Source organism: Melopsittacus undulatus, chromosome Z (genome assembly GCF_012275295.1).
Source record: "Melopsittacus undulatus isolate bMelUnd1 chromosome Z, bMelUnd1.mat.Z, whole genome shotgun sequence".
NCBI lineage: Eukaryota > Metazoa > Chordata > Aves > Psittaciformes > Psittaculidae > Melopsittacus > Melopsittacus undulatus.
Window position 1 is genome coordinate 91,478,827 of NC_047557.1, and position 284,737 is coordinate 91,763,563.

Genomic DNA, 284,737 nt, shown 5'->3' on the forward strand with positions numbered 1-284,737 from the left:
TACAGAGATGCTGATGGCTCAGGTTGGTGCATGCTGTGGGTGTCAGCCACCCATGGGCTCCTGCAGCTAATACACCTGCTGTGGTTGAGGTTTGGGATTGAAGTGTGGCAGAAGCTTTGACACTGCTGTTACATTCATTCTTTGGTGGCAGCTCACTGCTCCAAGCTGGAGCTCAGAAGTGTCTAAACGACATTTTATAGAAACAGCAGGAGGGTGAGCAACTGGAGAAAAGGGACTTCTGAGGCAGGCTGATGGCATTGACACTGACAACAGCTCCTTTGAGCTAGGCTGGTCTGGGGGTATGAATGTTTCACTGTAAAATCTTAAAGACAATAATTACCATTAAACCAGCCAGATTGTTGAAAATTAAATCCATGTGCTATGTATAGTGATGGTACCTCCAGAAGGAGATAACCTACAACTGAGCCTCAGGTCTGCTGAGAGTGGGACATGATGCTGCTGTATAGTCTCTGCATGTGCATGGGGTAGGGCAGAGTAATGCATTCCTCCTGGTGTTTGTTCTTGCATAGGAAGTGTGAGAAGATGCTATGATTAGTGCTAATGTGTTTTAAATGGATCCCAATGTACCTTAGGTGATCAGTGCACATATTCCAGCACAGTGGGCTATGCAGAGTAGATGGCATCACGTAGAGTGCAATTATGCAGATCTGTAGTGTTTCCATAATGTATTGCTGTTCTAGATGACATTGTATAAATCTCTGGGTTTGCTGAAAGAATGTCCATTTTTGCTGTCACTGCCAGCTTGCCAGGCTGTTTTGTCATCTGCTCGAAGCTTGTTAGGGCTCTGGAGTGCTGTGCATGGAAATCTCTTGGTGAGATGTGTGTTGTGAATTACAGCCCTGATGACTATCAGAGGGGGCATGCTGAGGTACAGCATTAATATCTATATGGGAACAGATGTCTTGGCTATTAGCCAACCTTGTATTAGATGTTGGGGGAAAAAACTGATTCTTGCCCCTAGGAACTCACAGTCTCTATAATGACTACTAAAAGTATTCAATATAATTTAAACACCATGAATGATTTAAAGGAATAGGTAGAATAAAAGTGTGGGTGGAGGGGAACGCTGTAATAACGTTTTTCACAGAATCACAGAATGGTCAGGGCTGGAGGAAACATGGGGGCTGGAGGTCCAACCTCCCTGCTCAGGCAATGTCACCTACAGCACATTGATCAGGGCTGTGTCCAGATGGCTCTTGCATATCTCTGGGGAAGGAGACTCCAATGCTCAGTCACCCTCATCGCAAAGAAGTTCTTTGTGTTCAGATTGATCTTCCTGTGTTTTAGTTTGTGCCTGTTGCCTCTCATCCTATCTCATGGCACCACCAGGAAGGGTATGACCCCAACCTCTCAACACCCTCCTTTCAGATACATATTGTTCAGATCCCCCCAAACCTTCTCTTCTCCAAGCTGAACAGGCCCAGCTCCCTCAGCCTTTACTCAGGAGAGTACTGAGTAAAGTACTGAGTAAAGTACTCCTTTACTCCTTTACATAGGAGAGATGCTGCAGACCCTTAGTCATTGTAGAAGCTCTTCAATGGACTTACTCCAGGAAATCCATGTATCCCTTGTGCTGGGGAGCCAGAACTGAGTGAAACATTTCCAGCCAGTGGCTGATTTACATATTTGCGTTAGCTGGGTTTTAAGTATCCTTTTTTATTCCAACATTTTACACAGATAAATCTTAGCTGTGAAATAATCTTTTTTTGTTTATACGGTGATAGAGAGGTTAAATAAGAATCCTTAAAACATTTTCCTGCTCTGCGGAGGCACAGGGATGTAGCAACACCATATTTAAAAATATTCATTCCCCTTCCTGGCAAGATTTCTAATTCCAGTGGAGCATGACAACATCTTCTTCTTTGATAATGTCATGCACGAGTGTTCCTGCTGTTAGTTGCAGGACAATGACTTCACACCAGACACAAATGGGCAACAAACAGCAAAGCCAAAACAAAACCCTGTTTATGTTGATAATAGCTTTCCTCTGTGCCTTGTGTGCTCCTTCTAGTGGAAGAGCTCACTCCAGCCCCGGACCAGTTTGCAGCTGATCATCTGCTCAGGATGGTTTTGAAGTCATGGTGTACTGCAGGGTTAGAATATGAATGGATTCTCCCAGTGTCATTTGCAGAGGTGAGCAATTCCTGGCTTGGCAGAAGTTTTATACTCCAGAAGTGCTGTGATGGCTCCTGTACTGAGTCCTTGTGATAAGCATCCAAGGGTTAAGCTACACATTTTTCTACATGCTGTCTTTTCTCTGTGCGTGCAGCAAGATGAAGCTTGCCTCACTATTTGCTTTTCTAAATTAAGGTATCTTCTGGCAGGGCACCACTCAGGAGCTCACGAGAACACCACTTGAAATGATATGGACTTACTGGCTGTGAAAAGCCAGAGAGTGACGGGCATAAAACAATCTCCCTGCAGATATGTAGAGGTGGTCTTTACATCTCAGTAGCAGCACAGGGGAATGTGGAGGTGTTTACAAGAATTCTGCCTAGAGTTTACCAGTTCTATGAGCAATAGACTTCAATCTTAGAGGCCAGACAAAAAATTAACTTTTTATAATGAGTATCCCTGGAGCATGTCAATGGGGAAAAAATGCCCAGAGCTCATGAAACTCAATCCTTCGTGCTGATTACTGGTGAAGGAAGTGAGAAAAATCATATCACCTTCCCTGACCTCCTCCCTTTCCACTGGGAATGAGGGGTGAGAGTAATAACAGCCTTCCTTTGATTCACCAGATTAGTCCATCTTCCCCAGGAGATGGAAAATGCTGTTTCAAAGCTTGTAGCCCTAGTAAGGAAGCTTGGTATTTTTTCCCCAGGCAGAGCAGCAGCGGGCTCTGCATGTCAACATTGATGACAATCCAACAGAAAGCATAGAGAGCAGAGGCTTGACATTGCCATGGGTGCAAGAGCTGCTCTTTGAACCCACTGTGCTGATGGGAACAGCTTTCTTGGAGAGGTTATTCATCACTGGGGAACTCCAGGATGAAGTATGGACACCACCTTCCCAAAAGGGACAGTTGTGATCTCTTACACAGGCTCCTCCCTGACTGTCCTAGCACTGAGAGTGACTTGCTGCTTCTGGGAATGATCCACGTGGGGCAGACCTTGGGAACTCATCTTCTCACTGTCAGTTCTGAATTAGTAAGACTGGGCCACTACAGGTCGTGTACCCTCTGAGGTCTTTGCCAATAAGGGGCTGCAGACAGTTTAATGGGTCTTTCTCGAGAGCCAAAAAGAAGGATTGCATGGGGATTTCTGAAAAAAAGATGAAGACTTTTGTCTTTTTCACACTTTGCAGAAATCTGATGTTCATTTAATCCACCTTGCTCAGGAGTGTTACACACTTCGCAGCCTAACCTTGGTTACACAAGGTGACAGCATCAGAATATTGCTTCATCAATTTCATCAACAGCTCAGCTACAAATAAGCCAAAAATAATACTAATACTAATAATGTTGGGAAATTCAAATAATCCACAGATGTGTTTGGGGAATACAGATAAACCTCAGAGAGTGGTACCAGCCCTGAACAGAAAACTGCAAAAATGAGGGTCAAAAAGAACTGGTGATGGTGAGGAAACTTGAGACACTATGTGTATCCTGGAACCAAAAAGTTTTGAGAGTCTGCAGCATGGAAGAGTTAACTTTCAAGTGATGGACGGTCCCAGTAGGTGACCTTGAGCTTTAGGCATCTTCTTCATCAGCTGTGGTGAAATTTGAAGAAAGGAGGAAAATTCAGGGTGGAAAATTCAGATGAATGGCTTGGAGAGGCATAGATCCAGCACTAAGAGGGTGAAGAATATCTGGAGGGCATATAAATAAGAGATCAGAAAGAATAAGTCTTGAGAGAGCACAAGGATTAGGGGAAGCACGAGGACTGTTGAAGGATACAACCCAGGGCTGCTTACAGGGCTCTAAGTACATAAAAACATACTTGGCTCCAGAAATTTCTAATTTGGAGATGGCTGGCGGCTGGGAGAGCACTCAGGGGAAATAACTGTATGTGCTTACCCTGTGTTCATACTTTTCCCCAGGCATTTTGCTTTTGCCCGCTGTTGGAGACAGGAGCTAGATGGACCTTTGGCCTGGCCCAGTGTCGCTGGTCTTCTGCTCATGTTGTGAAAGACTTGGAGCCCTTGTGGTAAGTCTTGCGCTCTTTAGCACACGCTGCAGGACAAACCGCGCTTATCACTGCTCCATTGCTGAGTCAGGCACAGAAGTGATCTTGCTGACATTCCTCGCTGCTTTGAGCACAACATGCTGAACATATTGTGAGGAGATGACTCTGTGTTTCCCAAAAACAGCTGAGCTCTTCCCCATGATGACTCTTATGTAGGTACAGCAAACTGCTGCAAATTCCCCGGCAGGGCTGCTCCAGCTCCAGGCTATATGGCAGGGAGGCAGCAGCAGCTTTCTGTCGCTGTTTTGGTTTAGCGGCCAGGCTGTTGAGTTGCTGGGGCTGCCTGAGGAGCCTCTCCTGGGGCATTCCTGTCACCTCTGGCCTACTGTGGCCCAACAGCTTCCATGCTTGGAGCTATTGCTCACAATGTGCTTGGGAAGCTGCTTTTGTTCCCTGAGGGGATGTAGGGGTTGTTGGCTCTGTCTCAGCAGTGGGTGACAGGAGAGCAGCCTTAGCCTCCTTTCTGGACCTTTTGGCTCCCTCACCACTCCCTCACTTCTTCAGCTTGAGATTCCCAACTCTCTTGGGGTTGTAATTATCTCCCATGAGTAGTGCTGTCCTTTTTTGTCTGTTAGAGCTGTCATTACCAGGAGGGGTATCTGTTTTTCCAAGAATACTGTGGCATTTTAAAAAACTAGTATCTCCCAAGGAGGTGAAGATATTGTTATGATCTCCTGATAGGTGCACTCACCTTCTTTTTCCCTTCTCTGCTTTTCTTTATTTATTCATTCACATGGTAAGAATGACAATATTTTACTTTACTAACAGGTAGGAAGAAAGGGAATCTGCTTTCAGAATAAATGGGAAGACAAAGAGGATCAGAGCAATGTTTATACACATACACAGTCAATTCTTGCTTAGTGTATGTATACATATGCACATGAACTATGTGTGTCAACAGTACATTTTTTCTAAGGTGAATGTTTTCCTCCACAAAGCCCAAATCCCACTTAGGGGAGAAACAGCCTTGCCAATAACTGGATTCAATTTATAAGAAACTAGGTGGAAATAATGATGAGGAAATGAGAAAAATAAGCTTTTGATGAAATAATTAATGACTAGTTGTGACACAATCTCACAGCAACAATCCAAGGCTCAGGGAGATCAGAGGAGACCATCTACTGCCAGACAATGCTTGCCATGCAAAGCCAAGTAGCCTCCTGTTTGTAATTTAAAATCATAACCATACACATGAACTGCAGTTAGGGGCGGCTTGTTTGTTTTAAGTTCTCTCCTAACAAAGTTACAGCACCCTCTTCACGTTGCATCTGAAAGGGGAATGGACCAGCGGGTTCCAAGCAGTTATGTGGCGTGTAAGACAGGTCCAGCTTTACAGCAGCTAAAGCCAGGAAATGAATGTTTCAACATGTGTGAATTATTCTACTGCCACCAAACTGAACAGAGCTCTGCTTCTCACAGATCTGGTCCAAAAGACTGAGTGCAGTGACTCTTAGCTGGGAATAGCTGGCGAATCTGAAGAGTCTGCAAAAGGTGCAAAGGAAAAGCAAAGCTTTTGACAGCAGGCTTCTGTTTGCTATCACCAGGTCCTCGCCCCTATTGGCCATGTTTTTATGAACAAAAAGTGGACAATGTTGAAAGACTCAAATTGAGCCTTCTGCTAAAATGTTCTGCCCTTGGAGCTGACATTCCTGATGCCCACCAAGGAGAGGTGCAGATGGGTTTGTGACAGTGGGTTGGCTCAGCTCAGGAGTCCCATTTGAAGGCAAACTCACCGTCATACCCACTCCCTCAGTTCTGTTTGCACTGCATCCTGGTCTCAGCTGTGCAAACCGGATCACTCTGCCTGAAAGCAAATGGGCAGAGGCGCTCCAGGACTGCATCAGATGGGCTCTGACTGCCAGTGGGATTGTTCAGTCCATACAGCCAGGCTACAGCTAGTCTGAAACCCTTGAAATCACTGCTAGACAGGCACAAGGATGGCCCCACCGTGCTTTTGCAAGGCATTAACTGTAAATGCCAACAGAGCCACTGTGCTGCAATCTGCTCCTGAGTCAAAAACAGGCTGATTGCAGAGGTGCAGAGCCACTGTCTCTCCGCTCAGCTCTGAGGTTAGCTCTGTCTACTGGCCTGCTCTGCGCATCCACCATCCCAAGCAGATTAGTGAGGGAAGGCATGATGGGACACAGTCCACTCCTAATCGCTTCCAGAAGTCCTGTTTCTAGCTTGGTCAAGGCACTGCTGAGTCATTTTCATGCAGAATGAGTTATGGTTGTGTTTAAAACCTCTTTATTACCCTTCAGTAATCCAGAGCTCAATCTTACACTTTTAATGTTCCTCTTCTAAAGGGCAGATTTATATGTAAAACACTTTACACTTTGGTTTCCTCCTAAATAATAACTAACGTTGCTCTTCTGAGTGCTTTATGACATTAGCTAACTAGTCCTGACAACACCCTGGGTTTCCATATGCACAGCAGAAAGCTTGGATGAGATCCTTAAGTCTGGTGTTTTTAATTCCCCTGATTTTATTGTGAGTCTAGGGTGGGCTTTTTCTTCAAGCCTCTGCTCCTGGAGGCACACAGTCACATGACTCACTCACTTTTCTTTTTATTTTAACAGCAAATTTCTAATTCTTCCATTTGCAGGGGAAAGCCTGACAATGTCATCCAAATGCACTGCAAGGCTCAGAAAACAGATGCCAAACAACAGAAGCCAAACTGTGCAGCCATTTTTAAATCTTAGAAGTTTTAAGGCAATCTAAACATTCTCAGGGTCTTCACCCATGTTTTCTGAGTGTGGAGGGGCCTGGCAGTAAATAAAGCTTCACATTACAAAGACGCTAAAGTAAATAAAGTCTTCAGGGATGCTAATCTTCTCCATCTCCCCTCTCGTTCTTGCTTGTTTCTGATTCTCGTCCTGCATGTGCTTTGCTTTCCACATTGTGAGTAGTCACGTTCCTCACAGTGGTAAAAGAAAGCACACAAACAAATCTTTGTTGGAAGACAGCAAATTTTAAATCAAATCAAATTTTTACAAATAAGATCAAGGTTTTAAACTCTTCCATCTGTTACTGTGTGCCTGTAGAGTGCAATGTGCAGCAGGCCAAGGCATACAATTTGTGACTGTCAAGGCTGTTGTAACACCAACCATTGCTGCTGCTGATGCTACTACTACTAATAAAATAGAATCGTTAGTTGTGAAGTAGAATTTGTAATTGTGATCAACTGTTTAGAAACATGCAAGAAAGCATGCAGTAGGCTTTTCTTGCATTATGGCACTGCACACCAGCTATTTCCACATTGTAAAAGGAGCTGGACAACTAAAAGTGATCAACATATTGATTTTGTGTCAAAGATTCTGTGTTTCCTCTACCTCCTTATTGGTTTTGTACTGACTCATTTAATTTCTCCCATTACTTCTTGCTGACACGGTCACAGATCAGAGACTGTAGGTGGCTAGCCAACCATGGGACAGCAGTTTAGGTTTGTCTCAATAGTTTTTTAGTGTTGCATAATACTTGCTGCTCTAAATAATACTTGCTGCTCTAAAAGTGCTATTCCTATTTCATTTATACATTCTGCCTGGGAATCTATTACTATTTTAATTACTCTATGTATGTATTTATTCTTTAGCTATTATAAAATCTCTGTTAGACTTTAAAGTCCAGAGTTTCCCTGAAGAAAATATTTCCCAGCCTGCTAGATCTTAGTGATACAAGATCCTCCTGATATTTATTATAAAGCATACTTTTCTTTATTTTCTCCTATGGCTTCCAGACAAATATTTCTTTGGCTCCCTGAACAAATCCCTTGTCCCTCTGAATTGCCTCCCTCTCACTTCCTCCTAGCTGAACTGCATCTTCCCCTCCTTTAAGCATTTTAATCATGCTTGCTGCTTTTTAAACCATTCTCCCTGTTTGCTCACATGTTTACATGTGAGTAGAAAAAAAACCCAGCATTCCAGGTAGAATCAAAAGAAACAGTGGTTTCCATATTGCCGTGCACAGTTAATGTATTACCGCACCTTCACATGTCAGGCTGCCAGCAGAAGCCGCAGAGGAGCTCTCCGTGCCAGCCACATGGAGCTCTGCCATAATCGGGCTGTTGTAAGAGCTGATGGGAGGGCCAATTGCTTGTTTCAAGTGTTGACCACAAACTCATTTAGACAGGTTTTGTCTAGGAATCCAGGGATTCCTGTATTGCAATCTTCCTGGGACCAATTCTCTGCCCACTTCCCTTAGAATAAATCTGCATGAACAGGGGTGTTTTAACTTTGCAAATCTTAATTTTTGTTTCATTTTGGAGTGTTCAAAGACAGACAACCTTGGTTTGCTCTTTGACAAAAGCATATGTAAACCCTGTTTTACAAGACCAACACAGAGTGCTTCTGACAGTCTTCAGAAATACTAACAGAGAGCAAAAATGTAAGAGAGCAACCACAGCAAAAGGGGACTTTTCCAAACACAGGAGCAGAGGCATCCTAGAAAGAAAAGAGCCTTAATATGTGAGTAAAAAAAATACAAATGACTGTAAAGTATCTGTACTGAAATTTTATACTGAGAAAAATGATCAACCCTCCAGCTGATGCATTTGCTGCTATCTAACAAGTGAATTACTATCAAGCACAATGAGAAGTACCAAGGGACCCTTCCCAGCAGGGAGGCGATTCCCTGCTAGACTCTCCTCTCCGCTTCCAACAGTAACAGCCCCCATTTCAAGAGGGAAGGAGCTGCTGTTGAGCTGAGCTGTGGTGTTGGTGTGGCTATGTGGCAGTGGTGTGACTGAGTGCCTTGGCAGTGCCTTTGCAGTTAGCGTCTGAGCTGGATGCAGTTTAACTTGTTTCTTGGACAGCAAGAGGCAAGGAGGGAGTAAACTTATAAGGGATTGTTTCACATTAAATTAGGTAACTATAATCAGATGGGCATTTTTTTTCCATGCATTCTAGCACAGAAGGAAAGATGGGATATTAAATCAAAAGGCTGTGGTTACATCATATGGGCTGAAAAATTTATGAACTGATAGGTACATGGTGGTATGCCTCAGATGACTAATTGCTCATTTTTATATTTGTATGTTCAGTAAGGCGTATGCAGACTGAAAGGCTCGTGGATGGAAATATTCTTCTCCAGGCCCAGATGAGGATTCAGTCTTTCAAGAAAGGAATACAAAGGGGAAGGCTCAATTGGGGTTTGGGCTGGTTGTTTTGCTGCCCCTGTTTTAGCAGCTTCCTAAACTTAGGCCTCAGGTGCCTGTATAAAATGGGGGACAATGGTATGTCTGTAGCTTTTACAGTGTTACTATAAGAGAACTACATTAAAGGCTATGAGATGCATGGGCAGTCTAGTAGTGGTTAGCATATACAAGGTAAACAGCCAACTCAATGGGATGATTCCAGAAAATATCTTGCTGAATGGGAAATGGGTACATGCAGTACTGATTCAACTGTCTGAGCTCCTATGTGTCATTCCTTGATGGATTTACCATGCAATTGTGGTTTGTTTTCCCTTCTCCAGTTTTTCAGAAAGTGATTCCTGTTCTGATGATTGAACACACACCTTACAATATAGCAACTCAAGACAGTGGGTTGAAAGATTTATGTTGCTGATCCTGCAACAAATGCATCAAGTGCCAAATATGCTTCCAATAACTTCCTGTGTTATGCTGACATAGTTGGTCAAGGGCATCTTAATAAAAGACAAGGACCGCTCAGAGTCATACCTAGGCATGAGTTTGATCCACTGTGTTTCATGTACTTGTATTTACTTCAGAGGCAGTTTATTTCACTTGCAGCTTTACTCCCCCAGCAACTGTTGAAGCGGCTTAAATAAGCAGCACGCCAGTATTTGGACATTGACCTGCTTTTTACTTGTTTGTTTAGTGAAACTGCTGCATAACTGACCCAGCAGAGTCAGGAGTTATAAACAAACTTTGACTGCAGAGTGTGTGTTTAGTTCAGCTTTCACCTTGACACAAATCCTTTGCTTTCTGGAGAAGAGGAGACATTCTCCATAGTACATTAGCACAGTGCATACCAACCCCCCTCCAGTAAAACACCATTAGAAAAAGCCAGCAAAAAAACCCACCCAAACCCATGGTATGCAGGGCTGGGGTTTTTTTTAATAGTGTGTGATTAACTTACAATCTATTTTTATGTTAATTCTTCTCAGCATTAGGCTTCTTCATACCCCTGTGATGTATAAAGCTGATGTAAACAGACTGGCCTATGATCTCATTTATGTCACTGTAAATCCAAAGTACCTCACTTGAAAACAGCACTTACAGCAGGTCTCCATCAGCATCCCTAATAATTAATTTGTCCTTTACACCTGAAAGTGGAAGTCATCTTGTTTGTAAGGTGTTTTTGAGGTGGAATTATTTGCTAAGGCTGTAAATATTTAAATCCACCTAAATATTCTAGAATATAAATTCAGTTCTATTAATATTTTCATCTGAACACACAGCACCTACCTTGAAAATGTAATATAAATCTTCTAATCTCCAGTTTAAACTATTAAAAACAATCCGGCTAAAGCTGGACAAGGAAATAGTTATGCTACCAGTTCTGTGGCAAGTAAGTGACAATTATAACTGAAAGACTAATATCAATACCAGAAAATGGCCCACATCAACTGTACAAAGTTAGCAGTGTCCTTCAGAAATAAGTCTTCTGGGAACTTGTGGAAGCTTCTTGTGACTTGGAGGAGCTTTCAGAAGTGAGGTGTCTGCTTGGACAAACAGACATTTAAAATCTTTAAAACTATACGTTTGCACCAATAAATTCATTCGAAGGCATTTTTCCTAAAGGGCTTCCCTGCAGGGGAGCTATTACACATGTTCTAGCCTGAAACTGAAGCTGGCCAGGGAATGGAAATTGTGTTTCACAGACGATTTTGAGATTTTGAAATTTGTTTTCCTTCCAATTCAGAACAAAACCTCAAAATGTTGAAATTCTCCACAAAGGAAAATTCCACAAAAAAATAAACAGTTTTGGCTTATTTAGATCATTACAACTATTAAAAATGCGTATGCTATATAAAATAAAAAATCTGAATGTTTTGTTCAAAAAAATTGCTGGCATTTTTTCCCTCAAAAAAACCCAAACCTTAGTAACTTGGTAAAAATAATAGTTTCACAAAGCTTTTTGATTGTGACAGAATGACATTTTTGAAGGAAAGCTACTCCATTAAAAAATTTTCCATCTGAAGTTTATTAGAGTTTCTACTGCTGTGTTATCCAGACGTTTCGCTGTCATGCAAAAACTCTACAAATAGTCTAGCACCAGAGCCATGGTTTATAATGCTGAAGCTCATGGGCTTCCTATTGCACGTTTGTGCTGTGGCAAAACCTAGAGGTCTGCACGGATGTCTCTTTTTCTTTAGTAAGGTGTGACCAGGAAGAAAAGAGCATTATTTCTGATGAAAGCTCTCAAGGTGTGAGAGAACTGGTGTGAAGTTGCTCTTGCTGCCACCAAGTCCCCCTACACAAGAAATCGTCTCCCTGGCAGGGGAGCAAGCAAATAAACCAGCCATCAGCATAAACACTGGCTACTTCTTTTGAAAGGAAATGACCCACACAAGGAAATGTGCTCCTTCTCTGTCACTAGTATGGCAAAGCCCATGGTGAGCACACTCCAGGACACTTTAAAAATAACAATGTCAACAGCCTGTATCCCAGAGCTCAAAAGGGACAGTGGTGATGTGCTTTCAATGCCTCTGCTGAATTCTGGAAGACTTGTACTGTTTCAAGGTTATCTGAGCAAAAGGGAGTCTTACTTTTCATCCATGTCGAAGTGTGAACTATTTGACACCATGAACAGATGGAGGATGTATCTATAACTGAAGACAACACGAAGAGGAGCTTTAGATAAAAAGATAAACATTGGCCATACTGCATCAGTATGACAAATGCATCAGTACAGCAGCAAGAGAGAGAGAAACAATGAGGATTGCACTGTATTCAGTGCAAAGGAAAATACCTATCTCTACTGGCTGCCCTCCCACCCTTAGGGGCCTGGAAAAAATTGGTGGAGCTAAAGGACTTTATGGGTGCTGCTGCCTCTTTGTGTCTGATAAGCGAAACATATTTGGTGTGTGTCACTGGCAATGACAGTGGCATCTGATGAGGTTATTGGATGACAAACCTTGTCACACAGGTCTAGTGAGATTTTTACCCTGTGTGCTGTGCCCAATGAGGAGGAGCAGTGAGGAGGAGCAGCAGCCTTTGAGTCCCTATTGTATGTACACGAAGCCAGCATGTTGTCTGCAAGTGGGACGTTTGGGCTTGGAGTGTAACTCTGGAATACACTTTTCTCCTTGGGATGTTTCTGAACTGCATTCAGCGTGCTCCCCACTAGAAAGTGCCATGAAGGAGCCACCCTTTCTTGTTGAAAACTTGGTAGAATGTCTGAACAATATTATGGTCACCAAACTATGTCCAAACTTAAGTGGTTTCATGTGGGATTGATTGCTTGAATATAAAGAACTGAATGCTCTGAAGACCTCCCAGAGGTTGTGGAAAAGATCAAAAAAGGTCAGATAGAAGGCCAAGAGTAGCTTTAGTGAGAGCAATTGTAATTGCAGGATTTCAGTGGAAGGGCTCCTGCCAACTCTGAGCTGTGGTTGTGATCTTTCAATGGGTCCATGGAGATAGGCCTTGACACGGCATGCGTTTGACAGCCACATCTATCCACTCATGGAAACACTACAGTCCAGGCAGCTGCATAGCTTCATCTTCAGACAGAGCCAATAATCTAGTGTAAAAAGCTCAATATGTTTCAGTCATCTGGGAAGGAAAAACCTCTCTTGAGAAATTTATAGATGAAATGTCTTCAACAATTGTCAGAAACTCCACAAAAGCGTCAGGAAAGAGGCACCAGTCTTACTGGTAACACTGCTACTTTCCCATTCCCCCAAAGACTGCAAGTAACCACTGCAGAGCTGTTATCATCGTGTTTGTCCCCCACACAATAGCCAGGAATTCGCTCTATTACAAAGGAAAACCATTGCAGTTCAAAGCAAGCCCCCAGAATGCAGAGCCTGCACAGGACCTCTCCTACCTTCAGAGCCTGCTAGAACCTAACTGCGTGGTGCATCTCTACAGCGCTGCTCAGCAGGTGTAGGTCCATTTGGGGAACAGCCTCTGTGGAATCCTGGTAAAATATTTGTATTAATGTGAGGCAGGTTTCTAGCAAAAAAAAGATGACATTAACTTATTGTTCCATCAGCTAACTGTGTCCGCTATTCATTGCTGGTTTGCTGCCATCTCAAAGCATGTAGAGCAGCTCTGCTCAGTGCTCAAGCAATGAATGCTGAGTCTCGAACTGCAAGCAATGCTGCTGAGTCTCGAACAAGGATGGCTTCAGTGTTTCAGCACAGAACTTCAGCATACATCATGAAAGAAGAGCAAAACCTTAGCCCCTGCTGGGGGCCCAGCCAAGGCAAGCTTCCCTCTCTGCAGAGCTGCACAGTACCTGGCCAAGGGCTTAGGCAAGATCCAGAAAGCTTTTACAAGGCTGTGTCTGTGCAATGAGAGATGCAAGATAGAGCTTAGACAACAGAAGATGTTGCCATTAGGCACACAGAAGGCAAAGGATCAACTCCCACACTTTGGGCTTGGCCTCCATTTAAACGTTTGCGGCCATTGCTACAATGGTCAGGAAAGAGAAAACCAGCACACCTCTAAGCAGTGCAGTTATGCTGGCAAGGGGCCCTGTGTAAATAGCCAAGCCTCCTTTGTGTTGTGCGCCCCATTAGCAGACTGGGGACAGTAGCACAGGAATCCCCTACAGCATGGCTTGCTTGCCTGTCCTTTCCAGTTTGGCACCTTCAAGCTTGCCAGGCTGTCCCTAGCCAGAGCAAGGCAAGGAAGAGGGGCCACGCTGACAGCTGGAGTGGCACTGGACATCCTTGTGAGAGAGTTTCCCAGCATCTCCACTGCCTTGTCAGCAGCAACCTGTGAGGCTGCAAAGAGGAAAGGACAAGGTGCAAAAGCAGAATCTTGCCAGACATCAGTTTTGATCAGCACCATGTTCCCAAAGGTTTTTGGGGTCTTCCCATCTGTACAAAGGGTTCTGTTCCTGGGTCTGGATAGTTTAGGGCTGGTCTTCCCTGATGGGCTCTGGATGAATTATAATCTTCTATTACATGTATGAGGAACTCTCAAGATATGCCTAAACACAAGCTCTGTAATTATGGTGCGTGTGTTAGCAAATTAGACCAAACTGAGCCAAAGGGCCTTACCAAGGTATTAGATGACGCTGTGTTGCATGGTTGCTTTCTGCAGCTGCCTGGTTGGAGAAGACACTGCCACTAAGTGAACAGCTTGGGAGCATGCAGAGGAGGCAGCTGGCTGGCTGCTGTGCCTGCATCCCTGCCCAGAGCCCCTCAAGGTCCACAGGCTGGCGGGGCTAAGGTTGTTTAAACATGCACACCCCTGACTGAATTAATGAAAAAGATTTTAAAGCCTTTTGTTTCCTCAAATAACAGTGTGTAGACACCTGTAAAAGGGCTGTACCTACTTGGCACTCACTATCCTGCCGCGGCTCATTAAGGGCCTGCCTGGATCCTGGCAGAGGCCAGGGCTGGTGCCGAGCACTCCAGAAATTCCTCTTTAGCTCCAATTCTGTTTGTTCTATATCTGTGCAGAGCAATCCATCTAAAAGCCACCTTCTGAAGGGCCTCATATTAAAAAACACCAAACACTCCATGGTGCTAAGTGGTGACTCAAACCAGTGTTATTTTTCCCCCATGAGACTCTTAGGGAAGCTGGGGCAGTGTGGCTGGAGAGTCCCTGTGACCTGTGCTTGTGACTTTGAATGGCTTTGAGCTTCTCAGCACAGGGCAGAGATGCCAGTGCCTCCAAAGTGCTGAGAGAAAAAGTCCATTGTCAACAGAAGCCTTGAATTTGTCAGGATTTTTTCTAATTATCATTTCATTCGTTATTACTAATTTAGAAAATTAGTGCCATGATGAGCTTGATTAGGACTAGAATGGAAGGAAAGGTGAAAGATATTGGGGGGTCTGCTCCAGTTCAAGTGGGGCTGTGGAGCTGCTTTCCTACAGGGAAAGAAGATGCAGTTCAGTGGCACCATTGGGGCTATCCAGAACGGGTGGGCAGGCTGCTTCTCCTGCTGCCTCTGCAGCAATCTCTGCAAATCCCCAAAGGCAGTGTAGTGCAGGCTGTCAGCTCTTTGCTGCAAGCAGGGAGGTCATGGTGGATCAGTGTTTGTGTAGAGCATGCTGGAGAGGGCTAGGAGAGCCTGAGCCATGATCATGAAGCTGTTGGCCATGGTAAGACAAACCCTTTCAGAGCCTGTCGTGACAGTTTTAGTGACCCAGCTTTTAGGGACCCAGTCATTCCCAGCTTCTATCTGCTGCCATCAAATCCCTGCACCCAGCATTGTCTGTGGCCTGGACACAATGACCAGGATCCCCCCTAACTCCCAGGGTAGAAATTTAAGTACAATAAGCAAGTTTGCATTACCTTCTTCCCACTGTGGTGATGCCTGATTTGGAAAGAGGGTGAAATCTCTGCATAGGAGCTTGGACTCATCCCCTTCTTAATTTTGCCATGGAAACACTGTCCCTGCAGCTGTGGTGCTCTGGGCACCAAGAAAAGGATCTGAGCACAGAGCTGGCACCCTGGTCCTGCTGCCTGCAGGGTGACCATGGCCCATCCAGGAGATACAGCTCCTCCAGTGCCACTGAACCAAGTGAACTCCCCTTGAGCAACACTTTCCTGTTTCCATCACAAGGTATTACTGCAACTCCGAGCTGTTCGGTCAATGCTGTGTGTATCTCATGGACCATTGCAAACTCCAGATAAACTAAGAAATTGCTAGCTGAAGTAGTGGTCCAGAGGAAGCAGCAATTATGTATCTATTGTCTGATTGCTGCTTCTTTGCAGCAGGGATGACCCCTTGACATTAGGCCTATGGAGTCTGTCTGTTAATAGTAGTTTTAAATGGTCAAGAGGTTACAGCACTAAGGAATGTCAGTAAAAAAAAGTCTCTGTGGAGTTTAAACAACCAGTATTTTAGGCAGGGCTTGGTGGGTTACTGTCCCTGCACAAACAACTACAATGTGAGAGTCTGGGCTGGGAAATACTTAAACTGTTTGGAAAAACTTGTTTTGTGCAGCTTGAGAGTGTCCCTGGAGGCTGTGGCCCAATGCCATGACTCCTGGTAAAGGCTGGGCTGCAGTAACAATGAAGCTTTTATGGGGAAGCTGGAGTACAATCAGAAACTTTTCAGTCCCCAGGGATTATGGGGAGGGGAGTTCCTGGGTTCAAGATGTCTGGCACATTATGCACATTTCCACCAGGATTTGGGGGTGTTCTATGGCATGCAAGGTATGCAAATTGCTAAATGTGTTTTCAATTCTGCTGTGTTGTACTGTCTTTGTTGGGTGATCATTTTCTCTACGATGTAGCCAGAAGACAAGATGGGTTCATAACATGAGAGGAAAAGGGTATTTGTCTCACAAGCAGCACTGGCCTATGAAGTTCTTGTACATTTGATTCTCCAGCATGCTCCTGAGTGGCTGCAGAATATTCACTGATTAAACTTCCTCTAGTAAGAAGTGTCCTGAACTGAAAGGTATCTTTGACGGACCACTCCCTATCAAAGTGACCAGAAATATGCGGGTTGAAACTATCTCGTTCCTTGTTGCTATTAACCTTAATCAGTTGCATGCTGTCTATGGCAGATGTCAGCAAGAGGTCTAGCAAGTTACCAGTGTATTCACTCATTCAGCATTATAGCATCAATTCAGATCTTCTTCAAAGGCAACACACTGCTAATAATTAATATGAGAACTTTGTTGCAGGAGAGAAGGCATTTCCTTTAGACATACACTTCCATTAGTAATGGTGTTAAGTGCTAGAAAAACAAGGCAGGATGGGCCCTACAAACTGATGGAGAAGATGAAGGGCCACTCCTGAGGTCTGCACATGCATTGCCACCATACATCTGTTCTGCCATTAGGTCTGGGAGCATTAAATCTCACCCAGTGCACATTGATATCAGCAAAAAGATTTCTGCAAATTTCAGTAGGTTGTGGAAGGGACCATCCAGAGGCCGAGGAGCAGCAGTCCAGTTGTCTCCTTGCCAGACTGCAGCACAGGGTGATGACCATACCTTGCTCCCGACATGCAGGCCACACATGGCAGGGCAGTGTAGGGCTGGCCAAACCCTTGCTCACCAGGCAAGGGAAGCAGGCTTCAGAGCCCAGGAGTGGAGAGGCTGGAAGTAAATCTTTCCTCTTTAGATTACAGTAGTTATTGAGCTGAGACTGCCCAACTATTGTAGGATTTGACGGTTTTTATTCCTGCTGCTGTTCCTTTCTCTGGACTCTCAAGGAAGCAAACCACTGACAAGGGGTCTGTGTTGCTGATGGGATTCCACTGCCAGAACCCCATGTCCTCTGTTCTGTGCATCTTCCCAGCTCATTTGCTGAGGTTTAATGTCAGGCCTGCCTCCAGTTTGGAAGCACTGAATGGCTCTTAACGATAGCAGCACAAACAAAACCCTATAAAGGTAGGATTTGTGGTTTACAAGGGGTTAATTACCACAACAAGCATGTTTATGAACTCCTCTAATAAATCCTTAAAATGGAACAAGTACTAGCTTGACCAGATTCATCCTGTGCGTATATATTTCTTGTAGCCATCGTTGCAAATCTCTGTGTGCAGGATAGAAAGACACAAAATATCTCCCATCACTTAGGCAATAACTCATGAGTTGTGTGCTTTTCTGCCTGCAATGGCATCAGCATTTACTTCAGATCAAATACAAAATAGACATTATCATTACTTTTGTCATCTTGGCTTTTTTTTTTTTTTTTAAGGAAATGTGGGGACCATAAATGTGTATTAACTACAGCAGTGTAATCTATTGCTCTGACACCTACTTGCCAGAGGAGGAATATGAATATGATGCCTACGTTTGTTTCTGCTAAATTAATAAGACCTGATCATTACATCTATGAGGTTCAAAACCTGCAGTGACAGATCTTGGTGCATGTCCAGGCCCTGCAGTGTGGAGCTGTGCTTCTGTGAGGGTCCTGCAAAGTCCATCATTTCCTTAAATACTACTGATGATGGCTAGCTGAAGACTGACACTATCAAACAAAAAGAATAGCTTGGATTCATCAATCTGATTTACAGAAGAGGAAACTGATGTAGAGAGGTGTTTTGTGGCTTTGGGAGATGCTGTTTTAGGGGATGAATCACCTGAATGACTTTATGGGGACCAATATTATTGAACACTGGCCCAATTCAGTTGCATTCTGATATATACAGGTTGCAAAACAGTTTTCTTCAGCTGTTGATTCTGCCTAGCTTTAGCCTTTTTTAACTAGCTTTTGTTTTCTAGGTTACCAGTGGCCACACGTGTGGAGGGTTGCTTGCATTGCCCCTGATTTGCTGAAGAAGTATTTGCAATGGCTCAGTGCTGTGGCAGACAGGACCCACTGCCATTCCTTAGCAATTTTTGTCCAACAGAACATTTTGTTACAATGCAGAAGATTTTGTCACCTTCATTTGAAGGAAGTTATTTGTGTTAGTGCTTAAAGGTAATGTGAGACAAGGCAAGCTCTTTACTTCAGAACACATGTTGTGCCATTGATGTACACAGTACAGTAAATATAACAGACAAAGAGTCCACTGTGGTATTTACACTCACCACAAATGCGTTTTCAAAATAGGATTATTTGCAATCCAATAAAATAATTTTTAATTTTATTGCTTTTAGGCAGAAACCCTGTGTGTTCAGTGAAATGCGCTCCTCAGCTTTTCTTACCATTTATCAACCCAACACATTCCTCACCATTTTTTTTAATGCCTTCCATTAATAGTTAAGAAAAACCTAGGGAAAACAAACACTCTATTCCTGATTGTTTATTCACCAGTCTCTTAGGAACCATAATTACGTCTCCCAGGAATTGTGTGTTTTATCATACTGTATATCTTAAAGAGCCACTTTAGGTAAAATAACAAGGAGTGCCTTATGAAGGAAAATTGGATTCATTTTAAGACTTTTTTAACCCTCCAAAGAATGGCTCTTTGTTTACTTCTTTAGTGCATGTGGCAACTTGCCCAAGTAAATACTATGCTGCATAAATACCAGAGATTGGTATTTATGATATTACATAAACATACTCTAGATAATGACTCATTGTTGCAGTGAAGAACACAAGCAATATACATTGCAGTCAGTGCATTATTTCTCATCACAGTATGAAGTGGCAATGAAGCGTTGTATTACAGAATGATACTGAGATTGGAGAAGGAAAGTCCTGCAGCATTGTTTAGCACATCTGAGTTTACTAAACAAAACAAAAAATATCCAAAACAGGAATGTGATGAGGGTAAGAAACACAGAAGGTTAGCCACCAGTACACATGGCTGAGGAATCAGTGGCTGGGTATATTCTGGGGTTGACTGGCAAAAGGTTTATCATTCTTTAAAGTAAAAACTCCTCCAGTACATTCCTTCTGCTGTTACAGCAAGGAGATGAGCCGTCAGGGTTCATACTCCTGGCCTGCATGATACTCAGGTCCACTTATGGCAACAGGATGTTGATACCAGTTTTTTACCCATGGAGCCACGCTTTTTTTATTTCTCAGAGTCTTAATTTATCCAGTTACAGTTTCCTCGAACATTTACCTGCACTTCAGCAAGATCTAGTGTGTGCAAAGATTTCTGTGAACAAAAATGTCACCTTGCCATTCTCTGCATTACTGCCAAATGATGCTGCATAGGGTTCAGATCTGAGAAATCAGAATCCCAAAGGGAAGATGTGCATGCCAGACCTCCTCTTTTAAAACAGAGGGGTATTAACAAACTTCATTTTTCAAATCAATGGTTGTAGTCTGTCTTATCCAAACAGCAAAAATAAAATACACTAAAATTCTCAAAGGGACACTGAATCATGACTTCAAAAAGGATTATGAAAATTGTCACCCATAATAACACACTAGCAGCTCCAGCCCTTCTAGAGCAAGAGAGAAATCCCAAAGGCAGAGCACGTCCACAAAGTGGGTGGCTGATGTTCCTAAAGTCCAAAAGTTCGGGAGTGCTCTTTGCTGGGAGCACCGTACTTCATGAGTGCAGGTTTGCATGTTATGACAGAGGGGTGACTTCTTGTGTTTGCTGTGATTTACCATCATCACGAAGCATTTCCTGCCTAGGTGTGAAGAAAGGGATGAATTGAGGAGTACCCATTCTTTGCTTGAGCCCTCTCACCTGAGAAGATAGCACTGAATGTTTCCAGCAGCCTTGCAGACTTAATGGGTTTATGGAAACCTCTGCACTATGGCATGGTTAGTTGCTATTTATTGTGGTTATTAAATTGTACCTTATTCCTCTAAATTTTGCTAGTTCCTGGTTTTACTTCTTCAGTCAAAACCCACCGTGTGTAAGCAGAGCTGTGTTTTGATGCTGTCCTGGGTGCCATGTGCTATTCCATCTTGTGTGCAAGGTCTTACTGGATGAATGGAACAATTATTGATGTTTTCTTCCTTGCAACTGACAGTTTTTGTGCAGAGCAGGAAGGACCACAGATGATAGGAGGATAGAAGGCTGCAGGTCTGCAACTAGCAATGTTTAGAGGATGTATCCAGGGGCAAGACTCAAATGCAAGGCAATAGTGTGCTAAGGCTCTGCTAACAAGCCTGGGAATGACTGTGATGCCTGCTGTGCCATTCTGAAGGACAGAAGATTTATGCCTTGGCCACTTGCAAACAGCTGCCTCAAGTGCTGCAGGTCCAGGCAGAAAGCTACACTATCAAGGTTTGTCCATATTTCCCATTTTCCCAGGAAAAACAGTGGGGGAGTAATGTGCACCAGCAAAGCTGAGAGAACAAGAAATAAGGTCAAACTTAAAACTTAAATCAAAGTACTACTTTGTATTTTTTTATTATTTAATCAGTGACAGTGTCCAAAGCTTCTGGTTCTATGATGTTTGGTGTTCTTCAAACACATGCTGGGAATATCACTCCTTTATATGGATTTTGAAGCCATGCCACACTACCAGTTGTCTCAAAGCACATACTGAAACCTGTCCCAGGCAGCTTTAACCTGATTTCTTCCATCACAGTATTTAAGGCCTGCTATTCTCTTTTCATAGAACCATAGAACAGATAGGGTTAGAAAAAACCTTAAGATCATCTAGTTCCAACCCCCCTGCCATGGGCAGGGACACCTCACACTAAACCATGTCACCCAAGGCTCTGTCCAGCCTGGCCTTGAACACTGCCAGGGATGGAGCATTCACAACTTCCCTGAGCAACCCATTCCAGTGCTTCACCACCCTAACAGTAAAGAACTTCCTCCTTATACTTAATCTAAACTTCCCCTGTTTTAGTTTTAACCTGTTACCCCTTGTCCTATCACTACAGTCCCTAATGAATAGTCCCTCCCCAGCATCCCTGTAGGCCCCCTTCAGATACTGGAAGGCTGCTATGAGGTCTCCACGCAGCCTTCTCTTCTCCAGGCTGAACACCCCAACTTTCTCAGCCTGTCTTCATATGGGAGGTGCTCCAGCATCCTGATCATCCTTGTGGCCTCCTCTGGGCTTGTTCTAACAGTTCCATGTCCTTTTTATGCTGAGGACACCAGAACTGCACATAATGCTCCAAGTGAGGTCTCACGAGAGCAGAGTAGAGGGGCAGCATCACCTCCTTCAACCTCCTGGTCACGCTCCTTTTGATGCAGCCCAGGATACAGTTGGCTTTCTGGGCTATGAGCACACACTGAAGCTGGCTCATGTTCATTTTCTCATCAACCAACTTTCCCAAGTCCTTCTCTGCAGGGCTGCAATGAATCTCTTCTCTGCCCAACCTGTAGCTGTGCCTGGGATTGCTCTGACCCAGGTGCAGGACCTTGCACTTGTCATGGTTAAACTTAAGGCTGGCATCAGCCCACCTCACAAATGTGTCAAAGTCCCTCTGGATGGCATTCCTTCCCTCTAGCGTATCAACTGAACCACACAGCTTGGTGTCAACAGCAAACTTGCTGAGGGCGCACTCAATCCCACTGTCCATGTTGCCGGGGAGCCTGGGAGATGAGATGGCAGACTAAGGTCAGCACCAAAGCTTGACAGCAAGCACGTCTCATCCAAGCCCCACAGAAGTCAGTGGGAAGACTTGGGTGGACAGCTGTGGTTTGACTCAAGCCCAGAGACACTAGAAAATAACAAAAGGGACAGAAGAAAATAGCTTGGTCAGCTCTGGGGGTTATTCCTCCTGCCTTTTAAAAGGAATAAATATATGGTTTTTGTTTTGGATTTCTCTGAGAATTTGGTTGTGCTCCCAGTTGGCTGTGTCATAGCAAAGTGCCTGTGCAGTGGGGGCAGAGAAATTCTGAGCTTACAGGTTTAAATATCCTTTTTTCATTGCAAGGAACTGTGAGTCACCAATCTCTCTGACATGCTGGTCTACTCTGTATGAAAGCATTCATACACTGCATAAGCATGAGGATCACCCTGACAAAGAGTGACAGCACTGCTTAGGGAGTTAAGTTGGTTATTTATTCAATTCAATGTATGCAAATCAGTGCATTTTCCTGTGATCCAAAGTGGCTGCCAAAACTCTGATTAGTTTGTAGCTTTTATTCTGTCCTGTCTCATTCTTTTGTTTGACTGATAATTGCTTTGAAAATGGCAACCCTCTGTAGCACCTCCCAAAGAAGAAAAAGGAGAAAAGGCTGCATTTTGTTATTTCCACGTGAGCAAACTGCACACCTGTTCATTTTGTATCTGTACTCATTGTACCTGCAGAAAGGCACAAGAAAAATACTGCTCTAGGCAACAGGTACATATGTGGGCCTTGTCCACAGGCAGCACTTACAGATCAGGTTAGGGGTTACACTTTCAGAAGTCCACCTGTCTAAACAAGGCAATTATATTTTGGTTCCTTCCCCTAACTATTGCTGCACAAGTGAGTAGCCACGTGATTGCAGATGGTAGAGAAAGATGAGGCAAACTCAACATATAAAATTTGTTGAAATGGCTTAGAAAAGGATCTTACAACTCAAAGATGGTATCATAGCCATTCACTGGTGCCGCTTCCTTCTGCCACTCCCCACATACGCAAACAAAGCAAATTCTATTTCTTTATTTCACCCACTGTTGTTTGTACAATGATTGGCATTTTTCAGGTATCTTTTCTGTTATTGTTTTTCAAAGACCTTTTTGTTGATCAGGGAGCAAAAAGACAAATAAACCTGCAAACCAGACAATGTCAAGTGCTAATTAAAGTTGTCTGACAGGCAGGAAGTTGACATCCCGTTACCAAAGCAAGAAACTCATCTCTTTTCTTGGCCAGTTCAGTGTCTGAGTTTTTGGGGTCCTGAAAAACATAACCACTGGGCAAAAGGTATGTCTCCCCTGCATCTCAGCTATACTGAGGGGTAAGAATTGTTCAGAGCAAGGTTTTTCTATTCCATGGGTAATGTTTATTTGTAAAACATTTTAAGATTCTCAAATCAAAGGGATTAATGGAACATATCCACAAATATATTACATTAAGACACACAGCTATAGAGGTACCTGTCCCTGCCCATGGCAGGGGGGTTGGAACTAGATGATCTTGAGGTCCTTTCCAATCCTAACTATTCTATGATTCTATGTATGTGGATATGAAAAAAATGTAAAATTATTTAATTGGACTCTACAGTTCTGCAGTGTGTTAAACCCTATTAAAATTTAATATTACATTTTAATCCTACAGTGCAGTAAAACACTGGTGAGGCATATTTTGCCAGCACTGTAGTGTCACCAGAGGAGCTGAGAATTAGCCCTGAAGTGATGGCTGCAAAGAAGTGCTTGTAAGTCAGGTGGCACTGAGATTGGACAGTATGCACATACAGAAACGGGCCCAAACAGGATCCTTACCCAAACATATGGGAACTAAATCCTTCTTACTTTCTGCCTCAAGAGTCAGAGGACAGGAGTATCACCATTCCTGCCACCCATTGCCTGAGAGCAAGGAGGGGCAGGGATGGCATGGGTTGCCATTCAGGTTTTGTATTGGCATCACCCACTTGTCACCTCCCCTATTCCAGCTGGGACAGGAGGCATTGAACCACAAGCACTTTCATGCCCAATGTATCCCTGCTCTAGTTGGACCCTCCATCCATAAGTCCAGAGCTCCCCATCCACCTCATCCCACGCAGCTCAGTGGGAGCATTTGGTCTTGGCTTTGCACCTCTGTGGTCTCTTCACTCCTTTTCTTTCACCCAGATGTCTTCTTGGATGTAGGGATTGAGGTGTGTTAAATTTACTGTAGGTGAAACAAAAGTGCACAGGAGAAGCTACCTGAGAAAAGGCAGACGAATGAGTATGTTGTCTGTTGTATGTGTATATATATATATATAGCTTTTCCTGGCATTCCTTCTAACTGCTTGATTGTTGTAGGATTGTACTGTTGAATTTCTAAACAGAAATATGTTGAACAAATGCTTTTTCACCCAATGCTGCACAGCCTGTCCTTTCTGATGCAGATGCCTATGAAATGATTTATATATGTTTTAGCATAAGACCAGATAAAGGTGTAGGAGTGTATACTTTCCCACTTCACAGAAGCTTCTGTCACTTTGCACTGGTCAGGATTTGCCTCATCTCTACGATGCAGCACATCTGCCCAACTTCAACCCATAGTAAGAAATCTACTGGAGAGTATCTGAAGAAAAGCTTAGCACCAATGCAAAAGGTACTCATTAGCTCTATAAGAGATGTAGTGTCAGAGATGTCTGAGACCTGTCACAGCTGGACAATAAACTACAACAATGGCAGAGATTGCCCATCGTTGATACAATTCATATTACTGAAAATACCAGAGCCTACAGCCTCTGGAGAGCTGTACACAGTAGCTAGATGCAATGCCACAAGTATCAGTGGGTTTAAGGATCACATATAATTAATTAATTAATTACCACATGTAGTTAGGTGTGTTATCCACAGAATATTGTCTTTTAAATCAATAGTATAACAGAGTTTATCTTAGAAAAAAACAAAATAAATCTCAATGTTCTTGTCAGATACCTCCAAGTGAATCACTCGTGATTCCTGCTCACTGAGAAGTCAACTGTTTTTTTTCCCATCTGCAAATGCTCTAAACTCAACCTGAGATCTGAAGAAAACAGACAGTGTACTTTCTTCCATTTGCATCAGTGTGCTAATAAAGATTCTGCAATCAGATTTTATCTGACAAGATGATTAATTCCATTGCATTCAGGTCCATCTCCCATCTTTGCATTTGGCTCTCCATGTAGTAAAGGGGGTTTGTTTTTTTTTGCAAAACAAAAAACTTGGCTTTTGTCAAGCACGCAGCTTTGACTTGAAGATGGGTCTGTTGATTGAGTTCCATTTTTACCACTTCACTCCTGTAACCCAAACTACCTTTTTTTTAAAGAAAACTGGGATCAAGCTCATCAATCACGTGAGTCAGAAATATGTCAGAGACCAGAAGTGTGATAGCTGTTCTCCTGCAACCACAGCCATCCAGCAAGTATTATTTATGTACCATTGACAACGGGACATGCTCAGACTTGAAGGACTAGTGCTGACCTTCCCTTGCTAATCATTTATATACTCCTTGTTTTGAGTGCTCCACCTTAAGGTTTCTCATGACTCACTTTCTCTCTGGAGTGAACAAATAAATCCTGAAGGACTCTGTACACTTCCAAGTGTGTAACCTGCCCCTAGAACTCACCTTGTTCTCAGAAACAGAAGTTCTCCAAGTAGTAGTGCTATTTATCATGGTGTGACCATAGTACTTAGATTGCTGAGAGGATGGTGGTGTTCAGGTTGCTCTGGGCCTCTCCTGTTGAATGTCAACCCAATGGTCTCACAGGTACTATGAGGAAGGTATAAAGCTCTCTGCTCTCCAGAGACAGAGAAGTTGAACATTTATAGTTCACCCTACAGACAGGAAACCTCAAATGTTCAGATAGATACCTTGACTGTAGTCAAAAGCTTACTGAAGCAAAGTGAAACCTGATTGTATCTCATGTGAATGAGTATATAATATACAATATATATAACACATATAATATATACAGTATAATTTAATTATGTTCCTGTATATTTTCAGCTCTACCTTAGACATAAATTATACATTGCATGTGCATATATACCAATATATAGGCATAGGCATGTATACATACATATATATAGCCATGTATATATACATGTATGTGTGTATACACACATATATAAACACACATGCACTTTTTAGACCATTTTTACTAATTGTACGTACCTCTGAAGGTGACTCACTGGATGGGCACTTGCAGACTTTTTATCTGAAAGTGACAGTAAATTGAGCAGACCTATTTCTGGATTGTTCCGACCAAAAGACTTCAGGCTGGATGCTCAAACACTGGGGCTGCTGCTGCTGCTGCTAGCTCTGATCCTCTCTATACTGATTGGTTGATCTGCTAAGTGGGGGCTGCTAGTACTGACATCCCCACTTTGCTTACAATGCTTTTATGAGACATAAGCTGTAAATAGTTGCAAATGCTTTAAACATAGAGATTGTGCAAAGGTTAATATTATGGGTAGTACAAATACTACAGAATATATCAATTTCTGTAAAGCACCAGTATGGTCATTAATGAGACACACCACAGTCCACAAACAAGATGATAAGCCTGAGAAACTTAATAGAAGGAATGATGAAAGAAGACACAGGTACAAGGAAATAGGTGCAAGGGTGCAAGGAAGTACCATCTTGCCTTTGCCCTTTCCTTGTGTAGCTCTTCCCCAAGAGGCATTGCAGGGAAGCAGGGTGGGTGGGAAGGACCTCCCCACTGAAGGTTTGTGGGGAGCTCTGGAGACAGCTAGTCTGCCTGGGGCAGGGTTGGTTTGGCTGTGGGGTCAGAGGTGGAGGGAAGGGAAGGACATCTTTTGGCTTAGTTCAGCAGAGGCTGGGGGGCTGGAGCTTAATTTTAGGGGCTTAGGGTAGGCCAGAAAGAGTGGAGGGACACATCAAAATGTCATTGGAAAGAAGGAGTGAGGCTTGATCTAGCACGCTAAGAGCATTGCTGCCTAATGGTCCCGGGTCGAGACACATCTAATGGGATGGAGCTTCACCACAGTAGTCACAGGGGAGCAATATTAGAAGTAGGGCACTATGGGTTGGTCCAGCATGAGGGAGTAACTTAAACTGCAGGGCTATGATGCAGAGAAGGATGTGGTTCTTTTAATTCCTTTCCCTTGTCCCATTGTTTCCTTCCCAAGCACACACAGAATCTTCCTCTGCCCCTCCCTCCGAGCTCAGCTTTTCTCCTCTCTGGCTTTTTGTCCTTTCCCCATTGTAGAGCCAGGCTCACCAGTATAGACCCAAGCCTAGTGCAGTGAGGACTTGACCACACTGAGTTAAATTTGCCTTCTTTTGGCTACTTCTCCCTATCTGGGACCCATATGTTGAGCAAAACAATTGTAAATGGCGTTAGTTATTACTTTGGCATGGGGCGGCAGGAGGCAGGGCCAGGAACGAGTTCTTCAGAAAAGGTTGTATCTCACAGCTGTGCCCATTAGCTATGCTGGGGAACTCATTTTGTGAATTTACAGAACCCAGTCCCAGCACAAAGCTCTACCTGGGAGCCCAGGTTATGATTCTTCTCCCAGTGGGACAGGAAGATGCTAGGAAGGTCTGGGAGTTGCAGGCACGTAGGCAGAACTGGCATGCACAGGACATAAGGGACATGACCTGTCCGACCACTAGCTTTTAGAGCTAATGAGAATAAAGAGTCCCTGGCTTCAGAGGATGCTTTATGTGTGTGTAAGGAACCCCGGCAAGGTCAGGGCTAGATTGCTTCACATCACCAAAATACAGATTCATACATTCATCCTAGAGCAAGGCTTGTGCAACAAGAAGAAATGGAGTAACCTAAAAGCTGGGAGCCAGAGCACGCTGCAATGTCACTGGAGAACATATCCCAGCAGCCCCACAGGAAGGTGATTCTGAATCTGCTGTCAGATTAGTGAAGGATTTCTCTTTTTACCACGGACATGACCTTGAAGCTTTCCTTTGCACGCTAAAGATGCCACCTTTGACACCAAGTGCTGCAGTGCAGTAGAACTACATCTTTTAATGGAAGTTCCCAGGCGACATGCCAGTACTCTGCAGACAGCTGAATTTATGGTCTTTCAGGTACAAACAGGCATGATTTGTGATCCAGAGGATGAGGTTCTTTCCATTAAGTCTCCCTGTCCCCTTCTAAGCCTTCCAAAACACAACTGAATGTAATCTTCTCAGGCTGGTAAACAATATTCCTATTCTAAATTACTGGAATAACTTTACCAAAAATAAGCAAAATGTTCACAAATTCAGGCTATTAATCGCTCTGTGAAATAATAGACTTGTTTCTTTGGTATAACTCAAGAAGCCCAGCAACTGTAAGGCTTATTCAAATCTCTGCTGCTGAATCCGTGCTTTTTTGATACTGACTCAACTTAAAACTTTGTAAACATTGAAAAGTTTGTAAACTGGGAAAAATCCCTTTCTCTAGATTTTAAATACATTTTTCCATGCTGATTGTGCACTAAAACCAGTTCATCTTCACACTGGAAAAGGACCTGATTCTAAGATCTTGTGCTGTGCAGGAAGAATACGTCTCCCTGGACAGGTGCAGACAGCCCTGAACTTGCTTTGCTCACGCTCTGCACTCTTTGGATGGGTGCCCTGTTACACAGCACAGCTCCTGAGCCTTCCCATGCTCACTCGGTAAGACCAGGCAACTGGAACACAAGGTTTCTCAGAAACCTCCCTTGGTATGGGAGCGAAGAGCACGACTGCTCTGTAGCTCTGTGGTACAGGTGACAATACGCCTGTGCTCACACATGCAAAGCCAGCTGCTACCTGGGTTACAATATTAAAAACCAAAAGAATTAAAGGTACATCACGTCCAGCAACAGCCCTGAGGTGTGTTGGGGCAGGTGTGCCAAATGCAGTGATTTATAATGAAGCAGCGATTTATAGCCCTGTTCTTTTGACTGTTTTCTGTTAGCTGGCTCAGAGAGAAGTATTTGTGGCATTCTCGTTGGGTCCAGAGTTTATGACACTGTTTCCCAGGGACTGTAAACAGGAGAGGGCTTTTCATATGAGTTTGGAGACCCTATTTAGGGTTTTCTCCTATAGTAATATATAAAACCTTGGTGTACCAGGGAGGAAGATGCAGAAACTGCTGTATGCACAATAATACTTACAAAGCCTTGTGGTTAGCTGTTTCTCTACCTGCCTGTTAATGCACTAGAGTTTTGTTCACTTCCTCCACTCAAGGATCTTAAAAAACCTTGTAGACCAAGTAATGTTTTGATTAGATCTACCGATAGACAAACAAACTGATAGACAAATAAGCAAACATGCTTTGGGGCACGAAGGTCTATTTCCATTCTAAAGTAAGCTCTAATAGAAGAAGCAATTTTCAGTGGTAAATGGTTCCATTCAGTGGTTCTCCCAGGCTGCAGCCAGGCAGGCTGGAGCACAGAGAGGTGGGTTGGCTTTCCCAAGGCTAGATGCCAGTCTGGGAGATTAAGAAAGTCCTGATCCAGGGCTCCCTGTTTTTACTAAGCCCATGAAACCGCATTTTCTCCTGTTGTGGCCAGTAGTGCCTCAGCAATGTTTTCGGTTGCTCTCATATAAAGCCCTTTTCCCCTGGGATGTTAATGTTGGCATACAGGTGTTTTCTATCAACCTTGTCCAGAAAATTTAGGTTGTTCTGAGAAGGGAATTAAGGAAGGAAGATTTACTACAGTTTAAAAAAGTCAGCACTTCAACACACATCCCCAGAGGACTGCTTTGTGGTATAGAGTATTGTTGCCTATCATTGCATTGGCAGTTCTTCCTTAGACAAAACCTTTCCATGATTCTTCCTGGGATATTAACATGTATTTAATCATCAGTTCAAACACGGAGCAAGATAAAACTTGCTTCAAAAATGGGTTATGTGGAAGGGACCTTAAATTATTTATCTTGCATATTTAGTGGGGTTTTGTGGAGCATTGATAATTACACATGCTGTTGGGTTTGCTTCCTTCCCAGTAATAGGAATAGAACTTGGAAATGTTTCACACTGGTCTTGGGAGAACAAAAACAGGATGTCTTGCTCCTTGTACCAGATTCATTTCCAGGCAACCTCTTCATCTGGCTGTTTGTCCTGCTGGCTCCCTGGCTAAAGATCATTAGAGACAGTCCTAAAGGTGAGTTAATGGAAGCAAACAGTACTTTTCCCAAGTTGCTTAACTGGAGTACTGCTTGTGCCCTTGAAACACAAACCAAAATATCTCCAGAGTCTGCCATCCTTCTCCAAGGTCTCCAAAGCCACACCTATGGTGGCCAGGGCTTTTGCTTGGTTGTACCAAGCTCATGAAAAGCCACCATCATTATCATGCTGCACAGAGGCACTAGAAGTTGGCCTTGAACATGAGTGACTGTCTCCATGAGCCCAGTAAGAAACGCAGGTGCATGCCTTGGTGACAGGCACACAGGGTCTGCAGCCCCTTCCTAGCAGGGCATGGGCTGCCCTCTGAATCCATAGGACTCTTGCAATTCCAGCCAAGATGAGGCTTTGGAGTGGCAGACGTATTTTAGAGGTATGGGTTTCAAGTGATTGGTTATCCCAAACATATTGCCAGCTATGGACAGTCACACATGGCACTGCCACTGTCAAAAGCTCTAACAGGCAGTTGAGCAGGGCTTCTCTGCCCAAGCTGGCACTGAAGCTGTGGAGCTGGGTGAGCCCAACTTGTCATTTCAGGGGACATTTTCATTTCTAAGCGGCTTGCTGTGGCAGCTGTTGTTACTTGCCAAACAAGCTTTTTCTTATGGATTTCTTTCCTTTCGTTGTAGTTTGGTTAAAGTAATTGCTGAGGTGAGCACCCAGGCGACTGCTGTGCAACAAAACCATGCACAGTGCTGCAAGGAGGCTGCCCTGTCTGTGCTGCTACCCAACGCAGCGAGGGCTGGCTCACTCGCAGCCCGGCCTGTCCCCATCTGCAGCCCCCCAGCTGCGGGGCCGTCTGGGGTGCTTTGTGCCAACTCCGGCTCCCTGCAGCAGCTGCCAAACCCCTCGCAGCCTAGGGCTGTCCCGGTACAGAGGAGAGAGCCCTCGGGCAGGTGGTCTCGCAGCTCCGTGAGCATCCCAGCCTAGGCAGGCATCCCCCGGCCACACTCCTGGGCTGCTGGCAGAGGTGACTCAGGGCAGGGAGCCCTACGAGGGCCCTGGCACATGCCTGCACTGAACCACTGCCTACAGCCTTCTGCCTCTGCCCAGCTCGCCCTTCCTGCCGCCTTTCCCCCCGGGTCCTAACTCCCGACTTTGTTGCTCTATAAACATAATAACAATAATTATTCTCTCATTGGACACATAGCCATCTTCTTTGTTTGCAGGCTTAGATAACTATCATCCAAATCACGGATTCTGATTCATGAGTCAGGATGATGGCAGCCCTCCAAAAACTTACTTGCCCATGGAGAGTGTGTTTGTGTGAGAGACAGTTTCACTGTATGAAGAGTAAGAAACTGGAAGCCAAGTGAATTAAATACAAAGCAGATAATTATGTGTAATTCATTTACTGACTAATGATTGCACCTGGTACGGAGGTTTATGAATTCATTTGACTCTGCATAGCCTTTTGAAAACAATCTCCCTGCTGCAAGATAAAACTAGGCTGACATTTCTTAACAGACCAGTGTTTACATTAGTGTTATTGTAAGATTCCGCCTTTTTGGCTCATTTCTTATTTTATCTCATGACCTTTCACTTTTCCTGGGTTCATTTTGTGTCTCTGACTACGACAGTTGCTCAGAGCTGGTTGAGGTTGGGTGTCACTGCAACATGAAGCCATTGCTCTGCCCCTCAAAACCACACAGGACAATTAGACATGCTATTTATCTCCTGTCTGCTGCAGCCAAACCTTGCCACAGAAACTGTGCCTTTGGCAGAGGAGCAGCAGGTCAGGGCCCCCCTTCTCCTGGGATCACCAACAAATTGGCACTGTTTCCATAGTGTCACCCCATTGTCACCACAGCCTGATGCCATCAGCTTCTTCCAGTGAACACCAGCAGACAGTACCAACCCTCACTTGATGCCTGGGTTGATTTCAAGTTGAAGTCCCAAAGACAACGCCTTTCAATGAGGTGAAGAAGCTTCTGCTAACCTAGTGAAGCCTAGCAGTGAAGTCTCAATGTCTCAGTCTCAGCCTCAAGACGGCAGCCTGGGGGACACTGCTCACACCTGGTGATCCAGGTGAGTTCCAGAGCAGAGGCCTGAGCCAGGACAAGACAAGCAAGATGCCCGAGGCCTCGCCCAGTGCTGGCAGCTGCAGAGGTGCTACCCAAGGTGATGTTCTTACCAAGTGGTGGAAGCACAAGAGCTCTTTCAGTTGTGCTCACTAGGCAGTCGCTGGGTGTAAGCTGCAGCCCCTCTGCCAGCCTATTAACATGCTAAAGAGAGCCCCAACTCACCCTCCCCACCCACCCAAAATTACACTCAGTATAGTATAGCTCTGGTCCGCTGTGATAGTGGTTCATCACATTAGCAGACACTTGGCTATGTTTCCTGCTGAGGCTCTCTGGACCATGATACAACTGGGACACATTTTTTTATTGATCGGTTTAAGCACACAGTGCATCAGTTTCTGTGAGGTGCCCTTTAAGACTGACTTTTGGAAAGGCACAGAACAGGAATCAAATATCAGGGTAAAGAGAAGTTATTTGGCAGTTTGCATAAAGACTATTTAATAAATCATGAGATGATCCCAGTGAAGGAACAAGCTGATCACATTTTGGTACATTTTCTAGTGTTAGTTGCCATACTGAGTGTTTACCAAAGCATAACATGGTGCAGCTGAGCTCACGGCTGCCAACAAACAAGCTATAGGGTCTGATGTAACTCTCATTACTACAGGAGCACACACTTGGAGGTTGTGTCTCCTTGGGGCTCTTACCAACCCCAGTGTGTGGTGCTGGGAGGGAGCGACCTGAACTTCCCACAATCCCTGTGCATGGTGCTGGCCCTGTGGTGATTCTGCTTTCCCCCAGCAGGGCAGTCAGGTCAGGAAAACATCACAACAAAAGAAAGTAATCCTAAATTCTGCCATTTCTGATCGGTGCCATTTGTAATGAGAAAAGCCCAAACCAGCTCATCTTGTTCATGATGCTCCCATTGACTAAAGTGCAGTCAGCAGGCACTTTAATTCTGAACCTGTGCAATCCTTTTCTGATGAAGATCTGGCAAGCCAGAACAGATTGCAGTCCATGAGATACTTGCAGCCTGATAGTATTTTACCTGTAGGTGGATCCTCATTTTAGATAGTGGGAAGCAGCGCCAATGAGCCTGATTCACTGCTGTGCTGCTCCAGCTTTTCAGCGGAAAAACACCACTGAATCATCAGCAGTTGAAATAACAAATGGTGAACTGGGAGAATTGTGTCTGTTTGGGGTGTCCGCAAGGAAATAATCTGCTCCTTCTGGCAGAACCATTGGCCTGTATGGATTCTTTTCGGTTCCAAATGTATGAAGGCTATGACAGTGTGTCCAGCTAAAATTTTACATGTCAAAACCCCCATTAGGATCTAACACAACAGCTAGAATGGGACTCCCTCAATATGTCAATGTGTTGACTTTTTATTTCAGAAAAGAGGATTTTTGAGAAAAACTTCTTAAACAGATTCTGAAAGAATGCAATTTTTGGTGCAGTTCATTTGTATGCACTGGATGGGCACCGTGTAGAACTTAGAAACAGGCTAAGTTAAAAACCTAGTCCTGGTTTCAATTCAAATTATGAAAATACTCACTGAGCAATTGAACTGAGTAATTGTGATCTTTCTGCAAGTAGTACTCTGGAAAAGCCAACTAAAGGCAGTAAGCAAGGTTGCAATTAGTAGTTCTAATTATAAAGTGTATACATGAAACAATGGAGCATCATAAATAAAGGCCAAATACAAATGATGCAATAGGAACAGTAGAACATCATATGAAGATGGACAAATGATCCTGCAGGAGAAATAATTCTAAATTATCCACATTGTTCCAGTAACAGAAACAAAAAACCGGTAAAATAATAGCAGTGTTTTGTTTTATTGTCTGTAAGTTTTACAGGACCCCTGCTTCAGTGCCACCTGATGCTCATGCTGTTGTCAACCAGCATCTCCCCAGTGTCAGTGTCACATTTAGGTAATTGGATGGTCTAAACCCAAACTGGTGTGGGAGCCTGTGAATCCAGCAGTGGGCTCAGATCATCTCTGTTACCCATCTTTATCAGGGGACCATTTCATGACTCACTTCCACATCCATCACTGAAAGTAGTCAAATGTCATGGCTGGGTTTGGGTTTTTGAGCTCAGCCTGTATGCTTTCTAGGTAAGCCAGATTTGTGTCAAATGCAGGCTACAGAGCTTGAACAAAGGACTAATTTAAGTACGAAGCAGGGGACAGTGCTCAATAGTCTATGGTGTATTTAGTTATGTGCACACCCCAAGATCCACCAAACTAAGACAATGCTTTCTGTACCACTTACATGGGATTTGAAACTCCGACCTTACAGAGCAGCATCACTGCAGTTCTGCTCTGACTGATACATGTGCAGGATTGCATGCTGTGCTCCTTACAGAGCTGTTCAAAATAAAGTCCTGAATGCAACTAACGAAGGTGAAGAGACATAGTCCCTCAGGGAAATGTTTTTATTTATTCTCCTTGGGTGCATATATGGCAATCACCCATGCAGCGTGTTCCAGGATGTTGAAAACCATTTCATTATGTTCTATAAATAAAGGACTGATGTGGTTCAATTGTATCAATTATGCAACTCTTCTAAGTGGTGTAGTCAAGGGTAAGTGCAGGCAAAGGGCATTCCCTTTGTACCCACTGCTACTCTGGGCACTTCTAGTATTTACCTGCTTCTTCTATACCACAGACAGATGAATCTGCCCACTTTTATTTACTGCTGTACCACTGACTCCTCTTTGGTCAAGAGCTTTTCCTATGCCCAGATGACACAACGAAATAGAAAATGGAAGTCAAGACACTGCTATATGTTAGTCTGTTGTGCAAGATATAAGTGTGGCTGTACAGTAATTTCGAGCAAAGCATCGGTTTTAAACAATGCTTAAACTGACACCATTATTATGCAATATAGTTAATTATGGCTAGAAGGGCATTTGAGGTTAGTTGGCGCTACCTTTGTCCATTTTATAATTATACCAAGAAAAGGATGACTAAGTTGTGCCTAAGCTAATTGTATCCATTTGGTTTTATCCCTCCTCTTCACCATTGTAAGTCATTTGCATTCTGAACTCTTAAGGTTTTTTTGAGGGGTTTGGCTGCATTTGTGCTGAATACAATGGAGCTCAGAGCTGACTGGGCAGCCTCAGGTAATATTGCAATAATAGCATTAACAATAGTAATAACAATTACAGCTGGTCAAAGTGATAAGTACAAAAAAGAAGTAACTTTTTTACTGCTGCAGTTACCTGCAAGAGATTTATCCTGGTTTGCTCCTGCTCACTGTGTTCTAGGATGTGTTCATGCAGCTGGAAGATAAAACTTCCGAGTGTGACACGCCATCCTCTAGATGTGCTGGGAACACCTCCAGAGAGGTGCTGAGGACCAGCCACAGACTTATGCTGCAGCAGCTCCTGCCAAAGTTCTGGTGGGTCTCAGTATTTGTGGGATGCACAATCCAGCTCAACTACCTGGCCCAATGGAGCTGGGCACCCCAAACAGCACCAGCAGTGGCACCTGACAGGGCCAAGATAAAAAATGAACCAACCAAACAGACAAAAAGCACCATTAAAACCCCCACCAAAATCCCAAAGACAATGGTTTTACCCTGGAAAGGAATGTGGTAATGTCATCTTGTTTGGCTATGACAAAAGGCTTCGGTTGATGGCTAGAAAGTGGATTGAACTTATGTAAAACAGAACTGCCTGCAAGGGCTGAGTGCTGTAATTAACAGGCAGTTTTAAAAATTATTGGCTAATGCCATTTAATATAAATACTGCCAACTACTGTTGTAAAAACTTGGTTTGTTCCTTTGATGGTAATAAAAATGACTCAACACAGCTTCACTGGGAAGAGATACCTGTGTCTCTACCTATTCTACTCCATATCACTACCTACATCTTTAGAGTGGTTTAATATAACAATACAGGTCTTGAAATTAAAATGTATTTCCCAAAACTAACCAGAGAGCCAACTGCCTCCTGATCAGTCATGATACTGGTGATTCAACCCAGCCTGTTTATCGTCAAATGGCATTGCTGACCCGATCCTGCTCCCACAGCAGCTTTTGCCACTGCTGATAGCTAAGGAGTAGGAAGTTTAAAGGTTTCTGCAACAGGCAAATACGTTTATGTGAGTCTGAACATTTCCCTTGCAGACATACAGTGTCATTCAGGAATTAATCCACATTTTTGGTAACAAACTCTCTGAACCATATGGGAGCACACAGTTAGCTTACAGCTAATGTGCTCCATGCTTTGGTCACAATGCTGCAATAGTGACCAAAAGGTTATTTCTCAAACCTTGCTCCCCAGAAGGTACTGGCTGAAAAGTTTCTGTTTGATTGCTAAAGAGTAGAAAGCAATAAATGACTATTGGCAAATCTTGGCGGAGGCATGATGTGGATGTTGTACACCTCATCCTAACACCCACCTTCAGGGAAAGGAGAAACCAGACCTGCAGACATACTGATCACCACCTGGTTTGAGCATTCCCACTCACTTGTTTGGAAATGAACTCCAGAACCTTACTGCTTTCTATTTACTGCACCCAGACCACATAGTGATTCCGAAGAGTCATTAATTGCACCCCTATTACAGCATCTTATGATGCTTTTAATGTACAGATTAAAATGAAAAGGCAGTCCATGTAGGGATTGACCTTCCTGGTTCAAGAAGGGGAGGTGGATCCTCTCTCTGTTCAGCTGGAAGTAGCACAAAGGTGAGGCACTGCTTGTGTCTGGGACGGCTCAACAGCCACCCCAGTCACCTCAGCTCCAGGGCCTGAGGTGACCTCAAGCACTCAGAGAGTGCCAGGCATTTCAGAGAACTGGTAGGCAACACCTTCCAGACATGCCTGAAGTAAAATAAACAGGGATGCTGACAGCACCAAAGGGACCTGGGAGCCCCATCCCAGCGGCTTTCTGCAGTGCTGACCATGACAAGCTCTTGGAGACCCTGTGAAACCCAGCATACTGTCTGACACAGTTTACGGCCTCTCCTAAGCTGAAATGCTGGTAAGCATGTACATAACCTGCCCCACAAAGACAATTATTTCCCTTCTCAGACCCATGTATCCTTGTACCTGGAGAATTCTTGTCCACTGGCTAGAAACTGTGAAGGTGTGAATGCACCTTCTCTTTTGAAATGTTACTGCATCCTCCCACACCTCCGCTGCCTTTGCTAACTTCAGTCAACCACCCCCTGGACCTACAACACCCACTCTGATCCCAACTCACTGATGAACATACATGAAACCAGACCTTGCTAAATAGACCAGAGTGCCTGTGCCATTGCTGTTTTCATGAGGTCATTTGGATACTACATCCAACCCACAGATGAGAGCTCACTGGTTGGGTAAGGACTCTAGTGTTTAGCACTCCCCCCATGGAACAGATTGTCCATCCCAGCACTCAGTATCTGAGATGCTCCAGAACCTCAGGACCAAGCCAAGTGGAGACTACAGCTGGTTCTGATGAGGTATTTGCGAACAGAGCCCCCAACCCCCTACAGCGTAAACAGGGAGCTGGCCCCAGAAGGGCTCTCATGAGCCTGTCTGCAGACTGTTATGGCTGGAGCTAGAGCCTGTCACCATGATCCTCCTGCATGCCCTCCCCAGAAAAGCCCTGCACGCTATGGGCTAGGGTCTTATACCCTTGGCCTTGCTTCTGTTAAACATCTTCCACTTCATACCAACCTCCTGGAAACAAAAAGCTCAGTCTGGGACACTGGTGCAAGAGAGGTTTCAGAAGGTGAAGGAGGAAAAGTTCCTAGCACTGGTATTGGCTCAGCACTGATGCCATAAATAAAAGGAATTGTGTTGGATATTTTATTTTGCCTGTGTGGTAAACAGTACAGTTAGTCTGACAAACTCGTTTGTCAATTTTATTAGCTTTCTGATATAAAAATAAATAACCTTAAACAAAGAAGGGGTGGAGACCTGCCAAGCCAGCCTGGTTCAATAACCACTGCACTGACAAGGCAATAATTTAATCCTACAGCTGAGGGAATAAAACGATAAGCTTTTCAGGAGGGCAAAGACCCTCCAGAAAGAGCTGTGCTTTACACAGGAGGATTTAGAATCTAAGAATTAAAAGCAGACTCTTCCAAAATGAAATGAAAAACCAAAAATGCCATAAAATTTTTGCTACCAGAACTGCTTTTTAGTCTGACATGATGGCTGCATGCAAATAACTGCTGAGAAATAGGAGTGTGGCAGGGTAATAGCAAGTAAGAGCATTTCAGTAGTCATTAAAAAAAAACCCTTTTACTAGGCTGAATATAAATCAGACATCAAGAAAGCATGCTTTTACTTTGCAATTAGCCTAGTCAGTGAGTTCTAAGCTTACTAGTGAGATGCCACCATGGGAACTTCCAGTAGGGAGCAACTGATAATTACCACTGTGATGAGATGAATCAACTACTTTCCGTCATGAAGCCAAGGAGAGACCCTCAGACCATCTGTCAGAGATGGGTGGGTGAGTAAGAGTGTTACTTTCTTGCTAGACTCCAAACAGGGCACCACACCTTGTGATAGTATCTCTGTAATAAGCAAACAACTTTAAATGATCTTGTGTCACTGCAGAAGAGTGACCCAGCAAGTCAGGTTTCATCAGTGCACAAGGGACTGCAGCGTGCAGGTACTCACCCTTCCAGTGGAACCCTGGAAACCTCAGCCTGCCATGGAGACGAATCTAAACCCTGAGTGTCTTCATTACATATGCATGTGGCTCCACAGCAGCGGGGTCACTACATGAATGTCCTATTTGCTTTTCTTAGACATCTTTGAATGTGCTAGTGAGAACATTACAAATGTAAGTCCATTATAGAAATAAATTCATGTTAGTATGGGTACAATAGAAGATGATAGGATTATGTATGGCTCTTCTAATTAGCAAGACATGTCTGACGCTGCATACCCAAATGTTCCTACAGAGTCATTATCTCCCACTGCTGCACCTGCCTCTCTACACAGTCACAATTACATGGTCAGGTCCAGTCACAAGGATGTGTCCCCATGGCCAAGCCCCTCTGCCGTGAAGGCTGTGGTGACTCCCACAAGGCCCTGGGCAAGGCTGGCCCATGGGTCCACTGACCACCATTTACAGGAATGCTGTTTTTCACAGAAATGGAGTGGTTCAGGGATGGCACTGGTGCCTCCCCAGCAGGGAGCAAGTGCCGCAGCAGGAGGGAGCCCCAAGCCACATGGGGGCATGCCAGCTCGGCAAGGCAGCATTTGTCCTGCTCTGGCTCCACAGAGAGACTTGGTGGCTTTCCAGCCATTTTGTTTCTTACTTTCCATGGCAGTACTTAGCATTGTACTGCAGACCCTACAGAACCAAAGTTACACCTCGTGAAACTCAACCATCTCCTATGAATTCAACCTCCCCCAGGCCATTGTGTGAATGTGTATTTTGGCAAGCGCCTGGCCCTTCCTGTTGGCTGAACTACTTGTGCTCTCTAGAAATGACCATACCTGTCCCTAGCAGGTGGCCATTACCCCTTCTTCTTGGTGGCAAGGCTGGGAAGACAGCGATTCCCAATAGAGGAGAAATAGGTGTCTCCTGGCTAAGTCGCTTCTGAGTTGACCAGCTCAGCTGCTCTGTACCAAAATTCCCTCAACCAACACTGCAGGCTCATGCTGAAGGTCTCACAAAGTCAACAAGCTTCTTCTGAAAGGCCTTCACCAAAGCATTAGCAAAGATGAAGATATCTTATGTAAGATACATTTTCCTGGACACATCACACAGCAAGTCTACCCAGAAGCCATGTCCAGATACAAGAAGGTTCCTCACAGCAGCCAGCATGGATCTACAAAAGACAAATTGTACCTGGTCATCATGCCTGCCATCTTCACTGGAATAACAGGCTGGCTGGATAAGGTAGGGGTAGTAGAAGTGGATGTCACTTACTTTTGTTTTAGCATGGCCTTTGACATTCTGTGCCATATGGACCAAACTGTGATGGTATTGCCTGACTGGACGGGCTACAACCTGGCAGAAGAAAGCTCACAGCTGGGCCATGAAGCTCAAAGGATAATAATGGTCGACAATTAGACATTTAATAGGCATGTCAATTAACAAATGGCACTCCTGAAGGGACAACACTAGGGTCAGTCTTCACCATCAACCTGGATGACAAAGCAGAATGGTTCTTCAGCAAGTTTGTGCATGAGACTGAATTAAGCCTGCAGGTCATTATGCTGGATGACAAGGCATCCATTCAGGTGATCCTCAGCAGCAGGGAAGACAAGCCTGAAAGCAGTCTTCTGAATTCAGCAAGAACAAATGTGAAGTCTGCACCTGACATGCAATATACCTGTGTGACAGCACAGGCTGGGAACCAAGTGGTTAGAAAGCAGCTTTGCTAAAAGGAGGACCTGGGGTCCTGGTGGGCAAAAACCTGACGACGAGTCAACAGTGTGCTTTTGAGGTAATGACAGCTGATCACAGTGGGGCTGTGTGGGCAAGAACAGACCAGGCGCTCCGCAGAGGTGCACAGCACAAGAGCAATGACCACAAGTTGTGTTAAGAGAAATGCCACTGGTCTTCACAGAAGAAATATTTCAAGAGCAGGTAAACTGGAGCAGGAGCCCAGAGAGGTCTGTGAAATCCCCAGCCTTGGAGACTGCAAAAAGTTAATAGACAAAGCCCTGAGCAACCTAAGCTAACACTGATGTGTCCTGGGTTCAGCAGTAGCAATCATTTTTTCTCCTTCCTGGTAGCTGGTGCAGTGCTGTGTTTTGACTTTTGGCCTGGGAACGGTGCTGATAGCACCAATGTTTTTAGTTACTGCTCAAATGTTTGGTCTGGCCAAGGACTTTCTGACCCTCATGCTCTGCCAGGGAGGAGGGGAAATTGTAAGGAAGCAGAGACAGGACACCTGACCCAGGCTAGCCAAAGAGGTATTCCATACCACAGCACATCATGCCCAGGATGTAATGGAGAGTTACCCAGAAGGGCTAGTGCTCTGGGAGGTTGGAGGAGGTATCGGTCTGTGCTCGGGTGGGTGGAGTGGGTTGAGTTATCAGTTATGGGTGGTGAGATGTCGTATTCTCTTCACTTGTTATTTGCTTTATCATTATTATTATTATTGGTAGTAGCAGTAGTGATTTGTGTTATACCTTAGTTATTAAACTGTTCTTATCTCAACCCACGGAAGCTACATTCTTTTGATGCTCTTCTCCAACTCTCTGGGAGTTGGGGGAGGAAGGGGGCAGGGGGGTATGAGTGAATGAGCTGCATGGCTGGGTTGAAATCACAACATGATGTTAGCCCTGCTTTGAGGAGGCTGAACTGTAGCCCTTCAGGTGTCCCTTCCAAATGATACTGTTTTGTGGGTTGTTGTGTTGTTGGAGTGTTTTTCATAGCTATTGATGAGAGAGACCTCACTGGAGTTAATGATTCCTTGGAAAGAGTGGAAGCTGTTATTTCTGTAGCATCACCTGCCAATTATTTATTTATAGTATGAATAAATTCTGAGTATGCATCACAAGTCTAGACCATCAAGAGACTTCACAGTTTTTATGTTTAAGGACCGAAGAGCTGAACTTATCCAGATCTTCAAATTAAGCAGAAAAAAGGTCCTGCTCTTAACATACAGAAGTCAAACTGGTAAAAACTTCCTCATTCAGGGTTGGCATGAGAAAGACTATTTCCCAGCTTTGTACAGTTCTCACATTTCGGTGGTGGCAACTTCACATTTTGAGAGGAGACTTTCTGATGAGACCACCATTTTGGTCTGAAACGTAAAAACAACACCTGAGATAGGCCTCAAACCCCAACCCCTGCTTCAGTATTTGCCTTCTATCATAATATCTGGTTCATACAGAAAGCCATGGCCTATCTCTATTCCCAGATCGACCCTGGCATAGGGGTATGAAGCAGCTTGTGTGTACTCAGGTATGCAGGAGACAGCCTCCTGGATCTGACACAGTGCTGGGGGGCACTCTACAGACCAGGACTGATGAAGAGTGTTTATGTGCACAGGGCAACTCTGCAGCACAAATGGGTTCCTACAATACACGTACCCAAGTCCTGTCCAACACATTGTGCTGTGCAATATTTATGTGCAGCCATTTGTCCAGCAGCCCAGGCTGCCAAAAGTTCAGAGAAATAGCTAACTGCCATGAAAGAAAAAGAAGCTGAATTTGAATGCTGAGTCCCAGCAGGACCACACTGCAGGTGTGGGGCACAGGTCCATGAGACCATGCCTCCAAAGAGCACTGGCTGCAATGGCAGCTGTGTGAGCACAGCAGGAGAAGCAAAGGACACATCACTCCCTGAGACAGGCTGAGCTATTATTACCTGCTCACCGGAGACCTGAGTCTCTGGAGAGTCACAGGTCATGGCCCCAAATGCACCCCTACCACCCCCAAAGCCCCAGACAACCCAGCCCTTCTGCAAGCTTCTTGTTGTCAGAACAAAAGAGAACAGTCAGAAAAGGCACCAGATTTGTCCCCTGTCTCTACATCAGTTAGGTCCTGTGGTATCAACATAAAACCTGGGCCAAGAAGATGAAAATAAATAAATAAAAGTAAAAACCCAAACGTATTTGAAAGTGTGTTCAGAAACAAACAAGGAAAACCTCTAATCCAAATAAATCATAGTTGGATCTTGGGTGAGACCGTGTTTATGAAGGTTTAGCCAAAAAGCTTCCTTGGAGATAATTCTCCAGTCTTAACATAACACTACCAGCCTGGACAAGTGCAACTAGAAAACACCTCATTAAAATTGTGTTGTGGTATTTATTTATGGATAGTAATTTATATCACACCCACCACACACACCAATCTGGCAGCTATAAAGGGTAAATTGGACTCTATTCCCACAGCACACCCTGCCCCGGCCCTACTCCCCAAAGCCCCCTGCTTCCCTACCAACAAAACTGCTTCCCTACCAACAAAACTGCTTCCCGCTTAGGATGGCATGTGCTCAGTATGGCAGCTGCATCACTTCAATAAGCCTCTCTTTGCCCAAATTTATCCAGCCCTGCAGCACTCTCCAAACACGCAAGTGGGTATCAAAGATGCAACAGCCCTATCAAGAGCCAGACCCACATCTGTAGTGTTCTGCAGTTAAATGTTCTTAGGTACAACCATCAGCCACTGCAGAGCTCATCCCTGGAGTGGACAGGCAGTTGGAGTCTGCATTTGCAGTAAGACCCAAAAGTCCAAGCAGGTTTGGAATCCACCAAGGGTAACAGCAAAGAAGCTCATGTGTGGGTCACAGACACCAGTGCAACAGCCAGAGTGATAAAACACCTTATAAGAAAGCATTGGATGCGCCTTCAGTGGAGGAGAAAAGATTAAAAAAAAAAAAGAGAAAATAAAAAGAAAAACAGACTGGAAAAAGAAATAAAAAATAAGAGAAGAGGTTAGATGAGGTAGCTGGCACTGCCGGGGGCAATCTGAAATCAGTTTACACTAGAGCAGGTTGCTCTCGATTTTGCTACAGCAGTTGTCACGCTTGGTAAGAATAACAAGCTATTCATGCAGCAGCCACCACTGTGCAGATCAGCACATGCAGCCTGTGGAAACAAACCCAAGGAAATGCAGTTCCTGGGATGGGACTTCTTTTTTAAAAAACACATTAAATGGTTATGTAAATAAGTTTCCACTTCAGGAATCTGTGAGAACAATCATTTCCCTCTAAGAGGCCTCTGTTAGTGGAGCACCTGATGTTTTACCCGAACTCTGCACTTTAGATTGAAATGCTGGCATCCCACTGCAGTTCCTAGGTCCTTCCCACTATCTGGCCCCTTCAATCTCCAACTTTTCTTAATACTTTCAAGCTCATCACCTATTTAGAGTTCCAGCTTCATGCATGCCCAGAACTGCCCCAGCCCTGGCAGGGCCAAGAAGCTCAGCCCAATTCACACCTAAGTCTGATCAGGATCAAGAAATTGGGCGTTGCTTTGCCTAAATCCCCTGAGGGTTTTGATCAGGGATTATATGTTACCTGGTGACTGTTTCATGTAACATGCATAAACAGCCCTGGGAGCAGAGTCCAGAATCTCAAAATCCCATGTGAATTCTCAAACTAAGAGGTAGGACAGCCATGTTCCCCCACATGCACTTGCTTTCCAGCCCAATGACTCAACAGCACATTGCTGGAGAGCAGCAGATCTTCAGCAGAGAGCAGGCTAGGAGTGTCCAGCTCCCTGCCTTGGGATTTGGGTGCTCTGCTACAGATGGCAGATGGAAACAAACAGCCTGAGAACAGTGACCTTGCTTGTCACTTCTTGGCTGCTGGTAAGCTATGTTTCAGATTAGACATCTCTGTTGTGACAGAAAGGCTGTCTGTACTCACCTTCCAGAGAAGCTGCTGGGCTGGGTCACTGCAGCAGTAGCATTTAAGACCAAAAATTTCCCTATTAGTCTCTCTGGCCACCATGCTCAATGTTTTTATCCTTGTGTGGAAGTGTCAGGTTTGCCTCAGGCACACTGCAGGGATTGCTGGCTTTAAAGTCAGAAGCAGGGCACTAGAAATCAAGAAAAACAGTGTTTAATACTGAGACATCAAAGCACTCTTGGGTATAACGTCAAAAGTTTGTAATTGCATTTGCAAATGCCACACCACCTAGTCGCTCAGGCTGGGCACTCAGGTCTTGGTGCGTAACATGAGGAGTCTCATGAATTAGCATGTGCTAAGGGAAAATGTGTACTGCTGCTATAGCTACAGAGAACCAGTCTTTCCCTACCCAGCAGCATACCAGCTCCCTCCCTGATAATGCTCTCTTCCTAGCACACATTGGTGCATTTTTCTCACCCCTGACCATCTGGTCTTTCTTTCTTCTTTATTTCTTCTCAAAAAGAAGGAAATTTGTACTTACGTCATTAAATAGCAAAATATTTTCTTGTATGTGTTTGCATTATTCATAGACATAAGAAAAATCTTTCAATGAGCAGAAGAATTATTTTATCATAAAAAGGATGCAAATGATGACATCTGTCTGAGAAAACATCCAACTGGACAAACTTCCATTTGGACCAAACTTGTGACAGCTCAGTTTGGCTGTTTTGCATTTTTACTACACAAATTATATTTGCAGTGGTACAAATTGATAATTCTGCCCTGGACCAAATGCACAAAATGCTTTCAAAAATACCATACTTTGCTCATAAATGCAAAACATAAATGTTCTCTATGTTTCACTTGCAGCAGCAATATTTCTATTCTGTCGCACATGTGTAGTCATTGGTCAAATTCTAAGGGCCGAAGGGGACAACAGACAAGGAACACTCCTAGCACTTGGCCTCTAAAATAGCAAAGCCTTTGCCTGATGATTTTAGGCTACTCCTGAAGCACAGCTAGACACCCTGTATTTCTAAATGTCTGCAAATATGGCAGTTTATGAGCAAGACCTCTCTTTACAAGGACCATCGGCTATACAAACTATACAGAAAGCAGGCAGCAGGTAAACAAGAGGGGCTCAACTCTGCCAGAGGCCAAGGTGCAGCCAAATACAGTGCTTGGGAAAACAGAAGAACTTTCTCTGAGGCTGACGAGCACCAGGTGCATGCAGCTCCAAGGTACAAACTGAGGAAGCAAGTTACCATGCTATTTCCCATCAGTGAAGCTTGCTTGGTCCAGCAACAGCAGTGCAGAGCTGTGATTCACAGCACTGTTTGCAAGGTGTTAGTATCCCACCCCGTGCAAGTCAATAATGGCTTCAAGGGAAAATTAACAGATGGTCATGGGGGAAAGCTCCAGAGGGGATTTTCCCCCATCTCCTCTGTGATAATAGGCTACTTATGATTTCTGAAACCACCTGCATATTTTCCCAGGCATCCTGGCTCCCACTTAGAACAGAGTATACGTCTCTACAGTGGTGTCTGCAGCACTGGCTTGCTTTTCAGTAATTGTCTCTCATCTGTGTGCAAAAGACTGTACAGTTCACTACCATGGCGCAACTGAGAGTTGACATGGTGGTGATGACTACTGCTCAGGCTTGGATTCAGAGAACACTTAACATATTTCTACCTTACCCCACTGCTTCAGGAGAGCCACCTGACATCCTGGTACCCCAGTTTTCACACTGCTGTAAGGGGAAGATGTAAATCCTCACTGGTCTTTAGAGGAAGAGTGCAATGCATCAGTGCTGATAAAGACTCTTGCAACTCACTAGGTAGCTCGAACAACAGACATTACCCAGAACAAAGCACAAGAGGAAACAGCATAACATCCAGGGACAGGAGCAGAAAGCTCCACCACCCTGGGTGTATACTACTATATACCCCGCAGAAAGGCAGGGATGGGCAGGAAATGTGTATCTCATGAGTAACGAACACGTGCATTTTCATGTGGCATCACCATTCTGCAAAGGCTGCCAGCTAGTAACGCTTGCTGCTCTCCCCATCACGACGTGTGAGGTATGGCATGGCCACATGCTCCTTCAGAGCAGCATAGAGGCATGTGATCTAGAGCTTTATGCTACCACTTTCTTAACTTTGTTTAAGCTACAAAATACTTGCCCAGATCCCCACCTCAGACAGACTTGATAAAAGTGAGCATCAATTCCACTGTACTCCCTGCTGCCCACACCAGGTATTCCAGAATGAACATCCTGCACACACTAGAGCAGTTCAACGATCAGTGTGAACCCTTGTGCTTGCCAACCACCCAGCTGCAGCCCATCATGCAGGTACAGACCCACAGGTGTGCCTGCTCCTCCAGGACACTGTGTGTTCTTCACTCCCCTCCTCTTCTTGCGTCAGTAACAGAACAGTAAGGCAAACACGAGGGCCCTGGGGCATCCAAAATACCCCTCTCCTGGCAGCTAGGAGCCACTGGTGTTGCCTTTCTGATGTGTGTGAGCACAGACCCTACAACAGCTCCCACAAGTATTCTTCCTTCTCTACAGTTTCCATACATCAGCATCTGCTGCTCAGCCTCACTGTCTTCTGCTTGATGCTAGAGGAGCAGCTCTGTAGAAAGTAATTCCTCCCCTACCCTGATTGTGTGGCCCTGCTTGGATGGAGGCAGGACCTGGTGTCCTTTAGGACTACAGAGCTCAAGAATACTCTTTGCTAAGGTTATAGCACTTAAAAGATACTCTGAGCTCACAATAAATGTGACCTGCTCTACTAGGAAAATCTTTCCTCACCAACCTCTTTCCCTCCCCCTGGGTTAACAGGCAGCTGGGACTACCAGAGCAGGGGTTGTTCATTTCTTAAAGGAACACTGCCTTTCAAAACTGTATTTCAGGAAGCTAGGAACTGTAGTTTGCAGTCTGTATGGGTTTTATTTCCAAAAGGTGACCTCATGCATAATGTGTGTGTGCCCCTGCTACCTTCCTTCAAGCAATAAGTATACATAAGGCGAAACCAGCGTTGCAGATGCATGCCAATGGTGCTGTGCTGTCTGTGCTTTGGCCATGCCTGTTCCAGCACTGTGTACATCACCTTTCCTATTCTGAGGACTAGACGTGTGCCTCAGGCCAGTACATTTGAAGGACAATACCACCAAGGGTTACGAATGAGAAGCTGTGGCTAGCTGGCAGCTGGCACAAGTATTGCTTTTTTGATAAGCACTTTAAGTGGCTCATTAACGGCAAAACCTTTTCTAGCGAATCCTACCCACAGCGAGTAGGTGAACCTCAATGAACAGACTCCAGCCCTTTTCCAGAACACTGCTTGGCAGCTGAAGACAAGTGCTGCTAGAAAATTACTTAGTTTGTTTTCAAAAACAAAGATAGGGCAGGGGTCACAATGCACATCTGCTCAGTCACTTGGAAGAAGGATATTCTCCAGTACCCATGTTTGAATTTTAACCGTTGACTGTGAGCCAGATTTGGAGATGACGTAGGTGGTTTTGTGAGTTACATCAGTAACTTGGTGGGGTGACTGTAAGTGGGCCAGATACACCATAGCTGCTTAATTGGCCCAATTCCACAGGGAAGATGCACAGGTCTGAGCTTAAAGGAGAATTTCACAGGAGATAAATAATGTCCTATCTGATATTTCAACCTTGGTTACCTACAGTGTCCCAGGACAAACACTGGCAGAAATATGAAATGGGTTGGGTTTTTCTGTTGCTCTTCCCCTGATACAAATCCTCTCTACAGGTTTGGAAATGTTTAAAATAATCTATGAGAATGTGGGTTACTTTTGAATTGGCATTTTGGTCCAGAACTGGACTGGAAATAATGGTGATGAAAGGAAAAATTAAGCCAGGCTGATCTGCTACAGGAAAGCAGTGTTGTGCTTTAGATTACTTATTAACAAACAGCAAATGGGCCTCTGCCTTGACCTTTTTTCATTTGAGCAAATATACTCTTCCTGCCCCTTGTAAACAGCAGTTACTGGTAACTGAGTCACGTAACCCCTCACATCACTGGAGTTTTTTTTCATTTGTGGCAAGGATTTTAGTCAAATTGGATTTTGCCAGGCTCACTAAGGTTATTAGCAGTATTATTAGTCTTAATAATACCAATGGTTATAATTCTACTTTGGATCACCATAAACCTGAAAACATCTAAGTACTTCACAAATATTAATTAACAAAACTCAATAGGAGGTCTGAGAAACCATCAGAAATTGTCAGCCTCACTTCAGAGTTGAAGAGCTGAAAACAGAGCCACAGCAAGCAGAAGTGACTGTTTGCCTGATGAGTTTAAATTAATGGCTGTTCCTCTGGTGTCATGAAATGCCAGGTGCCCAGTGCCTCTGGCAACAGTGCCAGGTTAAAAGCAGCAGCCCACAGCACATATCTGGAGCAGGTCAGTAGCAGGTTTAGAAACTGGAGCCAAAAGGATAGGTTATTCCACTGAAAGATGGGCTTTTGGTAGCTATGCTGTTTAGAATGGGACTACTGGATGTGCCCCATATGTCCTGTGCCTTGGGATCCAGAATCAATGGCTCCTTGGGCACTCTGGAAAACCCGACTGTTGCTAATCTTCAATGAAGATGAAGAACAAGAACATGCCTCGAGCCTGCATATGTCCCAACAAACTATGGATACCCACTCCTTTGTCAGTCATTATATTAAACCTTTATGAGTGAAGGAGGCAAACTCTGGAGGAGGCAAACACAAGGAACCCTCTGTAATAGCTGATGACTACTTCTCCTACCTATTTATTTCCCTGATTTCTCTTTATTGGTATTAAAGCTCCAGCAATGATCAAAACATGACAATGGCACCAAGGAGTTTGCAGTATTCATCTTGTTTGTAAGTTGATTTATCCTGCAGGTATCACCCAAATCCATCAGGCACTCGGTAAACAAGGTAAAAGTTTCATCTAGGTTCTCAGCCAGTGATGTCTAAGAGTCTTTGCAGCAACGGATAATTACTTGCATTAATTGCAGACTCCTCTAAGATCCATTACGCCACAGCATAAAAATGATTGGACATATAAATTGCAGGACTGACTTTTTTTTTTCTTTGATTTGTTCAAAATACTTACCATTTGTAGGCACAGGAAGCACACAGAGAAAGTCAATCTGGATGTGTGGTTTGCAGTCAAGACGATGCAGTGCCAAAACCAACAGCCTCACAATTGAGAGATCCAGGTGCAGTTTCTCATTCTGTCACAGGCAGCTCATATGATCTTGAGCATGTCATGAAACCTGTCTGTCTGTCCCCATCTGTAAAATAAGGATAATATTAGTTAGCTCATGTTAAAGCCTGAAAGATGTCAAAACAGGAAGAAAAAGGGAATCTGTCAACACTGACTTTTCATCCATCAGTGTCTTCTAAGAGTTATAGAAAGCACTGTGACTAGACGGAATCCATTTCCCTGTCTATGATATACTCATTGATTGGTCTTTGCTTGGTGGGCAACTCTTCACTGTGACTGTGCTCTGTGCCTAATGATGACATTCTCTTAGAATGTTTTCTCTTCTCTGGAAAGGTGGATGACAACCAGATGCTCTAAATTCATAGCTGGATTCACCCAATATTCCACTTAACTCCCTCAAGTTCTTTACAGAGCTTGATTAGACATTCTCCTGTTTTGCAATGAATTTGAAGCACGTTTGTTGACAATAAATCCCAATGTCTCACATGCTCCTTTACATCTCCTGTGATACACACTATAATTGCTCTTTACAAAAAGGACAAAAGCCCTATTACTGAACTTTTGTGAGGTGTTGCTTTTGTGGGCATGGTAGAGTTCATTTTCCTCTGCTTCCCTTTGTCTCAGCAGCACAAGCAGCAGCTACTCCTCTGCAGAAACACATTAGTGTCATACAAGTTTTCAGTCATGTGATGCCTACTAACTTTAATGGAAGTCCCATAGCTGCCATCCCACACAGTGCTTTGAAGATTTGGGCTCTGTGTTTTATCCCAGATAGACAGTCTATAAAAGTCTCACAAACAATTCGGGCACAGTCTCTGACTCGGCCAGCTTTCACCACTGAAATGTTATCCTACAGCAGAACCAGCCCCAGGCTTACATTTGGGCAGGAATGGAAGTGATGCCACGTCTCTTTGGGAACCCTCTTAGCCAGCAGACCCTAGAATATATACAACACAAGCGAAACGAGGCAGGGGTCCTCTGCACTATCCTCTGGTGTTGCACTCTCCAGGCGTAACATTTGGCCAACATCAAAGAGGGGCAGGAAGAATAAGAAACCCCCACATCAGCTCAGCAGGAGTTTTGGGGGTTTCTGTGGGGTAGCTCACATTCTGTCCAGGCACACAGCCTTGGCCTGCATTTGTTCAGAGCATCATGGAATTATACAGTGCTTTCTGAAGAGCTTTAGTGACTGTCATAGGAAAAACTAAAAACCAAACAAACATCGAGGGCAGGGTGAAGGGAAGGCTGCAGGAGTCTGCTGAGAGCCTGAGAGGACAGCTGTGCACAGGAGAACTTCCCGTTCACAGCTGGGGACAGCTGTGTAACCTCTGCTTGGCACGGGCACAGCCACCTTGGGTCTGTGCAGATACCCTTTCTCCTACCTCTGTCTCACTCAGCTGTAAGCTCTGTGCTCTGCAGATACAGCAGCCTCTGCTGCTGGTCCTACTTCATTCACACAGCAGGGAGAGACAGACAATCCTACAAACAGGGAATAGGACCACAGTGTGTGACTACAGTGAGGAATTCAGTATCCTGATGGCTTGCTGAGGTCTCAGACTCATAGGCACATGGATCCCAAGCAGGTATCAAACAGCAGGATCATGTTACCACAGCTTGCTGCATCCCTTTTCCTCAGCACCATGCACTCATCAGCTGCCAAGAGCAGCTGCCTGGTGGGGCAGGCCCGCTCCATACAACCCAAATGTATAGGACCTGTTCTGCACCTGCAGTGGTGCAATGGTGCAACAGTTTGTGTCCTTGCCTAACCCTGCTTTCCTTACCTTTATCTCAGACACCAGGCTTGTCAGTAGCTGTTTCCTTTATTGAAGAGCACACCCAGGTGTGCTGTCAGGTGAACAGTGACACAAAGAACTATGTCTCACCATCACCCCATTCCCTGGCTCTTGCACAGCTGCAGCAGAGAGTACAAGATGACCATTTTTGGGACTAACTCAGTGCCCAGTACCTCAGCCCTCTCCTTCTTTGTGCCTTCTCTGTGGAGGTCCCCCCCAGCAGTTTGGAGGCAATAGAAAGAATTTGGAAAGCTCTGTGGCTCTTTGCTGTTTTCATGTCTGTTTACACATATTACTCTCTGAATGGACAGAGGTCTGTGGAACTGCTGATTCATGAACATCTTTGCCATCTGTGGCCTCTTCAAATGAGAGTTCACCCTGACCCAAGGATGATTTAGTTTTCTTGGCTGTTCATCTCAAACTGATTCTGTCTCCAGTCTCTCAGACTTCGAGGGATTTGGGAAAAAAAAAAGTATTATTGAATCTCTTGTGAAGCTGTTAAGTCTGAGCAGTGAGGCATTCAAGTATGAGAGAGAAGGGGTAGATGTCAAGAGTTAGTGTTGGGGGAAGACTTCATACATAGCTATCTTCTTCAAACCTGCAAGTATCAGAATATTTGCAAAGTCAGTTTGGAGACCACTGAAGAACAAGCAAGAGCCTCTGACCCCTGAGCTGGGTCTGAGCATGCACTGGAACCAGAGTTTCCAAATACTGCACACATCCATCCCAGACAGCCTAGAGCCACCTCCTGTCCCATCTCCAGAAAAGCTTAATTTCCTCCTTCCTCACCCAGCCATCATCAGCACCTGTTTTTTGTAGATGTTATCAACTTTAGCTCTACTGTCTTTCCTTCTTTCTTTTCTCACCATGCTCTAACAATCTGTTGCTGCCGATCTACTTTCCCATGAATGGTCATAGCCTCACCAAGCAGGGCAAAGCTGTGGTCAGTAAGATCTCCTGCCAGGGCATGTTATATGACACTATAGTGGCCAAGCAGCTGCCCTCACTCTCCCCCCGCAGCTACATCTTCCTACTTGTGAAACCATCCCCTCAGAACCAGAAGAACTCGCTTAAGGGTAAGATGCCTGAATAGGGATAGCTGGAATTAGCCCTAAAACTTACGAGAGCTGACACCAGAATCTGAAGAGGTGCTGCTGTGCTGTACCTCCCACTAACGTCATCAACACGGAAGGTGCTTTGCATGCCTCAATATTAGCCCCAGTGTTATCACAGGACAAATCATAACCATCATAATAAAATTTTGCAATAACCTCAGTTTAATTAACAGTAAGAAGAAAAAAGTCTCACCAGGGCAGATGGTGAGCTCTTAGTTTCTCACATGACAAATGTCAAATTACCGTCTCCACAGAACATCAGAGAGCACATTCAAAAAACCCTGGAAATGTTTATTAAAGCAACAGTAAAGATCCTGGCTGATCCACCAGGATCCATCCACATAAAGGAGATAAATGGAGAGCTGGGTTTTAAGGAGTTACCACCAATAAAGGACTTAAGAGAATAATACTGCACTCTAACTGAACTCAGGCACTGAAATCCAGAGTCACAGAGACCACTGTCCTTCAGCCACCTGCACCCTGTGGTCTGTCCTTGGTTTTACATCAGTTTTCTGCTCCTGTGCCTGCCCAGAACAACATTTCCAAGGAGGTACACTTCATGCTGTCCTCCACAGGTATCCAGAGACAAGGTGCCTTTTGTCTGAATACCCTAAGGCATGGGGTCTTGCAGCTCTGAGAACATCAAATGCAGAGTGAGGCTCCTCACACCATGAAGCTCTGATCACTTCACTCTAAAACAGAAGCTGCCCACCAACAGCAGGACAGGGAGAGCAAATTAGTGGAGGGTATAGTTTCCCTCTGAAGAGCTTCACCCGGAATAGCTGATGGTCGGCAGTTGGACAGTCTCGTGGGAAGTGAGAGAGGAGCACTCTCAGATTGAGGAACGCATTGAACCCAGGTCTCCCACTTCCTCAGTGAATGCTCTAAAATAAAAGACAGTGACTTAGAAGACAGACACCAGAAGGAAGGAACCAGAAGGAAGGAGCACTAGTCTCCTACTTCCAAGGTATTGCTGGCACTGCCCTTGGGGAGAAGCATGCCATCAGAGCCCTTAAAGGACTCAAGCATGAAGTCCTGAGCACAGTTTCTATGCTCTAATGGGATGACATGGATGTGAGAGGAAGATGATTTCAGAAACAACTGTATTTTCATTCTGTCCTTTAGATATCAAGCATGTTCTCTGTTTGGCAGAGAGATGTCTCAAATGTCAGGGTTAGGTCTGAATGTAGCCCTCTTGAATAGGGAAAACGAGGGGGAAGGAAGGGCAGTGCCACTGTACAGGACTGCTGCTCTAGTCCCTGGGAACACACACACATCTGGGCTACAATCCCCTCAGCCTGTCCTAGAAGCCTAGGTTACTGTCTCCTTCCTGTCCACATGCTAGGAAAAGTCTTGGCACAACAGCACGGCTTTTGCTTCTAGGTCTGACTCTTGAGGCTATAGACAGAGGCACCTCCTGTTGGGACAGCTGTGCCCTCTGTGGAGCCTCACACACCCCAAACCACAGTCAGTCAGCTAGGGGACTGAGGTGCCTGGGGGTCTTTCACTTCATCTGCACTCTTTGGATGAAAGGATATGGTTCACTGAAGTCTTACAGATCTTTCATAGATGTGCAAATGGATGTGTTCTATGGGGATTTGTTTCAGCTCTCCTGTGTTTTTATCTTCTGATGGGACAGGACACTTTGCTTCTCCCCCTTTTGTAGAAAATAGGAGAAAAGATGACTTGACACTTCATGGTCTTAGTGTTATCTTGCAGTAATAGTAACAACAACAAAGCAAGAAAAGTGCACAAGTTTCAAGCGTTGGCTGGTAATTCCACACACAGTCTTGTTAGGCCTGTCATAAAAAAGGCAACATGACACAATTTTTGCAAGCTGTTTCTCTTGGCAGATGGCCTTTCCATTTCAGTGTAACTCAAAAGGCTGAAGTGACTGACACCACTCTTAACTTTAGTTAAACCCTACCATAGCTGCTGCAGCCACTTCAGAGTTCTGCTTTCATGTTGGTGCTAGCACAGGGAGTTTCAGAAGAATTTTGGATTGGCTTGGATACAAGTCTAGCAGTGTGCTACAAATAGAAATAGCAGAAGAAGGTAGTAGAGTAAAAATATTTAGTGTTAGATCATGGGTAGAGAAGTAGCACAGACAGGAAGTCAATGAAAGGGATAGGCATGCTGCTGCCCTCTGTCACTTGCTACGATTCTGAATGCACCCCATTTCCAAACCCCTGACAAAACTCCCACTTGCATAACCTTGCCTCCTTCCCTCACACCAACATTTGTGGCCATTTGGATAAAAAGGCAACCACACCAAGAAGGAAAACAGCTTCTTTTAAATCTGTCCTTCAAAGCTGCCCCATGCATTGTGTAATAGTTCACATGGTCACCACATCATAAGGTTTCATCTCACAACAGGTACAGTGTGACTGAACCCTGCACTTGAACCTTTCTGACCTTTGGGGACATATGTTTGTAGGCTGGGCTCAAGCCATTCATATGGTGGCCCATACCTGAAAATCTGGCTGCCTGCAGCCAGGCTTTGGTGATACATCTAATGGCCCAGCTTGTTTTCCAAGATGCAGACCATGTCCAGTTCCTAGTCCAGTAGGATTTGTCAGTCATATTAAGGAATATGAATATGAATTTAGGAGCCTAACTTTTGGCACTTGGGGTTGGAAAACTTTAGCCAGTAAGACTGCACAATCCTATTACCATGACAGCTAGGGAATGTGAGAACTCAGCAGTTTGGAATAAGGCGCCACATTAAAAATAGATTAAACTGAAAACAGCCCTTATGGCCTACGGCACCTAGGACAAGTGTCTGCCAGCTGAAATGCCTCGTAGGTAACTGTTTGCTAGTGAATCAGGTGCTGGCTGAAGGTGCCCACAGTTGCCTCCAGACACAGACAGATTTTTTTTCCAGAGACACTGTATTATTTTTTTTTTAGCACTGCATGAAACTCGGCAGCTCCAGCCCTAGGGGGATCCATGCAAACCTCCTCCTTGCTCTGGTTCCCATAGCACTCATATCCACTAGTTTCACTTTGAAATTCAGCCTCACAGATCTCCAGACTCAGCCTAGAGTGATCAACTGTGCCAAGCTTGAGCTCTAGCTATGGAGCAGGACTGATACCCTTTCTTTTAACACAACTGTGTAAAACAATGGAGGAACCAAGTTGCCCTACTGTGACACAGGAAAATATGATCTGCATCCAGTGCAAGGTGTTGGGAGGACTTACTTCCTGGTCCATTTGCAGCCTGAGGGCAAAACAAAGAGTGAGCTTGTTTCCCTAGCTGGCATCTTCCTGTAGCCAGGGACAAAAGTCACTTGTCCATTTGGTTCTCTCAGATCTGTCCAGCAATGACCACAGAGATTTGCTGACCTGCTGGTGGGCACTTCTGACAGTTGATGGGGTTGCATTACAGCGGCTCTGCATTTTCTTCTCTGACAGATCCCAGAGGACAGCAATGCTTTTATGCTTAACATATGCTGTCATTTTGTATTATATCTTTTCTTTGGAAGCAACTTCATAAATGACCAAAACAAAACATAACCCCAAACCCCAAAATCCAAACTCTAAAGAAAGCTGAGGGGTGCTGCAGACATCACAAATGAATTACTGCTCCTTCAGCTGCTGACATGGAGTCAAAAGAAGCCATAGCCCCCCCTGCTTTGTAAGAGTGATCTGCCATAGAGTGGTGGTTACTGGTCACTAACATTACTTCCCTGGATTTCTGCTCTTTTTCTTCTCCAGTCCCATGATGTGGTGAGGCCCTTGATAGAGGCTTTTGCTGCTGTATCAGCATCTGTGGCATTAGAAAAATTTGTGACAATAGAGCAAAACTTTGGATTCCACAACTGGGTTGCTTAAAGACATAAATGACCAAGAACAACCCCAGTGCATAACTGTCCTCTTCCTCCTCAATCAGTCCTGCCATGCCTGATTCATGGAGCAGTCACAGAGTGACAGCAAGTGTTAGTCTTGCATAAGGAACTGACAAATTACTTGCTCAATGCAGACTGGATGCATTCACATGTAATGGCTCAGTGTGTTGGAATAATATTACAAGCACATTCTGTCCAATTTCATCTTCAGCTGAGTATAGTAACTTGTTGAATATTGCAATACACTTGTCAGATTCAAAAACCTTTTTATTTTATTAGGTTTAATTCCCTGAAAAACTCTATTTTCCCTGCAGGATTGTTTGGGAATGCCTTACACTAACAGAATCAAGAAAAAGATATAGCATATACCAGACTAATTCTGCCCTGCAATAAAAACAATGCCAAGACTTTGGGGGATTTCAGAGTAATTCTACTTCTGTTAATACAGGTTGCCTGAAGCCATCATTGACTAGACTCTGGTGGAATAACTAAAACCAGGTAAATTATAGATAGAGATATACCTCTCCCAAGCCCTGGGTTTTTCAAAGACATCTGTTCCCCACATACAGTCGATATATTTTGAGATGCAGAAGGCACCTTTTTCATACATGACTCTTAACATTTACACTGGGTTTATGATCCTGCAGTACCTCTGTGGCACAAGGCCACGGGTGTAAACGTGGGTGGAAAAGCTGTCAGCATAGCGGAAAAAATATTCTGCTGAAACTCAAAACTTGCAGAAACAGCTGAGTCACTCTTTCACAGTTAAGGTAGTCTGGGCTTGTTACCCTCTTCTGTGCCTCTGGATGGTGCCTGGCACACACCCCCATCCTCTGACTGCCAGTGACTCCAGCACACCTCTAAGTAAGAACTGCCTGGGAAGTATCCGACTGACTTTCCTCACACACAGATGCATTCTGTCATCCATGCACAGGAACTGAATGGATGCTGACTGTCCTGGACACTCAAAGCCCCTGGGTACATACAGCAATGCAGGTAGATTTGCAGTGACCAGTTCATGCACATCAGCTCTACTCTGGTGTGCAAGACAACACTCATCAGTACTGCCAACTTGGAATCAGAATCATAGGATATTTAGAGTTGGAAAAGACCTTAAGATCAGCTAGTTCCAACCCAGGGACACATCATACTAGACCATGTCACCCAAGGTTCTCTCCCACCAGGCCTTGAACACTCCCAGGGATGGAAAATTTACCACATCTTTGGACAACCTGTTCTAATTTGATCACAGCTCTCAAGGCAAACCTCCTGAGGATTAATGTTGTTTTTAGACTTTCATTATGTTAATGCTTTTTAATAAAACATCTCAGCTCAAGTGCACTAAGCTAAAGGAGACAAAAAGACTGAAAAAACATCTTGTCATTTATTAGTTTATTTTTTTCTTTTTGTGTGTGTGTCCCTTTTTTTTTCTTTTCAAGTCTCCTGATTCTCCAGTCAGCATTACTGTTTTGGCTGGGAAGAGGGAGCTGCCTAGGAGCCATTTATTAGCACATAAAATTACTGAAATTGCAAAGGTCCAGAAGTCATAACTACCAACAGATTATAGACTCTACTGGTGCAGTAACATATGAAATCTGTAAAGCTCATTTTAAAAGGAACAGCCTATATATTTTGATCCCCAGAAAATATAATCTGGCTTGAAAGTCTTTTGATTCTGTGACCTGCATTTTAACCAGAATGCAAGATTTTCCTGAAAACTTGTATTTGTGTATCCAAATCAAAAAAGTCTACACATAAACAACCACTTAATTTGCATGTACAACAATGTGCCAGATTTTCAGCATGTAAGAATAATTTTCGTAAGAACTGCAGCAACAATATATATTAATTAGCTGCACCATACATACACAAGAAAGCAAATGCTGTCACTGGGATTCGCTCGCTTGTGAGGCAAGTTTGCCACTGTAAAATGGCAAAGCAAAGGTAACTTTTGCATTTTAAACCCCTTAACAGCAAGCACATTCTGACAAACCTTCCATAAAAGCTTATTTCCCAGTTTCGTATTACACGTTAATGTGACAGTGGCTTGCTTGCACCCTTGTATTTCCTCCTCCAGTGGGAAGATATATTCCATAACATACATCATAAAGCATGCCCAAGATGTACACATCCCCCAAGCTCGACTTGTTCCCTTACCCTTCTCTCCCATCACACTAGAATTATGGGTGGGACACTTGTGATAGAAGAAATGCAGGGAAGAATCCCCCTATGTATCAGAATTTTTCTGAGTCTTTTCTTGTTCTCATATTTCACAAACCCCAGCAGTCCTCCAGCAAGAGCAGTTTGCTTTTCATGGGAAATTACTCTGACTGGGGCAAAATACACTTTTCTAAACAAACAGTTTGTGTTATATAGCATGAAAGCTAAAAAAAAAAACTAAAGTAGCCTCAGCTACTTTCACTTTACCCAGTTACTTTACTTAGGCCTACATTCTGCCTACCATCCCCAAGTGCACAAACATACATAAGCTTTGGCTGGATACCATCTCAAGTGCTTGGCCCTCTAAGAGCAAAAGTCAGACAATTTGCTCTCTCTTGGGCACTCTTTTCCTGGATTGCTCTCCTTGAACATTTGCTCTCAATCCAGTTAAATCTGATGCAAATTTTGCTACTGACAGAATCAAACTCTGAATATCCTCACTTCTATATCCTAACTGCAGCCTCTTTTATTCTCCCTTCTCCAACTTTCCCTCAGTATCACAGTTTCTTCCAAATACATTCCTTTTAGTCTCCAACAGCCTTGTTTATGCTTCTACTCGCTGGTGGCTGCCCATACCTGGCCTGCAATGACCTGTACTGCAGCATCATGCGGACAAAGGGAAACCCACTTTCTTCGCATGTTTCACATGCACCACAGCACTGGAAATGGCATTGCCAGACTCATGGTAGAGTCTTGCTGTGCTCGTTTACTCAGCCCTGTTTCCTCAGCCAGCAGAGTGCCTGAACAGTGAACAAGCAGAGCTCAGACACCAACTGAGCTTCTATCACCATAAACTGCATGATTTGCACGGGGAAGAGCAGCCACATCAATACATGAACTTTCTCTCTACTAGCAGCATACCCAAGAAAGAACACAACTAGGTGTCCTTCCAGTCAACCAGTCTCTCCGAGTCAACCAGTAATGCTTAGTGAAACCAATGAAAAGACTCTTATAACCTGTACTGGGCATGGAGCAGCCATCTTGACAGAAGTACGTGCACCTTCAAAAAACATTGCTCAGTTATAAGCACAAAATACAGGTACCAAACTATGTACTATTTAGCTGAGCCCTAAAATGTTTTCATTGCTTCGAATCTCCTCTACTGAAAGGGGAAGCACAAATTTCACTTGATCAAATGAATACAGTAGAACTCTCTCTGCCAGATGCTCATAAGCTCTTACAGGGATAATCCAGGTCACTGTAACACTGAGGAATATATCCAGCTACTGAACAACAAACACCAGTCAAGTTGAGAAACATCTGTCACTGTTTAAAATTCTAAGGAAATCTTCCATATACAGATTAGCAAATTAAAATTACAGTTATATTACTGATAGTTAAAAAATCAGATTTCCTACACTACTTGGTAACCAAATTACTAAGTAAATTACATGAACTAAATGAAAAATGTGAATTACATTCTTCACGTATTACCTAATGACATATATAGTGTTATGGGTCTTATGAAATTTCCACTTGGAATTTGCCTTAGCAAAGGCCGCCTTTTAAATTGGTTTTATCAACTCAGAATTCTTGATGTGATATTTGCAAATGTTATTGCTCACAATGCAAACATAAAGCAGCATACCTAGAGCTTTATTTATTTACATTACCAACATGTTCACTTGATGCTTTCGTGTGGTAATCATATACTGACTTTTTCAAATAAATGTTGCCAATAGAGTTATTATATACATTCCTCACTTAGCAAGCCAAATAATAAAGTGCTATTCTTAAAACTGCAGTCTAGGGAATTGAATCCTAGTTTTATTGCAGTCAATAGCAACCCCCCCTAGCCTCCAGAAACAACTGGAATAAGCTAATTCTGCAACCAATAATAAGATAGGTCAAGAAATTTTTGGTATGAAAACTCTGGCAATCCCATTCTTTTGGTATTTAACATGAGTTCCAGTAAACACAGGAGGGTTGCTGACTGGAATGAAGCAAGCACCACTGGCACATAGCCTTCCAAATTTTATATTATTTTATGAGAAGTCTAAATGCTAATTTGCACAATTATGAATCAACAACAGACACTCATTTCAGCCTGACTCTGTCATCAGGGTTTTAAGTGAACTGGCATGTCAATAAAAATGTGAAAATAACTTAAAAAGTTGGTTAATATACATTCCCAATCCACCAAACTGAACTTGGTTCCACCAAAGCAAATTAAATCCCAATGTATAAATGACAACACAATGAAAGTAAAGTGTATATGTTACAGAGATGACTATAAGCTTGTATATAATAGCTAGAATATGTGATACTTACTGACCAACAGCAGGTCTGGCGCTCAGCCCTGATCTCACAGTTGCTGGTTTGGGTGTACTTAACGGTATTTGTTCACAGCATTTCTTCTCACCAAGGGACTTCAATACAAATCACATGGTGGATCCAATACATATCAGCAGCCCTAGATTTATTTGGTTCTTGAGGGAAGTCTACAGCCAGATGCATTAGAAGCTGTGGAGAGAATATCCAGAGACAACTGAGGTACAAAAGTTCCCTAGTATTCAAAAAAGTTCTGAAACATTTTGAAGCATTACTCAGCCATGACATTGCTGACTCCAATGGGATCTTGCCATACAAAGTGGTGCAAATGCCTGCAGTGGGATTAAATCCTAAATGTGGCTCTTTATTTTAAATGTAAAGATTTAGAAATCACAAAACCCTGCTCAGAAAAGGTGCTGTGCTAACCCCTCTCTACAGTCACATGCTACTGCCTCTCAGTGAAGCTGCATTAAGAAAAGCACCCATTGCTGCCTGTTACCAACATCCTCACATTTCAAAGAAGTTCTCAATTTAACAAAGGAAGGAGTAATGCCTAAAACTAGGGGAGGTCTTGATTCTGTCAACTAGGAACTGTTGCTGAAATACAAGCTGCCCTGAGCTGCACAGTAAATACAGTCAGTGCAGGCCAGAGCCAGCTTCCGCTGCATGGGCCCAATCCTGTTCCCACTAAAGTCAGTGGCAGAACTCCAAGCTGTTTAATGGGAACTGCAACAAGCTTTCTATCTACTTAATATAAATGAAGATACGCATCTCCTCTTTGACATATTTTGGGCTCAAAGCCATTGGCTGACACTTGTTTGGTTCTCTGCATGTATGTGACTCATGGGATAATATAATGCCTGATTCCCATTCTGCCAGACCTGTCTTTCTCCGTGGTTAACTATTAATTTCAGAGGCAAGATGCAATACTGCAGTAAAATAGGATGGTGTTAAACTAACAAAATTGCACTTTAATATTCAGAGTAAATGAATTGGATCCCCTTTTGTGAGGATTCCCTTCCAATTAAAGAGCTATACCCACAGAGTCCTTAAGACATCAGCCCATCGCTCCTCCATAGAGATGGAGTTTGTGGAAGTCTCTAGCAAAGTACTTGGCAGGTAAGGTAATGTAAACATGCTGGCTTTACCCTGACAGGACAGCTTGAGGAGAAGCATGATAATGGAAATGACATAAAATAGTATGTGTTCCAAACAGTTGATTGTTTTGGACTACCTACACAGAGCTGGCTAACTCTGGATACACAGGTGTTCAATGAAGTATAAGCATACCCTGATTTTCCAGCAATTCTGTATTCAGGATAAGGGCAAACTTTCTCTATTTGAGTGCATAGCCTAAGTTTGAGATACTAAGTAGTACCATTAAAACAAACAAACAAAATCAAACAAAACAAAACCAAAAAAACTAATAATATGGGCTGAAAGGAATTATCTAAGCAGTCTAATTCTTCTGAAGTTTCTTGTGATATGCTTATTATTACTAAGTGCTGTCTTGGCTTTAAAATGCAGTTATCTCAGAAGTAATACAACATTTTCAGATCAGTTTCATATCACCCTTTCAATCAGGTATCACATTTTCAATCAGTTTCATATCACACTGAAACACAGATATTTCCATGCAAGGTGTGTGTCTGCATGAGATTTCACTTGCAGAAACACAGATTTCACTACAGGCAAACAAAGAGATACTCAGAATCAGAGATGTCAATATATAAAACATTATATTTTACTTAATCTGTTATACCAAGAGGGGGCAGTGGGCCTGCCTTTACCCAGTTAGACATCTGCCATTCTTTTTACCATTGACTTGGGTTTGATCCAATTCAACCAGAAAATCCCAACCAATAAGCACAAAGCACTGTGGAGCACCTGCTTTCTTCTAAAAATACCTTCCACTGCTCCCTTTCAGTGTGGAAATTCTTATGAAGCATTTCAAGACTTGTGCTGATCCTCCAGACCCCTGCAGCAGGCGAATGAGGCACAAAAGCTCCTTAGAGGCAAACAGCCTGTAGCAGTGGAAAAATAAAACCAAATCACAGAGAAATCTTGACATTCCTCCACCACCCTCAACCTGCTGCAGGACTGTGCTACGGTTGTGAGCAATCTCTCAACTCTGTACACAGTGCTGGCAGACAACTACTCCCTTCCTCCCCAACATGTGATTACTCGCTTGGCCTCTCAGTCACTGCCCACCTGCATGTCTCACCCCTCTGTGTCCCCGGCCTCATGTCTGGGGCTGGTGAGGGGTGGAGAAGGAAGGACTGCAGAGGCACACTTGTGCAGCAGGGAGGGCAGTGGCTGGCAGCATCACAGCACTGCTGCCTGTAAAAGGAACAGGCTCAGTGGGAAACTCAAAAAGGGACCCCGCAGTCGTGCAGACAAATGCTGCTGAGTGTACACACACCCACAGCACCCCGCCCAGCACTGGCTCTGCTCAAGCCTTTGCCTAAGCCAGAACAGCCTTGGTGCAGGCTGTGTGCGGGTGGAGAGATGAGTGGCAATGCCCCACGCAAGGCCAGCCCCTGCCCACAGTGCTGCAGCACTTACCTGCTGTATCCATGGTATGCTGCATTCGTGGCATGCTGCAGCAGTGCAGACTGCCTGCCATCCACTTCTGCAGCAGCATGGACTGGCAGCTTTCACATGAACATGCTGGACAAGATGATTGATTCCCAGAGGTTCCTTCCAGCTCCATCTGTCCTGCAGTATTTGGAGTAGACAGTGCGTAAAAATCCTTTCCATTTAATGCATGTCTGAAGCAGGCATAGCATGGGGTAACACATGAGACTGGAGTGCTGCAGTACTGCTCACACTGACCCTGGTGTTAAAGCAAACATCCCTGAACACACTGCAGTGAGAAGTGGGCAATGGGACTTGTTGAAGGCCCAGCCATGTGCTGGGTGAGGATTCAGGTTGAGAGGAGAAGACAGTGCAAAACTGCAGCTGTAGAAGGGTGGGAGGGGGGTGCCAAATCAAAACACAGGCTGCAAAGAGCACAAAGAGGCTGAAGAGCACTGTGCTGTCAGAGCTGATCTGTCTAGGCCCTGGCTGTGGGCCTTGTTGAAGGTTCAGCCTACAGTTAGGGTTAGGATTAGGGAATGCTGCTCATTGTGGCACTGTGTTTAAGGCAAGTGTTTCTAAACACTCTTCTGCTATCAATAATTTACCCTTTGTAGTATTCCGGGGCATGCTGTGTTTATAAAACGATTGAAACACCTTTGTGGCAGATAGGTGATCCTAATTTTGAATCACAGAATGGTCGATTCTTCTGCCACCAAAGACCTGTTTAACCCACAGTTCATTTAAATTAATGGAAAAATCTGGTTTGTCCAAGGCCATAAATGATTTGCTGAAACCACACACACACGGTGAGTCATAGTTCAGAACATAACTCAAAACGACCAGGACTGTATTCCCATGCTCTAACCACTAGATTACAGTCCCTCCCACATATACCCTGCAATAATCTTTGCTCAAATGATAACAGCATTTCCTCACTTTACACGTTGGACAGCATTACCCAGTAAGGCACATCATACCCGAAGGGAGTAGAGCTCTGCAGGGCCGGGGGAGGAAGGAAGCACAAGTAAAAGTCATTATTTTTGCCCAATACCACTGGAACTTAACTATTCCTATGGAAAACTGCCAGAAATTTACACCTAAATGAAAAATAAAGATTTTCATCCTGCCCATCACCTACCTTTTGACACCCGGACCAGCGAGTGCTCTCAGACCATCATGGTGGGCTGTGGAGGGCCAGCCTTACATCTCCTGCACCCGGCAGACAGGCAGGAACCCTGCGTGCAGAGGAGGCAGAGCCCCTCGGCACCCCCAGAGCCTCCCCAACGATGTAGCAGCTGTGCGGCTGCCAGCGCGGCGCACGCCATGCTGCACTCGAGGCTCGTCAGGAGTCCCTGTGAGGACACGGCCCCATGGCCGAGCATCACCGGGCGGGTGCCGGTGCGGCCTGGCCTGCCCCATCGGGGTGCTCCACAAGCCACGGAAGCTCTCCCGGGAGCGAGGAGAACACAGCCGCGGCTGGAGCTGAGGGGTCCGGGCGGCTTCTCTTCACACACCTGTGGCGCAGCCGCGGCCCAGCGCCCACCCGCTGCACAGGCAGCTCCCAGGCCCGCAGCCCTCAGCAGGGAGGCCGAGAGGTGGCCGCGGTATCCCCCTCACCTCAGGGACCCTCGCCCGCCGCCGGACCCGCGCAGGACGGGGCCAGAAGCCGCAGAGCCCGCGGGCCCCGTACAGCTCCGGGCGGTATCTCAGGGCCCGACCCAGCCGCGGCGAAACTCCCCAAGGGAGGGGAGGGCCCGGGCCGCGTCTGGCAGGGAATGGCCGGGCAGAGACAGTGCTGCCGGGCGAGTGGAGCGGGGTCTCCCAGCGCCGTGTCCCTCTGCACTGCGTGACCCCCGCGGCCAGGACCTGGGCCCCGGGAGTGTGTCCCCGGAGCCGCAGGCTGGAGGAGCCCCTGCCCAGTGGAGGTGGCTCTGGTACAGTCGTGCATCTGACACCGGCAAGCACCGGGGAAGCTGCTATTCCCTTACGGGCAACCGTGTGTTTGTTGCTCTGGAGGGGGAAGAAAGGGAGGTGCGCTTCAGAAAGGTCACTGGTGCTGGGCAGGCAGAAGGGGGTCTGGAGGAAGAGGAGGGCATCACACTTCTGCTGCAGACGAAGAACTGGAAACACACCAAGAGGCAGGTGGTTATGGTAGAATATATGCTGTTTATTTATGAACGTAACCAGGACTTCTGACACACTTTATATGCAGCTTCCCCCCCAGAAAAAAAATTAAAAAACCAAAACACCAATGTGTGTGCATATACATACATGTATACATACCCATACACACACCACACACACCCCCCCCAGTACTGCGCTTCTGCTGTCACACTTAGGAACAGCTTCACATCCCCATCGTGGTCTCTTCTCCCATCAACCGGACAAACCATTCAACCACACAAACCATTCAACTGGACAAACTCCTGTGCAGAGATGACAGGAAGAATCACTCTGCATTGCTGCCAGAGTTCCCGCGAAGGGGGCCTGTTGGTTTGTTTGTCTTTCTCTCACACTGGGAGAAACTCCAGAGTCCAAAGGTGCTGCAGCACCAGCGACAAGCCTCCTGGCCCTATTGTAGCCTCACGGCCTGCATCCCCCTAGGCACCCTGCCTTGGGGCCAGGAGGCAGCCACCAGCCCAGGAAGGCGACACACACTCACACTCACCCTCCCACACAAATAATAAAATAATATTGCAGCACAAGGGCATAGTCTCTGTCACCAGATAAGAAAGTCGTGTGATGGCAAATATCTAAGTAAAGCAATAAAAATAAAGTGTAGCTAGTATACACAGAAAGGCTTTCACATTACATGAGGCACAGCTTGGACAGACAGAGACTCAGAAAAGAGCTAAATGTCATGGAATAAAGCAAAATACACTTAAAAGTTCATAGTAAATACCCGCATCGATAGGTATTTATTCATTTGTGCTTCGCCACGTCGTGACATACAGTACAAGACACTCCTGCTCTTCCTTTCGATGGCGGGAGCCCAGCACATTCCCTGCAGGCTGCTGCTGCATCAGTCCCAGGCCATCCATTGGTCCTGCTGCGGTGGTGGCCCCTGTCCCGCTCCCACACAAGGCAGGGGACAGGACTCAGTTGAGGCAGCCCAGCCAGGCTGGGCCAGTCCTGACAGCGCTCCTGCAGCTGCCCCACACCTCAGTGCTCCAAATGGGCATCCAGCGCTGAAGGTCTCTCAGCCCTCTTCTCGCTGGCCTCCCACAGCCACCCCTGCCTGCTGCACTGCAGGCTAGCTCAGGGCACCCCACAAGCATCCCCAGGTGCCCTGTTTCTCAAGCCTGCATGTCCCTCATCCTTTTCCCTTGCACGCCGCCAGGCCGGGGGGAACAGAAAGCCCCAAAGCTCCTGCAGCTAGCTTTTAAGGCACATCTGGATTCCTATGCGTGCTTTATAACTACTATTATGATTTACCCTGTGTAGACACGTGGGCTTTTTAATTCCTTCCTTCCCCTCCTCATTCTCCTTAGAAAACCCACCATGTTTTCAGCTTATTCATGTGTCATCCTTAAGGCACAAACCTTTTAATACTACAGCTGCCTGGCTTCTCGTATTAGTTGTTAATTGTTAAAAAACCCCAAACACCAAACAAAACAAACCCAAAACAAAACAAAATCAGCCCTCCCCTCCTCGCCCTCCCCCCCCCCCCAATAATCTGAGATCGCTGCGCTCTGCTATGTATAGTATCTATAGGTAAGTGAGGGCAGCGAAGGTCCCGGCGCTAGGCGCAGCTGCCCATGGCCTTCACCAGCGAGCTCTCGGGCAGCTGCCTGAAGATGCCCCGCAGAGTCTCCAGCTCCCGGGTGAGCTGCTCCACCCGCTTGCGCAGCCGCTCGTTGTCGGTGGTGAGCTCCAGCACCTTCTGCTGCGTCTCCACGTTGCGCTGCTTGGCCTTGTCGCGGCTTTTGCGCACCGCGATGTTGTTGCGCTCCCTGCGCACCCGGTACTCGTTGCTGTTCTTGTCCACTGTCTTTTTCGATTTGCTCCGGTGGTCCGCGGGCATCATCTTGAGGGCGCCGGCGGCGGGTAGGCCGCCGGGGGGGTGCGGGTGGTGCGGATGGTGCGGGCTCGGCACGGGCGTGGGGGGCGGCGTAGGGTGCCCGGGCTGGAGGTGCATGGTGGTCTGAGCGCAGTGAGCTATCTGGTACTGCAGGTGAGACGGGTGCTGCTGCGGAGCGTGGTGGGGGTACAGAGCCGACAGGGCAGCCGACTTGACCTCCTCCTCCTCGCGGGGCTCCTGCTTAATCACCAGCGGCCGTAAGCCGGGCGCGGTGATGCGCTCATACAGGGGGTCGAGCTTGCCGTCCATGTAGCCGGCCACGCAGCCGAAGAGCGGCTGCTGGTGGTGCTGCTGCTGGTGCCCCGGCGCCGAGGCGGCGGCGCCGGCCCCATGCATGCTGTGGAAGTCGAAATCCCCGGCCAGGATGGCCTTGGCTTTCTCCTGCTGCTTGCTGTGCTGGAAGAGGTCGGCCAGGAACTCGTCGTTGAAGGCGGCGGGGTCGATGTAGGCGCTGATGTCGATGGAGTTCTCGTTCTCGCAAATGTCGCCGAGCTCCGCGCCGCCCGCAGCAGGTGCCGCCGCCGAGGGAGCCTCTCTGTAGCTGTAGGCGCTGCCGGGCAGAGGAGTCTGGAGCTGGTGGTGCTGGCCGCTGCTCATCGGGGGCCGGGAATCGACCTCGTAGAAGTTGGCTTGCTCCATGAAGCACCTACAATCTGCTGGGCATGGTGAAGGGCTCCTGCAATCCAGGTTTCGGACGGGGCGACGGCGGCGGCAACGGCGGCAGTTCTACCAATTCCGCAGCACCCCAGCGGCGAAAGCCACCACGGTGCACGGTGCGTTCGTGGGGCGAACGGCACCGCTCTTGCCCAGCCCGGCACTGCTCAATACTGCGCGCCTGGAGCCCGTTTCCCGCTCCAGCCCGCCAGAGCTCTGCTTGCCTGCCTGCCCGCCTGCCCTGTTGCTAGTGGGTTGTCGCGGTCCTGCGTGCTGTATATATACACGCCAGCAGCAGGACCAGGGATCGCCCTCTAGTGTCCTGCTGGGAACCTCCTGCTGGGAACCTTTGACCACCGCGCTGCCGGCTCTTAGCGCCGCGGCCGGGCAGAGCCGCCCTCTAAGGAGAGCGGAGAGAGCCGCCAGCAACCCCGCTCCTCCCCCCCCCTCTCCCGCCGCCACGAGCTTGGCGGTCGCTGCGCGCTGGGCTCCGCCCGCTGAGGAGGCTCCGCTCTAAGAGGCCCCGGGAACCTTGTCGGGGACTTTGCGCCCTCCTGGCCCGGTCCCGCTCGGCGGGTGCGTTACCGGGTACGTTACCGCCGCCCGCCCCGCGGAGGACGTCTCGAAGTTCAGCATCACCCCGCGGTATTGTAGATATGTGGCCAGGCGGGAGTTCTGTCCCCGCCGTGCTCCCCTGCGGGACCCCAGGCACCGTTCACCGGCGGCCGGCACCGGCTTCACCGGCGGGACCCGCGGCACTCGCCCGGTGACGACCCCCGGCTGCGCTAGGACTCGTCCGGGGGTGCGCCCAGCGGGCCGGGGCGGAGGCCTCGGGGGGTAAGCGGGGGCTCCCGCAGCGCCGCTCCGCCCGGGGGGATCGTCCTCTCTGCCATCCCCGGCCACCTGCGGGCCAGCAGCCCCGGTGACTCCGGCAGCCCCCGTCTCTGGCCGCACGCAGGAGGGGTCGGGTGAAGGCGCGGAGATCCCGCTCCTCCCGCCGCACGAACCCCGCAGGTAACCGTAACTACAGATGTCCCCAAAGGCACGGGCAGCAGTGTCCCGTGGTGCGCTGCGTCCACCGACCGCCGCCCGCGTTTACCCGAGATAAAGCTTGCACGGCCGCTCCTGCTTCCCCGGCGCGGCAGCAGCCTCCAGCGAGGCTCCGTTCGCCTTCCAAGGCTCCTTTTCCTGGCGACTTCGGAGGAGGGGATCGGTTCACTCCTCTCCCTAGGCAGCCCCGGTGTAAAGCCGCGGCCTTGCTCGGAGCCCCCATGTCAGCTTCAGCTCGGAGGGGTGAGGATGCGCCTGATGTACCCCCCGCTGCAGTCCGTCGCAGTGTGCAGAGCTGATATAGCTGTCCCCAGTAGCACATCCTCTCCGCGCGCATTCAGCTCTGATACTCCAGAAGGTCCCCTTGAAAAGGACGTAGAAAAAGGAAAGTCGAGGCCGCTGGAACAGGTGCAGGTGTTAAATTGCTACAGGAAGATTTGCAGAGAAAGCGACTCAAATATAGTGATGGCTGGAGAAAAAGATAATGAAAAATGCTGCAATTCTCATTTATAGATGTTGTAGTAAAACAGAAACTTGGAACAGTAAATTCTTTGCTCAGAAAGGGTTTGACAGATTCCTTGCAATTAAAAATAATTGACAAACTCTAAAACAGGAAACAAAATTACAACATAACAAGAGCCCACGTTTTGTATCACACAATGCACACAGGAGCCTGTTTCATGAGCAAAAGCGAGACCAGGGGTTCAGTTAGTTTTTTGCACTCTTAGTGTTCTCTCAGGAGAGTGGATTTTGTGGTTACAGCAGGAAAACATTAATTGACAGGGTACAGAATATACTTTTCACCTTTTGATACCAACAGAAAAATAAAAATCAATCCTAAATTCTTTCTATACACAGTATCGACAAAACGTATGTATTGGCTTCACTGCAGCAACAGTGCTGCACAAGGCGCTTCAGCCATCCCACGAGCTGCAGCGCTGTCTGGGCAACCCAAACACTAGGGAGAAGAACTCTGAACAAAGTCATGATATGGAGGAAAAAGCCTCAAGTCTGTGATGGGAGCGAGTTTGGGGTGCTTCAGAATGGAGAGTAAAGGGTCACTGACTACACCTGACTGTCCAAATTCTGCTTGTTCTACTCAAGTGAACCCAGAAAAGGGACAAACCCAGAGCTGGACGTTTTTCCTGCTGGGAGGAATTTCACCTGGAGTAGCAGCTGGTAAGCAGTTTACACTGGGAGCTTTCAAAAGGCCTTATCCACCTCTCAAGTCAGCAGAAATAGGAACAGGCTGCGGACCTTTAAAATAAAAGGTCAGTGCTCCATGAAACAGCAGAAGCATATAACTAAGTTTGTCATTTAATAACAATACCTACGCCTCTGTAGTCTTAAAACGCTCTCCCATTTTACAATCATTCTGAAATTAAGGCCTAACCACATATTAAAAGAAATTCAAAGTAAATCAGAAAGTTTAGGATCAGATTCCATTCCTAATTACTGTAATTAAAGAACAAGTCCCCACAATTTAAGGACTGGTTTGCTTGCTATCTTTTTCTTTTTACATAGACCCCTTTAATCTAAGTTAAGAACTTTTAAATAATCTCTTTTTACACAAAAACACAGATTTCTGTTCAAATTGTATAAAATGAGGCTCCCAGGCTTAGACAAATAAGACAATTCTTCATCTTTCTATTGTCCCTCCTTCTTTAAAGGCAAGTAAAACATTTAGAACCTGATTATAACCCAAACAAGCACAAATGCATATTTCACATTCAGTAGCTGGCTCCAAATATTTCAACTGTTATGTCGAGAGAAAACTTCTGTTCTCATTGCTTCAGTTCCTTGTGTCAGGAAGTTAATACAACTAAAAGAGGAAGGATGTGTGTTGCATACTATGGATCCCTGAAGCAGCAATGTCAACTCTTGAGGGTGCTATTCTTCCATCTCAAAGCAGATCTTGCTGCCTGGATGCTAGGGGAGGACAAAAGAAGTGCTCCACAATTCAAAACAGCACCAGAAGTCATTTATACAAAGTCAGCAGCCATGGTTTCTGCTAGTAGGGAAGGAAACTGAGCAGAAAAATGTAATAATGGAGGAATATGAATATCCGTCTGCTTTATGTATGTGAATTTTGTGACTGCTGAGAGTTTTTAGTTGCACCAAAGACTCTTCATTTCAGCTGAACTTGGCTCCTGTGCTGTTCTCAGGCCTCTGACTCCCCTGGGCTGCAAAACAGGTTACCTGGCTACAGGATCCAGGTTGGTTTTATAGGCTGTGTGGGCAGTACAGCACTCTGCTTTCTGATTCAACAGCTCGGAAGTATGTGCAGAACATGGCATGTGGCAGCCCCGTTAAGAATCAGAGTGCTATTACACATTTATTTTACTACCTTGTTAAATGAGAATATTTCATTGCTACTGACAAAACTCCAGAATGCCCTGTCTGCACGCAAAACTTCTCGAGGCGAATGCCAGCATGGCCCAACCCCTCCTCTCTCCCACCTGTGGAACGGGTGGGGAGAAAAGGAGGCAGGGCAGGGATGGGCACTGTGGAGCTGGAAGGATAGTGCTGCTGTCCTGGGAGTGATAAGGGGATATTATCCTCAACTGGGTGTAGTGCTGTGCTGCGAGTGCACCTGAGGAGTAGGCAGGGATGGAGCAGCTGTAGTTTCCTATGTACATAAAGAGCTGGCAATCTACCATCTTCCTTGTTGTGGTGTAATGAAACACAAACTTCTCCCCTCTCCTCTGTTTTCTGCCCCAGGGAGGGGAAACGTGATACTGCACCTAAAAGCTGCCACACATTACAGTATTCAAAGGAAAAAGCTTTACATGCAAAGCCTTGGAGGCCAGCAGATCAGTATGCAGCATGGTGTGGCAAGCCAGCCAGGACCTTCCCTTCAGGTGGGAAAGGCAGCTCTCAACAGATTACCATTTTTGATGTGCAGTTTGGTCCAACAACAGATGATTTAATAACTTATCATTACAGCTTTTTCCTTTGGAGAACCACTGTTACATCTCCAGTGTGAAATAACTCAGATCCATGGTGTCTTCCTCTTCCCTCTAAACATCATTCTTGTCTTCAGGGTCTCTATAACCATGTCCTCAAACCTGTCTATCCTTGTGTTCTATTGGCTCCTCTCCTGAGAGCTCAGTCCTTTGCCATTGGCAAACTAGCTGACTGGGACAATCTTTTCACTTCCATATGCCTGCTTACTGCTTACCTCCATTCAAATGGTGCTCATAACCCAATCTATTTCCAGCTTGTCACCTGTAATTATGTGTAATCAGTCTATGAAGTTGTAGGTGGTTTATCTGTTCACAATTTTTGCATGGTTAATGAGCCATTACGTACATAGTTCCTGTATTATAGTTAGCACCACATTTCACTGATCATGTTCATGGTGCCCAGAATTTTCTAAATGCTTTTCAGATACAGGATTAAGTTCTGTTCTAAAGAACATACAGTTGAAATACCACAAAACCCCCAAAAGAATGTGATAGTATTGCACCTATATCACCTCCCACTGTACTGTTTTCTTCTCCAGTATTAGGCTATCATCTTAGCCTCAGGACTTCCCCAAATAATGTTTACAGTCCTCCTACTGGTATTCAGCAGTTATCCTTTTGCTCACTATTTAGCCTATCCATAAATCATTCATTCACTCTCTAGTATTTTACTTCAGAGTGAACAATAATCTCCCTTCATTTACACCTAAATTTGCTTTCCAATCTTCTGTCTACCTTACAAACTTCATGGTTTCTCTCACCATGAATAGTTCATGATCTTTAATTCATTCATGGTTACATCTCCCTGGGAGGTGGAACAATGTTGTTACTCTCTATTTCACAGCAAGAGGGCTAACAGATGGAATGACTTGTCAAGGCCACATAAGAAATAGGCAGCAAAGCTGAGAATTTAATCTCTCCTATGTCTTCAGCCAATACCAAAACCAATGAGCATGCAAAAGTTTGACTACTGCATCCGTACAAATGAAACACTTAATTTTTCATACACGTCCTTGTTACTTTTTTATTAAATGGAAAAGTTAAATTAATTTTTATCTTGAAATATATTTATTTTTTTTAAATGAACAAAATTGTCTTTTTTTTTTTATTTTTGTCATTGCATCTTTGAGGGAATATATATGAAATGCAACTTCTTTTTTAATAGGCCCTAGCCCTAGTCTATTGAATTGAAGACTTGTATTGATCTGAGTAGGAGACACTTAGCTGGCATACAAATTATGCTGCAGAATAGCAATAGGGTAGCTATCATACTCCAAACTCAGTTCCCAACTGTGGTTTTAGGGTCAGTGTTCTCAAAATGCTCTCCAAAGACTTTAACTCTTAGAATGTGGCTGGTTCTTTCCACGGCATCATCCAAAATGTAATAAAAAAAAAGAAAGAGATTAAATCTCCTTGTAAATCCAGAAAACTGGAACAAAGCTGGCACCTGTGTTTGCACACAGGTGACACCAACTGCAGGCCTTTAATTTAGATGCTGTCAAAGTGCCTACATGAGCTATGCAGGGAACTTAGGCTCAATCCCAATGTCCTAAACTGCACTTAAGCCTAGATACTAACTAAAGGAGCAGCTATGACTGAATGCATGTACTGGTAACTGTTCCAGAGCACACCTATGTGAACACTGCAGTGGAACACTGAATCACACAAGAGTACCCTTGTTTGTCTATTATACAGGTGTTCTGATTTTGCTTTAATCCTTTGAAAATAATCACGTAGTCATCCTGAAAGATTGTTCACACCTGTTCTTTCAATACAAAAGGTAGTTTATTGGGATAAGCATAACTTTGGCAGTGTTTAAGAAGACCACATATAGTCAAACCCAGATCATCCATTTTCAGTAGTTAGGTTTATAAAGATGGGCTCAGACATTCTGAGATGGCTACTTAAGGAATGGGGAGTCTTGTCACTGACTCAGAAGTTACTCTTTGCTGACCTCACAAGAATTTCAAAAAGAAGATGGTACTCTAGGGCTCAGGCTTCATCACTCTAAGCAGTTCTTTTTTGTGCTGTGGACATTATTCTGGGAGCATCTGCAAAAATAAAAGATTTATATTACGGAAATACCAAATACGTTAGGCACTTCCCTGAGGTACAGAAAAAGACCCTTTGCTACACAAAGAATTTACTATCAGAACAAGATATGAAAAGTGAGAGTGATGGAAATGGAAAGGAAGAGGAAGACCAGCTTATAAAACAGTCGTGCCATTTCTTAATTATGTATTTTAGTACATGACACATCCTGTCACAAAATTTAGTTCATGGCATGGACTGAGTTCTATGTTCTCATACTCTCTAACTTATTGTTACAAGGATCAAAATTAACTAAAGAGTAAAAATGTGGTAAAAAGATTAGATCCTATAGCATGGATATGAAAGCCTCGTGTTGTCATTCTGCAGATGAACACATTGCTGAATCCATGGCAGACTTCACTGGGATGAAAACTGCAAGAGGCCTCTCAGAGAACTCAAGGATCTGGTGGGCTTTTTACACTTCTCTTACATTGAAGCTATGGTGTGATTCACAAGACAGCCAATGGAACAGCCTCACTACCCAGTGGTTCTTACTTTTTGATTCCCAGCCTGCAAATATTCAATGCTCAAAGCATCTATAGAATTAAGGACTAAGTCCTGGAAATATGAAGATAATACACCTTTGGTGCAACCCTTCTTTATTGATGTCATAAATCATTTGACTTCAGTAGCAGAAAGGTTTGGGGCCACACTTGACTCATATTGTAAAATGTTGGGTTTTATAAGTATTGACTCTACACTAATAGAAAGCACTTTTACTGCTCAGTGTGGATGCTGTCTTGTATCTGAAAATCTGACCTCCCTCTTGAGCTAAACTCAGCTTTCTCTAATTATTTCCCTGCCAGACCAGGGATTAGTGGTGTGAGTAATCTAAGCAGGAGTTGGCCTACTAAACGAAAAATGTCAAAGGCAGCAAGAGGAAAGGGAGTCACAAGGAAGCTCTGCAAAGTTCTTAGAGTCACTCAGTGACATCACCAATGAATCCAAACCATGATCAAAGCAACCACCAGCACTGGGGAACAGCAGACACACAGGGGAAGGAAGCAAATCAGAGGCAATCTCAGCTTGAACTGATCGCAGTTTCATTATCAATTTCAAGCTAACAGTGATACTTCCAGCACCAGAATTTCTCTGACTCCCCTAAGAATAACCACTGCACAAAGAGACTTAAGAGGCAGTTTACACTTGCAACTTGGCATACAGCGCTCAAGTTACCTTCTGCGGCATATTGACCCTGGCACAGATTGGTTTCACCTCAAGACTGACCATGCAGCAGGCTGATGGGGCAGCACCAGCTTTCCTGCAGCCACTGGCAGGTGATGTGAGATACAGCCCTCCATTCCCTGGAGAGATTCCAAAGGCCGCTTGAAAACATGCGGAGAAAAGGACCTTGCACACAGGAATTCTGCCTTCTAAGCCTTCATAGAAAGAGAAGTTGCACACAGACATTCAGCGTGCTAATTGTGTTCATAAAAATAAGGAGACACTACTTAAATGTAAAATAAAACATAAAAATAAAGAGACATAAAAATGGGACATTACAGCACTGCAGGAGTCCCACGAGACTTTCATACTTATTTAAACTGGAATATTATGCTCTAGGTAAAATAAGTGCAGTAAGAGTTGATCACAAACTAGGTGAGTTTAACAATCAACAGGTTTTTCCTGAAAAGATCAGAATCCCACAAAAAAATTTAGAAACTAAGGCTGTGAGGTTACAAGGACAGTTCAAAGTTTTAGAGGAAAACAGCATTGGCTACCTACAAACCTTTCCTTCTGCTTAGTTTTTAAAGGCAGTTGACAGCTAAGCTACAGAGTGCTTTAAATAAAAAAAGATAGGATTCATATGAATAAAACCAGAAGACTTCTTTTAATGGAAGCCATCATCTTCTTCATTCATTTTATGGAAGCATAAAAATAATATTTAATTTGCAGTAGTATTTCAGAAAGTAAAAAGCCAGTGAGTACTGTCTGTTTGCAAGATGTTTTGGTACCCAAATCCTCATAAAGCAATGCTGAAAAGGCACTGCCCTTCAGCTAAGAGGTGGCAACAACATCACGTGACTTACATAGCCATACAGTTAATACTGGAGTTAAGTATAAGCAAAGCTAATCATTCAGCAAGAGCTCAGGACTCAGAGGTTTCCAATTCCAAACAAAAAGTCCTAGCAAGCTACTTGAATTTCTAACTAAAAAATGAACCAGTTATGAATTGGGCTTCCACACTGCAAAAATGTCCATTTTCTTTTTCCTTCTACTGTTGTAATTAAAGATAGGAAATGGGAATAAGTTTTTGGAGTCTTAATTATTCACTTTGAAGCACTCTTTCAGGCCTAAACAATTAAACTAGATGCTAAATGCATGCAAATTATATGTAATATCTTAATATGAGCATAAATCCCACATTCTTTAACAAACCCCAACATTCTATTAATAGGGAATAGAACAGTACAAACTGCTCATGTTTATGATATAAATGTGGTAAGTTTATCATAAAATGAAATTTAACATGACAAAGTAAAATTTAGTTTTTGAAAAAAAACCCCAACCCTCCTGTATTCTTTAAAAGCTGGCAAAAATTCCAGATTTTCGATTATATGAGTTGCACCATTCTAAAAAGAATTCATGTGACATGTTTTATTGTGGGCTGCTACAATTCTGGGGTTCATTTTACTAAAATATATTATTTTAAAAGGAAGATAATGATCCTGCATGCCACAGAACCCATAGCATGGGGAGGATGAATCCGTGATGGTTGTCTGTAGTCTGGCACTCAGCTGCCACAGGAGAAAGACAGAAAAGCGTTACCCAGCACAGAACCCTGCTGCTTCCTATCAGAGAAGCAATTGCTGACAGTAACAGCAGCCAACACAGTTGGTATTCAGGTCTGGTTAGGCAGTACAGCTGATAGTAGGTCAGTATCTTCCATTTAAAAAGGGGCTATTCCATGAATGTTCAGGGGCCTTTAGAAAGGCTTAGTAGATGTAGTATTTCTACAACTAAATGCAGAGCTTATGGATCCTTTACACTTGAGTCATCAAGAAATAATTTGCATCAATGGTAGGCGTTTAGACCACTTGGAAATTACTTTTCTCCCTTATTAACAAACTGAACTAAACATCACTTACCCAACTCAGGATATCACTGATAAAGCTTGAGGCTCGCATTTCCTTCTCTGTTACGGAAGTGCAATACACTGTGTGTGTCCAAACTATAGCTGTCCCATGTATATAGCTGTGCAAGCTCTGCAGCCAGTTCCACTGGATGTGCAACAGTTGGTGCCTGTATGTTATGGAAGACAATCAAACCCTAATTATCTGTATCCCTATTACGATAAAAAGCTAAATGTTCAAAATGTGGGAAATGCTGCAGGTAGAGCTCAGATCTGACACATCAACTGCAAATTCTGCTTTCAGGAAGCCAGACTGCCCCAGTGCCAATGCCCATTTGTTTGAGTGGACTCCGATTTATTCAGTCAAATCTCCCTTGCAGCACTGAAATACTTTTGAGTCCTTGGATCTACATATTTTGGCCAGGGCTAAAAAAAGTCCATCTGGTGGTAGAGTATCAGATCATGTGACATGTATCAACTTTTAAGCCTACTGAAAACCCAGAAGTCTATTTAAAGACACTCAGAAAGAAAGTTAAAGCACACGCACTCTTTAGTTTTCCCATTGCTCAGCTACCAGTGCTGCTATAGCATCAAGTATCTGAGAGCTGCCTGTGAACTCTCACCAAACCACAGGTAGGGTGCGTTCACAGGATGAAAGCCAAAGACACGCAGACTGCTTCAGAATAATGCTGCAGAATGAATAAATGCCCCTACATTAAGACAGTGTTCACACGAATGAAATATTTTGTTATAAACTCCTTTGTGTTTAAGGCATTGGCATTTGTGCCCAGGGTTTTCCAGCACATGCATTACACCCCTGTTTTGTCCCACCTGCTCAGTCCCTTAATGTCAAAGGGCTTTACACAAGAAGAAAAAGAGAACCTGAGGTGAAAGTACACACAAACAATGTACCTCGAAGAAATTCATTTCCTGGTAAGCAAAGTCCTTTTCTCCAACTGCCAAACCACATTTCCACCAGGACTGTGGGTGACTTCAAAGCAATGCCGGCACTCCCTGGAGGAGGGCCTCAACAACCTGGACAAATGACTGTGACTTTCACCACATCCACTGTGTGCTTTGAAGGTTCCTACGATTGTGTACACCTTGGTAAATTCTTCTTTGGAATGTGTAAGTTCAGCAAACACTGGGTATGCAGAGAACGAGTCTTCTGGGAAGCCACCACGTCTCGGTCTCTGCCAAGTGGTGGCTGCACTCTGTTGGTTGCCAGTGCACATGCAGCACTGGGAGTCTATAAGAGCACGTTTGATGTCTTTTGAAGTGTTCGGTGTCCCCATTGCCTTTTCCTTTGCATGTTACTCTTCTTTTGTCCCATATTTTGGCAGACAGGCTGTTCGCCTCTATGTCACCAGCATCCACCTTATTGTAACATTGCTGGATTCTCTCGTCAGGCCACATTCATGATAATTTCAGTTGGTGTTTTAATTGTGCAAGAACTTCTGACCAAGTCATGCCTGATGCAGGAAACCCCCTCACAATGGTTAAGCAACTCAGAATGAGAAGTTTTCTCTGTATAGACATCTGCTGAGTTGGTTTTTAAGGCCAGTGAGGTGTAGAAACATGACTTCAAAGAACATGCTAGCAGTGGAGGAAGCATAGGACTTCTGACTGTCAGAGGAAAACTGACCTAGTTGCTGCTGAGAGAAAAGAAAATCAGATGAGCTCTTCTCCAGTGACACTTGTCCCAGAGACATGCTATGAAAGTGGCTTTTTCTACAAATTTGGCTGTAGTGTTTATATTCAGCAGAAACCTAACACTAGGTTTGTCTGTTAAGTTCACTATGACAGAAATATTCAGGTGCCTGCAAGTGTAGTAGCCTACTTCTTCTGTGAGTGTGTACGATATTGGAAGGTATGCAGAGCCAAAGAGCAGACAGCTGTGCCCCACTGTGTCTTTGGAATGTTCTTCCATTTCAGGAGGCAAAAAAAGTAACAACATTTAACTTGCTAAATGCCAAGGATCAGCTTTTTGGAAGGAGGATGGCTCTGTTGAGGTAAGTCCTTCTTTAGTTTTGGGGATAAGAGAGAGATTCTACTTGCCTTATAAAAGTATCACTGTCACTGATTACCAAGCACAAAATTCCCCCAGATGCCAGCAGCAGGAGGTCAATGACAGACACACTGTAATTGCAAATACACTTCCTCAAATTGTCCTCCCATTTATTTAGTGCCATCCAGGCATAAATAACTCGTTTTCATTCTGTGAATAGAAATGAGGCAGAGGAAATAATCAGGTGGACTATGCCCTGCCAGGTGACAAGCTGTTTCTTTTTTCTTTTCAAGTAGCTGTTCACTGAGCTTTTTATGGTATTTCACAGGCCATTTGGTTGCAAGGAATAATCAAGCCATGGATAAGGAAGAAATTTGTGTTCTCATTCTCCCAGCACTATGAAACAGAAGAAGAAACAGGGCTATGCCTCTCTAATTTCACTGCTTTTCTGGAAGGGTATTTATTTTAGGCTTCTGTTCTGAAGAAGCAGTTTAAAGTCTTGATAAAATTCATGCCTGAAACTATTTACTCTTCTTGATATCATATGAGTAAGGTACAGTTCTTCACTGGAGTATACCCCGTGACAAATAATGCCCTAGTAATTATGGGTGGGGATTTTCATGCGGTGACTGATGATGCCTTGGAAACCAGCCATGGCACTGTGCATTCAGAAGCTAAGCTATCTAAATCCTTGCAGACCTCATTTACGCTTTTGGGAATATAGGACAGGTGTGGCAGTTACTAAACCTGGATACTTGAGAATTCACCTCTTATTCCCAGGTGTGGGCCATTAATTCTCGCTCAGACTTGTTCAGTTCTAACAAGTCTCTTTTGAACCAGATTTTATATGTGCACATACACACACATGATCCATAACACTTTCCTTTCAATCCATTTATCTACTTTGTTTTTACTCATCTGTAGCTGTGCAGCCTCACCTTACCTAACATTTCACATACATGTAGCAGCAAACCCCAGTATTGATCAGTGGCAGCCTACAAAACCCTGTCACATTCTGTAGATACCAGAAGACCTGCAGTTTGCATTGTGCAGTACAATTACTGAAGAAGTCCAGGTAAACCTCAAGCCAAGTCCCATTGAAATTCACAGCAATGGCTATACCAGTTTTCACTGGATCACTAGACATCAGAGCAAAGCCAGAGAACACTCAAACACAGCATAGGTTGATAAAAAACCTGTAAAATCCTGTTAAAAACCTGCAAAGGAACGTGGCACTCCTTCGTTTTGTTAGATGCTCTTCCAGAAATCTGAACACTTTGAGGCAAAGTGACACACCTACAGCCTCCTCCCAGACCAGGCATTCTTCAGGGACATGCTTGATACTTTCAAACTCAAATACTTACAAAAAAGCTTCTAATTCCATATTCTGATATTTCTATTGAAGGTCACATATAGTAACCCCAGCTGCTCTGCTCACTTTGAAAGGACTTGTGGCTACTGAATACTAATGTATATCCAGCCATCACTATTTACTTAAAATACTTTGGTCATCTTCTAAGCAGGCCTCTGGGATACATGAAGTGAGGGGATGATACATATTAAATCTTCGAAAAGTACACATTGTTGTGACAGTAATTTTGTGTGCAGAAACTTGTCACAAGACAACCAAGGATTACTCAGGGTAATGAGATGGCCTTCTGCCTTCAGATCCTTCAGAGGCTACTGCTGCAGTGGCACACTGTTCAGAGTAAAGTACCATCTCTGAAATAAAACAGCAGCATTGGAGAACATGAGCTGGTTTGGTAGGAAGCACAAACACCTGACAGCATGAAGGATAAGCATAAGCTGGGTAAGGGTTTCAGAAAGAAAGAGAATTTATCATTTTGTAGCTATGAAAGAGAAGTCTCTGATACGTCAATGTTGAGGGACCCAGCCTACTAACCAGAATCACACACAAAAATTGAGACTTGCAAAAATGGGCACATCTTTTCTTATGCAGCTGGCTAGTTCCAAAAGTGCTACCTAAAAGTTCGTGATTAAAAACTTCAGCTTCCTGACAATGGCATGAAATTAAAGTATGGAAATGAAGGGATTAAATCTCAGGAAAAAACTAATGCAGATTCTATTTATACGAAAACATGACGTACCAATCCCCCACTTAAAACTGCAGAGGAAATAGGAACAGCTGTAGCTGGAGAGGAGTGTGTCATGGAACACCTAGAAAGATACACCTTGTGTTTCTAGCAAAAGTAATCACTGATACATTAGTTTTCTCAGACACTGTAAGGTTCCTGTGTTAACCCAATTCATTTTGCTACCACGCAATAACCCAGCGAAGATGTGTGGGTGGGAACTGCTGTCTTTTATTGTGTCCTCCCCCATTCCCTTTATTCTGCTCATGTAATTGAGTTAATCTCTTTCCAGAAACCAGTATGAGTAACTAGATATCTAGATAACTCTAACTGATAGCTAAAAGTAAGGTAAGTAGCTGTAGAAGATACAGAACTAGAAACTGGAAATACTTAGTTGTGAGACTTAACAACTGCATAGAGAGAAAGAACAAAGACATTGGATTTTTCCTGTAAATGAACTCCAGGCAGTGCTACAATAAAATGGATGTTTGCTATTAGAACAGAATGGCTTCTTTCTTTGGATTTTCTAGAACAAAAGCACTGTAACTTTCCAGGGCTATAGTGAGTCAGTGCTAGAATTAAAAGACGATCCTGAAATAGTAGTCACCACTAAGCAATGTTTCCTCTCCTTTCTCTTCACCTATTTAAAAAGGCTACCTCTGACAAATCACCTATTAATAAACAAGTTTCTATCATTTATATTATTAAATTGGATTGATGAAAACCTCAGAAATTTTGTGCTTAACAAGTGTAAGCTTTTCCAAACATGTAGAGAGAGGTATTCACAGTGCTGTTTTTTTCTGATTTTTATTTTTTTTTTAATATAGCCAGATTCCTGATAAATCAGCAATCCTGCTTTCTGAAGCTCTTATAATCGCAGCTCTGGAAAATTTAGATTTCTAACAATAGGATTTTGGTCTTGCTTCTGAATGCAAAAAGTAATTCTTTCAATACCAAAATGAAAGGGCTACTTAAAAAAGGGAGGTTTGCAGTAATAAGATTAGGGAAAACCTCTGTTACAGACTTTGTACTTCTGGGATATTCCTGAATGAATGTCACCTCTTTGGTAATCATAAGGAATGCAATCACATCCAGTGAGTTTTTTCTATCCAGTTTCGAACAAATCTAGGTCGAAAGAAGAGTGGTAACAGTTACCAAGAAAAACATTTGTTTTGTTATAATTCAGTGAATTTGCCTTCAGATACATTATATATTACAGCCTGGAATGGTGTGTTTTTACCTAAGGGACCTGTTTATTTCCACTTGTAAAATATATATACAAATGCAATAACTTTCTTCTCTGCCAAATCACTGGAAAGGAAATGACCAACTTCTCATCTAGAAGAATTCAAAGGCATGGATGGAGACCAGAGGGAAAAACTACACAGTAGCATCATATGTGAAAAGTAAACTTCTAAAAGGAATGTGCAAGTCTGAAGTAAAAAAATCCAGTGAAGGGTTATCCATGAGGGAAATAGAGGAAAATAGCTGAATACTTAGAGAAAAAGTATTTTTTTAAAGTGTAGGTTGTAGTCCAGGGTGTTTGTACGGCTTTCATTCTAGGACAAATAAATAATTGCCTATGAAGACAGAGCTAAGATGCATGAAGAATTAAACCAGATGCAACAGAAGGGATTCAAACAGCAACAAAATAATTCTCACACTAAGTGGAAGGCTGCAGAGAACTTAGATGTTTTTGTAAGTGTTAAGGGAACCTACTGAGCATGCAACAAACAGGGGCATTTACCCTACAGGCTCGTCTCCCCTTTACACCTTCTGCCTCCAATTCCCACGGCTTTATGTCTTCAACAGCATTTGTGCCTCTGACAATGATTCGTTGCAGATTACTTGAAGATGCTGAATACCCATGCAAGCTTTTTCAAGGGCTAAAATCTTTAAAGAATCATGAGACTGGATCATGAGCATAAAAATATGATACAGTATTATCTACAGTCGTACAGATGGACTGCTGCTCTAACAATACATCCAGAATCACAGCAAAAAGGACTCTATCTCAGCCTGCAACACCTGGGTCCACAGCTCCTGCACAGCTCAGTAACTTGCAAACAAGCAGGTAAAGGGTGTGTTTCAATGCCACCTCTTGAGCAGTTCCCATATATTTATGTGACTACTTCTTAGATCGCTTCCACCATGTCCTGTTTTTACTGTAATGCTGTGGGAAAAAAAATCCTGCAAACACTGAAGCACACCATGTGATAGTTTTCCTGTAACAGGATACAATGCCAACCAAGCGCTGGAGCGCCTTACCTGCGTGGCATTATGTGTGAGCATTAACATTTAGAATAATCAGACTCTGAGAATAAGTTGGTCTACATTTTATTTTCTTCAGCTTTCTTGTATGAGGATTAATGCATGAATGGTCATAAAGTGCTCTAAAATCCTAGGAAAGCACTCTAAGAGCACACACTTACTTAGCTATTGTGAGCAAAGGATAATGGTTAATGCTTACCTGGAATTTTGCTCTAGCTATAGATGGATGAGTCATTGTCACAGAAAATGTAACAGTTTCAACTGAGAAACAGAAAAACATTAGAGAGTCTAAAGCAAATACTTGATGACTGACAAGGAAAAGTATCTTCGTGGTAATGAGCTAAGTAAAACTCTCTGCCCAGGCTAATCCTCAGAATACTTCTCCAAATGTGGTTTGTTTTCCACAAGGCTTTACAGAAACAATCCCTATCCCCTCTGCCCCAATATCATCCAGACGTAGAGATGGCAAATACAAGTAACTGTATCTGCATCACTGAGCTCTGCAACTGTATTTACAAATCGGAGTTTTCCCACTTCTTTTGCAGACATTAAGTATTTCCCAGGTAGGTCTATGCCGTAAGCTGGTGTAAGGTACAGATAGCAACTTTGTCTCTCTGCTTTTAAACAAAACCTGCTTTTTCCCCCTCCACACTACTGTTTTTCACTGACTGCACACCTGAACTTGTTCAAAACTGACCTTATAAACTGGCGATATTCAGAGCTGCAGATGCACACACCTGTGTACTGAAGTGTCTGTTTCCCATTTGAAGAGCTATAAGCACATCCTGCACATACAGAGCTTGAGATATTAATATATGTACACACTGTAATTTTTTAGGCAGAGTTGAAGTGTTGTAAACCAAAGTGTCTGAAAACATTAAAGGCCAAACCCCAGTTCTTCTCTATAAAAAGTGAAGTATTTTACAATAAAACATATACCAGTGAATCAGTGCATAATTTAATGACATTTAGCTCCGTGATCTAGATGTTCCCCAGTCTGCCAGGGTTTAGCCTTTTTTTATTGTCTGCAAAGGAAAATTGACTGATAAGTTTATAAAATCTAGGAATTTGCCATAATTTCTGCAGTGAACAGTTACAAGTCTCATTTGGAGTCTTCAGAATTCCTTCTACCGTATCTCCCATCCTCCTGCAGAGGCAAACCACACAGCAGCTACACTGAGATGGAAATAACACAGCCAGATGTTAATTAACAGCACAGCCCCAATTAACAGGTGCCAATCAGTACAGAAACACAACTCTGTTCTGGACAATCCCGTGCCAGGTGCCGCCACGCAACACCCAGCTGGGGCCCGGCCTGGGGCACCCGCACGGAGGATGAGTCCCCAGTGCTGCCCTCGAGGGTAAGGGATCGGGAAACACGGGCTCTAGGCGGAGGGCAGCGGGGAGCCGTGGGGCCGTCGGAAGGTACCACCAGCCTCCTCCAGCGCTCTCCCCACGTCGGAGAGGGGAAGATGGCGCCCGCAGCGCCACGGACACGCGTGGCCGTGCAAAGGTTTTCCCCTTCACCGGCTGCGGCGGGTAAGCGGCTCCCGACGGGGCGGGCGGGGGGAAGCCCTCTCGTGAGGGGTGCCTGTGGCCTGATTGGCCTCGCCGGCTGCCAATCGGTGTTGCTATTGCATCATCCCGGCGGCCGGCGCGGTGGCGATTGGAGAGGGGGCGGGCGGAGTTGGAGGTGTCGCAATCGCCGCTCGCCCGCACGCCACACGTTAAGGAAAGAGGCTCGGGCCCGGCCTGGCCCCTCCCGCCGCCATAGGTAAGCGCGGCCGTGCGGGGGGCGGCGGGCCGTGAGCTGGGGTGGGGGGGCCTGGGGGCCGCGGCCGGCCGGGCTGGCCCTCGGCCGCCTCCCTCCCTCCTCCCGCAGCGTCGCAGAGGGCGCCGCGCAGGGGCGCGCATGATGCAATCGGCGGGCGGCCCCGGCTCCCCTCCCCTTCGCTTCCCTTTCCTCCCCCGGTGAAGTCACGGCTTGGCAGCGCCGGGCACCCCTGCGCCCCGCGCGGCGGGGGAGGAGGAGCAGGAGCAGCGCGGCCGGGGACGGGCGGCCCCCGGGGAGGGAGGCGGCGGCGGCGGCGCCGCCACGGGCCCGCGGGAGAGGGGAGGAGCGGGCCCGATGCCCGCGGTGGGTCCGGCCCGGGAGAGCGGGGCCGGGCGGACGCGCCCCCAGGTGTGTTTGACAGCCGTCGTCGGGGCTGTTACCGAGTGTGCCCGGCCTGGGGAGAGCTCGGCGAGTGGCCGCCGGTGCCGGCGGAACGCCGCGTTGTAACAACTGTGACGCTGTAAGGGCTCTCTGTGGAGTTCTGAATGTCTTGACAAATCTTTGTGGTTCCCAACAGACTTTCACAGGTCGAGGCACAACTTTCAAAGCAGATCTAGCACAACGCCTGGTGTCGGTTTTAGCTCTGACATCTGGTGGGAAATAGCAGTCATTAAACAACGTAGTACTGCCCTCAGCAATAGTGGTTGTAATGTCTCTTCAGAAAGTATACAAATCTGTAATTTTAAAAACTTTCGGATTTAAGACATTAGTTCATCTTTAGGAATAGCTGCCTTCATTACAACTCAGGATCACATCAGTACCTCCTTGCCTCCTGGTACCTGCAATTGTGTGTGGTTCTGCCATCGGTGCTGCCAACCTGCAATTAAAATACATAGTTCAGATGTTCTGAGCACATTTTTTTTAAGGATGTTGGGAGTGTCTTTTTCTTCTAAGCTGTATGGAAAAAAAAAACTCAGAGAAAAATAGGGGAAGGCAGCTTTGTCAGTTATGACAGCAGATGGTAGATTTGAACTACCCAGTCTCAAAGTTGTGTAGCCTTCAGTATGCGAGAGTTACCATCAGCTCTTACTAACTTGCCTGTGAGAGTGGGCAGAAAACCACACAGGAGTGGGTCCATCCAGTGTTGAGCCAGTACGGCTGGAGCTTTGTGCTGTTCTTTGTACAGGGTTATCTGGATTTAAAGTTAGATCCTGCTGGAGTATTCCTGCTGAAGTGGAAGACAAAGGAGGCCATTTAATGCTGAGCAGATTGGGACTGATTTTGCACTAGACAAGGCATCTAAGTGACTGTGCAATAAATAAATCTGACTAAAGATCAGAATCAACACAGTCACATCTCGGAAAAGAAGCAGAGGGAAGTGCTTTGTGTTGGGTTGTTTTTTCCTTTTTCTGTAAAGTAAAAAAAACCCCAACCTGATTTAATTAACAAACTAAAACACATCTTTTGTTTTTATCCAAAACAAACAGAAGTTTTATTTTTATTTTTTTGTGAAAGCAAAATAAAGGCCTTGATTTGCTTGGTAGATTCTGTGGTCCCTGAGGAGTGCTGTCAGACAGTAAGAAACACTTACCTGCCTGAGAAGACACCTCTGAGTTACCAGCTATTATGCAGGCTGCAGTGGGTGGCCAGTTGGTGTCTTGGGTGGCCAGTTGGTGGCCCAGGGAGAAAACAAGGCAGTTCTAACTAGCCACTGGAAACACTACCATGTGCTGGGTGGAACCAGCCTGGGGCTGTTGCTGAGCTTTAGCTGATGAGCAGCTTTATGGGAACAAGATGCTGGGAAACTCAGTGGCTTTCCAAGCAGCTGCCTTCTGCTGTGCTGGGGCTGCCATCCATTTACAGGAAACCAACCTGTGTGTGGGAGAGGAGCAGAGCAGCTGTGTTTGTGTGGCAGTGTCTGAGAAATGAACCCTTGAGACCCATCTGCCTCCCCACCCTCATGACACCTGTGTCCTTTACCCGACTCTTTGTGAGAGCCCCCTCCATATGTCTTATACCTGCTGTCTTTAAATCTCCTTGCAGTATGCCTTGAAGGATGCCACATAGCACCTGCTGCTATCCAGGATATCCTTCCTTGTCATTCTGTTGAAGAACTGACAGTTGGTAATAGGGATCCAGCCTCCAAATACCAGGGGGAAAAACAGTTCCAGGCCTCAGCTGTTACCACTCCTGGGTTATCTGTGATACAGTGCAGTTAGTGCTGCTTGCTTTGCGTAAATGTTAGTTGGAACAGGACGGGTATCCATGTATCATCTCTCCCAGGTAAGAGTTCTGATTATCAAGCTAGATAAGAGTATGTCTCACTTATTAAATGGTTACTTGATACAATGTGGATCAGTTCCGGTGGGAAAGAATCGAGGGACATCTGTTCTAGCAGGGCTGGAATGCTTGCTTGAGAGATGTGACACTGGCTCATCTTCTCTTCTTGTACCTGTGTATTGCCCAACTGAAATACTCCATTAAAATCTGATTTAATGGAACAAATAATTTCCCCTTTGAATTACAGAGGAATATGACAGAGATCTGAAGGGAACGTTAAAGCAGTATTAAAGGTTTCAGTACTGTAGAGAGAAATAGCACATGGAACCTAGTGATGTGAAGAAACTTGTCACACATGGGGTGGGGTGCCTTTGGGGGCAGGATCCTCCCCTTCCCCTATAGTATCTCATGAAGCACATGAAACAAATAATGAAAATGGTATGGGTTCCTTAGCTGGGCTGTTCAGATGAAGTTAGCAAGCATAACAATCTGTTGAAATTGAGAGGACAGGAGGGCATACTGTCACTTTGAGAATGGATGCTAAAAATCAGTGGAAAAATTCAGCTGTCATAGGCAGTCTAACAGAGCTATCTGTATACTCTTTGAGGACTACAGAAATCCTGTATTTAAAGCTGAGATAAAGCCAGTATATGCTTCCAGAAGAACATACAATTGCATTTTGACTATCAATGTCTGTGTAATCACACATGCACAGCTACTACAACTGGCCCTGCCAGTCTGCTATTTGTGCAGTGACATCTTGTTAGCTGTATGTTCAATTTAACTGCTGAACCAAATTGTTAATTCGATCAGAAACTAAGACTTAATGTAGTTTTCAAAAGTTGCTTTAAGAGTTGAAATCCGGAAAATACTAAATACAAAGGTCAGACAGGTATGTATATATATATTTAGCTATGCAGATATCAGAAAGAGTTGATGATTGCTTTCTATTCTGAAATCCAAAAATGAAAAGATTTCCTGATAGAAGGGGTGTGGATGTACTCATACATCATTTGTTCTAAGTGAGAAGATGTGTCAGTGAGAGAATGTTAGTTTTGAATAACATTCAAGCCAAACTTGTTAGGCTTTTCTGTGAATTTTACAGCAGCTGCCTCTTGTTCTGGCTCCCTTAGTACAAAAGAAAACTTGCAGTTTATCTAGACAGAATTTTAACCTTTCTAATGATATCCTAGGAGAAGGTAAACCAGCAGCTTGGACTGCTGAGAGAAACAAACAAGACCAGTAAACAGATTATGAACTTGAACCTGTGAGTTTAGAAAGACCAGCAACACACAGCAGCTTGTTTACAAACACCTCACCATTTCCATCAGGTAGACACAGGAGTGCAGTCATCTGTTTCTTGTGCTGTTACTGATGCAAGCCATAATCCCCGGATTGGATGCTGCTGTTACATTGCTCACCACTAACTTCAACTGCTTGCTATCCCAGCAGGTCTTCTTGAGGATGGGCAAGGAGGATGTTGAACACTAGTCATGTGATACTGCATGTATGTGACAGAGCAGCAAGCTGCACCGTTGCAGTGGAATCTGATCTTGGAGTAGGATTGTTTTATACCAGTTAGATACTCTTCTTTAATGTCATAAGAAATCAGCACTTGTTTGACTCATTACTGGAGCCATAGGTAGATGTTTCAGGAACTTAGAAGAACCCTGTTGCCCTTCCCCTTTTCTCTCCCAGACTTCTCTCCTAGGCATTTAGGAGGTCATCCTGTGAGATGGGAAGTGAAGGGGAGCAGCTGTTGGCCTTGCCAGGGCCATGTCCTGGCAGCAGCTGTGCTGGAGTCCTCCTTGTGCCACCAGTAGGGTCAGGAGCAGGCTGACTGCGGCAGCGGGAGAATGTGAGACAGGTGAGAGGGTGTCCCACTTGTCAGGCCTGTTGGAAAGAAGAGTGAGCAGTAACTGGTGCAGGAGCTACAGCAGGGAAATGAATTTTGTGGACAAGTCAGCTGTGGCTGCTGTCTTCCTATGGGCAGCAACAGTCTTCTGGCTTTGCAGTGTAATGATTTTTGTATTGCCATCACCCTACATTCCAGTGCCACCTGCTCGTTACAGTACTGTTAACCTTGCTTGTGGTAAAGGGGATCCTTTAATGTCACTCAGTCACAGCCTTCACAGCACACTGTTTTTGCACAGTGTTTTTTTCTACTTGGTAAGATCTTAAAACAGACATCAATGTGGACATCATCTTCAGGAGCAAGTGCTGTTAAGATGCTCCATGGAAGGTGGACAGTCTGAGCACCCTCACTCCAGAGAAAAGAGACCAGGGAGGAATCTGTCTGTGCATACACCCAGAGGGATGGTCTGAAGAGGACAAGGATCAAGTAGTCCTGTTGGTCAAGAGTCAGGCTGTTAATAGGTTTAAACTGCAGAAGGAAAACTCCAGTCTGAAAATTAAGAAAATTATATAACTGGAGGAAAAGTTAGACAGTGGAACCTGTTGCCAAGACAGAGGTTGTGAAACTGGAGATACTCAAGGCTAGGCTAGACACCCATCCATCAGGGATGGCTTTGGAATAGCTGAGTAAAGCCAGTGAACAATACAGACAGCTTGACTAGATGACCCAGTAACAGTCCCTTCCAATCCAAATACATTCGAGAGGTTTCTGAAATGCAGTTGGCAGCTTGTCCACTTCCAGCACAGTTGCGATGTGTTATTGCCAGATGTACCATCAGTCCCTTACGCGAAAAGCTAGTGATGTATACAATTGCAGCTGAAGCCAGCACCTTTAATAGCTTTTTTTTTGTTGTTGTTCCTACTAGGTTCACCTTGCCCGTAATCCATGTGAAGACCTGCTGGAAACACCTTCTAGAAACATAGTAATTTTCAGTCTCCTAATAATTCTGCTGTGTCCAAGAAGAACCTGTCCAAATGAGCAAGACATCCCAACAGAACACCACTACAGATGCGAACGGAGTAAGCGTGATTCACACCCAAGCACACACCAGTGGTTTGCAGCAGGTTCCCCAGCTGGTGCCTGTTAGTCCTGGTGGTGGAGGCAAAGCTGTGCCTCCAAGCAAACAGGGAAAGAAAAATTCCTTTGTGGATAGGAACAGTGATGAGTATCGTAAGCGCAGAGAGCGAAACAACATGGCAGTGAAAAAGAGCCGGTTAAAAAGCAAGCAGAAAGCACAAGACACGCTGCAAAGGGTCAACCAGCTCAAAGAAGAAAATGAACGTTTAGAGGCAAAAATTAAGCTCCTGACCAAGGAGCTGAGCGTACTGAAAGACTTGTTCCTCGAGCACGCACACAGCCTCGCAGACAATGTGCAACCTGTTGGCACTGAAACCACCACAACAAATCCAGAAAACGATGGACAGTAGACACTGTTGCAACATTATGAAATGAACTCTCGAGGTGCCCATGCAGTAACCAAGCAAAAACTCCATTCTTTTAACTACAATTTTATGGTGATATTCTTCTTTTTAGGTTTAACACTGAAGATTTGAGACAATTAAACCAGAAACTGCTTTGAGTATTCATTTTGAAGTAATTTTCTTCTCTAAAAGATGTATCTGATAAATGCAGATCTAAATTTATAGGCAACAAGGAGCTTAGTATTAGGGAAATAGCATTTTCACAGAAATGTTCACTTACCTTCTTATAGTTTGCATAATGGGAGGAATCCAGCAGGATGGTTCATTGTAGTATGAGGAACTCATAATTGGATAAAATGTCTTTTAAATACCTTTAAGTAAGTATATTTAGGAACTTTGTTTTCCCCATATTACATAACTGCAAAGGCCATGGAGGGTGTTTGGTTTCCTATGTGGTGGACAACTTCAAATCTGTAAAGCAAGTCCCGTAAAGCACCACTTGGTCTTTCCTGTCCTCTTGCAGTTAATGGGAAGGGCGTGTAGTAATAGTGAGCTGGGATGCTGATGTTTTCTAAAAAATAGCAATATATTATGATGATATATACAGGCAGTTGGCTTTCAAATGCCAAGTGGGTCTGAAGCATCATGTATAAGAAAGAGGTAAAGCAGCAGAATAACAAAGCCTAATTCTTAGCCTGCGTTCACATTGCTCATACACTGACTGGGGTCTTATGAGAACAAGATTCTAGTTTTCACAAAATGTCAAAATGCTACCAGAAAACTCTGCTCTGCAAAACTGCATTCTTGCTGGGGTGCAGGTGTTGGGAAGAACAAAATGTGTGGCTTGGCCTAGAAATGAAAGGGGTAAGATAGCATCTGTTCAGCCAGAATGTAAGGTTCACTGCTTGTTGACATCTCCACTTCCATAGCGGCTCAGATTTACAGCCAAAATCCTGTAATTGCAGTGGTTTTAAAACTAAACAGCCCTACTCTGAAGAACCGATTCAGTGGAATTCCTATAGCCATCGTACAGTTGTGTGAAGGAGTATCTTCAGTCTTGTTTTATTTTCATAAAAGTTTTTCTATAGCAACTTTTTTAATGCTAGTGCTAAGTCTTTGCCATGATCCATAATGCAGTGGTATGTTCTATATTGAGGATTTGATGAATACAAGTAAAGCTGGAACTTTGACGTAACCTTAATTTATTTTCACTTTAAAGTATTTCATTGATGGTATGGTTGTGTTACATTTAACCTGTGTGTCTGGCTAGTGGATTATTACACAGTCTTAATTTCCCTCCTACACTACCTTTTTCTAGAGATTATTTTGTAGGATGCTTGTTTGCCTTTTATCTGTACTTAGGAAGAGAGCTTGGATATCATCTCCATAAAGATGCTGTTAGAAAACAGAACTTTGACAGTTTTATTTTGAATTTAAACTTTTAATACATGTGGAATACTTTTATGGATTGTTTGGTAGTCTTTTTACAGATATATGTTTGTTTGTTTGGTTGGTTTTTTTTTGCTGTTTCTAGCTGCAGCTTAAGTAGGTAGGGTTGAAATACCAGAAGCTAATAAAACCCTTTTGCTTCAAGTGCTGGCCTCATTTTTCCTGTTCCTTTTTGTATTTTCCTCAAATGCAGAGATGCCTCCCTCAAGAAGCTATCATTAAGAAATCAGTGCAATAGTCTCCATTTCTGTCTTCCACACAGGTTTTACTGAATGGAAAGAATCAAAACCTTACTACACTTTTGGCTAAATTCCTGATTGAAAAACAATGACAACAACACACCAAAAAAAAAAAAACCAAAAGAAATTTAAGACTGAAAATGTACTGCAGTTAAAAGGGGGAGGAACAGATCACCAAAAACTACAAGGAAAAAGATGATGTGAAAGCACCTTATTTGTTAACTGTCTGCCTACTCTGATGCAAAGGGCAGGAGCTTGTCAGCTGTCAGCTCTGAACTGGGATTACATGGCTTTGTTGACTGGCTGGTGTTGGATCTTCCCCTAATAACCACAACAGGGACTCCAAATGATTTCTTAAATATCTCTGAGTAGGAGTAATAATCTTTGTGATGCTCCACCTGTTACTCCTGACAGCTCTGATTCCACTTCCTTCTTGTCTAAAATAAAACCACTGAGTTAGTTATGAAAAGTCATTTGTTTGCACAGTGGCATTTCTGGCTTGGCAGTTTCCACGCTTGCTTTGATTGCCTAGGGAAGTGTGTAGGTTGTGTGCCGCATATCACTTTAATATGTGAAGTAAAGAGCCCAAGATTATAACAAATTATTATATTAAATCTATCCTCAGTGAGAGTTTGGTTGCAAGGAAAATGTCAGTCTATTATTCTAAGCTCCCTCCTGCCAAAAAAGGGGAGATTTAGATTAGCTATTAGGAAGAAATTCTTTGCTATGAAGGTGGTAAAACACCGGCACAGATTGCTCAGAGAAGCATCCCTGGCAGTGTTCAAGGCTGGGCTGGACAGGGCTTGGAGTAACCTGGTCTAGTGGAAGGTGTCCCTGACTGTGGCAGGGGGTTGGAGCTGGATGAGCTGTAAGGTCCTTTCCAACCCAAACCAGTCTATGAGACCAGTCTGTCTCAGACCTCTGAGAGGCAAAGGCAGAGGTGAGGCTTCCCAGCTCTGGGTGGAGCAGCCCAGGCTGTGTGACAGCAAAATGCCACTGCAAAACACAGAACACCCACAGCAGGTGACTTGGATGACTCTCCTTCCTAAAACCAAAAAAATTTAATCTACACAAGAAAATTTCAGCGTAGGCCTACAAAAGTTCAGGTTTTCCTTTTTGACACATTTTTCTTAACAGCTATAATCTGTGACAGAATACAGTGCTTTTCATTAGAAGAAGGAGCACCATACGTTTTACCAGGCAACATTCTCATTTTTTTGCTACTCTAGACTCCACAAGCACTAGGAGGCTCTACCACTTTAATTATACCCTGCAGATAAATCCCAAGTGCATCCAACCCCAGGGAGCTGACACAGTTTAAACAGATGGGTTCAGGAGCACTCAGTCCTTTCTAAACACAGCAACTTGCTCAACATAACACACTGTTATTCTGGTGCCACTTTGAGTCTGTTTGCACCAAGGGGAAAAGCATTTGGGAAAACATAGCTAACCAACAGCCTAAAATATCCTGATGTAGTCAAAAAGAAAGTTTGCCATAACCTGTATTCTCTCCGCACCCCCCGCCCCCCATTCCCCAATACATTTAAAGTGTATTAAATACCATTTTGCCATTATTAAAAAGTTTAATTCACTGCATCACACACACAATTTAGAAAAAAAGTTGTAATTCACTTTTTTCTTACGTGGATAAAAATTACAATAATTACAGAACAGACTTCTGGAAGGAAGGATTAAATTCATATTCACCAAGTTCATGGGCCTGATAATGAAGGAAAATGGGAGACAGTGCACCACCCCAGCCTGAAACGCACCCATGTCTCGGGCAAGCAAACAACAGAGCAGCTGGTTGCGTGAGCAAGTGCTCTCCCCCAGAACTCACTTGTGGCAGGGTTTGTTCGCTGGTACATGTCGAAGCAGAACCAGTTCTGCCTCCTGCAGCATGCCAGATTGCTCGACCTGTTCTGCAGCAGTAGAGGCCAATATTTGCCAAGATTAATCACAGGCAGGGAAAGGCCTATTAACTAGACTGGGGTTACAGCTTAGTTGAAACAATTCCAAAACTCCTTTTTTTTTCTTTTAAATCTCTGAGGTGTTACTTGGAAATTGAACCCAAGCAACATCAGGTTTCAGAGTGCCCAAAGCAGTGAGTGATCCCATGGGTGTGTTCAGAGCAGGAAAACATTTGGACGCAGAGGGAAGAGAGCTGAGGCCATGAGCACTGTCTTGCACTGGAAAAACCTCCCCAGTTTTAGGAGCAGACAACTCTGAAGCAGTGCTAGTGTAGTTTTTATGTTTGTGAATCTGCAAAGCTATCAAAGCAAAGCCTGATGTCCTCTGCACAAGTACTACATTTCAGAGGCATGACACTTGATCATAGAAGGAGGCATTAGTGCAGTTGCAAATACAAGCTACAAATCCCACACCCTCCCCTTGCCCCTTCCCCTTCACAATCAAGACCTCCTACACTTACCTCTTACAAACCAGTGCCCAGCAACCTTTAAAAATTGTAAATGGGCTCACTTGTTAATAAAGTGACAAGATGTGGCAACAGAACTGCAACGCCGAGGTAATCAAGTCAGCCTTCACAATGGGAAAACTCTCATCTGGCAAGTGGCATGATCCAGAAAGCCCCCGACATCCTGCTGTGATTTCAGTCTCCACCTGCATGGCAGAGGGACGTTCTGAAGAAGCTTTGCACTCAAACTGGGCAACAGAGCCTGAAGACCGAACAGTAGTTTGATGTGTTCATAAAGTGACCAAGATTATTTTTATGTAGTTACAGCAACTAGTGCTATGTTATGATGCAAGAAATACATTCTCCTGCAGGCTGATGAACACCTCCAGTAAAGAAAGGTCTCTTTGGGTAATTTAAACCTCGCAAGAATGGAAAATCAAGTTATGATCTTTATTACTATGGTTGTGGTGTATCCAAATAAAGCTGACATGATTTCATTGTGAGCGGGCTAACACTGGATAGTTAAAAATACTCAATCATTCTGCACAGCATATGCTGCTGAATGGCCCTGAGCCCTGCAGCAAAGATTCTCCCTTCTTGTTATTTCTAAGGCTTGTCAATACCACAGCAATCAACATTTTTAAGGAACAAATAGATGGACAAATCTAATAAGCAGTGGGCTGTGTGTTAAGGATCAGTACGCCCACTATCCAGAGCAGACAGATCTAGCTAACGACGGGTCAAATTTTCCAGAGCATAAACTGCTAGAAAGGTCAGATAAAGAAGCAGGAACTGGAGCAGAAGAGCATAATGATCACAAAGTTGAGCATAGATGATGCCAAGGGTAATTTTAATAAAAATTTGATTCTGTGTACTCCATTGACACTGAAACAAGATCTGTAAGAAAAATGTGTCATGTTCACCGAGAACAGCTATTTTTAATTCTATGATTTTCACAGTACCTGTGATAAAGTTCAAAAAGAGACCTAGATTGTTACAACTGCTGACAGCATTCAGATAATTAGAGTCCTGACCACCAAAATTCAGATTTAATTGCAAGATATGTCTGAGCTGAGATCTGACAGAAATATAAGTCCCGCTGTTAATGCAGTAGGGTTATTCAGGTGGTACTTGGCAATGTAAATTTGAGTTACTTGGATATCAAGTGCTGAAGCCTTCTACCTTCATTTTTAATGAATGGATCATTCCAGCTAATAGCCTGCCTGCCTCTCTTGCTATTAAGAATTTGGTGTGTTTTACTGTATATCCTGCAGCATTACATCAGAGTGATGAGTGATTAGACAGCAAGTATCATCCTGAAGTTTACTGCTTTTGGCTGGAGAGGCACTCAAAGGACTTGGCACTGCTTTGGCCTTCTGCCATGAAAGCCTCTATTTCTTCCACAGTACGTGGGACACAGGTTAGCAGCTCCATTCCACTGGCTGTCACTGCGATGTCATCCTCGATCCGGACCTGTTACAGAGAACATGCAGTTACCAAGGTGTTCCAGCTGGGGATGAGAAGCAGATCAGGCACCAGTGAGAGCACAAGGCAAGTTTCAGGCTCTGGATGCAACAGCAGGCAGAGCAATACTGGAATTGTCCATCACCACCAGCACCCCTGGCACAGAGCATCCAGACCCCTTGGGCCATTGGCTCCTGCCATCCTCCTGGGATCACACAGGCAGCCACACCAGAGATGACAGTCCTGCAGGTGACTCAGGTGGAGCCTCTGCTATGTTGGGTGCACCAGGAACAGGCTGAGTGAGATGCTGCACCAGTGAGCTTATGGTGCTTAATTACGTGGGGCCAGTAATTCCAACCCCCTAACATTGGGAGCAGCAAAAAGAACATTCTCCCCTAAATTTGCTTCCAACCTTGCTAGTGCATGGCTTGCAAGGGACAGGCTCAACAGCAGCACCCCTTGATGCCAAAGTGCCGGTTCTCAAAGCAGTCCTGCTGCTGAGCTGCAGTTACGTGCTCTTTGCACTTTAACATCACATTCTCTTTTCTCTAAACACAATAAACTTTCAAAGGAGGAACTGAAACATGAAATATCTTGCAGCTGATATTCGAAACATTGAATTCTGAGCTGACATAGAAGTTCTAAGCATGTCAGACATTCCTTTTAAAATACAATCACTGCATCTGAAATCATGTAAGGAAAAAGCAGATCCTCTCAGCTTTCCAGCTCTTGTTCTGTTAAAATGAAAAGTATGCTCCATTTCTGTTTGACTCTAATCTCTTCTTACCAGTAAATATGCCTACACAGTCATTTCCCATTATCTTATCAGAAAAATGTTAGTAAGTCACTAAGCTGCAATAAAAGCAATTTTAGTAAGGTGTAAATCCAAGAGAACACAAACTCTGGGTACTCCCACCTTACAGTTGCTTTAATTGTTTCTGACCTCTTGACACATTCAACTAAAAATAAAGCTGGTTAACATTTGTACTTCTGATTGCAAAATAATCCATTTGTTCAAACAAAATGAGTCATCCAGTCCTTATTAATCTGTTAATGATGTCTTTGCCAGATTGTTTCTTTTACTTGGTATCAAGTTAAGGGTATTATAAAGCAGAATTAAATAAACAAACTCCACTGAGTTTGCACATTTGATTTGGATGGCTGTAAATTTGAAAGCTGCAAGGCTCTTTCTACTTGGTGTGCCTGAAAGGCTGGTGCCTTGCTGCAGAAGAGGAAATCAGCAACACATTGGACGATTCTATACACTTGAACAGATTTTTACCAGGGTGGGTTTTTTGAGTCATTGCTTCATATTTGGCCAGCTGAGCAAAAAATAACCTAAGCATTCAGCAAGAGGTCACACTGCATCTAAAAGCGAACCATGCTCTCTGCCTCACAACATCTCCCAGCATCTGGCCTGCCAGGTCTTGAGCCTAGGCACAGTCTGCCAAAAAACAGATGGTAGCAGGTGAGCCCTGCAAAAGTGCCGGAATCCAGGGGACATATCTGGTAACATGGTAAAAGCCAAAGCATCATGTTGGGAAGCATACCAGTGTAAATGGAGCTGGGCACAGCGTTGATGTGGAAAGTAATAATGTTAGTGCAAATGTTAAGTCTGAAAGCAGAGGGGAGGCCAGCCAAACCTAGAGCTGACTGCCTAAGGAGAAAGCCTCTTCCAAAGAACTGGCTTCACAAACCTTCACTTGCTTGAGCTATACGTCTTCAGTGTATTTGCTACAGAATAATATTACCCACAGGTCATCTGCTTACCTAGTAAGATTAGCAAAAGAAGAAAAAAAAATAGTGTTTTCCAGTTCAGTGTTTCATGCCTTCACTGATACCTCAGCACTCTTTGACAAGACTTGAAAGCACAGCAGATGAAAGCCAGACTAAAGGGGAGGAGGAAAAACAAGTGGGATGAGGTTACTGTCACTGCTGCATGCTATTCAAACCACAAGAGAAAATCAGTAGGGAAAAGAAGGTGAAAAACGGAGCTAGAATGATGAAAGAAGCCAGAGGAATGAAGATACAGTGAAGCAAGACAGGATTGACAAATAAAGGATAAAAAGACATGGAGCTGGCTGAAGAGCCCAGGAAAGGAGATCCTGGTGGGGATGAGAAGCCAGACACCCTAATGAGGAGAGCGCAGGGGTGCTTGAGCCACCTAAGCCAGGGAACTGAGAATTATCAAATGGGAGATGATACCATCATGAACCCATCAGTCTGGAGTGCCACACACAGCAACCCACTGTTTGGGAGAAATACTTTTACCAGGTTTTATAACCACAGAGTCACCGAATTATAGCATGGTTTGGGTTGAAAAGGACCTTAAAATCATCTAGTTCCAACCCCCCAGCCATGGGCAGGGACGCTTCACCCTAGACTATGTTGCTCAAGGCTCTGTCCAACCTGGCCTTGCACACTGCCAGGGATAGAGCATTTATCACTTCCTTAGGCACCCTGTTCCAGTGCCTCACCACACTCATAGTAAAGAACTTCTTCCTTCTATATAATCTAAACTTCCCCTGCTTAAGTTTATACCCATTCCCCCTTGTCCTATTGCTATGGTCCATAATGAAGAGTCCCTCTCTGGCACCTTTGTAGATCCCTTTCAGGTCTCCTAAGAGGTCTTCATGCAGTCTTCTCCAAATCAATGTACAGACGTGGATTGCTGTGAAAAGTGGGAGAGCCAGTGCTGTTGCATCAGCCTGCTCACCATCAGCAACTCCAAATGGTCACTGGGACGTAGCTGGGACATAGCCTCACTGCTCCCCTGAGGCCTCACTCATCATCATTCCTAGGAAAGCTCCAGCTCCTTCTCCATGATCTAACCATTTCTCTGCCTGGATGAATCTCACTTGAAATGGGTGGTTGCTAATATGGGGAAGACAGACTTATCACTCTCAGTGTTATTTTCCCTAAAAATCAAAAAAAGTGCAAGAGGAACACGGGTTCTCAAGGGGAAGGAAATTTTTGCATTTGCTCTTTTCCTTTACACCCTCCATATTTAACCCGGAGCTTAAACTCAGCATGAGCAAGAAGCAGCTTCAGAGGACCTGCAAAACGTTTCCTACAGGAGAGCCTGGCATTTGGTTGTCTTCTGCCCAAATGGACAAAAGATGCTGGATCTGCCTGGCAAGGCTTACTGGCTTAGGACTGCTTTTCCCAGTGGGGGACAGTGGTTATGAAACTTGCTCTCAGAGCTGTCCCTGTTTGCAGGCTCTTTATTCAATAGTGCTGCTTGTTTCAGGGCTACAGAGCAGTTTGGAATTGGACACAGCTTAAACGAACAGAAAACCAAGGTGGGAAGGTTGCTGAACCAGCAGCATTTAGGGTGCTCTGAAATGCCCCAAGGGAGCCTTTGCATTTTTGGTGTGAAATGGCATGCTTCAAAAAGCACTCCCACAAAGGTGAAGTGGCCAAGACTGACAGGACTGTTTCTAAAATGCCTTTTCTTATCAAGGGTAATGGCATGATCTGTCTAGATAGACCTGACTACACAACTACCTAACACCAGGCACAAACCATCACATGGCTCAACACGGTGGACCCAATTCTGTCCTAAAGCACGGCTGTATGGGCATAGCCAAGCACAGCACAGGAGTTAAAACGCCAGGGCTTCTGCCAGCTATATATATACAGCCTCGCACTTTGTCCTGACTTACTAATACAGTCATGCTCCCCAGAGCCTCCTGTGTTATCTTCCAAGAGAAGGGGGTTGTAGCACTCATTCATTTCTTCTGGAGGATGATTTATATATAAAAGGCTTTTGAGAATCAAGAAACAGTTTTGGCCAATTAGACAGTCCAGATTTGCAGATGACAGATCCCAGATGTGATCAAAAAAAGACCACTGGTGGCATGTCTCCTTTTTTATGAATCTATTGAGCATTTGTTTGATTATGGCTGTCTCCTTTTTTATGAATCTATTGAGCATTTGTTTGATTATGGCTGTGGAAAGCAGAAATACTATTGCTGCAAGATCTCAGACCAGGAGAATCACCTGGGAAAGGATGACAGGACACGGGCCACACATGCTACTCCACAAAGTAAATTAGTACACATGCTTCTTTCATCTGAAGGATCCAAATGTCTGTTTTTAAAGCTGGTACCCTAAAGAGGCAGATGCATGGAACCAAGAGGGCTTATTTCGACTCAGCCACTAACTCACCAATAATTTTTAATAGAGCAAACTTAGCATAAACAGAGCTTGACTTCTGTATTTCAGGGCAAGTTACCAAACAGAGCTGCCTGTAAGTCACACACAGGGATAGGCAGGTACCTTGCAGGTTGGAGAAAGTACTGCTACCATGTTACGCAAAGCGGCAACACCAAGATGTTTTCAATAGAGGCTAATAGGCTCTGTGCTACACGGTGACTCTTTCTGATCCCATGCTGCCTGCCAGTCTTCCTTTTCTTACTCCAACCAAGTCCACATGTCATGCACATTTTATTTTAAAGGTCCACATATAAACATTTTATAAAAGAGGATCAAGATTACTAGGGTGAGGCCATGTGTTTTATTAGATCAACTGATACGTCTGGAAAAAGAAGCTTCAGGCACACAATCCCTTCATCCAGGCTCAAAAAGAAGCAATAAACTACAAACTAAATACAAGTTATAAACAACTGCTCTTACTTTAACCTTATTATGCTAACTAGAAATCTTAAAAGAAAAGGCTTAAAGAAGCTTTATAAGCAACTAATCGCTGGTTTTGAGTTGCCTGCAATTATCACTACTCTTACAAGGACTTTAAAGAAAGATACATATTTTATGATGACAACTGCTTTTCTATGAAAATTTCTCCAAAAAATGCTGTGTAGCATTATTACTGCAGCATAATATGAAATATTGAAAAAGATGAGCATAATGTTTATTGTGTAGTAAACTATTTAATTCCACAAAACACATTCACAATAAACCCAGAAGCAGAGCTCAGACTTCTGAAAAATGAAAACCAGGACAGACACAACTGCAAGCCTCTGTGAACCAAAGGTAGAAACAATTAAATACCCTGCTTTTTATTTGGTTTAACATTTGTTCCTGAGTAAGTGAAGTACTGTTTTGAAAAATATTATAATATTAGCAGATCTTCAAGGTCCTGTGCTTTGCAAATCTATTTAACTTTTAAATTAGAAAAATCTGCAAATAAAAGAAAGTAATGTATTTTAACAGTTGTCTTTCAGCATTTTCTCTAACTTACATAGAGTTTTCACGTATAAAGTTTAGTTCCAGTTCTAACAAATCCTAGGAAAAAAAAAACCTGAACAGAGACTGAATATTTAAGGCCAAAAAGAGATTGAATGGTTTTACCGGGTCTTTGAGAAAACATCCCACGAATCAGTAAGCAGCTTATGAAGAATGGAAATGTCAAACCCTAAAGGGCAATATTTGGAGTTGGTCTTTCCCCTTCCCTGAGGAATTGCCTGCTTTTCCTGAGTACTATGTGCAACTGTCTACACATACCTCTATTTGCACATCTATGTTTATTTATGAGAGCAGCGCGGGCAGAGTCCAGGCAGAGCAGAGATGCCCTGGGACAGGCGCTGCGCCAGCATCCAATGGCAGCCCTTGCCCCACAGAATTTCTGACCTCAGTAAACTGGACCTTAGTTTTGCAGATAGAGATCTGAAGTACATGTGACTGTGGCTTCCCAAAATTGGCCAAGGAAGCTTGTGCAGGATGAACTCAGTGGCTGTCAAGCAAAGAGCTTAGGGATTCAGACAGGGAGGCCTGTGCTCTCAGAAGCATACCCCCTAGCAAAATATTTTCCCTCCCTCCTAAGAGATCTGTATTTGGCTCTTGTTTGCTAAAAGCCCAAATCACAAGGTCCCTCAGCAGCAGTTACAGGTGTCTGTGTCAGATGGATAATGGAAAGACAGGCTACTGATGGACATGTCCTGAGCATGCAAAGGAGCTGTGCCAGCACCGCCAGCACACACCTCACATGCCAGTAGCGATATGGGACAGGTGAAGGAAAACCTTGTCTTGTCTCTCATGTTTTCTTGCTCTTGCAGTTTTTACAATCTCTTTAGGGTTAACACCAGGCAGCATGACTTAAAATAAATGGCCACCGTCTTGCCCTTTTTGGCACAACAAAAGACTTTCTCAATGTAGAGACTTGTCATAGTCAAGAAAATTATCCAAAGCTCCAAAAAGATGTGAATTTGAGGTGAATTCATTAAAATCCACAAATCCCCTGTGTGGACAGTCTTGCTAAGAATTATAGTGGTATTACTCTGGTTAATGTAAGTTAATTTTTTAAGTGAATTAAACTAAACCAAATTAAGAACATTTTAATTAGTGCTGAGCTCTGCTGAGGGAAATGGGCTACTTCCTTTTGCAGAACGCATTTTTCTTTTAGACTTCAAGGAAGACTGGACTGGCTGTAGTGAGCACTTTAACTACAACTGCCACCAACAGTAACCCCTGTAGTATTCATACCTGTTAGTGAAAATACTGAGCTTCACACAATCTTTTTTGATCATATAGAAAGTTTCCTGACATGCGTTTGAGAAAATACTTATTCCGCATAAACTAGAATGAACCAGCATATAGATAACTGAGCATGATACACAGCATAAATTGCATCTTCTATTTATGCAGAATAAAGTCAGAATTGTAAAGATGGAAAAAATAATTTTGATTGCATTATAATTCAGCTTCTGTGTAGAATCCAGAAATATTCAGATGTACTTCAGCCTCAGATTTTATTTCCATTCTTTTGCTGCACAAAAAAAAGTGACAACATCTGGCTCAGGGTATGTGTTTATTATTACTTTTTTTCTCTCTAAATAAAATGTATTGTTCACAGGGGGATCAGAGATTTAGAATTTTGCTCAATCGTTTTTGGGCAGCTCCCCCTTTTAGCAAAGTTTGTTGGCTAGCTCTCCTTAGAAGTCATCCTTACAGGAAGCTAAGCAAAGAAAGACAGGGAAGAAAGTTAGATTTGCTTGAAACCTCTGGAACAAAAGTGCCTGATCCAGCAAGTTATTATCAAGGTAGAGATCCTATGCTGTCATTCCTGTTCCACACAAACACATGTGCATGTCTGAAGCTCCAGAGCTGGAGTGGGCAATCACCGCAAGTCATGGAAAAATGTGGGCTTTGCTGAGCATTTCCAGAGAAAGCTCACCAGGAACCAATTCAACTGCTCAAAAACTCCCACAGAGTGTTTACAAGGAAAGCAAAGATAACCTGTTCTTGTTGCGGTGTCAAGCTACACAAGTGCATCACAGTGCTCCTTTAAAGTATGATTCAAGTGTGCGGTGCCATATATTATGTGCTCACAGTCAGGAAATGCAGAATTAGCTGCCCTTCATGCACCAGTCTTTCTGCTGGCAAGTCTTGACAAAGAAACAACACAGAGACAGATAACGTCCCAGACCTCGGCAGTGAATTACATACCAGGGAGGGTAAAGTCCCATGTCTCTTGATAAGGTTGTGCACACATCGGATAGGGAGCTTCCACAGATGGCTGCCCAGGAGCCCGCCTGGCTTACACCACTGGTGATGGCACACAAAACTTTTCTGTCGGACTTGGTGATTCAAAGCCAGCTCAGACCAAAAGCATTACAGTAATTACCCTCTCATAGCTGGTGTACAGTTATAAATTAGTCAATGGCAGCAGCAGACAATTACTAATGAATGATTTTTCATACCAGAGAATCACTTCCATTGCCAGTGATTGTTAGCTTTGTTGAGACTTGGCAGAAAAGCCATGAGGAGGATGGGGCACTGCAGCTGTCTGCTCTATCTTCTCTGTGCATGAATATGGAAGCCTGGAGAACAATGCGGTATCCTTCAAATGCTTACCCCACTAAAATGAAAACCCACTGGAAGCCACTGCAACTGCTGAACTCTCTGCGAGGGCAGTGGCTTTGAACGGAACATGTGCCCTGGAGAGCATGGAGAAACAAGGCCCCTCTACTTGCACAGCAACTGCCAGTGTGGGAATGATCACCCACATCACAGCTACCTCCCAGGGCAGGCAATCTTCAAGCTGCTATCTGAGCCTGCAACACTACACACCTGGAGCATGGGTGCTCAGTGAAGACCACCAGCCATTCCTTTGGAAAACAGGATAGGCTTTACATGCATAAGGTTCTGGCATTAACCCAGAAAGAGCAATTATTCCTGGTTTTCTGTATTGCCTCTTTGATTTAAACAGCATCAGGGTCTTCTGCCCTCAGAGGAAGCACTGGACTGCACTGCTGTTAAGGAAGCTAACTCTGGACCTCAGATCTCAGTCTCATGTTTCATAACATCTACATATTTCACACATTTGACAAAACATCCACCTGGCAAATCAGTGCATAGTGCTGACAGAGGGTATTTTGATCAATGGAAAAATACGGGTCTATTCCCTATTTTTTATGAACTGGATATCACAAGTACAAAAACGCATTTAAAAATAACACCTCCCTCGCATAGTTTGTCTGCAGGGTCAAATGGCCCAAGGTGCTTCTTCAGGAGCAGCCCTATGTAAAATACATTACAACTTCCAAAAGATTTCTTTTCAAGTACATAGTAAGGGTGAACAAACAGAAAACCAATTTCTGAAAAACATCTGGTTAACAATTACTCACCCCACCAAATCCTCTAAAACGCTGCAGGACATCATTGTTGATGAAACAGGACTGTGCAGGATCACGGAGGGCTTGGTCCAAGAGGTGGTCTATAAAGTAGATGCCCGGCTCGATGGTCAGCACCATGCCCTGCTCCAGGTTGCGGGCGGTGCGCAGGCTCCTGAGCCCTGGCAGGTCAATGCGCTCCACTCCCTGCGGAACAAACAGTGGTTCCAACAGACAGAAGGGCAATCTGTAGCTGACCTTTTATCAAGGCCCTTCTATGCTGACTGTTCCATCAGTCTCTCAAAATACAAAAAATAATAGGGAAGTAGAGGGCTGAAGCTGTGCTATGTAATTACCTCTCATCAGTCCCTCACTCAGCATTCACATAGACCAATGACCATCTTTCAGTTCAACACCTAAACTCCTTTCTGCACCACAGAAATCCTGGTTTTGGGTATGGTTGGTACTGTTACTCTCTACCTTGGGAGAAGTACTTCACCATGGAAAAAAATAATTACTTGCACTATTTCTTTCTAAACCCTCCCTGCAACATACAATAGTCTAAGCAACATACAAATCTTAAAATTCAACCCCCTCCATGTCGTGGCTGAGATAGCTGAACTATGCAGCAAAGAACAGTTTCTCCAAGGATATGCAAATACTTATTCTCACTGAATGTTATTAAAATTACACATTTATGATCTTGATTCAGGAGCAATAAGTCTGCACATGACCTCATAAAAGTAGCCCATTTAAAACTAAACTTTTGTCATATTCAGACTTTCAGGCAACATGGTGCTGACTGATATTATTAAAAACTAAGTCAAAACAAGTCCTGACTAGCAAAACATGCCCTTCTTCCCAAAAGCTGGTAAAGTAAAATGATATATGAGGACGTGCTTAGTCAAGGAATTAGGAACACTGCAAAGACTAGTTCAAGATACTAATTTTCTTCCCCCAATGTGCCAAGTATTGCAACATTGGAATAAATATATCTCAATCCCATTAGCGTTTTGAAAATTCTTTGCAACTGTAGCAAAATTTCATCCATAAAATATCATGATGACCAGTAAACAACTCACAGGCTCACTAGCTTGCAAACATGCACATACACTTTGCTCATGACAACTTTTCCACTTCAACCAGTAAGTCAGAGGTTAACAAGTCTGCAAGACCAAGGCGTTATTCATCTGGTCTCCATGTAGCTTTCTCAAATCTTACTTCTGGCCAAAGTCATGGTAATTTTCCTTGCCGGCTGAAGCTTTCAGCATCACTTGCAGCATGTCTGGTATCATGAGAATGAAACATCCCCTTGTCCAGGAAAAGGCGCACTGCCCAGCACTACCCTGTGTGCTGAGGCAGCATGTCCTGACACTGCTGTGCACCTAGGTTCCTGCCACAGCAATGCAGGGGGCAGGGGGAGGCAGAAACATACCCCGCAGCTAGCCGCATTTTCATCTCACTGGATCATTCCCTCTTCAAAGCAGATACAGGCCCACAGTACTGTTTGCTCTTGAGCTCCACTTTCAGGTCAGATAAAGCCTATTTCACAGAAATCCTGCTTGCAACAGACACTCAACAGTGTTAGTTTTATTCTCACTGGTCACCCTAGCAATACTGAGATTGCTTTTCTTTCTTCCTTTGCAGAGCTTATTCTGTTCCAATGCACAGCATCTTAGAGTAGCCAAGATTTTTGGAGCTTACCAGCCAGGACATCAGCAGGTAGTTTTGCCCATTTTTCAGAGATGCAGAGCATTTGCAGTTCTCAGTACCCTCACAACCCTGCAAGGGTATCCTGACCATTTTTGCTGTGTATTCCATACATTTTATTTCATAGGTTTAATTTCACAGAGCATTATATGAACACTAAAATAAAGCACAATTTTGTTTTACTAAGGTTAGGAAATAAGAATGCTCTGATATTATGCAAAACACTTTGCATTTATATTCTTATCAAAACCCAAAGAGAATCAATATATTTCTAAACTTGAAACAATAACTGCACTGAAATTGAGCCATTTTTCTTTCTGCTGATGCCCCATGGGGTTTGGCATCTCACACATTCATTGTAATGCGTAAAGGAAATAAGGGCATCCAATCTTGTGGCTTAATCTCTCCATGAGCTGTAAACAATTAGATTAGTGTCTGGACCTTTTGGTGTCATGCCAACTATCTATCGGCTGCTTTACAACAAACAACCCATATTTGGCTTTTAAGTACACTTCAATTCTACTTCTAAATGCCTTTTCTGAGGCACTCAATCCAAGACAGATGCTAGAAAGATGAATACACAGTGAGGAAAACAATGGCAAACATCCTCTGAAGGCAGCCGTGGCATGGCATCTGCATTTTTTTGCTTTTTCTTGAATAAAATGATGTTTAACATCAGGTGTGACTACTGAGCCCCAGTGTCCACTTTATTTAGCTCTGTACAGCCGCTAAAGCAATAATAGGCATTTTGTCTGGATAGCTTAGAGTCTGATGGTACTTTTAGTACTTCCTCCAAAGAAGTCAACAGAAGTTCACAGCTCTGGACTAAGACCTGGGGATTCATGTTTGGAAACCTCCTACAACAGTGCAGGCTCCCTGGGACATCAGCACTCAGGGAGGGCCCCTGAGTCACCTGAATTCTACTCCTCACTCAAAGTAAAACTCCTAACTTCTCTAGAAGAAATTTACAAACTGTTTGATATTCCCCCCTATTTTATCTCAACTCTAGGTTCTGTTGGCTCCTAGTTTGATCTCCAGGTATTTGGATTTCGCAGGCATTGAAGTCACTGTGTAAATGGAAGCAGCGACATCTCTTCCAGAAAAGCATCTCTAACAGGCCTTTGGTAAAAGGGTAATACTGCTCAGCTTTTCAAAGCCAGTAAGCAGGACACCCATGGGTGGGCTTGCAGTGAGGAAGACCTACAGTCCCTCTTAACAGACGCTAGCAAGATGTTCTCTAAGATGTGTGAAATGGATGGAGTGACAGGCTCTGGGCATTGCATGTACATGGCCATGCATACCCTGAGTGGAGGACAGCTGCAGTCCAACTTACTGCAAGGCTGCAAGACAAAATGAGCTGGGACAGAGAATGAGCAGAAGAGGAAAGTGAGAAGGTGACCAAGCTAGGGAGATGAAAAAGTGCCTTCTTTTGAGAGCAGCACTGGATTAAAATGAACACCAGACAATGGCTTCAGTACCCCAAGTAACATGTGATCTCTGGGCACTCATGACTGTCTCAGTAGCTACCATGGCCATCAGGTCCATGAGCTGACAGGTCTCAGCTCTTAGTCCACTTTGATTGTTTAGGAAAACTAGGACAAACTTCAGGATTTTATTAATGACTGAAGCACCACAACACCCAAACAGAAGATGACAGGTCTGAAACAAAGACACTGCCGTTTTCCATCAAGTCAAACCCGGCAAAAGCCTGATGAGGAAACCTTGCACTTTCATCCATCAGTATGAATCTTCTGCCATTAATGAATTTTCTTCTTTGTAAGCAGGAAACTGTCCCACATATTGCACCTAAACAATGAAAACCTTGTTTTCAACAAAACCCATGACAGTGCTCTGTAGTCAGATGAAATCAAGAGCAAAAAGGTGAATGCTGGTGCAACATCTGTGTGGATATCTGTTTCTATTACTGTTATATCCTCAAGGCTGGGCCACAGAGCAGGACCCTGTTGCACACGGTGCTGTTCAATTCTAAAGCATAAGCCGGTTATTTGCCTCAAAAAAGTGTAGAGAATAATCTAGAAAATATTAACTCCTAAGCATCTAAAAAGAGGTTCCCAGTGATATTCTCAAAAACCTACTTTCCGAAGAACTATTTTCCTGTATATTGTTTCCAACAATAGACTCTATTTGAAATTGTCTTCTAAGACTGATTTTATTTGGAGGTTCTGCTCACATTTTAAAATGGAGACACTCCCCCGACAGTAAGCACAGATGCATGACACTGTCATTTGTGACTGTACTCCTGCCAAGAACATCAGATTGCAATTAATGGTTCATGTAAGGTAACAAAAAACAGCATGTCTAGGCAATAAGGACTGTCAAGGGAACAAGAGAATTATTATGTAAACTGATTTCATTACTATGTAAGCAAAATAAAAGTTCAAATTAAGTCTGCAGTAATACAAAATATAGATCTATTTTTGGAATAAGCAGGGAATTAGGAGGTATGCAAATCTGACTAATCCCCAGAAAAGTTGCTGTGGAAGACCAGAAGTTGCAATATCCCCAGAATACCTCAGTGTAAGGATGTATTACTGTCTGCTGCTAAGCAGCTCAATGGTTAATGGGGTATGTGTTGCTTTTTTCATGAAAGAACTACAATGTGTATCATGCTGGATCTTGTCCTACAGATGCTGGCTACCAGGCAAAGTCAGAAGCATAACAGCTCCAGGCCCACTCAGGTGAGCCTGATCTTGGGTCTGCCTTTGGATCAGGACAGAAGAGCACAGGTGATGTCTCTGCATTAGCTGGTTATCACCCACAGGGTCATGATACTAGCTACAGATGCACAAGCATAGAGGTGCAAGGACACCCTCTTCTTGAAACCAGGGCTGCAGCGATTAGTTAGCATTACCCAGAAGCTTCCTGCAGCCAGCAATGGCAGCAAAACATAGCCACAGCAGAGAACACCAAAGCTACTCTTAACTGCAATATTGAACCACAGGAAAAGACTCATATAGATACAAACTAGTTCCTGGTACTTTTCCAGCTAAATCATCACAGAACTTTTCTGAGCCCAACAGACTGTCCCAGTTAGACCACATCCAATACAGCAGAGTCCTAACCATTTTACCAAGCTAAGTGCAATCAAGTATTTAAATTAGTCAGAATACTAACATATTTAGATTATATGAACTGAACACCAAAGTGAAGTCTCAGCTCTTTCACTCTTCCCTATTCTCCCACTGTGTATACTCAATTTCTAATTAGCTCATTTATTGTAAAAAGGATGGAGCCCCATGCAGCTAATAAAGTAAGTCTTGAATTCTATTTCATTTGTCTCCTGGTCCCTTCTCCATAAGCCCTTGCTTCTCTTTCTGACTGTTACTAATGAAGATTATTCAATCTATTCCACTTTTTCCCAACTGCCTGAACTGCCTATAGTCACCTGAAGGAACTGATGTCAGTTCTGCCTTTAAAATCAGCAGCAGGTTACAGGAGAACATGCCCCAAGCATCACATACCACTTGTGTCATTTGCAAGTCAAAGCTTCCACTTCTGCAAGAGAATCTAATTACTAGCTGGAGGTTTCGGGACACAGCTCAAAGTTAATACTGGGGGAATGGAGGGCACATGATATTTAACTGGCTATTTAAAAAAATTTTGTCTTTTCCTTGGTATTAGCTGTGGTATCAGGTTTAAGCTACCTTGTAAGTTTCCTGTTATTACAGGGAAAGAGGAAAACCCACCTGCCCCTTACTCCAGGCACTGCTGCCTGCTGAATCAGATAGAACTGAATTTCAGTGCATCACTACAGTGTGGTTCTGAGCATAACTTCTCATGTAATATTTGCTTCCTGATCCTCAGATGTCACCAAGCTCCACTGCTATCATAATGGAAATAACAGAACATATGGATTCTGCATTTCTTCCTTAACACCTAAGCATGAGAGAAAAAAAAAGAGATAGCAAATAGTAAAACTGACCCAGTTGACAACTACAACATAAACCTGGAACACGATGAGACTAGATTTCAATAGAGAATTCATAAGAAATTAGATAAAGAGTTACGAACGCTACCAGCAACACTATTTTAAAATTAGACCAATGCCAAAGCACCACTTAAAATTTGCTGGACAGGTTTTCTAGTGACATGCAGAAAGTGTACATAGCTAATGGCCTTAAAAGAAAATTTTCTTTTTTGATCTTTAGATACTAGTAGTAGTGGAAATTGGGTTGCAAAACCCCTAAAGTATACCTATGACACCTTTTTATACTTTATACTCAATTACATTTTACATGTAATTGAAAGCAGAACTATACTCTCTTGGTTTTTCTGTCCTCCTGTACCTAGAATGATCTGTTAAAAAATGCAAGAGCTCTGTTACTCTCGCAAAATTTCAGAAAGATCTGGACAATAAATATTCAGATAAAAACTCTTAGCACAGTCTTTTGCAACGAGCTTCAACAAGTAAAAGAATCATAAGCAAGTGTCTCCCTCATTAAAAATTAGACAGAACTAACGAAACCCAAACTAAGCAACAAAAAAAATCCTAAGTCCACAACATCTTCTTTCTCAGAGTAGGAGGGCAACCTTGTGGTATGATAGGACATGGTCTCCACCATGGCCCTGCACTGACACAGCACCTGAGCCTTCCCCCCTCTTCTGCCTCTGCTCGAGTCCTAAGCTTCCATAAACACCCAAAAATCTAGCATCTATCCTTACAGGGAAAAGCTGCAGGGAACTGACTGCAACTTTGCTGAGCACACTTAAGATTCCAAAGCAGAGTAAGAATATCTATTAGCCTAACTCTGGGAGGAGTTTAAATCCCACAGAAGAATCTTATGCTGCAGGAAACTCTCCTGGGTGATGTTTGACTCAACAGATAACAACAAGTAATATGGATTTCAGTGCTCCTCTGCATGGAAATGCTGTAGAATTTAAGGCCTTCAACAACTTTTTTCTTGCCTGCACTCTACCTGCTCAGTGGCCCACACAATAGGGCTCTGCTATGTAAGAACTCAAAGAATCAAAAAGAAAGTGATTCAAGGGGACCCCACGAAGCAGAAGCAACAGCTTTTTTCTCTTAATCTTTTCCCAAGGTATACAGTGGCCTACAAGAACAAACCCTAGAGCTAAAACTAGTGAAAGACCCATTTACTCTTTGCTCATAGAAACACCTACCATACAGGTTGTTTCATGTTTGCAGGCTCTGGGTACACTGAGCTAGAGCAAGGCTTTGCAAGGTTATGACCACGTGAAGCAATTTGCATCACTGGGGCTCTATGTAAGAGCTTTAGGCTTCTTGGTAAATTCATCTCATCCTCTGCTTCTTGAAGTAAAAAACATTAATGCATCATTTGCAATGCTAACCACAAAAAAAATGAAATCTTCTGCTTCAGCATAAAATAGGATACATAAGGAAAATAACTTTTGCCAGAACAAGAATGTTCCTGTATTCTCTAGGAAGTTTGGTGACCTAAATCCCCAGACAGTCATCTGGGGTCTGGGAGCAAGCTTTCTGTTAAAGCCAGACACAGCTTGTATACCTCTCTGAGCAGCAGAGATATTCCCCAAGCGTGCACAGTAATGGAGGGGCACAGATAACTACAGGATCAAAACTAACCTCTAACCTTAATTTACTGATTCAGAATAGTGATGAAAGAATCAGCTTTTCACAAGAATAGAAAAATAAATTTAAACTTTAAACTAAGATAAATTGTACAATTCCAAAAGACAAAACAAAATGAAACTCTTAATTCATAAGATGTTAAAAACACAGTACTTATTAACCTAACTTAAATTAATTGCCTTATTATTATAGAAAGTCATCAAATGTACTTAGTGTTCTTTAGAGCCTTACAGTCAATTAATATAACATGAAATTGAATCAACTCAAGCATCTAGAGACACAGAACCTAGATTTAAATGAAAACGTCAGCCCCATCTACCTCAGGGTTTGAAAATTCAGGATCACCTGCCACGCTTTGCTTATTGCAACAGGCACAAACCCTCATTTATATCCTATATCGAATTTACCCAGAAACAAATGAAAGAGTGTGGGAAAACCATCTTCATGATTAAATTTTAGAGCTGAAGCTAAGCCCAGTGGAGTTTTCACCCTTTGAAGCTAGCTCTGTCTGACTAAGGGCCAGATTTTCTGAAGTGATTAGTACCACTGGGGCTGCATTTTCAGAACTGCTTGAGTTGTAGTTAGACCCTCAAAAGAAGCAGACTGGTTTTCAAAGACGTGTTTGACACTCAGTTTCCCCACAAGAAATACCATGGTGCACTGCAGGGAACCCAATTCCCCAAGGAGCTCTTCACTGCTGAAAAATTAAGACGTTTACTTATATGCTTCAATGGGAAGCACTGGTGGTTGCACTCTTTGAAACATCTTGTCCTAAAATGAGGTTGCTAAGATGGATTTATTGCTGGCCAAACCCAGTTATTCTTTATCATGGTAAAAAAAAATAAAAAAGGAAGGGAAATGTTATATTTTCTAACAGTTTTCTATCCCAGAGTTTCCTTTGCAGAAAATCTGCAAGCTTTTTACAGTGTTTGTCAAAGAGGAAGAAAGTGCTTGTTCAATGTTGCATGTGAAAGCAGCTTACTGGAAAAGATGAAAACTTATTCTTGCCAAATTTGAAAAAAGAAATCTTTGGCTGCTAATGAATAACTAAGCTAAGCTAACAATGTCTGGAAATAGTTTTTTTGGAACACAGAAAACTTTGTGATGGATAAAAATTAGGAAATTAAATCTTATTGTATTATTCCAAATGTAACTGTTTACACTTGAGGGAAAATAATGGAATAATATCCACTTGGAAAGTTTTTATTTATAAAAAATCCTTTGTAATACTCCCAGAAATTCCCTCAGCCAAAAGCAATTAAGTTGCTTCTTAACCAGCTAGAAAAATAGAGCATGATACTACAGGCATGGACTCAGTGTACAATAAACACAAAAATGACTTTATGAAATTCCTTGTGAAAATCTTGTTAGCGTCTAAACATTTAATATGCCCCAAAACCCCTCCACAGCATACTAGTTGTCTTCAAAATGCCTTTTTTCATAAAACAAGGCACAGATAAAAAGCCTTCTCCCATTTAAGAGATATGTGTCACACCCACATGAGAGGTACTCAGCTGCTCATGTTTATATTTACCTGGGAAAAACCACATCCCCTAAAGCCTTACACTGTCATCATGGCCTCACAGCCCTACAGCTCCCTCCTGTCACTGGCAGGGACTGTGTCCCCCATTGCAGCTTCAAGCCTAGAGAAGCCTAATGAAGTTCACCCCACCAACAGGCTTTTGATGTGGGTTTTCCACCATCAGGTGCTCTGGCACTCAGGTACCTCACCTTAGTCAAACGACCCAGTATAAAGAGCCTCATGCTTTTTGTCAAACAGAAGTCATGGGTCTAATGGAGGTGGAATGCTGCAGAGAGAGTTTAAAGAGATTGCTCTTCTGCAGAACACTACTTTTCTGCAGATACATTATTTTTCAAGCTAACCTGATTCTATATATCCATCTATGTGTACATTTATATGCAAATACAGGACTTTATCTATTTGTGAGCTCACACACAGGCTTCCCCCATATTCAGGAAATTTGTTATTTAGGATTGGGTTTTGAAAGTAAATCAGCTATGCAAACGTTCTTAATGTAAGAATGAAGTTGCATGTCTACACAAACAAATAATTCTAATACTTGCAGGTGTAAAATTCTCTATATACATAGAGCTCTGGTAGTTTTACACATATTAAGCATGAAACTGAAGAGCAGAACTCATTTGACAATACAATCCCTACATCCCTACAGGAATATATATCCCTATACTTATAAGCTGCTCTTTCAAAACTGTGGATAGCTTGGTCCCTCAGAAAAATCACCCTTAAATTATATAATATACCAGAAAATTAACAGCTATAAATTTGCTCGTATGTTAATAAAAAAAAAATAGTGTTAAAACCAAATTCTGTAGCCCTTATGCCCCACTACTGAAATCTGCTCAGAGATGGAAGGGTCCATTCCTCTATACTCCCCCAAAAGTACTTCCAAAATCTCCCTTGAAATTAAAGAACCTGTTCTAACCTTCAAAGCACACAATATCTAAGTAAACCCCAAGCACTGTAGTTTTCACTCTTCATAATTCTTCTAAAATTTAGTTCTCTTTACCCTATCAAGTCTTGAATGTGTGCTCCAGTTTAAACAGAATCATAGAACAGTTAGGGTTGGAAAGGACCTTAAGATCATCAAGTTCCACTCCTCCCACCATTGGCAGGGACACCTTGCACTAAAACATGTCACCCAAGGCTCTGTCCAGCCTGGCCTTGAACACTGCCAGGGATGGAGCATTCACCACTTCCCTGGGCAACCCATTCCAGTGCTTCACCACCCTAACAGTAAAGAACTTCCTCCTTATACTTAATCTAAACTTCCCCTGTTTTAGTTTCAACCCATTACCCCTTGTCCTACCACTACAGTCCCTAATGAAGAGTTCCTCCCCAGCATCCCTGTAGGCCCCCTTCAGATACTGGAAGGCTGCTATGAGGTCTCCACGCAGCCTTCTCTTCTCCAGGCTGAACAGCCCCAACTTTCTCAGCCTGTCTTCATATGGGAGGTGCTCCAGCATCCTGATCATCCTCGTGGCCTCCTCTGGACTTGTTCTAACAGTTCCATGTCCTTTTTATGTTGAAGACACCAGAACTGCACATAATGCTCCAAGTGAGGTCTCATGAGAGCAGAGTGGAGGGGCAGGATCACCTCCTTCAACCTGCTGGTCACGCTCCTCTTGATGCAGCCTAGGATACAGCTGATTTCTGGGCTGTGAGCACACACTGCTGGCTCGTATTAAGCTCCTCATCAACCAACACCAAGTCCTTCTCTGCAGGGCTACTCTGAATCCCTTCTCTGTGCAGCCCTAACTGTGCCTGGGATTGCTCTGACCCAGGTGTAGGACCTTGCACTAGGCGTGGTTAAACTTCATGAGGTTGGCATCAGCCCACCTCACAAGCGTCTCAAGGTCCCTCTGGATGGCATTCCTTCCCTCCAGCATATCAACAGAACCACACAGCTTGGTGTCATCAGCAAACTTGCTGAGGGTGCACTCAATCCCACTGTCCATGTCACTGACAAAGATATTAAACAATACTGGTCCCAACATTCATCCCTGAGGGACACCACTCATTACTGGTCTCCAGCTGGACATTGAGCCAGTGACCACAATTCTTTGTGTGTGGCCATTCAGCCAGTTCTTTATCCACTGAGTGGTCCATCCATCAAATTGATGTCTCTCCAATGTAGAGACAAGGATGTCATGCAGGATCGTGTCAAACGCTTTGCAGAAGTCCAGGTAGATGACATCAACTGCTCTACCCCTGTCCATCAGTTATGTAGCCCCATCACAGAAAGCCACCAAATTGGTCAAGGAGGATTTCCCCTTAGTGAAGCCATGCTGGCTGTCACCAAGCACCTTGTTGTTTTTCATGTGCCCTAGCATGCCTTCCAGGAGAATCTGCTCCCAGATTTTGCCAGGCACAGAGGTGAGACTGCCTGGTCTGTAATTCCCCAGGTCATCCATTTTCCCCTTCTTGAAAATGGGGGTTATATTTATCTTTTTCCAGTCATCAGGAACTTCACCTGACTGCCACGAGTTTTCAAATATGATGGACAATGGCTTAGTAACTTCATTCGCCAGCTTCAGATTCAGACAGGTTATTCACAACAATCTAAGTGAAGGTATGCAACACATTAGTGTCCTGGATTTTTAAGTCTATGAACTCTGCAAGTAATCACATCCCTTGTGCTTTGCTGAATGCCTCCATTTGTGCACAGAGAGAATGCACTTGGGAGAGATAGAGGGCCAAACATTCACCTTTTCTGTATTAGCTAGTGAAGAAACTTTAAAATCAAAATAAGGCTGCTTTTGATTTTTTGTTTAATTTGTACTGCATGTAAGTTTATTAGCTGATGCTAATACATTGTCATCACAGTACTGGTCACAGTAAGTACACTGTGAACATGAGTACCCTCAAATACTATGTACTGTTTGTTCCCTGCCTGCAAAATGAATCTGTCTGCAGCAGCAGTTATGTAGCCTGTTCATCCAATATGAACAAGCTCCAAAACATGCTTAAACTGCACCTAAAAAGTTCCTAGCTTCTTTTTAGGTTCTTGTAAAAGAACATCTTACATAAGAGAGAAGACAAGCAATAAATTTTCCTACTGTATTATAAAAAACCTTAAACAGCTACCCTCAAGTAACTAAAACATAACACACAGAAAATCCTTCTGATATCTTTCAAAAGCTGCTCTAAGCTTCCTTTCTTTATTCAAACCTTAAGTTCAATTCCCCTCAGAGATTTTTTTCAGCATCATTGCAAACATCTTCCTATTCACAGGTTACAGAATTTTACCCATTCTGCTCTCAGACCACAGCCATGAGGCATAGTGTTAATTCAAGCAAAAAGGTAATCATTCTATGTTTTCTGCAGAAATTCAGAATGCAAGAGCTTACATACTTTCACATTTGCAAAGACTGGAAGACTTGCTGGTTTCTTTTTCTATTCTCATTCCAGGACAACACATCTACAGTGGTGCCCATGTTGACACTGGAAATCAGATTTTCAAGGAATATGACCCAGCTTGTCTCCATATGACACAGCCAGTGAAATTTACTAGCCCAGGTGCAGCAGTGAGCTCTCACAGCTGCCTCACATCTGGAATGGAGCACGTGAGTCTCCCCACTATAGTTCTTAGATGGACTTAAATGCTCTCTGTGACACTATAGGTTATGCTGAAGTGATACAGTGGAAACTCATGGAGGAACAACATATAGGAATTGAACAGATTAAGAATGCCAGAAGGACAGCATCAGTTGACTTCTTCACATAAGAACTTTATGTTTTAATGAACTAACAGATTCTTTTAAAGAAAACTGCATGAAATACCACATACAGAAAAAGACACACTTAAATGCATATCTACTCTACTTCTGAGAGGATGCAACAGGTTAATCATACATAAACTAACAAAAACACTGGTAGAATTGAGAGTGGTTAATCTGTAAGGCAGTTGAGAATGGACTAACACTAACCTCTGGGTAGCCTCCAACATCATGCACATCGATTCCAAGCAGATGTCCAAGTCCGTGTGGCATAAATATTGCACCCAGATGAACCTTCACCATGTCATCTACATTGCCTTTCAGAATGCCAATTTTAGTCAACTCCTCCAGATGGACTCTGTCAGCCAGACGGTGCATATCAGGCCAGGCGACCCCTTAGAGAGCAGAAACAAGCAGCTGAGTTAACTATTGCTGGAAGTTTTTAAAGATGACTATCCAAAAGTGAATGTAACACATGTACCCTTTGCTTATATAAAAACAAAGGTGAAAAGAGCAACTATATTAGCACAAAAATACTTTAAACAAGACAAAATTATCTTACCATGCATGCGAAGCACAGAAATCTACAAATGAGAGAAGCAGCAGAACCTTATCAGCCAGATTCACATGAAAAAATATTAAGACACTGTATTTAATCATGCCTATCCAGATCCAAATGTATCAGTGAGCTTTCCAGAAGAATGTAAACTGGAAAATGTAGTTATTTAAAATGCAGGGCATAAAATATTACTATCCTATTATTTTCAATAATGATAATACCTATTTAGAACATCTGAGATGGACAGTACTTTTCAAAGTACATAAAAGATTTAAAACCTACATCTTTCTGGCAAAGACACTTTCCAGAAATTGATGATTCCCTTGTGTTAATGGGCTGCGTAAAACACAGGTCTGCTAATATACGTACTAGAACAGTATTACAAAATACTGTTGGTTGACTAGAGACAAGAGTGCCAGGATATACTAGATTTCTACTATTTTGGTATAGGATACAATTTTGTTTGACAAACTGCTTGGGGAGGAGGGAGGAAGAAAGCAGCTCTTTTGTTAGTAACACAGTACTGCCTTAATTGGTTCACTATGGCTTTGAGTCATCATCAACAGAGCGATTGCAGAGTCAAGACAACTAGGGCTAAGGTACAGCAGAAGAATATTTTCCTTCTTCAATTTTGGCATGATTAAACAAATAAAAAATGAGCAATTTTTAAGGCCAAAACCCCATCAAGTTCCATTTGCTTTAATCCTGTTAAAGATGCAGCTCTAGGGTCTTGTGAACATGAATGTCATTTCATAATTACATTAGCACTTTCTGCTGAAAGTACTGAGGCTTCAAAGACTGAAAGAAAATCATCCTGTGGGAGTGCTTAAATAAAATTCAGTTGTCTTATATGGCTCTGATACAGAGATCAGAACCAAAGTGAAGAGCAAGGGACTGCTCCCTCTTGTACACCATCCACACAGAAACTGATGCACCTTGACCGTCCCATTAATGCTGTCTGGGAATCAGCTCAGCATGCAAGTTAGTTAATAGGCAGCCTCCTTTTCCTCATCAGATTACTCAGAGATCAAATTCTTCAGCCTGTTGCATGCATGCACGCATGCCTTCCTGGCCCAAGCAAGAGCACAAGACAGAGGTGTGGATATGCTGGATAATATACTGGACAAAAAATATGCTGGACAAACTCTTGGTTGCAGTTTCCTCAGAAAAGCCAACAGTGCCCATGTCAGTGATGCTCACCCACAAAATCCAGCCTTCCTGTTCAAAACGTGCTATTCTTGCGTTTTCCCTCCTTTAAAAACGAATTTAGTCTTCCTTCAGTAAGATATAATACAACTATAACAAGTTGTTCTTTGACAACTGTGTTCAACATAATTATATTTTAAAGGAATTTATCTTTTTATCTTTTTGAACATTGATTGCATTGCAATTTTGACTTCTCTAGATTCATCTATGCTTTAAAGCTATTTCACAATAGCCTCCAATCTATCACATGGAAACCTAAAATCATTACAATCTATCACATCAATATTGCAGATATCAAACTGGGAGTATTACTGAATCACAGTTGCTTTCCTGTTTACTTTGTGGTTGTGGGAATACAGAATTTCTGTGTGTAACTCGAGTTCAGCTTCTGTACTTTGCAGTCAACATTAACTACTCTAAAAGCCTTCAATATTCTTTCTGAGGACACTAGATGTTCTTTTGAAATCTCTCCCATTATTTTCTGAGTATTACCACAAGTCTTCTATTTTCATTGCCATGACTGAAAAGCCATATGTCATTTCTGACCCTGCTCAACTATTTGAAGCCTCATCCTCTCTTGATATAAATGCAGGTCAGAACTCTGCTGCTAGAAGACAAAACCACAACCATATCCTGGATGCTTTCAATCAGCTTAAGATGAGGTGCCTGTAGTCTGCAGCACAGCTCCCTTCTACAGCTCTGCTGGTACTATTTGTCTCAGTCCAAATCCAGTGACTCCACTTACAGAAACAGGGGGACCTTTATCAAACCAAGAGGTACAACTAACAAGAGATACAAGGATTGAACTGATCAGATATAAAACCACTCAAAAACACATAACCATTTGTCTGCAGAAGTTTAACAGAGTAAATGAATGACACTACTGCCCTATCTGAAAAGATTGCTGAGGCTGTAAAACTGTAAGTATTTCTGGGCACTGAGCAAATCGATTGGAGACACTTCTTCCATTACCTCTACTTTTTATTTTTCTCTCATTGAGAAAAAGCATGACTATTTCTCTGTTCCTCCTCCTGCCTCGAGTTCTGCGTTCTCCATCTGGTTTGGTTTTTGTTCATCTATTTCATCAGACACTGAGGACAACACAAGCTTCCACTGTGAAACAAATAATGAGGCTGGATGGAGAACCTGAAGCTTTGGACTCTCTCTTAGAATAAAGGCAGTGCTTCAGACAGAGCCTAGCAAAATGATCTGGACCACCCTCTTATCATCTAGCCAGTGCCATCAGTTTTCCTAGAGATGGGAAGTACTTCAGCTTCATGCATGCTGCAGAAGCTGCAGACAGCACTGGGACAGGCCTACATGGAGGGAAACTAAACTACTGCTGGAGTAGTAAATAGTACAAATCTTAGTTTACAAGTAAATATGTGTTCAATTTATCTTAATTAAAAAATGCTTATAGATGGATTGCATTTTCTAGTCTATGGCCTGGCTTCACATTTTACGCTACTACAAATACCATGTGGTGGTATTTTCAACTATTAGCCACTCCCCTCCAAACCACCTAACCTACAAGCATTACACAATACAGTAGTACCTACACAGACTATTACTAGTGTGCTAAGACAAAATAGCAGGATATTTTTAAGCTGACTAGAGAGAGTGAACTAAGTGAAGTGATCTTACTAGTCTTCACTTAAACAATGGCAATATCCTTGCCTTGTTTGATATCAGCTGATTCCCATCATGCTAGAAATAAACTTTAATAATAAAGTACAAACAGCTTCTCCCCCCCCCCCCCTTTTTTTCTAAACAGGGAATTTGACAAAGAAAAAAGACATAAATGTGAATCTTCAAACATTTCCTAGTACCCTTATAATCTTAACAACATTAATGTGAAGAGAAAGAACTACTTTACTGGGTAATTAATAGGGCAATTACTTAAAAGTACAGAATACAATCTACTGAAGAAAGGAAGCATCATAATTCAAGAAAGATCTCCTAGTCCATGTTATACCTAAAGTATATTGATATATACAGTAAACAGAAATACACAACTCTTCAAATTTATTTTAAACCTAAAATTTTATTAGTTTTATCTAGGTATTGGAATCTTTATAATACAACGGCCTGTGCAAACCCAGCTCTCTGGGACTGGCTGGCATGGCAACTGCCATTTAAGTTAACCAGTAAGTAACTTGAAGAGCAAAAGGCCTCACATTCTGCTAATCTAATTTTCCTATGCACATACTTAATTCCAGTAATTGCAGAAAGCACCGAAGGGAGGACAAATTAAGTATCATAGGTAACTTGTCTAGGAAAGCCATGACCAGAATATTTTGGTACTCTCACATGACATGCAACTTAACAGTTTGGATGCGCCAGAAGAATCTGCAGTCGGGGTATGTGAATCCCTGTGTTAAAACACAAGAGATACCTATATTCTGTTTGGATGTCTGTGTGCACATTTCTGTGTGGACAGCTTTAGCATGTTAAAACAAAGAAAAAAAGTAATAAAGAAGCCTCTGTGCAGGCAGACAGGGAACAATCTGCCCAAGAGGAGCAGATGTGAAGAAAAGAACACTAATTAAACAGTGCTGAATGAACAACATTTTGCATAAAGAATACTTAATTCACGGATGTTACTTGATGTTCAGGCACTTCAGTTTTTTGGATTAACTGTGGTCCAGTGGAGAGCTCTGTCCCTCACCACAAGCTGAGGCAGCAGAAGTCAAACACCATATTAGCATTCTTGTTGCGAGAAAAAGCAGTTAAAAACCAACTAAAAAACCACAACAAAACAACTTCCACAAGTGGCTCTAACATAAGTTTTGTGAGTTACTGCAATGGCTGACTGTTTTGCAACACCAGCCTGCACTAATCTCCCATCACCAATCACTCACTAGGATGTTTTACTCTTGTATTATTCAGAACTACTATTTTTAAGCTTTGATGAAGTTTACCATAGTTGCAAACATGCATTCTGTGTAAAAAGGTTAGTTCCATTATTATCTTTAAGCCAATTTATAAACCAATTATCGTCCACTGACAGATGAGGTTTAGAAAGCTAAATTGGAGGGTCCTTGGACTTTGACAGCTTGTACCAAAATGAGTCTACACTCAGGAAAATCTGCTGATGATGTGTCTGCTCCATTCTTAATTCTTTGCCAAATGAGATACTGGGTAATAAGGTCACTGAACCAGTGACTGGCTCCCCAGGAAAAGTCAGTTACTAAGGCTCATTAGGCTGCAATTTGTTACCTGCCATGAAGCACGTGCTTGGGTGAGAGGCTGGGACAAAAAGCACCTTTTAGAGCAACCAAAGCATTGGAAATCCCTTGAGATACAGAGTGGATAAACTATACAGCAATGACCAGAGAGTGGATATGTCCAATAATGAAATGTGAGATCACGAATTAAACAACTTATAAGTATCGAAGCTATTAGTTTAGTGTAGCAGAGGTTTACAGATGCATGAGGTACTGTATTTAAAAATGGCAAACTTAATACACTAAGTTTACTAAAAGGTTTTTTTAAATATACTCCCATCAACCTAAACATTATCTGATATTCTTAGATACTGTGAAAGAAAAAAAGATAAAGTGAATATACTTTTACTTCTTGAAAATACTCCCTAATTATCTGTTTGCTAAACCACCAAATTTCAGATCAAACACCGTGGTTTAGGGACTCAGAAACATTATATGCAGATCTTTGCAATAATCTGTGACCTTCTGGTTCCCACTTTTGATAGGGAAGATTTTTGTTCCAAAAAGAGAAAAAGAAATGCTTCTAGTGAAACCAGAAATCAAAAGCACCCCTACCTTTTAATGAATATACCATAATTTTTAAATGGTAGAATTAAGAAGATGAGTTATTATAACATATCACACTATAAACTGTTCCTCAGTTGCTGTTAACTCACTAGTGTTTTCATTCCAGTGATTATTTTCTGATGTTTTATTAGAAGCTATTTGAGAACATAAAGTAGAAACAGAATACAAAAGTAATTTAGAATTACTGTGTGTATTTAGACACTTTGGTAGGAAAGTGCTCTAAAAAGGCCTAACAGGATTTTTTTTGGCCGCTACTTAGGGTACTTTGTGGTTGGAATGTGACAATGATTAAACCACAAATGATTTAGCAGGGGTTTTTTTGTTGCTGTAGGGTGGGATTTTTCTGCCAATACAGATGTCACAATCTTACTAAAAAAATTGAGTATGGCAAGGTTGTAGTAACTTCTCCCCAAACTGTGCTAAGGTTAAGTTACATTTAATTTCTGAGTGTCCACAGACAAGGGCAAAAGGACCATTTGTCCCCTGGCAGTGCCACTGAAAAGCAGACATAACATGCAATCCTTGTCCAGCCAGCTACCCACTGGAACAGATTAAAATCTGCCAAAACACAGAGACCATATCAGACACAAAACAATGGGTCCTTAAAAATTCCAATCAAACACTGTTTAAAAAATAAACAAAACACCATTTAAATACTAAAATCATAGTTTTTTCCCCTCTTCACTCAGGTGCTAGAGAAGAACTTGCAGTATTTCTGATTATCATGCTTTCTTTTAGGTCCACTAGATGAAACAGTTGTAGTTCAGTTTTCAAGCTTCATTTCTTGCAGCACAAGGTAAGACAAGTGTACAACAGTGAGAGGCATCAGAAAGTGAGAAACCAAAATGCTGTACAAAACACCTACAATGTCTGGGCAACAGTGTTGCTGTTCAAAGCTTCATATAATGTGTAGGTAACTACCTGTAAGCCTCACAGAGTCAGCATCAGATGGCTATACGGATGCTTAATCTAGGGATGCAATTTTAGGCTCTATTTTACAGCGGTGGCATAGCTGCAGCTGGCTGTCATATGATGAGGACAGACTGTAGTTACAGGAACTATACTGAATTTGCTGCTGTGTCACACCTGCAGATACCTTCAGTACTGACTACAGGGATTACTAGACATTCGCCTGTTCTATGCCATGAGTGCCAGTACCACAGCTCCAAACCAGGATGGACTACTTCAAAAACCATCCTTCAATTCCCAAAGAAACCTGCCTGACAGGGGTAAGAGTTCCCAAAGGGAAACAGAGATCACTCCCCATCATCTCTGAAATTCAGACCTCTTTTTCAAAAGACTCAACAGCATTGTGTTATTCAGTTGCACACTGTAATACTTCTTTTGCATCAGTATGATGGAAGTTTTAAGTGGTAAACCCACCCTTCCCATTACAAACCTGGTACACGGTCATCTATAACACATCAGAGGCAACATCTGATAATACTCTGTCATGCTGAACTCTTAAGAGAAGCAATTTGAAGAGATGCAGACAGAGAGCAAGAGGAGGATTTTTTCCGTGTCTGGAAAGATGCAGCACTGGGATTAAGCAGTGCTGGTAGACACCATGTATCTTACTGCAAGTTCCTTCCAAACAGGTGTACATTGAAAAGGAAGAGGAAAATGACGGGGGGAAGGAGGGAAGTGTGTGGAAGGAGTGATGGTGGCATGGAAACTTACCAATCTTTGAAGCTTAGAAAAGACTGTCTAGATAAGATGAAGGGCAAAGAGTGTAATCTATGTCCAGCAGGTTTGCACTCTTGACAGCTACAGCTGATGCAGTATCAAGATTGAAGGACTCATGAGCTTTGTACTTCAACTCAAATTACAATGTATAATGAGTGCATTTCCTGAATACTGAACTGGGAGAAAATTAGTGCACACCAGAACATATAAAAGCAACTTATTTCCCTCAAAGTCATTACTAAAATCAGAATTGTACAATGTTAAAATACTGCAACCTCTTAACAGGAAAAAAAATTTAAAAAACCAAACAGCCTTAAATCAAAACCCATTCACTACAGAATGGCTAAAACCTGCAATCTATTTAGGCTCTAAGTCTGTGAAGACTTCTAAATGTATTTACTTTGTACAAGCAGCATCTTTGAAGAACCACTGAAAGGAACAGAAAAATCTATGCAAGGCACTCAGCCTTGCTGAAAAGCTGCAGGTTTGCCTTGAACTGCAGCAGTTCCTACAGACAGGGCTGCTCAGAGACACCCACACAGAAGGGACTTCAAGGCAGAAAGGCCCAACTGTTTTAAAGTGCCTGGTTTTGTACACTTGGAAATAACCCAGTGCTATTTTAGTCTTCGTAACGTTGCAGTGGTCACTGTATGCATGGGTCAGCTCCTGCACATTAGTCACCAGCAGGGAAGAGCAGCTCCCAGAAGGTTTGCAGTCAGACTCACAGGCTGAAATCCTGCATTTCAACAGATTGCTGCTCGCACAGAGGGACTACAGGATCTGCTGAATCTGACAGAAAAAAAATGTTTGGTTTTTTTTTCACCTCTTACCATAGGTTACTGCTATTCTGGGCAAAGATAAGTTATGTGCCCATCAATGTAATCCTCCAGTAATCACTGACACTTGTTATTAAATAAAATCTTGCAAGAATCAAGACTGCAACTTAACTGTCACTGTTATCTGCACATTCTAAGCACTGTCTGTGCAAACTGTCTGTCCATCCTTTAGTTCCTTCAGCTTTCTCTTCCTAACTGGTGGCTTATACTTTAACCATTTATACTGACACAAACAGAATTAACTTACCAAGGAAAGCCATACTACCATTTCTGCGTCAGTCTCAGTTAGTATCCAGTATCCAAAGGGAAACTTATTTACAAACATCAATGCTGGCAAGAAAAATATAGCCAACTCCACTCCATAGAGAGAGAGCAGACTATCAATAGCTTTTTAAAACATACATTGACAAGATTTATTTTCCAATCTATCTTTAACATAATAACACATTCTCAACTGCAAGGGTGGGGAAAATAATACTGCAGTGTCATTCAGCAGGATTCGTGAATATCAAGTACTGGTTACAGCATGCCATGAAAGCATTTGGTCTTCAGACAAACTGGTATAAAATCTTTAACTCCTGTCATTAATGCTTTATTTCTAAGAAGAATTGTTTTGCTTTAGATATTACAGTTGATTAATAATGATCAGTAGCATTCTGCCTAAAATATGACAACCTGAATGGATGAAATATGAAAATAATTCATACAGGCATTTTGAAATTATACAAACTATAAAATAGATTGTGCTCCCACACCCCTTCCTGTTGTGCTATTGTCAAAAGGTCCAGTTTATAGTCAAATTTCTTTGTAAAAAGCCATCAAAATTAGCTACTGTTTTTATACAGCACAACGGCAAGCTTGACCCCATGGTATTCTACTAAGTACAACTCTGGACTACATAAAACTTTGACAACTTGCATGCAAAAAACACCCATTGCATGTGAATGAGAACCCTGTACTTAACTTGTAAGGAATAAATATTAATAAGTTACAATTATGTTCCTTAGGTACAATAAATTTTAATCCTAGATGAATACACTGACAATTAGCCTATAGCTGTATTCAAAATAGAAGCAAACAAGAATCTAAATTTTAAAGAAGTTACAGAGCTGTCATAGACAAAAAATAGTAATCTGTGAAGCTGCAAATTTCAAATTTGCATATGTTCCCAAGCACAACTCTGTTCAACTTAGTAACAGAAGTAACTGTTGGCAATATCATCTGCTATGTTAAATACCCTAGCTGTTAGCTTCCAATTAAACAGTTCTTTGATTATTTGGGTTATTCTATCCCTGGTCTTAGTACTCTCCTACCTGAGCTAAATTTTCCACTGTTCTTTTATTGTTAGAGACAAGCTATTAGAACATGGAGCAGGGAATCAGACTGCCACTCTTAATTCAAATTACAGCATTTTATATTGCGTAAAATAGGTTATTTATGAAACTGGTACACTGAACCTACCTCCACCTAACAGTCTCACTCAAATAATCATGCCTCAATATTTAGATACCAAAATGTTTTCAGGAGTATACACCATCCAAAGCTTACATTCTGCTGTACAATACAGACCATTCAACTGCTGAAGTCCCAGGGCTTGTATCTACCTCCACGAGCTTTACTACTTGAATCCTTTAGCAGTAGATGAAAATGGAGGAGACAAAACACTGCAAAATAAAGTGTCTGTTTTGGTTTGTCCTTCTAATTGACAACATTCCTTGAAAGGATGTACACAGCGAAACTAGTTAAGGTGGGCTCTTCCATTGCAGAGTGGTCAGGAAGCTACACCAATGAAAGAAAACTGCAGAAATCAGAAGAAAGGACAAAAAGCAGGCACAGGCTTTCACACGGCAGCTCAATGCTTGTGCAGTTACAGCTGACTGGAAGAAAGAGCTCAAGCCCAGGTGGGATTAATTTTGCTTAGCTTCCTACATCTACAAACACACAAGGCTGTCTTTGGTCCTCTGCCACCATGGGGAAACAAGAAAGACAAGTGGCCAACTCTAGGTGTGACTACAAGCAGCAATTTAAATACTAACATGCTGAGGCTGGTTTAAGGTTGCATATGGCAGATGACACACCATCGAGTTGTCACGTTTCATTCTCGTGAACTCTGATGGCACTCTTCTCCAGGTCCTTAAAGGAAAGCCTCAAAGTTAGACCTACAGAAGGTTCTAATACCTTTCTCTGAATCATTCTGCACCTCACAGTTTGGCCCTGAATCTGCTGAATGTGAGAAAGAAATGATGGGAGTGGAAGTACTAAGGCTAACTTGAGAGAATCAACTTCAGACACCTATTCTCAACTGCAAATCACAAGACTCACCCTAGTAAAACAGCTGGAGCAGAGACAGAGGAGGGACCATCAGCTACAGAGAACATTTCTTAATCCAAGCCTGACAGCTACTGGCCCTTGCTCACTGGCTGTTTGCTCCAAACCTCTCACCTTGGACTCTTTACCTCAAAAGACCGTAGTCTTTGGGAACTACTTACTTCTTTGCATTCATTCAGCACCTGCATCAAAATGGTACCCATTCCTGGCAGACTTTAAGAATTAGGTGATTTCTATGTGATTAATAAAAGGATGTTTCATTTGCTTGATATTTGCATTTACTTCTTTGACTGAAATGCTTTGACTGTACTAGATTTTCAAATGTTTCGAAGTGTACTTGACTGTACTTTCTTGCTTAAAGGTCATATGGCAATCTTGGCATCAATGAAATTTGCAATGGCTGATCTTTGTTCGTGGAAGAAAGGATTTAAGAGCTTAAAAACACCATGTCTTTATTTGAAACTTGAGTTATGGGAAAGCTATTACAGGTAGGAATCTTCCAGCCCAAATATGGAAAAACCTTCCATCTTCCATTATCAGAGATAGTCCTGGGATGGAGATTTCCTTCAAGATGTTCCTAAACAGCATGTATCCAGAAAGCAAATCCTGGAAGCCAGAGGCAACACAATACTCACTCTCTTGGAGAGTAAAATGCAGGACTTCAGGATATGCATATACCCCTGAGCATGAGCTCCAATCTGACAAATTTCAGGTACAAATCCTATAGGCAGACACTATCATGCCGGTGTACTGAGGAGGAAAGCTTTCACACTGCACATAAACTGACTTGGTGAACAACAACTTCTGTGCATATTTGGAACCATTTTTTATTTTTCATTTTTATTGAAACAAACAAACATCAATCAGCAAATATTCCCAGCTGCATAGCTAATGTCTGAATGCAATTTCAGTTCAATGGGGACTTTGGATATACAAGCTTTTTAAATCATATAAATGTAGAGATAGGGAATTGAGTGGCTGCCAACCTAGCCTTACTCAACTGTTCCCTAGGAGCAGTTTGCTAGACAAAGAAATCTTTTTTTTAAAAAAACTCTGGAATTTAGGACAATAGACCTCACTGATCGAGGTGTTTTAATTCTTTCTCTCCCCCCAGATGCTAACGTGTACAACTTAAGGGATTGAGAAAAGTATTTTGTATTCCTTTTTTTAAACATACACAAGTTTTGCAGTAGTAATGGGAATGCTAAATACAACAAGTTCTCTTCCTTCCCTTCTGCTGCAACTTCCCATTACTCTGCAGAGAAGACAGGAAGGAATGTTCAGAAGTTCCAGTGTGCAATTCCAAAGGGATGAAAATGGAAAGTATGTGATTGCTCCAATATTTAGCTCATTAATCTTAAAGACTGTTTATGATCTAGTGCATTAATCCAAAATAGCTTTAATTGCAAAGTTTGAAGATAAGCATAGTTCCTTTTAATGTCTTCTCAAAATAACAGCAGATTTAACATATTTGAGAAATTTCAATGTTTCTATAAATAGAAACTGTATATAGAAACTTTCTGTGTGTAGAAACCATACTGTCCTTATCAACTAGGAACTGAATTTATGGAACTCTAATTATTAATATTCTCTAACTGCTCAAGATAATAATCCAAAGAGTAAATATCAGAAATCATCTGAGAGGATGGACATGGTATAAACACACAGTCATTTGCTTAAGACTAGAAAAGAAGCAACTCCACAGTAACTTTCAAAACACTATTCAACTTGTATGTATTGATGCTTTACTCAACAGTAAAGCATCCATGTGAACAAAGAGATACTCAAACCCAGGTTAAGTATCATTGTGCTTTATACACAGGAAGTGAAGCACATTACTGTCTGTTGGCTTGCAAAGTACCACCTGTCCTGTTAAGAGCTAGAGGTGCACACTCACGCATTGACTGTCATCAACATCTCTTCTTAAATCACTGATACTTTCATTTGCATGTTTCAGAACATATTATGTGTCATGGAGTGATGTGGGTTAGGAGGGACACCAGGAGGGTATCAGGTCCAAACCCTGTCTCAGAGTAGGCTTGCCTTCACAGCTAGATCATCCTTCTTCAACAAGTTGTTTTCCAGAAGTTTCAGAGAGAGACTGTCCACAAAATCAATTATTTTACAAATTTCTTCAAGCAGATTTGTATTGATGACAAACAGAAAACAACTCTAGTCTCCCATTTGTAATTTATAACAAACAATGGTTAATAAAGCTACTACATTGACATTGGATTAAACTTACATGACCGGTATAAAGAATGGAGTGAGACAGGATTTGTGAACAATGCACATGTGCCTTTTCAAGTTCTTCAGATCTTTTCACTATCAACAGACATGCCAAACTTGCTCACAGAAGTGTCTAATCTACCCCTGCAGTTCAGGCTTTCAACTGCTGTCATGACAGCTGTGCATAGGAGGTACTACAGGCATTAGAGTGGAGCCCTCAGACCTGCCATTAACCATTACACTATGAAGCCTTATACCTATTCATGTTGTGCTACACAGTGTTTTTTTCCACCACAGTTTGCTTTTTTAAGCATGGGCAATTACATGGGTGGGGGAGAACTACACTAAAAGCAGTATTTTTATGGTTACAGCATCAAGGACTCCAGAGTTAGGCAATATCAACTGACACTGTCTGTGCAAACTTTGCTTGGACCCTTGGTGCTGACGTGTTATCGTCCAGTCATTTAGTTACATGACCTTCCACTCCTTTGGATGGGGTGACAGTAGTAGCACACCCTTTCTGATGATGCTGCCGTTTTTAGTCCTTTGCTTTTTAACACTTTTTTGAGATTTTCTCTGAGACTTAAGAGAAGCAGACCCTGTGCTATGTTTTGTAATGCAGGCAGCTAGCTAAAAGACAGAAACCCCAGTGCAAGCAAAACTGCAACACCCATGCACACATTACTACAGAAAGGAGGAGAACCTCTGAAGTACCTTAGCCCAGTGAAAAAGCTTCCATCAGACCAAGTAAAGCTTCCTAACAAACACAAGATGCAAATTCACAGGAAGCCCCAAGTGTATTTAGTTCTAGGGCTACTTATTTCCAGAAGACTAACTCCAAGGCAAGCACAGCTCCTGCTAGGCCACTGAAGATATCTGTTCCTTATGTAACTTGTCTTCCAAGAGGAAGAAAAACAAGAGACTTCACAAAAAAGCAAGCATGGCAAATGCACCTGAATGCTGTGGCTAAAATTAGCAACCATTCTTGCCTCAAACTCTGACTCCCATCAGAATGCCAGGCAACTTGCTTCAAACAATTTTTAATTTTTATATATTTTACATTTGTTTATTAATAATTTTCTTTCTTTTTACTGATGTCTAGCTTGACAATCTGGAACCTGATTTGCAGAAAAGCTGGGCACTCACAGCTGCAACAGAGGTCAAAAAAGGTGGGGTCTGAGCAAGAGCAATGCTCAACTCCCTTAAAAAAACAAAACCAACCTCCAGACTGATGAATTTCAGTCTTGGAATCCAAAATGCATCAATAGCTTTTATACTAGCTTCTCCAGCCCATCTGCCACTGCTTGCAGAAGGGGAACTTCTGCACACTTCCACATTGCTAAGAGGAAGTGCAAGCCAACTTACTGCTGCCAGGTACCTGCATACTGTTATGATGAGCACTAAGAAAAACTGGTGAGGATGTTAATAATTCTGGATTCTGAGCAGGTTTTAAATAGTAGGCAATAAACAGCACTGGGCCACACATAGAATAAAAGGTTAAACTAAACTACTGAACAGCTGCTCATTAGCTCAGCTCTTTCTGCCATATGCATCACATGAAGATAGCAGAGAAAGAAACAATGGATGCATCTACAAGAAGATTTTAATTCCAGTCATTCTTGGAGGTGAAACCTCTTTGCTGTCCCCACTTATTGCGTTTTGGTTTACACAATGCAGTTTCGAAGTGCATGAGCTGAATTCTTCAGATAAAAGTAAACTAGGAGATATGCTCCAGGATTGCACCTAATTTTCTTCCACCGATTTAGTAAATTTAATGAGATCATAAGACAATGCATAAGTGAGACAAATTAGGACACTGACTTCTGAAATACCCTAAGTCTGTTATACTTGGCTTTGCAATTTCACTCTTTTTTCAGTTCTTTTTATGTAGAATATCTATGTAAAGACAAATTGTTTCTCGTATCACTATTCTGAGTAAGGAGATGATGCCTCAGCCACCAAAGTGAATGGAAGTGTCACTATTCTGCACATTTGCACAAATGCAGCATTCCTCTCTGACATCTTGGATCACAAGCCTGACACTGTAGGAAAGAGACAATTGTCCCACTGCCACACAGGCATGCCTTTTTGACTCTTTCACTTCAGTGACAAGCTTCAGTGATGAGATCCATTTTCAGCAGTTTCAAAACTGCTGCTTATGAAAGACTAAGTATGTCTTTCTCCTCTTTAATTTTAAACAGATTTGGTTTGTGGCAGCAGTTGTGACAACTGCACTGAATTTGGGCTACAATCAAATAGATAGTGTTTCTTAGCTTTCAGAATACATTATCTGGCTTGCAGAAAGCATTCTGTTCTTTCAGTTGGAAGGTAGGGAGACCCATGTATGTGATTTGGGCTGTCTGCAAGTTTGGACCATGCACAGGATGTAGTCAAATACTTTGCTACAATAAAATACAATGTTTTGGAGTATTTTTTAAATTATGACAACTGTTTGCATACAGAAGTATAAGCAAAATGTATTAGGCAGAGGTCTATTATCTCTCTGAAAGTAACTTGACGTGGGAGTCAATGAGGTTCATATGAGAGCCAAATTGAAAAAAGAAATGCAAATCTCTGAAGTATACGAAATAATAAATAATGTTTAAGGTTGCTAGCAAATGTGTCTTTCCATAAGCACAATTAGGTAATCCAGTATTTGGCTATTAAGTCTCCTAAAATAGTGGCTCCCTATCTCATCATAAGAAAGACTCTGTGAATTTATTAACCTCCTGAAGACAACAACTATATATCCCCTGCGACTCTGTGCCACAAGGCCTAATTAAAGCCCCAGTTCTGCAGCGGGGGAGAAATTCCATTTCCTACAGTTGCTGACACTGCTGCACACTCCTGTGCAGCTTGTACCATGAACAGATACTGTCATGTAAGCCAGTCACTTGACTGCCTTTGATCTTAAGAACCCAGGGAAATGGAGACAAACAAAAAATAGCAAAATGAGCAAGGGTTCTGTAATTCAGAAAATCTGACAAAAACATGATGGGGCTGGGGTTTACATTTAGTGCCTATAAACCCACTAGGTTTTCTGCCTCCTTCTTCAGAGACCTAAAATATTAACTTTCTGTCTGTCAGGGAAAGAGACACTTGAGAGCTGAATTCACATCATCCCTTCCTGCTCTCCTGTGTGACTGTCCCCGACTCCCCCAGGAGGAGATCCTTTTGCTTTAGTCAATGAGTTAACAAATTGGGTTTTTCAATGAGAAGAAGGCAGCTGCTGCCTCTCCCACAGAAACAGCTTTCTCTGGACAGCAGTAACAATGCATTCAGCTTGCATCCACCCCTTTAAGGGGCTCTGGGGTTTCTCAGTGGCTTGAGAAGTATGTGACACAAACCATGCTATAAAGGTCAGTGTTTCTACTTCTTCTTTCCTACAGAGGAGTATTAGCCTTCTAGGACACACAATGCCCCTTTCAACCAGTACATGACATGGAAATTTCTCCGTCTGTCTCAGTGTTCAATTAAAATACCTAGCCAAAATATTTTAAAGGAATTCAGTGGAAGGTATAAAGCAGACATCTTTCTTTAAAAGCATTTATGAAAGCATTTACCAGAAAAGTCTTACCTCCTATGTCCCCTTTAGCAAGAAAAGGTGTGTGATTGGAAACTCAATAACTATTTAATATCTAATTTTTAAAATTATTAAAAGTTGTATATAAAAGAGGAACTCTGCAATTCAACTTATTATTTCAGTTTGAATTGTCTTTAGAAAATGTTAAATTAATTTGAGACAGTCAATGTTTTTCTGACAACTACCTATTTTAAGTGTTACATGCCAATTTCCGTACTAGTCTTTGGCCTTTGGTGTCTTTTTGAGAGATCATCAGAGGAAAATGTAGTAATATTGTCAGATTTCTTGCATCAGTGGCAGACAGACTGCTGTGGAAGAACTAGTGTACCAGCCATATGCACCTAAAGAGCAGCCTTTTCCATGTGATGAAAAATTTTGCACATTAAAGGTGTCTACCCAGATCTGTAATGCAACAGAGTGTGAAAGGTCTAGGTTGCATTTCAGTACACAGAAATACCAAGTGAACCAAACCAATGAACCAACCCACAGAACATATGTTTAACCTGTTTTCTGGAGCCAGAAAAATTCATGATTACTAGTCTTACGAACAGCATAAATACATTTGCACCATTTTTCTAAACAGGCAAAACAACTAAAGCACAGTGGGAAAGAAAGTTCAGTCCCATCTTCTGCCAGACATTCAGAATGAATTCTCTGTGAATCTCAAATTCCCAAGGCTAGTAAAGGATCCTTACAACTGCTTTTCAGAAACACTTAGCTCAGTATGTTCTTATTTTCTGACACTGTAAATAGAGTGTTAAGTAAACTGAGGAATTCTCTGCACCATCTTCAGTACAGCATCGTATTAGCTCTCAAGTTCTGAAGACAGTCTGCAACGTATTAGCATGAAATACTGCCAAAAAAGTTACATAGAATTAAAGGTGGCATTGAAACGTAAAGCAAACTATGAAGAAGAAAGGAACAAGATTCTTCAGGGGAAGAAACAGCAGATGATGGAGAACGCACACTGTAATTAAAATGGCAGGATACCTAGTCTCATTTTGCAGATAAGCCTCAATTGTTATTGCTCCCTTTGAAACTGTTCAAACAAACAGTGATTCTGCCAGCTTCTGTAACAGGAAAATTACGCATGTTCTGACTGGCAATCCAGAAAACCTGTGCTAATATGGCAAATTTAAAGGATAAGTGTGCTTTGTGCATTAAGTGCATTTTTTCTCAAAGCTATTCTATTAGTAATACTGAGAAATGCTCAAGTACTTTCATCAGTGAAATACTCAAAATCACAGCAAGCAGTTAGCTCAAAAAGTATTTGTTGGCTGCCCTGAAAGTAGAATCAGAGAAAAGTAGGATTTTCATCAAGCCAGGCAGTTGTTTCAACTATGAAAATGTAACTTGATGAATTAGGTTGCCTGCAATCTAACAGCCTACAGTGAAGTACCCAATAGTCAGTGCTTTCCAGAGCCTTTTAAGGCCTCAAAGGACACACATTCCATCCTCTTTTTCACAGAAGATTTCTGTTGAGCTTACAGTGTAAAATACAGAAAATGCCTGAAACAAACTAAAGCATGACACACATGTTCACTCAAGACTCTGACTTCAGTCTTTGGCAAAGGCTTTCTGCAAACACACACCTGTGTAACTGTCACCACTAGTTTAAAGGAATTAAAAGAACCAAAAAGCAGAATATTAAGATATCGTCTTAATCTTATTAATAATCGTTTATGTGGGATTTTTTTTAAAGTGTTTTATGGAAAATGTTGGGTGTTCAATTTCTATTCTCCATTACGAGCTGTTTAAACATGTGAATTAATTTTGTCATCTGTTCCTTTCTAGCACTTTCTAAAATCCACATATAATTGTCTCAACAGCCTGAATGCTTCTGTCAAACTTGTCAATTCCTGCTGACATGTACTGATCTTTTACCTGGCTTGACTGCTTTCATTACAGCCCGTGATGACTTCAGCACTGCCTCATAGATAGCCCTCTGGTCAGGAGTGAACTTTCCATTTGCAGGGAAGGTGCAGGTGATGTCAGAGCCATAGCAGTAATACTCTCCTCCCATATCAAACAGGCTGAAAAGGAAACAGAGGGGAGGGGAAAGAAATGAAAATTTAATGCCAGAGAAGAGTAGAACAGAAGATATTTCTCTTGCTGTGCACTTAAAAGCCACCTGCATTTTGGGAGCTGGCCACCACTTGAATGCTGTTCCTACGTAAAATAACAGTCCCTTGGAATCTGCCAGCAGACGAGTATCTGCATTACATATGGCTTAAGTGGACACCCTTATGAGATGTGCTGGTCCTGGATGAAAACACTGAGAGAATGCATGAAGGAAGATAAGAAGCACATGAAGAATCCATGCTCTTCAGTTCCAGTTTCTAGGGCCTCTTCTCAGAAGAAAACCCACATTCTTTTTTTCTTTCCTGAGAAATGTTAGCACCATATAGAGGGTCTAACCTCAAAACTTAACAGAAAAATGTTAATTAAATTATGGTCTTTTGTATCTATGTGTCAAAATGCATCTGATGGTTTAAATTAAAACATCCCCAGTAAAGGCTGACTGCCACTCCTCACAGTATAATCTTCCCTTTAAGACAAACTTGCCTAACAGGGATTAAAGAAACAAGGATTATGGGACAATCCAACCAGAAAAGAACATTTAGTACAGCTTCCTGCATCAGAAGGAAAAAAAAATAATTTAACTGCTTTCTTTTATGGGGACAAAAAAAACCTGGTTTACCCCTTGAGAAGTGTATTTATTCTATACATGAATCAACGATTCACCACTGATTGCTCAGCTGCCCAAGATCAATCTACAAGAATAGCAAATGGGTCTCTACACCCTTGTGACAACCCAGTTAGGCATCTGCAGTACTATGCTTCTTGAGACTACCTGATAAGGCACTGCACTGGTTTCAGCAGGATCAAAAATCAGAAAATAACCAAGTAACCATTTGGATCAAACAACAGTCCCCCTAGTTCATCATATATTTGATTATATGTAAGCATGTATTGTAAGACTGCGATCTCGACACACAGTATTTGTGCTACCTCCTGATTTCTTAGGTAACAAATAAGAGTTGAAATCTGCTAGTTTAAGTCTTCCAGTGACCTCGAACAACTGTATGAGATTCTTGTCATAACAAGAAATATAATTCTCCTTTACTGTGTTTGAAAAGCTTGAAGTCTTCTTTGTCTTGCTTCTGCTTCACAGCAGGCTTAGTCAGACAACACAAGCAGAAAGAAGGACACTCCACCAGGGCACCCTCTCTGTCACTGAGTCCTAATTACAGCAGTAATTAGGAAAACTGTGCAGCGTAGCTCTGTCACCAATCAGCACACATGACTAAGTAAAGATAAGCATAAGCTACCATAAAAAGTACTACAGCACTTGGCTGTAAATGTTCACCACTTCCAAAATAACTGCCACTGCAAGCAATGGACAATAAGTAAACAAAGGCAATCATGATAAAGCCAAGTAATATTCCAGCAGGGTCGGGGCTTTTCTTACTGCGCAGCATACCAGACATATATTGATGAAATTTACTCTGAGAAATTTTAAAATGCACCCTACAATTTCCTCCAAGAATAAATCTTCATACCAAGTGCAAGCCCTGCTGAAGTCACCACCAGCCTCCCCAAACTGGGCAAGGTTCACCTACAGAGAGACTTGCAGGACTGGAACTTCAGGAACAAACCCTATAGTTTACAGATGCGGAACTGCACAAGGCTTAAAGCTACAGGAGCAAACTCCTCAGGAGAATGCCACAGAGAGAACTGCAAAGCTATGTATGAACACACAGAGCTAGATCGAACACTATATACATTCACAAAAATATGAAATTTGTTATGTTAACCAGAAAAGTTGCTAATTGAAAAAAGGTACACAATAGACAACGTCAGGCCCAGAGAGTAAGAAGCCTCCCCAGGCTTCAACACCAACACAGCAACTGTAAGCCAGCCTAGCCAAACCTCAAAATCAGAAATCCCATCAATACTGCTTAAATTTTGATTTTATGGTTAGATTTGCTGCTAAAAATAACTAATGACACACAAAGAAAATCTAAGGATACAGAAAACTAGTTGCAACAACTAAGAATCACATAAGAAGCTACTACGTTCTCTAATGTGCCAAGAAGATACAGATTTCAGACTAATTATAAATCAACCTATCCCAGACTGAATCCTTTAAAAATCACAAATCAAAATTCATGTTGCTTTGTGGGATTTGTGGCACCTTTGTGGCCTACCTCTGTTGCATTTACAAGTCTTAAGTGTCAGCTCAGCATGGTGACAGTAAAGCTGTGACCAAGAACTTCCAAACTCCCTGTCCGTATCTTCTGGAAGTTGCTACACTTTCTGTATTTTACCTGAAGAATAGTTATTCTGAATTTACTACAGGCAAAGCTATGTCTTTAACCTTATAATTACCAGCATTTTCTCAAACTCATTCATCACTTGGTGGTTGTTAAATAGTTTTTTGAGTTACTGGAACACTGAGTAATGGAAAAAGAATATCACAAAGCTGATGGTACACCAAAACAAGTCTCACAAACTAGGAAGCATCATTTGTTCAGGTTTCTTGGCTTCCAGACAAGAGAAGACATGAGGGAAGATGATCAAATTCCACCTTGGAGCACAATGCATCATCCAGCCTGTGTGCTTCAGTGTATAAGCATCCAAACCAAACTGTACATTTGGGAGATATTTTGGCTTGTATTGGGAATTCTCTTCCATTTAACTTCATTTGGGAACATATCCATTAATTATAATGTTGCCCAAGACATGGACATAGCCCAAATACTGTGGTTATCCTGAGGAAATAATGGGAGGCTGAGAAGATCCTAGTTTCATATCTTTGCTTGCCAGGCAAAATAAGTGTTGAAGCACATTTAAGTCAAATAAAATTCATGTGAGCTACTATCTTCTCCAGCTGACAAACTGGAAAAAGTTTCTAAAAGCAGGTTCTTTAAATCCTGATTCCTTAAAAAAAATACTTTTATTTTACTCTGAAATTATACAGTAACTGCTAGTGAACTGCTAGTAAAAGAGATATTATAAATGTATTTTAGTATGTTCTCAATTGCGTGGACTAAATTACTTCCCTGATAATGAAGTCTTACAAAGGGGTCTTGCACAGAAACAACTACTTAATGTTATTTGTATTGTTATCAAATATAGCAGCAATCTAAACAAATTAAATACACAAATGAAAATAGGCCTTTACAGGCATCTTGATCTATGGCTTACCTTTTTCGAACTGTCTGATGTAGACAGTATATGCAATAATATAACAAAGTATCTCCAATCTCCATTGTATTTAGCTTTTAAAGTGCTATACATCTAGCAGACTGTATATGTTGGCTATTACAAAACTTAACTGTGAACTCAGTTTTCTGTTGAATGAAGAAAAATTTCATTCCAGAACGTCCCTTTTCCCACTCCTTTTTCAGCAAGAGTGTAACTGTTAATCATTGATTTCAATGAATGCAGGGATGATATGTCTGAGGTTTTCAGTTTTCAGAGGCATCTTGAAGGGGAAGGAGGCTGGAGAAGGAGTATTGCTGGTAAGTGAGAGCTGTGTGGTAGTATATTAAAGTTCTCACTGATATACGGTGAAGCTGATGAAGGCTTTTATTGCATAGCTCAATCTCTTCTAAAGCTTTATTGCTTTGCACTACTTTGTTGGGAGCAAAAGCAGCAAACACCTACCTGGCTCCTTTTCAGGGTGAAAAGTACATGATGTATAAAGCAGTTTTAACAGTTAGAAGACCTAAGAACTCTCTAAAAAGTCCATATTACTTTTCAATTTGTTTTCTAGAATAAGTAAGAAGCTATACCACAAGTAAAAGATGCATAGCAAAAAGATTCCAAAATCCTTCTTGGAAGCATGGGCATAGCTCTCCTAAGGAAGGTCTCAGTTCTGCGCATATGTATAATCTTTCCTCCTGAACATATTGCAAAATACTGTAAACATTATTAACTAAAACTGAACAATGCGAGGTATGAGAAAAATCAGATAACCTGTCAGTTGCTCTGCTGAGAGGATGACTCACTTATGTATCATTAATATATTAGCCAACAGCATAAAAAGTTGCATTCTGCATCTGTTTTAGAAGTCACCTTCAAAAATTACTAAAAGCATTTAATTCCTTTCATGTGGAGAAAGTCTGACACCACAACTTAAAATAATTTTGTACATAAACTGGCATCAAGTTGAAAAGAAGTAGAAACACATGTCACATGCCACAGCCTTGCAGAAAGCATCAGCTGATGTGCCCTATTACAGGAGCTTCTAGGCCTTTCTACATCCGACCAAATAGGGCTTCTGCTCCCTGTGCAGGAACTAAGGAGGGAAATCTGGAGAAAATACTTCAAGTCCTGTGGATTTTCTTAGAATCAGAATCACAGACTGGTTAAGGTTAGAAGGGACCTTTAAAGCTCATCCAGTTTCAACCTCCCTGCCATGGGCAGGGGCATTAGACCAGGTTGCTCCAAACCCTGTCCAACCTGGCCTTGAACACTGGCAGTGATGGGGCAGCCATAGCTTCTTCTGGCAACCTGTGCCAGTGCCTCACCAACCTCACAGGGAAGTACTTAATATCTAATCTAAACCTCCTCTCTACCAGCTTAGATCCATTCCCCTTGTCCTATAATTTTAAAGTGAATTCAGGCTTCTAAGTTGGTGCTGTAACTGATTATGCTACATGACATGATGTGCAAAAGCTCTTTTCCCCTCCTGAGCCTCTGAAAGAATACAGATGAGTAAGATGTCACTGTGTTACTTTCACAGAACATTGGTACCACAAAATACGAATTTATAGTCACATTTTTGGCTTTCAAGCCAAAATAGTATGCATTTTGATATTGATTTGAGCTTTCTTAACCTTTGACTGTGAAGCATCACAACACACTTGGTGTAACACTGCAGATTTGAAAACTGTGGACTATAAAAAGCCATGTTCTTTTCTTCATAAATTCACTGTATACCATTTTTTAAAAATAAAGCATCATCTTCCTCTAAGCATGTTTTACTTTTATAGGCTTGCTGACACTTTTATTGTCAAATAATTTGAAACTGCCAGGCAATGAAGCAAATTATGGCCAGTATCACAATGGGAAGCAATACTTTATTCGGGATATCTGAGAGATGTGTATGAATGCTTATGATCCAACCACGAACCCAACACAAAGACAAGCTCTTGCAGGCATTTCTCAGGAAGCCTACAGCTGCTCCCACAAGCTAACACGTAAAGCTGTCACCTTCCTGCTCTATGTATCTGCTCAGACTGTACACTCAGAACTGGATCACCTCACAATAAAACCCAATTATTCTTCTACAGTTGTTGATGCCACAAAGCGACAACTGAGATCAAAGCCAGCTGTATTCCTGGTGCAGCACACTGTGGTACAGGGTTGTATTGAGTGTCACCCACCTGTCACCCATGTCCTCCCCAGCTCCTGTTCTCAGGACAAAATCTTTCCTTCCCCAGAGTGGGTCTGCAAGACTAGCATTTAGAAAACTGACATCACTGTATCTTATCGTGCCCACCTTGTACCTCAGGTTAAAGGTGAACAGGTATGAACACTGATGCACTTAGAAATGTTTATTGAGGTTTTAGGGTTTTGAGGCATTATTAACCAAGCAGCCACATAGATGAACTGGTGTCAGTCCAGTTCTAGGACAGCAGGAATAAAGGTATACACAACCTCTTACAGCAATCAAGTCATTTCCAGCTTGAGATTTATTCTGTGTGATCTTGCGTGGCATGCTCTAATGTGAGGTGTCCCTGCCCATGGCAGGGGGGTTGGAACTAGATGATCTTAAGGTCTTTTCCAACCCTAACTATTCTATGATTCTATCACACCATTTTCTGCTCTGAGTTCACAGAAAGTGCTCTGAGCTTTATACTTCATGCAGCAATTAAATCTTTAAATATTCATGCTCTAACAAAATGTGACCATTTGTTTTATTAAATACATCTAAGGCAATTTCAAGGTTAAGGGAACTAGGTATCAGCATTTCTATGAGATACATAGTTGGAAATATGCCAAATGATTTGGAAATACAGTGGTTTAATAGCAGACCACAAGAATGAATTACAGTAAAGGATATCCTAAGTAAGAAAATGGAGAATGAAGTGACACACACTTTTTCATCCACTTGCATCCTGACTAGCCAAGAGCTATCAATTAGAAAAGCAACACTAAGCAAGATAATATTGCAAACCCCAACAGAGAAGTGGAATATTTTAGCATAAAGTCCTGCTATCCTCAGGAAGGTTTCTTTAAGAGGTATCCTGCTGTAACCAGCTTCCATCTGATATGGTACAGACAGAGCTTGTGCTGGCTCTGTCTTGAAGACAGTTTTGGCTTGCTGATTTAAGGTCAGCTTTTTGTTGTCAGCACCCCTGTCGTCAAAGAGTAAACTCTAGAAAACAGCAGAGAATATTTTTTGTATAGGAAACAGAGTGCAGGGTATTCACAAGAAAACAGTAAGTTTTTGTTTAAGCCTTCTGTCCAAAAGAAGATCCTGTAGCTCCCACAGGTAATGAAATCACAGACACACAAGATGGCTGTATGACTATTCTTCATCCAGCTGCAATTCACAAAAATGTGTGGCCCCATCTTTTTTGTGCTTGTCCTCATCTGTGTCTTTTCATTGTGTCTAAACTTCTCCATGCTTTTCCATCCTTGCTCCTCTGTACCCCTGTCTCACTTAAGGCTTTCCCAGACTATTATAGATAATGGGAGGCTTGTCTCAACCTTCTCTCACAGAAAATAATAAGCAAGCTTTGTTCAGATAGGAAAATGGTGGGAAAAAAAAAGATCAAATATCTGTCTTTATATAATTCTGATGGAGAGAGGATTGCATACCAGTATCTCTACAATGCCAGCTACAGGGATTTAAGTGGCTGTAAGAAGAATATACAAAAGTTTGAGCTGGTTGTACTAAAAAAAAAAAAAAAAAAAAAAGAGAGAAAGAAAATGAACAAAAAAACCCCTAAACTCCTGTTCTCCAGGTGCTGGTGCCCTGCACTGCTCAGGGGTTTTCTCACTGCAACACAGAGGCACTGCCTCTCAGTAGCAGGGCAGCAGCAGGATGCAGAGGTGAGCAGCAGCAGGAGGCATGCCCAAGCATCCCCACAGAGATGTCCCTCTGCTCGGCTGCTCCATCCGCACTGCCCAGAAAAAATGCTTTCCTCAACCAACAACAGTGTGTGGGAGCGTCCTCTCTCACAATGATTTGAGCCAAGCAGAAGACCTTCAGATGCACTAATCTCAGAGGATATGAAATCTCAATCTCACTGAATTCACCAAATGAGCTGCACGTAAGAGCTGGTTCAGTAAACACCTACGTATTCTAATAAGATTTTATGTGCTATTTTCACACATAGGTTAAGGAGTCCCTTGCTTACAGTATTTTCCTCCTGAAGAAATCTAAGACAACAGCCTGAAGCTTCTGCGCTAAGTAAACCATTTCCCATGATCAAGCATAACCCCGGTTCCTCCCTCATGCAGTTTGTATTAATGCCTTACTAAAAATGTTAGGTTTGCCCAAGCAAAGAGCCAAAAAATACCTTTGATTGGCTTGTTCACAGACAAATTTACCCCCAAGTGCCATCTCCCAGTGTTTCTGCTAAGCAGAAGGACGTCTCTAACACAGAAGTGCTGCATACAAATAAAGAATTGGGAACACCAAGACAGTATAGCTGGGTTAGGAGAAGGAGGCAGCAGCATGGATGCTTCACAAGATGCAGCAGGTAAAGTGTCAGCGCTGGCTATACAACACCTTTGCTAGTCCCATAGAGGCAATATGCCAGAGATCAGGAGTAGTCTCAGGTAAAATTCTGACAGAAGGGTTACCTGTTTGACTTGTCTTTTTGCTGAACGTGTGATTTTTTTCTGGGTTTTATTATCCTAATTATTATCCATTTTTAATAGACATTTTTAATAAGTAACAGTAGTCTCTTTAGCAGAGACAATTCTTTGCTGAAAAATCAATCTAAGAGAGATGGTGGCAAACCCCAAGTTTTGGCGAGTTTCCATTCATTAGGAACATCCCCATTGGAAAGGAGATGTCTGGGGCATTCACAGCTCCAGCTGACTTGCTCAAACAAGGAGCCAGGATGTCAGAGCTGCAGAGAATAGAAGGGAGTGTTCTAAGAAAAACCTGTATTGGCGGCTAAGGACTTTCCAATCAAACTGAGGGCACCAAACCCCATTAGCTTCTCACCAGCATGGGTGATAGCAACACAGGGTAACAGCAACACAGCTACATTTTTAAGTTACTAAAATTTTGCAGTTAACCGAAATACTCAATTTCTAGATATCTACTGAGAAGTGAATTGTAGGAGTTTGCTACTTCTAATGTGGGCTGCCATCCCTAGGTGCTAACATTTGGACTTTCAGAACCTTAGCTTTCAGCAGCTGCTTTTGGATACTCTGCCCCGTGTTTCCCAGCCTGGACAAAACCAGATATCACAGGAGTAGGTTAAGTGTCAGACCTTACTTATTGATTTTTACTGTAAATACTGTCAGGTTTTATTATGTGTGTATGTGCACACACACACACACACACATATCTATGTAAAATAACCCACAATTTTTTCCATGATAAAATCTGGGCTAGTGTCCAACGGTACAGGTTCATTCAGGTTTTTTAAATATCCTATAGTTCCTGGGGTTGTTCAAGCAACATCCAAATTATCAATTCTCAAATGGAATCCACCAGACAGGGTTTCAGAGTACTCTACAGAAGATGACAACTGAATGCAAAAAGCCAGACAAGACAGCTGCTAGCTTTTCCATGGACAGGTCCAAATGTTCAAGCCAAGTGCACAGTAATAAAGGCAGCGACCAGTATTTCAGAAAAGAAGGCTGCCCATCCCCTTGTCAAGCATGCTATTTTGCCAGTAAGAACATCTTTTTTTTTCTGTTCAGAAGAAACACCTACTCCTCATGGCAGCACCTCAGGTTGAAATTATAGTGCTGCAGTGTACAACTGAAATCAAATATTCTTGCCTTAAAGACAGGATCAGGCTCAGCCTAGATGTGGAGCAGTATTACACTAGAAGGACTCCTCCTGAGGCCCCCACTTTGCAAGACTGTGCCTCCACCATTAACAAGTGGTTTTCTGAAGAGACCCAAGAGAAGACCCAACAGGAACTGGGAATTACATCTTGTTCAGGGGGGATACACAAAGAGTGTGTTGTAAACTCACCATACCTTCCCTATGCACCATACAGTGGTTTAAAAGCCAAGCAGACTCCCTCTGAAATTTTATTTTGACCTATACAGTTGAGTTCCTCACACCAAGAGCAAGGAGGAAGATTTTGCTGATGAAATCCAAAATAAAGAACATACATCAAGAGTATTTCTATCATATTTTATGTATATCTGTGTTAATAAAGACTACCATAAAAAGTGGATTACACTGAATGGCATAAATTAGACATTAATTAGACATTAATGTTGGTATTAAACCAACAGCCATTAAAAAAGTACTAGGTTTTTACCCTGCTTGTTTTCTTTAGAGATGAACCACCCTAGTCAAATGGGTCCAACAGCAGCTAAACAACTTCACATTCTTATTTTTTTAGACTACACTGGGAATGCTAGGCTGAAACTAAGGCAGATAAAACTCATTTAGAGGTGACAATTAAAAAGACATATCACATATGCTATAGAAAGCATAAAATTAGGAGGCAGATCATAACACAGCACTTAAAGGAAAGCTAAAATTTGTTACAGCAAACACACTATTAATACTTAGCAACCTCTGCATTGGTTAAAAGTCTTATACATTTCTGACGGTAGGCAACCTCATAGCCTGAATTAACAAGTACCAACAGAAAATATTCAATTAGAGAAAAATTATTGCTAATTCTAGCAAATATACTTTTCTATTTTTAATCAAATTCAATTTTTCTAGATTAGCATAAAATTAATATAGTCTATTAACTACAACAAAAGGAAAAATATCTACACTTGATGAAAACAGTAAATATTAATCAAACCAGAGGAATCAAGCCAAAGGAATTATTTCAGAAATGGATAGCTGGTTGATTTTGCAATCATCAAGTAAGTAGTAGCAATGTACTTAGTATTATTATTAGAAACAAAACCATAACCAACAAGTTGTTTCAAAACTGCAGACTGAAAGGTTAAAGTTAACCATAATTTTTACATATTATTACTGCACTGAACTTCAAAATGCATAAAAAAATGCATGAGGCCAAATGAAAATACTAGTCTCAGCCACATAAATAGTTGAGTATTTACATCTGACACATTAATATCCTGGGATCTTAAAAGCAGTGCTTTCAAAAAGTAATAAATACAGTATTTTTTTCTGTAGGATAAATTGTTTTAATAGCAGACAATGAAGTACTTGGGGTGGAAAAGGGAGGATTTCTATTATCTGATGAAAAAAGATTGGTCAGTTCCTGCTTTTTAATGCAACATTGCCCCCACCTGGACAAATGAATTTTGATTTAGAGGTTGGCATTCATATCATATCAAAACTTGATAAAACACAGTGTAAATGCCAACAAAGTTTGGAAGAGTCACAGCAACCTTTTATTACCTTCTGCAGTATACTTTTTTCAAGTTCACCTAAGTCTTTTAGTTTTATTGAAAGTCTCTCAATATTTTCCTGAAACAAATGACAGCCACTCAATAGTCATAAAAAGTCCTTTTACATTATATACTTATTCATTCCTGAAAAAAGACAATAGTGCGTTTTCTACAAAGAATACTGCAAAACCAGATAAATATGCTGATGTAGTTTCAATGCAATCTATATACTGCATTTGCATATTGTGTGTACATATAAAAGGTAAATGCACATTGCACATTGCTTATACAGAAAACAACAAACCTTTGGATTGCAGAAAACCATACATTACACTTTTAGATCAAAGAAGTAAACTTAGTGAGGTAACTTCTCTTCCGCCTAATAGAAGAATTAACCTTCATGAATAACCATAAAATCTGATCAGTTCTTGCAATAATCAACTTAGTTTTGTAATATTCTTCACCTTCTTCAACAACAACTCCAGGAGCCTGAAAACTCTTCTCTCTTCTGAGTAATTAAAACTTCTCTCTCTTCTGAGTAATTAAAAAATAAAATGCCCCAAACACTTAGCATTTTCCCTGTTTCATCCAGAACAACTTCTCACAACAACCTGTACCTGCAGTCAAAAAACCTCCCTATGATCAGCAAAGCTTCTGAAACAACAAGCACTTAGAAATTAAACAGGTTCTTTTGACAGCACCAGAAGTTATAATAATAAATAAAAAAAATATTAAAAGGTACATACAAGTGCCAAATGGAAAGAAACAAACCCAAGTTTAGCACAACTTGAGTGGAATGCACATTATGCACATTAAGGCAGTGCTCCTGGAAAGCTGCTAGGCCTTTGTTCTGGGAAGTACAATCAAAACATGAGATAATGATAACCTCCTTCCAGAGAGCAGAAGAGGTTTTTTTAGTGCCCCCTGGTGTCAATCCTATTCTGATACCTTAAAATTGCAGTAGGGTATTAAGGGAAGAAATAAAACCAGAGTTTTTATTCCTCAGATATAAGTAATTCTGATGAAGTCTTTTTGCAACACTGAACTGCTTTCCATATCCCCAACCCTGTTGTTTGACTAAGCAAATAACAATACCTGTTAACATAGTCAAGACATATTTAAAAAATTTAACATAGATGGATTACGCTAACACATTTTATGACAGATGTGTTTGACTGTGACACTAACAAAATCTTCCCTAGTGCTTATGTTCTGATACCTGAATGTAATAAAACTATCCACAGGTAAAACTTGTTTTATTGTCATCACCAGAAGGTCATAGGAACAGCAGTGAGCTTTCTCAGCAGGAAACATCCCGCTTCACTAAGGATACTGAACTCTTCCCAATGCTTTCATCAAAATCAGTAAGCTTATATCTGAGAATGTTAAAAGAAACAGTCATAAAAAATAAAAGACAGCACCTGATGATCTAATGTACTTCCATTTGAACTTCTAAAGTAAGTTTTAGTTTATAAATAACAGTCCCACTGTGAATACAGGGGTCATGGTCTCTCTCTCTGAGGTCTGTTGCACTTCACAAGCAGTTGATGCTGTACTTCCCTTATTTATGCTTTCACCCAACCCTCTTAATAAATTACAGTCTGGACATCATTCCAGGGAGGATTAGTACCCCTTGCTAATTGCTTGCACAGCACTGGGCTCTGGACCAGCAAGCAGAAGTACCAAAGCGCGCATTTTTGCAGGGATGTGCAGACCAGACACAGCTCAGCCTTGGGGCCCCACTGGCAAGTATGATCCTACAAGGGACCTGTCCATGCGTGTGGAAAGGTGACCAGGACAGCCATGCAGCAGCAGACCTTTCCTAACATTGTGACACAAGAGAACATCTCAAATTGTCAAAAATACTGAGTGCTTCAGCAGAACAGGCAATTACTTTCAGTATTTTGCAAAGCCAGAATGAACCAACTAACCCTCCAAAATGTCATCAAGTGCTTGAAGGTCAGTGAACTTGCCAACAGAAGTTGCTTACTAAGTGCTGAATTTTCACTGAGACACATTTGCCAGGTACCACAAAAAGCCCAAGACCTGTAACTCACAACATCTGCAGAAAACCATCTCAGGTAATAGGCATATCTATTTCTGTGACATCCAGGGTCAAGCTTATTTTCTCACATTTCTATTATTTAAGCGCAAGCCACATCACAAAGAATCAATCTTTATTTTAAGATCGCAGAAGTATTTTCTAGTTGTCAGACATTGCAGAAGCCCTGCTGGTCAACTGCAATAAAGCAATCAGCTCCAGATGTGCCTTCAGCATGTGGCAATGCCAAGAATTCACAAAGGCAGGCTGCACGAATCACTAGGCTCCAAATTGAACGCAATAAACTACCATTTTCCCAAAGACCTTCCCGAAATCAAAACGTAAAGTATACACTTCAGGTTCAGCACCTCTGATGGCTCCCACAACAACCCACCAAAGCACAAAGGTGAGAAGGGACTGGCTTCCTCTGCTGCACCATATGTATCTTGATGGCCAGTATTCTCCTTCCCTTTCACAACCATGGTGTGGCTCCACACTGCAGCAGTGGGAAGGCAGGGGCAGAAGACAGAAGGAAGGACTCAAGGCCATCTGCTTCCTTCATTGCTAACAAAATAGATGCTTTCATTTCTCAGAAGGCAGATGCTGATTTGTTGAGACCAATGCTTTTTGAAGAAACACACTGGCTCTGACTGAACTTTTCACAGATGCTATTTCCCAGGGTCAAGTCATAACTTTCAGCCAAAGTCAGAGATCAGTTTGAGGAGAGCTGAAACAAGAGGTTTCTGTTTCCCACAAGGGCACTCTAAACACTGAACCAATCTCCCTGCCTAGTACAGACAAAGGCAAAATAACTGCAAAAGGAGAGATGAGTTCCAGGTGCTCATTTGCTCTTCATTTATGCATAGTGGGGAGTAGGATCTTTGCTTCTTGAATTTATCTGCTTTGGGTTTTGTTGTTTTTTTTCTTCTTGAGTAGCAACTTTGAATTTCATTCTACTCCCCACCAAACTTTGAAAGACCTTTGGTTATCCAAACTGGACTGGGGAGTGGGTTGGGGTGGGAGGACGGCTCAGAAAAAGCCTGGAAATTTTGATGTGGTTATTTTTTCATGAAGAGACTTTTGTGCACATGGCAGGAGACTGCAAACTACAACAAGCACATTTGCTTATGACTCCACTTTTCATATTACAAAATGCAGTTACAGCCTCACTACAGAAACAGCAGATGTCTTGGCCTACAGTGAGCAATGCAATACCTTGAGAAACCTCAGTCTAGGGCTCAGTTTCAATCCAAGCTGTTACAGGTTTAAGATGACAGAAAAAATCAGCATTCGTACATTAGCCTGGCCATACATCATCATTGCAGGCTGTGATTTGCAACATTCTGAGTAGAAGATTTTATTTAAAGTTAATACCGAGTGAAAGGGTTGAGTGCCTAGAATTGTGATTCATAAGGGTGGTCAGCCTACCCATTTATCTGCATGACCTTTTTGACCACGGAGATAAAAGACATTTGCTAAGGGAAAGAATATGGTTTAGACCATATTGATCATACAATTTAAATGTTCACCACATAGATGCTACAGTACATGAATTATCTATATAAAAAACTGACTTACTGCAATTTTACCTTTAATATCAGTATCAGTTAAGTGCATGTATCTCCTGAATACCCACACTTGCCTAAAAATACTAATTTCTTTCTATGTCAATAATAATGCTTTATATGAGTTAGTTAGTTTAGTTTTAATATTTATTAACTGTAAATTACAGTTTAGGTTAGCCAGACAGTCTATATTAACAAGAAGAGTACGAAATTTTCTTTATATTCCTTGTCTTGCACCAAGATCCTTTGCTATACCTGCACAAAATGTGAATTACAATGCATTAGAGACGTAATTCCATAGCAGTTTCTTACAGAAGCCATAAACCCTTTTCATGTCGATTAATTTTCAAAAACGAACATCATAAAACCAGGCTGTTCTAAACCTGCCACAGTTTTTGAAGTAGTGGTCGGAATAACAGTCTTACAAAAAAAATAAAAATGTAATAGCACAAGTATCTTTGCCTATCATCTCTTCTCAATACCACCAAATCCTTGTAACTTGTATTTTGAAATTGCAAACAATGCATGCACTTCAGTGTTGCACAGAAGCAAAGCACTAGTCTTCCAAAAAGATTTTTTTCTAATATTCAGGTGCTTTGTTGACTTATTTACTGACACTTACTGCACTACACTGCTTTGTACATAAAAAACCTCAAGAAGCTCATTTCTGCAAAGCTTGTGATTGTTATTCATAGCCACCAAATAATACTAAAAAACAAGACATGAAATTCTACCGAATAATTTAATAAATACCAAGTACCCAGTCTTCCGATTCCATTCCTACAGGTATGGGAATTGTTAAATTAGATTTATAACAAAATACTGTCAGAAGCAGAAATAACCCTTAAAACACTTCTACCTTTTTTTTTTTTCACCAAAGTAAAGGCATTTTTTCCCTATGTTCAGGGCTTCCTAAGATTATCCAACAGAGGGCTCTCAGTAGCTATTAAAAAGCTCAATTGAGAGCCAAATGCACAAACTCTAGCATATACACACAAATCAGCATACTGTCATTTTAATAACCTGTTCTGTATGCACGTACATGTGGCACCTACACCCAATTTAGAAATTTGTAAAAGCATACATTAAAACCACCCAGGTAGTGCTTTGTCTGAATTTGCATGCTGCTGAATTCAAAGTTTGCATGCTAGTTCAAGGTTTTTTAATGGTGGAAAATTAGTGCATTTTTAAAGTTTTCTTTACACAAATGAAATTACATTTTGTATACTTTCTCTACTCTTGCTTGAGGAAAATACTAAGAAAATTGTGTGGAATAAAGCTTGCCTGCTACATGAGTATCAGTCAGTGGAAACGGAAAGGGTGTGCTTATGCACATGAAGCATTTATTTGCAAAAGCCCATTTACACCTGACAAATTTCATTTCATCAAGACAAAGATGTAATTGGACCATTTCAGCAGCAGGGTTAAACGTTGTTCTCTTTGTTGAAATGGTTACAAAGTGGGGTTGCAACACAGTTGTTCTGAAATGCTTAAGTGATCAATGTACTTGGTAGATTATGCCTTTCTGACATTCAGATATCTGAGGCTAATAAAGCTCAAACATTTTTTAAAAATTTTGCCAATACAGCAGGAAATCCGAGTTTGCAAGGAGTCTTGGCATATACTGTCAGAGTTTAAGAAGGATTTCAGCCATCCACTAAACTGTCCTCAGAGATTGTAAGTAAAAGGGTCCTATATATACCCTTCACCCTGATGTCTCCAAGCAATACTACCACCCTCACCATCTAAAGGCCTTAATTTTACATACAGTACATGATAATGTACTGTGGCATGTCTTCTCTCAGTAACATATTATGAGATTTCCTGTGGGAACACACATTTTTTGAAAATTTAATCGAATGCTACAGCCAATATAGCACCATGTTGGTGTGCAATGCCTAATCAACAAATCCCCACAGCATATTATCCACTCAAACACAGTGTGATAATAAGGCAAAGCTATTGTCCTGCAATAAATTAATGTTAGTATTTGATGGGTTTAGTGAACTATTCACCACAGATGAAGATAACTACCATCTAAAAAGCTTTCACAACATCTTTACAGTGTTAAAAAGAAATTACCTACCTGTAGTACTGGAGATTCATTCTGCATCACCTGCAGATATACCCAGAACACTAGCCAACAAGGCATATTTTTTCACTTTGTAATTCAATTTGTTTTCCATAATAGCTTTGAAGCTTATCTATAATAGTACTAATTTGCTTTCCTCCATACATTTACATTCAACTGCAAATACATACCTGCATCCTTTAAGCATGTCCTGTGAAAGTACTCTAATACATATCTTGCATCAAATGTCAGTAACTAACTCCTCCAAAGCTAGTTCTGCATTTTCATAAATGCACGTTTTTTGACCAAAGTCTTTGAAGATGAAGTACAAAATGCATATTCTGCTACACCACACATCACACAATTAGGTTGTCTTCCCATCAACAGCAATGTATTTGGTGCTTTCACTAACCCTGCTTTTACCTGCAGTGACACTGCAAAGCATGGGGACAGGTAAGTAGAGAAAAAAATATGGTATTTGCAACTGCGTTATGGCAATGCTATACTCTAAGCAAAACCTTTTTTGGCATAATACAGGACAAGAAGCACCCTGCCCTAACTTGACTGAGCTGACTTCAATCTCCACACACATTCAAGAGTCTACTTGCAGGTTGGGGTGTCTGCGTGCACATAAGCATTTGGAAGATGTAATTCATACTGCAATTTGATGTAATTCTTGAAAAATAGCCAACACTCTCTCGACCCTCTATCCCACCATGACAGCTGAGGTTCAAGACGATACTCAGATGCTAACTTTTGCAACTCTCCTTATACTTAGAATACAGCAATTTCTCAAACTAAATTCTAAGTGCCTTTCACACAGAAGTGTTTGGAAACAATCTCTCTATTTCAACAGGAGACACAGGTATACAGGACCTTTGGAAAAAAACAGACAAGTCTAGCATGCAAAACGTTAAAGATTCAGACTTTCAGCATTACACAGCCATCATTCTACTAATTAACTCCAAGAGTACATACAATGCGTGTATGGGAACAGCAGTAGTGTGACAAAAATATCAAATGAACTGCAACTTTTTACTTACCACAAGTCTCCATCTTCAATAGTCTTACTATTTGGGGCTCCAGCATGGCCGTAGTGCAAAACAGACGAGTTCTCCCCACTAGAAGCAAAAAGAAAATTCAGGACATTTAATGGAAGAAGAAACATTAAAAAACACAGCATGAGAATAAACATTGTAAATATGTGACATTGTAAACATCACTGTATTCATGTATTAAGCATGAAATTTTGCAGCGTGTGAGAACTGCCAGAGGTCCTGCCCTGGCACAGGCTGTAATAACATATCCTGCAGCTTGCTCAGCAGAAATGAGTATGGAGAGGGCATTTTGCCACTCTGGCTGCAAGATCTGACCTTTCTGCAGAAGGAACTTGGCACAGTTCATAGAAATATTTCCCACATCCATGAGAGCGTTAAGGAAGCAATTATGCACTAGTAATTATTCAACTTACACCCATTTATTACCTTCTGGATTTTTTTTAGATTACTAAGCGATATGTTTCCCTAATTTGAGGTTAAATATACTGAGGCATAAAAAATTAACTTCCACTGGAGTAAACCCGACATGTCTGAAAGGCTCTAGGAGTCACTGGGATTGGAAAAATTCAACTGTCCAAATAAACAGTTCCAGTTCACCTCTGCCACTCCTACATGTGATCTCTGCTGGAGTGGATACACTGCACAGGGAGCACTCACAACATATAGTGCTGGCAGCAGTAACAGGCACTCTATTCTTAACTCTTATTAGAAACATATTACAAAGAAAAGCTGAAACCTTTCAGACTAAACTGCTGATTCACAGAAAAACATCTACAGCACAGGATAGATCCTTGTTCTGTGCTTCTGAAGCTCCGTGGTCTATTCAGTGACTTGTATTTGGCCTTGACATCCTCTCCTATCTACTGATATTCACCCAGGCCCATCAAACATTAAAAGACTGATAAAGACCTCAAGCTCTACCTATTTATCTTTTCTATTATCCTCAGAAAGATGCTTTTTTCTCTTCAAAAAGCTAGAAGGATTATACCATATCCAAAAATGCAAGTGTTGATATAGGGCTACTGTGGCATCTCTCTGACCTCCCAGCTGACTCACTAGTCTCTAGTCTACCTTTCATTGAAACTCGATTGGTCATCCTTCTCAAATTTGATTCTTTCAAGTTGTAATAGTGGAACAGCTTCATATCTTATGTGAAAGGAATCTGAGGCTCAATTTCAATGAATCTTTTGCTGTATCTGCAGTAAATGTGCCATCTGACATATCAGACATAATATTCTCATATTAGACTTCTGATATGTGCAATTACGAAAACAGTAAACATGCACTGTATCCAAAAGGAGATTACAGTCAAGATACATTAAGTACTTGTGATCAATTAGATATTTAACAGATCACTGGTCATTCAGACAGAACTCCATAAGCAACGATGATGGGGCAGAAAGCAGAGGCTGCTTTAAGTTTCTGATGGCTGTATCATGTTAGTATTTTGAAATCAGTAAGTTTTTATTGTTAAGTATTTTTTTAGCATACAAGAATCACTATGTTACAAGGAAATGAAGGACAATGTTTCATGGGGATAATTCTATGATACACAATGTATTTCTTAAAATTATACTCCAAAGGGAAAAAATGTATTGTTAAATCAAGAATTCAAAACCCCCAACAGAATTAAGGCTGCAACAAATTTGTTTTGTGATGCTGGTCCAATGGCTTATGCAGTTTTGCAACTGGCTACTAGCTGGCTGCTTTTGACTTCATGGATTCCCAACTTGCTAACCTAGACTCTTGTGCAGGTAACTAAAAACAGCACCATAAAGCTTGCACACAAGAAGAAGACATGATGTGAGCTTCCTTCTGAGATGTCGTGTCTTCTGCACAGTGCTGGCATAGCTCCTTCTGGCCACAATCTCAGTTCTCCACAATTAGGATACTTTCAAACTTAGTTTGCTCTGCCTGAAGAAAGAGACGTGTAATAGGGTGATGGACTGCAATCAAAAGAAAATGACCTCCTGGGCCAAGCAATATGTACAGCAGGCACCATGCTTACAACCTCAGCTGTCTCCTTTCATGTGAAGGGCACCTATCTGAGCTGGGCTATCAGCATTACAAGAGGAGGCAGCATCATTTCCTGTCTGAAGAACTGTTTTCCCGGTGGAGGGCTACAATTTTGGGTGGACTGGCACTTCAAAGCAACTATAAGGAGTTTGGTGCTATGCATGACAACATTTGCGAACCCACACGCTTGGTATTTAAGGTAAAATATAAAAATTATATTAAAAAAAAAAAGCCAATACTGGTTATGCACACACATGCTCACACAGCAGTGTGTCAGGATTTTAGCTGCTGATACTACTCCTTCTCTTCCTTCAAAAATGGGGATAAAGCAGGAGAAACAAATAGCACATGCATATATTTATGATCAAATTTTAAAAAATTTCATGGAGCTTAAGGGCATGACTCCTGCAGGTAGCTTGTTTACTTATCCTCATATGCTGGCACCCTCAGTGCCATATACCATACTAGCTGCATAAAGGAGTCATATATTCAAATATGAGCACCTCAAAAATGCTTTTAACAACAGACATTACAAATACAAAGATGGGGTATTTCTTTTGCACATTTTAACGTAAAGGTTTTAGTTTACAAAATATTTCTGTAAGGTTCAGCACCAACTGTTAGAGAAGATGCATGAAAAATCTGTTTTTCAGCACCGTTAGTGAAGCGTTAACAGCACACAATCTTTCTTGGCATTTGAGACTCCTTATCTGTCATGCACATCTTGGCTCTGTCGAGGAAACAGGATCGTACCACAGAGAGCACAGTTGGTGCTGAAGACCAGACAGACACACCATATGCATTTCATCTTTTCTGACTGTTTGAAGTGACTGGGGTGAAGGGGTCTGGGATTCACTTGGGACTGGCTCTGGGCAGGTCTCCTGGGCTGAACACCCATTAGCAACTGAAGCACAGCAGACCTGCTCCTGAAAACTCTCTCAGCTGTTTTTCACCCAAAAAAAATTCAGTGTGTGAACTCCACAACTGGTCCCTGGCTCTAAGTAAAGCCCTGCAGCTGGGCATGAGTGGGAGACCTTGCCTCAGAAATGCACCAAATTGAAACACTGATGTGGACACACCTCCAGCCTATTCCTGCCAAGACGTACAAGTCCAAACTTCCTCACAGGAAGCGTCTTTACCACCATCCTGAGATGCAGGCAGGAAAGATGCTTTAGGAGCAATGTTACAGAAGTGATGTGTACCCACAAGGCAAATGTTACATCTAGCCAGAAACTGCTCCTAACGATTCAGTTAAACTTTCATGGTGGCTTCAAAACAATTTATACAAAACCCCAGCCACAGGCAAAGCAAATGAGCCTTGCTGTAGAAGCTATTTCCTTTCTTCCCAAGGAGCAACAGTTGAAATGTCTGGCATCAGCACACCACAGTCAGGGTTTGAAATTACGCACTGTGGGGAGGCGTGGATCACTGGCAGCTCCGCTGCCTTCCTGGAGGTCAGCACCTCTGAAAACCACCACACGTTGAGTGTCCAACATCTGCCTTCAGGCAGCCAACCTGAAAAATTCTTCAAGAGACTTCTGTGTTTTTATTCCTTTAATAATTTGCCTCTAACTGGTGCCAAAGATGTGTTTGTTACAGAAAGAACTGCACAAAGTGGTGAAAAATCTGTAAATTAACACCACTGAGAGTGCAAAGAGTAGGAAGAGATTCATACACTAGGAAAGGAAAAAAAATCCCCAAAATACATTTTAGATCAGAACATATCCTGAAAACAGAGTATTATGAAAAAGACAAGCAGGAAGAATGCAGGTAATATTTTAAAAACAGGAGTAAGCTAAGCATCAATTATTACAAAAAGTGCAGCTACTAACTCTACATTAAGAACGTCTAAAGAAAAAAAATAGACTATTAAATAAAACAGTAAGCTATTTCCATCTTGATTTAAATAATAAAATCAATCCAGAGGGAAGCACTAACAGCCTTCTCTCCAATTTTCCATCTGAGATATGAAATCTTTGAAAGTTGTACTGAAAAGAAAGAAAAACAGATTAAATAAGTATCCTAACCTTATCTGAAAAGCTTTACATATAGCAGTCCTGAGACAGAGGAAAGCATTTTACTGCACTACACTATTCTTAATCACTGGAACCATCTGCTGAGAGCTGTCATCTGCCTCGAGACATCTGTCAAGATGATCTGAACCTAAGTCTAAGATTCCCCAGTATCAAATTGCAGCTGACCACAGCTTCTGCACTGATTGCAGAGATACTGATACTTCCATCTCCACCTGAATCCAGCTGGAAATTCTGTGCCTGCTTATCAGTGGGTACCATCCATTGTAGGGTCACTAGGATGCACTGGGCATGTAACTCAGCCTTTGTCTCCCCCTCTATAAAAATGGTTACTTGCTACACCAAGACACTGTAATGAATACTTTGTTAGCATTCGAAAAACCACTCAGAAGCCAACACTTTGTTAATTAGTGCTAAATATAACCAAGCACATTTATAAAATACTATCATTCTCATTTAATTGAATTTATGTGGCGTCTGCGCTTCAAACCCCTGACAAGTTGACAAGTGTTTGAAAGTATCACTAACTACAGGACTAACCTCGCTATGTAATGACTTGCAATACCAATATATGTGTCCTATTATTCTCAACTGATTGGAGAGGGAATACACACAAGTGAATCTATAAAAGCATATTTGGTCACACAAAATATTCATTTACCATCTAGTGAAGAGTACTCAACTCTGGGCAGGAACAGATGTAAAGGATGCACTCAACATGTGCAGAGTGATTTATTTCTATACCGAAATATAGTATTGACTACTCTTGATTTCCAGCTTAGTGAGCATCTTTTCTAAAATCTAAATAACAAACATGATTTTTATTTAGAAGCATGATTCCTTTCTACAGAGATGATTATCAGGCATCTAACAAGAAAAGATCCTGTCAAAATATCACAATCTTAAGTGTCAGGAAAACAACAAAACTCAGCAAGAATAGAAGAAAACTTAACTATACAAAAATCCTAATTGCAATAGCAATCTTTAAGCGTAATATTTACTGTGCATGACATTTTCATGATAAAAAAATGCCTATTATTTTTGCTGTTGTTCACTAAATTAATCAAATAGATCTACTTACATTCATTTTATTAGGACCTAGCTTAAAACTGTTACTATTATTCACTCTTGCTTCATTGCTCATAGTCAGACTATAGCAATTTACAGATAAAGGCCTTTGTATTCTATCTTTTTATAATTTTTTTTTTTAATCAAGTTTGTCCCCACTTTTAATTGTAGTAGTAGCATACAATGCCAGCTCCCACTTGCAACAGTGACTCACAATATTGTTAGGGTCTTGCATTTCAAGGGGAGCCCTTCTCCACGTATTAAATCCTCCAGCAGTTCTGAGGCAGCTCGAACGCCACCCCCACACCCTGCTAAGCCTCTCCAGCATGATGGGGCCAGACACCCATGAAGCTCCTGTGTTCACCCACTTCTGCACTACTGTTGGGGCTTTCCTCCTCCTGGGTTCTAGAGCCATGTAACCAAGTCCTGGATTTTTCAGTCCTGTGGAGAATTTAGTCTGTCCCCACAGGGTCACAAGGATCTACAGTAACTTTATAAGCATATAGTAGATGTTTCTATAGGTTTATCAAAACCATGGATGGCTAGAATCCAAAGCAGACCCTGCAGCATGCGTTCTAATTTACTACAAGTGAATATGAAATCTGTATGGCTGTGAAAAACCATATACAGAGACAATCTGATTTTACCATCACAGCCTGTGACAATACCACAGAGATGGAGTCTCATTTCAATGGGATGTTAATTCTCAAGTTATACGATGGTACTTAAAACGGGAAACTTTTCAGACAATTCAGATGCCCTATTTGCCATAAAACTGCTCATGCTCCTACTGCAATTTTGCATACAAATTGGAAAATCGCATTTACAAATAAGCAATTGAATAAACAGCAGAAAGAAGTGAAGATGCTAATTGTCCCTATTACCTCCAAAGCAATATAACACTACTGTCATTAATGTAAGATTCATTTTTTTGTAAGACTATGTGATTTCAGCGTAGGACAAATGTTTGTGAGTAGCAGCAGATTTACAAGTGGAACTTATATACTGATATACATGCCTCAGCTGTCACACATCTCTAATTAGATTAATGCCACTTACTAAATAAAATTAATATCTGAACAAAGCACACAGCTATTCTTCATATATGAAATGCTATTCTCTTAAGTTCTGTAAATTAAAAATGTGTATTTCTAAAACTGCAGGGAAAACTTTTATAATACCTTAACAAATACAGTAACTCCAACACTAGCAGCTCGGCAAGAAAATTAGAGAGCAAAGAATTTCCAAATTCCGAAAGATTAGTTTAACCACATGCTCACCTATAACACAAAGAATTTTGAGAAAGATATTAAATACTTAAGGTATATTCCAAAGGGAGTATTTTTGAGCAACAGAAAACAGCTCTAAAGCCCTTCTCCATAACACTATTTAATAAAAAAGGCAATTGCAGCACAGACATGAGCATAAACAAGATCTTGGCAATAGTAGCAGTCATTGCAGAATCTCTTGAGTATAGCAGAATCTGTAATCAAGTTATTTCTTTAAGACACCTTTCTTTGGCTTTTCCAGATGAAACTGTTCAAAACTCACTGTGGTGGCACTTGCAAACACATCATGGGCCTCAAAGGAACAATATTACAAATATCCAGTGGAAAACTGACCACAAAGACTACAACAATTCAGTGTAAACCATCCACTTACCTGCCACAGATGCACGTGTAGGAAGTGTGGCGCATGCCACCTCGAGAATAGCAGTAGTGCTGGAACAGGCTGCAAAGAAAGAAAGGTGGTAATTAATAATATATTCAAAACCCCCATAGGACAGGGATCAAAACTAAGTCTTTCTTGAGTACACCTGTGTAGATGCAAATCCCTGGCTCCCCAATGAGGCTCTCTGCTATTTCTGCTCATCTGAAGACTCAGATTCGCCCACATCCACAGCTCCACAGTCCTGCAGAGCATCATGCAATTTTCACAAAACCCATTAAGCAACTCTGCAGCAGAGAAGAGCAGGTCAAGTGCAGCTCGGTAACTTCAAATGGCAAATTGCTTTCCTTAACAACACAACATAGAAAGGCAAAGTATTGTTGGCAAAAGGTAGTTCATCTGGCCACAGACAGAAAGGAAGGGTAACAGGTAAATGCTAAAGCTGGCCAAACTCTCTGAAATGAAGTTGAGAAAACCACTGCAGCATTTTCATATATAAAATCACATTCATGATCCTTATTTTCAACCTTCCTGCCTTCAGCCTACAGTGTGCAAATTCAGCAGAAGTGAAGTCCAATCAACCCTTAATAGGAAGGAGAGCATCAGACAGGGAAAAGCTCTTCTTCAAAATTAATTCAGCAGAAGCTTTCTCATTTTTACCACCTCACTGATACCTGCTGCTGAAAGCTGAAATAAATACCCCTGAAGCCTGAACTACATCTGACTATGCTATACACCCTCTTCTCTAGACAAGCCAGCAGAGGTCTCCCATTAAGTCAAACCAGTCACTCTCTGCTAGCACCATGGTCCACCCTGGAATGGATGGTCTCATGTTTTCTTGTCTGTAGAACAACAGACACAGAAAAAACATAAAACTCTTCAATTTCAGATTGTGGTACCTTAATACCTCTGTGATCTACCCTGCCAAAACATGGTTTTGTGGTTTAAGCCCAGCTGGTAATTCACAACCATACAGCTGCTCGCTTGCTCCTGGAGGGATGGGGAAGAGAACTGAAAGACTGTTGAGATAAGAGCAGTCCAGTAACTAAGGTGTAACACAAACCACTGCTGCTACCACCAATAATAATAATAGTAAGGGAAATAACAAGTGGAGAGAATACAACTGCTCACCACCCACCAACCAATACCCAGCCCAACCCCAGCAGTGATCTAGCCCTTCCAGGTAACTGCTCCCAGTTTCTGTACTGGGCATGACATGCTGTGGTATGGATAACGCTTTTGGTCAGTTTCGGTCAGGTGTCCTGTCTCTGCTTCCTCCCAGCTTCCCCTCCTCCCTGGCAAAGCATGAGACTGAGAAAGTCCTTGATCAGAGTAAACATTACATAGCAACAACTAAAACCATCAGTGTTACCAGGTGTTACCAACACTGTTCCCAGGCTGAAAGTCAAAACCACAGCACTGCACCAGCTACTAAGAAGGAGAAATATGACTGCTACTGCTGAACCCAGGACACATGGGGAAAAAAAATGAATGCACACTGAATCCCAACAGCAAGAAAACAATGTGATAACATTAGACTGAGCCACATGCTCTCCAACAGTACTCCTCTTGCACTGCCATCCTGCTGGAGGAGCTGTTTGGCTTTAAAAGCATTAGAACATTTTTATCTTCACTGTCAAAGTCCCCTTCATATGAGGGCAGATGTGCCCAAAGAACAATTAATACAGGATTAGGTGCTTTAAGAGCTGAGCACATATCACGGATCCTTTTATTCTTTTTGAAATATGCTCTAATTACTATCCAATTCCCTCTAATACTGAATGAATTTCAAAAACTCATTACTTGTAATACTGAAATCATTTCGTTAAGACAGTGATAATGGTGCTATTCAGAAGAATAGAGATGTTGTGATTTTGTCCGTCTACAGCAGCGATCCACAGAACACAACTGAAATACTTTGAAGGATATTAAAGACATTACATGCTTGTAAATCCAAACCAGATTTTAAAACGATACAAAATGGAAGTATTTAAAGAGAGACAAAACAAAACATACAAATTGATCACAAAAGGAAAAGAGAAAATATAAATTTAGAGGCTTACTTGGGAGACCCAGTTTTCAAGATCTCTTTTCTGCTCAAAATTATGTGGTTTTATGAGGTAAGTCAGTGTTGCCCCAAAACCAAGTAATGACAAAAATCAGGTTAAATAGCAGAAGAGCCAAAGAGTTTGCTCCTTTGATCCTGTGACCTATGAAACCTTTGACCCCCTTGATGTTTGACCTGTAACCAAAATGTGACCTTTGATCTAATACCTTTGACCTAATGTAATTTGACTTCAGTACCTCCTGACCTTTGACCTCTGTCCAATGGCACTGGTGTACCTGCAACTCAGGTGTTAACTTTTAAACACATACAACTCTGTTGGAGCTGACACGGGTTCTGCATTACTTTTGAAACTAACTTTTTTTTTTAACACAGGTAATCCTGGGTTTGGTACTTTTTCTTTTTGCAAAAAATCATCAGCTTCTTTAACTGATTGAAAACATGGAGATCGTGGGTAATTTTAAAAACCTCAGTGTTTTTTTCCATTAACTTAAAAAAAGTATCAGCCACCAACAATTCAAGTTATCTTCACCACTCTACTGAGTCTTGACTATCTCAAGTACAGATGAAAGAGAGAAGAAAACTCTGCTTTCTTCACCATTAGAAGCACCAGAAAGAGTATATGCTTGCTATTTTTGGAATGTTGTGGACTATTGCGTACATCCAAACAAAACTCCAGAATGCTTACAAAAACTCAATTTCAAAACAACCTGAAAAGCCATTAAAGGAAAACCTGCTATGGATAAACTTTCTGACAAATTATAACAACCACTCTGACAAAGTCTGCATGTTTTATGATCACCTTTGGTCTTCTATTGTTATTTCATGCACACTACAATTACGTTCAGATCTGCGCTACAAATGTAATTGAATTAAATGAAGTAGTCTAATGTCAACAGTTTTCCTGACTTAAGTGGATTTAAGGAATGAAGGCACTTAAAACCAGGAGGGACAGAAACTATCTGAAATGATTTCCATCACACTTTTTGCTTATTTTCAGATCTTCTTCAGGACTAGACTGCAACATAATCATACACACTTACCAGAGTGTGATTTTTATTTCCCAAAAGAGGTAAACAAGGAACCTCTAATTTGAATTCCTGTCATCAGTTCTTCTTGAGTTGCAACAAATATTTATGTGAAAACCACATTTTGTATTTCTCAGCTATTCACTTCCAAAACTGAGACACTTTTACATCAAAAAGGTTCAATTTCTATGTAAAAATCCAATTCAGTATTGATTTGCACCTTACAAAACAGGTAAAAACTGTAGTTACAAAAAATACAGCAAGTACAGAGAAAAGAACGATAGAGAAGGAACAAAAAGTGGCAAGAATATCTGACAGAAATTTAAAACTTAAGCCAAGTTCCTCTAACACTGATATTCCTCAGTGGCAACTTCTACCTCTAACCAAGTCCCACATCCATAATAACTAAAGCAAAGCGCTGTAGAACAAGGTGTGCACATTGCTTTGGGAAAGAGGAACAATTACTCATTCCAAGATTTCCAATAGAGGAGGACCAAAACCATCGAATAACCTTGTTTGTTATTCCAGATATTAGAGCCATGTCTGGATACTGGTAGTTCAGGAGCTAGATTTTTAGACTGTGTATCAGAGATCTGCTGTCAGGAGTGCATCTTGCCTGTATGTAAGAGTCAGGGAGACTCATGGGTCAATATCTCATTAAGGTGATTATATTTAAATAATGATAACTTAAAATACATTTCTATTAAAAAAAATAACACTGGATAATTAACTGTTTTGAGGATGTTTCAGATCCACAATAATATCTTCAGTGTACCTTTGGGAAATTTGCCTCCTAATAAAAAGAAACCTTTACACACTTCAAAAATAGTATTCTTTGAACACAGCCCTTGAGACTTGCCTTGAAATGCAAGCAGGTGGTTTTGAACTATAAACTGGAAGCTACAGCAGCTTAAGGTTGTTCTGTATAGAACTTGCAGAATTTTCTGTAGGTTTGATGTTTTGGGGGCTTTTTTGCTGAGTTGTTTGCTTTTTTTGTTTTGTTTCCAATGAGTACAGTTGGAAGATGTAGGGGAATATCTATTAGTTATCTGTGCACTGAGTTACTTTCAAATCACAACTAGAATGTGCCCTTACATTTTTGTACAGTCTAAGTATCAAGCATAGCCATGAGACAGGCTAAAACCCAAAGCTTTTATAAAGAATTCACAAAAGGCCAAATTATCCAAACCTGATCCGTCTATACCAGGATGGAAAGCCACTGTTTTGATCATTTAGTTACACAAATATCTTCACATGAGAAAGCTATAAAGCCCAAATAACTCAAAATTTTTAAGCCACGGTAAATATAATTTGTACATTGTATCTAAAGTGTTTATACTTAGCATCAAACTATGCTGGAAGAACCCTGCACATAGGAAAGAAGAGGTATCAGTAACAGCCTATCAGTGGAAACATGAGCAGTGTTTCACTTAATTCCACACTAGACACTGTGAGGTTTTTAAATACAGAGCATTTTTCTTTGTTAACCAATTTACTTTGGTAATGTAATCTATTTTCCATGGACAACTTGATGCTTTAAGGCTTAGTTTATCTAATCCTATTTTCATTTAGTTCACAACCAACACTGCAGGATTGCAAAACATGTCTGAGGTTGTTTTAACACAAAAAAAAAGTCAGTACTTCATTGCAAAAGATTAAAGAAGGGCAGTGGAGAAGAGCAGGAGAAATAATCCAGTTTACTATTAATGAACAAACGGTGGATTACAAACTTGCATCACAAGAAAATTAGAACTATGAACAAATGAGCAAAGGATTCTTCTACACCTTGGAGACAATGTAATTAGAGATTTATGAAAGCGATGTTATTATTATTTAAGTGGTTTACATGTCCAGAAATTGTTTAGAACAGAATTTATTGCTCCAAGAACAAGAGGAAACAAAACCACTTCTGCACAATGAGTTCTTAAACCCGTTTACACTACTTGTAATGAAAATATTGCAATTCAAACCATCAGCTGGGTTACTTTGCACAATCATGGAGTAGATCTGTTGAAGCTTACTATCAACCAGAGACACCGAACGCAGCTATACTTTGAAGCATCTCTATTTAAAATTCTCCTAATTTGTATCAAGCACAAGCAGAAAAAAGTGTTATTTTTCTAAAAAATGTTGATCCTTCTGAATTCCAACATTGAAATTCTCTTCTCTTGTGTGTGTATGTTTTTTTCTTAGTAATTAAATTATTTTATATGCAGCAAACTCTAGATAATAAAAGGTCCATAGAAGATTAAAAATGTTATTTTGAATATAGCAGGGATAGAAGAATTGTAACTTTAGGAAGCAATCATGACACATGAAACTGGCAATACATTAATGTAGTTACATGTAGAACACCTATTATGAAATAAAGAAAAGCTGTAGAAGCAGCATAGAAGTGAGTGGTCTCACTTTTGTAACCAGAAATTCTGGTTGGTGTTTCTAAATGTGCTAGTTCTCTGTACTAAAACTGATGTATCCAGAGCTCTCCGCGGGAACAGATGGCAAGATTACCCCAGAATAGAATAGAATTATAGAATAGTTATTGTTGGAAAGGAGTTTAAGATCATCTAGTTCCAGCCCCCCTGCCATGGGCAGGGACACCTCACACTAAACCGTATCACCCAAGGCTTCATCCAACCTGGTCTTGAACACTGCCAGGGATGGAGCATTCACAACCTCCCTGGGCAACCCATTCCAGTACCTCACCACCCTAACAGTAAAGAATTTCTTCCTTATATCCGATCTAAACCTCTCCTGCTTAGGTTTGAACCTGTTACCCCTTGTCCTATCACATTTTAAGAATATAAAATGACACAGATCAGAAGGAATGCCATTTCTTCAAGAAACAGTACACCAAAGCAAACCATTTCACCAACTACTAATGCTACCTGGAAACAAGTCACCCATTAAACAGAAAGTCCATAAATAATACAAAACTCAGCAGTGTCACGTATTTCATACAAGATTTGCAATGATTGAAGGTAACTGATAATCTTAGCTCAAGAAGGGAGTTTAGGTGAGGGGTAATTAGCATTTTAATTGCATAACTGGGAATATAGATTATCTGTCTTACATAAAGAATAACTGAAGAGATTATATGACATTAGCTGATACTTCATCTTTTTTGCTGAACTACATGGATTGGTCAATTTAGAGAACCTGGAGTTGCTTTTTTCTCTTACATACACACACACACACATATTTTCTTTTTGTTGATTAATTTGTCCTTTTATTGCCACAGTTAACCACTCCATGTGAAACAAGCTTTCCACCATCATTTTTAAAACCCCAAATTTTTGAACAATTCTTTGGTTTTGGTACTCTACAGCACTGCAGCAGTTTAAGAATGCCTGTGGAATTACCTCCTTTTCTCCCTCCCAGACAGATTGATGTTAAGTTTTTCCAACAGCTCTGCTTGAGTTTAAATCCATTTTTTTCCCCCAGTATGTGGAAAGGGCAAGAGTTTTGGCAGATGCAGTTTAAGGAACTGTATATACCCACTCTCACTTGATGTGCCCTTCATCTAATTAACTCTAGGCTGATGCGATATCTCTCTACCTCACTTTGAGAATTCATTTCACAGAAGTTCAGCTAACCCATTTCCTTACCAACATTCAAGTGCAAACAACGATTCTGTAAGTCTACAATCTCTTACATTGCTGCTGATGATTTTCCAGAAGCTTGGCAAGACAACTGAACAGGTACCCCAGATAGAGGATAGCTGCCAGTGCTCTCTAAATATACCTTTCCAATAAGCCAATCTTTAACACTCCAGAAGCCTTCTAAAAAAGCCCTCAAGTATGGATGTCAAATCATTATTTTCCTGATACTCTTTTAACTCTGTTCACCTATCATTTGTCAGAATTGACTCATTTGTGCAAAAAACAGTCAATTTATGGATTCAAACATTGTGACTATGGAAATTTTGAAATCCTTTATTGTTTCATAGCAATTAAGCTCATTAAGATATTCATAGGACAAACCTGCAAGTTAAGGTCTACCTCTCTTCATTTGTTTTCATATGCAGAAGCTCAACCTGCTCTGTCAGCAGAGGAATATGTCTCTTCCAGGTCTGCTGAGTTTGCCAAGGGGCTGTTACAAAAAAACCAAGAGCTACCAGAAGGACTGTACCATAGCTCCAGGAAGTCAAAGAACCATCATCAAGTCACTGACAGAAAAAGCATAAACAGTACAAGAGATTGCCATCATTGAGACTGCAGCTATGATTAGATCATTAATCACTGCAATTAGATCACTGCAATGGTCTATGATCATACCACTGCAAGCAATGAAATTGAATTGATTTGCATAACTATCCCTGCAGCTGAAAGAGGTAGCAGACCCTGAACGCAGTTCTGGAGTCTGTAGCAACAGCAAGTACAGCAGTCAGACTCCAGTAGGGTGGTTCAGTACTGAACACAGCTGTAAAGCGTGCAGTTTAAGGTGGAAACTTGTCCTCCTCCTTCACTGTGCTACATGTTCCTGGCTTGCCTGTCAGTCTGTAACCCCCATCTGTATTTAGGCAGTTAACACAGCAGCACGATCTTCTTGTGCACTGCTCCCATACAGCCAAGTGGTAGCTGTAAAACCTTGAATCCAGGATTTATTTTCATCTATTTTCTACAGCAGAAGGATTTTTAAATGACTTTTCAATCTTCATCAAACATGTGAATGCAAAAACATTCCCACTGCTGCACTAGAAAGCAACGACCATTAAGAGGAGTCTCCATTTTATTTCCTCACTAATTCTAGAGTCTATTTGAGTCACGTCCATTACTAACTAGGCAGAACTAAGTTCTGAGCTGGTCAAAATTTCATACTTAATCTAATATTACAGAGAGAGCTGGCATGAATTTTTCTTAGATTCATTGCTCCATTTCCAACTCTATTGATTCTAGATCTCAACTGGCATATTTTAAATTAATTTTTTTGTAGTTTAAACCTATTTATCAACAGCTAATTAATGAGGTCTAAATCCTTTGATGACAGAATGATTAAACTGCATTTTAACTAATCCATCTTTAATTAAAATGCTGCCAGCAAACCATTTCTAGATGTGTAAAAAGGACACATTTATAGATGCTCACTCTTTAACTATTATGTAAAGCCAATAATTAGAAGAACTCATGATTTCAATTATATTTTAATTACTGTTACATATAAAACATGCTTTAATAGATGTAATGCAATACATTTTCTTTCTTTACAACCCACTAATCATTCCTATTGGGGTGACAACCAAATAAAAGGAATTTTAATATATGCACTAGTACAGGAATCTTGTTTTAGCTTTGAGCCAATTCTCTCTCGATTTCTTCTTTGCAGCAGAGAGGTGCTTAATTATCTCCAAACCTAAAACATAAATGAATCCCTATAAATCCCTGTTAAAACTCTAAAGGGAGATTAGCAGTAACTGACCATAATAAAGAGAAATGCTTTATCCTTATTATTATACTTGCATGTCTTCAAGTTTCTCCACCTGAAAATACAAGGCTAATAAAAAAACTGATTTAAGTTTTTTTACCTGAGTTAAGAAAAAAATACAAGGTGACAGTTGTACCGGTTTTCCTACTTCCCTCATTTACAATCTTAGGAAACAACATGAGCTAAGAGATGCTTTAGCTATTACAGTAGCCATCAATTTTCATTATGAAAATGATGGAAGTTTAATTGTTCTTTACTATGGCTAAGTCAGTTTTTAATGCAAGTATGCAACAAATTATTTCTTTCTGAATCACAAAAAATACAGATAGCTGGTTGTGAACACTCCATATCCTGCAGAAATTCAACCTTTAGAATTGCATGTTACTACTTTTCTGAGACAACCTAAAATGTGATAAAGTAGTTATAAAACATGTTTCTAAACTCTGCATATTTCAAGCAGTTATACAGCACGATAAGCTCAGTCTTAGGGTTTTGCTGCTTTCAGTGATCTGAATTTGATACGAAAAAACTAATAAGCTTATAGGAGAAACCTGATTAATTTACCCACTACATTGTACTTTACAAATATTCAAAAAGGTGTATTATGTTATTTCCACTGACTCATTCACATCAAATTGATTGCTGAGGTGAGCAGCTCGAGAGAGGACGCCTTCAGCACCGGAGCGGGGGGGGGGAGATCAGTGCCCAGGAGCCTCAACTCAGAGCAGCGAGAGCCCCCGCGGGAGCCTCAACTCCTCGACAGCAGTTCCCGGGAGCCGGCAGCTCAGCTGACGGGAGCAGGGACTCACAGGGGCGGAGCCAGGAGGAGCGGGACCAGCCCTGACTGAGTGAAACCTGCCCCAGGGAGCGCGGCCGAGGCAGTTGGCGCCGGATGGTGAGCGCTTACCGTATGCCCAAGGCCCGGGCTGGGAGCAATGCCCTGGCTGCCCCGGCGGTGCCCAGCGTAGGCACCCAGACAGAGCTGATGAGAGGGGAGGCTGCAGAGCAGAGCTCGGAGTGTGGAGAGTGCCTGCACTGGTCTGGTGAGGGAAAGGTGCAGAATGGGCAGGGCTGCACTCGCTGCTCCCTGGTGCAGGTCCTCCTGCAGCAAGGACTGAGCTGCGGGACGCTGCCAAGAGGCTGCAAGATGTCAGGGAAGCGGAGAGGAAGCAGGACTGCTTGCTCCTGGCCCAAACTGTGCAAGGGCCTCAAGCTTCCTGTCCAGCTCATGGAGGAAAGAAAGAGGCCGGTAACCCATAGAGCTGGGAATTAGTAACAAAAAACAAACACACAAAAAAAAGAAAAAAAAACACAAACAACAAAAGGAGGAAGAGAACAATTAAAAACAAGGGGCTGCCTCCTAAATCTGTTGTACCCACCCAGAACCGCTTTGCTGTCCTGCAGGGGACTGATGAGGAAGAGCACTTGCACCAGAAACAACTGGCTGGTGCACTGCTAAAGATCTGCCAGGAGAAAGCAGCAGGTCGTAGTAGTAAGGGACTCTACTTTGAAAGGAACAGAAGCGCTCATCTGTCGGCTTGACCCAGTCTCCAGGGAGGTGTGTTGCCTACCAGAGGGCATGGATCAGGGATGTTGCAGACAGGCTGCCTGCTCTAGTAACTCCCACTATTACCCACTTCTCATGGTCCATGTGGATGTTAGTGATATAGATAGCAGTATCCTGGGGAACATAAAGAAGGACTACAGGGCCCTGGGAGAGGTGGTCAGGGGCTCTGGAGCTCAGATAGTCTTTTCGTCAATTCTCCAGGATAAAGGGGAAGACCTTCCAAAGGCTGGGAGGACTGGACACGTTAATAAATCGTTACAAGGGTGGTGTCACAGTCAAGGGTTTGGGTGTCTTGAACATGGGACCCAAGTTTGTAGGCCAGGCCTACTGAGGGCTGGTGGAGCTGCTCTGATAAAGAAGGGTAAGAGTGGTTTTAGTAGGAGGCTTGCCAGACTTGTCAAGGATGCTTTAAACTAGTTGTGTTGGGGGAGGGGAGCATCATTCCATCCCAACACACCCAGTCAGTTGCCAGCACCTATAATAAATGCTCGGAACAATGTAGTGACATTCCAGACGCTCCAGCCAATGAGCCGGCTTCATTTGGAGCTCAGCTCAGATGCCTCTATACAAACACCCATAGCGTGGGGAATAAACAAGAGGAATTAGAGATGTGGGCACATCTACAGGGCTATGATATAATAGGCATCACAGAAACATGGTGGGATGGCTCCTTTGACTGGAGTGTTGGAATGGAAGGTTACAGGCTTTTTAGAAAAGACAGGCCAGGTAGGAGGGGAGGGGGAGTTGCCCTTTGTGTTAGGGATAGGCTGAAGAGTATGGAACTCTGTCTGGGGACAGATGATCAGTTAACAGAAAGTTTGTGGGTCAGGGTTAAGGGGAAATCGGTGATGGGACACATTACTGTGGGGATATGTTACAGACCGCCTGATCAAGAGGACTCTGTGGATGAAGAACTCTACAGACAAATAGGAAAAGCCTCATGCTCGCAGGCCCTTGTTCTCATGGGGGATTTCAACCACAAGGATATCTGTTGGAGGGACGGTACAGCCCTGCACAAGCAATCCAGGAGGTTTCTCAATTGTGTGGAAGACAACTTCCTTCTGCAAGCAATAGAGGAGCTGACAAGGAGAGGTGCCCTGCTTGACCTCGTGCTCACCAAGAGGGAACGGCTGGTTGGAAATGTGACGCTCCAGGGTAGCCTCGGATGTAGCGATCATGAGATGGTCGAATTTGAGGTGCTCAGGACAGTGGGAAGAGCATGCAGCAAGCTCATTGCCCTGGACTTCAAGGGAGCAGACTTTGGCCTCTTCAGGAACCTGCTTAGTAAGGTTCCACGAGAGGGCAGGGGGGCCCAAAACTCTTGACTGATATTCAAGGATCACCTGCTACAAGCTCAGGAGTGTTGCAACCCAACTAGAGGGGAGTGCAGCAGGAGGGCCTGGTGATGCATACGGAGCTGCTGAGAAAATTTCGAAGGAAAAAGGCTTATAAAAGGTGGAAGCAAGGACAGGCAGCCTGGGATGAATACAGGGATGTTGTCAAGGAAGCTAGGGACCAGGTTAGGAAAGCTAGGGCCCAGTTAGAATTAAACTTGGCTAGGGATGTTAACGATAACAGGAAGGGATTCTATAGGTATGTAGCAGCTAAAAAAACAGAGTACAGACAACGTAGGCCCCCTCCAGAAGCTATCAGGAGAACTAGCTACACAGGATTTGGAGAAGGCTGACATTCTGAATGACTTCTTTGCCTCGGTCTTCATTGGCAAAGGCTCTGACCACACCACCCAAGTCTTGGAAGGCAGACACAGGGACTGTGAGAATTAAGACCTTGGGCCCACTGTAGGAGGGGATCTGGCTCGAGACCATCTTAAAAACCTGAATGTGCACAAGTCCATGGGTCCTGATGAAATCCATCCACAGATCCTGAAGGAGCTGGCAAATAAAGTTGCTAAGCCACGGGCCATCATAATTGAAAAATCATGGCAGTCAGGTGAAGTTCCTGATGACTGGAAAAAGGGGAATATAACCCCCATTTTCAAGGGGAAAATGGATGACCCGGGGAATTACAGACCAGGCAGTCTCACCTCTGTGCCTGGCAAAATCTTGGAGCAGATTCTCCTGGAAGGCATGCTAGGGCACATGAAAAACAACAAGGTGCTTGGTGACAGCCAGCATGGCTTCACTAAGGGGAAATCCTGCCTGACCAATTTGGTGGCCTTCTATGATGGGGCTGCGGAATGGGTAGAGGAGTTGATGTCATTTACCTGGACTTCCGCAAAGCGTTTGACATGGTCCTGCATGACATCCTTGTCTCTAAATTAGAGATACATCAATTTGATAGGTGGACCACTCAGTGGATAAAGAACTGGCTGGATGGGCACATGCAAAGAGTTGTGGTCAATGGCTCAGTGTCCAGCTGGAGACCAGTAATGAGTGGTGTCCCTCAAGGATCGGTGTTGGGACTGGTCTTGTTCAACATCTTTGTTGGGGACATGGACAGTGGGACTGAGTGCGCCCTCAGCAAGTCTGTTGACGGCACCAAGCTGTGTGCTTCGGTTGATACACTGGAGGGAAGGAATGCCATCCAGAGGGACCTTGACACGCTTGTGAGGTGGGCTGATGGCAACATTATGAAGTTTAACCATGCCAAGTGCAAGGTCCTGCACCTGGGTTGGAGCAATACCAGGCACAGCCACAGGTTGGGTAAAAAGGAAATTCAGAGCAGCCCTGCAGAGAAGGACTTAGGGGGTGTTAGTCAATGAGAAAATGAACATGAGCCAGCTTCAGTGTGCGCTTGCAGCCCAGAAGGCAACCGTATCCTGGGCTGCATCAAAAGGAGCATGACCAGGAGGTCAAACGTAGTGATCCTGCCCCTCCACTCTGCTCTCGTGAGAACTCACTTGTAACACTGTGCAGTTCTGGTGTCCTCAACATAAAAAGGACATGGAACTGTTGGAACAAGCCCAGAGGAGGGGCACGAGGATGATCAGGATGCTGGAGCACCTCCCATATGAAGACAGGCTGAGAAAGTTGGGGCTCTTCAGCCTGGAGAAGAGAAGGCTGCGTGGAGACCTCATAGCAGCCTTCCAGTATCTGAAGGGGGCCTATAAGGATGCTGGTGAGGGACTATTCATTAGGGACTATAGTGACAGGACAAGGGGTAATGGGTTAAAACTTAAACAGCAGAGGTTTAGACTGGATATAAGGAAGAAATTCTTTACTGTTAGAGTGGTGAGGCACTGGAATGGGTTGCCCAGGGAGGTTGTGAATGCTCCATCCCTGGCAGTGTTCAAGACCAGGTTGGATGAAGCCTTGCATGGCCTGCTGCTTTAGTGTGAGGTGTCCCTGCCCATGGCAGGCAGGGTGGAACTAGATGATCTTAAGGTCCTTTCTAACCCTAACTATTCTATGATTCTAAATACAATTTTCATAAGCTTCTATCTCTTATTTGGATACACTAATGAAATTGCTGATATTTTGGCTTATTTCAAGTTTTCTCTAAAAATATTTAGCATTTAACACACACTAATAGTTAAGATACTCTAACATCACAGGTGCCTATGATGAAGTCACTGTTCGCACAGATACTGAAATAGAGGTGTTCAAGGCCAGGTTGGACAGAGCCTTGGGTGATATGGTTTAGTGTGAGGTGTCCCTGCCCATGGCAGCGGGGTTGGAACTAGATGATCTTAAGGTCCTTTCCAAGCCTAACTATGATTCTGTGAAATAATCCACACACGACTTAAGTTGCTGCATAGTTCGATTTACATAAATCCCCTCCTCTGATTTCCCTTTCTGTCTGCTCCTGCATATAACAAGTTCTTGAGGGCAGTAAATTAATTTTCTCACTGTATAAAGTGCACATTACCCATTTATATTTTGATTAAATAACAATAGCTTATTATAAGAAATAGAGGAACTGTATCTCCTCGAGAGAGCATATATAGAAAGGTCATTTTGAATATTTAAGTATTCATACTTAACAGACATCAAGAACAAATGCTGATGCTGCAATGTGCTTTATGAAAGCTTATTGAGAACACTCCTTTTTAAAAGATCACCTGGAATAGTAATAATAATAATAGTAAAACCCCAATCTCTTAAATTCATCACACATAGCACCCAATTGCTGTTCCACCATGTCAAGAGTCTCATAGTGCCAACATAAGCAACAAGCAGACAAATGAGACTATGTCCTCACATCACCTGGCCTTCCTACCAGGTTACTGTTTTTCACTGTCTTGGTGCCTGTAAGTATGAGGACAAGGACAAACACATTTAAGGACTGCATGCACAGTAATATTAAGTGAGAAAAAAAATTTGAGAAGACAAAACATGTTAAGTGTTAGAAGTGCTGTGGAAGAACAGCAATAAGATGAATATAAGAAATAACATTATGATAGAAGCTAAACAGATATATATTGACAGCTTGTCTTACTTTCAGTTTAATTTACTTATTTATTTAAATGCTAACTACAGTAACCGCCTTTGTTTCACAGTGACACTTTGGCCAGTAAGTGCTGTGATTTCTTTCTCTGTTTACAAAGATTTTCCACTAAAGAAAGATGCAGCACAGAAATGCCAGCTGCCTACCTGGTTTCATGTTGAGAGAATATAGTGCCACCGGAGCAATATGGAAATGGAGAGTCGGCTAACATTTTCTCAGGGGGAATACTTTTTTTGGAGGAGTTCACGCTTACTTCCCAGGAGGCAGAGCCATGCAACCATGCCCTCCCACATGCTTTCTGGAATAATGCAGTGCATTACTGCTTCCACAGCAAAGAAATGCCACTAAGTACAGAAAGCCTGGTTAAGTATTTCAGAATTGTTTAGTTAACTTCAGAACACTATCTGAACTTTTCTCAAAATTGCATTTTCCCTGCCACAGAAGCCCACAGTGTGATGGTATGTTTGGCTGCGTCTGCTTCCAGATAGTGTATTGTCAAAAGGAAGTTTTCCTGACTTGTGCAGATAAATGACAGAGAAGAGATGTCCTTCTCTAATCTTTCTGACCATGTTTCAAGGGTCCTGGTCATATAAAATGAGTGAACGGCTGCCAAGAGGACTACACCATTTACCACAAATTACTTCTTTATGGAAGAATCAATTTTATAGTCTCCTGAATTTCAAACACTTGCCTCTTCAATCCAGTGGAATTACTCTTTTGAGAGCCAACCCTGAGACAGATGAGCCCAAGGATCTACTCTTGGGGCTATGAACTATCTGTTATAAAAATCTAGAGAGGGCTTATATGTCTTTGAAAAAGACTCTGAGCAAAGAAAACATGTATCAACACTTTATATGGCTAAAAGTGTCCACAGATTAATCTGTTGAGTCTCCAACAATATTCTGTCCCAACAGACCAGAAAGCTAAATTCAAGTCAATCCAATACAACAGAACCAGAAAGCATTTTCAAGAGAGAGAAGCTACATGCCACTGCACGCTGCCCTGGAAACTCCAACATCAGTGGATTTCTGCTCATGCAGGGTGAATTTTGCAAACTGAACTCACCAAAGCAAAGCTTTATAAACATACTAACTAACTTCAACTCCTAAGAAGTCAATATGCAACTTTCAAAACAAATACCATTGAAAGACATGGGGAACAAAATGAAATGTGTTCAGCAGAGATGATTACAAGAGCTCTGGAGCACTTGCAGTCTCAAGAAGAAATCTGTAATGCTGATCATAGTTCCCTTAGTCCACATGGCAGAGTAACTACCATCATTCACGTGAAAGTGAAGAGAAAGTACACCCTCAACAGAACTTTCAACAATCCAAGCTATCATGCAAGGCCTAACAAATCCACATTCCTGCTCATAAATGACACATAGAAAATTGCCCAGCTCAGTGCACATCAGTTTCTCCAGACCTACTGCTCTTGTTAGAAAGAATTAAAACCATACGAATTAGAAAGATGACATCAAACAAGTATAAATGAGCCTAAAATTTCACTGCATGCCCAAAACTCGGAGGATGTTTTGGTTACTCCACTTCTGGCATTGCTGAGTCCCCAATAGCAGCAAATAATACAAGAATTCCAGTAGTGGACCAACAGTGTATTATCTTTGTATCTGTCAAAAAAATTAAAAAGTTTTGTCATGATGCTGCATATATATATACACAGTGCTTGAAACTGCTCATGTCAATATTTAAAACTACGTAACAAAGCCACATCTGTCAGGAGGCACAGTCACGCTCTTACACAAAAGTCACATCATCTGTTCTCTCTATATGGAAGATTTGTTACCCACCGAACACAGCTCTTTCTCTTTACAGGAAGATGAAAGCAACCAGGAAAACATACAGATGCAGGACTTGCAGGACAATAGCTCCCAGACTAACTCCATAAGGTGTTCTGCACTTCCTCCAGACGTAGATGAACAAACAATCACATCCCCAAAGACAGTGGGAAAAGATGTACATAGTCCCACTGTCTTAAAGCATGCCCCAGAGTCTAATGCCACATCCAAACAGCAGTGGATCAGTTCATAGAAATTCTCAACACTTATCTCTTGCCTTGAAAATCTGGGAATGTGAGCAGCTCTATCAGACAGTCCAGGATACATGCTGAGAGAATCTAGTGGGAATGAGAGAATCTACATGCATGCAAGCCATAAGCACTAGTTCTGCTGGGAATATAAAAAGCGTTTTAAATCTTGATTTAGCTGGCAATTATCTTTTCAGTAGCCTATTAGACCTTTCATCTCCCTCTCGAGGTGACTACACATAGAACAGGTTAAAACCTCTTTTGCTGGATTCAGTAAACTTACAAGATATAAACAGAAATATGGGCTTTATTTGCCATTCCTCACTGACAAAGCAAGTATCAGATGAGATCAGTGCTGAAACCCCATAAACAGCCGATAGGAGCAGCCACTCCCACCATAGATTTGTCAGGTCTCTGCAAACAGAAGGCAAAAAGATTAGGCACATGCCCCAAGCACCAGACAGAAGACCAAGACCAGGACATGCTCTTGAAGACCATGGCACAAGAGCAGTTGAGGGCCGCTGACTTCTACGAATTTAGGGTAAAGTTTAGGAAACATCAACCACTGGTTTGCTCAGACACGTGTTTTTACACTTAACTTGCCTGAGTCCTTACTTAGAAAAGTCTCTACTAAAATATGCTGGTTTTCCATTTAAGAAGTGCTGATTTTGCAAACAGGTAAAATTCACCATTTCCCTTGTTTATGGTTTATATTTTACCTATATTTTTCAGTTTCTGTTCAAGTTTGTCAGGCTTCACCACACAGCTACTAAACATGTGGGGGCTTTTTGTTTAAGCATCCAAGTAGCCCCACATACCTGTACATGTTTTGAAAGATTGCCTGTATTTCCCAAAATTACTATTCTTGGGTAATAGAATATGTAGACACTCATTTCTCAAGGAGAAAGTATTCCCTGCCATCACTCTCAAAATGGAGCTGACATTAGAAGACATTAATTGTCACTTTCTACTCAGACATCAGACACAGAATTATAATAGATATTTTAAAAACATTACTTTGGGCTATATTAATTCCTCCTGAGGTATTTAAACCTTTGTTCTGATGCATATATAAATATCTCATTAGCTATTTTTGAGTTTCCCTACACAGAAGGTATGTTCAGTTGTTTGCAAATTCTCATGTCTAAATTATTTCCAGACCACAAACCCAGTATTCTCCAGCTTTCATCTCAATTCTTTTGTCTTACAATTATGACCTCTCTTGTGGCTGTATCAAAAAAATCTTACATTATCAAGTTCAGCTGATCAAACAATCCAGATCTTACTGCTCAACCTTCCCATCATCTTGCTGACCTACCAACTCCCAAAGGTTTACAACTATATGATCTGTTGGGATCTAAAAATTACTTAAGAGAAACCAAACACCATCAGGTTTAATATCAACTCTTCTGTAACCCACTTGTGAAAAAAGAACAAGCACTAGAAGACGACTCATTCCTGACACCTACTTCTGTTGGTTAGCCAAGTTTTAATCCATTTAATGTGTATCTTACTAATATTGCATATAACTAATCAGAATGGTGTGTGATAGTAAGTCACATACAATACTGAAAGCTAAGTATATTACAGCCACGGAGATAACTTTATTAGCTAACTGTAATCTAAAGTAAGAAATTAAATCCAGGTTTCTTTAATATTATGCCCTTCACAATACCACCTTAACTCTTACTAATTAAATACTTGTCCTCCACTACTGGAACCTCATATCAACACTGTCACAGTTTACAGATAAGCTTTCCTCAGCAGGATGTCAACTTGACATGCCCCATAACCCCAGTCTTCATTTACTAGTAGTTCTCCTTCCTCCTGCACCAAGTCTAAACCAGAGACAGATGATTTGCTGAAATTTAAGCCACATTTTAGATCTTCTATATTCCATACACATATCGATATTAAAATAGTTAGGGAACAGTAACAGCAAACAAGGATCATCCACTTTCTTGTGAAACAAAGATCATTTTCTCATGAAACGTTGCACAGTTTCTCACTTTTAATGCTAACCACTGAAAAACAAATAGAAGTGTTAAATGAGAACTGTCTACATCATGAATTAACTTAATGACGTTAATAATTAAATGATTTTTATATTCAAGAACATAAATGTAATACAGTAAAGCAATTGATAGCTTTAAGGCTAATTTTAATTCTTCATTTTTCAAGTATATTTTAAACTCTATTTTTTAGATGACTGCTTACTTAAATACAAACATCAGTTGGCTTACAATTCCACCAAATTACTTTTCCCCTTCATTTCTGAGTTCAGTTACTTTTATTTGTCCCCAAGTATTCAGCAGCAACCAGTTACATCAATAAAAAAATGTCAATTTTGATCTGCCTCATGAGATGCAACAGCTCCAGATAGATTTTCAGTCAGAAGACAGGGTGACTAGAACAGCTATTATTAACACCCATTAGACAGAGTGGCAGGACCAGAAGACAGCTCCCTAGATTAAGGCCGGATTAAGTGGATACTGTACGCAGACAAACCTCCAAGCACTGTAAATAACTTTAAAACTCGACATTGCGGTTGAACTCTCTCTGCTGTCTGAATTGGTTAAGTCACATCACATGAGATGGTTTACAGCAAAGTGACAAGCACTTTGCTAAACAGCAAAATGTATATGGCTTATAATAAATTAAAATTACTTAATACAGGTACTTGAGCAGAGGTCTACAAAAATGAATGACGTAAAGGATATTGGTTGACATAGAACTAATCAGAAAATCACTATAGAAAAAGAGAAAATACAGCTGCTTTGCTAGAGATATCACTGGTGTTTAAATAACATTTTCTGCTTCTCCCCTCTGCTATCAAATCATTCTTTGGTTTTATGCTATCTGTACTTAAAATGGACTAATCAAATAGAAATAATTTTAAAAAAACAACAGTCAGATTCCCCAGTTTTATGACAGGTAAAACATCATGGGTAAATACCCAGTTTTCATGAGCCAAAAGCAGGATATCAGTATTATTCACATTAAGAAAGGAATCTAAGCAAACCTTTGCAGCTAAAGCAGTTCCTGATTTTTGTTTAACAATGTGTGCAGTGATCTTGATAGCATTTAATTTTTCCTTTCATACTTGTTTCGTTTTGACACGTTTGCCACCTTCCATGTCAAAAAAAACCCACAACCAAACAAACCGTCGTAATTACCTCTACAAACAGCAAGAGAAACCACTTCATGCAGCATTCTCTTAGCACCAGAATCCTGCTCAGGACAAGAGGCAGGACTGGCTCTTTCTCAGGACCTGCCTTTGCCTCTGAGCTGCCACATATTCATTCCACCAAGTCACTGACCTGCTTGGTGAACCTACTGGTTGCTGCTCACTGATTTCAACGTGCTGCTAGGGAAGAGGATAACAAGGTGAACGTACAAACTTCTGCCATTACTTTTCAACAGGAGCATTTTTTTATGCCCCATCTGGACTATTAGTAAGGCTTTTCAATCAAGGCTATCTGAGAAGATAGAAGGTCAGAAAGCACCTGAATATCTTGGAAACTTAAGCCCACCTCCCCAAAGCCCACTTCCCCAAAGTACTAAAGCATTGATTCATACTTATCTGAAAAGATACAGTTGTCTTTAAAAATCCAGACTTTAAAAGCTTAAATTCTACTGAAAAGGCACTATGGAAGTGGGACTACAGCACTTTTCAAAACTGAAACCAAGGTCTTTCCTTATGTTAGCAGCAGCTCCATTGATAATCTAAGCTGAAAGGAATCCAATGCACTTTCACTCTCTAGCCTTACTTTCAATTCCCTATTAGCTTGGATAACGAAAACAGATGAGTCCATTTCACTTGCACATTCTTGTATACCAGGTGAGCTTGCGAGCACTCAGCACAGCCCAAGCCTCCTTTTGGGAGAGCATAGATTCTCCAGGCTTCTTTAGTCAAGTGAATGTAATTATTACTATAAGTCCTCATTAAAAAAATGGAAAATAAGAGTCTTAAGGATAACATTTAACAACTGTGGTGACTGTGGGAACACAGATTTTTTTAGTTCTCTTTTTTAATTTATGGTAGTTGCAACTGAAAACAGCCATCTTTGTTAAAGCGCACACATTATGGAAATAAACTGCAGTTCTCCAAACTATTTCCTTTACTTTCTTACAAAATAATAATGCTATACAAGCTCTTAAATTGCTATAAGTCATCTTTTCCAAGTGTACTACCATTCAAATTTTCATCCTCTTGGTCACAAAATGTGCAAAGTTCACCCACAGCTAAAAAAAAAAGTGTATTTTTTTAATTTATACTGCTGTTTTTATAACATATTTTATCACGTTTCTCTTGAGTGAGTTTTCTGCATACTCTTGTAAAACTGCTTTACAAATGCTCCAAGCTCCTGGGGGAGAATAAAGAAAGTTTCACCTATTTATTCCAGTTGCTTTCAGTAATCGCAACAATTACCACACTAAGGTGGATCTGCAATTTAGAGGTTACCCAGGCTCATGCTCCTACTCCATCATTCACCAGCAGTTTCATTTTGTTCTCCTTACATTCACTAATGGTGTTAAGAATCCTTAAACACAAGTCTACTGCTCCTTTAATTAGCAATTTCATGAGTTGTTTCTGTTAGTTTTATTTCACCTCTTAATGACTAACAACAACAAAACACTTGTAATAAAAGCAAATCTGATTAGCTTAACAGAAAACTGGAATTCAACTTTCATATACCAAATGAGTGTAACTGCAGGAGCTGTACCCTGTCTTTGAAAGAGAAGTGGGCTTTACAGATGGCTTTTGGGGCATATTTGTGATCACAGAGGAGCAAGAGATGCAGCTGAAGTTGGCTGTTTGCTGTTGTAGGTATCATACAAGGAATCGGAGCTTCTGCTCTGTCTCCACAGAGAAGAGGAATAACAAAAGGAAACACGTAAGATGGACTAAGAGGCTTGTATAGAATCTCCTGGCAGAGGTTAGTACAGAAACACGTTTTTAACTTCTGGTCCAAACCTTAGCGGCTGGATACACTGATTCTTGTCCCAGCTGGTTGAGTTGGCAGTGTCTCAGCTGACAATCTTCTCGACTTCTGTTATTAAATGATCATTTATTATCATTCTAGTTTTCTGTTCTGTTCTCACAGGAAAACTGTTGTGCAAGGCAAGTTCCTCAACCCCCATTACTGAATTACCTGTATTAACAGTATTTAAATGCAAATATTTTCACACCACAGCATGTATAGACTATGCATTGTCACACTGGCATGCTTAGACGTGCTTTGTTACACACCTACCCTTACAACAGTAAACTTTAGCCTCAGAGAAATCATACATTTAGGTGAATATGTATTTTGTTTACTAAGGATGCTCAAGTGCAATAATTTTTTTTTCAGCTTCTCTACTTTACAGATCATTCTTTTGCCAAACTCTTCTCCCCATTATTTTTCATAGGCAATTTATTTATCGAACTCCTGTCACCCTTATTTTCTGAACTACCCTCTCTTTGCTCCACTACTGCCTGTTACACTCTGTCTACATTTCTGTGAAATACATCCCAAAGAGTGGGACTGATACTGTTAGACACCTCTCCTTGTTCTAGTATATTGCATGTGCCTGAAGAGAGGCTGAAGAAGACTGAAAAAATACAAATGAAGAGGGAAGGAAGAAGAAGGAAATAAAAAAGGACAAGGAAAGAAAAGTAAAAACTAAATTTAAAAATAATAAATACCAGTTATCAGGCTGGTTATTCTGAACTAGCATGTTTCCATAGATATTTCAGAAATGGCTGCCAGAGGAGTATTCTTAAGCAATTTCAAAGAAATAACATATGAAAACAGAGATGTTAAAAATGAAGCTGGAAATTTGAACTGATGCTGTTATGTCCCAGCAAGAGAAGCCATAGTTTCAAGCCATGATTCTTCATTGATACATGTGTACGGGAGACTCATCAAGGTTCTGCCCTCTGCTTCAAACTATGGGTCAACTAGAAAAACAGTTGTGGTTGGTACAGAATTTCCTGGTTACCTCTTCTCATTCAGAAAAGAAGCAGCAAGTAGCATGCATGTGAAAAGTCACATTTTGAATTTTGAGCAACGTACATTAGTGTGCAATAGGATTTAATGTCTTTTTAGAGGAATATCTTGCAAGACATTTTGAAGTATTTTGTTCAATGAAATGCCATTCCTATCAACAATCCTATTCTTCAGATAACCGTATCAAACCATTCTTCCACAGCAAGAGACAGCATGTGAGTTACAAGACCGACTGTTTTTTCTGATTTCTTTTGCATTAAAAAATACCTTTCTTTTTTCACACATGCCACTCCCTAGTTCTTAATAGCTTTTTATTATTATCATTATTATTCCTTAAAAATGTTCTTCAGCATAGATTGAAAGCCTTTGTTGTTCTTTTTCTCCTTCTTAGTAGCCGGTGCAATGCTGTGTTTTCAACTTTAGTCTGAGAACAAAACTGATAACACATTGATGTTTTCAGTTGTTGCTAAGTCATGTTTACTCCAACCAAGGACTTTCTGAGTATCATGCTCTGCCAGAGAGGAGGGGCCCAAGAAGCCGGGAGGAGGCACAGACAGGACACCTGACCCAAACTAGCCAAAGGGATATTCTATACCACAGCACGTCATGCCCAGTATATAAACTGGGGGAATTACCTGGAAAAGCCAGATGGCAGCTCGGGTTGAGCTGGGTATCACTAGGTGGGTGGTGAGCAATTGTATTGTGTGTCCTTCGTATTTATTGTGTTGGGGTTTTTTGTTTGTGGGGTTTTGTTTGGTTGTTTTTGGTTTGGTTTGGATTTTGTTGGTTTTTTTTTTTCCTTTTTAATTTTGTATTCTCTCCCCTTGTTATTTTTCTTATCATTATTATTATTGGTGGTAGCAGTAGTGGTTTTGTGTTTCCAACCCTAACTATCCTATGATTCTATACCTTAGTTACTGGACTGTTCTCATCTCAGCCCGTCGGATTTATATTCTTTTGATTCGCCTCCTCATCCCTCTGGTAGTGGGAAGGAGGGAAGAAAAAGGGGGAGTGAGCAAGTGGCTGCGAGGTTCTGAGTTACTGGCTGGGCTTAAACCACATCAACACTCCAAACAGCACTACCATACAAGGTTTATAAGTATATCTCAGAGAGGAATATTTCTAGGGAGTTTAACAGATACTTCATTACAACAGTACAAATCAGCAAGACTAGTGGCTTTAAAAAAGTATTTTTGGTAGCAGTATGCTGTGTGAACATTACTTTTATCAAAGCCATGTTACAACTCACTCTAAAAATAAATTGCAACCTCATAAAATTGTCAAAATTGTATCCCTTAGGAACAACAAAAGTTTGATTCACATGCACTTTCTGCATTGTAAAATATTTCATATTTTGTTTCTCCTATGTAAAGTGTAATAGGCTACATAATATGATTTGTACTTTGGGGATCCAAAGTATAACAGTACATCTATTAACTATGTAAAAGACAGCACACCAAATATTTCACAGTTTACACTCCAAGTTTCAAATATTCCTGATACTGAAATAACAAATGGGTGCAGGCAAGAAAGCATGGGGGGGGGGGGAAGAGAGGGAAAGAAAACCAAAACCACAACAGCAAAACAATTGTCTGCTGACTATTGGCAGCCTAAATCATTACAGAGTAAAGCAGGAGCCAGACTGGGGAAACATTAAGAGCTGAGAGACCAGAAAATATTAGCTTCCTATTGAGGTAGCAGCTTTCTAGTATTGGGGTGGGGAAACGTTTTCATTCATTCCTATCCCACCATTTACACTGAAATTAATATTCCTACATGAACTGAGAAAAAACTATTTTATTATGCCTAAAGCATATTTGATTAATTGAAAATATGAAGATGAAATAATGCTATATCTAGTATTGCACCTTCTAGATCAATCTTATGAATGAAAACCTTACCTTAGTTTGCAAATCACTGGTTTTGTAAATGAAGATCACTTATGCAAGTTAGCAGTCACTTTTCAAAAAAAATCCCTCAAATCCATGTTAAAAGAAGTCACATCAGAAGAGTCTGTCACATGCATTAGGAAACCCTGACCTTACGTGCACGTTAACAGAAGGACAATGACATTGACAGCACTCTGTGCACGCAACACAGAGTTAAACTTATACTTCTGAACAATTCATTTTTCAGATTATGAAGACAGTTTTCTGGATTTTAATAGTAGATAAATTGTTCTGAGTAGTGGGAACAACTGCTATAATAAAAACATTTAAACTTTAAGATCAGAAAGATCAGCTCTTCATTATATCCAAGATATACTAATGTACCAGAAAAAGCCTGTGCATGTGAACAGTAAACCCCTAGGTCCCCAGACAGTAGTACTGTCCCCCTGGCTATAAAAATGTCAAGCTACATCCACAGTTGCTGTACACCCAAACTCTGAAACAGATTAGATTTTAAAATTGAGCAATGCACTGAGGCACCTATTAGTCTTTCAACTCAAGTATCAACTTCAAACAAATTAACAATTGAGCAGTCTCAACCAAATAGTGCCTTGACAATTAAAACTGCATTTCTAAATTCAAATTCCAGAGCAATACTCCTGAGTAAATTTTCTGAACTGTAGTGATTTACTTGAGTAAAAAAATACTGCTGCATTCAGTTCTCAAAGATTCTGCAAGATATCACATCCACTTTACCATCCAATTCTTTAATGAAAGACACATAGTGAAGATGAAAGAAAAAGAGATCAGAGCAGGAATTTGATATACAAGGGCGGGAAGTTACATCACACATGCACCTCTTGTCAAATTCTTCCAACTACACCTCTCCACACATAACCTATAGCTAAGATGAAACTGAATATTCTCCAAGAGGCAGCATGATGTGAACCATATCTCAGCTGGAAGCTACAAAGGAATTGGCCAATAGTTGAGATTTTTACACACTATCATCCATTTTCAGCACACACTTCTGGAATTAGAGAAGACAAGTAAGCAGACAGTAACAACTAATGGTATGGCCCTTCCTGTTGCCTTAGAGGCTTTTTTTTTCTCTTCAAAGCTTTATGGATTGATTGTACAGCCATGCCGTAAATCAAAAGAAAGACACTACTCATTACCTAATTAGCATTTCCTGGGCTCTTACTGTGAAGCCGTTTCTCTGCTGTTTGATCTCAAGGCCACCGGCAATGTCTACAAGCAAACTACCTATCACGGCAGCTGGTACACATGTTTTCCCAGATCCTTTTTCAGCATCTGAATGAATTTCCACCTGCTTCCAGTTCTAAAAAAAATTACGCAGATAAATTATTCATAGATTCAAAATACAGGTTGGAAAAGAGAAAAGCATATGTAAAACCAGCAAGGAGTGACTCAGAGTTGAAGAAAATGGAGCTCATGGTCTATAGGTGTAGACCAGCATTTCCAGGTGTAATTGCCTATGCAATGAAATATGAAGTAAGCAATGCTTGCTCTTTCCCACTCAAAAAAAGAAAAACTAAAACGACTGTTGCCACTCTAACAGCTATCTTCCAGCTGGGAAATCTACATAAAAAGATACATGCTTCTTGGTCATCCCTATCAGCTTCTGAATTTCTCCTGCTTTATGAAAGATGGCATGGAAAGTTTTATTTTATGGGGGTTTTAATCTATGAAATACCAGAAAAGATCAAGCCACCTCTTTCCAGTGTTGCTGGAGGTCACTGCTCAAACAATCCACTACCTTTTTTCCAGTCCTTCAGCAGGCAACAGCACTCAATCCTTCACTCATGCTTTTCTAGATAAAAACAAATACTTTAAGCCAAGTTTTCATCTCTCTCAGCTTTGAGAGGCCCTGTGACTCTTGTTCTAGTACCAACAGTGCATATAACTACAACTGGAATGTCTCCCAACAGCAACCTAGCTTCACACTCCATTCAGATGTTGAGGATCAATGTGAGGCCCCACCATCAGCCTGTCAAGATGAAGATGGTGCAGGGTGCTTCAGAGCACAGGAGCAGGACCCCGTATATGAATTTGGTTTCACTTGTCCCTACACGCTCCCCAGCCAGCCCCACCAACCATGGCCAAGAAACTTGGTGTGATATTGTAACAGGCAACCCTTGTCTCACATTCAAAAGTAAAATATCTGAACAGTCTATCTACACATACTTACACCCATTGATTTTTTCCAAGCTGCCTTGAAAGATGAAAGCAGCAGTTAAGGGGTTAAGGGAATAATCCTGCTCTTTCTCTCTGCATTACCTCACCAAACAGCAGGGGAAAGTGAAGCAAGATAAAATGCATAGACTGGACCTTGAAGAAATTAATACACCTGGCAAACAGCAAATTTACGTAAAAATTACACAGAGGGATCATGCCCTTGGATATAGATACAGACAGGGTGCCTGTAGAGATGAAAGTGGGATAATGTGCAAGGGGTTACAGAGCTCCACATAAGATCTGGCCATCTCACCTGTGTTCTGTAACATGGTACATAATCTCAGGGCAGTGCATTTTCCCATAATATTTTGCAATAACTTTTAATGTTTATCACCATGTTCTGGAAGAAAGTTCTGAACTGCTGAAAAGCCTCACAAAATCTTTTATAATTAGTTCTTCATACAATCATGCTAACTGAAGCATAAGTGAATCAAAACTTAACATAACTTTTCTCAAAAAAAATACAAATTTTACTGGAATTCTACACAACAGCTAAAATATATTACTTGTGTCTACCCATACAAATGAACCTGCATCATTCAGCATGAGCCCAACAGAAAAATCTTGCTCATTTTTACCTGCAAGGTCCTCTTTTGCTTTCTCCCCTGCCATGGGCAGGGACACCTCAGACTAAACCGTATCACCCAAGGCTTCCTTCAACCTGGCCTTGAACACTGCCAGAATACAAATCACTAGATTTAAAAAAAAATATGTATATATAAATTAAGTAGAAATGAAGGTGACTCTTCCTGTCCTGGGGTTGGTAGATTTGGGATCAATTTGATTGCTAAGACTTAAACACACATCAGAATTAAGGAAGTGAAAATGAACACGTTGCACCTCTTCAAAAGGCAGCTGATTCCCCTGAAGGCAAGCATCAGCTCCTGCTACCCACTACTTTCCACAGACCCATGGCTGGAAGATGAACATAGTGCTCTTGTTCACCAAAACACTTCACTCATGCACACACTGAATATCAGATGCTAACCCGTGTTCCTAAGCAACCCACACTTACTTGACATTCTCCCCCCTCTGCCACCAGCAGACAAGCAGTTTTAATCATCAATTCACACTGCACTCAATGTGCAGGAATCCAGTCATGAGCAGCTTGGGCACGCCACTGCATTAAGTAGCATCAGGCAGTTTCAGCCCCTGTTTTGTCTTCACCAATGCATACAGACTATAAAAGACAGCACTGTTTCCTTTGAGTTACTTATGCAGACAAGATTTTATAAAAAACCTGGCTTAAACATAAATGCTTGCAAATAAAAGCTAAAAATTTATATTCTTGCCAGCAGGTATGGAAACATTCTTTTAGAGGTACTGAGGGTTAAACTTTTTTCTGATATTTATAATTTTCCATACTGGAAAAAAAAAAAATCTCTGCGAAGAATAATTGCTCCCACAGGGACCAATCCATGGGTCACATTTTTTAGCACTTGATGACAACAGAGCCTTGAATGAGATTTTCTATAAAGCCTAGACTTCAGCTTGCAGCATAATCACAATGTTTGCCCTAGCTCTAGAAGCTGAACTAAAGCAGTACTTCTACAGTGTAATTATTCTACATATGTTCCAAAAACCCATGGGGAAATTTTATTATTCAGAAGAATAAATAGGGTAAAAATAAATGGTTTTTAATTTTAGCCAATTTTTACACTCTTTATGAATTTTCATTTTTCTTGTGCAAGTTAAAGTCTATGGGAGAGAGGATTTGCCTTGAAGAAATAATTAAACTTTCATCTTCAGTTATGCTTCTTAACAAATACACAGCCACCCACATAGCACATAAAAAACAAGCACTATTCAGTGACACAGAATGCCAACATAATCACCAATGCTTCATAATCTTTCAGTTTTAAATTGGGTATTTGAAGTTTGAACTTCTGTTCAACACCACAGAGCAAGCAGAACTGCAGTAAAGGCGTAGGTTAGATGGAGGCTGGGGTCCCAGTATGGAGCTTAATTTGCCCTCAGTAATTTTCTGAATACCTGAACTATTCTTGGAGCACAATGTAGTAATTTGTCATACAGGATACATAAACCTACTACCTTAAGGGTAAAGTTTGTAATACTCAATTTATGATGACAATGTCTGAACCAGATTCAGAGAGCTGCAGAAGACAGAATTTTTTGGGAAGGGAAGCTGAGGAAGCAGGACTCCATCTGGCTCAGGAAGATGTAGGCACATTTTTTGACCAAGTCTACCTATCACACCTTCTCTAATTCCTGGGAAGTCTTCATCACTCCTTTCTTAATGCAGGGCCCAAACAAATGACCACAACAGGTGCTCTGCAAGCAGGTCACAAAATCTGCAAGTCCCCAAACTCATTCGCAAACAAGCTGCACCCTGTTCAGAGGGTCCTGCTGACACAGCACATACTAAATATGCAACTCCTGCTTCTTTTTCCCAGAGCTGAGGCTGTTGTCAGGCACCTGACCTGGCTGAAGAGCAGGGCAGAAAGACCAAACATCAACAGTGCAAATTAGAGGCTAATGCAGACTGATGGGCTGAAACACAAGAATGGATGCATTTTCAATGCTTATTCTAAACTACACTAGGGACCTAAAGAGCAGCAGTTTAGCAGGCTTCCTAAAGATGCCAAATCTAGCTCCAAGGGCCTATCACAGGTGGTAAAATCACTACACTTACCCCAAGTGCTAGAATCAATACGAAAATGAAGCACAATGCAATACAGAGAACTACCAGGAAGAACTTACAACATCCATTCAGGAACTCCTTCAAATAACAGGGATCTCCTTGTCCCACCAGCCCCAAATAACTAACAAGCCCACCTGACCCAAACTAGTTTTAGACCTCCTAGGAAGATCTTACGGACACAAGCCTCTCTGATTTGCAACTGCAATAGAAACAGCATCAGCTTAGGATCCTCCTCAGTTAAATGGCTTCTTGTTATATGATAACAACTTCCTTCACACAAAGACAGGATTTCTGGTAAAAACCAGATGACTCCTCCCTCAGCACAAACATCTCTGAAATCTCCTCAAATCTTGCAGGACCAGGAAGACAACTCCTGAATGGTGTTGCCATTTCCAACCCAAATAACACAGTAGTCACAAACGTGCTGTTGTTTTTCTTCAAATACACAATAAAGAAGAAAAGTAACTTCGGAGAGTTGACCCAAACCTGATGTATTACACCCAGTGTCAAACCTTCCATTACAGAGCAAATCTAGAGATTTGACAGGCATGATGCTATTAATAAATCATATCTAACATCTAAACTTCACCCAATCCTAATATTTACAATGTTTAGCTACACTTTGCACCCAAACAACTTCACCCAATTTTTACAAATCATCTGCTCACCAGAGACATCAGAATGCCTGCCCACCTCTGTCATTCAGTGCTGGGCAAGGGGACATAGTAGGTCCATTTGGGAATAAGAAGGAGCAAAACTCCAGTTCAATACACCTGAAAGATATGACAGTTTACAAGAGGATTGTACTAAGTGGTAAGTGATGGCAACTGACAGGTGATGGCAACTGTAGCTTATACTACCAGATTAACTTGTGGAGCCTTTAAATAGCATGGATCTTATTGGTTCTTTAAAATATGCAGGTTTCAGGAAGTGAATCAGAAGACACAGAGTCAGTTGTCAGCAAGGGTCTTTGTATCACTCACTTCCTAAGACTGCCTCAAGGCTCAACTTTATTTTAGCAGAAACATCACCTCTACTGTCTTAATATGATTCAGGTTCCTCACAGTTCTAAGTTTCACTTCATTTTCCATCACTTCTGCCTGGTAATTCAGCCCTATTCTTCCCTGCTATACAAGTTACTTACATAGGCCACCTTCAGCACTGCTCAGACAGTAGAAATCCAGTAGGTAGGCATGAAGTCTTCAGTGCTAAGCAAACATCAGTACTCTTGCATCTCTCACTACGGACAACCACCTGCTGCTTTGTCCCTCCCTACCTTCATTGACTTTCCATACATTATTTTTTTTAAATTGTTTGTAATTTCAGACCTTAATAAACATTAAGTGACTTAAGCCTACCATCTCTGAACAACACTTAAAACCCCAAAACCACACCTAGGTCAAAAAAATTACAACACTTGAGAGCAACACAACATTCTGCAAATAAGACCAAGGTCATGTGCATAGGCAATAAAACTAGAAGAGACTATCACATACCACCCTGTAACTGTAATCCTGACCTTGTGTTTTACAATACTGCTAACAACAGGTGCACTAAAAAAACCCTAAAACCTGCCAAAATACCACTTTTCTGCAGAATTCTTCCCCTAAAGAGGTGATGCAACAACAGAAAGCCAAATAAAAACCAAACAAACTAAAACAGAACCATCATGCTAGAAATGCTACGTAATAAGCTGGGAGGCAGCACTTGCACACTGCAGCGATAGGGATGCCCTAAGAACCAATTTTGAAAAAAAAATTATGCAGGGGGCATGCTGAGAGCAAGGAACAGAATCTGCTCATTTTCTTCTCATACGTGTAAAATAGTTCTGATTTGCAGAAGGACACTTTGCAACACCGTATTATTAATGCACAGTCTTAGTATCCTACCTATTCCCTTCAAGTTGGGTTTCCAGTCTCCAAGCATGACCACATAGAAACTGTGGTTATCTAAAGATGAGGGCCAAAGAACACAAAATTGTGATCTCTCTGTTTCAACAGTAATGAGCAAGAATTATTGAACTAAAGCTCACAATGCAGATACAGCCTTGCATATGGTAAAATCTTTACATTTGACTTGTCTGAACAAGCATGAACAAAATCCACAGCAAATAATAATCAGTTCCACCTGCTGTGTTTTACAATGAGTTCCATTTCACATATCTTCCATCTTGGCTTGTCATTAGTAATACTAATTAGTTCAGTATCTCAATGCCACACTGGATTCAGTAAAACCTGACATCATTGCTAATTTGGGAAGGCTTGTTCTTTCCTTGGTATAAATAGTAATAGCCACTCTATGAAACACCCACAGAAATTGACATTGCTTGTAATTTTCCATCAGATTCAAAATTCAAATAAAAATTGTGACTACCTTTTGATTTCCAAAATGATAATAAAATGGTAATTATGAATTATCATAGCACTAACTAGATTAATAACCCTGTAAGGACATACAATGACACAGTAGCTGAAATTAGGTTACATCTTGCTACACAAGCAAGCCAAGTTTTGTACGTATGCATGTTGCATACATCCTTCCACAGCTTGCTCTCTGAAGGGAACCATTTTCTAATACCAACATGGTAATTGTTCTTCGGTATCTGTGGGTTTTATTTTAAAGCTCTCACACAGTCTGATTCCACAATTTTTTAGAGGAAGATAAAACCCAATTATGTGGAACTTCAATCACAAGTCACAGAAGAGACCTGTGCAATTAAACAGCACTCTTCTACACAAAGAGCTAATTAAAGTGACATTATGAAGGCGAACCAAGCTGTCCTCTATGGAAAGAGAGAACGTATGAGCTTGCCTCAGGACTTCCTGCAAGGAGGGAACGTTGCTAAAGTTAAGGTTATTGTGAAAATACTGTTTCAGATCTGCTCTCTCCTGACAGTTAATGGAGTCCACCAGCAATCACCATGACTGCTGAGACAGCAGTTCAGGGTCCTGGAGGTTCTGGTCCCCCAATGCTCCCCTCCCCAGGAGACTTCTGTACTCCACGATTCTCCTCTCAGCTGTGGAGAGCAGCTGGAAATGGGTGACTGGAAACGGGTATGTGTTTGCCAGGGCTGGGGCTGCCTGAACTTCATTTACCACAGAGAGGTTCTTCCTCTAAAGCAGATTAGGTGCTGAGATAGGAGCCTCCATGTGCAGGAGCCAAGCCTCACCCCCACTTCTGCTGAGTTGAGTGCATGTACGTATGCATTTGTGCCTCTGTGTACCACAGAAGAGGAACAATGCTCAGGGGTTTTCTAAATCAACTCTTAAATTCAGATTTATTTTAAGACTATTTACAACCTTAATTCAGCTGGATGAGGAAATCAGCAGCGACAGGCTAATTTAAAACATCAAAGGACAAGCTGTACCTGAGGGAAGGTAGACAGGAGCAGAAGGCTGCAGGAACCATCCCTCTGAATCCAGCTGCTCTTCCCAGCAAAAATATTGTGTCTGACTTCCCTCTGGGCACTGGACACCTGAGATAAAGTGGCTCGCTCAGCCTAAGCAATTAACAGCTACCTGATGTGTGCTGTCAGAGTTGCACTGAGCTGCCCACCTGCCCTGGGCTGCTGCAGGTCATTTCATGCTACTGTTTTTTAGAAGGTTCTGTGTGACTGCCACAGAACCAATAAATTGAGGCCAAACAAAATTTATTGTTCAAACTCAATTAAAGCCGAACCAACGTTAACTACAGACTCACGATGACACATGAAATTATCACTACACTGCTGATTCTTAAACTTTATAGCCAATGATCTCAAATGTGCAATCCCTCACCTAAAAAGGGAGTGCTGTCAACCTTGAGGAGTTTCCCTGGTCAGTGTCCTGACCTGAGGGCACAGTCACCAACACAGATCGCTGCTCTGAGGAAGAATGGCTCAAAATGGCTGCCCACAGGGCTCCATTATACTGCGTTCAGGACTGAGCTATGTCCAAATACGGTTCCATTGGCTCAGGACCTCACATCCTCACCCCCACACTGTCCAAGCGCCACCAGGAGGATGGGACAAGAGCTGCACATGCAGGAACTCACCCAGGCTGTCAGGGCGTACCTGCTGCAGGGACCTCAAGCTGCTGTTTCCCACCGTGTGCTCCTCGGGCTCAGGTATGGAATCACTGCCTCGGCTACTCAGTGTTAGAGCAAGTCCACAGGTGGGGCACGAAGATGATCAGGAGCAGCTCTGCTCTGGATCCAGGCTGAGAGAGCTGTGTTTGTTCAGCCTGGAGAAGGCTCCAGGAAAAACTTAGAGCAGCTTCCAGTGCCTAAAGGGGCCTGTGAGAAAGCTGGAGCAGGACTTTTGACAAGGGTCTGTAGTGACAGGACAAGGGGGAATGGCATTAAACTGAAAGAGGGGAGATTTACATAGATATTAGAAATAAGTTCTTCCCTGTGAGGGTGCTGAGGTGGTGGCACATGGTGCCAAAAGAAGCTGTGGCTGCCCCTGGCAGTGTTCAAGGCCAGGCTGGATAGGGCTTGGAGCAATCTGGTCTAGTGAAAGGTGTCCCTGCCCATGGCAGGGATTTGGAATTGGATGAGCTTTAAGGTCCCTTCTAACCCAAACCAGTCTGGGATACTGTGATTCTGCACTGGCCTCAGTACAATGCCTGTTGAACAGAAGCTCCTGGGCTGCTGTGCAGTGCAGACATTTTGCTAAAAACCAGAAATTGCTGCTGATCTATTTCTTCCTTTGACCCTTCTACTAAAACTAGATAGAAAGGCAAATAAATAATACTGGGTACAGGACTGTCTTAGTACCAAAATACTGCCCAAACAGCAGTCAGAGACATACACCAGTCTTAACACACAGGCATGAAGAAACAAATGAAGAACGAGTGGATTTTTGTTTTAAACACACAGGGAAAGGCCTCCTTCCTCCTCTCTTTCAGATGTTTTTCATGTATTGTAAAGTTTTAAATCCAGCCTACTGATAGCTGTAACATACAGTTAAAAACCCATCACCTCTACTTGTTAGGAAGCTTTGGGAAACAGAGCAGTCAAGCCATTTTCAAGCTACACAATGCTACAAACCATCTGAAAAATAAAATTAACAGGAAAATCACATTTCAGTAACTGAGCATCCTGACATGACTCATGGAGTGCTCATCTCTTGTTTAATGAAAATAAATCCTATACAGAAATACCAGTGAGGGTCATGGCACAATTCAATACCGTTGCCATGTCAAAAAGCAACTGTGAAGAATTCACCCGTGTATTTTTGTCAGCTGCAATGGGCATTCTTGTTTACTATTCACACACACACAGTTATGTAAAGAACTTTAAAAGGCTACACTTAAGCTGAAATGATAAATGCAAAAACTGACTCACAAAAAAAAAAAGCAGAGGTTATTTGCTGCAAAATTCAGTGTCTTTCTCAACAACATTTGAAGAGCAAAATCTACCAGGAGATAGTAAGTGGCAAATACTGATCAGCTAAAATAATCAGCATTACACTAAAGAGAAATAAAAAAAAATAAAAAATAAAAGAATCTGGCTATTTTCTCTTTCTTTGTGAAATAACGTGTGTTTTATTTTCAGTTTGTTCCAGTGGAGCTGAGTAGAGACAGATAAACGAAAGATGAGAGCCATAATCCATGAGAGCACTCTCAGACTTCCACAGATAGTGAAATTTAACATTGACAGATATGACAGGAACTAATCTCAGAGTCTAAGCTCTGCTTTAGAATCAGAGACAGCACTAAAAAGAATAGGGATAAAGAAGTTGTATCAGCCTCAGCTGGTGAGAGAGGCAAGGTGTAAAAATAGTCTGCAAGCATTGTAAACCAAGAAGGAAAAACCTCTGCAGCTGCTTTCTTCCCCTTTCATTCTTCACTTTCTTGCTGTTACAGCAGGGTGGAGTTTAAGTTTAGTATTAACTACTACAAAATCCCCACAATTATTTTATGGTTGTAAAGACCTAAAATATCCACTACACTATACAGAGATGGGGCACAAGTTCTTGACCTGGCTGGCATATGCTCTGAATAAACTCCAACTCCCCCTTCTACAACCACATCTGGAGAACAAGATATCATGAACACATATTGCCCTCCACCACTTGCACTAACCTTAGCAGTGAAACATTTAAAGTCACAAGAAGGAAATGCAGGCAGACCTCAGAGAGAGGAAAGCAGACATGCAAGCCAATAATAAAATCAACAGTACTTGAGCAGAGCCCATATCTCAGAGCTCCGCTGTGCAGATATGGCCTGATCCTTCTTACTTTACTGCTTTACTGATGGAAGCAACATGCAAAGTTCTGTTACCCACCTCTGACACCTTTACACCAGCTAATTGCTCCTTTGTTTTAAAAAAAGCCACTCTACAGGATCCAAGTGTCTGGATCCTAGATACTGGAATCAGTTAAGTGCATGGTAACACTATGGTGCTCTTGTGTTAGTAGTCACAGAGGGTTCAGATAGTCAAATAATTGAGGGAGATCTTGGACAAGAGGAGTGTTTAGGCCTAGCTTAGTGCTGCTCAGCTTCATCAAGGCAATGATGACTATGTTATCATATAATGAATTCAGGACTGTGCACACTGTCACTGAGCCTTCAGTGTTATAAAGAACAGGGTAAAACCTCGCAAAAACGGGCAATGCATATAATAGCTACGTGTCCAACACTCTTAATGTAGGAAGTTGCTCTTCTGTTGCCACAGCATACACTTTCATGTCATTCCCCAAGTAAATCAACAATTCCAAATAGCCACCCCAATCTTAAAATTGTTTTCTTCAATAAAACATGAAGAGAATGCACAGAAGATTCAAAACTTCATTTTATAAATACTAAGAAGCAATCTATAACCTGGTAACACTGATCTAGAGATAGTATCTCCAGCACTTTAGAGCATCCTGAAACAGATGACTGTAGGGCCTAATTAGTACTTTCAGTGTATATATATATATATGTAGCTATATATATACACACAAAATATTTTTGTTTATATATATACACACTTAAAACAAGTTAGCTGAAATCAGATCTTTTTTCACATACTTGTGCTGAAGAGATTTCCTTTATAATTTTGTTGCATTCCAACAATATATTCACTACAGAGCAGTTTCATAATTAAAAGCCTTTAATTAAAGAAGATTAATTAAACATGAGATAAGCACAAATACCAAACAAACTGCTTCAGAGAAAATCCAGAATTTGACCTACCAAAATAACTTCATATGCAATTACGCATGCTGTGTGAATTACTGTTTGTAGATAATTGCCTTGGCTATCTCCTTAAAGTCAACCAACCACGTATTAAAGTTAAATAACACCAAACCAAAAAAAAAACCTCAGGGCTGATTGGACTTCCAGTTAAATGAATTCAGTTTTTATATATCTTAGCGTTAACACATTACTGGTTCAAAATAATTTACCAGTGGACCTTAATCTTAAAGAACACTTCTAGAACATTTCTGAAGCTAGCTTTCAACCCTCAAAATAAAAGATACTATCTTATCTAGATATATCTCCATAATTTACTTAATTTATTTCAAATTACTTCTCAGAGAATAATCTCAATCCTAGAAATATAAGTAGCTTTATGCATTGCTGACTCTTAGATACATTTCCTGGAGTACTTTTAACATATTCTTGCTGTATGTTACCGAAGTAAAATGACTAATTTTTTTGTAGGAATGCTGCTTAACCAAATGAACAAAGAAAAGGCAATGCTTAGGTCCTACATATAGTAATGGAAATTTTTAATTGCTTTGGAGATCTCTGGCATTACTCTTCTTAGCGGACAGGGTCAGACTAGCTTTGTACTCAACTACAAGTGCTATACTCCACAATGTCAAAGAATGAAGTGAAGCAATATGAAAGGGAGGTTTATTGGCCACATTTCAAGAGGTATCTGTACTCATTTAAAAAGTTCACAATTTCACATCTGTAAGTGGGAACTGTAAATGCATCTGGGGAAAGGACCACACAATTCAGAAAGCTTCCACAAAGGGAGCGGAAGCCCTAGAAACATGAGAAAATTAAAAACTTCATTAACTTTTAATTGATCTTTTACATACAAGTGTGAATACTTCAGATAAATCTATACAGACTAAGAATTCCGGTTCTCTGCACCCTTAGATTCCAGCTGTACAAAAGCTGTCATACAGTTGACCAAAAAAACCCACCACAAAACAAACAAAACACCTCAACCAAGCCTCCTAATTCTGCAAACAACAAAACCCAACAAACCAAACTCTTACTATTTCAAAGAAAATTGATAATTTTTTGATGCTACCTATTTTCAGGTCTTTGAAAGTTCCCTTCTTAGAAGAGGTTGATCTGCATACAGAGTAGAGATTTCCTAGATTGTTTTCTAACTTCATTTATAACCATTTCAACTACGCATTTCTTGCAGAAAGGTGTGAAAATGACAGGTTTACATTTTTAGGACCTATTTCCCCTAACCAACAAGGAAACTGAAAGCAGGGCAGGGATGGATTCCACTAGCAACAGAAACTAAAGCTCTAATTATAGTCTCCAAGGCAGACGCTACAGAAGTAGTCTGCCAAGACCTCTTTCATTAATGAAATAACCTCAAATTCTTTCAGGAAGTGTAATCTATTAGGACATATGGAAGAACAGAAGGCAATTTTAAATAGGTCTAATACACAGTTGCCTAATTTTTTTTTTTTAATTGAAAGACACAAATCTTTTCAAAAGGTTGCTGTGTATGGATGAAGCTAGCCAGAGAAGAATGAAAGTCCTGAAGAGAAAATAGTTATACAAAGACTTCCAAAAGAGCATATATATACACACATATATATATGTATTTGCTGCATGACATTAAACCAAACTGCCAGGACCGTGACATTTAAAAGCACCTGAGAACAAACTCTGCTATATGGAAAATTTTGATTACTATCACCTTCTAGAACCAAAATTTCACTATCAGCACATATAGCATGGGCAATGTATAAAATAAATACAAACACAAGGTTCACTAATAAAGGTAACAGGGGAATGCATACCACATTTTCCCCCTGTTACCTGGCAGTATACGAAGCTGCAATTTGAAGCATATTCAAATTATGGGCATGATCCTATAGAGTCTATAGAAATTTAAACTGCTTAAATGCAACACTGTTTTTTCATATTGCATATATTGTAAGGGCATTATTTCTTTTTTTGAGCTACCTTGAAATACTGATGACAAATACTGAGATCACTTTATTTTCCCCTCACTAGGTGCTGAACCATCCTGTTTACTAACATTTGAAAAATTACTATCAAGAAACAACAGTAACTGAGAAATGGCTGCTGTTTTCTATTTCTTCATTAGGCAAATACTTTGAAACTTGAAAATACAGTATGCAAGCTAAAAATAAATGGATTTGGTGATCAAAACTGTGCTTTATATGATAAGTTGCTGCTGATCTAGTGTAAATATTGATTTAAAAGAGGAGGCAATGTTTTCCTTGTATCTAGACACATCACTACTGTATCAGTTAAGAGCAGCCAATCCTTCTTATATATGCCCATACAGCATGTTTTCTTCAAAACAAGAGATACAAGCTTCATTCTTACTGACTTCTTAACAGCTCTAGTAATATCCACTGCACTTGTGAGATGAGCTCCTTGTACAGGCTAAGTACAGGTAATGCTGACTTGTAATTGCAGGCAAAATGTAATTGAACACAGATTTTATAAGGTTCTTAAACACTCATATATGCAGTCCTCTAAGCAATGGGGCATTGTTTATTCATAAGGGCAATGTTTATCCACAAACACTATTTTATTGGATGACTTCAAACAATAACATTTATTTTGTTAAGCTTCTGTAAATTGCTAAAACTCAAAAAAAGAATTTTGCTCCAATAAGCCACAACCAGAAAATAATCAACCATCATCAAATACAAGTTTGAAACTGATAAAGTATCACCTCAAAATAATAAAATGATTGGAACTGTCATCAAATAGTAATGAGCTCTCAGTCTCAACTGAATCAGTGCTACTACTTTGCCTCAGCTACTGCTTCTACCCCTACTACAGATAGATTTTATTATTATTACAATTACTGAAAGAACTCTTACCTCTCCATCTCGTATTCTTTCATACCTGCTTTTACTGCCTTCATTACCTGTAAGATACATATTAACATGGGACATTCATAGCAGGAGGGAATATCATATTTATAAATTTCTGACTTATGACTGAGTTATCTCCAGAGGAACCTATATTACAAAAATATAATCTGTACTTAATTTAAATTTACATCAGTAGACACATTTTAAAACTACATTAGAAATCAAACTGATTTTAATTTTTATAAATGCCTGCAGTCTCCAGCAAAAAAAGCAAGTTCAATTACCAAACTACTATATCCTAATGAAGTGCAGCTCCTTGAAATACCAATGCTTAATTCTTAAAAGCCCTGGTGAACTTTCCAGCAAAGTTCTTTTATTTTACTTTTATGGAACGCCAGTAAAATGAAACTGTGAACTGGAATAAACTCCAATAGGAGATACTCTTTCAAACCTTGCAATCTGAATCAACAGAAAACTAGTAGAGTTAACACTATTTCACAACCCATAAGTCTGATTTTTGTTCTTGGATTTGCTGAATATGTGCACCAGTTTTATTCCTTTGCCTGTTTCTGTATTAAAAAAAAGTTCTAGGCAGCAGCTCTATGAAGAAATTCTCTCAGACATGACAGGATTATTCCAGGATGATGAAGGACCAACCAGAAAGAATGCAAATAACTATTCTTAGACTTCACAATTTTAACTTTATATTCCCTTGAAAATATTTTTATACTTCAGAGTTCAGAAATGTGAGGAGCAGGTGCAAAGACAACAGTTGAGTCAGTAACCTCATCAGTTACTTTTTCTTAAGTTCCCCCTGGTCAGTCAGAACTCATGGCATCTCTGCATCACAATATGTAGTACAGGATTAACACCCAAGTTAATTTTGTCATCAATACCAGCAGAGCAGTATGACTCCACTGGCACAGTGCTAGGTCCAACCTGGGTAGGCTTGCTGAGAGCATGGATTTGCCTTTGATACTGCTGTGTCAACTCAATAGCATCATGAAGTACTACACTGTTGGACATACCTACTTCAGAGGAACAACCTATGGAACACTATCAAACACTGAGAATCATTACAGAACAAACTGTAAGGATCTGGAGAGAGTAACCTATGTAGTTAAACTTTTCAGAGCTGCACATGCTGACATGGGCCAGAAGAATAATCTTCTTGATCTCTTGGCTGGACAGAGCTTCAGGCAACATGATCTAGTGTGAGCCATCTCTGTCCATGGCAGAAGGTTAGAACTAGGCATTTTTAAGGTCCTTTCCAAACCTAACCATTTTATGACTTTATGATTCTTCTTTCTCCCATCACTATACTGATATTTGTCCATACAGGAGATATACACTGCAAGCAGGTCACCTTCTGCTGAGGCTCCAGCTTTTATCCAAAACCACACTTCATTTCTCACATATCAGAAATGTACTAGTGAGTTCAAGGACAATGTAAGGTATATTACTGGGCTGTAATAGGAGGGATATTATCCTCTTATTTCTATCCAGCTTTTCCATTATTTTATTACTAAGTAATTCAGGGTTGCTGGGAACATTTCTGAGTACCACTGCTACACGAAGAACAAAAATTATTATCAGTAAAAGATCCATTACCTCTTTATGAGCTTCACTGGAGATTTTATTGGTGTAGCGCAGAACTTCCAACTCCATGTCTGTCTTAATCACACGACTTAAAGAAAAGTAGAACAGATATCAGGTTAGGTTGCAACTTCACAGCTTAAGGATTATGAAATAAAAACCCCTGAAAATAAAATGCATCACCTATGGCAAAATTACATCAAGTATACCTCAAGAGCTTTTACAGTATTCATGGCAGCAAAGGTTTGTTGACATTGATTCAGCATTAGCAAAACAATATTACAAAGGGAAGTCACAAGCATTTCAAATATCAGCGGGCATTATTTTAATACTAATAAACAAGTGGTCCAACCAACATTTTCCAACTCATTCTACAATACATTAAGAACAAAAGCAATGTATTTCTGCTTTTGCCATGGCCCAAATACCACTGCAAAAGGAACATTTCTACAAGCATACTTGATTTATTTTTTAAACAAAACTTGAAACTAGTTTACATAATGAAATTCCCAGAGCTCCAGAATTTCGATTTAGCACAATCTCAACTCCCACCTAGTTGCAATACCTCAAAAAGGGGAGAAGAGAGAGGGGGGGAGAAGGGTGGTGGTAATGAAAAAATGCTATTTCTGTTTGGTATTAAAAAAAAAACAAACAAAACAAGAAATTCAGAAACTGCAGCAGAAGTAATTACAGACATGATGTCCATTCTTTTTCATATGCTTCTGGAGGAAAAAAAAAAACAACTCAACCCCCTAAAAATCCCATCCTGTTCTTCATGCCTTATGAGATACTGAATTTGTGTCTATTTATGAGCCTTGATACTCTGTTCTGAACTCATCTCAAAAAAATTAACATTCTCTTATCTATTTGTATCACTTTCTACCATGTATTTCAAATAAAAGCAGCTATTTAGTGTGGCATGAACAGGGAAGCACAGATAGTTCAATACCATCTATTAAAAATCACCTACTCTCTCCATTGCTACACATACTGATTTCCTAATATTTCTCATGCTCATCTCAAAGGCAGCCGTGAAGTACATACTTAGCTGTTTACAAAGAACAAAACTACACCTATCGAATTGCATGAAAATATTTAAATTGTATTTTCCAGCTCCACTCCAGAGCTTGCAGTAGTTACAAAGTACCATAACTGTTATACTTTGAAACTGCCACCAAGACACCCCTTTGTCATTGTAACACACTCCTACCCACACTGCTGCAGGAAACTATTTACTGTATTTCTGCTCCTGTACTTTGTCTTAATGAATCCAGAAACAGGCTTCTCAGACATCAGTGCCTCTGATGAGTGATAAGAGCTTTTCCCATAGACAGGGATCACATCACTATGTGGCACAGCCCCTCCCCCACAAACACAACTTCTCTGGCAAGAGTTAAGGTACCTTTGTAAAAATGCCAGTATCAATCAAAATGCTCTTACAAACAGAAATACAGTAGAGGGGAATGGATTGACATTCTTAGTCAATTGAAATATGACACAAAACAATCATTATGCATATTGAGAAGTACAAGGTTTTAAAATGAACACTGAGATGAAAAAATTGCACTGGGATGATATAATCTGCTCACCAGGGGTGAGCAAACAGACTTCTGCTTCTGCCTTTCAGCCAAGACATAAAGAATAGCACCTCAAATCTATTCATGTTAGAATGAGGTAGCAAAGGCTTATATATATTTATTTAATCCTGTTCTTTGGAAGATTGCATGTACAGGCAGGATAATTTAATACTTGTTTGATGTGCCTTTATATTACTTTCAATATACAGCACATATCCCTGATCTGCAAGCGCCTCAAAAATAGATTGTTTCAAAATTCAGTTGTCTGATCTCTTAACTGGGATCTGCTAGTAATACACAACAGCAAGTGCAAACAGTATTAGAATTTATTTTACTGGGCTAGGTCATAAGGCTTCACGGTCAAGGTATTTTAGATCATACCTTTTTGGTATCTTTTTGCATTTACAAATTCATGCTCAGGCTCAGACTTTCCATACAATGCATCACCTTCATTTGTACAAGGTCAAGCACTGAAACATTTTACAGAAAATGTTTACTCATTCTGAGACCAATAAAACCCACTACCATTAACATGGAAGAGAGGAAGGATGTACAATCAGGCAGGGAACCTGATCAGCTTCACACTCCACTGGATACCAAAAGGAAAATATCACTAGGCTCCTATGTTGCCTGCCCTGGTGCTGCTGATGGAATTACCAACATCAGACTTGAGTAGCAGAAGCGCATGTGTTTCACCACTATCTCACTGCATAAAAAGCAACATTCCTCGAAGTCAGGTTCAAAGCACTGCTAGTCAAAGCACTCTGGTTAGCACTGCAGAGCAATCTTGAGGGTGATGAGTGGCCCACATTTCTCATGTTGTTTCTCCCCCACTTACAAGATAAGGCTAAGAAGAAAGTCCCACCTTTGTTCATCAGTGAACTTCAATGTTCTATTAAAAATGGCTCTCGGAGCAGTTACTCTGAATGCATTCACTAATATTTTGATGGGAACACACCATCTACAGAAACTGCAAAAATGTATAGATTCAGCATGTAATGCAGTTCTTGGATTAACAGGCAAGCCACTCAGTAAAATCAAGTTAAATTAGAAGCACAAGCCTCCTACTGTCAGGACTGACCTGTAACTTTTAACTTCCCTCCCCCTGCATTTTACTAGTGTAAAATTATTCCTTCTTCCTCATACTATTCTTTGGCATACCTTTGTGCTTTTATTTGCACTTGTCCATATGAGCAGGTGGTCTTTTCATGCATGTCAGTCATTCAACAAAAGAGAGAAATTTCAATACAAAGCACGATTTCAGTTCTGGAATTAAGTTCGGGCATTTTAAGTGGCTGGATACCAAATTTCATGCACAACCTATTTTCTACTGATCAAGTGGTCAAAAGCATACAGAATTCAAGACAATTATGAGATTGAAACTTGTGTAACTCAACTCTATTTCTCTAAACCAGTGCTTTATTTAAAGATACACAACTGTTTGCTTCCCTATGTGCATCCAGTCTTGATCATACTGCCAGAAGTATCTGTTCCCAGTTATCAGCTCAGTGTTTATCAGATATCTTCTTTTGTTGCTTTTAGTACATGTGTGCAACCCTAATGGCTGCTTTTTGTGCCATGCATGGAAAACATCTGGCTACATCCATTTTTCCTTATCCTTCTGGAAACATTATGTTTACAGACCACCAAGTAAATACAGATGCTACCCACAGAGACAGACTCCACAGTTCTGCCTTGCCTTCACCCTTTTTAACCCCTGCTGTTACCTTTCCATATTTTATTTATAGACATTTCTCTACCATAGTTGATATATTTATGCTCTTCAGCAAGTTTTAACTTGCTAACTGAATTAGCATTGAAGCCAGTAAACACAGTAACGCAAGCATGCAAAGGAGAAGCACTGCAGTACAATTCTGAAAGCCAGCTGCATGAACACCGAACACGGAAGTTCATCTTAAAACAGTTCAAAAAGATATTAGGGTTTACAATGTAGATAATAAAATCCTCTAAAACCTCAAAGAGCATATACCCCCAACCTTAAAACATTAAGATACAGATTATTTTCCCAGAAGAAACAATACAGTTTTCAATCAAAGTAATGCAAAATACAGAATACATGAAATCTTCCACACAGAACTATGAAATACCATATTTTTGGGGTTATAGCAAAATAAAGTATATGCAGGCAGAAAATGAGCTGTATATTATCTTCTAGCACTACCACAAACATGGTAAACAGACATTGGTATCCTAAAGTAACAAAAGGCAATTTTTTCGAAGTGCTAGTGTAAAAATAATTCCTTCTGACTTCTAGGGAGATAATCCAGGTGAGTTTTGACTTTGTCCTCTGTTAGATGATATTTTCTTTTCAAAATGCTGAAATCAATACTTAGAGTACACATTCAGTATCAGACCTGAAATGGGGACCCTGAAATTTACAATTTAAGTGTTTAAGTGTGTTTGTAGACACATTCACCCAATTGAAAAAAAAAAAAAAGTGAAAACACCCTATGCAAACTGCTGCAGTCTTGTCTGAGGTCAGATCCTTTTGGTTTATATTTAAGTTTCATAGCAAGTGAGAAAATGTTGAGAACTTGAAAAAGGATGAGTAAGCAAGGGAGGCAACAGATCCTTAATCACAAACACTTTGCCCCTTGTCAGTACTGAACCATTTTATCTGTATTTTATGAGAAGACTGTACAACACTAGAATTGCCTTCTGTAGCTCACAGTTCTCCCTGGCTGGTTCAGAAAGCTCAGACATTTCGCTTCTTGCTGGCAGCTTTGACAGTATGGTATAGATTGGAGTTTTACTGACAAGTATCGTGGTAAACCAGAGGAGCTCAGAGCTTGTTGAATTTGAAATTATATGCATCCATGCAAGCACATGATTTAAATGAAGCAATTTTCTACTCTAGAATATAACAAAAAAAATTAATCTTCCTAAAAGTAAAATATTCTTTATTCTAAAAATATTATTGCTTTCTAAAGAAAGTATCTTGGTCAATAACTTTATATTCCAAGGAAATTTTCTGCTTTAGGAAGTTTTACTATGCATAGCCTGTCATTCACATAGTGATTTCGCCAGACACTTAAATCCTAACAACCGTCCACAACGTACCTCTGACTTAAAATTAAATCCACCAAACTCAATAAAACCTTTTAAAACACTTTTGAAGGTACATATGAACTTCAGCTCCACTTAGAATTCCCTTTCCTTGAAAGCAAGGTGGAGAGAAGGCACACACTGAGCATCTCTCCCCTGTGAGATCACAGGGAAAACAAAATCAGAATTCCAGGCTGGCACTTGCAATTCACATAAAAGATTCTCTCCGCACCAAGATGAACAGCTCCAAGTGCTGCCTTTCTACTGCCTCAATGCTCCATCTACCTCAGGATAGATGCATGGACCTCATGTTTCTCCAACTCTGAGCTTCCTGAAGAAGATTTAACACCCCCATTAGCGCAAAACACAGAGCAGAAAAGCTTATGAGGTGACACCCTGGTAAGGCAGATGGAACTAGAATGAAAGCTGACTTGGGAATCAGTTTGTGGCCCTAATCCAAAGCCTTCTGCTGGTAAAACTGTCACCTCTCTCCCTGTAGTGCTGCTGTACCTACAGATTAAAGTTTGGAAGTTAGACCAGACCCTCTTCAGGTCACTTTTCTTGCCCCTGCTAACAAGAGTACGAAAAGGCAAACAAACAAGAGGAGCAGGAAAATGACACTGTCAGATTAAAGATGAAGATGTAGCTCTCTTCTCCACTTCTCAAACAGCTTGTCAGGTCACTAGGAGAATCCTCCTCTGACTGCTGGGCACATGATAATGAAGAGAACTGAAAGTTCCTTATGTCTTAAAAAACAAAAAACCCACACCATACCCTACACCAAACCAATGAACTAGAGCTCAAGAGCAGCTACCTCTGCAAGAAAATAAGACTTTATGAAGAGCTTCTAACCTGACTTATCCTTTGTTAGTTTTGTATGGTACTGTAGCATGGCATCAGGGGTCTCGGAGCATGTGTGAAAGTTTCTAGATCTTCCCTATCAATATCTGTAATAACAGGAACTTGACTAATTAAACCCTAATGATATTAGAAAAAAACCAACCAAGCAAAACCAACAAAACCAAATCCAGTTTTGCCATGCTCCTACTTTACCTAATTGTGTTTAACCTGTGCATCTGAAAAGCACATCCCTACACATCAATTTCCAGTCTTGTATTCTGTCTACATTACTCAGCACTTTGCATGTCAAAGGCTCTCGACTCTTAAATTCAGAAATCACTTCTGTGTGATAAATTCAGAAATCAATTCTGTAGGATAACTTCTTTGTTTTGGAAAAGGAAGGTCAAAATTCTAGAAGGACAGAAGAGGCGTGATTTAAAAATTGGCACACTGAAATTTTTGTGTTACAAAGCAGCACTGACTTTCCCCCTTCCACTCATCAGCCGGATTTGCAAGCAATGAGTCCCACTACTACACATCTCCAGGCCCACCAACGGCTCCCTAATGCAATGATGTCTAAGCAATGATTCCCCTCTTCCCACCTTCCTTTTACAACATTTTTGTGCCATGCCAAGCAAGGACAAATGGCTGTAATAACAGAAGTGTGACCTACTAAAAATTCTACATATTCCGAAATCACATTGATGTTCAAAACAACATCTCCACATTTTTCCAGCTGGCAATTAGACATAAAGGAAGACAGCAGATTGTTCTCAGCATATGTGCTACTAATAAACATTAAAAGAATAATATGTAGTAACATATATTGCAATAAGCTACAACAGTGGTAGTCAGAGTATATACTCTCCTGTTTGTATTTTAAGATTTTGAGTTTATCTGTCTTAACTAAGGATTTGATTCCTCATTTCTAGATTAATACACTGAAAAAGCTTAGATAAAAACCTAATTCAATAACAAAAATCTACTGTGTTGTTTCTGCAGTTAATTTCCTAAATGGAAAACTAGAAAGCCCTAGTTACGGAGCAATCCTGAGGACAAAGTCAGCAACGCTGACCAGAACAGGAAAACTAGTGAAATGCAGTAGTTTTGTAAGCTACTACTACGCTTTGCCACATTCTCTAATTGTGTCTATTCTAGATAGGCTACAGCAGCAGTCCCCTAGAATTATAAAGTATAGCTACATTAATAATAATTCAACAGAATTAATGCTTTTATAATAAAACCTAGGGAAGTAATAACACCTTATTAAATATTACCTGTTCAGACAGTTTCAATCTACCTTTGATTTTTTTGGTTCTAGAATATAAATTATGAATTATCCTCATTCTTTTCTTATTCATACAAATTCACATTTACACAAATGTGACTTAACTCCTAACACATCCTATAAAAATCTATATCCAGACACAAAGCTTAAGGAATGACACAGAAATTCTTCACTTTTCAGTGTTTTTACCTGTTTTTACTTCTGTACATTATTGCCACCCTAAAGGGTGAAATCAACATAATTAAAACCTAGTAAAGTAGGATGCTTCAGCTGAGGAATTACTCTCTGAAGCAACAGAATCATAGAACAGTTAGGGTTGGAAAGGACCTTAAGATCATCAAGTTCCAACCCCCCTGCCATGGGGACAGGGACACCTCGCACTAAATCATGTCACCCAAGGCTCTGTCCAACCTGGCCTTGAACACTGCCAGGGATGGAGCATTCACCACTTCTTTGGGCAACCCATTCCAGTGCCTCACCACCCTTACAGTAAAGAACTTCTTTTTTATGTCTAACTTGAACTTCCCCTGTTTCAGTTTGAAAGAGTTATCCCTTGCCCTAATATAAGCATGTTCAACGATACTCAAAGAGACAGATTTTATGCTACTCACCATTCTGCAATTTCAGGATGAAGGATTTTGTTGTTCACATTAAATCTATATAAAAAAAAAGCAACACGCAAATATTTAAAAAAAAAGACACACAACAGCAAAGATTACATTTTTTTCTTAACTGTGCCTTCTCTGGGGACATAAAAACTTGTGAAAGCAAATAATGTATTGTAATTAATTACAGATCAGTTCAGATCCCAGTAAGCAAAGACAAAACATTTGTCTTCACTGTGCAAGTGTTTTATTTTGAAATATATGAGACTAAACCACATATGTAATTTTAAGAATGTGGAGAAACCAGAAGAACAGTATGTTCAGGACACATTCCTTAAACTTCTTTTGACAAAGATAAAATGTTATCACTTCACTGCTATGAGTGTGGGTTGAACCAGATCAACCTAGAGAAGACCCTTCCAAAGTGTTCTGTAATTTTAACTTGCTCCTTAAAAACCCTTCAGTGAAATTAAACACAGTGAACTGCTAATTTCATCCTTCGTTTTATGCTTTTCCATTTTTCTGTGCACAGAATGTGGCATGTGATAAACAAGCTTGCTTAGAGGACTGTGAAAACAATCTCTCCTTGTCTTTTTTGACCTAGGGAGGAGGCAAAGCAAAAGTTTTCATTTCATCTTGGCCTCAAACACTTAAGTATTTTTCTGTTTATTTTCTGCCTTAGCAATTCATATATTTTTGGAACTAGTTTGAGGCTCTCTAAACAATAACATTACAGTGGCCAACAGAGTAAGAAGCTGAGTAATTAAGTGGAGCACAAATAGATTTTCAAACATTGTTCAAGGGGTTTTTTTTGCTTACAATTTAAATGCCCGAGGAGTGTTCTGCACCAAAGATATTTTTGTCTGACTGCTGGTACCTCAGTTATGGCATTTAAGAGAATTAAAATACTCCAAGGCTCCTAAAAGATCTTTAGAAGAATGTTGTAAGGCAGTAATTCATTTTCCCAAATTTTTGAAGGAAAAATTAATCTATTCCAGGTTATGAACCGTTTTTTACACCTCAGAAGGGACCAACAAAAGCACAAATCCAATTAAAAAAAATATTTAGAAGTCACTCCTAATTGTACTAGGGTCTTCCTGCATACTCAGATAGCAGGAAAAAAGACCACAAAAATCTATGTTTCTCTTTTTCAAAAACACATGCTCACAAACTCATAAAATCCTAACAAGGTAAAGGTTAATAGCTTTGTGTCACTACTCCAGGGTAGAAAACAACAACTTATCTCAACATTCAATAACGACAAGCTGTATGGTACTCAGTATTATGAGTATTAATTAGAAACCACTGGAAAAGCAACACAATACAAAAAGCCACAAGTCACAGAACAATGCATCATTATAGAATGATTGGAAACAAGAAAGTCTCATAAAACCAGAGAAAAAAGGCGTTTTTTCAATTTAATCACCACCATCCCAACAACTATTACCTACGTACAATAATGCAGAAATAATTCTGGGACGGAAGAGCCCGTTAAACACAAAGTTATAAAGAAGAAAATATAACAATGATAGACACTACTCAATCTATACAATTTCTAAAAAAAACAAAAGCCCGAGCTCCTTGTTTGGCCGGAAAGCATATCAACTGACACCACCACAGAAAAACAAGAGACAGAAGAATTAAGCTGGAGCTGCAACGACGCAAGGACATTCAATAATTGTCATCAGTATGTCAGACAGAAAACAGATCAATGAAGGCAAGTGTAAGGAGACACTGCAGCACTGCAGAAAGCTCCAACAGCAGCTCTATGCAAATATGACAAGTATAAACTATGGTTATTAGGAAGTAACAAAAGAAAATAAAGAGCAGGGAAGGGCAAGTAAAGAAGGCAGCTGATGAGGCTCTGAAAATTCACATCTCTCAAGAGCCTGACACACTCATTTTAACCACAAGCACAAACGGATGAAAACAAAACCAAATCAAATGATCAAACACAAACCTCACAACAGAAGACTGTCTCTCATCTGAGCATTAAATAAATACAAACAAAAAGGGAAAACCTATACACCAGTGCAGATTTGTAATAGGTCGAATAATGCTATTATACAAAGGAAATTTCAGTCAAGATATGTACCATCTCTGCTGCAGGCCCTGGATTTTTCCTCTCCTGGCCTTAAATGCTCATCTTGAGCTGTCTTTGTGCTGCCAGAAATGCAAGTTTTAGTTGATGGCTGGAACCCTCTACTATGTGGCAGCTCCTTAAAATTACAGTTGCTGTCAATTATGGAAGTTAATTAAACACACAGAAAGGGGGCAGGATTGGAATGAGAGGGTGTAGGGTAGGGGTAAAGAGGCAGGAGGTCATCAGTCACACAGTAGTTTTATCTCTCACCTGAATGACAGACTTTCTGATATAATGGCAAGTGGAAAACAAGATTTTAGATCTCTAGGGCACAGCATCAATTCAGACTTAGAAGAGAACCTGATCTATTGTATGTAGCTTTTTCAGATAAGCCAACGATTAAGGATTGAGCTGCCTCAGCTTTGCTTAGCTCGAGATAGCTGTGGGTCCTGTCCAAGTGCCCACGGGCCAACCTGTTTATTACTGCCAGACTTCTAAAACTAATGATTCAAATTATGCTTCATTTCAGTTACCAACAAGGCAGCTAAACAAAATGCATCCCTAAAGTTACTGGTTAAATATCAAGCTCAAGGGGAAGAGCTTGTCATCACCAGCACAAGTACACAATGGTGTTTAATTCACACAATTTGTGCACAAAGTCCTGTATAAAATCACCCTACCATGTTCTTCTAGCAGAATTTTGATCCTGCTAGACAATAATCAACTTACTTTTAAAGAACATGTACTGCCCTAGGGTTAAGGGAATCATGTAGCACAAACCAATTCTACATTTTTCCGTAATGTGCAAATAGACAACACTTAGATGATGAGACATGTGGTCTTAGGGAAGAAAATAAATTGACATTTTGCTACAGCTGCAACCTGTAACATATTAATGCTCCCATTTAATTAGCACAGAACTAAGAAATGCTACACTGAAAAGCATGCCCAAATTAATTTCATACTCAGTTGTCCTTTTAGCTGCAAGACAATTTAATTAATTAAAAATAAAAGTTACAAATCTACACCTCCTGTATAATAAAAGTGTACAAAGAGACCCTATTTTGTCAGTTTAATGAATATACCTTGTGTGTATATGGTGAGAAAATTCTAAACATACTCATACACAACATTAGAATTTTCTACTCTTCCCAACACGAGAGTCTTTCTTCTAACAATGGATCTCACTACACAACAGGGAAGAGGCCTTTTAGATGGTTTTCACTGTCATGCTCAAGAAATACATTCTGAGGGAAAGGAATTCACTGAAAAACTGCAAACATTTAGGTACAATTGCTTACACTATCCACTATTTCCATCAATTGATTCTGAGGACGAAAAACAAACAAAACCAGAACAAAATCAAGCAAGACAGCAAGCAAAGATTTATTCAACAGTGGTTTAACGTATATGACACATTTTCATGTCCTACATAACTGGCACACAACTGGATTTACAAAATTCCTGCCCATTTTCCAGTCTGACAAATGGGTCCATGAATTAGAAAAACCAAAAACCCACCACCCACAGAACTAGCCGTTATTAGCAAACAAAAGTACTTGTCTAGAAAAAATGCATTGGCACTACTTTAGAAATCTGCCTTCTACACTTTAAGCCACCTGAAGCAAATGACAGCAAGTCACTTCTGTGGAATTTGTAACAGCTGCAAACAAAGCTGACCCGAGGGGAGCTACCAGGAACAGCATTAGCAATGTTCCAGCTCTCCTATCAGAAGTCCCTGTCCCAGGCTTCTCCCTTCATGGGACAACGGGACTACCCACTGCTGAGCAGGACAACTTCCCAAGCACCACCATTGTCCATTTTTACAGACTGTAGCAACATGCAAGCTTTTTTATCAGCAAGATACTTTGCTGACAGAGGGTAGATTTAGATTCAACATTAGAGATAAGTTCTTCCCAGTGAGGGTGCTGAGGAGCTGGCACCAGCTGCCCAGAGAAGCTGTGGCTGCCCCAGCCCTGGCAGTGTTCAAGGCCAGGTTGGACCAGGCTAGGAGCAACCTGCTCTAGTGGAAGGTGTCCCTCCCTATAGCAGGGGGTTGAAACTGGATGAGCTTTAGGGTCCCTTCCAACCCAAACCAGTTTGGGATTCTATATGAAAGAACTATACCTAAACTGATGAAAACTATGATGAATTTCACCATTATGGGCTCTATAATCAGCATGAAATCAAGTTTCATAGCTGCTACCAGTGCAAAAATAACTCAGGGTTGATCTTCAGGGTGATCAAAGAAATAACCCATTACCACAATAGTTATTTTGTCTCAAATGGCTACTTATAACAGTGGGAAAATTAATCAAATAGTTTAGGTAATTATGCTCCAGAAGTTGAAAAGGTTCAAAAAGTAAAGCAAGGAAGCAATATCATTAGAGGAAGAAAAAGGCAACTTGTTACAGGAGCAGATGAACAGCCTGCAAAGGGAGCAAGATCCAGCTTTTTCCAGAAATGATCCATTATTTCTCCTATTATCCATCACAAACAAAAAAAACCCAAACAGAAAAACAGAGGACAGAGAGAGCTGACAACTCACAGGCAGACAGATGGGAGGGAGTGCAGTCTGAAGGAGTCAATTGCTTGATACAAACTCCATGGGTTTAGTCCTCTCAGAAGAAACAAGTAAGTCCAAAATACAAAGAAACAGGCCAGTTTGGATGGGGCTTTGAACAACCTGGCCCAGTGGAAGGCAGGGGTGTGGAACTGGCATTAAGGCCCCTTCCAACTCAAACCATTATGTGATTCTATGAAATATAAAGGAAATATTTGACATAGGTGCAGAAGCAGAAAAGCAGGAATGCTGAAATTGGTTGGAGTCTGCATCGAAAACATAAAAAATGAACAGGTTTATACATGCAGTTACAAAACTCTGAGGAGAGCAGAGTTTAAAAGGGAGCTCTTCCCTTCCTTCATGCCCTCAATGAACAGTGTTCACTCTCCACACGCGGCCACTGGCGTGCAGGCTAAGCACGCTCTCACCAGAGACATGACAGCCCCGGAGAAGACAGAAGCAGGAGTCAGGGAGATCAAGGGAAGGCTGGAGTGACAAGTGGTTTGAAGACACAGTATCTGTCAGAAGATGGGATTGGATCTTCAGCACATTCAACAACAAAATCAGTGCTTGCTCTTCCACACCACAAGTGCAGGAAGGGAACGCACCAACCAGATCTGTCAAAGGCAGCAAGATGAACAACTTGGTGCCAATGGGCGGAGAGGGATAAGCATTAACACAGGTCTCAAAAGAGACTAACTAAACTACTAAACAGATGGAAATTGCCTGTGAAGAAGGGAGAAAACCTTCTCCTGGAGCACAGTGACAGCATGTTTACCACAAACTGTGAACCCACAATAAAATATCACTAATCCCTTTAAGAGTTGCAGGAGACATGCTATTAAAATCTCAGATCAAGTGCTAAATGGAGTGGCTTCCTAACTTAATGTTGACTTGTAATAGAATGTGTTCCTAATTAAACTCTAGTATTTGGTGAAATTCAGATGGAAAAAGGGCTTTTTGGTACTTCAAACAGATCTTTATACATCATACCCATAAAGAATTAGTGTTGGAGATAATAACTGTTTATATTTCATGTGGAGATGTTTCAGATAAAACCGGAGGTATCGCTCCACACAGATTTTGGAGTTCACCTGCACCTGAAGAGTGTAAGATAAATGAGTATGTACTTGGTCAAAGCAACAGAACATCATACTGCTGTAACAGCTGAAAGGAGACCAAATGTTAATTCAAAACTGCTTGCTTTATTCTGGAATAGCTTATATTTAACTTACTGAGCAGCAAAAGATGCCTAGAAGTCTGAAACCCTGGTCCCCAATATCCCTGACAGACTCATTGAGTTTCCATTTAGGTTGTAGAGAACAGTAGGGGAGAACAAAGTAATTACAGAATCAGATTCCAGATTTCAGTTCACGTGACAGGGAGAAAAGATGATCCCAGCAGAAAGTATGCTCCTGGACTATACAAACCAGTGCCCAGACTTGCAGCAAATACTGTGCATTACAATCTTCACTGCAGAATTAATATGGTCTCAACAGAGGCAAACTGAGAAAAATGCAGCAGGGTGACTGGGAGTCAAGTATTAAAAAAAGGACCACCTCCTCAATGTCTCAGAATAAGTGGGGGTTTTTAACAGGCTTTTTAATGGGGGGAGTGTTTCTTTTTTGCCATACACTTGAGCAAAAAATGAAAAATTATCTCCTCTCGGGATACTGGGTAGTTGTATTTCATTCAAAATTAAGGCCATCATCTTCACATACCAGAGCAGGCTGTGATGCACTGTTATTTACTGCCTTTTCAAAACACTGCAAGCAGGAAAAGCATTTTTACTCCACTAGCAGCCAAACTTCATATAAAGACAACATCGAGGGACACTATAGGATCACATCTAGGCAGAAGAGTGATCTTTAATTTTCCACCTGTAATGTGACATCTTTTCAGAAGACTGTGCTTACCAGAATCACTAATATCTACCTTAATAATGAACAAGGAAGTCAGTAAGAGAAAAAAGCTCCTCTTAAAGACAAATTTTCCTGAAATGTGAATCCCAAATATTCCAGTCCCAGTTGTGGAAATAGAGGCAAAGGGATGGGTCTTTTCTGGATTTAGATACTTAAAAACAAATGAAGAGAAACACTGGATGAAGTCAGATATAAAAAAGATTTAAGAAAAAAAACACAACACAAAACCAAGCCAAAATCCACTGTTCAAGTCACTAGAAACCTGTCAAACATTTTATTCCTGAAGAAGTATTAATATATTTCATCTGCCATTCAACATCCTGTCACTAGGCAAAACATCATTTAACAGGAAGTATAAAATGAATTAACATAACCATGCAACAACTAATGGATAAAAAAGCCTTGTCACTTACTGGCTGATTCCTTCAAAAGAAGCTTCTTTGGTGACATTTCCGCTATCAGTATTAACACCACGCTGGGAGGGAAAAGATGAAAAGGACCATGATTCTGAGCTAAACACAAGCATTTAAAACATACATCATGGGGAGAACCTGAGTGCAGTGAGTCTTTAGGAAAACTTATATGTAAGTTTACTTGAATTACTATAATTGAACCCCAGACTTTCATAGGATACCAACACAGAACTTGGGTTAGGATGTGCTGCTCAGGAGTAGGGCAGGCTTTGATTTCTAATTCCCTTGAGAGGAGTTAGGAGACCTAAATAGTAACAAAGGGCAAGAGAGTAACAAATGGACAATTTCTTTTCTAAAGTAATTTCATTTAAAAATGAATTATTACTCCCTGCCTTGCCAATGTTTATTATTTAAATTTGCATGCCATTCCCCTACAGCTTTCCATTCAAGCAAGTAGCATAAGCAAAAGTACTTTGGCTGCTACACAGCAGACGAACACCGTGCCTGGGAAACCCTGTGGAGCAGCATTACAGCTCCGTATCTGGAAAGAGACCACAGGAGAAGAGGACCAAGCGTCCATTCAGGCAGAAAAAAAGAGAAGCCCTCTTCCCTTCTCTGCACACTTCTTCAGTGGGAAGAATATGGAAGAATCACAGTTCCTTCCTCTCAGCCAAAAATCAGGTTAAAATTCTTCGCAAAACAGGATCCTCATGAAGTGACAGCTACTAAAGAATGTGATGTGCAGGAATGCACATGAAGAAGTACAAGATGATCAAACATTCCCTTTCCCACTCATTTCTCTTAAAGAACATGAAAGAAAATGATAAGGTCATCTTTTATATGTGTATGTATATGTATACAAATGTAAGTGGAAGAAAGACTGAAAACTTTTTAGGGCCTCTGCTCTTAATGGATAAAGAAATCAGATCTCATGCTACGTGAGTGCTTTCAGGAGGGATTTTTTTGTCTGGTCATTGGTAAATCCAGGAGCTGCCAATGCATTTGCTGGGAAAGCTCAGTCAGCAAATTATTTCATACAGTTTACAAAACATCTGTCAAGGAAAGCAGCTGGGAGAGAGGTGATGGGGAAGAAACTTGCAGGCTTTAAACACACTCATTCATCCTCCTACCATAGAAATAAGAAGCGTCACTCAAAATACTTAGCAGGCATTTGGTATCACCCCCTCCTTCCAGCAGTTGTTCTTATCAACTTTATGCAGGAAAAGTATACCCTGAATCCTTAGGGGAATCCCACAGAAAGGCCCTAACATGCCCATGACATGACCAGAGCAATGTAAAACATGAAAGGAGTTTGCAGTCATTGTACGCAGGCTGGAGGATAACATGGGTGATGATAGATAGGCTTGTCATGTTTTACCAGAAAACAAATAAAGCTTTTGGCAGCAAGAATATAGACTCGAACGCCAGGGGTTACAAATCTTGAGATCATGGAGGAGCCAGAAGTCTAGATGACTATACACAGGTGGCCTCAAATTTGGCAAAGATGGAGAGGAAAACATTTTGAATAACAGTTCAAAGAAATGCTGAATAAACTGATCTCATTGAAAAACATGAATAGTTATTATTCAGAATATGACTTACCAAAGTAAGAAGCACAGAAGGGTTCTTCGACGCCAGAACACTGGATATCTAAAAAGACATTTTATATTGCTATTATTTTTTTTTTCTTCCTCAGAATCACACTGATAACACTTTCATGAGCATGTGCTGTATACAAAGTAAACAAGCTGCAAAGACGAAAATGCTCCTCTGGTATCTTTCAGATACTGAAGTATTACTGAGACATGCAACAAGTCAGTAGATCACAAAACGTTTAGACAGAAATGCAGTGCCTAAATTGATGGTGTCCTTTGGAGACATAAATACCAACTAGAACTTAAAATTAAGTCTACTGTCATCATTTGGAAGACAGAGGAAATATGAGCCAAAAAGCTGTAATGTCACACAGAAATAGTATGAAACAAGATACTATATCCTCAACATAGTACTACATATAAAACACACATGCGTTAATATTATTATGCTACAATGTGCTAAATACTTAGTAATGAGTATTTGCTATTACTCTCACTGGTCATCTTTTGCTAACACTTCTATCAGGCTCCTTCAGTGTCTTTCAAACATTTACAAACTAAGAACAAGACCACTGGGCTTGTAGAGAAGTAGGCTCTCAGAGCAGCTGCAGAAAGGTGGGCACTGAATTACACATTTCTTGAGACAATTAACAGATGACCATTCCATGGTGCACAGTATGTGAATTTTAAAACAGCTTAACAGCATACTAATAATATTAACGAAAGAAAACATATGGCAGTGAGGTTCAAAAATACCAATTCCACTTTTTTCCTCCACATGAAGTATAAGGATTACACACTTACACAAGTTGGTCATTTGTTGACATAAAACTATCCCGTAAATAAGGCCCTCAGTGTTGTAATGGTGGAAACCCAACACCTTGGCAAACCGAGCAAAACAGCTTCTGAATTCAATACATGCAGTTCAGCTGGAAAGCAGCCTTTATGCTGGGACAGTTTACTGGTCCCCACAGAAGTTTTTCAGCAGCAAGCAAGTACATAACAGAACTGCAGTATAGGTATTAGTTGACAGAAAGTGACCCAAAACAACTAAGGTGACCCAAAATAAAAGTGATTTTTAAAAATAAACCATGTATTTTCCACTTGCAATTTTCAGCGTTTGACAGATAAGCATTGGAGCGCTTGCGTTCTACATGACATGCATGTCAAAAAGCAATGTCTCCACAGCTTCCTTCACCCCAGGCTACTAAAATACAGGATCAAACTTCACTTCATAGCTGGACTCATTATGAAAATGAAATGAAACATCCTCACAGATGACGAGAGTAGAATTTTTGGTCTAGTGTGTCAGAGTTAGTGCTCTGCAGGGACAGGAGTATCAGTCTTCCTTTTCAAGCTGCTCTCTATGAAAATCACCCACAGAGCCTGGCAAGAAAACTGTCCTCACCCTGCTGTGCTTTCCTACCAAAGAAAAGACAACTGGACAGGTGGATAAGTATACAAACATCTGCTCAGAAATGAAACAAGAAATCTACCTAAGCAAGTCACATTTGCATTCAAAAATATGAATATATTTGTTTATTCAAATATTATAATTGATTCAACATAAAATAAGAGAAAGGCAGACAGCCTTTCTTCACAGCTCTTTGGAGTCATAAAATAAATGTCAGCTCCCAAGTCAGGGCTAGGTCATGCAATGTCGCTGATAGCAATCTTGTCAAATCTCCAAGGCGTTGCAAAAAATGTATTTAGCAACATGTTTCTGTTGGGTAAATTTGCAGACTGACCAGTCTCACAATGCAAAAAAACATGTCTATGAGGCCATTTTTTGATTAAGACTTTAGTGTTCAGCTAAAAAAGGCAGTTGTTAAAGAAAAGGAAAAATAATACATGACAAGTGCCTTACTAGTATGAAGGACTATTTCCAGTAACTCAGAGGGGGGAAAGTCCCACCAAATCAGGAGATACCTAGTAAGCAGAGTACTAAAATTAAGCAATCATTGCCACATATTGATTTTCTATTCACAGAAAAATACTCAGACACACAGAGAACTCACCTCATTCACATAGTGCACTTCATCCACAGCATATTTTTTCTTGAAGAATTCAGGGGGATGAATCCTTTGGAAAACAACAAAAAGAAATGTTTGGTATTAGCTTTACTGTTTCTTGTAGTTTAACTGTTACATTTAATAAGGCCACAGACAAAGAAATAATATCCTCTACTATCACAACAGAATCAGATATGAGGAATGTTTTAATAATCTCATCCTTGACCCCATTTCTCAAAATAGATTACACAGGAAGTTGCCACGGCTACAAAAATCAGTGTGCTTTAATCCAGTCCATGGATACTTAGATTTCATGGTCCCATCTGTAACTAAATGGGTTTTTTTTTCCCCCATTCACTCTACACAAGCCAGTTTTGTTACAGATTTTTGCTATTTATATACAACTTTCCAACTCACCAGTTACTGGAAGGATGTGGGATAGTAAAAGAGTGGTGTTATATTCAAAGAATGAATGAAACACTAATTTTGTACCTTATTTTCTCTGATTACAATCCTTACCGACCCTCCTCAACTGAAAAATACACATTCAAGGTAATTGTGAAATTGTAATCTCAAGAGCAAAAATTAAAAAAAAAAAAACCACTCAGCTTACATCATTCCACAGAGTAACGAAAATAGAAGAAAAATGTGGTTGGAAGAGCTGGAGTTTGGAGGATCCCCTGCATTTTCCTACCTGAGTCACAGCAGGAGAGCAAAAGATGTGTGTGCAGGACCAAACCTTCAGCCTTTTAAACTGCAAGAACCTGAGACCAACTGGAGAAAATAAACTAAGCTGGAGAGCAAAGAAAATTTCTAACCCTTGCAGTGAGGAAGAGCAGAACTGGTGAGACAATGAGCTCAGCATCTTTAGTAGGAGGCTCCATAACAAAGACCCGTGCTGTTGCTGCCTGCAGTATCGGGTGGCCAGAGATCTGATTTACATTATTTTTTTCAATCTTGTGCATCCGTTTTTTATTCTACATTCCTTCATACTCCAAGCAGCACTGGGCTGAGGCATGAACAATGACATGAAAGCACTTACGATGTTCTCAAACAGTAAATCACAAATTTTATTTTATTTTTAGAATTTATTTATCTGTGAAAATACTACTCAAAAGTAACACAAGAATAACTCATAGTATGTTCCCTTTTGCAACACTCCTTTTGTGGACTCTTCCCATCAGTGTTGGAGATTTCAAAGCAATTATCATTTATCTTCTCTCCCTGGCTGATTTTACTTATAATTTAAAAAAAAAAATCACTATATCCTCTTATCTTTCTATACCTTGTATTTTATAGTTCTCTTATGTCCAGCTTTTGCATAATCTGTTTCTCCTACAGGCATCATTTCCGCTCCTTCATTCCTCATACAGGGAAGCACTTTAAAATTTCAGAAATATTATGAACAGATTTAGCACTTTCCATTTTTGTTCTCTTTTTACTGTTTCACTAATTCATCTGGTATCAGAAAAATCCCCACTGTAAAACCAGCTAATTTATGGGCAAGAGTAATTTATGGTAACATACGTTCTTTAGAGCGACACCTCCAAAACACCATTTACAATGAACTGCATTGTTTGAATTGAGGACCTGGTTCTTGTAAATATTTCTTAGAAGTATACACAAAAAATGTGCTGGATTTTATTCACTTCATTTAATGCAGCTGAAGTAGGAGTAGTTCTCATTTTGCAAAAGGCCAATAAGAAAACTTTTGGTTTTTCACAAGCTATTTTTCAACTTTTTGTTTTGTTTTGGTTAGTTGCTTCCTACCATTGTGTGGTCTACAGCACATGGATGATGATTTAATTCTTTGGTTAGGGTTTAATATTAATCCATTATTAATTCCACTCTGGGTGTAATCCCTCCAACATCTCTTATGTATAGAATCACTCTTTTGAGAACAAAAGTAGCTCATCATCCTTTCAAGGCTGCGGAATTTTTTTCTCTACTTTGAGAGAAAGAAAATAGCAGTTTCCCACAATCCTTCATCCTCCCTCTGTTAAACTAGGTCATCTTCCAGGTACTTTTGACTCTGCCAGACCCAGTGACAAGCCATCACATTTCCCAGATGTACACCTCCTTGCTGATCTTATTCTTCCTACCTTGCTCAGAAGTCAGCAAGACTTTTAGCATGAACTAGAGCACAGGCCCTCTCAGCTCCTCTCTGAAGCACTGAGAGCTCTGCCTTGCTTCTTCAGGCACTTTGCACCTCTGACTAGACAGTAAAATCGGTTCACATACACTTCCAACAAACTACCATCCCCTACCCATCCCACAGGAGTCACAATACTGCAGCGCTGATGATATCCCTCCCACTGGGAAGATTTCTGCAAAGATCTACTCTATTGAAGAAGAATACAGGTAAACAGAAAAAGTGCACATAGAAACCTCCATTAGATTGGAAAAATTCTGTGCTGCACAGACCGAAAAGTAATGTCGAGGCAAAACAGAAGCTCAGGGAGAAAGAGGAGAAAAGATGATTCTCGTTGACACTTTTCCATATTCTCTCCAGTCTCTTAATTATTTTTTCTCAGTTTAGCAGGGATCTATGAAAGGTTATTATGTGCCAACACCATAGGTACCATAAAAGAGTCCCAGTGCAGAGCTCCTTAGCAGATGTGGGGCTCAGTATTAATTTTTACGTAATTTAAATGTAAAACAGGCTGAGGTCTAGCACTGACCATCACTGACACACGAATGGTACCTTTCACACTCACTGGCATCATGAAAATTATATTCAGTTATACTAATTTCAAGTACATCTGATACTTCACAGAGATAAGGAGTGCTTTTCCTTACAAATAACTCTCAGGCAGGTAGGATAAGTTAATTGGTTACAATTTTTTGTAATTTTGGCTTTGTCTTTTGTAATGCTGCTATGGGCTGCCAGTTTCAAAATTCTGATTAATCACTGCAGAGACTACACACAAAAAAACCCAGTGCAAGTCATAAATTAATTAGAAGGATTACCCAAGTAGAAGATATGATCCCAGATATTACTGCATCATGTCTCTCCTTACCTATCAAGAAAAAACCAAAACCCCTTTTGTAAACAGATGTGAACAGAAACAATGACATCATTTTTGCAGGTTTTGGGGTGGATGTGCAAAAACTTTAGATTCCCTGGCAACATATATTAGCAAAAACCTAAAGAGAATAATGCACTACCGTCCTAAACAGCTCAATATCCTTCCCCTATAATTTTATATTCCAGTCAAGCAAATACCAGGGTTTGTAAGAAATGTCAACAGTATCATGCCCAAGTATATATGCTCAAGAGGCTGGGCAAAAATCTGACACCTCATAGTTTATGGTCATTAAAGAGAAGACAGGAGAGTTCAGAACTTCTATTTATTTACAATACAGTCCTCATTTTTTCCACCAAAGGATCCCTTAACCAAGAGAACGTCTCTAGTTCACCACTTAGAACACATCACAATTTCCAGTCCACTGAAAAAGCTTGAGTTATTTGGGGTTAAACATTAAAGCTGTTAACATTCTGCTGATGCTTCCTACATAACTCTTTCCTCTTCCATTTTCCTTAAGTGATCTAGTTCACCTACTTCGTTTCTTACTCTCAAGGTCTTCATAGCAACTGGGAAATACTGAAGACAGTGTAAAGATGTGAAGCTACATTTTAAAGAGAGATGTGAAGCTACATTTTAAAGCAAAGATCTGAATTCAGATGTGCTGTCTCATTTTAACAGCTAAGGTTTTATTAAAGCACCAAATATTGAAGATCCAGCTTTCAATCACTGCTAGTGACAACTTTATTATAAACAAAATTCTACTGAGGTAGCAAAGGGAAAAAGAGGAGGAGGAGCTGCAGCAGTACTTTTACTACAAAAGTACAGTATGAAACATTAAGGCAGACAGTAAAATAAGACACCAAGTTAGCTGTACCTTATTTCTCTTACATATCGATCAAACAGGAAAACCACCAGCAAAAGAATAAGGGAGTGTAGTATTAAAAACTGGTAACCAGGAATCCCAGTCAGTTGATCAGCTTACCGAAATCTTCCAAATTTATTCTGAAATTTTCCATTTGGTTTAACTAAATTTAAAATGGTACATGATAGCATTTTTAAAAAACAAGATGCTTCACCAAATCATAATGTTGTGGTCTAAGCCCAGGCTGTAAATTAGGACCACGCAGTCTACTCCCTCCCACTTTTTTTACCCCCGCTCCGGAGGGATGGGAAGGAGAACTGAAAGAATGTAACTCCCACTGGTTGAGATAAGAACAGTCCAGTAACTCAGGTATAACATAAACCACTACTGCTACCACCAATAATAATAATGATAAGGGAAATAACAAGGGAAGAGAATACAACACCTCACTGACTGATACCTAGCCCTACCCAGCAGTGAACTAGCCCTTCTGGGTAACTCTCAGTTACATCCTGGGCAGAACATGCTGTAGTATGGAATACCTCTTCAGCTATTTTGGGTCAGGTGTCCCATCAGACCCCCTTCCTGGCCTCCTTTCCTCCCTGGCAAAGCATGAGGCTCAGAAAGTCCTTGGTCAGACTAAACATTTGAGCAGTAACTATAATATTGGTGTTATCAGCGCTGTTCTCAGGCTGAAAGTCAAAAACACAGCACTGCACCAGCTACTAAGAAGAAGAAAAAATAACTGGTACTGCTGAACCCAGGACACATAACCTCATCACATCAGCAATAATTTTGACAGACCACAGTATTACGACTGGCTTCACTTAAGGGTCAATCCTTCTAACATGAATGTAATATTGACTCCTCTGTTTATCCATCAGTAAGATGAACAGCTCTGATAGCCTACTTGTAAGTACACAAAAAAACCACTATTTTTAAGCTTTTATATGGTTGGACAACCTCAGTTTCTTTCCAATATTTTATTAACCATGCTGTGTTTCCACTTGAAACCCAATAAAAACTTGGTTTCATTGTCTAAAATCATTTTAAACCTGTTGTTCATTACATTGCACAAAAATTCATAACAGCAAACCTTACGAGATTTGTACAAATTTGACACTACTGTAAGAATTCCATTAAGCAACATTTCTTTGTATTCTGAAGGACTCTGGAGCAATAGCCTCATAATACCAACACGATAAAAGAGTGTTCTAGTTTTCAGAACTGCATTCAGAAGAGGGGTACAAATGAGATGGATCTAAATCACAAGTGCCAAAGAAAAACTGTGAACAGAATTTATAAGAGTTGATAGCTATTCCTGAAAGAAACACCAACTGCTAATATGTTTGCAACCTAATTGCTGATATACACACACAGGTATATGTTTTCATTTGCATCTAAACATTCTTCCAGGCAATCTTTAATATATGTAACAACTTATTCCTGCTGGTTGCTTTGTACTTGCATTTCTTAATGCTTCTAGGACAGATATTCAGTTTTTAGCTTTTAGAGTAGATCAGCTTTAAAATGAAATTCAGTTTTCCTTAAATAGTCCAATTTAGCTTTCCTTCAGGATTTCAACTGGAGTTTGTCATTCAAGATTACATGTTTTACTGCATAGCCTAGAATGCAAAACTATTCCTGTTGGAAGAAAATACTCTTAATGGTAAGTTCATTATAAAAATTCTAGAAATACTAGTTAGGACTAATTTCAAAACATATAAAAGAAAGAAACAGGTGTGAGTAACATAAGCTCTGATGTGAGGTAACCATTCTCCAGCAAAAGGAAATGCTAAGTTAGTAACACAGCACAGGCATTAAAACAGGTACTCTGATCACAAATGCTATCAGTGAATAGACATCAGGGACAAATAATGAGAATCACCTGCAATTCCTAAGCACTGAATCTGACTTTCGGCAAAAACAACAGCATTAATGTATTTTTTTAAGTATTAGTAGGAACCTCTAAATGAACGTCAACAACCATTTTGATGATCTCTTATTCATATGTCATGGAGGAAGACAGCAAGTACTGACAGAAAGCAAGACATGCCACACTAAAAACTATATCCTGCAAATAAAATACAGACGCACAAGTCTTGTGCACTAACTATCTTCCAGATCCACAGCTCCTGACAGTTACCAGAAAGTGATGTTCATAGAAGCAGTAACTAAAGCCAAGAATTAACAAAGTTGAAACAAACAGGCAAATATCAAAGACACAAACCATGACAAAATCTAAAGCAAAAAGGTTTCTGCACAATAATGTTCAGGGTACAGTGCTCTCTTAAAAGGTCCTAAGAGTATTATCGCGTAAAGTGCGTGAAAAACTATCCAAGATCATAGCACAAAATCAGAAGAGGTAAATTCTTCATGCAGCAAGACAGAACACTGAAACATAGCGAACTACACATTAAAGCTTCCTGCTTTACATGGATGTAGCAGTATTGCTTCCTCCATTCCACCCTTTCACATTCAGAGGAACAGACATAAAACACCGCTTTATGGAAAATTCACTTTGTTTTGAGCAAGTAGTCTCTACTAAGCAAAGTAAATGCCTACATTAGCCTGAACATAGTGCCTGAACTTGGCACCGCAGTAAGCCCATATTTCCTGCCAGCAAATCCCTGACTGAGTTACATCAGAGAATCATAGCATCATAAAATAGTTAGGATTGGAAAGGACCTCAAGATCATCTAGTTCCAACCCTCCTGCCATGGGCAGGGACACCTCACACTAAACCATATCACCCAAGGCTTCATCCAACCTGGTCTTGAACACTGCCAGGGATGGAGCATTCACTACCTCCCTGGGCAACCCATCCCAGTACCTCACCACCTTCACAGTAAAGAATTTCTTCCTTATATCCAGTCTAAACCTCTGCTGTTTAAGTTTCAACCCGTTACCCCTTGTCCTATCACTACAGTCACTAATGAAGAATCCATCCCCAGCACCCCTGTAGGCTCCCGTCAGATACTGGAAGGCTGCTATGAGGTCTCCATGCAGCCTTCTCTTCTCCAGGCTGAACAGACCCAACTTTCTCAGCCTGTCTTCATATGGGAGGTGCTCCAGTTCCCTGATCATCTTCGTGGCCCTCCTCTGGACTTGTTCTAACAGTTCCATGTCCTTTTTATGTTGAGGACACCAGAACTGCACACAATACTCCAAGTGAGGTCTCACGAGAGCAGAGTAGAGGGGCAGGAATCACCTCCTTTGACCTGCTGGTCATGCTCCTTTTGATGCAGTCAGTTGGCTTTCTGGGCTGTAAGTGCACACTGAAGCCAGCTCATGTTCATTTTCTCATTGACTAACACCCCCCAAGTCCTTCTCTGCAGGGCTGCTCTGAATTTCCTTTTTGCCCAACCTGTAGCTGTGCCTGGGATTGCTCCCACCCAGGTGTAGGACCTTGCACTTGGCATGGTTAAACTTCATGAGGTTGGCACCAGCACACCTCAGAAGTGTGTCAAGGTCCCTCTGGATGGCATTCCTTCCCTCCAGCATATCAACAGAACCACACAGCTTGGTGTCATCAGCAGACTTGCTGAGGGCACACTCAATTCCATTGTCCATGTCAGCAACAAAGATATTAAACAAGACTGGTCCCAGCACCGATCCCTGAGGGACACCACTCGCTACTGGTCTCCAGCTGGACACTGAACCATTGACCACAACCCTTTGAGTGCGACCATCCAGCCAGTTCTTTATCCACCAAGTGGTCCACCTATCAAATTGATGACACTCCAATTTAGAGACAAGGATGTCATGTGGGACAGTGTCGAACGCTTTGCACAAGTCCAGGTAGATGACGTCAACTGCTCCACCCCTGTCCATCACTTTTGTAGCCCCATCATAGAAGGCCGCCAAATTGGTCAGGCAGGATTTTCCCCTAGTAAAGCCCTGCTGGCTGTCACCAAGCACCTTGTTGTTTTTCATGTGCCCTAGCATGCCTTGCAAGAGAATCTGCTCTCACATTTCACATTTATCCTCACTTGTATGAGGGGAAACACACATACAAGGATTAAACTGAACAAGCATAGTCTTCAGCAACTGAAGTTCTACACAGTCAACAAGTAATTTCTCAGGACTTGCTTAAAGCAGAGTAAAAGTTTCAGTGAGACTGTATACAAAGAATAAGAACGTTGGCAAAAATTAAAGCAGAAGAATAGAAATATGTCAGCAAAGCACACAGAGCTGAAGGAAGAAAAGGGGATACTAAAGCTGTGCTTTAATGCTGTCAGAGATTCACCAATAAACTCTCTTCTCATTACAATATCATCAAGTTAACAGATGGCAAAGCATTAAGCAAACAAGAAGGTGTCGAGAACTGGTAGGAAGAACAACACAGGAGGCTTTACAAGATACCCGCAGATGTTCCTGACTTTGTCCAAAAAAATGCAATCCCTTATATACCCAAAAGGAATTTCACTATCTCAAATAAGAAGATTAAAAAGCACCAAGTTAGACTTAAAATAAAACAATTCTAATGGTCTCACAGGCAGCCTCCAGCAATGTTTTTTAAACACCACTCTTTCCACATTTGCATAGATTCCTGGTTTATCCTTTGAAGGACAGAAATACCTGCATAGACAGAAATTCAGACTCCATGCTCCTTTTCTCAGTTCAGAGCAAGATGGAATTAGAGAAAATAACAGAATTTAAAAGAAAATTAACTGAAGATTAAGACTCAAGCTAATATGACTTGAAAAGGTAACCAGGGCTGTAACTGAAGCTGCATTTAGCAGAGGGTTGAACAGTAGAGTCCACGTGCATTATGCTGGACACAGGATGCTAGGTATATCATACCAGACTTCCCAGTGCCTCTACACGCAGGCTATACAGAAGCAGAATAACTATGAACAACATACAGACTACTGGACTTATGAAATCAGAAATAATGTATTGAGAAGACTCTCACAGTTCTTCCTAATAAAAGACAAGCTCTGAACTACCATTTCAACTACTTCAAACATACAGTCTCACTGCTCCTGCTCAGCTATTCCCACCACAGGCATTCCCAAAAGATGAAAAGATCTTTAGGCTTTCTATAGATTCTACCACAAGAGGCAGTGCCTCAATTAGACATTGAAGAGATACTACCAAGAGCTACCCAAAATCACAGAACACTTGCTATTGGTAACCTTTGCTTTATTTCGCTTTGCAAATAAACTTATCCTTGGAGAGAAGCGCTCTATAAAACTACAGAAAAAAACTGTAACAAAGGAAACACTTATACACTGAAATCCCTGAAAGATTTCTTGTAGTGTAAGACTACTGACAAATGCTCATTAGACAGCTTTCCTCCCCAAAAAAGGGCACAAGATGAATTACAATGATTAAAAGGGTAAGTATAATTTCTAGGTCACTATATAACACTCAAACAGTGGTCTCAATTCGCGCTTCCTAACTGAAAAAGTTACATATTGAATCTGTCAATAGCAGATGTTCTGGTTTTACTTTGAAAAAATGCCTGTACTGGGGGAAAACAAGCAATACTTTATGTCCCACACATAAAAGTACTACAGCAAGCTCTGGAATGTGTGCAGCACCTTCCATATTAATTGGTAATAGCATCAAAGAGAGCTATACTGTTGTTTACAGAAGCATTAAGACAGCCTGTCAAGCTTTAGAAAGAGGATGGTAATAGTCCTATCTTACAACTTGTAAAGAAAACTAAACAATAAAGAAATTAATTGCCACAACAACACACTGGGCAGAAAGAAAAGGCATAACCTACCCATGCAAACAGTGCTGGATCCACCATGGCACTTTGCTCTGTAACACAAGAAGTATCTGGCATGCTCCAGGACTTGGGTTGAGGCCACATTCTGACACCGAGAGTTCTAGCAGGTACACATGCAAAGGGGTGCACAGCAAGTAAAATGCAATCTGCCCAGTTTTCCCTCACATTTAGCTTTCAAGAAGCATTAATATTGATTGCACTTTTCCCTATCCTATTTTAACCAAACAACTGGCGTTGTTTTTCCCTCTCTGTATGTTTCTCAACAGAAAAAACACCCATAGAGTCCTTCCTGAGCATACAGACACAGCACAGGCCACTGGGAATAAAAAACCTAAAGTAAACGGTTAACATCAAGAGCTGAAAACATGGAATTCTGGAAGTGCAAGGAGAGAGGCACCACTGTAGGTATTTCACTTGGGAGTTTTCTCACTGAAGTACCTTCTCAAATCCAGGGTGACAAGAAGCTGAGAGCTCTGCACTCAAATCAGACAGCTGCACAGCAGAAGGCAGTGTACAGGTGCAGAACCTTGTTGGAGTACTGCTGGAAAATCCCTGTGGGCATTTCTTTTGCTGCAGCTTACCTTCCTACCAGCAGCAGTTGAGTCCTTGGAGGAAAAGCATGTGGCACACCTGATCAAAAGAAAACTTGGATTCTCTGGTAAATCAAAATGTTATTTGGAGTTTATAGCACTGAACTTGATGTTCCTGCTAGCACATTAAACAAAGTATAAAATAAGAAACGCCTGGTGGGGGTTATCACCATTCCCTGACATACCACAGGAATCAGACATGCACAGGCAAGACTTAAACTTTCTCATGCTGTGGTTTGAAGCCGCATCAAGATGTTAAAAAACCTCTAATGCAGCACTGTCAAGCAGATTTACTTAGTGCTGGTTCCATTTCTCAGTACACCCAAATCAAAAACGAGAGGAAACAGAAGCACTTTCACACTTAGCAAATCATCAACTTGTGCATCCAGTTAAAGGTGTATGCTGTCAGACTGCAAATCAATGGACTGATATAAATTACTATTATTGTTTAAAACATTCCTCAACCAGAAATACAAGGAAACCTAAGCAGGTGGAAAGCAAAGATTTACAAAAATAATTACTGAAGTAAAACTCGTAGAAACAATACACATTCATCCTGGAGCAGTAAAGCTCATGCACAGTTAGAATACTGAGACAATGACTAAACTAAGACAAATGACTAATCATTTGAGAAGTCGGGAGCATTCAAGCAGCACTGTTTAGAGAAAACCAACAATGTGTAAAGTGGAAAGAGCAATCCAAACACTAATTATTCTGTAAAAGTAATTTTTATCCATAGAGAAATTAGGTAATAAATGAATGGGAGACAGAAATAGAAATCACTGTACTACAGAGAACTGGAATCATGGAAAATAAGTAGTATAGACAACTAGACAAGTAAGACTAGTCAATCAAAAGCAACCAGCTTTATTGTACAGCTTCAGAAGGACAGGATGAAGGGTGAAGTAACCGACGTACTAGCTGAATAATAGTAAAACATTTGATAAAAATCTCTTTCAAGACTGTTACTCTTCAAAATCAACTGAAATTTGCCTGGACAGGAACACTACAATGTGACCTGAAACCCAGTTACTAGTCATAATAAAAAAGTGAAAAGCCTGAAGCAGAAACTAAAAATAAATAAAGAGATAAAAAGATGAGCTTTTCAAGGGCTGGGAAACCCTCCAACCACCACACCGAAAACTGCTGTATCCATTTAGACTGATGTTCTCAGAAGTTAGTGATAAACAGCAACAGACTGAAGTCTTGATTAGTGGGGTACTGCAAAGACTGAAATTAGTTCTGATGCTATTCACAACCAGAAACAGGACATGAATATGTTTGTAAGATCCACAGATGGCATTTGCAGATAGTAACAAACTTTGCAGATAAATTGCAATTACCAGTTGGTACATGTTGTGGTTTAACTCCAGACAGCAACTAAGCACCACACTGCCACTCACTCACACCCCTCTACCCTCAACCCCAGTGGGATGGGGAGCAGAATCAGAACAAAGGCAAAACCCATGGGCTGAGATAAGAGCAGATTAATAATTGAAATCAAGTAAAAATAATAAAGATTATAATAATAATAATAGGAAATAAAAAGAGAGGGATAAAACTCAAGAGAGACAAGTGATGCGCAATACAACTGCTCACCACTTATGCAGCTGATCTCAGATCAGAGATCAGTGGCTTCTGGGCAACTCCCCCCACTTTCTATACAAGGCACGACATGCTGTGGTATGGAATATCCCTTGGCTAGATCAAGTCAGGTGTCCTGGTCATGCCTCTCATCACTGGCAAAGCATGGGACACAGAAAAGCCCTTGATTTAGCTTAAACACTACTGAGCAACAACTAAAACATCAGTGTGCTATCAACACCATTCTCAGACTAAAGCCAAAACACAGTACTGCACAAACTACTAGAAATGATAGACATGGAAAAAGAAAACACTAAATGTGTTTCATTTTAGAGAAAAAATGACAAGAAAAAATACAAGCGGACGGCATGACACATCAGTACAGACGGCAGAACTGAAGACTATCAGAATACACAGCTCCAGAGTATGCTGTGGAGAAGAGGAACTGTATGCACCACATCAATAAAACTCATCTAGAAATATCACATACTTCTGCAACTTTTCTGAAGGCAATAAAACTTCTCAGCTTTGTTGAAGTCAGTCAAGTTTAATCACCAAAAACCAAAGGCTAATTTTGGTTGTAACCTACTTAGAAAATCATGACAATGCTTAAGAAGCTCCCTCATCAGGTCACAGAGAAAACATTAACATTTGCAAAGGATTTCATTGCGCTTTATTACAGCTCCAAACTGCCACACCAAGGTTCAACTTTGCAAATACAGATAGCTTCCAATCAAATAAATGGAAAAAAAAGCATTACTTACAGCGGATGCAATGCAAGATTAATGTTGTTATACTTACTAATCAGCCATCAGGGCTTCAAAGAAAACACAGGAAATTGCACATAAATATTGCTCTGTCCCATTTAATATGTATTTCTAAAGTTAAAGCATGAAAGCGTTAAATATTTTTGTTTTCCATCAAAACCACTCTTTATGTGACAAGGCAATTAAGTTATTTTGGCATCCGTTCCACACAAAGCAGCTGCTGTACAGTATGTTTTACTTTATAAAATATCTTTAATCAGCACACTGACTAGTTCTGCCATTTATAATTAAGGAGGTAAATGGCAGGTGCAGCATTAATTAGTGAAATTGAAGTCTCTGTGCAAGACATGTACTCATACCAACTTAATGCTTCCGAGGAATAGAAATGATTGCTAACAGCTTTGCACCACAAAATTCACTAGGTAAGACCATGCCAAAAAAAGAGAGGCACTCACAACAGTTACGTTTCTGAAGCTTTATAATCTTGTATTACCAGATTCATTTCTCAAACTCTTCCTGCAAAAGTAGGAATAGAAAAATACTGCAGAAGGCAGTGTAAGCCATCCTGTGAGAGTCGTTGTTTCTGCCTTATAATCAACAGAAGGAGCAGGGAGCAGAGGTACAGATCAAGAGACAAAGTAAGTTGAAAAGATTTTCCCAGCCACCAACTAAGAAATGGGCTAGACCAACATCTTCAGAAATGCCCACACTCACAATTTAAAAACAGAGCGACTGTTGTTGCAATTCCCTCCCAACACTTAGGCAGGACCACCAGTCCTACAATTACCCTCCTAACAATTCTGTGATTGCCATCATAAAAGGTTGTGGGGTTTTCTGAGAATGCCTCCAGTCTTTGACTAAAATTAAATCTCACCTTCCTTTTAAAATTGCAGAGGGTATTTTGGCTTTAAGGATTTCTGAAAGGTAGCCTTACAGCTATTTACAAATCTTTAGAGGACCCACATTCAGCAAGAAGTCATACAAGATAAATAACACTTCTGAAGATGTGATAGTCATCTTCAACACCAATAGTACGTGGTGCTGGGTCCCTGTAGGCTCTTTGCAGACCACAGCCAAGGGTGGCGAGTTCATCTGGTTCAGCAGAACCTCAGTTCATAACAAGCGCTATTAGTGAGACTAAAATAATTACAGTGTACATGGTGTGTGTTATTTGTAAACTAATAGTCTACTCATCTCCAAGCAAGCACTCTCAGACACTTCATTGCTTTTGGCCAAACTAAAACTATGATTTGAATGAAGCCAAGAAGCCCCACTTTTACATTACTTCAAGGCAAAATAATTAACTCTTCTGACTGCCACATTCCTAAGCTACTTTTTGAAAACAACTCAAATAAGTGTCCTTCAAAAGTGGAAACACATCAAACAATACATTTAGTAATACAGTAGCAGTAACATAGTAGCAAAAAGCCTTCTGCATTCATTTAAAGAAAATCTATGCATTTCTGCCTATAGTCACATAGCAGATTCCCACATCTGTCTTGAATAGCAAGCAATATAAACATTAGGCAAAGCAACTGCACCCTGTGCTATGAACTAGAAGACCAGCTGTAGACCTCTGCAAAATACCAACCTCGCAAATACTGTACTAGGAATTGTATTGATTTGTGCTTCATTGATGCTAAATGAATGCTTCTTCAGCAGGCAGGTAGTGCCTTCCACACGCACAGAAACAAGCACTTCCAATGCAAAATACAGTAGATGAACAACAGCTGATGGAAGTATCTTATTTGTGTTTTTCCTTCAGTTTTAATTTTGACTTAAAACTGAGTCTTCTGGGAAGGAACACAATCCCTAGCTGTGCACAGTACCCCCTGCCAACCATCCTATGAAGCAGAACTGCTACTGACTCACAAATGAGTTGTTCATTCGTCCTCCTTCTGACAAGCAGAAAAAGTACATGACCACGGCTGACAGAAGAGAAAACAAAGATTCAAACACAGAAACTCAGGAAGGGGAAGGAGGAGAATTTAGAAAACAAGGATGCTGTGATAAAGACAACTTGCTATACTCTATAAGAAGACACAACAATAAACTCTTTGCCAGAGTTGGAAGTCTTTAAATGGACCACTAATGAGTGCTGCACAAACAAATCAAAAAGGCTACCATTTATAAACACAACATTTTGTTTAAAAATGCAAAATAAGACAGCGGAATTTCAGTAATATTTTTAAGCTTTTTCAGATTAGGCACAATCAATGTAGGTATGAAAGAACTAGTTTAAACTAACAGAAGAGAACTTAGGGGGAGGGAAAAGCTTTGCCTATAAATGGGAACAAGCACCACTAGGGAACAGACTTTAGAGAGAACATGTGGGGGTTAAACACAACCTACCCTCCCAGGCAGGTGCAGCTCTCAGCTGAAGTATTTCAGACAGCAGTATTCACATTTTTATGCTATCACAAACAATTTCAGTTCCCAGGCAGGTCTAAGACAGTGATAGTCATATAAACTCTCTGAGAAGACAGCAGCCATGCCCTACCATATGGTCTGGCACAGTTCAGCATATGGGATTGGTTGTGATTGTTTTCTTTTTCCCAAAATTAGCATTAAAATATAAGTGATAGCTTCAATTAGAAGCGAGGCAACCTGAGCTCAAAATATTAAATTAGAAGTAATCCAATGTTCTGAGACAATGTAGACAATAAAAAAGATTACACTTTGTTACAGGGCATAAATACAATTAAGACAGAGAAAAGAAATGAACACATAAATAAACCAATTCTTCCACTTTTATGGTACTGAACAATATTTACTACCAATGTGGATAGAGAGATGGTTATGGCATACTCACAAAAAAGTATTAAAATCACATTCACTACTTCATCAGTTCACATCTAAAAAAGTATTGAAGAGGCTAAACTACCTTCTGCCATTCAAAAACCTTCATTAGCCAAAGTAACTGCAAACTGGTAAAGCAACTTGAAAAAGCCTGCCTTTCTATTTAACTTGTTTGGTCTTAACACAAGACTTGTACTTCCTTTCATGAATAGCATGAGATCCATGGATCTCAATTCTAAAGGTATTCTCCACCAAATGACGGTGAACCATTTGACACCATACGATCAATACAAAATGATTACCTTTTGTACCACTGTATTATGTACTATAATTCACTATATATCACTATAATTCACACTAAAGGATTTGGTGGAATCTGATTAAAATGAGATAGAATTCCAGCTCTACCGTTACATTACATGAAGTATTCAGATATATTGGAACACAGTTAAAAGGTATGTCTTACTTTCCCATCCAAACGGCATAGCTTTCAGGGAGTTGTGGAATAAAAAGCATGGATCTTCCAGTATCAACATCTACTGCTCCAAAGCAGCCTGCTTCAGTTACTCCAAAAGTCCAGTGAAAGTAAGATTCCTAAGTTAACACAAAATATATTCTTAGAAGAAAACCCTCGCTTCTACCAGCTCTAAAAATACACTACAGTACATACTAATTCGTACTTCCATGTATCTGAGAGATCTCTCTTGCTTTTGAAGAGGGGAAAGTGGTTTAGGTCTAAAGCTTTTCACAGTGAAATAACAATCACAATATTACAATACTACAAATCCTTTGGTTGGCAACTAGAAAGAATCTGAGATTAATAAGCTACTGTAAGAAATTAAAAGGCCAACTCAGTGCAATAAACATACAGCACACCATAAAATACATCCTTTCAATGTAGAATTAGGGAATGTAGGATCAGGAAGAAACACCACAAGCAACAAGGCAAAAGCAGAGTGCACAGTCATTGGGTTGTGATGTCAAGTGCTGAAGCAAAGACCCCACCTCCCCAGAGAACAGGAGCCTGGACTAGACACAAGAGCTATTTTAAGAGCAAGCAAGCAAACAACAAAACACAATACAGAGATTAATTTTGGTAAGGACAGACATATGCTATGATACCCTGATCTCCTCATGATCATCCTCATGATCTCCTCTAAAAACAGACCAGTTTTAACATTAAGATATATGCTATCTAGATTAAAATTTGTTGGGTTTGTTTCTTCATAACATACAACAGCTCACTGAAATTCACAAAACAAAGTAGTGTAGCAGCCATGCAAAGTACGTGGTATGCATAATTAGAGTTCTGCTACACCAGCTTCCCTGAAGACTATGAATGCATTTGGCATGACATTAACAAGTTATTGAGTCCTGTGTGTGACAGAACACATGGGTACTTAAGGAAGAGTCTAATTTGAGAAGACACAAGTTGTAAATTCTAAGATACATCCAGTTTTGTGGAATATACTATTTATAAAAACTTGAAATATGCTTTTCTATGAATTAATTCAGTTTAGCTCCACTGTAACATGTTTCACTACAGAAAGAAGATTATTTTTGGCTCACAGACAAGACTAAAAAACCTAAGAAATACGCCATTGCTGTCTTTAACACGACACTAAACACTGATAGGCAGTAGGGCCTTGAACAGGTTTGAGCCTACATATCAAAGCACTGAAAGACAGAGTAACTAAGTTGAACAGGCAATGTAATAAAAAAGACAATTTCTTTAAGTGAAACAAGGCAAAGTGCATGAGAGACAAAAAGAAAATAATTAAAAATTGTTTAAAAATTCATGCAGTTGAAGAAAGATTCTTAATTTTATTTGAAGTTCTAATTCAGCTCTTACCTGGCGAAACACAATACCAGTATCAGTACAGTATCTCTGGGTTTCTTCTCCACCCTGTAGCAGAACAACTGAATTCTTCTCAACATCCTTATTCAGTCTCAGGCGATCACACAGTCGTCTTCTATTCAAGGCAAAGAGTGCGACAGGCACTTTCAATGTCTCGTTCCCCAGCCAAAAAGATGGTCTAGAAAAGATTTAACAGATAAATAATGGAAGACAAAGCCAGTGGTTGGCACAATTCAGACTCAGTGTCTGTTACTTCAGACTAGAAGAGAAAGGAAGTTCAGTTCAACTCTAAAAATAAGATGCTAATCACTCAAGGGGAAGAGATGCTGCATAGGAGCATCACTCAAGCAACAATCAAACATTGCTCATACCAGTACCAAAGGAAAATGAGAGCAACAGAAGACAGGGCTGGCTGCAGCTGTGGCCCACAGCCTGTCACTCGTTACATTCCTGTAGGTAAAGCAATGCAAAAAGCAGATGCAGAAAGCAATAGCCTGGGTCGGCTGAGTGAAGGCAGAACAGGAGAGAAGAAAATAAGTACTAAGTTACTGAAAACAGAAGGGAATGATTACATTAAGCTGGGCAAACTTGAGGAAGTCCTTCTGGGAAATGTTCAGTAGCTGAAACGGGGACTGGAGGCAAAAGATGATGGATAGCAGATGCAGGACAATAGCATTTCCCATACTCGCACGGTGTCTGCAAACTTCTTGTCTATATACATATGTTCATTCTCGCAGGCATACAAGCAGCTCCAGCAAGTGTCTGAATTCACACAAACATGGCGCAAGGAGCATGTCCTGGGTACCAGTGACCTCCTATGTCACCACCTGCTCCTAAGGCAGCCTGAAAAGTATTCAGTAGAGCTGCAACTGTTTAAAAGTAGAGAGCTCTCTTTTAAATTAAACTGATTATTAAGTAATTTAAGGTGTTTATGGTACTACAAGAGTATAGTTGATTCATTCACATTTCTTACAGGTCCATACCTGCACTTTTTGCAGCTTCACCTGTAGAAGCATAATAGCATGTTGTGGGACTTTTTCTTTTTTTTTTTTTCTTTAATCAGATGGGGGGAGAACATGCCCTTTTTTTAATGTTTAACATAGCAAAGCCATGCTATACTATTGATGAATACTGTTTTATCAATAAAATCCTGTGATTTAAGTTCAGTTTGTCCCTCCACCTCAGCTTCTCTCAGCTTATTGAACACTAACCGGGTGGACGGTTATTTTCTATCCAGTATGCCTCTAGAGATGACAGAAAGGTGCACTATTATGTTAAGATGAAAAGAAATCAACTACCAAGAGACTTAACCTTAGAGAAGCAAAGTTTCACATCTTAATTATTATATAGTTTACATAGGCAATCTGAAAAGTAACCTTTGATTTACAGCTGCATTAAAGTAACCTCTTGAAAGACTTTATCAGCATCAGAAATTAAAACCCTATCATTTCTTGCTGCAGAGACAGCACAAAAAGCTAATAAAATATTTTATTTTACTTGTTTATATCTACTTGATATAACAGCGTAAGTAATTTTAGAAGCTGGAAGATTGCTCTTGCTAATCCAATTTTCAAACTATCTGCCTAGGAGTTCAGCTGATGGTGCACAAAACCCCAGTGTGTTTATTTTTATTACTTCCCACACACACCTGATAACCCAGCGCCATGGCAGATGATCATTACAAGGGCTGCAGACTACCTATTGCAGCACATAAGCATAGTGTGGAAGGACAGTAAAAGCTTTCATTTTGGAGTACCTGTGCCTATTAGGAAGAATGAAGCAAGTTCTTACTATCCTAAAAAAAGCTGCTGGATGTTTTAAATCAGACAGAAAACCTTAAAATAAGTATGAGCAAGGCTTTTTGGGTGCAAAGCTTTGGATGGCTGAGCAACCCAGCAAGAGGTTGAAAACACAAGCAAGATCCCCCCCATGAGGTAACTCCATGCAGGGGCCTAGAAATCACATGCTCACCTTATTACAAGTATTAAAGTGAAGACAGAACATCTTCAGATACCCTTATGCCATAGGTTGCTCTCAGATCTTTATATCTGCTGATAAAAAACCCAAACCCAAAAAAGGCAGAGGTTGTAGCACAACCTGTCTTATGTTTTGCTTTAAAGGAAGGAAAAAAAATGTAATTTTAATTGTAATTGTACCTGCTTGTAACAAAGTAACAAAAGAAAACAAAACTTGTAACAAGTTGGGGTTTTTTTTGTTGTTACTCTGGGTCTCCCTCCTTTTCCAGGCCTATTCCTACAGCCTGGAGCTCATAGGAAGCTGCTACAAAGGCACATTCTTATCCCCATTATGTTTACTATTAATGTTTTCATTGCACTTAAAACCTTTGACAACCAAAATGAGACTCAAGGAGAAATAACAATGTCAGGCAGCAATTTCTACCAATAGTCCCACTGCACCACTTTCAGACTGCCTTTTACTGGGATCTCAACACAGGAGTTGAAATGCATTCCAGTGCAAAATGACAGTTCTGCACATTTTATCTAAGTCCATGGCAAAACTGTGCTCTTCCTTCAATATAAAAGATTCTACTTTCCCTGCCTAAATTTGCTGTCACAGTCTCATCAACAGCAGAATTTTGGCCTGTGTAGCTGGTTTAGACTTGTAGGTTTTTCACAGGTATGGCCTCGGTCTCTATTTTAAGGCTACTGTAACAATCACAGGAGCTGAGCATGCTGGAGCCCACAGCGAGGGCTGCAGGACACAGGAGTGCTGAGTGTTGTTGCAAATGTCACTCAGTTCTCCAGGTTCTTCACTGAGCACTCATATATTAATTCATGCCTTGTACAGTACAAGCTTGCCAGGCAACAGACCTACTTTCACAACTGTGATTCTGCAGAGAAAACCAGCTAGGTTTCAGAAAGGATTCAACTCAGAGCTGTTTGCTTCCCCCACAGCCTTTGTTCGCTCTTTCCTCCTGCAAGCCGCTGAGATACCAAACTAACAGCACTCTCACAGATGGACTAGCAGCACAGCAAGACACCCACAGTGCTGCACTGCCTGCAGAGATTGGGTCACTCCACACACATGATCCCAGCACAAGCTTTCCACAACTTATGCTCTTTTCAGAGACTACCACTGACAGGAATTTTAAGTCTTACAAAAAAAAAAAATAAATAAATAGAAGAGTACAGCTTTCTATTGCAAATAATGATTTAGGAAGAAAAACTCTCACTACTCAAGATCACAAGAAATGTCTTCACACACAGGACTGTCTCTGTAACTGTCACTCTGTCACAACCATTGCTCTGTTACTACAAAATACATGGCAGGTCAGTAGGTTATGACTGGCCTGGTCTTTTTTCCACATTCCTTCCAGCTCTGTTCCAAACCCCTGTGGCTATGCAATACTGTCTATGCCATGATTATTATTTAGCACTTTTTCAGTTTCAAATATAAGAAGTCATTGCTATGCCACTTCTAGTAAATTGAGCGGGTACATGTATGTAAGTGCCTCACATGTTTATCACCCCTGCAAATACACATGCAATTACAGTGTAATCAGCATACAACTGTTATTTGCCACCTAGGAATACCACCACAGAGTTCCTTCTAGTGAGGGAATGATGAACTTTCATTGCTGGTCCGTGATCTCTAATCACTCAGTTTATACCACACAAGACGCACAAATACCAGAATTTGATTAGTACAGTACATTGGCTGGTCCTTCAAGGTCTGTTTCTTCTGTTAGTGAAAGGTCTCTGTTGTCTCCAGCCACAAACTCAAATCAAAACTCTCATGTGGAATTTGATAATGAAGCGTATTTAATGCAAGCACTGCTTTGTGGTGGACGTCTCTTTGAAGCTATGCAAGCTTCAGCAAATAAGCATTAGTAAGTGTCAGAAATGGCTACTCACAAGAGGACAGGATAACTTAAGTTCAGCTTCCTCATTTTCTCTAGTCTGGTATGAGAATTCAGCCACTGCTCAGTCTTGTAAAGGCCTCCTACATTAGCTGAGAGTTTCCCTGTTGTCTGTCATGCACAGTCTTTATGATCACTTAGGGCCAAGCCCACACAAGAGAACTTTCATTATGCTGGAAGTGAATTGTAGCAAGGAACATTAAACCAGATCTGCTTCTTTAAAAGCTATTTTTCTGTTGCCTGGATCTGTTAATTTTCAAAGCTTATTTCAGAAGTTTTATATTTTCAGAGAGTGTACACTTCATATGATCCATCTAACATTTTGGATTTGCTTTGATAAGACACCAGAACATACCAATAACCAAAAATCCTATTTTATTTCTGGGGGTTTTCCACCATTTTTCAGTTAACCTTTTGTAGTAAGAGGGGTTTTTTTCTGAAGAAATTTCATGGACTATCACTGCTGTTCCACTGAGGTCATGCAGACAAGAACCATATTTCAATGAGGATAAGAAACCACTGAAACTAGTTTTCAAGAAGATATAATTTGTTTTGTTGACTGGGCCTTATTTATCTGTTTTGAACAATTGAGTTGTCAACATCAGCCTGAAGATTATCCAATATTTAATGCTACTTCCACATCAAATACGCGAAGTGCAGAGGGCCTATGCTAACATTAGCACAAGCAAATAAATTACACAAGGGAAACAAGTACTGCATTTTTAAAACATAAACTGGATGTCTTCTTCATGGCAAATACAGTGATCCTTGTAAATAAGTTAACTTAAAGTCCCAGCCCCATCTGATATCCCACCTCCCTACCTAAGCCCAACATTGCTCTCAGCAGGGCCAGAGGATGCAGGAGCATCACTGCACAGAGGCTCAGCACTGAGAAACCCAGGCCAGAAGAGGGGACCTCACAGGGAAGCAACCTCCCTCCACAGACTAAACAGTCGGAACCAAGTCCCAGCATGACCTGTTGGGTCCAACTGTGAAATGTCCCCCCTCATTCTGATTAATTTTTAACAGCACCTTCTTATACCACTGAAAAAAACAGCTGAGTTTAGCTATAAATGAGGTAAAGACCCCGCGTTAAGTAATCCACACCCACTTTTCTGCATGACTTCCCCAACCTAACCCAACTTAGAGCATACCCTGCAGTTCGGGGTAGGCCTTGCCAAACCGCCCCGGCGGGCAGGGAGCCCGTGGGACCCTGAACCGTTCCCTCGCCGCCCCGCTGAAAAGCTGGGTCCGCTTCAGAAGCCCCTGCTCCAGCGCAGACACCCGGCCTACTCCGCAGGCTGCACCGGAACCCCCGACCCACCCGGCCCCCTCAGAAAGACCCGCCGGCCTCGCACAGCCAGGCCGCTGCGCAGCGCCCGCGGCGGGAAGCCGGTGTCCGGAGCGCAGAGCCCGTGAGGAGCAGGGGGCGCCGGCGGCACCGGCCCAGGAGCGATGCTTACCCCACCGCCGCCATGTTGCCTCGCCGGACTTCGCCTGTCACGTGATGGCGGGGCCGCCTCAGCGGGAACCGGGGGTGGGGCGAGGGCAATGGCGGGCGAGGTGTTCAGGTTGCCTCAGGGTCGCTGATACGGGCTGGGTTGGGTTCTGAATGTTTATCTGCTGAGGGATGGTGTTCATCGGCAAGCTCTGCAGCTGCCTGCGCCGCCGTAGAGGTGTGTTTGTCACCGTCACCTCAGGTGTTGGCTTCTGACACAGTCCTGAAGGCCAAAATCTGTGTAACGTAAGTACAGTCTTAAACAGGGATTGCTGCATTCTACAACGGAGCTCCCTGAAATAGTTGCTTAAAACATCCATTTATCATGCCATGCTGCAGTAATCCCTGTAAGAGATGCTTTCCTCTTGCATTTTGAAATGGAGAAGGTGTTTTAACAGCAGCCTCCATTCACGGTGCGCTGCAGCCAGCACCAGCCCTCGCACTCTCCCACTATTGAATTCTGCTCTTATTCACACAGATCTGTTCAGAACTTGAGTTGTTCTTGCCTAAAAATTATAAGCTACCTGAATAAACCAGCAGTTCCTAGGCCAGGACTAATGTGGCCAGTAACCACCATGCAGCAGCAACAGGAAATAGCCAGAAGTATGGAATACTAGATAAAGAATCAGAAGGTGGTTTGGGTTAGAAGGACCTTAAAGCTCATCCAGTTCCAGCCCCCTGCCACACCTAGGGACAGATTCCACTAGACCAGGTTGTTCCACTCCCTATCCAACCTGGCCTTGAGCACTGTCTGCAAAGGGGCAGCCACAGCTTCTCTGGGCAGCCTGTGCCAGCCCCTTAGCGCCTTCACAGGGAAGATTTTTTTTCTCAAATATCTAATGTAAATTACACTGTAAATTAAAATTACAAGAAAGAAACAAACAAAAAACAAAACAAGCAAACAAAAATAATATAAAGCCATTTCCCCTTGTCCTGTCACTACATATACTTGGGAAAAGTCCCTCTTAAGATTACTTGCAGGTCCTCATACAAGGGAATAAGAGATGGGAGCTCTGAGCTGTGACCTGAAACGCACTGTTTTGTTTCTCAGTGCTTCAATAAAACAGTGATAACTACTGCTGAGCTGGCAGCTAATTGCAGGTACCTAACTGCTCCCTTCTTGGAACAAAAGCACCAGTCCTTGCTCTGCTGCTGGTGCTTGCTCTGCTGCTGGTGAGCAATGCCACTTATTTATTGTTCTGGCACTGTTCTCAATAGGAAGTACTGTGATACCACAGAATATTTGCTAATGCACCTGGAGGGTCTACTTCTAGTACAAGTGCTTGGGGAAAAAAAGAGGATTGCAGAGCCCCTGCAGAGGTGGCAGAAGGAGGATCATAAAATAGATGGAGCTTCAAGTTTGTCATACCAAACTAATGCACTGGTGTCAAGAAACGAGCATGATTAAAATCATTTATTGATTGGTCAACTCATCCACTAGAAGTTGGGAGAAAACTGCAGCTACTCATGCACAGCTGGCTCTGAAGCGGTGTGTGAAGACTGCAATCACAGGAAAAGTCTGGCTTCAGGAAGTCTACAGAGGAGTGTGTAAATTAGGTAAACTAGAATAGACAAGTAGTCATCCTCTAGCTTTTTATGTTTTTATGCCCAAGAGTCACAAACCTTTACTACAAAATATATAATGAAAGAATCAGAAGCTTCTTTCATGGACTGCCCATTTGACAAGGAAAAATCATAGAATCGTGGAATAGTTAAGGTTGGAAAGGACCTTAAGATCATTAAGTTCCAACCCCTCTGCCATGGGCAGAGACACCACACACTAAACATGGTCACCCAAAACTGCATCCAACCTGACCTTGATACAATACTTTATTTTGGAAAAAAACCCCATTTTAGACATTATCACCAATAAGCTGTTGAGTTTCAAGGGGATTTCTTTAGTTTATGCAGAATGAAAAAGTTTTTTTAATGTAAACTGGGGCAAAGTGCCACTTTCAATACCCTAGTGGTGCTCTGTTCTGCTTAGACTTCTGCAGAATTAGTAGGAGGAGGCAGGGAAGTTAATTTTGCCTTCTGTCAGGAGTAGAGAAAAGACTAGATCCTTGAAGGCACTCTTCCAAATATTGCATTAGTGGCTTCAGGCATTCATTTTTCCCAGCTCTTTTTTGCCTACCCATACACTTGCTCTTCTTAGAGAAAAGGTCTCCTGCATTGTAGCATCTGCTCTTTAAAATGGTAGTTCTGGGTTTCTTTGTCCTATTTTGTTTCATTTCCTTATTTCTTCCCCTTGGTGATTTTACTCACCTTTTAAAACCAGTTGCTGAGATTTAGAAGAGTTACCTGCATTGTATTAAGTCTCAGCACAAAATAAGACTCTGTTCCTTAGGAAAAAAAAAAAACAGAAAACCAGAGCAAACATGTTTGGGTTTGTTTGGTTGTTTTTGTTTGGTTTTTTTTTTTCATTAAACACTTTCTTCTGTCTTAAGATCCGAAAGAATGAAACTTCTGCACTGTGCACAAATTAAACTCATTTGCAAGGTGGCTATACTGGCAGACAGTTGAAATGCAAGCCACAGGAAGGACACTGGCAGCCAGACTGGGAACAAGACCAGCTTTATTGCACACATAGATAATTCTGATTCTCTCTGCACTGCATTTGGCTCTGCAACTGAGATAATGCAGGGGTAGACCTTAATATCTGGGAGACTAGTTTAAAGCGTTTCCCTCTAAACCAAGCTTTGTCTGATCACTTATCTCCCAGTAAGACCCCATGCTCAAGAGCGTTCTTTTTCACGTTGAAGGCTTTGTTTTGCACTTTTGCATCTTCAGAATCCCCACTTTAGCAGTCCGGGAGTACAAGAGAAGCAATACTGCAATGTGTGACTGGAGAATATGGTACCACAATAAGAAATCCTGAGCTGCTAGCATTATACCATGAAGTGGGGAACAGGGTCTAATGCTGAGCGACTAAGGTGATCATTGGTCCTACTTGGTAAATCCTGAGCTGGATATATTATTTCACCACAAGTTTCAGCTGATTTCCTAAGTATCTAGAAAGCTTCTATATTATACATGCCATCACAAAACCAGAAATAACAGGAAATGCTGATTTATCAGCACAGAAATGTTTCTAAATTCAGCTTGATCTGGTTTTCTGCTGATTAATCCCTCAGATTTTTGGAAGATGGAAAATTGCTGGCTTGAGATGCTCTGTGACTCTCTTCACTTGGATGGAATAGCATTGGCTAGGCAAAGAACAACAGAGTTCGTAGGTATATGAGTGAAAGTATTTTATACATTGCAGAATCTCCTGTTAGTTCAAAATAATTATACAGTTTCCTTTGTTAAAATCATAGAATCATAGAATGGTTAGGGTTGGAAAGGACCTTAAGATCATCTAGTTCCAACCCCCCTGCCATGGACAGGGACACCTCACACTAAACCATATCACCCAAGGCTTCATACAGCGTGGCCTTGAACACCACCAGGGATGGATGTGTTAATATTGGGGGGTTTTTCCTCATCAAATTACTATACAGGGATCCCTAGCATTTCATCACTAAAAGATACATATGCTGCCTTTGTTTGATTAATAGCTATGAGTCTTTAAATTGGAATTAAGATTACAATGTCCCTTCACAGTACTGGATTGAGCAAAAGCATCTGCCTTTGGCATTTTCATCATGAAACAATTCTAAGTAAATTTTCCCTCAAGCACTGAATGTATACTGCTGTATTGATCTTTGGGATCTTGAAATAAAAGTGTGATTTTCCCAAAGCCTCTGTGAACTAAGTTATTATAAAAGACAAGAAAGGTAAAGCATTACATTGCCTCATTACTCTCCCCGCTGACATTCACTTCAGAGTAAGAAAACCTCATATATTCACAATGTCCAAATCAAGGATGAGACGGTCTAAGGTAGCTACTCACTGATCTTAACAAAACTGTATAATTTCATTTTTTGAGGGTTTTGGGGGACTTTTTGTTGTTTTGTTGTTTTTTTGGGGGGGGTGTTTTAGGTTTGGGGTTTTTTTTTTCCAGTTCCTTAGTATAGACTGACATTGTTTCATTTGAAGCAATCTGCCCATCTGCATTTATAAGTAGCTGCCACAGGAACTGCTATCTCATGAAAATATATTAAAACAGCACTATAAAACTGCTTGTAAGACTCCATTCTAGTGGGGGTTTTGGCTTGTTTTTTGAAGATTAGTGGTCAATGTTATGATCTCAGTAACATTTCTCTAATATCTCTGGCAGCTTGAAAGAATCAATTTTTTGTATATTGCAACATATTGTTTTGTTTCAATAACAGGCAACTTCTCAATGACTTTCAGTTTGTTTGCTCATGTATTGTTTTTTTGCTAACCCACGGCCATGGAGGCACAGTTTACACCTGTCTGCACGTCTTTTGCATAGTGCCCAGCACCATGACTCCTTTTTGTTTCTTTAAGAGTTCTGTGCCCTTGTACTGTGTAATACCTGCACATATGAACATACAACCAGTTGTACAATGGGAAAGCTTCACTTGTCATGCAAGTTCCCAATGCTACCACAAATTTACCTGAACCCTTGCAGTACATTGTACAGTTATAATACAGAATGTGTTTACAAATCTTAATTTTTCGTTCATTACCGTCTATGTAATATATTCTCCACCCCATGCATAACAAATCCCCAAACAAGCTTATAATATGTTAATGTAAATATTTTCTCAAAAGATTGATGCCTTCAGGTTTTGAACATTCTGATTTGTATCTTCACACTGATTTAAAGTCAGATTTCATACTTATTTTTTTCCTAAGAAAATCCTCTTTTATTATTTACTGTTTATATGGAAAGTATTTTCAACTCTGAGATCTTGCGTTAAAATTTTAAGCCACTGGTTTATCAAGATCTGCATTCCCTTGGTAATGAAGAAGTTGCTTTCTCTTACACAGACAGATTATCTGAAATGAGTTCTTACAGGCTTTGAATGGGCAATTTCCTTTTTTCTGCTTGAAACAGCCATACCCTGCTTGCAAGGAAAGAAAGCTTCTTCCTATGATGCCTGCTAATGATAGAAACCACCACTTCTTCAGCTTTTCCTTTCTTATACTGTTCCATTCTGTGGCTACAGTTGGTCTAAGAGGGTCGAGTGACAGCGAGGTTGCCATGGAGCCATGTCTGCCACTGCGTTGAACTTGATGGTGTGACTGTTCCTGGCCAAAAGTCATCAGAAGGGGCTCCCAGGGTCAGCCCTCAGTACCAACCACAGAAGACGAGATACACAACTTCCTGTCCTTGCACAGCACTCATCTAATCTCCACTGCATCCGAATGGAAATTTTAACACAGCTGGCTCCTGGCTACAATTTAAAGCCAAAGTAATAAGCAACTGCCATCAGATTATCTAATCACAATCTATGTCTTGTGACTGCAGCACTGTTTCAGTTAGTCAGACCAGTTAAGCTACCCAGTGTCCAAAGCCCACTCCTGTGAACAAGCTCTAACCTGGGAGCTTAGGAAGTAACAGAGGGTTTTGTGCAGCAACCTGCAAGAGGACAGAGACGATAAATACCAAGAGCCTGTGAATCAGGGAATTTAGTTGTCTTTTGAACTGTAAAGAAATGGCTGGTTTACACAAATGCTCTCTCACCAGAAGACAAAAAACAGCCTTTCTCACAATCGGTGGAAACTGTGCCAACAGTACAAAGTGCACTATGGATATAATATGCCTCTTTGCCTTTTAATGAATCAACTGACTAACATTTATTTTAAAAATGGGTCATATTTATAGGCATTTTTCAAAGACTACCAGTTTGATAACAGAGTGGGACTCTGTTTATTGCAGAGACACTCAGCCCTTGTTTCCAGAGCATGTACCTGTCCATCCTTTGCCCAGCTGCCTCACACTGGCAGCCTCCCTGCAGTAGTTACACTGGGCACAGGTATCTACAAAGTGACTTTGAGACATGCATAAAAATTTGGCTCAATGAGATTCAACTTGAGCAACGCAAATAATATCCACAATCACCATCCTCTGCTGCCTATGCAAATACTAACATCTGGTTTTAACTTCACAGTCACAAATGTAGATGTGGTTTATAAGAAGTAGTTATTTTATGTCTCAAAAGCTCTGTTTTGCTAATCTACTCTTTGATTCTTTAAAAGTTGAAACTGTTGTGAGGACAGCTTCACTTGGTTTCTATCAGCATTAGCAGTGTTAATGCAATTTGTGCAAAGGAGGTTCAGAAAGGAAGCTCAAAATAACCTGTGGTTTAGAAGCTCACATAATGTGTGTGGTTTAATTGTGTGTGCATGTGTGGTATTTCCAAGCACCCTGTGTTTCAGGTGGCATCTGTTTGAATCCTAGAAAATAAAAAGGCTCATACAATTTCACTAACACAGTGCTACAGCTGTGCCATTTTTTCTGCCTTAAGCCCTGACAGTCATCTTTGTTTGCTTGCATGCAGGGGCTCTGTTTGAACTGCTGCCTGGTGTCCTTGCTTTGTATGCAGGCAGGAGAGGTGACTTTTTTGGTTTGTTTTCATTTTCAGAAGATGTGGTAACTTTATTGCTGCTACTGCTGCTGACAGCAACAACTCTTCTAATCCAGAGTGGTTTCATATGATGGCCAGAGATGAAGAATTCAGCTTCAGAAAATAACATGGGTTCTTACTGAGTTCCAGAACTGCGAAGATACTGAGCAGAAGCCAAGAAGGTGCAGACATCACCCTGGGATGCTGTCAACTTGTAGCAGCCAGCCTGCTCTCCTCCAGCCCCAGCTTCCTTCTCAATGAAACTACTTAGGGGTTTATACTGAATATGAGGAGGCATAAAGCAGGTATAAACCAGAACAATTCCAGGATTAAGCATGACACAGTAGTATTCTTTTATGACCTGACTGTATGCTGATTTACTTCCTACTAAGTACATGTTTTAACTTTGCATCACCCCTTCTGTGAAAGCACCCTTTTCACTGTATGGAGTAGTAGGCAGACAATCAATAACATTTGCTGCTTTCCCAAGACTGCCAGAAGGAAATTTTCACTTGTTTTCAGAGATACAAATAAAGGAGAAACCTCTTCAGCCTCAGCCTTCTTTCCAAAATCACGTTTTAGGGCATTTTGGTACCATCCACCAGCTCATCAGCAGCTCAGGGCTGTGCATAGCTCCCTCACTGAGTGAGGTTTTCCCAGTTTTACTTTTCTGCAGTAAGTATGGAAAAGCAAATCTCTGAGTCACACCACAAAGCAGGCCCGATGACAGGCTGACTAATGGTGCTTTGACAACATCCAATAGATTTTACAGAGATTAAGGTCTCATCAGAAATTTGTCAGCAGTAGTTTAGGAAATACTTACTGAAGATTTGCAGAGTTAACAACTCTGTGGGTGTTTGCTGTTTGGCTACCTACAAAAACAAACAGCTGGCGCAGCTGGAATAAAATCAGCAAAGTTGTTCCTAATTTAGACTCTTTGGGCATGTCTGTGTTCCAGGCACAGCAACACTGTGCTGGAACATACTGGAACCCCAGTTATTTTTCAAGTGCTTAGCTTGATACTGGAGGAAGCCATCTACAGCAGCACAGAGCTCATCATGGATTCATTTACCCATCTTTCTGACTCCAATACTAGGGCCAATAAGATTAGCTAAGCCCTTTTAAAATCAGAAAAAAGATGTAAAGGACTTTTAGCAACAGTCTGATTCAAAGAGAAAACTCAGTTGCTCACACTAGGAGCAGTGACAGGCTTCACAGATGAAGTTTAAATTAGCTGTAGTGGACAACAGGGAGGCAAGAAGCCAGTAAATGCAGCGGCCTCTGTGGGAAAGGATCTGGCCTTCACTAAGAATACTTTTATGTCATTGCAAATGGAAAATATCACATGGAAAAGGAGACTCCTATTAATAAAGAGTCACTGGAGTATTGTGCAGTAGAAAAGGAGGGGGGATTGTGTCTGGACTTATCTGTGAAGAGCTTTATGTACTGCAACAGCTCTGACTTACTGCTTCTGGAAGACTTTACTGACTTCTGTGTCAAAGTTCAAGGACCCTTCCCACATCCCCAGTGCTAGCCAGCAGAACTATCTCTTTGTTTGTAATAATTCCTTGTCAACAGTGACTTGTTTTGTGCATGTCACTCTTGCTCCTCAGGGACAGGTCAGACAAGCAGGACGGGCCATTGCCCGAGGCAGTTAAATGCTCACTGCGTCATAACTTTTGGCTAAGAGGAAGGACATAATCCCACTTACCTAATAACCTATTGACCTATCCTTAATCTTAGATTTGTTCTTTTCACTAGCTTGAGAGTCAGTAAGATTAAAAAGTGCAATAAACAAAAATATAAAGTGTAAAATGAAAACATGCAGTAAACTTCAGACTTCCACCAAGAGCTGTACTACTTGCTGAAATTGCAGTCTGTGAGAACAGGACTTGCTGAGAAAAGCAGTTACTTGGAAAAGACTGCTGTCATGTTCAGAATATTTAGGGCCATGGGTAAGGCACAAATCAGGTCTAGGAACTCAGAAAACCAAAATGAAGACTAAAGAGCTGTACATTAAGAAGATTCCTAAAGCTATGCCAGCTGAGCCCAGAAGGAACTACAGTAGAAAATGTATCCAACTATTAACTGAAGAGGAGCACAGTCCCTACAGTACACTGAAGAAAGAGCAAGGAGTGTCATTGCTATGGCACAGTATAAGCCTGCCAGACTCTAATGAGACAGGCTGACTAACAGGGGAATGATATGGGAGATATTCAGCAGGAACAGGCCTCAACCTTGGAACCGAGCCCACATTCTGTAGTGGAGAGTAATAATGAGAAAGGCAAGATCACAGGAGACAGCTCTAACAAAGAGGCAAAGAGATAGGTAAAGAGATGCAAGCACTTTACCGAGTACATGGTGTCTCAGTCCTTTGCTTTGAGCTGGACTTCATATTCTCACGAGTCTCTCTCCTATTGTCTCTGTAAGCCAGAGCCTGGTGGGCAGGGACATCCTGTAGCTGGGCTGGTGTGGCACACTGTATACAGTACACTTGCTTGATACATTCACAGCCATTATGCATGGGTAATTCTTATTACCCAGGGGCATTTCTCTTTTACATATCCCTAGCTGCAATTTTACTGAAATCATTTTCTTTTTTATTGGTCTCTTACATTGTTAGAGTGCCTGTGATTTCCCCAAGGTTAGATGATGAATGACAGCACATCATACAAAGAAAAAATACAGGCATTTGCCAACTATAAAAACAGATTTCTTTCATTTGATATGTTTCCTTTTCTTGTGCAACAATGATAAGCAACCTTGATGAGATGAACAGTACAAATAGAAGTTTAATAAGCTCTCTTCTGAATCCAGGATCACACAAAACCTGGTTCAGTAAAGGTACTAGAATTCTGCTAACATGATGGATCTTCAGGAAATGGATTAACCATTTTAAAGACAATTTCAAACATAATCAGCTGTGTTCAATCCTGCAATTAGTTGTGTCTAGGCAGCCAGCTGGGTCCTTGAGAGGTTCCAGTGACTTCAGCAAAACCAGTGGGAATGCAAGAGACATAACCTTTAATCTCGATACTATCAAATGCAGGTTCAACTCCTCAGCAGCTTAGGGATCTCTTTTTCCCCATGCCTCTCTCTCAAACCAGGCAGCACAGAGGCCCTACCAGTCACCCACAAGCAGGCAGTGTGCCTCTTTCCCTCCCACCCTTTCCTCCCACCCTTCCCTCTCCATATGAGTGTTTGGTAGCAGCAGTAGCTCCTGGCCAACCCCATGCAGGAGGCAGCTTTTGTACAGACAGTATTTTCTGTTCAAACCATCATTCCCAGCTGCTCCCAGGGAACAGAACATGAATATCATTGCTTTTCTGGCTGAAGTGATGTGATCTTAGCCAAGCTTGCATCTGACCAACAGATCTTTCTTTAAAAAGCCAGTAAAGAAGCAGCAAGCAATGTGTGGGTGTCCACAGGCAGGTACCTGGTGTGACAGTGTTGCCATACCTGCAGATGAAAGGAGCTCAGGGACGTTCCAAAGAAAGATAGAATTTATCCAAATGTGTGAACAGATGTTTCCTCTAAAATACATGTGGACTGTATGGGCAGCAGTGATTTGGACTCAAAAAAAAAAAAGAAATTTAAATTCAGATTGAAAAAATAATGTAAAAGATAGACGATCAACACTTTTAATATGTTAAATACTTCCAAAAAATCCAAGTATCAGAATATCAAGGTGAACATTGTTAGGTTCACCAGCCTGAAGATGACCATTTTGGTGGCAGAATGAAAAGCTGTAGGAATCCAAGTACCCAAACACTACAGAAATACTTCAAATCGAATACTGTACATCTGCCTACCCACACAACTCTGGAAGGAGTGCAGGTAGCCAATTTTATCTTCATAGAACACAGAATGGTTTGGGTTGGAAGGGACCTTAAAGCTCATCCAGTTCCAACGCCCCCTGCCGTGGGCAGGGACACCTTCCACAAGACCAGATTGCTCCAAATCCAGTCCAGTCTGGCCTTGAACACTGCCAGGGATGGGCATGGGATGGGGATCTTGCTTTCTTCACTCCTGGCTTGTTGCCCAAGCAAGCATACTGAGGGTGATGAGCTGCCACCGCAGTTACTTCTATCTCCCTTTTTCAATATGTTATCCAAAACTCAGTGAAGTTCACTGGAAGACTCCAACTGATCCAAGGCTTTTGGTTGACCCTTGTAACCTAATTTCTTCTATTAACGGGATGTAAAGAAAGTGAGTCTGTTGTTAAAACCAAAACCAACCAAACAAGAAAACCTTCAGCAGAATAGATTTTCAAAGTATCAAATGTGACTAACTAATGTTTTAAAAAGAAGGTGTAAGCAGAAAGCATAAATAACATGTAACCCAGGAAGAACTTAGCAAGAAGTTACACACCTGAACTTTTGAACTCAGTCTTTGCCCTGTGCTGTCATAGAAATGACATGACTGATGGACTTGAAAGCTGCATTTCAAATTTTGCAGATGTGATTAAATTAGAGAAAACATCCAAACCATTTCTAATACAATGGAGGTGTTAGATTGATTACACTCTTGGATTAACAGATGGTAATTGCAGATACGCAAAGAATTTTAAGTCTTCAAGCAAAAAACCTGCAGAAGAAATAGCTATTATTTGGAAAGGCACTGGAGCAATCTACCTCATAAAACAGATAAAACGTACAGTGTAATATTGTTAAGGTTTTCAGCCAATGTGCATATGAAATGAAAAATAGAGAATCAGATTGCTTAAGGAATAATGGAGAGATAAAAGGAGTGACAGTTTTATTGTGTGAGGCATTGGTTAGATATCACAGAGACTTCAATCACCTAAATGAAAAAATATTTTCACTATACCAGTAGCGAGCAGAGAAAGAATAATGTAATTAAGGTGTACTCAGACATGCAGTGTCAAACCTCTGCTATCACTTGGAAAAGCCAACACTAAATAAGGCTGTTCCACAGAGGGAGTGGAGGCTAAGGTGTATGACTCCCCAGGTACAGCCAGCTCAGCACACACAGCTCGCTCACCAAGGAGCAGTAACTCAGGTGCTTGTGCACATCTTGCAAGTACAGGATACACAGATCTGCATCGTACAGTATTTGTACTCTTCACCAAGACCAGACCTGGTATCAGGTTAGCACAAAGTATCCAAATAGTGTGTAACTCTTTTTATAAGTGGGTTTTTCTAGACAAAAGGGAAAAGGGAATCCCCAGCATTTCAGCATTAGGTGGCAAGTGAAAAGGATCCAAATGTAGTAGCTATAAAATCTCATGATTGATCTAATGTTTCTGTGCTTGAAGTAGGCCTTTATATTCAAGGTTCTGCCAATCATTCAAATTTCTGACAAAACCATGAAAATCAAAACTAAGGGTTTAAAAATGCAGTTTTTCTGGAGTGATCATAATATTGATAAACAGACAGGCTGGGTGATACAAATGCACAGGCCTCCCCATACCAGGTGCAAGATTTCTGTTCTCACCTACATGTACATAACCATGGCTGATACTCTCATCTCTGTTCTTTGATTAGAACTATTTATTTGGGATTTTCTAAACTCTTCATAAAAGCAGTGCATATGCTGTGGAGAAGGGAAGTGATCAAAGAATTTGCAACAGCTACTACCTTGTGTAGTCCTGCAACAATCAATATGGATCTTAGTATGATCCAGCATTAGTGTGACAGACCTATGTTGTGGAAGCTTAAAGAAAGGCAATGTTGGATCAGTTCTCAGAGCCAACAAGAAACAGATGCCAGTCACCAGATTTTTTTTAAATCTAAAAATTTATATCCCTTTTTTCGCATGCAACAATGATTATGAAGTTTTAAATCATGGCCTTGAGCATCCTGGTCTAGTGGAAGGTGCCCCTGTCTGTGGCAGGGAGCTTGGACGGAGGTGTTCTTTAGAGTCCCTTCCAACCCAAACTATTCTGTGATAGTGTGATCTTTTCATCACAAAAATGCTGTGTGATTTCCAAAACCTTCCCTACCCCTGGTATTTGCAAAAACTGAAACTTTTGTGCTATTCAACAGTGGTGCTGGAATGTATACTAAGAGCTTGTGTAAAAGTAGGAGCGTGCAAGCTTCAGGAGTTTGAATTCAAGCACGGCCTTTATTTGTTCACATGTGGACAAATATGGAACCTGCTGAGAGAAAGCTAACTGAAAAATACCAGCTTGAAATACGATCCTAAATTTACATGCCTCAGACAAACATCCGAAATGTAGGAGATGCGAGTTCATAACCTTTAGAGGGTGAAGAAATCCCTTGTCTCCAGGCCACCACCATGTCATAAGAAGAAAATTGAAATGGGTGGCATTTTCCTGGGGGCATTCTGTGATAGCAGGGGTGACCCATGCAGATCTCGCCTCCTGCTCTGTGACTTGCCTATCTCTGCAATAAGAAATACCTGGGTTGAGACAACACCTGAAAATCCTGCCTAAATCCCCCTCTCTCCTGAAATCACTCCAGTGGGAAATGATTTTTTTGTGCAGTTTTCTAAGCACCATGATGACACACCTGCACTAAAGACTTCAGCTGTAGATGTTAATCCCGAAAACCTCCTGCCAATGTAACTGTGTCAAGACCACCAGATCATCCTCTAACACCATGGATTTCTTCACAGCAGCTAATGGGGGGGTGTGCACATGTGTAGATGCAGCATTGCTTTATTTCCAAGGTTCAGTTGGGAAAAAAAAAACAAAACCCACCAAAGGCTTAAATGATTGAAATTGATGTTTATTTTTTTTTGTTTTCTGTTTAAATGCAGGCTTAATACAATTTTCCCCTGTAAAACAAACTCACAACCTGGAAAATAGGAATCTTCTTATCTTCCTTTATTGCTTAAACCAGACCTTCTGGAGACAGTTCTTACTTTACAAGAAAAACCATGTTAATGCTGACAGTAATACTGAGATCAATGTTTTATTAAGAATAGACTCCTGTTACAACCTGAACAGATTATTTTAAATCATGCCTTTATATCTAAATTACAATTTTCATTTGAATAATATTTTTGGATAGAGGAAGAGATTTGTTCTCAGTGTCTTGAGTCCCTGTTGGAGTACCAGAAATATAGCAGAGCTGTCAAGAAAGTCAGCATTCTTATATTAAAGCTATTACTCTGACCAGAGCTTGCATATATGCAAAGTATTTATACTTGTAGCTATCTTTATTTCCATTTAGATATGGTCTATAGCAAAAGCACTTTTGTCCTTCTAGCCACTGCAGTAGCATTGAAGAAGGTTTGAAAGAGGAGCAGACATAAAGGATTTAATTATTCCTACCTCAGCTGCATGTTCACACATTTCTCTCTTGAGAAAACAAGAATTCTGCACATACAGTTGTTTGCAAACTAATGTTTTAAATACATTTCTGAGTGGAAGTTAATTTGCTTGCACATTTGCAGTAAATTATAGCCAAACCTAAGCTTGGATTTTCTGAATAAAGCAGCTTGTTTGAGATGTCTATGTATGACACAATAGCAAATATTAAGTTATGTGCACTCACGCCATATCAGAGGGCAGGTCATTATGAGAGTCTGCTCAGTAGAAAGCCATTTCAGATAACACTGTACTTGAAAAGCTGCATAGATTTCAGAGTGTAAAACCAATAGGTATTTACATTTTTACTTATTTATAAAAGGCAGATCACATCTAATATATTAAGCATGGCTAACTGCTCATACAGTTACAAGTAACAAGCCTCTGATCTCCTACCACAACTGCATGGCTGGAATGGAATAGCTGAAGGAAAACTGCCCACAGATTAGCTCCTTCTTTATTTTGGTAGATGGACAAAAAACTGGGCTCTGCAAAAAAAATCACTGTCCTTGGAGCGGGATCCCTTCATGTTATGTGCTGTACTGCTGCACAGATACCAAGGCAATTGGTGACAGTCAGCAAGGTCCTACACCTGGGTCAGAGCGATCCCAGGCACAGCTACAGGTTGGGCAGAGAAGAGATTCAGAGCAGCCCTGCCGAGAAGGACTTGGGGGTGTTGGTCGATGAGAAAATGAACAAGAGCCAGCTTCAGTGTGCACTCACAACCCAGAAAGCCAAATGTATCCTGGGCTGCATCAAAAGAAGTGTGACCAGCAGGTCAAAGGAGGTGATCCTGCCCCTCTACTCTGCTCTCGTGAGAACTCACTTGGAGTATTGTGTGCAGTTCTGGTGTCCTCAACATAAAAAGTACATGGAACTGTTAGAACAAGTCCAGAGGAGGGCCACAAGGATGATCAGGGGACTGGAGCACCTCCTGTATGAAGACAGGCTGAGAAAGTTGGGGCTGTTCAGCCTGGAGAAGAGAAGGCTGCATGGAGACCTCATAGCAGCCTTCTAGTATGTGAAGGGGGCCTATAAGAATGCTGGTGAGTGACTATTCATTAGGGGCTGTAGTGATAGAACAAGGGGTAATGGGTTCAGACTTAAACAGGGGAAGTTTAGATTGGATATAAGGAGGAAGTTCTTTACTGTTAGGGTGGTGAGGTACTGGAATGGGTTTCCCAAGGAAGCTGTGAATGCTCCATCTCTGGCAGTGTTCAAGGCCAGGCTGGACGAGTCTTGGGTGACATGTTTTAGTGTGAGGTGTCCCTGCCAATGGCAGGGGAGTTGAAACTTGATGATGTTAAGGTCCTTTCCAACCCTAACTATTCTATGATTCTGTAATTGGAAAGGTGCAACCTGGGCAGGGAAAAAGATCTGTGACATTTGGGGATGACTGCTTAAAGGGAAACTGGGGCACTTTCATGGAGGAGAGTAGGACCACAGATCCATCCTCAACTGCATCGGGACAGTGTTGTCACTGACAACCAACTAGAGGATCTTCTACTTCCACCAGTGACACAATACTTCAGTTCAAAACACATGAAATCTGGGGAACAAGGCTAAGGGGGCTGTTTTCTCTGTGTGCAGATGATAGAGCCGCACCACCCTGCTAAATAGCTTAGTGAATGCACAAAACTTGATTTGAACTTGGAAGTGCCAAAACATCACTTCAGATTTTAGGACTATAATTTTAAAAGCCTGGTTGAGAATTATGTCAGAATATGGAAATTACATGCATAAACTTAGTTGCTTTGCAAAAGTGACACATGCTTCAAAAGCCTGCTATTGACATGTTTTCTGTGCTGAATTCTCTCTTGAAGTTGGAAAAAAGAGAGCTCCCAAATACAAGTTTCTGACTTCCATTCTGTTTATACATACTATATTTGTGCAGATTATCATAAATGCAAACTAACATTTTCAATAAGCAAGAAAGATTATATTAAGGTCATGGAATGGGTATTTATAGTCTTATTACTCATCAGTTCCTGGTAAATAACTATGGTATAACAACCACCAAAAATAATCACATTATGTGACCTTATCACACTTCTACTTGTTACAGCATGGAAAATGATAACAACATGCTTAAAATTTTCTCCATGGAAGCTCTGAAAAAGTACAGATCTGAAGGCACAGCACATTCCACTGTCTCTCAACATGAAGATTAGTGACCCACCATGCCCCAGTGGAATTGCTTCACAGATGTGCTGTTCAGAGAGAAGAAAGCAAAGAAAATTAGGAAAGTGCCATTTGGATTTGTATAGTGGCAAATAAAATATCTCAAAAACTTCCAGGCTATGATTCTGACTTAGATTATGATCATGTGAACAGATAGTTCCTTCTGGTCTTTCATGGATTTAAGATACCTTCAAACAGACTCTCCGAGGAATGAGATGCTCACTGTGGGCAGTGAGGAGGTGTTTCCAGCTCTGCTAGTTATACTCTTCATGAGATGCTTTTCCTCCATTCCACAGCACCCTCCACCCCCATTTTCTCTCCTTCTTTGCACATACGCATACCAGACGACAAACTTTTTTCATCCTCCCCTAATGATACCACATTGTTTTGCTACTTATGTGGAAAGATGGAGCCAAGAGGCCAAAAGTTTAGCTTCACTCCACAGCAGAGAGATGGGGAAAACAATAAATTTATGGCAAATCACGAAGTGTTATCCTGCAAACTGAAGAAGGTGCAAAGAAGAGCCATCTGGCAGTAACTCCTTCCTCCCTCTGAATTGCTGTCACATTTCAAGATCAGCCTGTGTTTTCCATCAAAAATTATGAACCCATAGGCCACAGGCTGGGAAATATCTATAGAGTAGGTGGAATGGGGGGAAGGGAGTGCAGGAAGCTTGAATGCTTACTTGGTACTTTATTTTGTCTTGAATCACTTCCAATTACTTCCAAATCTGCTGCTTCCACTTCTCCTAGGAGAGGAGCTGGCAGCCAGCAGGTAGGCAGGCAGAAAGTCCATCCTTTGGCCACAACTTGAGTGCTGGAGTTGGGAGGCAGGATCAAACCCTAAAATTTCCTGAGGGTCCTTTATTTCTCTAAAGTCATGAGACCAGTGCAGTCAGTCTAGTGCAGGAGACCTCTCCTCTGGGGCAAAAGATTCCCCCCCCTCCAAGCAGCAGCTATGCTGACATTTGGCTCTCTATTACTGCATTTGAGTAAACAAGCTTCTGCAGAGAAATGGGAGGAGAGTGAGCATAAATTCAGCTCTTCTGATGAAAAGAGAATTTCTCTGTGTTTAGGTATGTGACTGCTTAGGCTCCATTTGAACAGAGCGCATTGATAAGCGTGTGTACCCATGACAACGCGGCACTTAGACCTGGATATTCTATATGGGGATGATGGGTTAGGACATCCACAATGAAAAGAATCTTATAATGAGAGATGACGGCAAATCACTTCCATCTGTGATTTAAAAGAAAACCTTGCCATTTCATTCTACATGCTTGATCTCCTTTAAGTACCTTCCCATTTGTCCTATAAATGAATAATTGTTTTATTTTGAGTATGCTGTTCTCACAGGTAAGTGGAAAAGGCCTGTTCCCTTACCAAGAAGGAAAAACATATTTGCTGTAGTAATGTCAACAAGGCAACATTTGTACCAAGCAAACCCTGGGAAAGAGAAGAAAATGGAAAAATGATAGGTAAAGTAGCTCAACGCTTACATTGCTGCTCTTATTCTTCTGTTAACAATCCAAAATTCTTGAATCTTTAGAAGTAAAATACTGGCTTAACTAGCAAAACAAACCTACACTGTAATCACAGTCATGACCCAATTATTTCACTCTGCTTGGCAATCAATTCAATTCCCACAGGTGAGGGCTGCAATGTAGAGCAGTAGTCTGGAGTGAAAAAAAATGCACAAGGACAGGATTATGCCCTTTTTTTTCTTTTAATTTTGTTTTCCTATACATGCAACCTCCATAAGAACTGTCTTGATATAGGTCCTTGGGAAGATGCAGTAAATGGAGGCATGTATTTCCATGCATTTGATAATGAGTCACAGGTATCTTAGTTCCATACCTCTTCCATAGGACCACCATTATTTTACTATTTCTTATTTTCTTTTTTTTAAGCACAAGCCCTAAAGTCTTGATCCAGCTACTGTGCTTAAATGGACTTGCTGTCATGTCAGAAGCTACATCACAACATAAAAAGACAGAACATGTCCTTTAAATGCTATGGAAATACTGCCCTAACAAAGACGCACAAAATGCCACAGAATGTAGAATGCACTTACAGCTCTCTTATTCGTGCTGAGATCTTTGAGTAGTTTTCCTATTGCCATTTATTTTATTGGGGCAGCATTTACTGCAAAATATTCATGCTGATTTTCAGGCCATTGCCTCAGTCCGATTTATAATACAAGTTCTTTCTTTTTTTAAGCCATTCATGCAGGCTTTTTATTAAAATAGAAGAGAATCTATAATGGATTCAATGTGTAATGCAAAGATTAGCTTTGAAAATAGACTTATTTCTGCCTAAGTCATCAAATATTACATGTACATGAGTCTAAGTTTGAGAAAGCCAAGTGAAATGAGAAGCTCTGAAGATGATACTGTGGGTGCTGGGTATTAGAGGGATTTTTCCATTTGTTCAAGGTCTCCTTTCTACTTCTGTACTTGGATCTTCCTTCCCAAGTCTGTATATCCTCCCTTTCCATTTCTTGCAGTCTCTTTGCCACCCCTGTTCCCTGAGACTCCCTGACACCTCTCTTTGGTGATCTTGTTGGGGATATGGTTATATGGCCTTCCAGTATTACTGCAGCATCAAAACTGGTAACTAGCCAAAACCTTTCATCCTCATTTGGCAAAGCTTCCACTGAAGTTAACAGAGTCAATGAGTGATTTTTCCTGATTTGGCCTTAAATGCTGCTTATATTAAAATGGAAAGGAAAGCAAGGAGATGCTGTCAGTTAGCATCCCCGTATTTGGGTACAAAATTAAGAATCAAAGTCTTTTCTCAAATTAGAGCAGACATGCATTCTTAAGAATAGGGCAGAACCTACCAGCAAAACAAACAAATGAGTTCTGAAAAGCTATTTCTAGTAATAATGAGCCATCAGTCCATCTGGATGAGCTTTTTAAGTTCTCAGGAACATTTACAGGCTAATAACTAAATCAACATGGGTAGCAAGAAGACCAAGGAATAGAAATCTTCAAGGCATCAGCTACAGTAAATGTAAGCAAATGGGAAGATACTCGCAGAAATCATTTTTCAGCAAACAGTTTGCTGTAAAGGATCTGCCAAGGGCATAAGGTAAAATTGAACACTTCAGGAGTAAACCCACCAATGACATACATCTGTTTGGATGTCTAGCAATATATAGCCAAACTGAGCAAACAAATTAATGAAGAATCTGAGCAGTTAATAACTGGCCTACAGAATTTCAAGGCTGACACTACATGCACTAGTGAGTCAGGCTAATGCCAATTAAGTGTATAGTTCTCTGACATACTACTACAGAGGACCAAACCATTGCTGAATTCATATTTGACAAATAATTGATCTGGCAACTTTATTTATTTGGAATAAGGTGTATAATGATTCACCTTCCTCCTTCCCATCTTTATTTTTAGCTCATAGAGCTGCATAAATGACTAGTGGATATATTCATGGAACATTTTATTGGATCGATTTTTCAAAAAGGCTTATAGACATCCAATGTTTTTTCGTTTTCATTTTATTGCTCATGTCATGCCACTACACTGAGAGTTATGGATGGCCAGGAGCACAGAAATCAGAGCCTCTGGGAGCCCCCAGCCTTCTTGGTTACAAACAACAGCAGCAAACACCTCTTCATTAGCAGCTAGGAGAGGACTTATGACACACAAGTGGAAACCCTGACTCCATCCATCAGGACCATCCCCCTTTTGCCTTAGGAACACCCAAACCTCTGCAATAACCTTGCTAACAAGAGAATGTGTATCTGTGTACTGCTAGGGCCTCAAGTATTCCAGTGACCGAAATTTTAGGGTACTTAACACTCTGCATTTATTTTTAATGCTACTCTGTGTAAAATCAGAACCATTCAAAATCTTTCTGTAAAGGTGTTTCAGTAAAAGCTGTGCTGGTAAGATGAGAAGATTCCTGTTGTTTAATCACCCACATCTCCACTGTATTTTTCCTGCTGTTCTTGTTGCTTTCAATTCTTTCGCTTATGGCTCAGTAAAGCAAAGCATGATGTTGGTAGTTGTTTAAACATATTTTGGGGAAAATATATAAACCCCCTACAAAACCCTAACTAACAGGATTGCTGTAAGCCCTGAGGAGCTTCAGCGTTGCCTCTGCGTGTAGGTGGCCTGAGCAAACGGCAGACACAGCAAAGCACCAGAAACCTAAATATTACTGCAGAGTTGAGGATCAAATTCTGTTCAAGTGCAGCTACATCCAAATCTACATCAGTAGCTGTGCCTGCTTTTCCCAGAATGGTTTTCTGCCAACTGCATGTACCAACAGCATGTCTCTGCGGTCAAGGCTGGCCAACCCTCCAGAGAACCCTCCTGACCAACAAGGAGAGACCGCACTGTGAAGCTCTGTTAGCCAAAACCTGCTATTTTAGAAACATTATCATTTAGCAGTACTGTTAATCCTCCTGTTCATTATGAACTAGGAGGTCTGTACTTCTTGGGAAAGGCTCAAAATGACTCATTCCTACACAACTGACATCTTTGTGTGGCATGCTTATGTGTCACCTTTCCTCTGCAGGGAGTGAGGTGAGGACCAGATCAGAAGCTGGAACTTCAGTAATGGGCAAGTTCCCCCGAGATTCTCCTCTGAAGCCCTAGCACAGCAGGTACTACATGAAAAAGCTTGCAGGATGCAGAAAATCAAGCAGCAATACAAACCTTATCAAAGACAAGCTCAAAATTGGTGAAGATTGTGCCATGCTCTTTTTTAAAGCCTTCTGTTCTGCATGGCAGAGATTACAGTGATGTTGGGTCAAATCCTGAAGCAGATCAAAGCTCAGAGCAACTGTTCTAACACATAGACCCTACTTCAAACAGAGAAATCAGAGAAGGGGAACGAGTGATAAAACATACTCCAAATGCCAAAATTCATCCCCCTGCTACTGCTGAGCCAGAGGCACAGATTAATTTGCCATGACACACAGGGAGCCTCAGCATCGCCAGAAAAAGCAGTCCAACTTCAGCGTTTGATATTGCTTAATCAGAATGAAAGATGTTTGGCCTGTCTACCATGTGTCCCCCAATCAAAGATTCTTCACACTTTTACAGCAGGCCTACTCATCTTTCTTCCTAAAACAAATAATCTCCCAGTCTCACTGTAAACCACCAGTGACACTTAGTATTCTGATCACTCCATGCAAGTCCACCTGGTATATAGCATTTTAAATCCAAACACTGTTATGGCTATGCATTTTCACTAGCTCCATCATACAACACAGTAGCTCTATTCACTAAGAAGTAAATCTAAATTCCAATCCACAACTCACGAGCTTTATATAGGTATTTTTTTTTTTTAGACTTTTATGCATCTTGAAGCCACGTCTGTCAAAACACGTTAACTAAACAATGGGATACTTAAAACACCCACTGCAATATCAAGAAGCTTTTTCTTCCTCCCATTTCACTGGTTATAAACCTTTTTGATCTTAAACAGTGACAAAGGATCATTGAAAAAGGCCCCACTGTCTGGTAATGCCTGGAAAACAGTATTTATCCTAGACAGGTTATCAATGCGTCATTTAGTTCAAGAGGATTATAAAAGGGGTGAAACAACTAGCTCCAGAGAGACACCCTCCCCACACCCCCCTTGGCTCCTTGCTTGTGTGCCCCTACATTACTGCAAAAAATGATCCTACCAAGATTTCTATTCTGATGGTATATGGATGGAGCTGTGCAGTGCACCATTTTGCTTGGCAGTGGACGAAATCTCCAACCCCACTTCTCCAAGTATGAGAAGTGTGATCCCAGACCAAGAAGCATACAACACTTTAACAGCAAATGGAAGCAAAATACAGGGTCTCCTCCACAGACCATTAACATCACCTGGAGCTTCTATTGAGTTCTTTGTGGTTTTGCTGTTCTTTAACCTGATAAAAGCAGAAGGATAGATGTGAGTCTGGGTGTGCCTAACCTGCCATGTCTAAATGGTTTCATGATAAAATGATAGTAGTTTTCCTGTCATCCTGGAGACCCTCCTTTACACCTACCTTATCTCATTTACCACTGTCCAGGTCTCCTGCTTGCAGGTACTGCCCATAATTCCCCATTAGCCTCTCTAGCAAAGAGCAAACTTTTGTGTCACATAACTCCTTGCTGTGATTTATAAAGCTATCTAACCTGTTTTCTTCCTCTCGTATCTCATGTAACCTATTTGTCTTTTGATCACAGCATCTTATCTGCCTCTTATTTACTGTAGCCATTTATCAAGGGCTTACAATACCTATTTCTCTAACCTCGTTGATCCGGGTGCCACCACAGTCAAAACCTAGGTTTCATCACCTAGGCTGGCTATACCACCACAATGCTGACAGAATACAGGCAGCCCTGTGGAGCAGTGGCATCCCTGACCAACAGTCCCATGGGGTACCTTCACAAACCACCCACCTCCACATAAGCAGCTTGTACACATAGACCTCAGGTGAAACATCTCCAGTTTGCTCTGTAGGACACCATGCACTGGAAGATGCCCACCATGCCTGTTCCCACAGAGATTAGCAAGGCAACAAGCATACACCCACCAGCAGCCATTTTCTGCAGCCGATGAGAGTTCGCTTTGATGTTTGGAGACTCAGACCCTCTCCCTTAGCTTGTCTGTGGTAAATGAGTTATACTGGTATTTTGCTGCATGACAGAACATTTACAGGGGTTAGACCATTCAGTATGTAGAGCCCTCTGGAGATGTGCTTAGTTTTATTACTCTATTGGCAATACTATTGCTGCAGTAGTTGCAGTTATTTCCCTATCAAATAACATGCTGTTCTGCATCACTCAGCAACAACTTTCTGAGGTTGGTTTGGGGTCTAGTTTTCTAATTTCTAGTTTTCTAGTCTAATTTTCTCGTTAACATCAGCTTTAAGATATAATGAAATGTCGAAGTAGTGACAAAAATGTTGTTTAACATTTAAAAAAGGTAACAGAGAAAATGCTTCATAGAAAAAAATATATATCTATATACATGTGCACATACCAGGGGGCATAGAGATGTTTCAAGGTGTGTGGTCAGTAAAGCATCTTCCAGGCATTAGCTCTCCCAGACAGAAGGACTTTGTGGTGTGTGCTGAGAATGCAAAGCACAAGCTCTTTCAGAGGCTTATTCTGTGTATTTGATACTGGAAGTTGGCTAAAACTAAAATCCGTCTAGCTGTGTGTTCACATTACAAGATCTCTTGAAGCTTCTCCATAGTACAGAGATGTCAGTTTTACCATCCTGAAAAAGCTAAGAGGCACCTTCAGTCAGGCTGCCTAAGAAACCCTGCACTTTGACCACTCAGGAGATGCTCCCCTGGGTGCCTCAGGCACCAGGAACAAATCTAGCAGTTTGGGGATATAAAAGGACTAACCTATGTGGGAATTTGCTGCCATGCCGATGGCTCAAATATCCCCCAGGCTGAACTTCCCTGAGCATCCGCAGCCAGCCAGGGAAGCTAGGGACAGGACCATCTTTAGCACACATGACTTCTGAGGAATACAGCATCCCCACACAGGGTGGGATGGCTCTTAGGGAATTTTTGCTGGAAGGAAGATGAATCAGACTGAAGTGGGACACTGGAGGATGTATCCCACTGCAGTTGTGAGAGGCCAAGGGCTGAAATGAGAAGAGGAATGTCAGAACCTGTGAGACTGTCCCCTTTAAATTTTCCAAAAAGATTTCCTCATGCACTGGCTGAGCCCACAAAAATTGCAGTGTCAGAGAGATGTGGATGGCAGGGCAAAAGGAGAGGTCAGGCCTGAACAAGGAGAAACAAAAAACAGTATTTTTTTCTGCAGCAAAAAGCAGTGGGATGCTTCAGGTACTGATTGACCTGACAGGAGAATACAGTAAGCATTATTAAGTATGCAGTAAGGAGGGAGAATAATTTCTTCTTTTCAAAATCAAATTCAAGTAGAATCAGCCTTAGCCAAAGCCACTTTATATAAATTGACACAATTCTTCCATATATCACAATGACCAGTTAGGCCAGAGGACTTTCATTGTCTTCAATTTCCTCCCAGATGTGGTCCTTTGGCTGTACTGTGCACAGCAACAAACGCAATATAGTGGCTCAGCATTAAGACAAGGGCTGTCTGTGATATTTACCAGTTTCTTTCTGCCTCCTAAATGGCAAAATGAGGGTCAGATTATCTAATTAGTCTACATTGACTTAGCATAGGCCTAGAACAAGGGATAGAAGAGACTTTAAGACATGCTTATTTCTGTTTGATCGCTGAGTGACTCTGGACAAGCAGGAGGGAAGCTGGTAGCAGACTACTGGTGCACCCCACCATGGGTTCTTTACAAAGTGCCTGACTCTGCTAGGGCAGGCATTGAAAAATTGCAAAGTAGGCTGGAACAAGGTCAAGGAAATCACAAAACACTGTACAATTACAGAATTTGGTAAGTAACGGACTAATCAGAGGAAAATCAGGAGTGTCATACTGCTGTACAGCAGAGGTGAACCTAATGATTTTGAGGCTTTCTTTTGAGCAATGATCTCCATCAAAGGGTCAACACCATGGAGATGGTTAACAATTAAGACCTCTGATAGAAGTAACTACGTTCATCTACATTAAGGGAAACGAAAAAAGCAACCCAACCTAATCTCAAAGTTACTTGACTAAGTTAGATCTTTCTGATTGCTTCAGTCCATTAGTTCCCGAGGCAGATAGCCTCCAGGTCATTATTCAGAACCAGTCAGAGGCATCATTAGGAGCTCACCTTTGAGAAGTCATGAAACAGGCACAGGAGAATTGGAAAAATGACATTGCTCAGTAATGGCAAAGGATGGTAGTGTGAGGAATGAAAGGGCAGTCAAGAATGCTGGAACAAATAAACAAGTGATTTGTAAGGCCATGGAAGCCATGAAGGAGATGAACAGCACTGTGCACGAATCTGTCACATAAAAATAATGTCAAAACAATATCATTTAATTTTGCAACAAGGTAGCAGAACTTGTGCAAAGAGAGAAGGGTAAATATTCTTCATCTAGTAAGTCTCTGACACTGTTTCACATGGTATTTTTATATAAGCTATGGGTGCACAATGTATATTACACTACTGTAGGTGGATGCAAGAAAGACAGGGTGACTTAAGCCAGGGAGGAGTTATTGATTGTTTACTGTCAAAATAGAAGGATGCACAAGCAAAGGTAATTCTCTGGGGATTTGTCCTGAGCCAGCTTTGTTCAATGCCGTATTATAGTGAACTGGAAGGTAGGATATCGAGTATTCTCAGTACATTTGCAAATGACCCTCAGCCAGAAGGGACTGCAAATGTGCAGGAGGACAGGATCAGAATTGCAAATGGTCCCAACAAGCTGGGGAACTAGCGCAAACAATAGGGTGCATTTCAATTAGAACATGCAAAAATACTCCACTGCAGAAATATGGGATGGAGGAAAACTGATAAATCGGATTATTTTTAGAAAAGAATCTAGCAATTATAGTAAATTACATCGAGTGGGAACCAAGAATGCCACAACTTTGTAAGAGACAAGCATACATGAATATATAAGGGGACAGTCTGCACTTTGTGCAGGGTAACAAGGTTTTTGCTGGGAAAGTTTAGCCAAAGTGTGGGGCACTGCCCTCCAGGAGAACCCTGGACCACTTGATATAAGAGTCTGAAGGAGAGCAGCAGGAACGGTCAAAGTCCAGGAAATGGGCCTACATAGAAACTGTGAATGAGTATTTTTGTTTAGCCTAATGTTCTGGTGCAAAGACAGAAGGAATTAAATGCTTTCTTTGTCCACAGCTGACAGAATAGAAAGCAGTGGGAAACCAGTGTCGCCAGCCCTGCACAAAGGAGATGGCAGCAGAGCCTTTTTTTAAAAGAGGGGACCTATTCCTAGAAGAAAAAAGGAATCAAACCCTCTCAGGTAATCTGAAACTGGCTTAGCACGCACTCACACTACTACTTCAGATTTCAAACAATCAGTCCTATGATGAAAAAGGCATAGCCAAGATCAGCATACAATGATCAGGGAGCATTAACCACTGAATATTTGAGTTCAAGGTGTGCCCGTCAATCAGAGAGGAAAAAATAATGAAAAACATATCTTACCTCAAGGATAAAAAAAGCTGCATGATTTGTATGTTCAGGTGATTGCAATATTATCAGAGGTCATCAAACTGGATATTCATAGATTGCCCTAGGCAAAGGCTTAAAGTGGTCAGAGAAGTCTCTGACTGCCCAGCAATAGAACTTTATTTGTTCTTAATCAAATTTTAGGATCAGACCAGCTTGTGTAATTGCACCTAAAATGCTCCCTTGCTGGACATCTATCCCTTTCAGCCTCACCTCTTATTGTCTAACCTTGTTTCTTAGGGACTGCTTTTGCATTAGCTGCACAGAGCCTACTCCAAATCCTACAGAAAACAGCTTCTGAAAATTAAGGCAGTGGCAAGGAACCATCTCAAACTCCTGCAAGCCATCAAAAAGGTCAAGCTCGCACCAGCCCAGCCATTGCTGTTCTTAAACCACCCAGACACAACTGTAACAAGTCAAACTCAAGACAAACCTTGATTCCCAACGACCTTGCTTTTTGCTGCTTGTAGCCATAATGATAATATTCACCCTGAAAAACTCCCACATCTTATTCTTACAGTAGAACATAGTACTGTAACATTAATGAATTAGCAATAGAAGAAAACTACTCATTTGGAAGAAAGCTTCTGGAGCAACATAGAGCTGCAGGAAACCTGCCTGATTTGTCTTTTGGCAGGTTCTGCTACTAGCTTTAAATTAACACTGCAAGTTTTAGCAACTGATTCTCAGTTGAGTGAACCTGAGCACACCTGTAATTGCACGTTGAAGTTACACAGACCTTGGTTTTCTGTCTTAGAACAAGTTAGGTTTATTTTTAGAGTTTGCCTCTACCTGAATCCAAAGCTCCAGCCACATCATTTTAATGTTAAACCCACAAAGGTCAAAAAACAGAGGAAAATTATTGCAGCAGCCCTTATAAAGTGAAACATGCATTTTACAGAGCTCTATTAGTAATGTTTTGTTCCACTTCTTTGTTCTGTCACAATTTTGTGTGCAAAGAGGATTTTGACATTGTCATTCTATTCTGTGAGTGCTGACTAAGAACAGCTTCTCTAAGCTTACAAAGGCGTTTTAAAACTGTGATTTTTTTTACTATGATCTTCACTCCCCCTGTGTCAACTTAGCAGTGATTGGCAAGGACTAATTGGGTTCTTTGGGTTTTCCTTACCTCCTGAGTACAATAGAGGGGAACTATTTGTTTTACCAGATTAGGGTGGTTTAAGACAAGTCATAAGAGCTAAGGAAATTTTTTAATTATTAAAGCTTCTATATTCTTAGTCATATATGATGAGCAGAAGGAAACATAGACACAGGGTAAAACTTAGTGAAAAATCTAAGAAATTTTAGAAGTAAAACTAATAACTCATCCAATATGTTTGCTACCATTGCCAAGAATAATCTGGAAATCAGAGTTAACAAAACTCTCACCCCAACTTATACATGTCAGAACCTCTCAAGTATATCAGATTTTCCAGTCAGCTCTAATTAAGAGTATTTTGGAGACAGAAACAGTTTTATCCCTCCTAGTCTTGATAGCACAGAACCTGTATTTTCTCTCATCTTCTCTTTACGTGTCAATGCTCTTTCACCTACTCAGCTTCATGGTCCCCATTACCTGCTGTCCTTTGTGGTACTCTTCCAGAGGGTGGCATTCACCATAAAAATTCAGAACAGCCTTCAAACTGTTTTTACTCACACCAAACAACCTACCTGATGCTAAAGAAGCAGAAAATTGGGCAGTCATTAGCAAGTAATTTGGTTCAGCTGGAGTGGGTTCAGGATTCAGGAGACCAAAGCAGCAGGTGCTGAGACCCTTCATATCTCCAGCATGTAGCTTGATCACCTAGAACAAATCTTCCTGTTTCTCAGGGAATCGAAGGTTTCCGAAGAGAAAAAGCATTAGGTATGCTTTTAAATAATCTTATGGTCCACAGAGTAGCTTAGATCCCAATGTACCGTTAAACACGAGAGACCATCGAACAGCTTACCTCAAAGCTCACCACTCCCCCTACCTGAAACACTATGTTGAAGTCCTGTCATCCTCACTTCTCTGTCCCAGATAATTGGAAAGTTTCTTAAAGTATTTGGGCTTATTTTGGGACGAATACTGCAGATGCCTTGCAAAATGGTATCATGCAAATCTAGCAGTCTCTGTTATGAAGCGCCTTAACTATGCAACACTGCTCTGCATTACATAGGTCTAATTTCCATTTGAAATGCATTCAGCTTCCAGCACAAACATTAGATTTGGTTACCATATGATTTTTAAGACATGGTAATGCTACCAACTAGCAGAGGTCTTATCTGAGCTATTTCAACTGGTTTTGCTTAAAGCAACAGTGCATGTCTTCCTTCTCTATACATTACAAACTTCATCCGCTTCCTGTAAGCTACAAAGTTGAGATCTAAAAAGGCAAAACCCCTTAAATTTATATAGAAAACCACCTTGCCTTATAATCTGAAGAAGCAACAAATTTCCAGTGCAGCGAGTTACCCACCCATCTGCAGTTATTGTGTGTTAAAACTCGCTGTGCACCAGGCAAAAAATTTGTCCCTAAGCAATTTATTTTTTTTTCATCCTGCAAACTGCCAGAATACTAAGCAGATTTTTAGGAAATTGCTCTCAGTGGTAAAAATGCACCATCTGATCTCCAAACAGAATTATACGCCTGAAACACGGAGGCCAAATACAGCTCTCTAATTAGGAGTAGGTAGGGATTTTCTGGCAAAACATACAGCACAGTAGCTCTGCTCGACTCTTTGAGGAGCAGCAAATTAGAAGGTTGTCTCCTCTACTGCCCTAAAGCTACCGGGACTGGGTGCTTAATACTCATCTACTGGTGCGTGGCTCAGTCCCAGTCTCCTCCGTGTGAATTGCTAACTAAGTGAAATCATTTTAAGTCACCACAAGGTTTGGCTAAAACAGAGGGTAGCTTTGGACTATGGCAAGTTATTTAAGAATAATAAATCATACAGATTTGCCATTTCTTCTGCAAAATGTGAGAAAGGCTATCTGCCAATCTCTCCCCTGCTCGCAGCACTATCAATATCCTACTCTCTTGACTAGACTTTGGCCAATACATCACCAACTGATGTTCGTAGTTGAAATTCATTAAAAGAGATGTGTCTGAGTTGCTTCTTTGGCAGGAATGAGATTTTCTTCTGCAAACTGAGAGCTGATAAAGATTCCCTTTGTAAATATCAAGGTTGCTTGAAATTTTTCCTTCAAATTTTCTTTTATGAATGTGTCAGAGAATTTTTGTGGGGGATGTCTGAGGGGAGGGTTGTAGAACAGATAATGGCAGAAATTTTGGGGTATTTTTCTTCCTAAAGCAGTCTGCTCTTTATGGGAAAGCTGAAAACATTTTCATTTTATCTGGTTCTGAACTAAAAATACTTATTTTTTCAGCTTCTTAAGGCTTCCACATGAAATAAAATTTTTTTTTTTCCAAAAGATAATCATTTTACCAACGCAGGCCAGTGTCTCCCAGAGGAATGAATAGCAGCCTGTTACTCACAGCTGCGCCTCTCAGCCATGATCAGCACATTCTGCACATCAGAAAAAGAGGGAAATGTGAAGAACTATTGATCGCCACTGCTTAAATGCACTGAAATTCAGAATTTAACAAAAGCACAGTTCTGACACTAGAAACTTCTGTATGTTCCCAAGAAAAGTGCTTAGTATAAGCACAGCTTGTGGAGACTTGCTCATGGTTCCCCAAGTTTAGTTATTTTCCTTAGAAACAAACCTGCCTTGGTCCTGTTGCAGGTCATAATCAGGACCATCCAAACAGGCTGTCAGTTTATGTTCAGCTTGGGATATTTTTATCATGTCAATGAAGAATTAGATGGTAGCACTCGTGTGTTGAAACAAATGGGAATGATATACAGGCAGAGTAAGCCTGAAATAATGCCTTGCTAGTAGCTTAGCCATATTCTTCTAATTCTTTCTAAATCTCTGTGCACATGGAAATCCCAAAAGAGAAAATCTAAATAAATGAATCATAAATATAAATGTTCTTTATGTAATTGGTAAATGATGCAGCAATAAGTGAGCACTGCTTATTCCTACACAAACACAAGTTAAATATGGACACTGCAGCAAAGACATTCACTTTGGTACTCCAAATTTAACACAGTTCAAAGACTAAGCAGGCTTGTCTAGTGGAAGGTGTCCCTGCCCCTGTCTGGGAGCTACATGAACTTCAAGATCCCTTCAAACCCAAACCATTCTGTGATTCTGTGATTAGAATCACAGCCCACTCCTGCAATTTGCATCTCTTTCTGTCATACCAACCCTTCCCATCTAGGCACACCCACATACCAAGGGTCCCAAACTGGAATTGTGGATTAGGTATTTTCAAGAAAGCAGAAGAACTACATTTTTCACATTCCAAGTAAAAAAAGGAAAGGGCAAGATAATCTGTCAGCAAACTGACCTCTTATTGGGATCATAGGCAGTCCCATTACTGCTGTGACAACTAGCTCAGCTGCAAGCCAAATGCCTGGAAAAGGCCAGCCAAAAATCCATCAGCAAAAACTCATTTATCACTGCTGAAGCTCAAACCGGTGCTGCCATCCAAGGCCAGCATCCGCAGAGCCAGCCAGCCCCTTTCCACAGAGGCCAGGCTCCAGAGCACAGGTCCACGCTGCAGAGCGAGCCTTCAGGGCTAGTCACGGAGCTGCTCCGGACTGGAAACAGCCGTGTTTCTATTCAAAGCAAAATCTATTAAAGCAGAAATAATAGTGCAAGCCATTGTAATTTGCAAAGCTCAGAGGTTAGCGTGCTGTCACTGAGTCACTCTGAGCCTGCTACACAGCAAGGACCCCAATGCATTGATTTTAATATTTTACCAAATGATCTTCAGAAATTCATCAGACAGATTATTTGGTGGAGCCTATAAATAGTAGCTGGTGGGGGTTTTGAGCACATCCTAGCTTTTTTTTTTCAACTCTGTACTCTGAGGAAGCACAATGCAACCATACCTTTCTTTTAAAACATCTTTCTTAGAGACCTCAGTGCTGGTGAAGGTGCTGGATTGACAGCTCCACAGATTCATTCTGCTGTTTACCCACTGAACAGGCATAACGCAGGCAGCACAGACTTTACTGAGCCTGCCCTATCCATGTGCCTTTGGCACTTATTAAAAAATTTAACACCCTCAAATACAAAGTACGTGTTGCAAAGGGAAGCAGGCCAGAGCACCCAGTGTCTCAGCTGGCAGCAGTGACCCACCTTATTGCAGTGTTAATCCCACACGGATTGACATCCTATGGGCATTCCGCACCCCAGTGTTTTCACCTGAGATCACAGGCAGTGGGAGGGATGCAGATATACTATTTCTCAGTATTGCTGGTGTGCTAATGTTAGTGTTGATGCACTGCCGAGCCCCAGGGAGGGTTTAGGATTGGTTCTTTGTTTGCATCAGACTCAGAGCACACTGAGTCCCTCTCCACAGACAAAGCTGCAGCAATGTTCCGGAGAGGCAATAGCGTTTCTTCCCTATTTGCCCAGACACAGAGCACCAAAGATGCAGTGGAGAAGCAGTGGGATGTGGTCTGTCAGGGCCAGGGATGTGGATGCACAGCCACGTTTCTGCTCTGTTCTTTTCAGAAGAACACTGCTGCACCACTGCTCTCCTTCCTCATCACACTGCTCAGGCCACTTCCAGAGCGTATCCCAAGTCTGTGTAGAACAGAAGGGCACAAAAGCCACACAAATTCAGAAGTCTGCATTCTCAGCAAGAACCCATATCTACCCCCTTAAAACTGTGTCAGGAAATTTGCCTGAGGGACCTCGTACACAGCAAATTCTCACATTCACAGGGTTTTATTTCAGCAGAAGACACACAGGCATTACAAAAGCAAGACAGTGATGCAGGAGTCAGCAGACAAGAGCAGGAGATGGAAGTCTGCTGTTTAAATACCTTCTGTACACTGTGTATAAGCAGATACAAGCTCAGCTTCCTCAAATTGCTTTACTAACCACATTAACCTCCGGGACTCCCCTTTGTTTCCTGAGGTGAGTGAGTAATAACTCAGGGATACAACAGTAATGGCTGAGCTCACTTTCCAGTGAGTATTGTATGTGATGACTGCTGTAGCATGCCCTACATCTAAAGCTGTAGTTTTCAGAAATGATGTATTATTAGCCCTGCATCTGGAATAACCCAATAATTACTTAATGTTTTATATTTACATGGGCTGTACATTATGTTTGCTCTGAGAGAAGGAAGGAGAACTAAGCAGAAAAGGAGTCTGCAATAAACCTACAGTAAGCAATAAAGAGCTATAAATGGTAATCTGTCAATAGCATCAGCTTCACTGAGGGCTTGATTCAGGAAAAGAGGAGCATTCTCAGCTCCCAGCAGATCTAAACCAGCCCAAATTGGATGTAGTACCTAGCAGGATTGAGCCCTTCCTGAAGGATGAGCTATTAAATTTAAACATATATAAAATCTTATTTGAAAGATCATATTCATTATTAACAACAGGAAAGATGATCCTTCAAATAAAGCACCGCTGTGCTGGGACTCTGCAGTGAGCTCTAGCTCTTCCACAGATTCCGTGCTTCATCTTGAATGACTTCCTCAAGGTCCCTGTTCACATCTTTACCCTCGCAATGGGGATAATTCCTCTCCCATACTGGGATGTGCTGTCATTCTATGAGTGGGTACAGTTCTCGAGTAAAAACAGGCCCTCCAGTTCAGCTGTAAAGTAAAAAAATGATTGGTAGTAATAATTTCTGAGTATTTCTTCTTTGTTTCCATCTCAGTAATTGCTTCCTACAATACCATACATCACAGTAATATTCTATTACAGTGGATTGGATTTATACAGTGAGAGAAAGGGGCAAGAACCCATTTTATTTCATTTGTGTAGTAAATGAATAATTCTGCAGAGTTCACCATATTCCTGAAGAAGCTAAGACTAAAACGGCTACTTGCTAGGTCGTCATTTTAGTGTTTGGTCTCTTCTGAGTTTGTTCACTGGGAAAAAAGGAACAAAGTCACAGAAACCGACTTGTGGGTGCTCATCTGTTTTATACAACAAAAAAAAATCTGCAGATTTTAATAGCAAAACTGTCTTCCCTGAGAAATAAACAACCAAACCCTAGTAAGTAAGCAAGTACATGCACATGTGTGTGCAGCATAATGTGAATGCAAACCCAAAGAGGCAGTGGATAACCAAAGTTTGCAACCCTTCTTGTTTTCCAGGTCTTCAATTTATGTCAAATTGAATACAAAATGAAACAGCTTTTAGCTGTGCAGGCTGAAGAATACCTCTGAACTTAGCTGTAATAGCTAAAAGCTATTAGGTCAGGAATTTTTTATGCATGTGCAATGGTGGAAAAACCCACTGGAGAGAGTACTCTGCATGAGCCAGCAGCTGTGATAGAGGGTGGAAAGGTAGGTAAGACAAGGAGCACTACCCAACCTCCCATCAACTACGCACCGCCATATGGTATACGGTACTGCATAGAGAAACTTGTATAAGGATATAGGAAAACTGGGAGCTATAAAACTGTGAGGATATTATACAAGGATTACCATGTTACACATATCACAGGCTACTTTTGAGAAAAAGGGGGGAAAAAAATGAGAGAAGGAAAGAAGAAAAGCTAGCCGAAGCTAATTCCCTCAATTTACATACAACTGTGTCTTGCAAGTAAAATACAAGATTCAGCTACTCCCAGCTTCTTGTGATTCCAAGAGAAAAGCTACTTGAGTGCTAAAAAGGTCACACAAGGGTGAGCAGCAACCAGAGCAGAAGGAGAAGCCGTGATAAAAATAAGAGTCTGGGGTAGGGGGGAGAGAAGGGCACAAATCCAAGCTTATAAAACCCAGACAGGTCTTGCATTAACATGACAATTGCCTCCTCGAGGGCCTGCTGCTTGTACAAATGGTGCTGGGACAAGAGGGGCTGGTAGCTCACAGCTTCCCCATGACCATGGGGCCAGGGTGGGCAGCACCCAAAATACACAACCTATCAGCATGGTGCCAAGGCACAGTCAAGTAGCCCAAGACCGATTCCTTAGCACTGGCTCACTTATTCAGGGGTTATTTCAAGGTACAAATTTCCATGCAAAATAAGTTACAAAACAAAATAGCTTTGGTTCTGGTCTTTGTGCTGACCCAATGTTGTCCAATGCTCCCCATGGGGATGAGCCACCAGTCAGTCCATCCTTTGAGCACTCAGGCAGTCTCTAGGCTGAAATCCAGCATGATACTATTCAGGACTTTGGTAGTACAGCATAGAGTCATAGCCCTGGCTCCCCTGACATCAGAGATTAGGATAGGAGTGATAGCTTAACTGTGAAGCAGAGCTCTCCTTTCCCAGTGCCATCTCTTCTTCACACCTTTTTAGTAAGTCACACATATGATGATGACTACAGAATAGCCAGGAAAGGTGACAGGACCCTTTTTTATGGGATCATGCAAAGGACTTCCACAGCAACAGCACTGTAGGAAACCCTGTAGAAGATGCCAGCATACTGAGTTACTGAGAGAGATTTATCAAAATTATGGGAAGAAGGAACTAATTAGCAGTGAGTCGTAGGAGCAGAGGAACTTTTTTAAAGGAAAGACCTTTTAAAAGGAAGACCTAGTTTTATACCTATGGCACCTCAGTAGCAAGCAGAAGGGAAGAGAAATATAGAAAGTACGTGGGACTGATGAGAAATTATTTGAGGATTCACAGAGCAGGGCTAGGCATTTAGTTATAACCAATAAACAGGAAATGTGTTAGCTGCTCCATCCCAAGAGTCACTGCACAGAAAGAAGCCTCTCCGGCTCCAGCATGTCTTTGCTGGGGCAGGGATTTTCTGCAGGCATAGAGACAAGAAAAGGAACATATCTAGGTGTAACACCCTAGAGGAGGGTGCTTGTATCTTTCCTCACCAAGGAGAGGCAGTAGCTGCAAATACCATCCAATGCTCAGGGAATGAAAGTGGGATCATATTGACCTGACCAATCAGCCAAAATCAATCTAGGCCCTGATAAAATGTGTTATGGATTAACCCAATGCACAGCAAACACAAAGCAAAGAACTCACCGACATCAGTGGGAAATGGCCTAGGTGCAGGTGGCATTTGCCAGAGGCAAATGGAGGAATATCTGCTCAAAACATCTATTAGTGGAACAGTCAACAGGAGTCTGCACACAGTTAAAGGGGAAGCAAACTGGGGCCTTTGTGGTGAGATAGCAATGGTGATACTGAAAAGCTGCCTTCACAGTGTGTTCTGGACCCAAGGCAAGGCTTCCTGACAGTCTGTCCATGGACAACACTACAAAGAATGGAAGAATCTGGCCTAACAAAGAGAAAAATACTTCTTGGAAAAAAAACCTCAAGTCCACCCCACACTAAAAGCTGTGCAAGAAGATACCATTAAAATAGCTTGCAGGAAAATCTTCCAGTTGGTCAGCCTGAGCTGGGGATCTGAGTAGCCTGAAAAGTCTGTATATATTTAATTTATTATTTTCACCATGGAAACGCTCAACAAAACTGACCTTTTCAGTTTCAATAAAACTGGATTTTCCTGTAGGTCCCCAGTAAGCTGCTGCAATAATAAGTGGAAGTGCTAAAACCTGGGGTTATTAAAAACAGAAGAAGGGTACAATGGCGCCCAAGCCCTGCCACCCTGGATCCAACTGAAACTGGTCTGCCAGGAGATGCATACTCTCCTTCAAGCATTTCAGAAGCATCTCCCCATTCCATCTATGATTTTGCTGATGCAAATCTGGAGCATCTGCTAACTTTCAAGAAGTTAATCTGAGCTTGCTGGGTCCCACTCAGAGCAGGATATGACCAATGCTTCACTGCTGACATGTTGCAGCTACGTTCATCTAGGGCATGCCATTTATGGGTATCTTTGGTACTGCTGACTATTCTGGATTATTTATCCTTCCCCATCATGCTCTTCATTTACCTGGTTATACACAGAGCACTAACACACAGTCTGCAGGCACCAATAAAGGTGTGTCTTTCTTCTCTCTCTGAGATGCTGTTTCCCTCTGGCTGGCCAAGGCAACAATAGATAGGGGTGCAGGTGGGGGAACAGAGAAGAATGGGGGAAATGGAAAAGAGCATGGGCTATAATAATTCATGGAATTATTTTTTATTATTATTACCATTAGTATTATTTCAAACCCTTAAGTTTTTTGTATTTTTTACTGGGGAATTTTGGCATGCCTGTCCTTCAGACTATGGCCAGTCTCAAGAGCAATAGCTATAAAACATGGCTAGAAATATATTTAGGATGTTTGTTTAGTTGTGTGCTTTGTTAAGTATCCATCATTTGGCAGCAGTTGAACAAAGAAATTATTTTGCCCTTGTGTTTAACTTCCTCCAGGGGCTGGGCAGCCTGTCTTTGTTCAGGAAGGTATCCTCAAGCCTAATGAAATTCAGGCATTCACATCTGAGTCAATGCTCCTGGAACCAGGTGGTTTTGAAGTATCCTAATCTACATTTCACATGTCACATTTTTAGTAAAAAAAACCAGATACAGGTAGACAAAACATAAATACAGCTTTTAATAATCCTCTCAGATCTCAGGCAAACCACATTGTTAACAACAGCTACAACCACCTTCCAGTGTGTCACTCTCTTCCCCCCGCTGCGCGCTGTATTAGCTCAAAAAGGCTGTATTTTCTCTTGAGACTGGAAATGAGTTGTTAACACGCCAGGTGTATTTGATTCAGTTATTTCACATGTCAGACAGACAACAATATCTGACTCCAAACAGGAGCCCTTGCACACAAGCAGGGTGAGGAGTTGCTGGGTGGCTGTGGGTGGCACGGAGAGCCCCAGAGACACAGCCCCACTTTAGCAGGCTCACACACCACTGCTCTCTGTGCCTCCCTTCCCCTTCCATAAGACACATGAGACTGCATTAATTCAGGACTGTGCTTTGCTATGCTTTCAATAAAACACTGCCTGGCTATAAATGCAGTATATTACAAGGACAAGATATGGCAATTATCGGGTATTAGCGATGACATTTCCATTTGAAGTGTGCTCCGAAGCAGGCTTCCGTGCACACTACCTGCTTGCCTAGAAGAAAGGTGCAGAATCAGAACGAATCTTTTTTTCTCAGTGGTTTTACTGTCCCTTCAAGACTTCCCAAAATACAGATCATGCAGGTATCTGATCTCATGTTTTCTTTCTTTTTCCTTTACAACAGAACTTTTGGCCCTCCTCATTCCCACAGTGAAATTAATCCCTGAAGGCACAACCTCAGCTGAACCTTATTCAATATTTGTTGGCTGGGGCAGCAACAGCAGAACATGCTGCTCATTAGAGAGGCCACATCTTTCAGTGGTGCAACCCTGCTTTTCACGTACAATGACATGAAAAAAGAAATATCTTCTGCTCCCAGGTACCGTGGACTAGACTGTGATGGAGCACCACTTTGTCTAGATTCTTCTTGTCTCTTCCCATTGCCTCCTGATATCCAGGTCTCTCAGCCAACAAAACCAAAACCACTTTTCCTATTTCTCACTCTAATTTCTGGAAGCATTTTACAGCAAAATGGCTGAGGCAGCTGGCATGGGAATAGCTCTCAGCTATACGATTGCCTGAATGTCACTAACATGTCACTGCGGTTACATAGGTGCACATGCTGCAGCAGCTCCTAGAGTGCAGCAGGCAGGACACATCACAGCTCCATGGGCATGAGATGGTGCATGCCCTGGAGAACTTAACAGTGCAATAGTGTCATGGCACCCTTGGGGCTGCTGGGATGTCTTCAGGAAGGTCTAGGTTGAGAGAGGCCCAAATAAAAGCAACTTTTGGAAGAGTTAAGTCAAAATCTTAAATTCACCAGAATGAGTAGCTTTACATGGCCAGCCAAGAGATCCATCTCTTCCAGCCATGTCTGCACTGGAGAGCTGGCATTGCCTTCAGCAGGTAAGCTATCAGGCTTGCCAATGCAGGGCAAATTACAGAGATAAGGATTGAAATGATTTTATATCCCCAAAACTTAAAGACTGTTTCTGCAAACCTGTAGCAAAGGCAGCTGAAGAACAAAAGAAATAAAGGGAGCAAGTGAAAATCTAATCCTGAAGTAGGCATGAGGATGAGCCTATCCAGGAGCTCTGAGGTAAGACATTTTATTTTAGACTTTTTATCTGTTGTTTTCTTCTGTTTATTAGAGCTTTAGACCTTTCACCCTACCATTGCATTTGCTAAAGGCAGTATGGATGATTGCACGTAATACATTTCCTCTACTGGTGACATTCAGACACCTCTCGGACATACAACCAGCAGAGCTGTGAGCAGGATGCTGGATGGGAATGCATTAAGAGATTGCTCATCCTCTCAGAAAGTCCACCTGGGACAGTGGTATGTCATTAAACCTCACATCAGATGGAGAGACCAGGGCACTGTGCACAAATCAGGAACGTGGTTTAACTGTCATAGTTCACGGTTTAGACAGGCAACCCAAGGCATGAGGCTGGAGGTTCATGCTCTCATAAGAAACATAAGAAAACAATCCAGGGGTCTTTAAAATAGGCATGACACCCAAGGCAAAAACCATGGAGGGAAAAGGAAAATTCCAGAGCATCTACATCCCAGGCTGCATGCACTCAGAGAAAGGATTTCGAAAAACACCAGCCTCTTTCCATAGCAGAGACGTTAGCGCTGAACTACCTACCAGCAATCTGGCAAGTGAGTCAGAGCTAATTTTAAGCCAAGTGCTTGTGGGCTGGGGGTGGAGTAGAGGAGAAACCTCTTCACAGTTTATTCTGCAGAAATGAAAGGTCTGACACGGTTCTTCCTTCCAGCCCTGCTTGGCAAACACAGCATCTTCAGAAATAGGTTTCTTCATATACAGAGCCAAACACAGTGCTGGAGCCACCCCATTGCCCCTGAGGTACACAATAGTGGGTTGGGACCCTCTGTCCCTTAGGAAATGGGATGACTCTTGACTTCCCAAGACAACTTTATATGAAGCTGGGCTCAAAGAAACTGTGCAAAATCAAAGTCTGCCTAGAGGAAATTAAGCAAGCCCCTTTCTGCACGTCATTAAAGGCCAAATTTGAAGGAAACAACCTTGTGCATTTCAGTTTGTTTCACATCGCTAGTTCTTCAAATGATTTTTAATTACATATGCTCAAATAGAAAAAGAATGGCAGTAAATAGGATGCTGTAACTAAACATTTCTCCGTAACAGCAGATGAGATGCCAGCTATACCATGCAATGGCATAAAATCTAAACAGATTTCCCTCATATTTCTCCTTCACTTTGATTCAAGAAAAAGAGGACTCCTATTTGCAGCCTATCATAGATTGCTCTGAATACTGCTTGGTTTTTCCTTTGGGTTCCTTATTATTTATCTAATTTTCTAAGCACATTTCTCAAGAATCATCCATGGACATGTTACGTTTTTATATATTTACTCCAGTTTTAACTCAATACCAATATTCCCATAGGAGTTGAAGTAACAGAACACTCCAGTTTTGGAGTGACATGGCTCTTTGGAAGCACAAAGAGAAGACTCCAGACATTTGCTCTACACTGCAACCCATCCTTCTCACCCCTTTGTGTAGTCATTAGCTCTGCTCATCTGTTACCTGCTCCCTGGGTAAGTTTACCATGCTGCGTGACAGGGCGGATACAAAGAAAGAAGGTGAGGGTTTATGTGATAACAGATTGTTAGCGTAGACAAGGCAGAAAGGATGACCTGGGCTAAGAGAAGCCCTAGGTGAGAAAGTCTGAAACCTTGATGAACCCAATTACAGCCACTAGCACCTGCTGGTGAAAAGGCCCACACAAGGAGGGCCACCACCAGGATCACACTGGCAGAACTTCTAGCAGTGTTTTGGCATCTTAATGCCAGCTGCCATTGAAAGCCCGAGCAGCCCCTGCTTCCACAGGCACATTCCCTGAAAGAGAGATTTCAAAATGTCCCAAAATAAACACTAATAGCTGCTGGGTCTATTTGCTGGCCCAATGGCCACTGCTATCCTGTGCCGGACAGCAGGGCTGCGTTCTGCTGCCTTCTCTACTTTAGCTTGACTACTTCATTAAGCATGCTGAGGAAAAGACACTTCCTTTTATAAATTAGGCTATTAACTCAGATTCACTTTCTCTCTTCACTTAATGAAAAGCAAGTTTCTACAGCATGTCAAATAAATAGCTCATAAGTACAACATAGTCAATTTCTTTTAATGTATTTCTTGGAAAATGAGTTCTCATGGTAGGCTCAGCCTCTCATTTGTATCTATCACAACCCCCAGAAAAAGGATGACCAGTATCTTTGCACCCAGGTAGAAGGTAGCACCACCTCCTTGTTAGCAGCTGCACCTTCTTTCAAAAGCAGACAAGAGGGAACGGCTTGAAACTGACAGAGGGGAGATTTAGATTAGATCTGATGGAGAAATTCTTCCCTGTGATGGTGCTGAAGCACTGGCACAGGTTGCCTAGAGAAGCTGTGGCTGCCCCATCCCTGGCAGCGTTCAGGGCCAGGCTGATGAGCTGTAAGGTCCCTTACAACCCAAGCCAGTCTATTATTCTGTACTTCTTGCTCACTGCTTATATCCCCTTTACATTTTTTTTTTCAGTTTTTTCCTATTGATCCATTTTTCTCTTCTCTCTCTTCCCTTCAACTCCTTGCTCCTCTTTTTTCTCCTCACCCCATCCCACTGAAGCTTTCTGGCTGGGTATATTGCCTACTGTGGTGAGAGGAAGCAGAGGATGAGAATTCAGGTTGCACTATAAAGCGAAAGCAATACTGTGTATGCTAGATACCTACAGAAACAGCAATACATAATCTTAGTGTTCTCCCCTCCCTGTGCTAAATTCCCAAGTCCAGAAGCCTCCCATTACCAACATGATTTTAAATCAAGCTAAGGAGAGAATTAAATGGAAAATAAATTGGTCATTAATGTTCTTATTCCGGAACACTCAGCTCCTTTCACTTCAATCGCCATACCACAAACCTTTCATCAGGCCCTGGCTCTGCAGATGTTTTGCTATTTGCCTGCATGTTCCCCATTCTTCCAAAGATGATACAGACACCCTGTATTCCCAGATAAGCAACACATGTCATTCTTCTTTGCCTAAGATCAAAATGAGTATGTTAATTTATTTTCTATAGCAGGCTGCAGCACAAATAAGAGAGGGAGAGGGAGAGTGTTCTGCTCTTGGCATTCTGCTCAGAACCACACATCACCCCATGGGCAGGCTCTGCCTTCCTCCGCACACTTGGTTGACCAGTCTCCTGCTTTCATGGTAAACCCTCAGATACTTCTGCATAAGTTGGGTGTCAATAAATTAATACTTTGAGATCACATGATTTTATGTTTTTTACACCTAAAGCAAGTGACCCCTAAACTACCTTCTACCCACAGCCTTGTGGGATATACCCTCATCAGCTGGAATGCGGGCAGAGCACATCAGGTGACATGATTCCCAACATAACCAATACAATAACATCCATGAAGTGAAAGTGTTTTAATTGAAAACCATGTCAGAAAAAAACAGAGTGATACTGAGAGAACAATTTTTCAGCCCTAAAGACTATGAGAATAAGAATGTAGAAAATAGTTCTTCAGAGGGTGAAGGAGAACTAGGTGGGAGATAATACTGCAAGTTTATACCTTCTGTGTATTTCCTTTCTGTTTTATAGAGAATCACGTCTAAACTGGCTGTCACCCATGTGTGAATTATTGCATCAGGCTCAGGAGGTTGTAGATACAGACAGACTAAACACACATATACTGCACCCATACATGCTGACACATAACTCTTACTTGCACTGCTAAAAGGATGCAGAGAAAGTAACAAAGAAACACGCCCGTCACATTTAAATTAAATGTCAGAGAAGGAAACTCTTCCTACCAATGAAAAACTAGAGAATATTCATGTGTGTTCATTTACATGTGTACACACAGAAACACATATACCTCTCTACATGCACTGTGGGAGGGAGAATGAGACATGGAAAAAACACTAAGATCTTCCTGCTGCCACTAAATCACAGCAGTCCTGTTAACAGGAAAAGATCCAATATTGTACACAAGCAAATCTCTCAAGATACAGTCTAACACATATTTTGTGCTTTCTATGTAGATGTACCCTTGGACTACTGAATTACAGATTTAAAACACGCAGAATCAGCATAGGACACTGTGGGGAAATGCAGAAGTAGGTTCCTCCTGAATACTCAATTGAATTACTCTGAAAAGATTAATTAAAATTGAATTCTCTTTTGACAAATAATCACTGGTTTCTAGTTCTTGGTATGTCTATTACCTGGTTTCCATTAGGAGATATTATACTCTGTAATGAAATAAACTTCAAGGATACTGTGGGAGCAAACAGAAAGTTGACTGTATTCTGACAGCAGCAGCGAGGTTACTATGCAAGCTGGCATGCTTAATGAAAAAGGTCTGACATATTATCACTGAGCCACTATCAGTGATCTCTGTCACTGCTTTTTAAGGTACAGAAGGGCAAATACTTGGATGCTTTGTTGATTAGGAAACCGCTTGATTTGCAAAGTGAGGACCTAGAATCAGGTCTTCACTCAGTCTCACCAAAAGTCTGCGGAGAGGGGAGGGAAAGGAGGGGAGTTCCTTCAACCCTAAGAATGGCTTTATAACTAGAGCAGGAACTATCAAAAATGAAAGGCCATTCATTAGCCTTTCCAGCATATGGCTGTGTTTTTGCCATCAGTATTTGGGGAAGCCATCCAGGGGATCAGCTCTATTAAGGACCAGTGTGAATGAGTTACATACAAAAGTAAGAGCATTTACATTGCAGTTGGTGCCTCAGGTCTGCCACTCTATAAAATACTGCTTCG

General features: G+C 41.5%; 3 protein-coding genes and 1 long non-coding RNA gene across 10 annotated transcripts; 1 reads left to right on the plus strand and 3 right to left on the minus strand.

Annotated features, from left to right (window-relative positions):
- Positions 1-49,808: 49,808 nt before the first annotated feature.
- Positions 49,809-63,488, minus strand: LOC115947032 (uncharacterized). The gene is made up of 4 exons (XR_004081019.2): positions 63,366-63,488; positions 63,062-63,178; positions 61,155-61,346; positions 49,809-49,975 (listed from the first exon to the last, which is right to left on the minus strand). It is a non-coding gene; the product is annotated as an uncharacterized lncRNA (long non-coding RNA).
- A 3,918-nt stretch (positions 63,489-67,406) lies between these two features.
- Positions 67,407-68,805, minus strand: CEBPA (CCAAT enhancer binding protein alpha). Its single transcript, XM_005152187.3, has one exon. It carries the CDS (start codon positions 68,452-68,454, stop codon positions 67,477-67,479), a length of 978 nt encoding a protein of 325 aa, XP_005152244.1. The 5' UTR covers positions 68,455-68,805; the 3' UTR covers positions 67,407-67,476.
- A 16,538-nt stretch (positions 68,806-85,343) lies between these two features.
- CEBPG (CCAAT enhancer binding protein gamma) lies at positions 85,344-93,004 on the plus strand. 6 transcript variants are annotated; one of them, XM_034072954.1, is made up of 4 exons: positions 85,696-85,795; positions 87,839-88,078; positions 89,774-89,942; positions 90,856-93,004. In XM_034072954.1, exon 4 carries the CDS (start codon positions 90,965-90,967, stop codon positions 91,415-91,417), a length of 453 nt encoding a protein of 150 aa, XP_033928845.1. In that variant the 5' UTR covers positions 85,696-85,795; positions 87,839-88,078; positions 89,774-89,942; positions 90,856-90,964; the 3' UTR covers positions 91,418-93,004. The 6 variants fall into 6 exon arrangements, with proteins under 6 accessions (XP_030907721.1, XP_033928844.1, XP_033928845.1 ...); XM_034072956.1 differs by having other exon boundaries at positions 89,787-89,942; XM_034072952.1 differs by having other exon boundaries at positions 87,839-89,942.
- A 2,947-nt stretch (positions 93,005-95,951) lies between these two features.
- Positions 95,952-241,936, minus strand: PEPD (peptidase D). Of its 2 annotated transcripts, XM_031051960.2 has the most exons (15): positions 241,892-241,936; positions 236,543-236,726; positions 235,157-235,284; positions 219,323-219,386; positions 217,312-217,359; positions 215,710-215,771; positions 208,735-208,779; positions 201,368-201,443; positions 199,763-199,809; positions 160,387-160,455; positions 153,593-153,670; positions 136,217-136,365; positions 118,322-118,506; positions 105,568-105,759; positions 95,952-96,988 (listed from the first exon to the last, which is right to left on the minus strand). In XM_031051960.2, exons 1-15 carry the CDS (start codon positions 241,903-241,905, stop codon positions 96,839-96,841), a joined length of 1,491 nt encoding a protein of 496 aa, XP_030907820.1. In that variant the 5' UTR covers positions 241,906-241,936; the 3' UTR covers positions 95,952-96,838. The 2 variants fall into 2 exon arrangements, with proteins under 2 accessions (XP_030907820.1, XP_030907821.1); XM_031051961.2 differs by lacking the exon at positions 105,568-105,759.
- Positions 241,937-284,737: the final 42,801 nt, after the last annotated feature.

Excerpts from the sequence above, each read along its gene's own strand:
- PEPD (XM_031051960.2), bottom strand. Across the intron at positions 235,285-236,542 it reads CTGGTATTGTGTTTCGCCAG|GAATCTTACTTTCACTGGAC; the intron begins GTAAGAGCTGAA and ends GTGTTAACTTAG. Across the intron at positions 160,456-199,762 it reads AAAGAATACGAGATGGAGAG|CCTGTTCCAGCACTACTGCT; the intron begins GTAAGAGTTCTT and ends CTTTCTTTGCAG.
- CEBPG (XM_031051861.2), top strand. The coding sequence starts at position 90,965 with ATGAGCAAGACATCCCAACAGAACACCACTACAGATGCGAACGGAGTA.
- CEBPA (XM_005152187.3), bottom strand. The coding sequence starts at position 68,454 with ATGGAGCAAGCCAACTTCTACGAGGTCGATTCCCGGCCCCCGATGAGC.